We start from the raw sequence: 288,358 nt of genomic DNA, 5'->3' as shown, positions 1-288,358 counted from the left end.
ACCGACCGGCCCAGGTCTGGGAATAATCTTCTCTTCTTTCTTCTGCCACCATTTTAACAAAGTTCCCCCTCAAGGACAGGAAACCAACTGAGGTGGTGGAGAGGCGCCACCCTTTTATTCTGTAGGTTTCCTGTCCTGGAAGGGCGGATCCCCTGTCTCGCTGTGGTGCTGTCATGGGTGATAGGAAAATTAATTATTTTTTCTAGATCAGATCAACACCATGGTCACCTCTGCCTGGATATTATGACATCATGAAGAATATATAAGCAGCCGCTCAACCAGAACTTCTTAGCTACTTAAGGTGGGTTTATGAATACGTCCTTGTATTCATTGATCTCTTTCCTTGGTTGCCTGAAGCTTGGGCAGTGACCAAAATTAACGCAAAAGGAAAAATAAAAAAATTGAAAAGTGAGGTGATTTGTAGATACGGAGTGTCCAAACCATAGAGAGTGACAGGGGCAGACACTTCACTGGAAAACTGATGAAACAGATCACGGCCACTCTGGGGATCGAACAGGCTTCCATGTTCCCTATCAGTGGGAAGGTGGAACGCCTTAAAAGAGTTGTCCACTACTATTCAAAATAGCCCAATGTGTTTTTATGATGAAAAGAAGCTTCTTTCTAATTACCACCCGCTGCTGTTTCTGCCTGTGAGCGGCGCTATCATTGGCCGCTCACAGGCAACACATAACCCCCCTTACCCCCCTCCCTGCCTATCAGCATCTTGCGCCCTCATCAGGTTTGGCCTACCATCATCTCGAGCCCTCATCAGATATGGCCTATCATAATCTCGCACCCTCATCAGGTTTGGCCAATCATCATCTCACGCCATCATCAGGTTTGGCATACCATCATCTTGTGCTCTCATCAGGTTTGGCCTACCATCATCTCAAGCCCTCATCAGGTATGGCCTATTATAATCTCGCACCCTTATCAGATTTGGCGTATCCTTATCTCGCGCCCTCATCAGGTTGGGCATTCCATCATCTCGCACCCTCATTAGGTTTGGCCCACCATTATATTGCGCCCTCATCAGATTTGGCGTACCTTTATCTCGCACCCTCATCAGGTTTGGCCTAACATCATCTCTCGTACTCATCAGGTTGGGCTTTCCATCATCTCACGCCCTCATTAGGTTTGGCCTACCATTATATTGCGCCCTCATCAGGTTTGGCCAATAATCATCTCACACCATCATCAGGTCTGGCATACCATCATATTGTGCTCTCATCATGTTTGCCCTATCATCATCTTGTACCCTCATCAGGTTTGGTCTGCCATCATCTCGTGCCCTCATCAGGTTTGGCCTGCCATCATCTCGCACCCTCATCAAGTTTGGCCTACTATCATCTGGCGCACCAATCAGGTCAGGCCTACCATCATATCGCACCATCATTAGGTTTGGCCTATCATCATTTCGCGCCCTCATCAGGTCTGGCCTACCATGATCTCAGTTTTGGCCTACCATTATTTCATGCCCTTATCAGGTTTGGCCTATCATCATCTCGTGCCCTTATTAGGATTGGCCTAACATCATCTCACGCCCTCATCAGGTTTGGCCTAACATCATCTCACGTACTCATCATGTTGGGCATTCCATCATCTCGAGCCCTCATCAGGTATGGCCTATCATATTCTCGCACCCTCATCAGGTTTGGTCAATCATCATCTCACGCCATCATCAGGTTAGGCAAACCATCATCTCGTGCTCTCATCATGTTTGCCCTATCATCATCTTGTACCCTCATAAGGTCTGGTCTGCCATCATCTCATTCCCTCATCAGGTTTGGCCTGCCATCATCTCGCACCCTCAGTTTGCCCTACCATCATCTGGCGCACCTACCAGGCATGGCCTACCATTATCTCGTGCCCTCATCAGGTCTGGCTTTCCATCATCTCAGGTTTGGCCTACCTTCATTTCGCACCCTCTTCAGGTTTGGCCTAACATCATCTCACGCCCTCATTATGATTGGCCTACCATCATCTCATGACCTCATCATGTCTTGCCTACCATCATCTCGTGCCTTCTTCAGGTTTGGCCTATCATCACCTCGCGCCCTCATCAGGAATTGCCTATCGTCATCTCATGCCTTTATCAGATTTGGCCTAACATCATCTCATGCCCTCATCAGGTTTGGACTACCATGATCTCAGGTTTGGCCTATCATCATCTTGTGCCCTCATCAGGTGTGGCCTATTATCACCTCGCGCCCTCATCAGGAATTGCGTATCATCATCACGTGCCCTTATCAGTATTGGACTAACATCATCTCACGCCCTCATCAGGTTTGGCCTTCCATCATCTCGCGGCCTCATGACGTTTGGACATCAATCATCTCGCGGCCACATCAGGTTTGGCCTGCCATCATCTCGTGCCATCATTAGCTTTGGCCTATCATCATATCCCGCCCTCATCAGGTCTGGCCTACCAGCACATCAGGTTTGGCCTACCATCATTTCGCGCCCTCATCAGGAATTGCCTATCATCATCTCGTGCCCTCATCAGGTGTGGCCTATTATCACCTCGCGCCCTCATCAGGAATTGCCTATCGTCATCTCGTGCCCTTATCAGGTTTGGCCTAACATCATCTCTTGCCCTCATCAGGTTGGGCCTACCATGATCTCAGGTTTGGCCTACCATCATTTCGCGCCCTCATCAGGTTTGGCCCACCATTAACTCTCACCCTCTTCAGGTTTGGCCTATCATCATCTTGCGCCCTCATCAGGTGTGGCCTATTATCACCTCGTGCCCTCATTAGGAAATGCCTATCATCATCTCGCACCCTTATAAGGATTGGCATAACATCGTCTCACGCCCTCATCAGTTTGGCCTACCATGATCTCAGGTTTGGCCTACCATCATTTCGCGCCTTCATCAGGTTTGGCCTACCATCAACTCGCACCCCCTTCAGGTTTGGCCTATCATCATCTTGCGCCCTCATCAGGTGTGGCCTATTATCACCTCGCGCCCTCATCAGGACTTGCCTATCATCATCTCATGCCCTTATCAGGATTTGCCTAACATCATCTCACGCCCTCATCAGGTTTGGCCTTCCATCATCTCACGGCCTCATCACGTTTGGACATCCATCATCTCGCGGCCACGTCAGGTTTGGCCTGCCATCATCTCGCGCGCTCATCAAGTTTGGCCTACCATCATCTCGTGCCATCATTAGGTTTGGCCTATCATCATATCCCGCCCTCTTCAGGTTTGGCCTTTCATCATCTTAGGTTTGGCCTACCATCATTTCGGGCCCTCATCAGGTTTGGCCTATCATCATCTCGAGCCCTGATCAGGTATAGCCTATCAAAATCTCGCACCCTCATCAGGTTTGGCCTATCATCATCTCACGCCATCATCAGGTTTGGCATACCATCATCTTGTGCTCTCATCCGATTTGGCGTACCCTTGTCTCACGCCCTCATCAGGAATTGCCTATCATCATCTCATGCCCTTATCAGGATTGGCCTACCATCATCTGGCGCACCAATCAGGCTTGACCTTCCATCATCTCGTGTCATCATTAGGTTTGGCCTATCATCATATCCCGCCCTCATCAGGTCTGGCCTACCATCACATCAGGTTTGGACTACCATCATTTCTCGCTCTCATCAGGACTTGCCTATCATAATCTCGTGCCCTTATCAGGATTGGCCTAACATTATCTCACGCCCTCATCAGATTTTGCCTATCATCATCTCACACCGTCATCAGGTTTGGCCTTTCATCATCTTGCGCCCTCATCAGGTCTGGCCTACCATCATCTTGTGCTCTCATCTGATTTGGCGTACCCTTATCTCACGCCCTCATCAGGTTTGGCCTATCATCATCTCGAGCCCTCGTCAGGTATGGCCTATCATAATCTCGCACCCTCATAGGGTTTGGCTAATCATCATCTTGCACCCTCATCAGGTTAGACATACCATCATCTCGTTCTCTCCTCATGTTTGCCCTATCATCTTGTACCCTCATCAGGTTTGGTCTACCATCTCGTGCCCTCATAAGATTTGGCCTGCCATCATCTCGCGCCCTCATCAGGTCTGGCCTACCATCTTCTCAGGTTTGGCCCACCATCATTTCGTGCCCTCTTCAGGTTTGGCCTACCATCATCTCACGCCCTCATCATGATTAGCCTACTATCATCTCGTGCCCTCATCATGTTTGGCCTACCATCATCTCGTGCCTTCTTCAGGTTGGGCCTATCATCATCTAGCGCCCTCATCAGGTGTGGCCTATCATCATCTCGTGCCCTTATCAGGATTGGCCTAACATAATCTCACGCCCTCATCAGGTTTGGCCTATCATCATCTCAAGCCCTCATCAGGTTTGGCCTATCATCATCTCGCACCCTGATCAGGTTTGGCCTATCATCATCTCGCACCCTCATAAGGTCTGGCCTACCATGATCTCAGGTTTGGTCTACCATCAACTCGCACCCTCTTCAGGTTTGGCCCATCATCATCTCACGCCCTCATCAGGTTTGGACTTCCATCATCTCACGGCCTCATCACATTTGGACATCCATCATCTCGCGGCCACATCAGGTTTGGCCTGCCATCTTCTCGCGCCCTTATCATATCTGGCCTATCATCATCTCAGGTTTGGCCTACCATCATTTCACGCCCTCATAAGCTTTGGCCTAACATCACCTCGTGCCCTCATCAGGATTTACCTATCATCATCTCTTGCCCTTATCAGGATTGGCCTAACATAATCTCACGCCCTCACCAGGTTTGGCCTATCATCATCTCAAGCCCTCATCAGGTTTGGCCTATCATCATCTCGCGCCCTGATCAGATTTGGCCTATCATCATCTCGAGCCCTCATAAGGTCTGGCCTGCCATCATCACAGGTTTGGCCTACGATCATTTCGCGCCTTCATAAGGTTTGGCCTACCATCATCTCACGCCCTCTTCAGGTTTGGCCTATAATCATCTCGTGAACTCATCAGGTGTGGCCTATCATTACCTCGTGCTCTCATCAGGATTTGCCTATCATCACCTCGTGCCTTTATCAGGATTGGCATAACATGATTTCACGCCCTCATTAGGTTTGGCCTTCCATCATCTCGCGGCCTCATCAGATTTGGCCTTCCATCACCTCACGCCCTCATCAGGTTTGGCATACCATCATCTCACGCCCTCATCAGGATTGGCCTAACAATCTCACACCCTCATCAGGTTTGGCCTACCATCATCTCTCGGACTCATCACGATTGGCCTACCATCCTTTCTCACCCTCCTCAAGTTTGGCCTTCCTTAATCTTGCACCCACATCAGATTTGGCCTACCATCATATCGCGCTTGGATCAGTTTTGGCCTACCATCATCTCGCACCCTCATCAGGTTTGGCCTATCATCATCTCGTGCCTTCATCAGATTTGGCGTACCCTTCTCTCGTGCCCTTATCAGGTTTGGCCTACCATCATCTCGCGCCCTCATCAGGTTTGGCCTATCATCATCTCGAGCCCTCATCAGGTTTGGCCTACCATCATCTCCTGCACTTATCAATTTTGGCCAATCATCATCTCGCGCCCTCATCAGGTTGGCCTCTCATCTCGTGACCTTATCAGATTTGGCGTAGCTTTATCTCGCGCCCTCTTCAGGTTTGGCCTACCATCATCTCGAGCCCTCATCAGGTTTGGCCCACCATCATCTCGCGCCCTTATCAGGTTTGGCCAATAATTATCTCGCGCCCTCATCAGGTTTGGCCAATCATCTCGCGCCATTATCAGATTTGGCGTAGCTTTATCTCGCGCCCTCATCAGGTTTGGCCTAACATTATCTTTCGTACTCATCAGGTTTGGTCTACCATTATATCGTGCCCTCATCAGGTTTGGCCTATGATCATCTCGAGCCCTCATCAGGTATGGGCTATCATAATCTCGCACCCTCGTCAGGTTTGGCCAATCATCATCTCACGCCATCATCAGGTTTGGCATACCATCATCTCATCCTATCATCATGTTTGCCCTATCATTATCTTGTACCCTCATCATGTTTGGTCTGCCATCATCTCATGCCCTCATCAGGTTTGGCCTGCCATCATCTCGCGCCCTCATCAACTTTGGCTTACCATTATCTGGCGCACCAATCAGGCTTGGCCTACCATCTTCTTGCGCCATCCTTAGGTTTCGCCTATCATCATCTCGCGCCCTCATCAGGTCTGGCCTACCATCATCTCAGGTTTGGCCTACCATAATTTCGCGCCCTCATCAGGTTTTGCCTATCATCATCTCGCGCCCTCATCAGGTGTGGCCTATTATCACCTCGCGCCCTCTTCAGGATTTGCCTATCATCATCTCGTGCCCTTATCAGGATTGGCCTAACATCATCTCACGCCCTCATCAGGTTTGGCCTGCCATCATCTCGCAGCCTCATCAGGTTTGGGCTTCCATCATCTTGCGGCCTTATCAGGTTTGGCCTGCAATCATCTCGCATCCTCATCAAGTTTGGCCTACCATCATCTGGCGCACCAATCAGGCTTGGCCTACCATCATCTCATGCCATCATTAGGTTTGGCCTATCATCATATTGCGCCCTCATCAGGTTTGGCCTAACATCACCTCGCACCCTCATCAGGATTTGCCTATAATCATCTCGTGCCCTTATCAGGATTGGCCTATCATCTCACGCCCTCATCAGGTTTGGCCTATCATCATCTCACGCCCTCATCAGGTTTGGCCTATCATCATCTCGCACCCTCATCAGGTCTGGCCTACCATCATCTCAGGTTTGCCCTACCATCATTTTGCGCCCTCATCAGGTTTGGCCTACCATCATCTCGCGGCCTCTTCAGGTTTGGCCAGTCATCATCTCGTGCCCTCATCAGGTGTGGCCTATCATCACCTCGCGCTCTCATCAGGATTTGCCTATCATAACGTCGTGCCCTTATCAGGATTGGCCTAACATTATATCACGTCTTCATCAGGTTTGGCCTTCCATCATCTCGCGGCCTCATTAGGTTTCATCATCTCACGGCCTCATCAGGTTTGGCCTATCATAATCTCGAACCCTCATCAGGTTTGGCCTACCATCATCTTACGCCCTCATAAGGTTTGGCCTATCATCATCTCGCGCCCTCATCAGATTTGGCGCACCCTTATCTCGCGCCATCATCAGGTTTGGCCTATCATCAACTCGCGCCCTCATCAGATTTGGCCTAACATCATCTCACGTACTGATCAGGTTGGGCATTCCATCATCTCGCACCCTCATCAGGTTTTGCCCAACATTATATCGCACCCTCATTAGATTTGGCGTACCTTTGTCTCGAGCCATCATTAGGTTTGGCCTATCATCATCTCGCGCCCTCATCAGATTTGACGTACCCTTATCCCGCGCCCTCATCAGGTTTGGCCTATCATCATCTCGTGCCCTCATCAGGTTTAGCCTAACATCATCTCATGTACTCATCAGGTTGGGTATTCCATCATCTCGAGCCATCATCAGGTTTGGCCTATCATCTCGCGCCCTCATCAGATTTGGCCTACCATAATCTTGCACCCACATCAGATTTGGCCAACCATCATATCGCGCCCTGATCAGTTTTGGCCTACCATCATCTCGCACCCTCATCAGATTTGGCCTACCATCATCTCGCGCCCTCATCAGATTTGGCGCAGCTTTATCTCAGGCTCTCATCACGTTTGGCCTAACATCATCTCACATACTCATCATGTTGGGCATTCCATCATCTCACACCCTGATCAGGTTTGGCCTACTATTATATTGCGCCCTCATCAGATTTGGCATACCCTTATCTCTCGCCCTCATCAGGTTTGGCCTATCATCATCTCGCGCCCTCATCAGATTTGGCGTACCCTTATCTCGCGCCCTCATCAGGTTTGGCCTATCATCATCTCGCACCCTCATCAGGTTTGGCCTAACATCATCTCACGTACTGATCAGGTTGGGCATTCCATCATCTCGCACGCTCATCAGGTTTTGCCCACCATTATATCGCACCCTCATCAGATTTGCCGTACCTTTATCTCGATTAATTATTTTTTCTAGATCAGATCAACACCATGGTCACCTCTGCCTGGATATTATGACATCATGAAGAATATATAAGCAGCCGCTCAACCAGAACTTCTTAGCTACTTAAGGTGGGTTTATGAATACGTCCTTGTATTCATTGATCTCTTTCCTTGGTTGCCTGAAGCTTGGGCAGTGACCAAAATTAACGCAAAAGGAAAAATAAAAAACTTGAAAAGTGAGGTGATTTGTAGATACGGAGTGTCCAAACCATAGAGAGTGACAGGGGCAGACACTTCACTGGAAAACTGATGAAACAGATCACGGCCACTCTGGGGATCGAACAGGCTTCCATGTTCCCTATCAGTGGGAAGGTGGAACGCCTTAAAAGAGTTGTCCACTACTATTCAAAATAGCCCAATGTGTTTTTATGATGAAAAGAAGCTTCTTTCTAATTACCACCCGCTGCTGTTTCTGCCTGTGAGCGGCGCTATCATTGGCCGCTCACAGGCAACACATAACCCCCCTTACCCCCCGCCCTGCCTATCAGCATCTTGCGCCCTCATCAGGTTTGGCCTACCATCATCTCGCGTCCTTATCAGATATGGCCTATCATAATCTCGCGCCCTCATCAGGTTTGGCCTATCTTCATCTCGAGCCCTCATCAGATATGGCCTATCATAATCTCGCACCCTCATCAGGTTTGGCCAATCATCATCTCACGCCATCATCAGGTTTGGCATACCATCATCTTGTGCTCTCATCAGATTTGGCGTACCCTTATCTCGTGCCCTTATCAGGTTTGGCCTATCATCATTTCGAGCCCTCATCAGGTATGGCCTATCATAATCTCGCACCCTTATCAGATTTGGCGTATCCTTATCTCGCGCCCTCATCAGGTTGGGCATTCCATCATCTCGCACCCTCATTAGGTTTGGCCCACCATTATATTGCGCCCTAATCAGATTTGGCATACCTTTATCTCGCACCCTCATCAGGTTTGGCCTAACATCATCTCTCGTACTCATCAGGTTGGGCTTTCCATCATCTCACGCCCTCATTAGGTTTGGCCTACCATTATATTGCGCCCTCATCAGGTTTGGCCAATAATCATCTCACGCCATCATCAGGTCTGGCATACCATCATATTGTGCTCTCATCATGTTTGCCCTATCATCATCTTGTACCCTCATCAGGTTTGGTCTGCCATCATCTCGTGCCCTCATCAGGTTTGGCCTGCCGTCATCTCGCGCCCTCATCAAGTTTGGCCTACTATCATCTGGCGCACCAATCAGGTCTGGCCTACCATCATATCGCACCATCATTAGGTTTGGCCTATCATCATTTCGCACCCTCATCAGTTTTTGCATACCATCATCTCGTGCCCTTATCAGGATCGGCCTACCATCATCTCACGCCCTCATCAGGTTTGGCCTACCATCATCTCGCACCCTCATCAAGTTTGGCCTACCATCATCTGGCGCACCAATCAGGCTTGGCCTACCATCATCTCGCGCTATCATTAGGTTTAGCCTATCATCATCTCACGCCCTCATCAGGTCTGGCCTACCATAATCTCAGGTTTGGCCTACCATCATTTCGCGCCCTCATCAGGTTTGGCTTACCATCATCTCATGCCCTCATCAGGTTTGGTCTAACATCATCTCACGCCCTCATCAGGTTTGGCTTGCCATCATCTCGTGCCCTCATCAGGTATGGCCTATCATCATCTCGGGTTTGGCCTACCATAATTTCGCTCCCTCATCAGGTTTGGCCTAACATCACCTTGCGCCCTCATCAGGATTTACCTATCATCATCTCACGCCCTCATCAGGTTTGGCTTACCATCATCTCAAGCCCTCATCAGGTTTGGCCTATCATCATCTCACGCCCTGATCAGGTTTGGCCTATCATCATCTCGCGCCATCATCAGGTCTGGCCTACCATCATTTCGCGCCCTCATCAGGTTTGGCCGACCATCATCTCACGCTCTCTTCAGGTTTGGCCTATTATCATCTCGCACCCTCATCAGGTGTGGCCTATTATCACCTCGCGCCCTCATCAGGATTTGACTATCATGACCTCGTGCCCTTATCAGGATTGGCCTAACATCATCTCACGCCCTCATTTGGTTTGGTCTTCCATCATCTCACGGCCTCATCAGATTTGGCCTTCCATCATCTCGCGGCCTCATGAGAATTGGCCTATCATAATCTCGAGCCCTCATCAGTTTGGCCTATCATCATCTCAGGTTTGGCGTATCATTCTTGTAAGAATAAGGTTTGATTTATCATCATCTCGCACCCTCATCAGATTTGGCCTATCATAATGTTGCGACCTCATCAGGTTTGGCTTATCAACATCATGCGTCCTCATCAGGTTTGGCCTATCAACATCATGCGCCCTCATCAGGTTTATCCTAACATCATCTCGCGCCTTCTTCAGATTGGGACTATCATAATATCGCACCCTCATCAGGTTTGGCCAATCATCATCTCACGCCATCATCAGGTTTGGCCTATCATCATCTCGCGTCCTCATCAGATTTGGCCTAACATCATCTCACGTATTCATCAGGTTGGGCATACCATCATCTCGCACCCTCATTAGGTTTGGCCCACCATTATATCTCGTCCTCATCATCTTTGGCGTACCATCATCTCCTGCCCTCTTCAGGCTTGGCCTACCATCTACTACCGCCCTCATCAGATTTGTCGTACCTTTATCTCGCGCCCTCATCAGGTTGGGCCTACCATCATCTCGAGCCCTCATCAGGTTTGGCCTACCATCATCTCGCGCCCTTATCAGGTTTGGCCAATCATCCTCTCGCGCACTCATCAGGTTTGGCCAATCATCTCGCGCCCTGATCAGATTTGACGTAGCTTTATCTCGCACCCTCATCAGGTTTGGCCTAACATCATCTCTCGTACTCATCAGGCTGGGCATTCCATCATCTCACGCCCTCATCAGGTTTGGCCTACCATTATATTGCGCCCTCATCAGGTTTGGCCTATCATCATCTCGAGCCCTCATCAGGTATGGCCTATTATAATCTCGCACCCTCATCAGGTTTGGCCAATAATCATCTCACGCCATCATCAGGTCTGGCATACCATCATATTGTGCTCTCAACATGTTTGCCCTATCATCATCTTGTACCCTCATCAGGTTTGGTCTGCCATCATCTCGTGCCCTCATCAGGTTTGGCCTGCCATCATCTCGCGCCCTCATCAAGTTTGGCCTACTATTATCTGGCGCACCAATCAGGTCTGGCCTACCATCATATCGCACCATCATTAGGTTTGGCCTATCATCATTTCACGCCCTCATCAGATTTGGCATACCCTTATCTCGTGCCCTCATCAGGTTTGGCCTATCATCATCTCGAGCCCTCATCAGGTATGGCCTATCATAATCACGCACCCTCATCAGGTTTGGCCAATCAACATCTTACGCCATCATCAGGTTTGGTATACCATCATCTTGTGCTCTCATCAGATTTGGTGTACCCTTATCTCGCGCTCTTATCAGGTTTGGCCTATCATCATCTCAAGCCCTCATCAGGTATGGCCTATCATAATCTCGCACCCTTATCAGATTTGGCGTATCCTTATCTCGCGCGCTCATCAGGTTTGGCCTGTCATCATCTCACGTCCTCATCAGATTTGGCATACCCTTATCTTGCGCCCTCATCAGATTTGGCCTATCATCATCTCACATACTCATTAGGTTGGGTATTCCATCATCTCGCACCCTCATCAGATTTGGTGTACCCTTATCTCGCGCCCTCATCAGGTTTAGCCTACCATCGTCTCCCGCCCTCATCAGGATTGGCCTACCATCCTTTCTCACCCTCCTCAAGTTTGGCCTCCCATAATCTTGCACCCACATCAGATTTGGCCAACCATCATATCGTGCCCTCATCAGGATTGGCCTATCATCATCTCGCGCCCTCATCAGATTTGGCGCACCCTTATCTCGCGCCATCATCAGGTTTGACCTATCATCATCTCACGCCCTCATCAGATTTGGCCTAACATCATCTCACGTACTGATCAGGTTGGGCATTCCATCATCTCGCAGCCTCATCAGGTTTTGCCCAACATTATATCGCACCCTCATCAGATTTGGCGTACCTTTATCTCGAGCCATCATTAGGTTTGGCCTATCATCATCTTGCGCCCTCATCAGATTTGGCGTACCCTTATCCCGCGCCCTCATCAGGTTTGGCCTATCATCATCTCGCGCCTTCATCAGGTTTGGCCTAACATCATCTCACGTACTCATCAGGTTGGGTATTCCATCATCTCGCATCCTCATCAGGTTTGGCCCACCATTATATCGCGCCCTCATCAGGTTTGGCCTATCATCTCGCGCCCTCATCAGATTTGGCCTACCATCATTTCGTGCCCTCATCAGATTTGGCGTAGCTTTATCTTGCGCCCTCATCAGGTTTGGCCTACAATTATATCGCGTCCTCATCAGATTTTGGGTACCATCATCTCGCGCCCTCATCAGGTTTGGCCTACCATCATCTCACGCCCTCATCAGATTTGGAGTACCATTATCTCGCGTCCTCATCATGTTTGGCCTACCATCATCTTGCACCCACATCAGATTTGATCTACCATCATTTTGCGCCCTGATCAGTTTTGGACTACCATCATCTCGTGCCCTCATCAGGATTGGCCTAATATCATCTCACGCCCTCATCAGGTTTTGCCTTCCATCATCTAGTGCCAACAATAGATTTGGACTATTATCATCTGTCGCCCTCATCAGGATTGGCCTAACATCATCTCACGCCCTCATCAGGTTTGGCCTACAATCATCTCGCTCTCTCATCAGGTTTGGCCTATCATCATCTTGAGTCCCTATCAGGTTTGCCCTATCATCAACTCGAGCCCTCATCAGGTTTGAAATCAGTTGTGGCCTACCATCATCTCGTGCCCTCATGAGGTTTGGATTACCATTATCTTGTGCCTTCATCAGGATTGGCCAACCATCATATCACACCCTCCTCAAGTTTGGCCTACCATCATTTTGCGCCCTTATTAGGTTTAGCCTTTTATCATCTCGCACCCTCATCAGGTGTGGCCAATCATCATCTCAAGTCCTCACCAGATTTGGCCTATCATCATTTCACGCCCTCATCAGTTTTTGCATATCATCATCTCGTGCCCTTATCAGGATTGGCCTAACATCATCTCATGCCCTCATCAGGTTTGGCTTTCCATCATCACGAGCCCTCATCAGATTTGGCCTACCATCATCTCGCACCCTCATCAGGTTTGGCCTGCCATCATCTCGCACCCTCATCAAGTTTGGCCTACCATCATCTGGCACACCAATCAGGCTTGGCCTACCATCATCTCGCGCCATCATTAGGTTTAGCCTATCATCATCTCACGCCCTCATCAGGTCTGGCCTACCATAATCTCAGGTTTGGCCTACCATCATTTCGCGCCCTCATCAGGTTTGGCTTACCATCATCTCGCGCCCTCATCAGGTTTGGTCTGCCATCATCTCGCGCCCTCATCAGGTATGGCCTATCATCATCTCAGGTTTGGCCTACCATAATTTCACGCCCTCATCAGGTTTGGCCTAACATCACCTCGCGCCATCATCAGGATTTACATATTATCATCTCGTGCCCTTATCAAATTTGGCCTAACATCATCTCAATCAGGTTGGGCATACCATCATCTCGCACCCTCATTAGGTTTGGCCCGCCATTATATCTCGTCCTCATCAGGTTTGGCGTACCATCATCTCCTGCCCTCTTCAGGCTTGGCCTACCATCTACTACCGCCCTTATCAGATTTGGCGTACCTTTATCTCGCGCCCTCATCAGGTTGGGCCTACCATCATCTCGAGCCCTCATCAGGTTTGGCCTACCATCATCTCGCGCCCTTATCAGATTTGGCCAATCATCCTCTCGCGCACTCATCAGGTTTGGTCAATCATCTCGCGCTCTTATCAGATTTGACGTAGCTTTATCTCGCACCCTCATCAGGTTTGGCCTAACATCATCTCTCGTACTCATCAGGCTGGGCATTCCATCATCTCACGCCCTCATCAGGTTTGGCCTACCATTATATTGCGCCCTCATCAGGTTTGGCCAATAATCATCTCACGCCATCATCAGGTCTGGCATACCATCATATTGTGCTCTCATCATGTTTGCCCTATCATCATCTTGTACCCTCATCAGGTTTGGTCTGCCATCATCTCGTGCCCTCATCAGGTTTGGCCTGCCATCATCTCACGCCCTCATCAAGTTTGGCCTACTATCATCTGGCGCACCAATCAGGTCTGGCCTACCATCATATCGCACCATCATTAGGTTTGGCCTATCATCATTTCGCGCCCTCATCAGGTCTGGCCTACCATGATCTCAGTTTTGGCCTACCATTATTTTGCGCCCTTATCAGGTTTGGCTTATCATCATCTCGTGCTTTTATCAGGATTGGCCTAACATCATCTCACGCCCTCATCAGGTTTGGCCTAACATCATCTCACGTACTCATCATGTTGGGCATTCCATCATCTTGCGCCCTCATGAGGTTTGGCCTACCATTATATCGATGATAGGCCAAAACTGATCAGGTTTGGCCTATCATCATCTCGAGCCCTCATCAGGTATGGCCTATCATAATCTCGCACCCTCATCAGGTACCGGCCAATCATCATGTCATGCCATCATCAGGTTTGGCATACCATCATCTTGTGCTGTCATCAGATTTGGCGTACCCTTATCTCGTGCCCTCATCAGGTTTGGCCTATCATCATCTCGAGCCCTCATCGGGTATGGCCTATCATAATCTCGCACCCTCATCAGGTTTGGCCAATCATCATCTTACGCCATCATCAGGTTTGGCATACCATCATCTTTTGCTCTCATCCGATTTGGCGTACCCTTATCTCGCGCCCTCATCAGGTTTGGCCTACTATTATATCGATGATAGGCCAAATCTGATGAGGTTTGGCCTATCATCATCTCGAGCCCTCATCAGGTATGGCCTATCATAACCTCGCACCCTCATCAGGTTTGGTCAATCATCATCTCACGCCATCATCAGGTAAGGCATACCATCATCTCGTGCTCTCATTATGTTTGCCCTATCATCATCTTGTACCCTCATAAGGTCTGGTCTGCCATCATCTCTTGCCCTCATCAGGTTTGGCCTGCCATCATCTCGCGCCCTCATCAAGTTTGGCCTACCATCATCTGGTGCACCTACCAGGCATGGCCTACCATCATCTCACGCCCTCATCAGGTCTGGCTTTCCATCATCTCAGGTTTGGACTACCATCATTTCGCACCCTCTTCAGGTTTGGCCTATAATCATCTCACGCCCTCATCAGGTTTGGACTACCATGATCTCAGTTTGGCCTACCATCATTTCGCGCCCTCATCAGGTTTGGACTACCATCAACTCGCACCCTCTTCAGGTTAGGCCTATCATCATCTTGCGCCCTCATCAGGTGTGGCCTATTATCACCTCACGCCCTCATCAGGAATTGCCTATCATCATCGCGTGCCCTTATCAGTATTGGCCTAATATCATCTCACGCCCTCATCATGTTTGGCCTTCCATCATCTCGCGGCCTCATCACGTTTGGACATCAATCATCTCGCGGCCACATCACTTTTGGCCTGCCATCATCTCGCGCCCTCATCAAGTTTTGCCTAACATCCTCTGGCGCACCAATCAGGCTGGGCCTACCATCATCTCGTGCCATCATTAGGTTTGGCCTATCATCATATCCCGCCCTCATCAGGTCTGGCCTACCATCACATCAAGTTTGGACTACCATCATTTCTCGCTCTCATCAGGACTTGCCTATCATAATCTCGTGCCCTTATCAGGATTGGCCTAACATCATGTCACAACCTCATCAGGTTTGGCCTATCATCATCTCAGGTTTGGCCTACCATCATTTCACGCCCTCATCAGGTTTGGCCTATCATCATGTCGAGCCCTCATTAGGTATGGCCTATCATAATCTCGCACCCTCATCAGGTTTGGCCTATCATCTCACGCCATCATCAGGTTTGGCATATCATCATCTTGTGCTCTCATCCGATTTGGCGTACCCTTATCTCGCGCCCTCAACAGGTTTGGCCTATCATCATCTAAAGACCTCGTCAGGTATGGCCTATTATAATCTCGCACCCTCATCAGGTTTGGCCAATCATCTTACTCCATCATCAGGTTTGGCATACCATCATCTTGTGCTCTCATCCGATTTGGCATACCCTTATCTCGCGCTCTCATCAGGTCTGGCCTGTCATCATCTTGAGCCCTCATCAGGTTTGGCCTACCATCAACTCGCACTCTCTTCAGGAATTGCCTATCGTCATCTCGTGCCCTTATCAGGTTTGGCCTAACATCATCTCATGCCCTCATCAGGTTTGGCCTACCATGATCTCAGGTTTGGCCTATCATCATTTCGCGCCCTCATCAGGTTTGGCCTACCATCAACTCGCACCCTCTTCAAGTTTGGCCGATCATCATCTTGCGCCCTCATCAGGTGTGGCCTATTTTCACCTCGTGCCCTCATCAGGAAATGCCTATCATCTCGCGCCCTTATCAGGATTGGCCTAACATCATCTCACGCCCTCATCAGTTTGGCATACCATGATCTCAGGTTTGGCCTACCATCATTTTGCACCCTCATCAGGTTTGGCCTACCTTCAAGTTGCACCCTCTTCAGGTTTGGCCTATCATATTGCGCCCTCATCAGGTGTGGCCTATTATCACCTCACGCCCTCATCAGGTTTGGCCTTCCATCATCTCGCGGCCTCATCACGTTTGGACATACATCATCTCGCGGCCACATCAGCTTTGGCCTAACATCACCTCGCGCCCTCATCAGGATTTACCTATCATCATCTCGCGCCCTCTTCAGGTCTGGCCTACCATCATCTCAGGTTTGGCCTACCATCATTTCCTGCCCTCTTCATGTTTGGCCTATCATCATCTCACGCCCTCATCATGATTAGCCTACTATCATCTCATGCCCTCATCATGTTTGGCCTACCATCATCTCGCGCCTTCATCAGGTTGGGCCTATCATCATCTCGTGCCCTCATCAGTTGTGGCCTATTATCACCTCGCGCCCTCATCAGGAATTGCCAATTGTCATCTCGTGCCCTTATCAGGTTTGGTCTAACATCATCTCATGCCCTCATCAGGTTGGGCCTACCATGATCTCAGGTTTGGCCTACCATCATTTCGCGCCCTCATCAGGTTTGGCCTACCATTAACTCGCACCCTCTTCAGGTTTGGCCTATCATCATCTTGCGCACTCATCAGGTGTGGCCTATTATCACCTCACGCCCCCATTAGGACTTGCCTATCATCTCATGCCCTTATCAGGATTGGATTAACATCATCTGACGCCCTCATCAGGTTTGGCCTTCCATCATCTCGCGGCCTCATCACGTTTGGACATCCATCATCTTGCGGCCACTTCAGGTTTGGCCTGCCATCATCTCGCGCCCTCATCAAATTTGGCCTACCATCATCTGGCGCACCAGTCAGGCTTGGCCTACCATCATCTCGTGCCATCATTAGGTTTGGCCTATCATCCTATCCCGCCCTCATCAGGTCTGGCCTACCATCACATCAGGTTTGGACTACCATCATTTCTCGCTCTCATCAGGACTTGCCTATCATAATCTCGTACCCTTATCAGGATTGGCGTAACATCATCTCACGTCCTCATCAGGTTTGGCCTATCATCATCTCACACCCTCGTCAGGTTTGGCCTTTCATCATCTTGCGCCCTCATCAGGTTGGCCTACCATCATCTTAGGTTTGGCCTACCATCATTTCGGGCCCTCATCAGGTTTGGCCTATCATCATCTCGAACCCTTATCAGGTTTGGCATACCATCATCTTGTGCTCTCATCCGATTTGGCGTACCCTTTTCTCACGCCCTCATCAGGTTTGGCCTATCATCATCTCGAGCCCTCGTCAGGTATGGCCTATCATAATCTCGCACCCTCATCGGGTTTGGTCAATCATCATCTTGCACCCTCATCAGGTTTGGCATACCATCATCTTGTGCTCTCATCCGATTTGGCATACCCTTATCTCGCGCCCTCATCAGCTTTGGCCTATCATCATCTCGAGCCCTCACCAGGTATGGCCTATCATAATCTCACACCCTCATCAGGTTTGGCCAATCATCATCTCATGCCATCATCAGGTTAGGCATACCATCATTTCTTTCTCTCATCATGTTTGCCCTATCATCATCTTGTACCCTAATCAGGTTAGGTCTGCCATCTCGTGCCCTCATCAGGCTTGGCCTACCATCATCTTGCGCCCTCATCAGGTCTGGCCTACCATCATCTCAGGTTTGGCCTACCATCATTTCGTCCCCTCTTCAGGTTTGGCCTATCATCATCTCGAACCCTTATCAGGTATGGCCTATCAAAATCTCGCACCCTCATCAGGTTTGGCCTATCATTATCTCACGCCATCATCAGGTTTGGCATACCATCATCTTGTGCTCTCATCCGATTTGGCGTACCCTTGTCTCACGCCCTCATCAGGTGTGGCCTATCATCATCTCATGCCCTTATCAGGATTGGCCTATCATCATATCCCGCCCTCATCAGGTCTGGCCTACCATCACATCAGGTTTGGACTACCATCATTTCTCGCTCTCATCAGGACTTGCCTATCATAATCTCGTGCCCTTATCAGGATTGGCCTAACATCATCTCAAGTCCTCATCAGGTTTGGCCTATCATCATCTCACACCCTCATCAGGTTTGGCCTATCATCATCTTGTGCCCTCATCAGGTCTGGCCTACCATCATCTTAGGTTTGGCCTACCATCATTTCGCGCCCTCATCAGGTTTGGCCTATCATCATCTCGAGCCCTGATCAGGTATGGCCTATCATAATCTCGCACCCTCATCACGTTTGGCCTATCAAAGTCTCACGCCATCATCAGGTTTGGCATACCATCATCTTGTGCTCTCATCCGATTTGGCATACCCTTTTCTCACGCCCTCATCAGGTTTGGCCTATCATCATCTCGAGCCCTCGTCAGGTATGGCTTATCATAATCTCGCACCCTCATCGGGTTTGGTCAATCATCATCTTGCACCCTCATCAGGTTTGGCATACCATCATCTTGTGCTCTCATCCGATTTGGCATACCCTTATCTCGCGCCCTCATCAGCTTTGGCCAATCATTATCTTTCCTCACCAGGTATGGCCTATCATAATCTCACGCCCTCATCAGGTTTGGCCAAGCATCATCTCGTTCTCTCATCATGTTTGCCCTATCATCATCTTGTACCCTAATCAGGTTTGGTCTGACATCTCGTGCCCTCATCAGGTTTGGCCTGCCATCATCTCGCGCCCTCATTAAGTTTGGCCTACTATCATCTGGCGCACCTATCAGGCTTGGCCTACCATCATCTTGCGCCCTCATCAGGTCTGGCCTACCATCATCTCAGGTTTGGCCTACTATTATTTCGTCCCCTCTTCAGGTTTGGCCTACCATCATCTCGCGCCTTCTTCAGCTTGGGCCTATCGTCATCTAGCGCCCTCATCAGGTGTGGCTTATTGTCACCTCGCGCCCTCATCAGGAATTGCCTATCGTCATCTCGTGCCCTTATCAGGTTTGGCCTAACATCATCTCACGCCCTCATCAGGTTTGGCCTACCATGATCTCAGGTTTGGCCTACCATCATTTCGTGCCCTCATCAGATTTGGACTAACATCGTCTCGCGCCCTCTTCAGGTTTGACCTATCATCATCTTGCGCCCTCATCAGATGTGGCCTATTATCACCTCGCGCCCTCATCAAGATTTTCCTATCATCATTCTGTGCCTTCATCAGGATTGGCCTAACTATATTCTCACGCCCTCATCAGGTTTGACCTTCCATCATCTCGCGGCCTCATCAGGTTTGGCCTTCCATCATCTCGTGGCCTCATCTGGTTTGGCCTGTCATCATCTCGCGCCATCATCAAGTTTGGCCTATCATCATCTGGCGCACCAAACAGACTTGGCCTACCATCATCTCGTGCCATCATTAGGTTTGGCCTATCATCATATCGCGCCCTCATCAGGTCTGGTTACCATCATCTCAGGTTTAACCTACCATCTTTTCGCACCCTCATCAGTATTTGCCTATCATCATCTCGTGCTCTTATCAGGATTGGCCTATCATCATCTCACGCCCTCATCAGGTTTGGCCTATCATCATCTCACGCCCTCATCTGGATTGGCCTGCCAGCCATTTTCACCCTCCTCAAGTTTGGCCTACCATCATATCGTGCCCTGATCAGTTTTGGCCTACCATCATCTCGCACCCTCATCAGGTTTGGCCTATCATCATCTCAGGTTTGGTGTATCATTCTTGTGCCCCATCAGGTTTGATTTATCATCATATCACACCTTCATTAGATTTGACCTATAATCATCTCGCGCCCTCATCCGGTTTGGCCTATCATGTCGCGCCCTCTTCAGGTTTGGCCTACGATCATCTCGCGCCCTCACCAGATTTGGCCTACCATTATCTTGCGCCCTCATCAGATTTGGTGTAGCTTTATCTCGCGCACTCATAAGGTTTGGCAAAACATCATCTCATGTACTCATCGGGTTGGGGATTCCATCATCTCGCTCCCTCATCAGATTTGGCGTACCCTTATCTTGCGCCCACATCAGGTTTGGCCTACCATGTACTAGTGCCCTCATCAGATTTGGCATACCTTTATCTCGCGCCCTCATCAGGTTTGGCCTACCATCACCTCGATCCCTCATCAGGTTTGGCCTACCATCATCTCGAGCCCTCATCAGGTTTGGCCTACAATCATCTCGCACCCTTATCAGGTTTGGCCAATTATCATCTCGCGCCCTCATCAGGTTTGGCCAATCATCATCTCACGCCATCATCAGGTTTGGCATTCAATCATCCCGTGCTCTCATCATGTGTGCCGTATCATCATCTTGTACTCTCATCAGGTTTGGTCTTCCATCTTCTCGTGCCCTCATGAGGTTTTGCCTGACATCATCTCGCGCCCCCATCGATTTTGGTCTACCATCATCTCGCACACTAATCAGGCTTGGCCTACCATCATCTCGCGCCATCATTAGGTTTGGCCTATAATCATCTCGTGCCTTCATCAGGTCTGGCCTACCATCATCTCAGGTTTGGCCTACCATCATTTCATGCTCTCATCAGGTTTGGCCAAACATCATCTCGCGCCCTCTTCAGGTTTGACCTATCATCATCTTGCGCCCTCATCAGATGTGGCCTATTATCACCTCGCGCCCTCATCAGGATTTGCCTATCATCATCTTGTGCACTTATCAGGATTGACCTAACAATATTCTCACGCCCTCATCAGGTTTGACCTTCCACCATCTCGCAACCTCATCAGGTTTGGCCTTCCTTCATCTCGCGGCCTCATCAGGTTTGGCCTATTATCATGTTGCGCCCTCATCAGGTTGGCCTATCATCATCTCGATCCCTCATCAGATTTGACCTACCATCATCTCGCGCCCTCATTAGGTTTGGCCAATCATAATCTCGTGCCCTCATCACGTTTGGCCTATCATCTCGCGCCCTCTTCAGGTTTGGCCTACCATCATCTTGCTCCCTCATCAGATTTGGCGAAGCTTGATCTCGCGGCCTCATCAGGTTTGGCCTAACATCATCTCACGTACTCATCATGTTGGGCATTCCATCATCTTGCACCCTCATCAGGTTTGGCCTACCATTATATCACACCCTCATCAGATTTGGCATAGCTTTATCTCGCGCCCTCATCAGCTTTGGCCTAACATCATCTCACATACTAATCATGTTGGGCATTCCATCATCTCGCGCCCTCATCACGTTTGGCCTACCATCTCGCGCCATCTTCAGGTTTGGGTAACCATCATCTCGTGCCCTCATCAGATTTGGCCCACCATCATCTTGCACCCTCATCAGATTTGGCGTAGCTTTATCTCGCGCCCTCATCAGGTTTGGCCTAACATCATCTCACGTACTCATCATGTTGGGCATTCCATCATCTCGCACCCTCATCAGTTTGGCCAACCATTATATCGATGATAGGCCAAATCTCATCAGTTTTGGCCTATCATCATCTCGAGCACTCATCAGGTATGGCCTATCATAATCTTGCACCCTCATCAGGTTTGGCCAATCATCATCTCACGCCATCATCAGGTTTGGCATACCATCATCTTGTGCTCTCATCAGATTTGGCATACCCTTATCTCGCGCCCTCATCAGGTTTGGCCTATCATCATCTCGAGCCCTCATCAGGTATGGCCTATCATAATCTCGCACCCTAATCAGGTTTGGCCAATCATCATCTCATGCCATCATCAGGTTTGGCATACCATCATCTTGTGCTCTCATCCGATTTGGCGTACCCTTATCTTGCGCCCTCATCAGTTTTGGCCTATCATCATCTCAAGCCCTCATCAGGTATGGCCTATCATAATATCGCACCCTCATCTGGTTTGGCCAATCATCATCTCGTGCCCTCTTCAGGTTTGACCTATCATCATCTTGCGCCCTCATCAGATGTGGCCTATTATCACCTCGCGCCCTCATCAGGATTTGCCTATCATCATCTCGCAACCTCATCAGGTTTGGCCTTCCTTCATCTCGCAACCTCATCAGGTTTGGCCTTCCTTCATCTCACGGCCTCATCAGGTTTGGCCTGTCATCATCTCGCGCCCTCATCAAGTTTGGCCTATCATCATCTGGCGCACCAATCAGACTTGGCCTACCATCATCTCGTGCCATCATTAGGTTTGGCCTACCATCATATCGCGCCCTGATCAGTTTTGGCCTACCATCATCTCGCACACTCATCTGGTTTGGCCTATCATCATCTCAGATTTAGTGTATCATTCTTGTGCCCCATCAGGTTTGATTTATCATCATATTACACCTTCAATAGATTTGGCCTATTATCAGCTCGCGACCTCATCAGGTTTGGCTTATTATCATTTCCCGTCCTCATCAGATTTGGACTATGAACATTTCGCGCCCTCATCATGTTTGGCCTAACATCATCTCACGCCCTCATCATGATTGACCTACCATCATCTCGTGCCCTCATCATGTTTGGCCTATCATCATCTCGCGCCTTCTTCAGGTTGGGCATATCATCATCTCGCGCCCTCATCAGGTTTAGCCTTCTATCATCTCAGGTATGGCCTATCTTCATCTCGCACCCTCACCAGGTTTGGCCCACCATCATCTTGTTCCTTCATCAGGTTTGGACTATCATTATCTCGATCCCTCATCAGATTTGGCCTACCATCATCTCGCGCTCTCATCAGGTTTGGCCTACCATCATCTTGCGCCCTCTTCAGGTTTGTCCTACCATCATCTCGTGCCCTCATCAGATTTGGCGTAGCTTTATCTCGCGCCCTTATCAAGTTTGGCCTAATATCATCTTACGTACTCATCAGGTTGGGCATTCCATCATCTCATGCCCTTATCAGGTTTGTCCTATCATCATTTCACGCCCTCATCAGGTTTAGCCTATCATCATCTCGCACCCTCATCATGTGTGGCCAATCATCATGTCGAGCCCTCACAAGATTTGGCCTATCATCATTTCGCGCCCTCATCAGGTGTGGCCTATCATCACCTCGTGCCATCATGAGGATTTACCTATCATCATCTCATGCCCTTATCAGGTTTGGCCTAACATCTACTCGCGCCCTCTTCAGGTTGGGCCTATCATCATGTCGCGCCATCATCAGGTTTAGCCTATTATCATCCCAGGTATGGCCTATCTTCATCTTGCACTCTCATCAGGTTTGGCCTATCATTATCTCGCACACTCACCAGGTTTGGCTTACCATCATCTCATGCCTTCATCACACTTGAACTATCATTATCTCGCGCTCTCATCAGGTTTGGCCTATCATCATGTTGCGCCCTCATCAGGTTGGCCTATCATCATCTCGATCCCTCATCAGATTTGACCTACCATCATCTCGCGCCCACATTAGGTTTGGCCAATCATAATCTCGCGCCCTCATCACGTTTAGCCTTTCATCTCGCGCCCTCTTCAGGTTTGGCCTACCATTATCTTGCTCCCTCATCAGATTTGGCGAAGCTCGATCTCGCGGCCTCATCAGGTTTGGCCTAACATCATCTCACGTACTCATCATGTTGGGCATTCCATCATCTCGCACCCTCATCAGGTTTGGCCTACCATTATATCGCACCCTCATCAGATTTGGCGTAGCTTTATCTCGCGCCCTCATCAGCTTTGGCCTAACATCATCTCACGTACTAATCATGTTGGGCATTCCATCATCTCGCACCCTCATCACGTTTGGCCTACCATCTCGCGCCATCTTCAGGTTTGGGCAACCATCATCTCGTGCCCTCATCAGATTTGGCCCACCATCATCTTGCGCCCTCATCAGATTTGGCGTACCCTTATCTCGCGCCCTCATCAGGTTTGGCCTATCATCATCTCGAGCCCTCATCAGGTATGGCCTATCATAATCTCGCACCCTAATCAGGTTTGGCCAATCATCATCTCACGCCATCATCAGGTTTGGCATACCATCATCTTGTGCTCTCATCCGATTTGGCGTACCCTTATCTTGCACCCTCATCAGGTTTGGCCTATCATCATCTCGAGCCCTCATCAGGTATGGCCTATCATAATCTCGCACACTCATCTAGTTTGGCCAATCATCATCTCACGCCATCATCAGGTTTGGCATACCATCATCTTGTGCTCTCATCAGGTATGGCCTATCATCATCTCGCGCCCTCATCAGATTTAGCGTACCCTTAGCTCGCGAGCTCATCAGATTTAGCGTACCCTTAGCTCACGCCCTCATCAGCTTTGGCCTATCATCATCTCGCACCCTCATCAGGTTTGGCCTAACATCATCTCACGTATTCATCAGGTTGGGCATTCCATCATCTCGCACCCTCATCAGGTTTGGCCCACCATTATATCGCGCCCTCATCTGATTTGGCGTACTCTCATCTCGTGCCCTCATCAGGTTTGGCCTATCATCATCTCACACCCTCATCAGGTTTGGCGTACCATCATCTCACGCACTCTTCAGGCTTGGCCTACCATCTACTAGTGCCCTCATCAGATTTGGCGTACCTTTACCTCGCGCCGCCATCAGGTTTGGCCTACCATCATCTCGAGCCCTCATCAGGTTTGGCCTACCATCATCTCGTGCCCTTATCAGCTTTGGCCAAGCATCATCTCGCGCCCTCATCAGGTTTGGCCAATCATCTCACACCCTTATCAGATTTGGCGTAGCTTTATCTCGCTTCTTCATCAGGTTATCTCGCACCTTACATCTCTCGTACTCATCAGGTTGGGCATTCCATCATCTCGCGCCCTTAATAGGTTTGGCCTACCATTATATCGCGCCCTCATCAGGTTTGACCTATCATCATCTTGCGCCCTCATCAGATGTGGCCTATTATCACCTCGCGCCCTCATCAGGATTTGCCTATCATTATCTTGTGCACTTATCAGGATTGGCCTAACAATATTCTCATGCCCTCATCAGGTTTGACCTTCCATCATCTCGCAACCTCATCAGGTTTGGCCTTCCTTCATCTCGCGGCCTCATCAGGTTTGGCCTGTCATCATCTCGTGCCCTCATCAAGTTTGGCCTATCATCATCTTGCGCACCAATCAGACTTGGCCTACCATCATCTCGTGCCATCATTAGGTTTGGCCTATCATCATATTGCGCTCTCATCAGGTCTGGTTACAATCATCTCAGGTTTAACCTACCATCATTTCGCACCCTCATCAGGATTTGCCTATCATCATCTCGTGCCCTTATCAGTATTGGCCTATCATCATCTCACGCCCTCATCAGGTTTGCCCTATCATCATCTCACGCCCTCATCAGGTTTGGCCTATCATCATCTCACGCCCTCATCAGGTTTGGCCTACCATCATATCACGCCCTGATCAGTTTTGGCCTACCATCATCTCGCACCATCATCAGGTTTGGCCTATCATCATGTCAGATTTGGTGTATCATTCTTGTGCCCCATCAGGTTTGATTTATCATCATATTATACCTTCATTAGATTTGGCCCATTATCAGCTCGCGACCTCATCAGGTTTGGCTTATTATCATTTCCCGTCCTCATCAGATTTGGCCTATGAACATTTCGCGCCCTCATCATGTTTGGCCTAACATCATCTCACGCCCTCATCATGATTGACCTACCATCATCTCGTGCTCTCATCATGTTTGGCATATCATCATCTCGCGCCTTCAGGTTGGGCATATCATCATCTTGCACCCTCACCAGGTTTGGCCCACCATCATCTTGTTATCATTATCTCGATCCCTCATCAGATTTGGCCTACCATCATCTCGCGCCCTCATCACGTTTGGCCAATCATCATCTCACGCCCTCATCACGTTTGGCCTATCATCTCGCGCCCTTATCAGGTTTGGCCTACCATCATCTTGCACCCTCTTCAGGTTTGTCCTACCATCATCTCGTGCCCTCATCAGATTTAGCGTAGCTTTATCTCGCGCCCTTATCAAGTTTGGCCTAATATCATCTCACATACTCATCAGGTTGGGCATTCCATCATCTCACGCCCTTATCAGGTTTGGCCCATCATCATTTCACGCCCTCATCAGGTTTAGCCTATCATCATCTCGCACCCTCATCAGGTGTGGCCAATCATCATGTCGAGCCCTCACAAGATTTGGCCTATCATCATTTCGCGCCCTCATCAGGTGTGGCCTATCATCACCTCGTGCCATCATGAGGATTTACCTATCATCATCTCATGCCCTTATCAGGATTGGCGTAACATCAACTCGTGCCCTCTTCAGGTTGGGCCTATCATCATGTCGCGCCCTCATCAGGTTTAGCCTATTATCATCCCAGGTATGGCCTATCTTCATCTTGCACTCTCATCAGGTTTGGCCTATCATTATCTCGCACACTCACCAGGTTTGGCTTACCATCATCTCATGCCTTCATCACATTTGAACTATCGTCATCTCGCTCTCTCATCAGGTTTGGCCTATCATCATGTTGCGCCCTCATCAGGTTAGCCTATCATCATCTCGATCCCTCATCAGATTTGACCTACCATCATCTCGCGCCCTCATTAGGTTTGGCCAATCATAATCTCGCTCCCTCATCACGTTTGGCCTATCATTTTGCGCCTTCTTCAGGTTTGGCCTACCATCATCTTGCTCCCTCATCAGATTTCGCCTACCATCATCTCGCGCCCTCATCAGATTTGGCGAAGCTTGATCTCGCGGCCTCATCAGGTTTGGCCTAACATCATCTCACGTACTCATCATGTTGGGCATTCCATCATCTCGCACCCTCATCAGGTTTGGCCTACCATTATATCGCACCCTCATCAGATTTGGCGTAGCTTTATCTCGCGCCCTCATCAGCTTTGGCCTAACATCATCTCACGTACTAATCATGTTGGGCATTCCATCATCTCGCGCCCTCATCACATTTGGCCTACCATCTCGCACCATCTTCAGGTTTGGGCAACCATCATCTCGTGCCCTCATCAGATTTGGCCCACCATCATCTTGCGCCCTCATCTGATTTGGCGTAGCTTTATCTAGCGCCCTCATCAGGTTTGGCCTAACATCATCTCACGTACTCATCATGTTGGGCATTCCATCATCTCACACCCTCATCAGTTTGGCCAACCATTATATCGATGATAGGCCAAATCTCATCAGGTGTGGCCTATCATCTCGAGCCCTCATCAGGTATGGCCTATCATAATCTTGCACCCTCATCAGGTTTGGCCAATCATCATCTCACGCCATCATCAGGTTTCGCATACCATCATCTTGTGCTCTCATCAGATTTAGCATACCCTTATCTCGCGCCCTCATCAGGTTTGGCCTATCATCATCTCGAGCCCTCATCAGGTATGGCCTATCATAATCTCGCACCCTAATCAGGTTTGGCCAATCATCATCTCACGCTATCATCAGGTTTGGCATACCATCATCTTGTGCTCTCATCCGATTTGGCGTACCCTTATCTTGCGCCCTCATCAGGTTTGGCCTATCATCATCTCGAGCCCTCATCAGGTATGGCCTATCATAATCTCGCACCCTCATCTGGTTTGGCCAATCATCCTCTCACGCCATCATCAGGTTTGGCATACTGTAACGGGTCTGGGAGGCGGAACCTCTGAGCAACTATACAAGGGGGCGGTCCTTGTAAGGAAGCGGGTGGCTCCCAGGGAAGACGGGCAGGTAGTCACGGCAAGTGACAGGGACAGTCTCTGAGTAGAAAGGCAGATAGTCACGGCAAGTGACAGGGACAGTCTCTGGGTAGACTAGCAGACAGGTAGCAGGTGGACGCTCCCAGGTGAGCGGGCAAGAGTCTCTGGACGGGCAGGTGGTCACAGCAAGTGACGGCAGAGCCTCCAGGTAGGCTAACAGGCAGGTAGCAGGTGAGCGCTCCCAGGTGAGCGGGCAAGAGTTTCTGGACTGGCAGGTGGTCAGGGCAAGTGACGGCAGAGCCTCCAGGTAGGCTAGCAGGCAGGTAGCAGGTGAGCGCTCCCAGGTGAGCGGGCAAGAGTCTCTGGACTGGCAGGTGGTCACGGCAAGTGACGGCAGAGCCTCCAGGTAGGCTAGCAGGCAGGTAGCAGGTGAGCGCTCCCAGGTGAGCGGGCAAGAGTCTCTGGACTGGCAGGTGGTCACGGCAAGTGACGGCAGAGCCTCCAGGTAGGCTAGCAGGCAGGTAGCAGGTGAGCGCTCCCAGGTGAGCGGGCAGGCTGGTCCATAGACAGACTGACAGGTGTCGGAAGGCAGACCGTCTGACCGCAGGCTTGCAAGCAGGTAAGCGGATATCAGGCAGGTATCAAGCAGGAATCTGGCAGGTGACTGGCAGGTAACAGGCAGGAATCTGGCAGGTGACTGGCAGGTAACAGGCAGGAATCTGGCAGGTGACTGGCAGGTAACTGGTAACGGGACCTGAGGGCTGAAGCAGAGTGAAGGCTTTGCAACAACATTGCTCGGGCACCTCCATTTTGGAGGAGGTGCCTTATATATGGTGAGGTCCTCCGGCCATTGGCCGGGGACTCCTTAGGACGGAGCGCGGCCCCTTTAAGAGAGGGGGAGCGCGCACGCCCTAAGCACAGTGAGCGGGAAGCAGCACGCGCTGCCAGCAGAGCGGGAGGAGGACGCCGGGCACGGAGTGGAGAGGTGAGGGGAACAGCGTCCCTGCCTAGCAGGAGGCAGGGATGCCGACGCTACACATACCATCATCTTGTGCTCTCATCAGGTATGGCCTATCATCATCTCGCGCCCTCATCAGATTTAGCGTACCCTTAGCTCGCGCCCTCATCAGATTTAGCGTACCCTTAGCTCACGCTCTCATCAGCTTTGGCCTATCATCATCTCGCACCCTCATCAGGTTTGGCCCACCATTATATCGCGCCCTCATCAGATTTGGCGTACTCTTATCTCGCGCCCTCATCAGGTTTGGCCTATCATCATCTCACACCCTCATCAGGTTTGGCGTACCATCATCTCGCGCCCTCTTCAGGCTTGGCCTACCATCTACTAGTGCCCTCATCTGATTTGGCGTACCTTTACCTCGCGCCGTCATCAGGTTTGGCCTACCATCATCTCGAGCCCTCATCAGGTTTGGCCTACTATCATCTCGCGCCCTTATCAGGTTTGGCCAATCATCATCTCGCGCCCTCATCAGGTTTGGCCAATCATCTCGCGCCCTTATCAGATTTGGCGTAGCTTTATCTCGCTTCCTCATCAGGTTATCTCGCACCTAACAACATCTCTCGTACTAATCAGGTTGGGCATTCCATCATCTCGCGCCCTCAATAGGTTTGGCCTACCATTATATCGCGCCCTCATCAGGTTTGACCTATCATCATCTTGCGCCCTCATCAGATGTGGCCTATTATCACCTCGCGCCCTCATCAGGATTTGCCTATCATCTTGTGCACTTATCAGGTTTGACCTTCCATCATCTCGCAACCTCATCAGGTTTGGCCTTCCTTCATCTTGCGGCCTCATCAGGTTTGGCCTGTCATCATCTTGCACCCTCATCAAGTTTGGCATATCATCATCTGGCGCACCAATCAGACTTGGCCTACCATCATCTCGTGCCATCATTAGGTTTGGCCTATCATCATATCGCGCCCTCATCAGGTCTGGTTACCATCATCTCAGGTTTAACCTACCATCATTTCGCACCCTCATCAGGATTTGCCTATCATCATCTCGTGCCCTTATCAGGATTGGCCTATCATCATCTCACGCCCTCATCAGGTTTGCTCTATCATCATCTCACGCCCTCATCAGGTTTGGCCTATCATCATTTCACGCCCTCATCAGGTTTGGCCTACCATCCTTTTTCACCCTCCTCAAGTTTGGCCTACCATCATATCGCGCCCTGATCAGTTTTGGCCTACCATCATCTCGCACCCTCATCAGGTTTGGCCTATCATCATCTCAGATTTGGTGTATCATTCTTGTGCCCCATCAGGTTTGATTTATCATCATATTACACCTTCATTAGATTTGGCCTATTATTAGCTCGCGACCTCATCAGGTTTGGCTTATTATCATTTCCCGTCCTCATCAGATTTGGCCTATGAACATTTCGCGACCTCATCATGTTTGGCCTAATATCATCTCACGCCCTCATCATGATTGACCTACCATCATCTCGTGCCCTCATCATGTTTGGCCTATCATCATCTCGCGCCTTCTTCAGGTTGGGCATATCATCATCTCGCGCCCTCATCAGGTTTAGCCTTCTATCATCTCAGGTATGGCCTATCTTCATCTCGCGCTCTCATCAGGTTTGGCTTATCATCATCTTGCACCCTCACCAGGTTTGGCCCACCATCATCTTGTTCCTTCATCAGGTTTGGACTATCATTATCTCGATCCCTATTCAGATTTGGCCTACCATCATCTCGCGCCCTCATCAGGTTTGGCCAATCATCATCTCACACCCTCATCACATTTGGCCTATCATCTCGCACCCTTATCAGGTTTGGCCTACCATCATCTTGCGCCCTCTTCAGGTTTGTCCTACCATCATCTCGTGCCCTCATCAAATTTAGCGTAGCTTTATCTCGCGCCCTTATCAAGTTTGGCCTAATATCATCTCACGTACTCATCAGGTTGGGCATTCCATCATCTCACGCCCTTATCAGGTTTGGCCTATCATCATTTCACGCCCTCATCAGGTTTAGCCTATCATCATCTCGCACCCTCATCAGGTGTGGCCAATCATCATGTCGAGCCCTCATGAGGATTTACCTATCATCATCTCGCGCCTTCTTCAGGTTGGGCATAACATCAACTCGCGCCCTCTTCAGGTTGGGCATAACATCAACTCGCGCCCTCTTCAGGTTGGGCATAACATCAACTCGCGCCCTCTTCAGGTTGGGCCTATCATTATCTCGATCCCTCATTAGGTTTGGCCAATCATAATCTCGCGCCCTCATCACGTTTGGCCTATCATCTCGCGCCCTCTTCAGGTTTTGCCTACCGTCATCTTGCTCCCTCATCAGATTTCGCCTACCATCATCTCGCGCCCTCATCAGATTTGGCGTAGCTTGATCTCGCGGCCTCATCAGGTTTGGACTAACATCATTTCACGTACTCATCATGTTGGGCATTCCATCATCTCGCACTCTCATCAGATTTGGCCCACCATCATCTTGCACCCTCATCAGATTTGGCGTAGCTTTATCTCACGCCCTCATCAGCTTTGGCCTAACATCATCTCACGTACTAATCATGTTGGGCATTCCATCATCTCGCGCCCTCATCACGTTTGGCCTACCATCTCGCACCATCTTCAGGTTTGGGCAACCATCATCTCGTGCCCTCATCAGATTTGGCCCACCATCATCTTGCACCCTCATCTGATTTGGCGTAGCTTTATCTAGCGCCCTCATCAGGTTTGGCCTAACATCATCTCACGTACTCATCATGTTGGGCATTCCATCATCTCACACCCTCATCAGTTTGGCCAACCATTATATCGATGATAGGCCAAATCTCATCAGGTGTGGCCTATCATCATCTCGAGCCCTCATCAGGTATGGCCTATCATAATCTTGCACCCTCATCAGGTTTGGCCAATCATCATCTCACGCCATCATCAGGTTTCGCATACCATCATCTTGTGCTCTCATCAGATTTAGCATACCCTTATCTCGCGCCCTCATCAGGTTTGGCCTATCATCATCTCGAGCCCTCATCAGGTATGGCCTATCATAATCTCGCACCCTAATCAGGTTTGGCCAATCATCATCTCACGCTATCATCAGGTTTGGCATACCATCATCTTGTGCTCTCATCCGATTTGGCGTACCCTTATCTTGCGCCCTCATCAGGTTTGGCCTATCATCATCTCGAGCCCTCATCAGGTATGGCCTATCATAATCTCGCACCCTCATCTGGTTTGGCCAATCATCCTCTCACGCCATCATCAGGTTTGGCATACTGTAACGGGTCTGGGAGGCGGAACCTCTGAGCAACTATACAAGGGGGCGGTCCTTGTAAGGAAGCGGGTGGCTCCCAGGGAAGACGGGCAGGTAGTCACGGCAAGTGACAGGGACAGTCTCTGAGTAGAAAGGCAGAAAGGTAGCAGGTGGACGCTCCCAGGTGAGCGGGCAAGAGGCTCTGGACGGGCAGGTGGTCACAGCAAGTGACGGCAGAGCCTCCAGGTAGGCTAACAGGCAGGTAGCAGGTGAGCGCTCCCAGGTGAGCGGGCAAGAGTTTCTGGACTGGCAGGTGGTCACGGCAAGTGACGGCAGAGCCTCCAGGTAGGCTAGCAGGCAGGTAGCAGGTGAGCGCTCCCAGGTGAGCGGGCAAGAGTCTCTGGACTGGCAGGTGGTCACGGCAAGTGACGGCAGAGCCTCCAGGTAGGCTAGCAGGCAGGTAGCAGGTGAGCGCTCCCAGGTGAGCGGGCAGGCTGGTCCATAGACAGACTGACAGGTGTCGGAAGGCAGACCGTCTGACCGCAGGCATGCAAGCAGGTAAGCGGATATCAGGCAGGTATCAAGCAGGAATCTGGCAGGTGACTGGCAGGTAACAGGCAGGAATCTGGCAGGTGACTGGCAGGTAACAGGCAGGAATCTGGCAGGTAACTGGTAACGGGACCTGAGGGCTGAAGCAGAGTGAAGGCTTTGCAACAACATTGCTCGGGCACCTCCATTTTGGAGGAGGTGCCTTATATATGGTGAGGTCCTCCGGCCATTGGCCGGGGACTCCTTAGGATGGAGCGCGGCCCCTTTAAGAGAGGGGGAGCGCGCGCGCGCACGCCCTAAGCACAGTGAGCGGGAAGCAGCACGCGCTGCCAGCAGAGCGGGAGGAGGACGCCGGGCACGGAGTGGAGAGGTGAGGGGAACAGCGTCCCTACCTAGCAGGAGGCAGGGATGCCGACGCTACACATACCATCATCTTGTGCTCTCATCAGGTATGGCCTATCATCATCTCGCGCCCTCATCATGTTGGGCATTCCATCATCTCGCACCCTCATCAGTTTGGCCAACCATTATATCGATGATAGGCCAAATCTCATCAGGTTTGGCCTATCATCATCTCGAGCCCTCATCAGGTATGGCCTATCATAATCTTGCACCCTCATCAGGTTTGGCCAATCATCATCTCGCGCCATCATCAGGTCTGGCCTACCATCATCTTGTGCTCTCATCTGATTTGGCGTACCCTTATCTCATGCCCTCATCAGGTTTGGCCTATCATCATCTCGAGCCCTCGTCAGGTATGGCCTATCATAATCTCGCACCCTCATCGGGTTTGGCTAATCATCATCTTGCACCCTCATCAGGTTTGGCATACCATCATCTTGTGCTCTCATCCGATTTGGTGTACACTTATCTCCCGCACTCATCTGCTTTGGCCTATCATCATCTCGAGCCCTCACCAGGTATGGCCTATCATAATCTCGCACCCTCATCAGGTTTGGCCAATCATCATCTCACGCCATCATCAGGTTAGGCATACCATTATCTCGTTCTCTCATCATGTTTGCCCTATCATCATCTTGTACCCTCATCAGGTTTGGTCTGCCATCTCGTGCCCTCATCAGATTTGGCCTGCCATCATCTCGCGCCCTCATCAAGTTAGGTGCGCCAGATGATAGTAGGCCAAACTTGATGAGGGCGCGAGATGATGGCAGGCCAAACCCGATGAGGGTGCGAGATGATGATAGGCCATACCTGACGGGGGCTCGAGATGATGATAGGCCAAACCTGATGAGGGCTCGAGAAAAGGGTACGCCAAATCGGATGAGAGCACAAGATGATGGTATGCCAAACCTGATGATGGCGTGAGACTTTGATAGGCCAAACCTGATGAGGGTGCGAGATTATGATAGGCCATACCTGATCAGGGCTCGAGATGATGATAGGCCAAACCTGATGAGGGTGCGAAATGATGGTAGGCCAAACCTAAGATGATGGTAGGCCAGACCTAATGAGGGCACAAGATGATGATAGGCCAAACCTGATGAGGGTGTGAGATGATGGTAGGCCAAACCTGAAGAGGGGACGAAATGATGCTAGGCCAAACCTGAGATGATGGTAGGCCCAACCTGAAGAAGGCACGAGATGATGGTAGGCCAAACATGATGAGGGCACGAGATGATAGTAGGCTAATCATGATGAGGGCGTGAGATGATGGTAGGCCAAACCTGAAGAGGGCACAAAATGATGGTAGCCGAAACCTGAGATTATGGTAGGCCAGACCTGATGAGGGCGCAAGATGATGGTAGGCCAAGCCTGATAGGTGCGCCAGGTGATAGTAGGCCAATCAGGCTTGGCCTACCATCATCTTGCGCCCTCATCAGGTCTGGCCTACCATCATCTCAGGTTTCGGCTACCATCATTTTGTGCCCTCTTCAGGTTTGGCCTACCATCATCTCACACCCTCATCATGATTAGCCTACTATCATCTCGTGCCCTCATCATGTTTGGCCTACCATCATCTCGTGCCTTCTTCAGGTTGGGCCTACCATCATCTCAGGTTTGGCCTACAATCATTTCGTCCCCTCTTCAGGTTTGGCCTACCATCATCTCGCGCCCTCATCAGGTGTGGCCTATTATCACCAAACACCCTCATCAGGTTTGGCTTTCCATCATCTCGCGGCCACATCAGGTTTGGCCTATCATCATCTCAGGTTTCGCCTACCATCATTTCACGCCCTCATCAGCTTTGGCCTAACATCACCTCGCGCCCTCATCAGGATTTACCTATCATCATCTCTTGCCCTTATCAGGATTGGCCTAACATAATCTCACGCCCTCATCAGGTTTGGCCTATCATCATCTCAAGCCCTCATCAGGTTTGGCCTATCATCATCTCGCGCCCTGATCAGGTTTGGCCTATCATCATCTCGCGCCCTCATAAGGTCTGGCCTACCATGAGCTCAGGTTTGGTCTACCATCAACTCGCACCCTCTTCAGGTTTGGCCCATCATCATCTCACGCCCTCATCAGGTTTGGACTTCCATCATCTCACGGCCTCATCACGTTTGGACATCCATCATCTCGCGGCCACATCAGGTTTGGCCTGCTATCTTCTCGCGCCCTTGTCATGTCTGGCCTATCATCATCTCAGGTTTGGCCTACTATCATTTCACGCCCTCATCAGCTTTGGCCTAACATCACCTCGTGCCCTCATCAGGATTTACCTATCATCATCTCTTGCCCTTATCAGGATTGGCCTAACATAATCTCACGCCCTCATCAGGTTTGGCCTATCATCATCTCAAGCCCTCATCAGGTTTGGCCTATCATAATCTCGCGCCCTGATCAGATTTGACCTAACATCATCTCGTGCCCTCATAAGGTCTGGCCTACCATCATCACAGGTTTGGCCTACCATCATCTCGCGCCCTCTTCAGGTTTGGCCTATCATCATCTCGTGCCCTCATCAGGATTTGCCTATCATCACCTCGTGCCCTTATCAGGATTGGCATAACATGATTTCACGCCCTCATTAGGTGTGGCCTATCATAATCTCGAGCCCTCATCAGGTTTGGCATACCATCATCTCACGCCCTCATCAGGATTGGCCTAACATAATCTCACACCCTCATCAGGTTTGGCCTACCATCATCTCGCGGACTCATCAGGATTGGCCTACCATCCTTTCTCACCCTCCTCAAGTTTGGCCTTCCTTAATCTTGCACCCACATCAGATTTGGCCTACCATCATATCGCGCTCTGATCAGTTTTGGCCTACCATCATCTCGCCCCTTCATCAGGTCTGGCCTACCATCATCTCAGGTTTGGCCTACCATAATTTCGCGCCCTCATCAGGTTTTGTCTACCATCATCTCGCGCCCTCTTCAGGTTTAGCCTATCATCATCTCGCGCCCTCATCAGGTGTGGCCTATTATCATCTCGCGCCCTCTTCAGGATTTGCCTATCATCATCTCGTGCCCTTATCAGGATTGGCCTAACATCATCTCACGCCCTCATCAGGTTTGGCCTGCCATCATCTCGCAGCCTCATCAGGTTTGGCCTTCCATCATTTTGCGGCCTTATCAGGTTTGGCCTGCAATCATCTCGCACCCTCATCAAGTTTGGCCTACCATCATCTGGCGCACCAAGCAGGCTTGGCCTACCATCATCTCATGCCATCATTAGGTTTGGCCTATCATCATATTGCGCCCTCATCAGGTTTGGCCTAACATCACCTCGCAACCTCATCAGGATTTGCCTATCATCATCTCGTGCCCTTATCAGGATTGGCCTAACATCTCACGCCCTCATCAGGTTTGGCCTATCATCATCTCGCGCCCTCATCAGGTCTGGCCTACCATCATCTCAGGTTTGGCCTACCATCATTTCGCGCCCTCATCAGGTTTGGCCTACCATCATCTCGCGGCCTCTTCAGGTTTGGCCAATCATGATCTCATGCCCTCATCAGGTGTGGCCGATCATCACCTCGCGCCCTTATCAGGATTGGCCTAACATCATATCACGTCTTCATCAGGATTTGCCTTCCATCATCTCGCGGCCTCATTAGGTTTCATCATCTAACGGCCTCATCAGGTTTGGCCTATCATAATCTCGAACTCTCATCAGGTTTGGCGTACCATTATCTTACGCCCTCATGAGGTTTGGCCAATCATCACCTCACAACCTCATAAGGTTTGGCCTCCCATCATCTCACGCCCTCATCAGAATTGGCCTACCATCATATCGCGCCCTCATCAGGATTGGCCTATCATCATCTCGCGCCCTCATCAGGTTTAGCCTAACATCATCTCACGTACTCATAAGGTTGGGTATTCCATCATCTCGCATCCTCATCAGGTTTGGCCCACCATTATATCGCGCCCTCATCAGATTTGCCGTACCTTTATCTCGAGCCATCATCAGGTTTGGCCTGTCATCATCTCGCACCCTCATCAGATTTGGCCTACCATCATCTCGCGCCCTCATCAGATTTGGCGCAGCTTTATCTCGTCCTCTCATCACGCTTGGCCTAACATCATCTCACATACTCATCATGTTGGGCATTCCATCATCTCACACCCTGATTAGGTTTGGCCTACTATTATATTGCGCCCTCATCAGATCTGGCATACCCTTATCTCGCGCCCTCTTCAGGTTTGGCCTATCATCATCTCGCGCCCTCATCAGATTTGGCGTACCCTTATCTCGCGCCCTCATCAGGTTTGGCCTATCATCATCTCGTGCCCTCATCAGGTTTGGCCTAACATCATCTCACGTACTGATCAGGTTGGGCATTCCATCATCTCGCATCCTCATCAGGTTTGGCCCACCATTATATCGCACCCTCATCAGATTTGGTGTACCCTTATCTCGCGCCCTCATCAGGTTTGGCCTACCATCATCTCCCGCCCTCATCAGGATTGGCCTACTATCCTTTCTCACCCTCCTCAAGTTTGGCCTCCCATAATCTTGCACCCACCTCAGATTTGGCCAACCGTCATATCGCGCCCTCATCAGGATTGGCCTATCATCATCTCGCGCCCTCATCAGATTTGGCGCACAATTATCTCGCGCCATCATCAGGTTTGGCCTAACATCATCTCACGTACTGATCAGGTTGGGCATTCCATCATCTCACACCCTCATCAGGTTTTGCCCAACATTATATCGCACCCTCATTAGATTTGGCGTACCTTTGTCTCGAGCCACCATTAGGTTTGGCCTATCATCATCTCGCGCCCTCATCAGAATTGGCGTACCCTTATCCCGCGCCCTCATCAGGTTTGGCCTATCATCATCTCGCGCCCTCATCAGGTTTAGCCTAATATCATCTCACGCCCTCATCAGGTTTAGCCTAATATCATCTCACGTACTCATCAGGTTGGGTATTCCATCATCTCGCATCCTCATCAGGTTTGGCCCACCATTATATCGCGCCCTCATCAGATTTGGTGTACCCTTATCTTGAGCCCTAATCAGGCTTGGCCTATCATCTCGCGCCCTCATCAGATTTGGCCTACCATCATCTCGTGCCCTCATCAGATTTGGCGTAGCTTTATCTTGCGCCCTCATCAGGTTTGGCCTACAATTATATCGTGTCCTCATCAGCTTTTGCGTACCCTTATCTGGTTTGGTCTATCATCATCTCACGCACTCATCAGGTTTGGCCTTTCATCATCTCACGCCCTCATCAGGTTTGGGGTACCATCATCTCGCGCCCTCTCCAGGTTTGGCCTACCATCATCTCGCGCCCTCATCAGATTTGGAGTACCATTATCTCGCGTCCTCATCAGGTTTGGCCTACCATCATCTTGCACCCACATCAGATTTGATCTACCATCATTTCGCGCCCTGATCAGTTTTGGACTACCATCATCTCGTGCCCTTATCAGGATTGGCCTAACATTATCTCACGCCCTCATCAGGTTTTGCCTTCCATCATCTAGTGCGAACAATAGATTTGGACTATTATCATCTATCGCCCTCATCAGGATTGGCCTAACATCATCTCACGCCCTCATCTGGTTTGGCCTACAATCATCTCGCTCTCTCATCAGGTTTGGACTATCATCATATCATCATCTTGAGTCCCTATCAGGTTTGCCCTATAATCAACTCGAGCCCTCATCAGGTTTGAAATCAGTTGTGGCCTACCATCATGTCGTGCTCTCATGAGGTTTGGATTATCATTATCTTGTGCCTTCATCAGGATTGGTCAACCATCATATCACACCCTCCTCAAGTTTGGCCTACCATCATTTTGCGCCCTTATTAGGTTTAGCCTATCATCATCTCGCAGCCTCATCAGGTGTGGCCAATCATCATCTCAAGTCCTCACCAGATTTGACCTATCAGGATTTCGCACCCTCATCAGTTTTTGCATATCATCATCTCGTGCCCTTATCAGGATTGGCCTAACATCATCTCACGCCCTCATCAGGTTTGGCTTTCCATCATCACGAGCCCTCATCAGATTTGGCCTACCATCATCTCGCACCCTCATCAGGTTTGGCCTGCCATCATCTCGCACCCTCATTAAGTTTGGCCTACCATCATCTGGCGCCATCATTAGGTTTAGCCTATCATCATCTCGCGCCCTCATCAGGTCTGGCCTACCATAATCTCAGGTTTGGCCTACCATCATTTCGCGCCCTCATCAGGTTTGGCTTACCATCATCTCGCGCCCTCATCAGGTTTGGTCTAACATCATCTCACACCCTCATCAGGTTTGGCCTGCCATCATCTCACGCCCTCATCAGGTATGGCCTATCATCATCTCAAGTTTGGCCTACCATAATTTCGCACCCTCATCAGGTTTGGCCTAACATCACCTTTCGCCCTCATCAGGATTTACCTATCATCATCTCGTGCCCTTATCAGGATTGGCCTAACATAACCTCACACCCTGATCAGGTTTGGCCTATCATCATCTCACGCCCTGATCAGGTTTGGCCTATCATCATCTCGCGCCATCATCAGGTCTGGCCTACCATCGTCTCAGGTTTGGCCTACCATCATTTCGCGCCCTCATCAGGTTTGGCCGACCATCATCTCACGCCCTCATCAGGTGTGGCCTATTATCACCTCGCGCCCTCATCTGGATTTGACTATCATGACCTCGTGCCCTTATCAGGATTGGCCTAACATCATCTCACGCCCTCATTAGGTTTGGACTTCCATCATCTCACGGCCTCATCAGATTTGGCCTTCCATCATCTCGCGGCCTCATCAGAATTGGCCTATCATAATCTCGAGCCCTCATCAGGTTTGGCCTACATCATCTCACGCCCTCATGAGGTTTGGCCAATCATCATCTCGCACCCTCGTCAGGTTTGGCCTATCATCATCTCGCGCCCTCATTAGGATTGGCCTAACATAATCTCACACCCTCATCTGGTTTGGCCTACAATCATCTCGCGGACTCATGAGGATTGGCGTACCATCGTTTCTCACCCTCCTCAAGTTTGGCCTACCATCATCTTGCACCCACATCAGATTTGGCCTACCATCATATCGCGCCCTGATCAGTTTTGGCCTCCCATCATCTCGCACCCTCATCAGGTTTGGCCTATCATCATCTCAGGTTTGGTGTATCATTCTTGTGCCCCATCAGGTTTGATTTATCATCATCTCGCACCTTCATCAGATTTGGCATATCATCATCTTGCGCCCTCATCAGGTTTAGCCTATTATCATCTCAGTATGACCTATCTTTATCTCGCGCTCTCATCAGGTTGGCCTATCATCATCTCACATCCTCATCAGGTTTGGCCCACCATCATCTTGTGCCTTCATCAGGTTTGGACTATCATCATCTCGCACCCTCATCACGTTTGGCCTATCATCTCGTGCCCTTATCAGGTTTGGCCTACCATCATCTCTCGCACTAATCAGGTTGGGCATTCCATCGTCTCACGCCCTTATCAGGTTTAGCCTATCATGTTCTCTCACCCTCATCAGGTGTGGACTATCATCATCTCGCGCCCTCATCAGGTGTGGCCTATCATCACCTTGCGGCCTCATCATGCCGTTATGAGTACTGGCCTAACATCATCTCACGCCCTCATCAGGTTTGGCCTTCCATCATCTCGCGGCCTCATCAGGTTTGGCCTTCCATCATCTCGTGGTCTCATCAGGTTTGGCCTATCAAGATCTCGAACCCTCATCAGATTTTACCTACCATCATCTCACGCCCTTATCAGGTTTGGCCTTCCATCATCTTGCGGAATCATCAAGTTTGGCCTACCATCCTTTCTCACCCTCCTCAAGTTTGGCCTACCATCATATCGTGCCCTGATCAGTTTTGGCCTACCATCATCTCGCACCCTTATGAAGTTTGGCCTATCATCATCTCAGGTTTGGCGTACCATTCTTGTGCCCCATAAGGTTTGATTTATCATCATCTCGCACCCTCATCAGATTTGGCCTATCATAATGTTGCGACCTCATCAGGTTTGGCGTATTATCATTTCCCGTCCTCATCAGGTTTAGCCTATCTACATCATGCGCCCTCATCAGGTTTGGCCTAATATCATCTCGGGCCTTCTTCAGATTGGGACTATCATAATATCGCACCCTCATCAGGTTTGGCCAATCATCATCTCACGCCATCATCAGGTTTGGCATACCATCATCTTGTGCTCTCATCAGATTTGGCATACCCTTATCTCGTGCCCTCATCAGGTATGGCCTATCATAATCACGCACCCTCATCAGGTTTGTCCAATCGTCATCTTACGCCATCATCAGGTTTGGTATACCATCATCTTGTGCTCTCATCCGATTTGGCGTACCCTTAACTCGCATCCTCATCAGGTTTGGCCTAACATCATCTCACGTACTCATCATGTTGGGCATTCCATCATCTCGCAACCTCATCAGGTTTGGCCTGTCATGTTCTCTCACCCTCATCAGGTGTGGACTATCATCATCTCGTGCCCTTATCAGGTTTGGCCTATCATCATCTCGAGCCCTCATCAGGTTTGGCCTATCATCATCTCACGTACTCATCAGGTTGGGTATTCCATCATCTCGCATCCTCATCAGGTTTGGCCCACCATTATATCGCACCCTCATCAGATTTGGTGTACCCTTTTCTCGCCCCCTCATCAGGTTTGGCCTACCATCATCTCCCGGCCTCATCAGGATTGGCCTACCATCCTTTCTCACCCTCCTCAAGTTTGGCCTCCCATAATCTTGCACCCACATCAGATTTGGCCAACCATCATATCGTGCCCTCATCAGGATTGGCCTATCATCATCTCGCGCCCTCATCAGATTTGGCGCACCCTTGTCCCGCGCCCTCATCAGGTTTGGCCTATCATCATCTCGCACCCTCATCAGGTTTGGCCTAACATCATCTCGTGCCCTCATCAGATTTGGCGTAGCTTTATCTTGCGCCCTCATCAGGTTTGGCCTACAATTATATCGCGTCCTCATCAGATTTGGCGCACCCTTGTCCCGCGCGCTCATCTGGTTTGGTCTATCATCATCTCACGCACTCATCAGGTTTGGCCTTTCATCATCTCACGCCCTCATCTGGATTGGGGTACCATCATCTCGCGCCCTCTTCAGGTTAGGCCTACCATCATCTCACGCCCTCATCAGATTTGGAGTACCATTATCTCGCGTCCTCATCAGGTTTGGCCTCCCATCATCTTGCACCCACATCAGATTTGATCTACCATCATTTCGCGCCCTGATCAGTTTTTGACTACCATCATCTGTCGCCCTCATCAGGATTGGCCTAACATCATCTCACGCCCTCATCAGGTTTGGCCTACAATCATCTCGCTCTCTCATCAGGTTTGTCCTATCATCATCTCGAGCCCTCATCAGGTTTGGCCTATCATCAACTCGAGCCCTCATCAGGTTTGAAATCAGTTGTGGCCTACAATCATCTCGTGCCCTCATGAGGTTTGGATTATCATTATCTTTTGCCTTCATCAGGATTGGCCAACCATCATATCACACCCTCCTCAAGTTTGGCCTATCATCATCTGGAGCCCTCATCAGATATGGCCTATCATAATCTCACACCCTCATCAGGTTTGGCCAATCATCATCTCACGCCATCATCAGGTTTGGCATACCATCATCTTGTGCTCTCATCTGATTTGGTGTACCCTTATCTCGCGCCCTTATCAGGTTTGACCTATCATCATCTCGAGCCCTCATCAGGTATGGCCTATCATAATCTCGCACCCTTATCAGATTTGGCGTATCCTTATCTCGCGCCCTCATCAGGTTTGGCCTGTCATCATCTCGCGCCCTCATCAGATTTGGCGTACCCTTATCTTGCGCCCTCATCAGGTTTGGCCTATCATCATTTCACATACTCATCAGGTTGGGTATTCCATCATCTCGCATCCTCATCAGGTTTGGCCCACCATTATATCGCACCCTCATCAGATTTGGTGTGCCCTTATCTCACGCCCTCATCAGGTTTGGCCTACCATCATCTCCCGCCCTCATCAGGATTGGCCTACCATCCTTTCTCACCCTCCTCAAGTTTGGCCTCCCATAATCTTGCACCCACATCAGATTTGGCCAACCATCATATCGCGCCCTCATCAGGATTGGCCTATCATCATCTCATGCCCTCATCAGATTTGGCGCACCCTTATCTCGCGCCATCATCAGGTTTGGCCAATCATCATCTCACGGCATCATCAGGTTTGGCATACCATCATCTTGTGCTCTCATCAGATTTGGCATACCCTTATCTCGTGCTCTCATCAGATTTGGCATACCCTTATCTCGTGCCCTCATCAGGTTTGGCCTATCATCATCTCGAGCCCTCATCAGGTATGGCCTATCATAATCACGCACCCTCATCAGGTTTGGCCAATCATCATCTTATGCCATCATCAGGTTTGGTATACCATCATCTTGTGCTCTCATCCGAGTTGGCGTACCCTTAGCTCGCACCCTCATCAGGTTTGGACTATCATCATCTCGCATCCTCATCAGGTTTGGCCTAACATCATCTCACGTACTCATCAGGTTGGGTATTCCATCATCTCGCATCCTCATCAGGTTTGGCCTACCATTATCTCGCGCCCTCATCAGGTTTGGCCTATCTTCATCTCGAGCCCTCATCAGATATGGCCTATCATAATCTCGCATCCTCATCAGGTTTGACCAATCATCATCTCACGCCATCGTCAGGTTTGGCATACCATCATCTTGTGCTCTCATCAGATTTGGTGTACCCTTATCTCGCGCCCTTATCAGGTTTGGCCTATCATCATCTCGAGCCCTCATCAGGTATGGCCTATCATAATCTCGCACCCTTATCAGATTTGGCGTATCCTTATCTCGCGTTCTCATCAGGTTTGGCCTGTCATCATCTCGCGCCCTTATCAGATTTGGCGTACCCTTATCTCGCATCCTCATCAGGTTTGGCCCACCATTATATCGCACCCTCATCAGATTTGGTGTACCCTTATCTCACGCCCTCATCAGGATTGGCCTACCATCCTTTCTCACCCTCCTCAAGTTTGGCCTCCCATAATCTTGCACCCACATCAGATTTGGCCAACCATCATATCGCCCCCTCATCAGGATTGGCCTATCATCATCTCGCGCCCTCATCAATTTGGCGCACCCTTATCTCGCGCCATCATCAGTTTGGCCTATCATCATCTCACGCCCTCATCAGATTTGGCCTAACATCATCTCACCTACTGATCAGGTTGGGCATTCCATCATCTCGCACCCTCATCAGGTTTTGCCCAACATTATATCGCACCCTCATCAGATTTGGCGTACCTTTATCTCGAGCCATCATTAGGTTTGGCCTATCATCATCTTGCGCCCTCATCAGATTTGGCGTACCCTTATCCCGCGCCCTCATCAGGTTTGGCCTATCATCATCTCGCACCCTCATCAGGTTTGGCCTAACATCATCTCACGTACTCATCAGGTTAGGTATTCCATCATCTCGCATCCTCATCAGGTTTGGCCCACCATTATATCGCGCCCTCATCAGGTTTGGCCTATCATCTCGCGCCCTCATCAGATTTGGCCTACCATCATCTCGTGCCCTCATCAGATTTGGCTTAGCTTTATCTTGCGCCCTCATCAGGTTTGGCCTACAATTATATCGCGTCCTCATCAGATTTTGCGTACCCTTATCTGGTTTGGTCTATCATCATCTCACGCACTCATCAGGTTTGACCTTTCATCATCTCACGCCCTCATCAGGTTTGGGGTACCATCAACTCGCGCCCTCTTCAGGTTTGGCCTACCATCATCTCGCGCCCTCTTCAGATTTGGAGTACCATTATCTCGCGTCCTCATCTGGTTTGGCCTACCATCATCTTGCACCCACATCAGATTTGATCTACCATCATTTCGCGCCCTGATCAGTTTTGGACTACTATCATCTCATGCCCTCATCAGGATTGGCCTAACATCATCTCACGCCCTCATCAGGTTTGGCCTACAATCATCTCACTCTCTCATCAGGTTTGGCCTATCATCATCTCGAGCCCTCATCAGGTTTGGCCTATCATCATATCATCATCTTGAGTCCCTATCAGGTTTGCCCTATCATCAACTCGAGCCCTCATCAGGTTTGAAATCAGTTGTGGCCTACCATCATCTCGTGCCCTCATGAGGTTTGGTTTATCATTATCTTGTGCCTTCATCAGGATTGGCCAACCATCATATCACACCCTCCTCAAGTTTGGCCTACCATCATTTTGCGCCCTTATTAGGTTTAGCCTATCATCATCTCGCACCCTCATCAGGTGTGGCCTGTTATGCACATGCCCGGACTGACTGACGTGTGCGTGTTTATGTAGTGATTCCACTGTGCCATGAACCGGAGAGTGCCTGGAGGGGCGTAACTAAGTATCTGCCCGATCCGACCAAGGTCGCACGACGGCATACGACGCCAGTGCACCAGGGAGGAACCGAGCAGAGGAACCAGGGTCTACTCCAGGTCAGACTCCGGACACGGCTGTTGACCCACACTGGGTAATACAGGAACAGGCAGACTAGAGCACAGGCTGGGTAGGGTCCAGTACAGACTGGGAGACAAATTCGAAACCGCAGACGCGGTAGACAGAGCTGAGCAAAGCGAAAACCGCAGACGCGGTGGACAGAGCTGAGCAAAGCAAAAACCGCAGACGCGGCGGACAGAGCTGAACAAAGCGAAAACCGCAGACGCGGCGGACAGAGCTGAGCAAAGCGAAAACCGCAGACTCGGCGGACAGAGCTGAGCAAAGCGAAAACCGCAGACGCGGCGGACAGAGCTGAGCAAAGCGAAAACCGCAGACGCGGCGGACAGAGCTGAGCAAAGCGAAAACCGCAGACGCGGCGGACAGAGCTGAGCAAAGCAAAAACCGCAGACGCGGCGGACAGAGCAGAGCACAGCGAAAACCGCAGACGCGGCGGACAGAGCAGAGCAAAGCGAAAACCGCAGACGCGGCGGACAGAGCAGAGCAAAGCGAAAACCGCAGACGCGGCGGACAGAGCAGAGCAAAGCGAAAACCGCAGACGCGGCGGACAGAGCAGAGCAAAGCGAAAACCGCAGACGCGGCGGACAGAGCAGAGCAAAGCGAAAACCGCAGACGCGGTGGACAGAGCAGAGCAAAGCGAAAACCGCAGACGCGGCGGACAGAGCAGAGCAAAGCGAAAACCGCAGACGCGGCGAACAGAGCTGAGCAAAGCGAAAACCGCAGACGCGGCGGACAGAGCTGAGCAAAACGAAAACCGCAGACGCGGCGAACAGAGCTGAGCAAAGCGAAAACCGCAGACGCGGCGGACAGAGCTGAGCAAAACGAAAACCGCAGACGCGGTGGGAACAGGGCTCTGTTCACACGGAACAGACTAGAAGGGAAAGGCAGAACCAGATACCCACAGGGTACTTGCAGAGAAGTAGCGAGTGGACCACAAACTCACAAACGGAAGTACAGTGACAACGAGCAGGAGTTAGGTACGAGTTCAGACTCTGCAGAAAAAGGAATGGAACGGACATAGAGGCAAAACAGGTAAAGGATAGGAGAGAGTTCAGACAGGAACTGAGTGTACGGAGGAGACCGACACTGCAGCGGGATATAGGAGCGGGTCTGGGAATACGGCCCCCAGAGAGGCAGGACGAACAGGCAAGGAACGAGTACAGACTGCAGGTTAAGGTACACAGATAGGACACAGTACAGACACGGGAACTGATACCGCAAGGCAGGAGAGATAGACAGGACTCAGTTCAGACACGGGAACTGATACCGCAAGGCAGGAGACAAAGACAGGACTCAGTTCAGACATGGGAACTGATACCGCAAGGCAGGAGACATAGACAGGACTCAGTTCAGACACGGGAACTGATACCGCAAGGCAGGAGACAAAGAACGGGACCTGGCACCTTCAGAGTGCAAGCACACACTGAATGAAACACTATGCTCAGGCAGGGATAGATGGGAGCAGCTGAGCTATATACCAGGTGACAGACAGCAATAGGCTGAGGACGCACAAGGGGTGTGACCCACAGCAGGTACAAAAAGCAGGAAGTGATCGGGCACCGCCCTTAAGCAGCAGAAACAGACAAACAGACAGCAAGGAGGGAAGCCAGAGAGACATTCTGGACTGGAGATCAAGTGCGCGCTCTTGCACAGTGGGAGATGGACCACCATGCAAGGACGCCGCCAGGTATGTTACATGGTCAATCATCATCTCAAATCCTCACCAGATTTGGCCTATCATCATTTCGCGCCCTCATCAGTTTTTGCATATCATCATCTCGTGCCGTTATCAGGATCGGCCTAACATCATCTCACGCCCTCATCAGGTTTGGCTTTCCATCATCACGAGCCCTCATCTGATTTGGCCTACCATCATCTCACACCCTCATCAGGTATGGCCTGCCATCATCTCGCACCCTCATCAAGTTTGGCCTACCATCATCTGGCGCACCAATCAGGCTTGGCCTACCATCATCTCGCGCCATCATTAGGTTTTGCCTATCATCATCTCACGCCCTCATCAGGTCTGGCCTACCATAATCTCAGGTTTGACCTACCATCATTTCGCGCCCTCATCAGGTTTGGCTTACCATCATCTCGCGCCCTGATCAGGTTTGGTCTAACATCATCTCACGCCCTCATCAGGTTTAGCCTGCCATCATCTCGCGCCCTCATCAGGTATGGCCTATCATAATCTTGCACCCTCATCAGGTTTGGCCAATCATCAGTTCACGCCATTATCAGGTTTGGCATACCATCATCTTGTGCTCTCATCCGATTTGGTATACCCTTATCTCGCGCCCTCATCAGGTTGGGCCTATCTTCATCTCGAGCCCTCATCAGATATGGCCTATCATAATCTCGCACCCTCATCAGGTTTGACCAATCATCATCTCATGCCATCATCAGGTTTGGCATACCATCATCTTGTGCTCTCATCAGATTTGGCGTATCCTTATCTCGCGCCCTCATCAGGTTTGGCCTATCATCATCTCGCATCCTCATCAGATTTGGCCTAACATCATCTCACATATTCATCAGGTTGGGCATACCATCATCTCGCACCCTCATTAGGTTTGGCCCGCCATTATATCTCGTCCTCATCAGGTTTGGCATACCATCATCATCTTACGCCCTCTTCAGGCTTGGCCTACCATTATATTGCGCCCTCATCAGGTTTGGCCTATCATCATCTCGAGCCCTCATCAGGTATGGCCTATCATAATCTCGCACCCTCATCAGGTTTGGCCAATAATCATCTCATGCCATCATCAGGTCTGGCATACCATCATATTGTGCTCTCATCATGTTTGCCCTATCATCATCTTGTACCCTCATCAGGTTTGGTCTGCCATCATCTCGTGCCCTCATCAAGTTTGGCCTACTATCATCTGGCGCACCAATCAGGTCTGGCCTACCATCATACCGCACCATCATTAGGTTTGGCCTATCATCATTTCACGCCCTCATCAGGTCTGGCCTACCATGATCTCAGGTTTGGCCTACCATTATTTCGCGCCCTCATCAGGTTTGACCTATCATCATCTCGTGCCCTTTTCAGGATTGGCCTAACAACATCTCGTGCCTTCATCAGATTGGGAATATCATAATATCGCACCCTCATCAGGTTTGGCCAGTCATCATCTCATGCCATCATCAGGTTTGGCATACCATCATCTTGTGCTCTCATCAGATTCGGCATACCCTTATCTCGTGCCCTCATCAGGTTTGGCCTATCATCATCTCGAGCCCTCATCAGGTATGGCCTATCATAATCTCTCACCCTCATCAGGTTTGGCCAGTCATCAGTTCACGCCATCATCAGGTTTGGCATACCATCATCTTGTGCTCTCATACGATTTGGCATACCCTTATCTCGCGCCCTCATCAGGTTTGGCCTATCTTCATCTCGAGCCCTCATCAGATATGGCCTATCATAATCTCGCACCCTCATCAGGTTTGGCCAATCATCATCTCACGCCATCATCAGGTTTGGCATACCATCATCTTGTGCTCTCATCAGATTTGGTGTACCCTTATCTCGTGCCCTTATCAGGTTTGGCCTATCATCATCTCGAGCCCTCATCAGGTATGGCCTATCATAATCTCGCACCCTTATCAGATTTGGCGTATCCTTATCTCGCGCCCTCATCAGGTTTGGCCTGTCATCACCTCGCGTCCTCATCAGATTTGGCGTACCCTTATCTTGCGCCCTCATCAGGTTTGGCCTATCATCATCTCGCATCCTCATCAGGTTTGGCTCACCATTATATCGCACTCTCATCAGATTTGGTGTACCCTTATCTCGCGCCCTCATCAGGTTTGGCCTACCATCATCTCCCGCCCTCATCAGGATTGGCCTACCATCCTTTCTCACCCTCCTCAAGTTTGGCCTCACATAATCTTGCACCCACATCAGATTTGGCCAACCATCATATCGTGCCCTCATCAGGATTGGCCTATCATCATCTCGCACCCTCATCAGATTTGGCGTACCTTTATCTCGAGCCATCATTAGGTTTGGCCTATCATCATCTTGCGCCCTCATCAGATTTGGCGTACCCTTATCCCGCGCCCTCATCAGGTTTGGCCTATCATCATCTCGCGCCCTCATCAGGTTTGGCCTAACATCATCTCACGTACTCATCAGGTTGGGTATTCCATCATCTCGCATCCTCATCAGGTTTGGCCCACCATTATATCGCGCCCTCATCAGGTTTGGCCTATCATCTCGCGCCCTCATCAGATTTGGCCTACCATCGTCTCGTGCCCTCATCAGATTTGGTGTAGCTTTATCTTGCGCCCTCATCAGGTTTGGCCTACAATTATATCGCGTCCTCATCAGGTATGGCCTATCATAATCACGCAACCTCATCAGGTTTGGCCAATCATCATCTTATGCCATCATCAGGTTTGGTATACCATCATCTTGTGCTGTCATCCGATTTGGTGTACCCTTAACTTGTGCCCTCATCAGGTTTGGCCTATCATCATCTCGCATCCTCATCAGGTTTGGCCTAACATCATCTCACGTACTCATCATGTTGGGCATTCCATCATATTGCAACCTCATCAGGCTTGGCCTGCCAATATATCGATGATAGGCCAAACCTCATCAGGTTTGGCCAATCATCATCTCATGCCATCATCAAGTTTGACAAACCATCATCTTGTGCTCTCATCAGATTTGGCGTACCCTTATCTCGCGCCCTCATCATGTTTGGCCTATCATCATCTCAAGCCCTCATCAGGTATGGCCTATCATAATCTCGCACCCTCATCAGGTTTGGCCAATCATCAGTTCACGCCATTATCAGGTTTGGCATACCATCATCTTGTGCTCTCATCTGATTTGGCATACCCTTATCTCGCACCCTCATCAGGTTGGGCCTATCTTCATCTCGAGCCCTCATCAGATATGGCCTATCATAATCTCTCACCCTCATCAGGTTTGGCCAATCATCATCTCACGCCATCATCAAGTTTGGCATACCATCATCTTGTGCTCTCATCAGATTTGGCGTATCCTTATCTCGCGCCCTCATCAGGTTTGGCCCACCATTATATCGCACCCTCATCAGATTTGGTGTACCCTTATCTCGCGCCCTCATCAGGTTTGGCCTACCATCATCTCCCACCCTCATCAGGATTGGCCTACCATCCTTTCTCACCCTCCTCAAGTTTGGCCTCCCATAATCTTGCACCCACATCAGATTTGGCCAACCATCATATCGTGCCCTCATCAGGAATGGCCTATCATCATCTCGCGCCCTCATCAGATTTGGCGCACCCTTATCTCGCGCCATCATCAGGTTTGGCCTATCATCATCTCGCGCCCTCATCAGATTTGGCCTAACATCATCTCACGTACTGATCAGGTTGGGCATTCCATCATCTCGCACCCTCATTAGGTTTGGCCCGCCATTATATCTCGTCCTCATCAGGTTTGGCGTACCATAATCTCCTGCCCTCTTCAGGCTTGGCCTACCATCTGCTACCGCCCTCATCAGATTTGGCGTACCTTTATCTCGCGCCCTCATCAGGTTGGGCCTACCATCATCTTGAGCCCTCATCAGGTTTGGCCTACCATCATCTCGCGCCCTTATCAGGTTTGGCCAATCATCCTCTCGCTCACTCATCAGGTTTGGCCAATCATCTCGCGCCTTTTTCAGGTTTGGCCTATCATCTCGCGCCCTCATCAGATTTGGCCTACCATCGTCTTGTGCCCTCATTAGATTTGGCGTAGCTTTATCTTGCGCCCTCATCAGATTTGGCCTAACATCATCTCACGTACTGATCAGGTTGGGCATTCCATCATCTCGCACCCTCATTAGGTTTGGCCCGCCATTATATCTCGTCCTCATCAGGTTTGGCATACCATAATCTCCTGCCCTCTTCAGGCTTGGCCTACCATCTACTACCGCCCTCATCAGATTTGGCGTACCTTTATCTCGCGCCCTCATCAGGTTGGGCCTACCATCATCTTGAGCCCTCATCAGGTTTGGCCTACCATCATCTCGCGCCCTTATCAGGTTGGCCAATCATCCTCTCGCTCACTCATCAGGTTTGGCCAATCATCTCGCGCCTTTATCAGGTTTGGCCTATCATCTCGCGCCCTCATCAGATTTGGCCTACCATCGTCTCGTGCCCTCATTAGATTTGACGTAGCTTTTTCTTGCGCCCTCATCAGGTTTGGCCTACAATTATATTGCGTCCTCATCAGGTATGGCCTATCATAATCACGCAACCTCATCAGGTTTGGCCAATCATCATCTTATGCCATCATCAGGTTTGGTATACCATCATCTTGTGCTGTCATCCGATTTGGCGTACCCTTAACTCGTGCCCTCATCAGGTTTGGCCTATCATCATCTCGCATCCTCATCAGGTTTGGCCTAACATCATCTCACGTACTCATCATGTTGGGCATTCCATCATATTGCAACCTCATCAGGCTTGGCCTGCCAATATATCGATGATAGGCCAAACCTCATCAGGTTTGGCCAGTCATCATCTCATGCCATCATCAGGTTTGGCATACCATCATCTTGTGCTCTCATCAGATTCGGCATACCCTTATCTCGTGCCCTCATCAGGTTTGGCCTATCATCATCTCGAGCCCTCATCAGGTATGGCCTATCATAATCTCGCACCCTCATCAGGTTTGGCCAGTCATAAGTTCACGCCATCATCAGGTTTGGCATACCATCATCTTGTGCTCTCATACGATTTGGCATACCCTTATCTCGCGCCCTCATCAGGTTTGGCCTATCTTCATCTCGAGCCCTCATCAGATATGGCCTATCATAATCTCGCACCCTCATCAGGTTTGGCCAATCATCATCTCACGCCATCATCAGGTTTGGCATACCATCATCTTGTGCTCTCATCAGATTTGGTGTACCCTTATCTCGTGCCCTTATCAGGTTTGGCCTATCATCATCTCGAGCCCTCATCAGGTATGGCCTATCATAATCTCGCACCCTTATCAGATTTGGCGTATCCTTATCTCGCGCCCTCATCAGGTTTGGCCTGTCATCACCTCGCGTCCTCATCAGATTTGGCGTACCCTTATCTTGCGCCCTCATCAGGTTTGGCCTATCATCATCTCGCATCCTCATCAGGTTTGGCTCACCATTATATCGCACCCTCATCAGATTTGGTGTACCCTTATCTCGCGCCCTCATCAGGTTTTGCCTACCATCATCTCCCGCCCTCATCAGGATTGGCCTACCATCCTTTCTCACCCTCCTCAAGTTTGGCCTCACATAATCTTGCACCCACATCAGATTTGGCCAACTATCATATCGTGCCCTCATCAGGATTGGCCTATCATCATCTCAGGTTTGGCCTACCATAATTTCGTGCCCTCATCAGGTTTGGCCTAACATCACCTCGCGCCCTCATCAGGATTTACATATCATCATCTCGTGCCCTTATCAGGATTGGCCTAACATAGGCCAAACCTGAAGAGGGCGTGAGATTATGTTAGGCCAATCCTGATAAGAGCACGAGATGATGATAGGTAAATCCTGATGAGGGCGCGAGGTGATGATAGGCAAAACCTGAAGAGGGCGTGAGATTATCATCATCTCAAGCCCTCATCAGGTTTGGCCTATCATCATCTCACGCCCTTATCAGGTTTGGCCTATCATCATCTCGCGCCATCAGGTCTGGCCTACCATCGTCTCAGGTTTGGCCTACCATCATTTCGCGCCCTCATCAGGTTTGGCCGACCATCATCTCACGCTCTCTTCAGGTTTGGCGCATTATCATCTCTCGCCCTCATCAGGTGTGGCCTATTATCACCTCTCGCCCTCATCAGGATTTGACTATCATGACCTCGTGCCCTTATCAGGATTGGCCTAACATCATCTCACGCCCTCATTAGGTTTGGACTTCCATCATCTCACGGCCTTATCAGATTTGGCCTTCCATCATCTCGCGGCCTCATCAGAATTGGCCTATCATAATCTCGAGCCCTCATCAGGTTTGGCCTACCATCATCTCACGCCCTCATGAGGTTTGGCCAATCATCATCTCGCACCCTCGTCAGGTTTGGCCTATCATCATCTCGCGCCCTCATCAGGATTGGCCTAACATAATCTCACACCCTCATCTGGTTTGGCCTTCCATCCTTTCTCACCCTCCTCAAGTTTGGCCTACCATCATCTTGCACCCACATCAGATTTGGCCTACCATCATATCGCGCCCTGATCAGTTTTGGCCTACCATGATCTCTCACATTCATCAGGTTTGGCATTTCATCATCTCAGGTTTGGCGTATCATTCGTGTGCCCCATCAGGTTTGATTTATCATCATCTCGCACTTTCATCAGATTTGGCCTATCATCGTCTTGCGCCCTCATCAGGATGGAATAACAACATCTCACGCCCTCATCAGGTTTGGCCTATCATCATCTTGCGCCCTCATCAGGTTTGGCCTAACATCATCTCACGTACTCATCAGGTTGGGCATTCCATCATCTCGCACCCTCATCAGGTTTGGCCCACCATTATATCGCGCCCTCATCAGATTTGGCATACTCTTATCTCGCGCCCTCATCAGGTTTGGCCTATCATCATCTCATACCCTCATCAGGTTTGGCTTACCATCATCTCGCGCCCTCTTCAGGCTTCGCCTACCATCTACTAGTGCCCTCATCAGATTTGGCGTACCTTTACCTCGCGCCGTCATCAGTATTGGCCTAACATCACCTCACACCCTCATCAGGTTTGGCCTATCATCATCTCACACCCTCATGGGGTTTGGCCTATCATCATCTCGTGCCCTCAACAGGTCTGGCCTACCATCATCTCAGGTTTGGCCTACCATCATTTCGCGTCCTCATCAGGTTTAGCCTACCATAATCTCGCGCCCTCTTCAATTTTGGCCTATCATCATCTCGCGCCCTCATCAGGTGTGGCCTATCATCGCCTCGCTCCCTCATCAGGATTTGCCTATCATCACCTTGTGCCCTTATCAGGATTGGACTAACATCTTCTCACGCCCTCATCAGGTTTGGTCTTCCATCACCTCGCGGCCTCATCAGTTTTGGCCTATCATAATATCGAACCCTCATCTGGTTTGGCCTTCCATCATCTCACGCCCTCATGAGGTTTGGAAAATCATCATCTCGCACCCTCATCAGGTTTGGCCTATCATCATCTCGCGCCCTCATCAGCATTGGCCTAACATAATCTCATGCCCTCATCAGGTTTGGCCTTCCATCATCTCGCGGACTCATCATGATTCGCCTACCATCATCTCGCGCCTTCTTCGTGTTTGGCCTATCATCATCTCACACCCTCACCAGGTTTGGCTTACCATCATCTCAACAGGTCTGGCCTACCATCAACTCAGGTTTGGCCTACCATCATCTCAGGTTTGGCGTATAATTCTTGTGCCCCATCAGGTTTGATTTATCATCATCTCGCACTTTCATCAGATTTGGCCTATCATCATCTCACGCCCTCATCATGATTGGCCTACCATCATCTCGCGCCTTCTTCAGGTTGGGACTATCATCATCTCGCACCCTCATCAGGTTTAGCCTATTATCATCTCAGGTATGGCCTATCTTCATCTCGCACTCTCATCAGGTTTGGCCTATCATCATCTCGCACCCTAACCAGGTTTGACCCACTATCATGTTTGCCTTCATCAGGTTTGGACTATCATCATCTCGTTCCCTCATCAGATTTGGCCTAACATCACCTCGCGCCCTCATCAGGTTTGGCCAATCATCATCTTGCGCCCTCATCACGTTTTGACTATCATCTCGTGCCCTCATCAGATTTGGCCTCCCATCATCTCGCGCCCTCATCAGATTTGGTGTAGCTTTATCTTGCGCCCCCATCAGGTTTGGCCTACCATTATCTCACGCCCTCATCAGATCTTGCGTACCCTTATTTGGTTTGGCCTATCATCATCTCACGCCCTCAACAGGTTTGGCTTTCATCATCTCGCGCCCTGATCAGGTTTGGCCTACCATTATATCGCGTCCTCATCAGATTTGGCGTACCCTTATCTCACGCTCTTATCAGGTTTGGCCTATCATCATCTCGCACCCTCATCAGATTTGGCGTCCCCTTATCTAGCGCCCTCATCAGGTTTGGCCTATCATCATCTTGCGCCCTCATCAGGTTTGGCCTAATATCATCTCATGTACTCATCAGGTTGCGCATTCCATCATCTCACACCCTCATCAGGTTTGGACTACCATCAGCTCACGCCCTCATCAGTATTGGCCTACCATCCTTTCTCATCCTCCTCAAGTTTGGCCTACCATCATCTTGCACCCACATCAGATTTGGCCTACCATCATATCGCGCCCTGGTCAGTTTTGGCCTACCATGATCTCTCACACTCATCAGGTTTGGCCTATCATAATCTCAGGTTTGGCGTATCATTCTTGTGCCCCATCAGGTTTGATTTATCATCATCTCGCACTTTCATCAGATTTGGCCTATCATCATCTCGCGCCCTCATCAGGTTTAGCCTACCATCATCTCGATCTTTCTTCAGGTTGGGCCTATCATCATCTCGCGCCCTCATCAGGTTTTGCCAATCATTATCATGCGCCCTCATCACGTTTGGCCTATCATCTCGTGCCCTCATCAGATTTGGCCTCCCATCATCTCGCGCCCTCTTCAAGTTTGTCCTACCATTATATCACGCCCTCATCAGATTTTGCCATCCCTTATCTGGTTTGGCCTATCATTATCTCATGCCCTCATCAGGTTTGCCTTTCATCATCTCGTGCCCTGTTCAGGTTTGGCCTTCCATCATCTCACTGACACATCAGGTTTGGCCAACCATCATCTCATGCCCTCATCAGTACTGGCGTACCATGATCTCGCGCCCTCATCAGGCTTGGCCTATCATCATCTCGCGCCCTCATCAGGTTTGGCCTATCATTATCTCATGCCCTCATCTGGTTTGCCTTTCATCATCTCGTGCCCTGTTCAGGTTTGGCCTACCATTATATCGCACCCTCATCAGATTTAGCGTACCCTTATCTCGTGACCTTATCAGGTTTGGCCTATCATCATCTCGTACCCTCATCAGATTTGGCGTACCCTTGTCTCGCGCCCTCATAAGGTTTGGCCTATCATCATCTTACACCCTCATCAGGTTTGTCCCACCACTATATCGCGCCCTCATCAGGTTTCGCCTATCATTATCCCGTGCCCTCATCAGATTTGGCCTACCATCATCTTGCGCCCTCATCAGATTTGGCCTACCATCATCTCGTGCCTTCATCAGGTTTGGACTATCATCATCTTGCGCCCTCAACAGATTTGGCCCATCATCATCTCGAGCCCTCATCAGGTTTGGCCTATCATCATCTCACGCCCTCTTCAGGTTGGGCCTACCAACATGTCGCGCCCTCAACAGGTTTAGCCAATTATCATCTCAGGTATGGCCTATCATCATCTCGCACCCTCACCAGGTTTGGCTTACGATCATCTCATGCCTTCATCAGATTTGGACTATCATCATCTCGCGCTCTCATCAGGTTTGGCTTATCATCATCTTGCGCCCTCATCTGGTTTGGCCTATCATCATCTCGATCCCTCATCAGATTTGATCTACCATCATCTCGCGCCCTCATTAGGTTTGGTCAATCATCATCTCGCGCCCTCATCACGTTTGGCCTATCATCTCGCGCCCTCTTCACGTTTGGCCTTCCATCGTCTCGCGGCCACATCAGGCCTAGCCTACCATCATCTCGTGCCATCATTATGTTTGGCTTATCATATCGCGCCCTCATCAGGTCTGGCCTACCATCATCTCAGGTTTGGACTACCATCTTTTCGAGCTCTCATCAGGACTTGCTTATCATAATCTCGTGCCTTTATCAGTATTGGCCTAACATCACCTCAAGCCCTCATCAGGATTGGCCTATCATCATCTCACACCCTCATCGGGTTTGGCCTATCATCATCTCGTGCCCTCAACAGGTCTGGCCTACCATCATCTCAGGTTTGGCATACCATCATTTCGCGCCCTCATCAGGTTTAGCCTACCATAATCTCACGCTCTCTTCAAGTTTGGCCTATCATCATCTCGCGTCCTCATCAGGTGTGGCCTATCATCACCTCGCGCCCTCATCAGGATTTGCCTATCATCAACTCGTGCCCTTATCAGGATTGGACTAACATGTTCTCACGCCCTCATCAGGTTTGGTCTTCCATCATCTTGCGGCCTCATCAGGTTTGGCCTATCATAATATCGAACCCTCATCAGGTTTGGCCTACCATCATCTCACGCCCTCATGAGGTTTGGCCAATCATCATCTCGCACCCTCATCAGGTTTGGCCTATCATCATCTCACTGACTCATCAGGTTTGGCCAACCATCATCTCACACCCTCATCAGGTTTGGCCTTCCATCATCTCACACCCTCATCAGGTTTGGCCTTCCATCATCTCACTGACTCATCAGGTTTGGCCAACCATCATCTCATGCCCTCATCAGTATTGGCCTACCATGATCTCACGCCCTCATCAGGTTTGGCCTATCATCATCTCGCTCCCTCATCAGCATTGGCCTAACATAATCTCATGCCCTCATCAGGTTTGGCCTTCCATCATCTCGCGGACTCATGAGGTTTGGCCTACCATCATCCGACGCCCTCTTCAGTATTGGCCTACCATGATATCGCACACTCATCAGATTTGTCCTATCATCATCTCAGGTTTGGCGTATCATTCTTGTGCCCCATCAGGTTTGATTTATCATCATCTCGTACTTTCATCAGATTTGGCCTATCATCATCTCGCGCCCTCATCAGGTTTGGCCTAACAACATCTCACGCCCTCATCATGATTGGCCTACCATCATCTCGTGCCCTCATCATGATTGGCCTACCATCATCTCGTGCCTTCTTCAGGTTGGGCCTATCATCATCTCACACCCTCATCAGGTTTAGCCTATTATCATCTCAGGTATGGCCTATCTTCATCTCGCGCTCTCATCTGGTTTGGCCTATTATCATCTCTCACCCTCACCAGGTTTGGCCCACCGTCATGTTGTGCCTTCATCAGGTTTGAACTATCATCATCTCGTTCCCTCATCAGGTTTGGCCTATCATCATCTTGCACCCTCATCAGATTTGGCGTACCCTTGTCTGACGCCCTCATCAGTTTTGGCATACTCATATCTCGCGCCCTCATTTGATTGGCCTACCATCATCTTGCGCCCTCAACAGATTTGGCCCATCATCATCTCGAGCCCTCATCAGGTTTGGCCTAACATCATCTCGCGCCCTCATCAGGTTTGGCGTACCCTTATCTCGCGCCCTCATCAGGTTTGGCCTATCATCATCTCGCGCCCTCATCAGCATTGGCCTAACATAATCTCACGCCCTCATCAGGTTTGGCCTACCATCATCTCACGCCCTCATCAGTATTGGCCTAAAATCCTTTCTCACCCTCCTCAAGTTTGGCCTACCATCATCTTGCACCCACATCAGATTTGGCCTATCATCATCTCAGGTTTGGCGTATCATTCTTGTGCCGCATCAGATTTGGCCTATCATCATCTCGCGCCCTCATCAGGTTGGCCTACCATCATCTCACGCCCTCATGAGGTTTGGCCAATCATCTCGCACCCTCATCAGGTTTGGCCTACCATCATCTCACGCCCTCATCGGGATTGGCCTGCCACCCTTATTCACCCTACTCATGTTTGGCTTACCATCATTTTGCACCCACATCAGATTTGGCCTACCATCTTATTGCACCCTGATCAGTTTTGGCCTACCATCATCTCGCACCATCATCAGGTTTGGCCTATCATCATCTCAGGTTTGGCGTATCATTCTTCTGCCCCATAAGGTTTGATTTATCATCATCTTGCACCTTCATCAGATTTGGCCTATCATCATCTCGCGACCTCATCAGGTTTGGCCTAACATCATCTCACGCCCTCATCATGAGTGGCCTATGATCATCTCGTGCCCTCATCATGTTTGGCCTACCATCATCTCGCGCCTTATTCAGGTTGGGACTATCATCATCTCAAGCCCTCATCACGTTTGGCCTATCATCTCGTGCTCTATCAGGTGTGGCCTACCATCATCTCGCAACCTCTTCAGGCTTGTCCTACCATCATCTCGCGCCCTCATCAGATTTGGCGTAGCTTTATCTCGCACCCTCATCAGGTTTGGCCTAACATCATCTCACATACTCATCAGGTTGGACATTCCATCATCTCATGCCCTTATCAGGTTTAGCCTATCATCATTTCTCACCCTCATCAGGTGTGGCCAATCAACATCTCGATGCCACACCAGATTTGGCCTACCATCATTTCGCGTCCTCATGAGGTGTGGCCTATCATCACCTTGAGCCCTCATCAAGATTTGCCTATCATCATCTCGTGTCCTTATCAGGATTGGCCTAACATCGTCTCACGCCCTCATCAGGTTTGGCCTTCCATCATCTCGAGCCCTCAACAGATTAGGCCTACCATCATCTCGCGCCCTCATCAGGTTTGGCCTACCATCATCTCGCGCCCTCATCAGATTTGGCGTACCCTTATCTCGCGCACTCATCAGGTTTGGCCTATCATCATCTCGCACCCTCATCAGATTTGGCATACCCTTATCTCGTGCCCTCATCAGGTTTGGCCTATCATCATCTCACAACTTCTTCAGGTTTGGCCTTCCATTATCTCGCGCCCTCATCAGGTTTGGCATACCATCATCTCGCGTCCTCTTCAGATATGGCCTACCATCATCTTGCACCCTCATCAGATTTGGTGTACCCTTATCTCGCGCCCTCATCAGGTTTGGCCTACCATCATCTCGCGCCCTCATCAGATTTGGCATACCCTTATCTCGTGCCCTCATCAGGTTTGGCCTATCATCATCTCACATCTTCATCAGGTTTGGCCTTCCATTATCTCGCGCCCTCATCAGGTTTGGCATACCATCATCTCGCGTCCTCTTCAGGTATGTCCTACCATCATCTTGCACCCTCATCAGATTTGGCGTACCCTTATCTCGTGCCCTTTTCAGGTTTAGCCTACCCTCATCTCGCGCCCTCATCATGTTTCGAATATCATCATCTCGAGCCCCTATCAGGTTTGGCCAATCATCATCTCGTGCCCTCATCAGGTTTGGCCTATCATTTCGCGCCCTTATCAGGTTTGGCATAACATCATCTCGCAAGTTTGGCCTAACATCATCTCTTCAGGTTGGGCCTATCATCATCTCGCGCTCTCATCAGGTTTAGCCTATTATCATCTCAGGTATAGCCTATCTTTATCTTCTACTCTCATCAGCTTTGGCCTATCATCATCTCGCGCCCTCATCTGGTTTGGCCAATCGTCATCTCGCGTCCTAATCAGGTTTGGCCAATCATCATCTCACGCCCTCATCAGGTTTGGCCTTCCATCATCTCATGCCTTCATTATGTTTGGACTATGATCATCTCTCGCCCTCATCACGTTTGGCCTATCATCTCGTGCCCTTATCAGGTTTGGCCTACCATCATCTCGCGCCCTCTTCAGTTTTGTCCTACCATCATATCACGCCCTTATTAGGTTTTGCCTTCCCTCATCTCGTGCCTTTACTAGGTTTGGACTATTATCATCTCTCGCCCTCATCAGGATTGGCCTAACATCATCTCACGCCCTTATCAGGTTTGGCCTACAATCATCTCGATCTCTAATCAGGTTTGGCCTATCATCATCTCGAGCCCTCATCAGGTTTGGCCTATCATCATATCATCATCTTGCTTCCCCATCAGGTTTGGCCTATCAACATCTTGAGCCCTCATCAGGTTTGGATTATCATTATCTCGTGCCTTCATCAGGATTGGCCTACCATCATCTCACACCCATCTCAAGTTTGGCCTACCATCATCTCGCGCCCTCATCAGGTGTGACCTATCATCTCAGGTTTTGCATAAAATCATCTTGTGCCCCCAACAGGTTTGGCCTATCATTTCGCGCACTCATCAGGTTTGATATTAGATTTTGCCTACCATCATCTCACGCCCTCATCAGGCTTGGCCTACCATCATCCCGCAACCTCATCAGGTTTGGCCTACCAATATTTCGCGCCCTCATCAGGTTTGGCTTATTATCATTTCGCGCTCTCATCGAATTTGGCCTATCACCATCTCGCGCCCTCATCGTGTTTGGTCTAATATCATCTCACGCCCTCATCATGTTTGGCCTACCATCATCTGGCGCACCAATCAGGCTTGGCCTACCATCATCTTGTGCCATCAGTAGGTTTGTCCTATCATAATATCGCGCCCTGATCAGGCTTGGCCTACCATCATTTCGCGCCCTCATCAGGTTTGGCCTAACATCACCTCGTGCCCTCATCAGGATTTGCCTATCATCATCTCGTGCCCTTATCAGGATTGGCCAAACATCATCTCATGCCCTCATCAGGTTTGGCTTATCATCATCTCATGCCCTCATCAGGTTTGGCCTATCATCATCTCGCGCCCTCATCAGGTCTGGCCTAAAATTATCTCAGGTTTGGTCTACCATCATTTCGTGCCCTCATCAGGTTTGGCCTATCATAATCTCGCGTCCTCTTCAGGTTTGGCCTATCATCATCTTGCGCCCTCATCAGGTGTGGCCTATCATCACCTCGCGACCTCATCAGGATTTACCTATCATCACCTCATGCCCTTATCAAGATTGGCCTATCATCATCTCGTGCCCTTATCAGGATTGGCTTTCCATCATCATGAGCCCTCATCAGATTTGGCCTACTATCATCTCGCACCCTCATCAGGTTTGACCTGCCATCATCTCACACCATCATCAAGTTTGGCCTACCATCATCTGGCGCACCAATCAGGCTTGGCCTACCATCATCTCGCACCATCATTAGGTTAAGCCTATCATCATCTCGCACCCTCATCAGGTCTAGCCTACCATAATCTCAGGTTTGGCCTACCATCATTTTGCGCCCTCATCAGGTTTGGCTTACCATCATCTCGCGCCCTCTTCAGGTTTGGCCTATCATCATCTCGTGTCCTCATCAGGTGTGGCCTATTATCACCTTGCGCCCTCATCAGGATTTGCCTATCATCAACTCATGCCCTTATACGGTTTGGCCTAACATCATCTCACGCCCTCATCAGGTTTGGCCTGCCATCATCTCGCGCCCTCATCAGGTCTGGCCTATCATCATCTCAGGTTTGGCCTACCATAATTTCGCACCCTCATCAGGTTTGACCTAACATCACCTCGCGCCCTCATCAGGATTGGCCTAACATAATCTCATGCCCTCATCAGGTTTGGCCTATCATCATCTCAAGCCCTTATCAGGTTTGGCCTATCATCATCTCACGCCCTGATCAGGTTTGGCCTATCATCATCTCGCGCCATCATCAGGTCTGGCCTACCATCGTCTCAGGTTTGGCCTACCATCATTTCGCGCCCTCATCAGGTTTGGCCGACCATCATCTCACGCCCTCATCAGGTGTGGCCTATTATCACCTCGTGCCCTTATCAGGATTGGCCTAACATCATCTCACACCCTCATTAGGTTTGGACTTCCATCATCTCACGGGCTCATCAGATTTGGCCTTCCATCATCTCGCGGCCTCATCAGGTTTGGCCTATCATAATCTCGAGCCCTCATCAGGTTTGGCCTACCATCATCTCACGCCCTCATGAGGTTTGACCAATCATCATCTCGCACCCTCATCAGGTTTGGCCTATCATCATCTCGCTCCCTCATCAGGATTGGCCTAACATAATCTCACACCCTCATCTGATTTGGCCTACCATCATCTCGCGGACTCATCAGCATTGGCCTACCATCCTTTCTCACCCTCCTCAAGTTTGGCCTACCATCATCTTGCCACCCACATCAGATATGGTCTACCATCATATCACGCCCTGATCAGTTTCGGCCTACCATCATCTTGCACCCTCATCTGGTTTGACCTATCATCTCAGGTTTGGCGTATCAATCTTGTGCCCCATCACGTTTGATTTATCATCATCTCGCACCTTCATCAGATTTGGCCTATCATCATCTCGCGACCTCATCAGGTTTGGCTTATTATCATCTCGTGCCCTCATCATGTTTGGCCTACCATCATCTCGTGCCCACATCAGCTTTGGCCTATCATCATCTCGCAACCTCACCAGGTTAGGCCAACCATCATCTTGTGCCTTCATCAGGTTTAGACTATCATCATCTCGCACCCTCATAGGGTTTGGCCTATCATCATCTCGATCCCTCATCAGATTTGGCCAACCATCATCTCGCGCCTTCATCAGGTTTGGCCAATCATCATCTCGTGCCATCATCATGTTTGGCCTATCATCTCGCGCCCTTATCAGGTTTGGCCTAACATCATCTCACGTACTCATGAGGTTGGGCATTCCATCATCTCAAGCCCTTATCAGGTTTGGCCTATCATTATTTCGCGCCCTTATCAGGTTTAGGCTATCATCATCTCGGAACCTCATCAGGTGTGGCCAATCATCATCTCGAGCCCTCACCAGTTTGGTCTATCATCATTTCGCACCCTAATCAGATGTGGCCTATCATCACCTCGCGCCCTCATCAGGATTTGAATATCATCATCTCGTGCTCTTATCAGGATTGGCCTAACATCATCTCAAGCCCTCATCAGGTTTGGCCTTCCATCATCTCGAGCCCTCATCAGATTTGGCCTACCATCATCTCGCGCCCTCATCAGGTTTGACCTACCATCATCTCGAGCACTCATCAGATTTGGCGTATCCTTATCTCGCGCCTTCATCGAGTTTGGCCTATCATCATCTCATGCCCTCATCAGGTTTGGCATTCCATCATCTTGCGTCCTCTTCAGGTTTGGCTTACCATCATCTCAAGCCCTCATCAGGTTGGCATACCATCATCTCGCGCCCTTATCAGGTTTGGCCAATCATCATCTCGCACCCTCATCAGGTTTGGCCTATCATCTCGCGCCCTTATCAGGTTTGGCCTAACATCATCTTGTGCCCTCTTCAGGTTGGGCCTATCATCATCTCGCGCCCTCTTCAGGTTTGGCCTACGATCATCTCGCGCCCTCGTCAGATTTGGCCTACCATCATCTTGCGCCCTCATCAGATTTGGCGTAGCTTTATCTCGCGCACTCATAAGGTTTGGCCAAACATCATCTCATGTACTCATCGGGTTGGGGATTCCATCATCTTGCTCCCTCATCAGATTTGGCGTACCCTTATCTTGCGCCCACATCAGGCTTGGCGTACCACCATCTCGCGCCCTCTTTACGTTTGGCCTACCATCATCTCGCACCCTTATCAGGTTTGGCCAATCATTATCTCGCGCCCTCATCAGGTTTGGCCAATCATCATCTCACACCATCATCAGTTTTGGCATTCAATCATCCCGTGCTCTCATCATGTGTGTCGTATCATCATCTTGTACTCTCATCAGGTTTGGTCTTCCATCTTCTCGTGCCCTCATGAGGTTTTGCATGACATCATCTCGCGCCCTCATCGAGTTTGGTCTACCATTATCTCGCACACTAATCAGGCTTGGCCTACCATCATCTCGCGCCATCATTAGGTTTGGCTTATAATCATCTCGTGCCTTCATCAGGTCTGGCCTACCATCATCTCAGGTTTGGCCTACCATCATTTCATGCCCTCATCAGGTTTGGCCAAACATCATCTCGCGCCCTCTTCAGGTTTGACCTATCATCATCTTGCGCCCTCATCAGATGTGGCCTATTATCACCTCGCGCCCTCATCAGGATTTGCCTATCATCATCTTGTGCACTTATCAGGATTGGCCTAAAAATATTCTCACGCCCTCATCAGGTTTGACCTTCCATCATCTCGCAACCTCATCAGGTTTGGCCTTCCTTCATCTCGCGGCCTCATCAGGTTTGGCCTGTCATCTCGCGCCATCATCAAGTTTGGCCTATCATCATCTGGCGCACCAATCAGACTTGGCCTACCATCATCTCGTGCCATCATTGGGTTTGGCCTATCATCATATCGCGCCCTCATCAGGTCTGGTTACCATCATCTCAGGTTTAACCTACCATCATTTTGCACCCTCATCAGGATTTGCCTATCGTCATCTCGTGCCCTTATCAGGATTGGCCTATCATCATCTCACGCCCTCATCAGGTTTGCGCTATCATCATCTCACGCCCTCATCAGGTTTGGCCTATCATCATCTCAAGCCCTCATCAGGATTGGCCTACCATCCTCTTTCACCCTCCTCAAATATGGCCTACCATCATATCGCGACCTGATCAGTTTTGGCCTACCATCGTCTCGCACCCTCATCAGGTTTGGCCTATCATCATCTCAGATTTGGTGTATCATTCTTGTGCCCCATGAGGTTTGATTTATCATAATATTACACCTTCATTAGATTTGGCCTATGAACATTTCACGCCCTCATCAGGTTTGGCCTAACATCATCTCACGCCCTCCTCATGATTGATCTACCATCATCTCGTGCCCTCATAATGTTTGGCCTATGATAATCTTGCGTTTTCTTCAGTTTGGGCCTATCATCATCTTGCACCCTCACCAGGTTTGGCCCACCATAATCTTGTTCCTTCATCAGGTTGGGACTATCATTATCTCGATCCCTCATCAGATTTGGCCTACCATCACCTCGCGCCCTCATCAGGTTTGGCCAATCATCATCTCGCGCCCTCATCACGTTTGGCCTATCATCTCGTGCCCTTATCAGGTTTGGCCTACCATCATCTTGCGCCCTCTTCAGGTTTCTCCTACCATCATCTCGTGCCCTCATCAGATTTGGCGTAGATTTATCTTGCGCCCTTATCAAGTTTGGCCTAATATCATCTCACATACTCATCAGGTTGGGCATTCCATCATCTCACGCCCTTATCAGGTTTGGCCTATCATCATCTCGCACCCTCATCAGGTGTGTCCAATCATCATGTCGAGCCCTCACAAGATTTGGCCTATCATCATTTCGCGCCCTCATCAGGTGTGGCCTATTATCACCTCGTGCCCTCATGAGGATTTAGCTATCATCATCTCATGCCCTTATCAGTATTGGCGTAACATCATCTCACGCCCTTATCAGCTTTGTCGAATCATCATCTCGCGCTCTCATCAGGATTGGCCTATCATCTCGCGCCCTTATCAGGTTTGGCCTAACATCAACTCGCGCCCTCTTCAGGTTGGGCCTATCATCATCTCGCGCTCTCATCAGGTTTGGCCTATCATCATGTTACGCCCTCATCAGGTTGGCCTATCATCATCTCGATCCCTCATCAGATTTGACCTACCATCATCTCGCGCCCTCATTAGGTTTGGCCAACCATAATCTCGCGCCCTCATCACATTTGGCCTATCATCTCGCGCCCTCTTCAGGTTTGGCCTACTATCATCTTGCTCCCTCATCAGATTTCGACTACCATCATCTCGCGCCCTCATCAGATTTGGCGAAGCTTGATCTCGCGGCCTCATCAGGTTTGGCCTAACAGCATCTCACGTACTCATCATGTTGGGCAATCCATCATCTCGCACCTTCATCAGGTTTGGCCTACCATTATATAGCACCCTCATCAGATTTGGGCATTCCATCATCTCACGCCCTCATCACGTTTGGCCTACCATCTCGCGCCATCTTCAGGTTTGGGCAACCATCTTCTAGTGCCCTCATCAGATTTGGCCCACCATCATCTTGCGCCCTCATCAGATTTGGCGTAGCTTTATCTCGCGCCCTCATCAGGTTTTGGCCTAACATCATCTCACGTACTCATCATGTTGGGCATTCCATCATCTCGCACCCTCATCAGTTTGGCCAACCATTATATCGATGATAGGCCAAATCTCATCAGGTTTGGCCTACCATCATCTCGAGCCCTCATCAGGTATGGCCTATCATAATCTTGCACCCTCATCAGGTTTGGCCCATCATCATCTCACGCCATCATCAGGTTTGGCATACCATCATCTTGTGCTCTCATCAGATTTGGCATACCCTTATCTCGTGCCCTCATCAGGTTTGGCCTATCATCATCTTGAGCCCTCATCAGGTATGACCTATCATAATCTCGCACCCTAATCAGGTTTGGCCAATCATCATCTCACGCCATCATCAGGTTTGGCATACCATCATCTTGTGCTCTCATCAGATTTGGCGTACCCTTATCTGGTGCCGTCATCAGGTTTGGCCTATCATCATCTCGAGCCCTCATCAGGTATGGCCTATCATCATCTCATGCCCTCATCAGATTTAGCGTACCCTTAGCTCGCGCCCTCATCAGATTTAGCGTACCCTTAGCTCACACCCTCATCAGCTTTGGCCTATCATCATCTCGCACCCTCATCAGGTTTGGCCTAACATCATCTCACGTATTCATCAGGTTGCGCATTCCATCATCTCGCACCCTCATCAGATTTGGCCCACCATTATATCGCGCCCTCATCAGATTTGGCGTACTCTTATCTCGCGCCCTCATCAGGTTTGGCCTATCATCATCTCACACCCTCATCAGGTTTGGCGTACCATCATCTGGCGCCCTCATCAGGCTTAGCCTACCATCTACTAGTGCCCTCATCAGATTTGGCGTAACTTTACCTCGCGCCGTCATCAGGTTTGGCCTACCATCATCTCGAGCCCTCATCAGGTTTGGCCTACCATCATCTCGCGCCCTTATAAGATTTGGCCAATCATCATCTCGCCCCCTCATCAGGTTTGGCCAATCATCTCGCGCCCTTATCAGATTTGGCGTAGCTTTATCTCGCACCCTCATCAGGTTATCTCGCACCTAACATCATCTCTCGTACTCATCAGGTTGGGCATTCCATCATCTCGTGCCCTCATCAGTTATGGCCTATCATCATCTCGAGCCCTCATCAGTTATGGCCTATCATAATCTCGCACCCTCATCAGGTTTGGCCAATCATCATCTCACGTCATCATCAGATTTGGCATACCATCATCTTGTGCTCTCATCATGTTTGCCCTATCATCATCTTGTACCCTCAACAGGTTTGGTCTTCCATCATCTCGTGCCCTCATCAGGTTTGGCCTGCCATCCTCTCGTGCCCTCAAGTTTGGCCTACCATTATCGGGCGCACCAATCAGGCTTGGCCTACCATCATCTCGCGCCATCATTAGGTTTGGCCTATCATCATTTCGCGCCCTCATAACGTCTGGCCTACCATGATCTCAGGTTTGGCCTACCATCATTTTGCGCCCTCATCAGGTTTGGACTAATATCAACTCGTGCCCTCTTCAGGTTTGGCCTATCATCATCTCGGGCCCTCATCAGCTGTGGCCTATTATCACCTCACGCCCTCATCAGGATTTCCCTATCATCATCTCGTGCCCTTATCAGGATTTGCCTAACATTATCTCACGCCCTCTTCAGGTTTATCCTTCCATCATCTCACGGCCTCATCACGTTTGGCCTTCCATCATCTCGCGGCCACATCAGGTTTGGCCTGCCATCATCTCGCGCACCAATCAGGCTTCGCCTACCATCATCTCATGCCATCATTATGTTTGGCTAATCATCATATCGCGCCCTCATCAGGTCTGGCCTGCCATCATCTCAGGTTTGGACTACCATCATTTTGAGCTCTCATCAGGACTTGCCTATCATAATCTCGTGCCCTTATCAGTATTGGCCTAACATCACCTCACGCCCTCATCAGGTTTGGCCTATCATCATCTCACACCCTCATCGGGTTTGGCCTATCATCATCTCGCGCCCTCAACAGGTCTGGCCTACCATCATCTCAGGTTTGGCCTACCATCATTTCGCGCCCTCATCAGTTTTAGCCTACCATAATCTCTCGCCCTCTTCAAGTTTGGCCTATCATCATCTCAGGTTTGGCGTATCATTCTTGTGCCCCATCAGGTTTGATTTATCATCATCTCGCACTTTCATCAGATTTGGCCTGTCATCATCTCGCGCCCTCATCATGATTGGCCTACCATCATCTCGCACCTTCTTCAGGGTGGGCCTATCATCATCTCGCACCCTCATCAGGTTTAGCCTATCATCATCTCACACCCTCACCAGGTTTGGCCCACCATCATGTTGTGCCTTCATCAGGTTTGGACTATCATCATCTCGTTCCCTCATCAGATTTGGCCTAACATCATCTCGCGCCCTCATCAGATTTGGCCAATCATCATCTTGCACCCTCATCACGTTTTGCCTATCATCTCGTGCCCTCATCAGATTTGGCCTCCCATCATCTAGCGCCCTCTTCAGGTTTGTCCTACCATCATCTCGCGCCCTCATCAGATTTGGCGTACCCTTATCTCGCGCTCTTATTAAGTTTGGCCTATCATCATCTCGCACCCTCATCAGATTTGGCGTACCCTTATCTCGCGCCCTCATCAGGATTGGCCTATCATCATCTTGCGCCCTCATCAGGTTTGGCCTATCATCATCTCACGCCCTCATCATGATTGGCCTACCAACATCTCGCGCCCTCATCATGATTGGTCTACCATCATCTCGCACCTTCTTCAAGGTGGGCCTATCATCATCTCTCACCCTCATCAGGTTTAGCCTATCATCATCTCACATCCTCACCAGGTTTGGCCCACCATCATGTTGTGCCTTCATCAGGTTTGGACTATAATCATCTCGTTCCCTCATCAGATTTGGCCTAACATCATCTCGCGCCCTCATCAGATTTGGCCAATCATCATCTTGCGCCCTCATCAAGTTTTGCCTATCATCTCGTGCCCTCATCAGATTTGGCCTCCCATCATCTTGCGCCCTCTTCAGGTTTGTCCTACCATCATCTCGCGCCCTCATCAGATTTGGCGTAGCTTTATCTTGCGCCCCCATCAGGTTTGGTCTACCATTATCTCACGCCCTCATCAGAAATTGCGTACCCTTATCTGGTTTGGCCTATCATCATCTCACGCCCTCAACAGGTTTGCCTTTCATCATCTCACGCCCTGATCAGGTTTGGCCTACCATTATATCGCGTCCTCATCAGATTTGGCGTACCCTTATCTCGCGTTCTTATCAGGTTTGGCCTATCATCATCTCGCACCCTCATCAGATTTGGTGTACCCTTATCTCGCGCCCTCATCAGGATTAGCCTATCATCATCTTGCGCCCTCATCAGGTTTGGCCTAACATCATCTCACACCCTCATCAAGTTTGGCCCACAATTATATCGCGCCCTCATCAGATTTGGAGCACCCTTATCTCGCACCCTCATCAGGTTTGGCCTATCTTCATCTCGCGCCCTCATCAGCATTGGCCTAACATAATCTCACGCCCTCATCAGGTTTGGCCTTCCATCATCTCACGCCCTCATCAGTATTGGCCTACCATCCTTTCTCACCCTCCTCAAGTTTGGCCTACCATCATCTTGCACCCACATCAGATTTGGCCTACCATCATATCGCGCCCTGATCAGTTTTGGCCTACCATGATCTCTCACATTCATCAGGTTTGGCATTTCATCATCTCAGGTTTGGCGTATCATTCGTGTGCCCCATCAGGTTTGATTTATCATCATCTCGAACTTTCATCAGATTTGGCCTATCATCGTCTTGCGCCCTCATCAGGATGGAATAACAACATCTCACGCCCTCATCAGGTTTGGCCTATCATCATCTTGCGCCCTCATCAGGTTTGGCCTAACATCATCTCACGTACTCATCAGGTTGGGCATTCCATCATCTCGCACCCTCATCAGGTTTGGCCCACCATTATATCGCGCCCTCATCAGATTTGGCATACTCTTATCTCGCGCCCTCATCAGGTTTGGCCTATCATCATCTCATACCCTCATCAGGTTTGGCTTACCATCATCTCGTGTCCTCTTCAGGCTTCGCCTACCATCTACTAGTGCCCTCATCAGATTTGGCGTACCTTTACCTCGCGCCGTCATCAGTATTGGCCTAACATCACCTCACACCCTCATCAGGTTTGGCCTATCATCATCTCACACCCTCATGGGGTTTGGCCTATCATCATCTCGCGCCCTCAACAGGTCTGGCCTACCATCATCTCAGGTTTGGCCTACCATCATTTCGCGCCCTCATCAGGTTTAGCCTACCATAATCTCGCGCCCTCTTCAATTTTGGCCTATCATCATCTCGCGCCCTCATCAGGTGTGGCCTATCATCGCCTCGCTCCCTCATCAGGATTTGCCTATCATCACCTTGTGCCCTTATCAGGATTGGACTAACATCTTCTCACGCCCTCATCAGGTTTGGTCTTCCATCACCTCGCGGCCTCATCAGTTTTGGCCTATCATAATATCGAACCCTCATCTGGTTTGGCCTTCCATCATCTCACGCCCTCATGAGGTTTGGCCAATCATCATCTCGCACCCTCATCAGGTTTGGCCTATCATCATCTCGCGCCCTCATCAGCATTGGCCTAACATAATCTCATGCCCTCATCAGGTTTGGCCTTCCATCATCTCGCGGACTCATCATGATTCGCCTACCATCATCTCGCGCCTTCTTCGTGTTTGGCCTATCATCTCACACCCTCACCAGGTTTGGCTTACCATCATCTCAACAGGTCTGGCCTACCATCAACTCAGGTTTGGCCTACCATAATTTCACGCCCTCATCAGGTTTAGCCTACCATAATCTCGCGCCCTCTTCAAGTTTGGCCTATCATCATCTCTCGCCCTCATCAGGTGTGGCCTATCATCGCCTCGCGCCCTCATCCGGATTTGCCTATCATCACCTCGTGCCCTTATCAGGATTGGACTAACATCTTCTCACGCCCTCATCAGGCTTGGTCTTCCATCATCTCGCGACCTCATCAGGTTTGGTCTATCATAATATCGAACCCTCATCAGGTTTGGCCTACAATCATCTCACGCCCTCATGAGGTTTGGCCAATCATCATTTCGCACACTCATCAGGTTTGGGCTATCATCATCTCACGCCCTCATCACCATTGGCCTAACATAATCTCACGCCCTCATCAGGTTTGGCCTTCCATCGTCTCACGCCCTCATCAGGTTTGGCCTATCATCATCTCAGGTTTGGCGTATCATTCTTCTGCCCCATCAGGTTTGATTTATCATCATCTCGCACTTTCATCAGATTTGGCCTATCATCATCTCACGCCCTCATCATGATTGGCCTACCATCATCTCGCGCCTTCTTCAGGTTGGGACTATCATCATCTCGCACCCTCATCAGGTTTAGCCTATTATCATCTCAGGTATGGCCTATCTTCATCTCGCGCTCTCATCAGGTTTGGCCTATCATCATCTCGCACCCTCACCAGGTTTGGCCCACTATCATGTTTGCCTTCATCAGGTTTGGACTATCATCATCTCGTTCCCTCATCAGATTTGGCCAATCATCATCTTGCGCCCTCATCACGTTTTGACTATCATCTCGTGCCCTCATCAGATTTGGCCTCCCATCATCTCGCGCCCTCATCAGATTTGGTGTAGCTTTATCTTGCGCCCCCATCAGGTTTGGCCTACCATTATCTCACGCCCTCATCAGATCTTGCGTACCCTTATTTGGTTTGGCCTATCATCATCTCACGCCCTCAACAGGTTTGGCTTTCATCATCTCGCGCCCTGATCAGGTTTGGCCTACCATTATATCGCGTCCTCATCAGATTTGGCGTACCCTTATCTCACGCTCTTATCAGGTTTGGCCTATCATCATCTCGCACCCTCATCAGATTTGGCGTCCCTTTATCTAGCGCCCTCATCAGGTTTGGCCTATCATCATCTTGCGCCCTCATCAGGTTTGGCCTAATATCATCTCATGTACTCATCAGGTTGGGCATTCCATCATCTCACACCCTCATCAGGTTTGGACTACCATCAGCTCACGCCCTCATCAGTATTGGCCTACCATCCTTTCTCATCCTCCTCAAGTTTGGCCTACCATCATCTTGCACCCACATCAGATTTGGCCTACCATCATATCGCGCCCTGATCAGTTTTGGCCTACCATGATCTCTCACACTCATCAGGTTTGGCCTATCATAATCTCAGGTGTGGCGTATCATTCTTGTGCCCCATCAGGTTTGATTTATCATCATCTCGCACTTTCATCAGATTTGGCCTATCATCATCTCGCGCCCTCATCAGGTTTGGCCTACCGTCATCTCGATCTTTCTTCAGGTTGGGCCTATCATCATCTCGCGCCCTCATCAGGTTTGGCCAATCATTATCATGCGCCCTCATCACGTTTGGCCTATCATCTCGTGCCCTCATCAGATTTGGCCTCCCATCATCTCGCGCCCTCTTCAAGTTTGTCCTACCATTATATCACTCCCTCATCAGATTTTGCCATCCCTTACCTGGTTTGGCCTATCATTATCTCATGCCCTCATCAGGTTTGCCTTTCATCATCTCGTGCCCTGTTCAGGTTTGGCCTTCCATCATCTCACTGACACATCAGGTTTGGCCAACCATCATCTCATGCCCTCATCAGTACTGGCGTACCATGATCTCGCGCCCTCATCAGGTTTGGCCTATCATCATCTCGCGCCCTCATCAGGTTTGGCCTATCATTATCTCATGCCCTCATCTGGTTTGCCTTTCATCATCTCGTGCCCTGTTCAGGTTTGGCCTACCATTATATCGCACCCTCATCAGATTTAGCGTACCCTTATCTCGTGACCTTATTAGGTTTGGCCTATCATCATCTCGTACCCTCATCAGATTTGGCGTACCCTTGTCTCGCGCCCTCATAAGGTTTGGCCTATCATCATCTTACACCCTCATCAGGTTTGTCCCACCACTATATCGCGCCCTCATCAGGTTTCGCCTATCATTATCCCGTGCCCTCATCAGATTTGGCTTACCATCATCTTGCGCCCTCATCAGATTTGGCCTACCATCATCTCGTGCCTTCATCAGGTTTGGACTATCATCATCTTGCGCCCTCAACAGATTTGGCCCATCATCATCTCGAGCCCTCATCAGGTTTGGCCTATCATCATCTCACGCCCTCTTCAGGTTGGGCCTACCAACATGTCGCGCCCTCAACAGGTTTAGCCAATTATCATCTCAGGTATGGCCTATCATCATCTCGCACCCTCACCAGGTTTGGCTTACGATCATCTCATGCCTTCATCAGATTTGGACTATCATCATCTCGCGCTCTCATCAGGTTTGGCCTATCATCATCTTGCGCCCTCATCTGGTTTGGCCTATCATCTCGATCCCTCATCAGATTTGATCTACCATCATCTCGCGCCCTCATTAGGTTTGGTCAATCATCATCTCGCGCCCTCATCACGTTTGGCCTATCATCTCGCGCCCTCTTCACGTTTGGCCTTCCATCGTCTCGCGGCCACATCAGGCCTAGCCTACCATCATCTCGTGCCATCATTATGTTTGGCTTATCATATCACGCCCTCATCAGGTCTGGCCTACCATCATCTCAGGTTTGGACTACCATCATTTCGAGCTCTCATCAGGACTTGCTTATCATAATCTCGTTCCCTTATCAGTATTGGCCTAACATCACCTCACGCCCTCATCAGGATTGGCCTATCATCATCTCACACCCTCATCGGGTTTGGCCTATCATCATCTCGTGCCCTCAACAGGTCTGGCCTACCATCATCTCAGGTTTGGCCTACCATCATTTCGCGCCCTCATCAGGTTTAGCCTACCATAATCTCGCGCCCTCTTCAAGTTTGGCCTATCATCATCTCGCGTCCTCATCAGGTGTGGCCTATCATCACCTCGCGCGCTCATCAGGATTTGCCTATCATCAACTCGTGCCCTTATCAGGATTGGACTAACATGTTCTCACGCCCTCATCAGGTTTGGTCTTCCATCATCTTGCGGCCTCATCAGGTTTGGCCTATCATAATATCGAACCCTCATCAGGTTTGGCCTACCATCATCTCACGCCCTCATGAGGTTTGGCCAATCATCATCTCGCACCCTCATCAGGTTTGGCCTATCATCATCTCGCGCCCTCATCTGCATTGGCCTAACATAATCTCACTGACTCATCAGGTTTGGCCAACCATCATCTCACACCCTCATCAGGTTTGGCCTTCCATCATCTCACACCCTCATCAGGTTTGGCCTTCCATCATCTCACTGACTCATCAGGTTTGGCCAACCATCATCTCATGCCCTCATCAGTATTGGCCTACCATGATCTCACGCCCTCATCAGGTTTGGCCTATCATCATCTCGCTCCCTCAACAGCATTGGCCTAACATAATCTCATGCCCTCATCAGGTTGGCCTTCCATCATCTCGCGGACTCATGAGGTTTGGCCTACCATCATCCGACGCCCTCTTCAGTATTGGCCTACCATGATATCGCACACTCATCAGATTTGTCCTATCATCATCTCAGGTTTGGCGTATCATTCTTGTGCCCCATCAGGTTTGATTTATCATCATCTCGTACTTTCATCAGATTTGGCCTATCATCATCTCGCGCCCTCATCAGGTTTGGCCTAACAACATCTCACGCCCTCATCATGATTGGCCTACCATCATCTCGTGCCCTCATCATGATTGGCCTACCATCATCTCGTGCCTTCTTCAGGTTGGGCCTATCATCATCTCACACCCTCATCAGGTTTAGCCTATTATCATCTCAGGTATGGCCTATCTTCATCTCGCGCTCTCATCTGGTTTGGCCTATTATCATCTCTCACCCTCACCAGGTTTGGCCCACCGTCATGTTGTGCCTTCATCAGGTTTGAACTATCATCATCTCGTTCCCTCATCAGGTTTGGCCTATCATCATCTTGATCTCTCATCAGAATTGGCCTAACATCATCTCGCGCCTCATCAGGTTTGGCCAATCATCATCTTGCGCCCTCATCACGTTTGGCCTATCATCTCGTGCCTTCATCAGATTTGGCCTCCCATCATCTCGTGCCCTCTTCAAGTTTGTCCTACCATTATATCACGCCCTCATCAGATTTTGCGTACCCTTATCTGGTTTGGCCTATCATTATCTCACGCCCTCATCAGGTTTGCCTTTCATCATCTCGCGCCCTGTTCAGGTTTGGCCTACCATTATATCGCACCCTCATCAGATTTGGCGTACCCTTATCTCGTGCCCTTATCAGGTTTGGCCTATCATCATCTCGCACCCTCATCAGATTTGGCGTACCCTTGTCTGACGCCCTCATCAGGTTTGGCCTACCATCATCTCACGCCCTCATGAGGTTTGGCCAATCATCATCTCGTACCCTCATCTGCATTGGCCTAACATCTCACGCCCTCATCAGATTTGGCCTTCCATCATCTCACTGACTCATCAGGTTTGGCCAACCATCATCTCATGCCCTCATCAGTATTGGCCTAGCATGATCTCGCGCCCTCATCAGGTTTGGCCTATCATCATCTCGCGCCCTCATCAGCATTGGCCTAACATAATCTCATGCCCTCATCAGGTTTGGCCTACCATCATCCGACGCCCTCTTCAGTATTGGCCTACCATGATATCGCACACTCATCAGATTTGTCCTATCATCATCTCAGGTTTGGCGTATCATTCTGGTGCCCCATCAGGTTTGATTTATCATCATCTCGTACTTTCATCAGATTTGGCCTATCATCATCTCGCGCCCTCATCAGGTTTGGCCTAACAACATCTCACGCCCTCATCATGATTGGCCTACCATCATCTCGTGCCCTCATCATGATTGGCCTACCATCATCTCGCGCCTTCTTCAGGTTGGGCCTATCATCATCTCACACCCTCATCAGGTTTAGCCTATTATCATCTCAGGTATGGCCTATCTTCATCTCGCGCTCTCATCTGGTTTGGCCTATTATCATCTCTCACCCTCACCAGGTTTGGCCCACCATCATGTTGTGCCTTCATCAGGTTTGAACTATCATCATCTCGTTCCCTCATCAGGTTTGGCCTATCATCATCTTGCACCCTCATCAGATTTGGCGTACCCTTGTCTGACGCCCTCATCAGATTTGGCATACTCATATCTCGCGCCCTCATTTGATTGGCCTACCATCATCTTGCGCCCTCAACAGATTTGGCCCATCATCATCTCGAGCCCTCATCAGGTTTGGCCTAACATCATCTCGCGCCCTCTTCAGGTTTGGTGTACCCTTATCTCGCACCCTCATCAGGTTTGGCCTATCATCATCTCGCGCCCTCATCAGCATTGGCCTAACATAATCTCACGCCCTCATCAGGTTTGGCCTACCATCATCTCACGCCCTCATCAGTATTGGCCTAAAATCCTTTCTCACCCTCCTCAAGTTTGGCCTACCATCATCTTGCACCCACATCAGATTTGGCCTATCATCATCTCAGGTTTGGCGTATCATTCTTGTGCCGCATCAGATTTGGCCTATCATCATCTCGCGCCCTCATCAGGTTGGCCTACCATCATCTCACGCCCTCATGAGGTTTGGCCAATCATCTCGCACCCTCATCAGGTTTGGCCTACCATCATCTCACGCCCTCATCAGGATTGGCCTGCCACCCTTATTCACCCTACTCATGTTTGGCTTACCATCATTTTGCACCCACATCAGATTTGGCCTACCATCTTATCGCACCCTGATCAGTTTTGGCCTACCATCATCTCGCACCATCATCAGGTTTGGCCTATCATCATCTCAGGTTTGGCGTATCATTCTTCTGCCCCATAAGGTTTGATTTATCATCATCTTGCACCTTCATCAGATTTGGCCTATCATCATCTCGCGACCTCATCAGGTTTGGCCTAACATCATCTCACGACCTCATCATGAGTGGCCTACGATCATCTCGTGCCCTCATCATGTTTGGCCTACCATCATCTCGCGCCTTATTCAGGTTGGGACTATCATCATCTCAAGCCCTCATCACGTTTGGCCTATCATCTCGTGCTCTATCAGGTGTGGCCTACCATCATCTCGCGACCTCTTCAGGCTTGTCCTACCATCATCTCGCGCCCTCATCAGATTTGGCGTAACATCATCTCACATACTCATCAGGTTGGGCATTCCATCATCTCACGCCCTTATCAGGTTTAGCCTATCATCATTTCTCACCCTCATCAGGTGTGGCCAATCAACATCTCGATGCCTCACCAGATTTGGCCTACCATCATTTCGCGTCCTCATGAGGTGTGGCCTATCATCACCTTGAGCCCTCATCAAGATTTGCCTATCATCATCTCGTGTCCTTATCAGGATTGGCCTAACATCGTCTCACGCCCTCATCAGGTTTGGCCTTCCATCATCTCGAGCCCTCAACAGATTAGGCCTACCATCATCTCGCGCCCTCATCAGGTTTGGCCTACCATCATCTCGCGCCCTCATCAGGTTTGGCCTACCATCATCTCGCGCCCTCATCAGATTTGGCATACCCTTATCTCGTGCCCTCATCAGGTTTGGCCTATCATCATCTCACAACTTCTTCAGGTTTGGCCTTCCATTATCTCGCGCCCTCATCAGGTTTGGCATACCATCATCTCGCGTCCTCTTCAGGTATGGCCTACCATCATCTTGCACCCTCATCAGATTTGGTGTACCCTTATCTCGCGCCCTCATCGGGTTTGGCCTACCATCATCTCGCGCCCTCATCAGATTTGGCGTACCCTTATCTCGCGCTCTCATCAGGTTTGGCCTATCATCATCTCTCACCCTCATCAGATTTGGCATACCCTTATCTCGTGCCCTCATCAGGTTTGGCCTATCATCATCTCACATCTTCATCAGGTTTGGCCTTCCATTATCTCGCGCCCTCATCAGGTTTGGCATACCATCATCTCGCGTCCTCTTCAGGTATGGCCTACCATCATCTTGCACCCTCATCAGATTTGGCGTACCCTTATCTCGTGCCCTTTTCAGGTTTAGCCTACCCTCATCTCGCGCCCTCATCAGGTTTGGCCTATCATTTCGCGCCCTTATCAGGTTTGGCGTAACATCATCTCGCAAGTTTGGCCTAACATCATCTCTTCAGGTTGGGCCTATCATCATCTCGCGCTCTCATCAGGTTTAGCCTATTATCATCTCAGGTATAGCCTATCTTTATCTTGCACTCTCATCAGCTTTGGCCTATCATCATCTTGCGCCCTCATCTGTTTTGGCCAATCGTCATCTCGCGTCCTCATCAGGTTTGGCCAATCATCATCTCACGCCCTCATCAGGTTTGGCCTTCCATCATCTCATGCCTTCATTATGTTTGGACTATGATCATCTCTCGCCCTCATCACGTTTGGCCTATCATCTCGTGCCCTTATCAGGTTTGGCCTACCATCATCTCGCGCCCTCTTCAGTTTTGTCCTACCATCATATCACGCCCTTATTAGGTTTTGCCTTCCCTCATCTCGTGCCTTTACTAGGTTTGGACTATTATCATCTCTCGCCCTCATCAGGATTGGCCTAACATCATCTCACGCCCTTATCAGGTTTGGCCTACAATCATCTCGATCTCTCATCAGGTTTGGCCTATCATCATCTCGAGCCCTCATCAGGTTTGGCCTATCATCATATCATCATCTTGCTTCCCCATCAGGTTTGGCCTATCAACATCTTGAGCCCTCATCAGGTTTGGATTATCATTATCTCGTGCCTTCATCAGGATTGGCCTACCATCATCTCACACCCTTCTCAAGTTTGGCCTACCATCATCTCGCACCCTCATCAGGTGTGACCTATCATCTCAGGTTTTGCATAAAATCATCTTGTGCCCCCAACAGGTTTGGCCTATCATTTCGCGCACTCATCAGGTTTGATATTAGATTTTGCCTACCATCATCTCACGCCCTCATCAGGCTTGGCCTACCATCATCCCGCAACCTCATCAGGTTTGGCCTACCAATATTTCGCGCCCTCATCAGGTTTGGCTTATTATCATTTCGCGCTCTCATCGGATTTGGCCTATCATTATCTCGCGCCCTCATCGTGTTTGGTCTAATATCATCTCACGCCCTCATCATGTTTGGCCTACCATCATCTGGCGCACCAATCAGGCTTGGCCTACCATCATCTTGTGCCATCAGTAGGTTTGTCCTATCATAATATCGCGCCCTGATCAGGCTTGGCCTACCATCATTTCGCGCCCTCATCAGGTTTGGCCTAACATCACCTCGTGCCCTCATCAGGATTTGCCTATCATCATCTCGTGCCCTTATCAGGATTGGCCAAACATCATCTCATGCCCTCATCAGGTTTGGCTTATCATCATCTCATGCCCTCATCAGGTTTGGCCTATCATCATCTCGCGCCCTCATCAGGTCTGGCCTACAATTATCTCAGGTTTGGTCTACCATCATTTCGTGCCCTCATCAGGTTTGGCCTATCATAATCTCGCGTCCTCTTCAGGTTTGGCCTATCATCATCTTGCGCCCTCATCAGGTGTGGCCTATCATCACCTCGTGACCTCATCAGGATTTACCTATCATCACCTCATGCCCTTATCAAGATTGGTCTATCATCATCTCGTGCCCTTATCAGGATTGGCCAAACATCATCTCATGCCCTCATCAGGTTTGGCTTATCATCATCTCACGCCCTCATCAGGTATGGCCTACCATCATTTCGCGCCCTCATCAGGTTTGGCCTATCATCATCTCGCATCCTCTTCAGGTTTGGCCTATCATCATCTCGCGCCCTCATCAGGTGTGGCCTATCATCACCTCGCGACCTCATCAGGATTTACCTATCATCACCTCGTGCCCTTATCAGGATTGGCCTAACATCATCTCACGCCCTCATCAGGTTTGGCTTTCCATCATCATGAGCCCTCATCAGATTTGGCCTACTATCATCTCGCACCCTCATCAGGTTTGACCTGCCATCATCTCACACCATCATCAAGTTTGGCCTACCATCATCTGGCGCACCAATCAGGCTTGGCCTACCATCATCTCGCACCATCATTAGGTTAAGCCTATCATCATCTCGCACCCTCATCAGGTCTAGCCTACCATAATCTCAGGTTTGGCCTACCATCATTTTGCGCCCTCATCAGGTTTGGCTTACCATCATCTCGCGCCCTCTTCAGGTTTGGCCTATCATCATCTCGTGTCCTCATCAGGTGTGGCCTATTATCACCTTGCGCCCTCATCAGGATTTGCCTATCATCAACTCATGCCCTTATACGGTTTGGCCTAACATCATCTCACGCCCTCATCAGGTTTGGCCTGCCATCATCTCGCGCCCTCATCAGGTCTGGCCTATCATCATCTCAGGTTTGGGCTACCATAATTTCGCACCCTCATCAGGTTTGACCTAACATCACCTCGCGCCCTCATCAGGATTGGCCTAACATAATCTCATGCCCTCATCAGGTTTGGCCTATCATCATCTCAAGCCCTTATCAGGTTTGGCCTATCATCATCTCACGCCCTGATCAGGTTTGGCCTATCATCATCTCGCGCCATCATCAGGTCTGGCCTACCATCGTCTCAGGTTTGGCCTACCATCATTTCACGCCCTCATCAGGTTTGGCCGACCATCATCTCACGCCCTCATCAGGTGTGGCCTATTATCACCTCGTGCCCTTATCAGGATTGGCCTAACATCATCTCACACCCTCATTAGGTTTGGACTTCCATCATCTCACGGGCTCATCAGATTTGGCATTCCATCATCTCGCGGCCTCATCAGGTTTGGCCTATCATAATCTCGAGCCCTCATCAGGTTTGGCCTACCATCATCTCACGCCCTCATGAGGTTTGACCAATCATCATCTCGCACCCTCATCAGGTTTGGCCTATCATCATCTCGCTCCCTCATCAGGATTGGCCTAACATAATCTCACACCCTCATCTGATTTGGCCTACCATCATCTCGCGGACTCATCAGCATTGGCCTACCATCCTTTCTCACCCTCCTCAAGTTTGGCCTACCATCATCTTGCCACCCACATCAGATATGGCCTACCATCATATCGCGCCCTGATCAGTTTCGGCCTACCATCATCTTGCACCCTCATCTGGTTTGACCTATCATCTCAGGTTTGGCGTATCAATCTTGTGCCCCATCAGGTTTGATTTATCATCATCTCGCACCTTCATCAGATTTGGCCTATCATCATCTCGCGACCTCATCAGGTTTGGCTTATTATCATCTCGTGCCCTCATCATGTTTGGCCTACCATCATCTCGTGCCCACATCAGCTTTGGCCTATCATCATCTCGCACCCTCATCGGGTTTGGCCTATCATCATCTCGATCCCTCATCAGATTTGGCCAACCATCATCTCGCGCCTTCATCAGGTTTGGCCAATCATCATCTCGTGCCATCATCACGTTTGGCCTATCATCTCGCGCCCTTATCAGGTTTGGCCTAACATCATCTCACGTACTCATGAGGTTGGGCATTCCATCATCTCAAGCCCTTATCAGGTTTGGCCTATCATTATTTCGCGCCCTTATCAGGTTTAGGCTATCATCATCTCGGAACCTCATCAGGTGTGGCCAATCATCATCTCGAGCCCTCACCAGTTTGGTCTATCATCATTTCGCACCCTAATCAGATGTGGCCTATCATCACCTCGCGCCCTCATCAGGATTTGAATATCATCATCTCGTGCTCTTATCAGGATTGGCCTAACATCATCTCAAGCCCTCATCAGGTTTGGCCTTCCATCATCTCGAGCCCTCATCAGATTTGGCCTACCATCATCTCGCGCCCTCATCAGGTTTGACCTACCATCATCTCGAGCACTCATCAGATTTGGCGTACCCTTATCTCGCGCCTTCATCGAGTTTGGCCTATCATCATCTCATGCCCTCATCAGGTTTGGCATTCCATCATCTTGCGTCCTCTTCAGGTTAGGCTTACCATCATCTCAAGCCCTCATCAGGTTGGCATACCATCATCTCGCGCCCTTATCAGGTTTGGCCAATCATCATCTCGCACCCTCATCAGGTTTGGCCTATCATCTCGCGCCCTTATCTGGTTTGGCTTAACATCATCTTGTGCCCTCTTCAGGTTGGGCCTATCATCATCTCGCGCCCTCTTCAGGTTTGGCCTACGATCATTTCGCGCCCTCGTCAGATTTGGCCTACCATCATCTTGCGCCCTCATCAGATTTGGCGTAGCTTTATCTCGCGCACTCATAAGGTTTGGCCAAACATCATCTCATGTACTCATCGGGTTGGGGATTCCATCATCTCGCTCCCTCATCAGATTTGGCGTACCCTTATCTTGCGCCCACATCAGGCTTGGCGTACCACCATCTCGCGCCCTCTTTACGTTTGGCCTACCATCATCTCGCACCCTTATCAGGTTTGGCCAATCATTATCTCGCGCCCTCATCAGGTTTGGCCAATCATCATCTCACACCATCATCAGTTTTGGCATTCAATCATCCCGTGCTCTCATCATGTGTGCCGTATCATCATCTTGTACTCTCATCAGGTTTGGTCTTCCATCTTCTCGTGCCCTCATGAGGTTTTGCATGACATCATCTCGCGCCCTCATCGAGTTTGGTCTACCATCATCTCACACACTAATCAGGCTTGGCCTACCATCATCTCGCGCCATCATTAGGTTTGGCTTATAATCATCTCGTGCCTTCATCAGGTCTGGCCTACCATCATCTCAGGTTTGGCCTACCATCATTTCATGCCCTCATCAGGTTTGGCCAAACATCATCTCGCGCCCTCTTCAGGTTTGACCTATCATCATCTTGCGCCCTCATCAGATGTGGCCTATTATCACCTCGCGCCCTCATCAGGATTTGCCTATCATCATCTTGTGCACTTATCAGGATTGGCCTAACAATATTCTCACGCCCTCATCAGGTTTGACCTTCCATCATCTCGCAACCTCATCAGGTTTGGCCTTCCTTCATCTCGCGGCCTCATCAGGTTTGGTCTGTCATCTCGCGCCATCATCAAGTTTGGCCTATCATCATCTGGCGCACCAATCAGACTTGGCCTACCATCATCTCGTGCCATCATTGGGTTTGGCCTATCATCATATCGCGCCCTCATCAGGTCTGGTTACCATCATCTCAGGTTTAACCTACCATCATTTCGCACCCTCATCAGGATTTGCCTATCATCATCTCGTGCCCTTATCAGGATTGGCCTATCATCATCTCACGCCCTCATCAGGTTTGCGCTATCATCATCTCACGCCCTCATCAGGTTTGGCCTATCATCATCTCAAGCCCTCATCAGGATTGGCCTACCATCCTTTTTCACCCTCCTCAAATTTGGCCTACCATCATATCGCGCCCTGATCAGTTTTGGCCTACCATCGTCTCGCACCCTCATCAGGTTTGGCCTATCATCATCTCAGATTTGGTGTATCATTCTTGTGCCCCATGAGGTTTGATTTATCATAATATTACACCTTCATTAGATTTGGCCTATGAACATTTCACGCCCTCATAAGGTTTGGCCTAACATCATCTCACGCCCTCATCATGATTGATCTACCATCATCTCGTGCCCTCATAATGTTTGGCCTATCATAATCTCGCGTTTCTTCAGTTTGGGCATATCATCATCTTGCACCCTCACCAGGTTTGGCCCACCATAATCTTGTTCCTTCATCAGGTTGGGACTATCATTATCTCGATCCCTCATCAGATTTGGCCTACCATCACCTCGCGCCCTCATCAGGTTTGGCCAATCATCATCTCGCGCCCTCATCACGTTTGGCCTATCATCTCGTGCCCTTATCAGGTTTGGCCTACCATCATCTTGCGCCCTCTTCAGGTTTCTCCTACCATCATCTCGTGCCCTCATCAGATTTGGCGTAGATTTATCTTGCGCCCTTATCAAGTTTGGCCTAATATCATCTCACGTACTCATCAGGTTGGGCATTCCATCATCTCACGCCCTTATCAGGTTTGGCCTATCATCATCTCGCACCCTCATCAGGTGTGGCCAATCATCATGTCGAGCCCTCACAAGATTTGGCCTATCATCATTTCGCGCCCTCATTAGGTGTGGCCTATCATCACCTCGTGCCCTCATGAGGATTTACCTATCATCATCTCATGCCCTTATCAGTATTGGCGTAACATCATCTCACGCCCTTATCAGCTTTGTCGAATCATCATCTCGCGCTCTCATCAGGTTTGGCCTATCATCTCGCGCCCTTATCAGGTTTGGCCTAACATCAACTCGCGCCCTCTTCAGGTTGGGCCTATCATCATCTCGCGCTCTCATCAGGTTTGGCCTATCATCATGTTGCGCCCTCATCAGGTTGGCCTATCATCATCTCGATCCCTCATCAGATTTGACCTACCATCATCTCGCGCCCTCATTAGGTTTGGCCAACCATAATCTCGCGCCCTCATCACATTTGGCCTATCATCTCGCGCCCTCTTCAGGTTTGGCCTACTATCATCTTGCTCCCTCATCAGATTTCGCCTACCATCATCTCGCGCCCTCATCAGATTTGGCGAAGCTTGATCTCGCGGCCTCATCAGGTTTGGCCTAACAGCATCTCACGTACTCATCATGTTGGGCAATCCATCATCTCGCACCTTCATCAGGTTTGGCCTACCATTATATAGCACCCTCATCAGATTTGGCGTAGCTTTATCTCGCGCCCTCATCAGGTTTGGCCTAACATCATCTCACGTACTAATCATGTTGGGCATTCCATCATCTCGCGCCCTCATCACGTTTGGCCTACCATCTCGCGCCATCTTCAGGTTTGGGCAACCATCTTCTAGTGCCCTCATCAGATTTGGCCCACCATCATCTTGCGCCCTCATCAGATTTGGCGTAGCTTTATCTCGCGCCCTCATCAGGTTTGGCCTAACATCATCTCACGTACTCATCATGTTGGGCATTCCATCATCTCGCACCCTCATCAGTTTGGCCAACCATTATATCGATGATAGGCCAAATCTCATCAGGTTTGGCCTACCATCATCTCGAGCCCTCATCAGGTATGGCCTATCATAATCTTGCACCCTCATCAGGTTTGGCCCATCATCATCTCACGCCATCATCAGGTTTGGCACACCATCATCTTGTGCTCTCATCAGATTTGGCGTACCCTTATCTGGCGCCGTCATCAGGTTTGGCCTATCATCATCTCGAGCCCTCATCAGGTATGGCCTATCATCATCTCATGCCCTCATCAGATTTAGCGTACCCTTAGCTCGCGCCCTCATCAGATTTAGCGTACCCTTAGCTCACACCCTCATCAGCTTTGGCCTATCATCATCTCGCACCCTCATCAGGTTTGGCCTAACATCATCTCACGTATTCATCAGGTTGCGCATTCCATCATCTCGCACCCTCATCAGATTTGGCCCACCATTATATCGCGCCCTCATCAGATTTGGCGTACTCTTATCTCGCGCCCTCATCAGGTTTGGCCTATCATCATCTCACACCCTCATCAGGTTTGGCGTACCATCATCTGGCACCCTCATCAGCTTTGGCCTATCATCATCTCGCACCCTCATCAGGTTTGGCCTAACATCATCTCACGTATTCATCAGGTTGCGCATTCCATCATCTCGCACCCTCATCAGATTTGGCCCACCATTATATCGCGCCCTCATCAGGTTTGGCCTATCATCATCTCACACCCTCATCAGGTTTGGCCTACCATCTACTAGTGCCCTCATCAGATTTGGCGTAACTTTACCTCGCGCCGTCATCAGGTTTGGCCTACCATCATCTCGAGCCCTCATCAGGTTTGGCCTACCATCATCTCGCGCCCTTATAAGATTTGGCCAATCATCATCTCGCCCCCTCATCAGGTTTGGCCAATCATCTCGCGCCCTTATCAGATTTGGCGTAGCTTTATCTCGCACCCTCATCAGGTTATCTCGCACCTAACATCATCTCTCGTACTCATCAGGTTGGGCATTCCATCATCTCGTGCCCTCATCAGTTATGGCCTATCATCATCTCGAGCCCTCATCAGTTATGGCCTATCATAATCTCGCACCCTCATCAGGTTTGGCCAATCATCATCTCACGTCATCATCAGATTTGGCATACCATCATCTTGTGCTCTCATCATGTTTGCCCTATCAACATCTTGTATCCTCAACAGGTTTGGTCTTCCATCATCTCGTGCCCTCATCAGGTTTGGCCTGCCATCCTCTCGTGCCCTCATCAAGTTTGGCCTACCATTATCGGGCGCACCAATCAGGCTTGGCCTACCATCATCTCGCACCATCATTAGGTTTGGCCTATCATCATTTCGCGCCCTCATCACTTCTGGCCTACCATGATCTCAGGTTTGGCCTACCATCATTTTGCGCCCTCATCAGGTTTGGACTAATATCAACTCGTGCCCTCTTCAGGTTTGGCCTATCATCATCTCGGGCCCTCATCAGCTGTGGCCTATTATCACCTCACGCCCTCATCAGGATTTCCCTATCATCATCTCGTGCCCTTATCAGGATTTGCCTAACATTATCTCACGCCCTCTTCAGGTTTATCCTTCCATCATCTCACGGCCTCAATACGTTTGGCCTTCCATCATCTCGCGGCCACATCAGGTTTGGCCTGCCATCATCTCGCGCACCAATCAGGCTTCGCCTACCATCATCTCATGCCATCATAATGTTTGGCTAATCATCATATCGCGCCCTCATCAGGTCTGGCCTGCCATCATCTCAGGTTTGGACTACCATCATTTTGAGCTCTCATCAGGACTTCACTATCATAATCTCGTGCCCTTATCAGTATTGGCCTAACATCACCTCACGCCCTCATCAGGTTTGGCCTATCATCATCTCACACCCTCATCGGGTTTGGCCTATCATCATCTCGCGCCCTCAACAGGTCTGGCCTACCATCATCTCAGGTTTGGCCTACCATCATTTCGCGCCCTCATCAGTTTTAGCCTACCATAATCTCTCGCCCTCTTCAAGTTTGGCCTATCATCATCTCGCGCCCTCATCAGGTGTGGCCTATCATCATCTCAGGTTTGGCGTATCATTCTTGTGCCCCATCAGGTTTGATTTATCATCATCTCGCACTTTCATCAGATTTGGCCTGTCATCATCTCACGCCCTCATCATGATTGGCCTACCAAAATCTCGCGCCCTCATCATGATTGGCCTACCATCATCTCGCACCTTCTTCAGGGTGGGCCTATCATCATCTCGCACCCTCATCAGGTTTAGCCTATCATCATCTCACACCCTCACCAGGTTTGGCCCACCATCATGTTGTGCCTTCATCAGGTTTGGACTATCATCATCTCGTTCCCTCATCAGATTTGGCCTAACATCATCTCGCGCCCTCATCAGATTTGGCCAATCATCATCTTGCACCCTCATCACGTTTTGCCTATCATCTCGTGCCCTCATCAGATTTGGCCTCCCATCATCTAGCGCCCTCTTCAGGTTTGTCCTACCATCATCTCGCACCCTCATCAGATTTGGCGTACCCTTATCTCGCGCCCTCATCAGGATTGGCCTATCATCATCTTGCGCCCTCATCAGGTTTGGCCTATCATCATCTCACGCCCTCATCATGATTGGCCTACCAACATCTCGCGCCCTCATCATGATTGATCTACCATCATCTCGCACCTTCTTCAAGGTGGGCCTATCATCATCTCTCACCCTCATCAGGTTTAGCCTATCATCATCTCACATCCTCACCAGGTTTGGCCCACCATCATGTTGTGCCTTCATCAGGTTTGGACTATAATCATCTCGTTCCCTCATCAGATTTGGCCTAACATCATCTCGCGCCCTCATCAGATTTGGCCAATCATCATCTTGCGCCCTCATCAAGTTTTGCCTATCATCTCGTGCCCTCATCAGATTTGGCCTCCCATCATCTTGCGCCCTCTTCAGTTTTGTCCTACCATCATCTCGCGCCCTCATCAGATTTGGCGTAGCTTTATCTTGCGCCCCCATCAGGTTTGGTCTACCATTATCTCACGCCCTCATCAGAAATTGCGTACCCTTATCTGGTTTGGCCTATCATCATCTCACACCCTCAACAGGTTTGCCTTTCATCATCTCACGCCCTGATCAGGTTTGGCCTACCATTATATTGCGTCCTCATCAGATTTGGCGTACCCTTATCTCGCGTTCTTATCAGGTTTGGCCTATCATCATCTCGCACCCTCATCAGATTTGGTGTACCCTTATCTCGCGCCCTCATCAGGATTAGCCTATCATCATCTTGCGCCCTCATCAGGTTTGGCCTAACATCATCTCACGTACTCATCAGGTTGGGCATTCCATCATCTCACACCCTCATCAAGTTTGGCCCACAATTATATCGCGCCCTCATCAGATTTGGCGCACCCTTATCTCGCACCCTCATCAGGTTTGGCCTATCTTCATCTCGCGCCCTCATCAGCATTGGCCTAACATAATCTCACGCCCTCATCAGGTTTGGCCTTCCATCATCTCACGCCCTCATCAGTATTGTCCTACCATCCTTTCTCACCCTCCTCAAGTTTGGCCTACCATCATCTTGCACCCACATCAGATTTGGCCTACCATCATATCGCGCCCTGATCAGTTTTGGCCTACCATGATCTCTCACATTCATCAGGTTTGGCATTTCATCATCTCAGGTTTGGCGTATCATTCGTGTGCCCCATCAGGTTTGATTTATCATCATCTCGCACTTTCATCAGATTTGGCCTATCATCGTCTTGCGCCCTCATCAGGATGGAATAACAACATCTCACGCCCTCATCAGGTTTGGCCTATCATCATCTTGCGCCCTCATCAGGTTTGGCCTAACATCATCTCATGTACTCATCAGGTTGGGCATTCCATCATCTCGCACCCTCATCAGGTTTGGCCCACCATTATATCGCGCCCTCATCAGATTTGGCATACTCTTATCTCGCGCCCTCATCAGGTTTGGCCTATCATCATCTCATACCCTCATCAGGTTTGGCTTACCATCATCTCGCGCCCTCTTCAGGCTTCGCCTACCATCTACTAGTGCCCTCATCAGATTTGGCGTACCTTTACCTCGCGCCGTCATCAATATTGGCCTAACATCACCTCACACCCTCATCAGGTTTGGCCTATCATCATCTCACACCCTCATGAGGTTTGGCCTATCATCATCTCGCGCCCTCATCTGCATTGGCCTAACATAATCTCACGCCCTCATCAGGTTTGGCCTTCCATCATCTCGCGGTCTCATCAGGTTTGGCCTACCATCATCTCACGCCCTCATCAGTATTGGCCTACCATCCTTTCTCACCCTCCTCAAGTTTAGCCTACCATCATCTTGCACCCACATCAGATTTGGCCTACCATCATATGGCGCCCTGATCAGTTTTGGCCTACCATGATCTAGCACACTCATCAGGTTTGGCCTATCATCATCTCAGGTTTGGCGTATCATTCTTGAGCCCCATGAGGTTTGATTTATCATCATCTCGCACTTTCATCAGATTTGGCCTATCATCATCTCGCGCCCTCATCAGGTTTTGCCTAACAACATCTCACGCCCTCATCATGATTGACCTATCATCATCTCACGCCTTCATCAGGTTTAGCCTATTATCATCTCAGGTATGGCCTATCTTCATCTCGCGCTCTCATCAGGTTTGGCCTATCATCATCTCGCACCCTCACCAGGTTTGGCCCACCATCATGTTGTGCCTTCATCAGGTTTGGACTATCATCATCTCGTTCCCTCATCAGGTTTGGACTATCATCATCTCGTTCCCTCATCAGGTTTGGCCTATCATCATCTCGATCCCTCATCAGATTTGGCCTAACATCATCTCGCGCCCTTATCAGGTTTGGCCAATCATCATCTTGCGCCCTCATCACGTTTGGCCTATCATCTCGTGCCCTCATCAGATTTGGCCTCCCATCATCTCGCGCCCTCTTCAAGTTTGTCCTACCGTTATATCACTCCCTCATCAGATTTTGTGTACCCTTATCTGGTTTGGCCTATCATCATCTCATGCCCTCATCAGGTTTGCCTTTCATCATCTAGCGCCCTGTTCTGGTTTGGCCTACCATTATATCGCACCCTCATCAGATTTGGCGTACCCTTATCTCGTGCCCTCATCAGGTTTGGCCTATCATTATCTCGCACCCTCATCAGATTTGGCATACCCTTGTCTCGCGCCCTCATCAGGTTTGGCCTATCATTATCTCGCGCCCTCATCAGGTTTGTCCCACCATTATATCACGCCCTCATTAGATTTGGCATACCCTTATCTCGCGCCCTCATCAGATTTGGCCTACCATCATCTCGCGCCCTCTTCAGGTTTGGCCTACGATCATCTCGCGCCCTCGTCAGATTTGGCCTACCATCATCTTGCGCCCTCATCAGATTTGGCGTAGCTTTATCTCGCGCACTCATAAGGTTTGGCCAAACATCATCTCATGTACTCATCGGGTTGGGGATTCCATCATCTTGCTCCCTCATCAGATTTGGCGTACCCTTATCTTGCGCCCACATCAGGCTTGGCGTACCACCATCTCGCGCCCTCTTTACGTTTGGCCTACCATCATCTCGCACCCTTATCAGGTTTGGCCAATCATTATCTCGCGCCCTCATCAGGTTTGGCCAATCATCATCTCACACCATCATCAGTTTTGGCATTCAATCATCCCGTGCTCTCATCATGTGTGTCGTATCATCATCTTGTACTCTCATCAGGTTTGGTCTTCCATCTTCTCGTGCCCTCATGAGGTTTTGCATGACATCATCTCGCGCCCTCATCGAGTTTGGTCTACCATTATCTCGCACACTAATCAGGCTTGGCCTACCATCATCTCGCGCCATCATTAGGTTTGGCTTATAATCATCTCGTGCCTTCATCAGGTCTGGCCTACCATCATCTCAGGTTTGGCCTACCATCATTTCATGCCCTCATCAGGTTTGGCCAAACATCATCTCGCGCCCTCTTCAGGTTTGACCTATCATCATCTTGCGCCCTCATCAGATGTGGCCTATTATCACCTCGCGCCCTCATCAGGATTTGCCTATCATCATCTTGTGCACTTATCAGGATTGGCCTAAAAATATTCTCACGCCCTCATCAGGTTTGACCTTCCATCATCTCGCAACCTCATCAGGTTTGGCCTTCCTTCATCTCGCGGCCTCATCAGGTTTGGCCTGTCATCTCGCGCCATCATCAAGTTTGGCCTATCATCATCTGGCGCACCAATCAGACTTGGCCTACCATCATCTCGTGCCATCATTGGGTTTGGCCTATCATCATATCGCGCCCTCATCAGGTCTGGTTACCATCATCTCAGGTTTAACCTACCATCATTTTGCACCCTCATCAGGATTTGCCTATCGTCATCTCGTGCCCTTATCAGGATTGGCCTATCATCATCTCACGCCCTCATCAGGTTTGCGCTATCATCATCTCACGCCCTCATCAGGTTTGGCCTATCATCATCTCAAGCCCTCATCAGGATTGGCCTACCATCCTCTTTCACCCTCCTCAAATATGGCCTACCATCATATCGCGACCTGATCAGTTTTGGCCTACCATCGTCTCGCACCCTCATCAGGTTTGGCCTATCATCATCTCAGATTTGGTGTATCATTCTTGTGCCCCATGAGGTTTGATTTATCATAATATTACACCTTCATTAGATTTGGCCTATGAACATTTCACGCCCTCATCAGGTTTGGCCTAACATCATCTCACGCCCTCCTCATGATTGATCTACCATCATCTCGTGCCCTCATAATGTTTGGCCTATGATAATCTTGCGTTTTCTTCAGTTTGGGCCTATCATCATCTTGCACCCTCACCAGGTTTGGCCCACCATAATCTTGTTCCTTCATCAGGTTGGGACTATCATTATCTCGATCCCTCATCAGATTTGGCCTACCATCACCTCGCGCCCTCATCAGGTTTGGCCAATCATCATCTCGCGCCCTCATCACGTTTGGCCTATCATCTCGTGCCCTTATCAGGTTTGGCCTACCATCATCTTGCGCCCTCTTCAGGTTTCTCCTACCATCATCTCGTGCCCTCATCAGATTTGGCGTAGATTTATCTTGCGCCCTTATCAAGTTTGGCCTAATATCATCTCACATACTCATCAGGTTGGGCATTCCATCATCTCACGCCCTTATCAGGTTTGGCCTATCATCATCTCGCACCCTCATCAGGTGTGTCCAATCATCATGTCGAGCCCTCACAAGATTTGGCCTATCATCATTTCGCGCCCTCATCAGGTGTGGCCTATTATCACCTCGTGCCCTCATGAGGATTTAGCTATCATCATCTCATGCCCTTATCAGTATTGGCGTAACATCATCTCACGCCCTTATCAGCTTTGTCGAATCATCATCTCGCGCTCTCATCAGGATTGGCCTATCATCTCGCGCCCTTATCAGGTTTGGCCTAACATCAACTCGCGCCCTCTTCAGGTTGGGCCTATCATCATCTCGCGCTCTCATCAGGTTTGGCCTATCATCATGTTACGCCCTCATCAGGTTGGCCTATCATCATCTCGATCCCTCATCAGATTTGACCTACCATCATCTCGCGCCCTCATTAGGTTTGGCCAACCATAATCTCGCGCCCTCATCACATTTGGCCTATCATCTCGCGCCCTCTTCAGGTTTGGCCTACTATCATCTTGCTCCCTCATCAGATTTCGACTACCATCATCTCGCGCCCTCATCAGATTTGGCGAAGCTTGATCTCGCGGCCTCATCAGGTTTGGCCTAACAGCATCTCACGTACTCATCATGTTGGGCAATCCATCATCTCGCACCTTCATCAGGTTTGGCCTACCATTATATAGCACCCTCATCAGATTTGGGCATTCCATCATCTCACGCCCTCATCACGTTTGGCCTACCATCTCGCGCCATCTTCAGGTTTGGGCAACCATCTTCTAGTGCCCTCATCAGATTTGGCCCACCATCATCTTGCGCCCTCATCAGATTTGGCGTAGCTTTATCTCGCGCCCTCATCAGGTTTTGGCCTAACATCATCTCACGTACTCATCATGTTGGGCATTCCATCATCTCGCACCCTCATCAGTTTGGCCAACCATTATATCGATGATAGGCCAAATCTCATCAGGTTTGGCCTACCATCATCTCGAGCCCTCATCAGGTATGGCCTATCATAATCTTGCACCCTCATCAGGTTTGGCCCATCATCATCTCACGCCATCATCAGGTTTGGCATACCATCATCTTGTGCTCTCATCAGATTTGGCATACCCTTATCTCGTGCCCTCATCAGGTTTGGCCTATCATCATCTTGAGCCCTCATCAGGTATGACCTATCATAATCTCGCACCCTAATCAGGTTTGGCCAATCATCATCTCACGCCATCATCAGGTTTGGCATACCATCATCTTGTGCTCTCATCAGATTTGGCGTACCCTTATCTGGTGCCGTCATCAGGTTTGGCCTATCATCATCTCGAGCCCTCATCAGGTATGGCCTATCATCATCTCATGCCCTCATCAGATTTAGCGTACCCTTAGCTCGCGCCCTCATCAGATTTAGCGTACCCTTAGCTCACACCCTCATCAGCTTTGGCCTATCATCATCTCGCACCCTCATCAGGTTTGGCCTAACATCATCTCACGTATTCATCAGGTTGCGCATTCCATCATCTCGCACCCTCATCAGATTTGGCCCACCATTATATCGCGCCCTCATCAGATTTGGCGTACTCTTATCTCGCGCCCTCATCAGGTTTGGCCTATCATCATCTCACACCCTCATCAGGTTTGGCGTACCATCATCTGGCGCCCTCATCAGGCTTAGCCTACCATCTACTAGTGCCCTCATCAGATTTGGCGTAACTTTACCTCGCGCCGTCATCAGGTTTGGCCTACCATCATCTCGAGCCCTCATCAGGTTTGGCCTACCATCATCTCGCGCCCTTATAAGATTTGGCCAATCATCATCTCGCCCCCTCATCAGGTTTGGCCAATCATCTCGCGCCCTTATCAGATTTGGCGTAGCTTTATCTCGCACCCTCATCAGGTTATCTCGCACCTAACATCATCTCTCGTACTCATCAGGTTGGGCATTCCATCATCTCGTGCCCTCATCAGTTATGGCCTATCATCATCTCGAGCCCTCATCAGTTATGGCCTATCATAATCTCGCACCCTCATCAGGTTTGGCCAATCATCATCTCACGTCATCATCAGATTTGGCATACCATCATCTTGTGCTCTCATCATGTTTGCCCTATCATCATCTTGTACCCTCAACAGGTTTGGTCTTCCATCATCTCGTGCCCTCATCAGGTTTGGCCTGCCATCCTCTCGTGCCCTCATCAAGTTTGGCCTACCATTATCGGGCGCACCAATCAGGCTTGGCCTACCATCATCTCGCGCCATCATTAGGTTTGGCCTATCATCATTTCGCGCCCTCATAACGTCTGGCCTACCATGATCTCAGGTTTGGCCTACCATCATTTTGCGCCCTCATCAGGTTTGGACTAATATCAACTCGTGCCCTCTTCAGGTTTGGCCTATCATCATCTCGGGCCCTCATCAGCTGTGGCCTATTATCACCTCACGCCCTCATCAGGATTTCCCTATCATCATCTCGTGCCCTTATCAGGATTTGCCTAACATTATCTCACGCCCTCTTCAGGTTTATCCTTCCATCATCTCACGGCCTCATCACGTTTGGCCTTCCATCATCTCGCGGCCACATCAGGTTTGGCCTGCCATCATCTCGCGCACCAATCAGGCTTCGCCTACCATCATCTCATGCCATCATTATGTTTGGCTAATCATCATATCGCGCCCTCATCAGGTCTGGCCTGCCATCATCTCAGGTTTGGACTACCATCATTTTGAGCTCTCATCAGGACTTGCCTATCATAATCTCGTGCCCTTATCAGTATTGGCCTAACATCACCTCACGCCCTCATCAGGTTTGGCCTATCATCATCTGACACCCTCATCGGGTTTGGCCTATCATCATCTCGCGCCCTCAACAGGTCTGGCCTACCATCATCTCAGGTTTGGCCTACCATCATTTCGCGCCCTCATCAGTTTTAGCCTACCATAATCTCTCGCCCTCTTCAAGTTTGGCCTATCATCATCTCAGGTTTGGCGTATCATTCTTGTGCCCCATCAGGTTTGATTTATCATCATCTCGCACTTTCATCAGATTTGGCCTGTCATCATCTCGCGCCCTCATCATGATTGGCCTACCATCATCTCGCACCTTCTTCAGGGTGGGCCTATCATCATCTCGCACCCTCATCAGGTTTAGCCTATCATCATCTCACACCCTCACCAGGTTTGGCCCACCATCATGTTGTGCCTTCATCAGGTTTGGACTATCATCATCTCGTTCCCTCATCAGATTTGGCCTAACATCATCTCGCGCCCTCATCAGATTTGGCCAATCATCATCTTGCACCCTCATCACGTTTTGCCTATCATCTCGTGCCCTCATCAGATTTGGCCTCCCATCATCTAGCGCCCTCTTCAGGTTTGTCCTACCATCATCTCGCGCCCTCATCAGATTTGGCGTACCCTTATCTCGCGCTCTTATTAAGTTTGGCCTATCATCATCTCGCACCCTCATCAGATTTGGCGTACCCTTATCTCGCGCCCTCATCAGGATTGGCCTATCATCATCTTGCGCCCTCATCAGGTTTGGCCTATCATCATCTCACGCCCTCATCATGATTGGCCTACCAACATCTCGCGCCCTCATCATGATTGGTCTACCATCATCTCGCACCTTCTTCAAGGTGGGCCTATCATCATCTCTCACCCTCATCAGGTTTAGCCTATCATCATCTCACATCCTCACCAGGTTTGGCCCACCATCATGTTGTGCCTTCATCAGGTTTGGACTATAATCATCTCGTTCCCTCATCAGATTTGGCCTAACATCATCTCGCGCCCTCATCAGATTTGGCCAATCATCATCTTGCGCCCTCATCAAGTTTTGCCTATCATCTCGTGCCCTCATCAGATTTGGCCTCCCATCATCTTGCGCCCTCTTCAGGTTTGTCCTACCATCATCTCGCGCCCTCATCAGATTTGGCGTAGCTTTATCTTGCGCCCCCATCAGGTTTGGTCTACCATTATCTCACGCCCTCATCAGAAATTGCGTACCCTTATCTGGTTTGGCCTATCATCATCTCACGCCCTCAACAGGTTTGCCTTTCATCATCTCACGCCCTGATCAGGTTTGGCCTACCATTATATCGCGTCCTCATCAGATTTGGCGTACCCTTATCTCGCGTTCTTATCAGGTTTGGCCTATCATCATCTCGCACCCTCATCAGATTTGGTGTACCCTTATCTCGCGCCCTCATCAGGATTAGCCTATCATCATCTTGCGCCCTCATCAGGTTTGGCCTAACATCATCTCACACCCTCATCAAGTTTGGCCCACAATTATATCGCGCCCTCATCAGATTTGGAGCACCCTTATCTCGCACCCTCATCAGGTTTGGCCTATCTTCATCTCGCGCCCTCATCAGCATTGGCCTAACATAATCTCACGCCCTCATCAGGTTTGGCCTTCCATCATCTCACGCCCTCATCAGTATTGGCCTACCATCCTTTCTCACCCTCCTCAAGTTTGGCCTACCATCATCTTGCACCCACATCAGATTTGGCCTACCATCATATCGCGCCCTGATCAGTTTTGGCCTACCATGATCTCTCACATTCATCAGGTTTGGCATTTCATCATCTCAGGTTTGGCGTATCATTCGTGTGCCCCATCAGGTTTGATTTATCATCATCTCGAACTTTCATCAGATTTGGCCTATCATCGTCTTGCGCCCTCATCAGGATGGAATAACAACATCTCACGCCCTCATCAGGTTTGGCCTATCATCATCTTGCGCCCTCATCAGGTTTGGCCTAACATCATCTCACGTACTCATCAGGTTGGGCATTCCATCATCTCGCACCCTCATCAGGTTTGGCCCACCATTATATCGCGCCCTCATCAGATTTGGCATACTCTTATCTCGCGCCCTCATCAGGTTTGGCCTATCATCATCTCATACCCTCATCAGGTTTGGCTTACCATCATCTCGTGCCCTCTTCAGGCTTCGCCTACCATCTACTAGTGCCCTCATCAGATTTGGCGTACCTTTACCTCGCGCCGTCATCAGTATTGGCCTAACATCACCTCACACCCTCATCAGGTTTGGCCTATCATCATCTCACACCCTCATGGGGTTTGGCCTATCATCATCTCGCGCCCTCAACAGGTCTGGCCTACCATCATCTCAGGTTTGGCCTACCATCATTTCGCGCCCTCATCAGGTTTAGCCTACCATAATCTCGCGCCCTCTTCAATTTTGGCCTATCATCATCTCGCGCCCTCATCAGGTGTGGCCTATCATCGCCTCGCTCCCTCATCAGGATTTGCCTATCATCACCTTGTGCCCTTATCAGGATTGGACTAACATCTTCTCACGCCCTCATCAGGTTTGGTCTTCCATCACCTCGCGGCCTCATCAGTTTTGGCCTATCATAATATCGAACCCTCATCTGGTTTGGCCTTCCATCATCTCACGCCCTCATGAGGTTTGGCCAATCATCATCTCGCACCCTCATCAGGTTTGGCCTATCATCATCTCGCGCCCTCATCAGCATTGGCCTAACATAATCTCATGCCCTCATCAGGTTTGGCCTTCCATCATCTCGCGGACTCATCATGATTCGCCTACCATCATCTCGCGCCTTCTTCGTGTTTGGCCTATCATCTCACACCCTCACCAGGTTTGGCTTACCATCATCTCAACAGGTCTGGCCTACCATCAACTCAGGTTTGGCCTACCATAATTTCACGCCCTCATCAGGTTTAGCCTACCATAATCTCGCGCCCTCTTCAAGTTTGGCCTATCATCATCTCTCGCCCTCATCAGGTGTGGCCTATCATCGCCTCGCGCCCTCATCCGGATTTGCCTATCATCACCTCGTGCCCTTATCAGGATTGGACTAACATCTTCTCACGCCCTCATCAGGCTTGGTCTTCCATCATCTCGCGACCTCATCAGGTTTGGTCTATCATAATATCGAACCCTCATCAGGTTTGGCCTACAATCATCTCACGCCCTCATGAGGTTTGGCCAATCATCATTTCGCACACTCATCAGGTTTGGGCTATCATCATCTCACGCCCTCATCACCATTGGCCTAACATAATCTCACGCCCTCATCAGGTTTGGCCTTCCATCGTCTCACGCCCTCATCAGGTTTGGCCTATCATCATCTCAGGTTTGGCGTATCATTCTTCTGCCCCATCAGGTTTGATTTATCATCATCTCGCACTTTCATCAGATTTGGCCTATCATCATCTCACGCCCTCATCATGATTGGCCTACCATCATCTCGCGCCTTCTTCAGGTTGGGACTATCATCATCTCGCACCCTCATCAGGTTTAGCCTATTATCATCTCAGGTATGGCCTATCTTCATCTCGCGCTCTCATCAGGTTTGGCCTATCATCATCTCGCACCCTCACCAGGTTTGGCCCACTATCATGTTTGCCTTCATCAGGTTTGGACTATCATCATCTCGTTCCCTCATCAGATTTGGCCAATCATCATCTTGCGCCCTCATCACGTTTTGACTATCATCTCGTGCCCTCATCAGATTTGGCCTCCCATCATCTCGCGCCCTCATCAGATTTGGTGTAGCTTTATCTTGCGCCCCCATCAGGTTTGGCCTACCATTATCTCACGCCCTCATCAGATCTTGCGTACCCTTATTTGGTTTGGCCTATCATCATCTCACGCCCTCAACAGGTTTGGCTTTCATCATCTCGCGCCCTGATCAGGTTTGGCCTACCATTATATCGCGTCCTCATCAGATTTGGCGTACCCTTATCTCACGCTCTTATCAGGTTTGGCCTATCATCATCTCGCACCCTCATCAGATTTGGCGTCCCTTTATCTAGCGCCCTCATCAGGTTTGGCCTATCATCATCTTGCGCCCTCATCAGGTTTGGCCTAATATCATCTCATGTACTCATCAGGTTGGGCATTCCATCATCTCACACCCTCATCAGGTTTGGACTACCATCAGCTCACGCCCTCATCAGTATTGGCCTACCATCCTTTCTCATCCTCCTCAAGTTTGGCCTACCATCATCTTGCACCCACATCAGATTTGGCCTACCATCATATCGCGCCCTGATCAGTTTTGGCCTACCATGATCTCTCACACTCATCAGGTTTGGCCTATCATAATCTCAGGTGTGGCGTATCATTCTTGTGCCCCATCAGGTTTGATTTATCATCATCTCGCACTTTCATCAGATTTGGCCTATCATCATCTCGCGCCCTCATCAGGTTTGGCCTACCGTCATCTCGATCTTTCTTCAGGTTGGGCCTATCATCATCTCGCGCCCTCATCAGGTTTGGCCAATCATTATCATGCGCCCTCATCACGTTTGGCCTATCATCTCGTGCCCTCATCAGATTTGGCCTCCCATCATCTCGCGCCCTCTTCAAGTTTGTCCTACCATTATATCACTCCCTCATCAGATTTTGCCATCCCTTATCTGGTTTGGCCTATCATTATCTCATGCCCTCATCAGGTTTGCCTTTCATCATCTCGTGCCCTGTTCAGGTTTGGCCTTCCATCATCTCACTGACACATCAGGTTTGGCCAACCATCATCTCATGCCCTCATCAGTACTGGCGTACCATGATCTCGCGCCCTCATCAGGTTTGGCCTATCATCATCTCGCGCCCTCATCAGGTTTGGCCTATCATTATCTCATGCCCTCATCTGGTTTGCCTTTCATCATCTCGTGCCCTGTTCAGGTTTGGCCTACCATTATATCGCACCCTCATCAGATTTAGCGTACCCTTATCTCGTGACCTTATTAGGTTTGGCCTATCATCATCTCGTACCCTCATCAGATTTGGCGTACCCTTGTCTCGCGCCCTCATAAGGTTTGGCCTATCATCATCTTACACCCTCATCAGGTTTGTCCCACCACTATATCGCGCCCTCATCAGGTTTCGCCTATCATTATCCCGTGCCCTCATCAGATTTGGCTTACCATCATCTTGCGCCCTCATCAGATTTGGCCTACCATCATCTCGTGCCTTCATCAGGTTTGGACTATCATCATCTTGCGCCCTCAACAGATTTGGCCCATCATCATCTCGAGCCCTCATCAGGTTTGGCCTATCATCATCTCACGCCCTCTTCAGGTTGGGCCTACCAACATGTCGCGCCCTCAACAGGTTTAGCCAATTATCATCTCAGGTATGGCCTATCATCATCTCGCACCCTCACCAGGTTTGGCTTACGATCATCTCATGCCTTCATCAGATTTGGACTATCATCATCTCGCGCTCTCATCAGGTTTGGCCTATCATCATCTTGCGCCCTCATCTGGTTTGGCCTATCATCTCGATCCCTCATCAGATTTGATCTACCATCATCTCGCGCCCTCATTAGGTTTGGTCAATCATCATCTCGCGCCCTCATCACGTTTGGCCTATCATCTCGCGCCCTCTTCACGTTTGGCCTTCCATCGTCTCGCGGCCACATCAGGCCTAGCCTACCATCATCTCGTGCCATCATTATGTTTGGCTTATCATATCACGCCCTCATCAGGTCTGGCCTACCATCATCTCAGGTTTGGACTACCATCATTTCGAGCTCTCATCAGGACTTGCTTATCATAATCTCGTTCCCTTATCAGTATTGGCCTAACATCACCTCACGCCCTCATCAGGATTGGCCTATCATCATCTCACACCCTCATCGGGTTTGGCCTATCATCATCTCGTGCCCTCAACAGGTCTGGCCTACCATCATCTCAGGTTTGGCCTACCATCATTTCGCGCCCTCATCAGGTTTAGCCTACCATAATCTCGCGCCCTCTTCAAGTTTGGCCTATCATCATCTCGCGTCCTCATCAGGTGTGGCCTATCATCACCTCGCGCGCTCATCAGGATTTGCCTATCATCAACTCGTGCCCTTATCAGGATTGGACTAACATGTTCTCACGCCCTCATCAGGTTTGGTCTTCCATCATCTTGCGGCCTCATCAGGTTTGGCCTATCATAATATCGAACCCTCATCAGGTTTGGCCTACCATCATCTCACGCCCTCATGAGGTTTGGCCAATCATCATCTCGCACCCTCATCAGGTTTGGCCTATCATCATCTCGCGCCCTCATCTGCATTGGCCTAACATAATCTCACTGACTCATCAGGTTTGGCCAACCATCATCTCACACCCTCATCAGGTTTGGCCTTCCATCATCTCACACCCTCATCAGGTTTGGCCTTCCATCATCTCACTGACTCATCAGGTTTGGCCAACCATCATCTCATGCCCTCATCAGTATTGGCCTACCATGATCTCACGCCCTCATCAGGTTTGGCCTATCATCATCTCGCTCCCTCAACAGCATTGGCCTAACATAATCTCATGCCCTCATCAGGTTGGCCTTCCATCATCTCGCGGACTCATGAGGTTTGGCCTACCATCATCCGACGCCCTCTTCAGTATTGGCCTACCATGATATCGCACACTCATCAGATTTGTCCTATCATCATCTCAGGTTTGGCGTATCATTCTTGTGCCCCATCAGGTTTGATTTATCATCATCTCGTACTTTCATCAGATTTGGCCTATCATCATCTCGCGCCCTCATCAGGTTTGGCCTAACAACATCTCACGCCCTCATCATGATTGGCCTACCATCATCTCGTGCCCTCATCATGATTGGCCTACCATCATCTCGTGCCTTCTTCAGGTTGGGCCTATCATCATCTCACACCCTCATCAGGTTTAGCCTATTATCATCTCAGGTATGGCCTATCTTCATCTCGCGCTCTCATCTGGTTTGGCCTATTATCATCTCTCACCCTCACCAGGTTTGGCCCACCGTCATGTTGTGCCTTCATCAGGTTTGAACTATCATCATCTCGTTCCCTCATCAGGTTTGGCCTATCATCATCTTGATCTCTCATCAGAATTGGCCTAACATCATCTCGCGCCTCATCAGGTTTGGCCAATCATCATCTTGCGCCCTCATCACGTTTGGCCTATCATCTCGTGCCTTCATCAGATTTGGCCTCCCATCATCTCGTGCCCTCTTCAAGTTTGTCCTACCATTATATCACGCCCTCATCAGATTTTGCGTACCCTTATCTGGTTTGGCCTATCATTATCTCACGCCCTCATCAGGTTTGCCTTTCATCATCTCGCGCCCTGTTCAGGTTTGGCCTACCATTATATCGCACCCTCATCAGATTTGGCGTACCCTTATCTCGTGCCCTTATCAGGTTTGGCCTATCATCATCTCGCACCCTCATCAGATTTGGCGTACCCTTGTCTGACGCCCTCATCAGGTTTGGCCTACCATCATCTCACGCCCTCATGAGGTTTGGCCAATCATCATCTCGTACCCTCATCTGCATTGGCCTAACATCTCACGCCCTCATCAGATTTGGCCTTCCATCATCTCACTGACTCATCAGGTTTGGCCAACCATCATCTCATGCCCTCATCAGTATTGGCCTAGCATGATCTCGCGCCCTCATCAGGTTTGGCCTATCATCATCTCGCGCCCTCATCAGCATTGGCCTAACATAATCTCATGCCCTCATCAGGTTTGGCCTACCATCATCCGACGCCCTCTTCAGTATTGGCCTACCATGATATCGCACACTCATCAGATTTGTCCTATCATCATCTCAGGTTTGGCGTATCATTCTGGTGCCCCATCAGGTTTGATTTATCATCATCTCGTACTTTCATCAGATTTGGCCTATCATCATCTCGCGCCCTCATCAGGTTTGGCCTAACAACATCTCACGCCCTCATCATGATTGGCCTACCATCATCTCGTGCCCTCATCATGATTGGCCTACCATCATCTCGCGCCTTCTTCAGGTTGGGCCTATCATCATCTCACACCCTCATCAGGTTTAGCCTATTATCATCTCAGGTATGGCCTATCTTCATCTCGCGCTCTCATCTGGTTTGGCCTATTATCATCTCTCACCCTCACCAGGTTTGGCCCACCATCATGTTGTGCCTTCATCAGGTTTGAACTATCATCATCTCGTTCCCTCATCAGGTTTGGCCTATCATCATCTTGCACCCTCATCAGATTTGGCGTACCCTTGTCTGACGCCCTCATCAGATTTGGCATACTCATATCTCGCGCCCTCATTTGATTGGCCTACCATCATCTTGCGCCCTCAACAGATTTGGCCCATCATCATCTCGAGCCCTCATCAGGTTTGGCCTAACATCATCTCGCGCCCTCTTCAGGTTTGGTGTACCCTTATCTCGCACCCTCATCAGGTTTGGCCTATCATCATCTCGCGCCCTCATCAGCATTGGCCTAACATAATCTCACGCCCTCATCAGGTTTGGCCTACCATCATCTCACGCCCTCATCAGTATTGGCCTAAAATCCTTTCTCACCCTCCTCAAGTTTGGCCTACCATCATCTTGCACCCACATCAGATTTGGCCTATCATCATCTCAGGTTTGGCGTATCATTCTTGTGCCGCATCAGATTTGGCCTATCATCATCTCGCGCCCTCATCAGGTTGGCCTACCATCATCTCACGCCCTCATGAGGTTTGGCCAATCATCTCGCACCCTCATCAGGTTTGGCCTACCATCATCTCACGCCCTCATCAGGATTGGCCTGCCACCCTTATTCACCCTACTCATGTTTGGCTTACCATCATTTTGCACCCACATCAGATTTGGCCTACCATCTTATCGCACCCTGATCAGTTTTGGCCTACCATCATCTCGCACCATCATCAGGTTTGGCCTATCATCATCTCAGGTTTGGCGTATCATTCTTCTGCCCCATAAGGTTTGATTTATCATCATCTTGCACCTTCATCAGATTTGGCCTATCATCATCTCGCGACCTCATCAGGTTTGGCCTAACATCATCTCACGACCTCATCATGAGTGGCCTACGATCATCTCGTGCCCTCATCATGTTTGGCCTACCATCATCTCGCGCCTTATTCAGGTTGGGACTATCATCATCTCAAGCCCTCATCACGTTTGGCCTATCATCTCATGCTCTATCAGGTGTGGCCTACCATCATCTCGCGACCTCTTCAGGCTTGTCCTACCATCATCTCGCGCCCTCATCAGATTTGGCGTAACATCATCTCACATACTCATCAGGTTGGGCATTCCATCATCTCACGCCCTTATCAGGTTTAGCCTATCATCATTTCTCACCCTCATCAGGTGTGGCCAATCAACATCTCGATGCCTCACCAGATTTGGCCTACCATCATTTCGCGTCCTCATGAGGTGTGGCCTATCATCACCTTGAGCCCTCATCAAGATTTGCCTATCATCATCTCGTGTCCTTATCAGGATTGGCCTAACATCGTCTCACGCCCTCATCAGGTTTGGCCTTCCATCATCTCGAGCCCTCAACAGATTAGGCCTACCATCATCTCGCGCCCTCATCAGGTTTGGCCTACCATCATCTCGCGCCCTCATCAGGTTTGGCCTACCATCATCTCGCGCCCTCATCAGATTTGGCATACCCTTATCTCGTGCCCTCATCAGGTTTGGCCTATCATCATCTCACAACTTCTTCAGGTTTGGCCTTCCATTATCTCGCGCCCTCATCAGGTTTGGCATACCATCATCTCGCGTCCTCTTCAGGTATGGCCTACCATCATCTTGCACCCTCATCAGATTTGGTGTACCCTTATCTCGCGCCCTCATCGGGTTTGGCCTACCATCATCTCGCGCCCTCATCAGATTTGGCGTACCCTTATCTCGCGCTCTCATCAGGTTTGGCCTATCATCATCTCTCACCCTCATCAGATTTGGCATACCCTTATCTCGTGCCCTCATCAGGTTTGGCCTATCATCATCTCACATCTTCATCAGGTTTGGCCTTCCATTATCTCGCGCCCTCATCAGGTTTGGCATACCATCATCTCGCGTCCTCTTCAGGTATGGCCTACCATCATCTTGCACCCTCATCAGATTTGGCGTACCCTTATCTCGTGCCCTTTTCAGGTTTAGCCTACCCTCATCTCGCGCCCTCATCAGGTTTGGCCTATCATTTCGCGCCCTTATCAGGTTTGGCGTAACATCATCTCGCAAGTTTGGCCTAACATCATCTCTTCAGGTTGGGCCTATCATCATCTCGCGCTCTCATCAGGTTTAGCCTATTATCATCTCAGGTATAGCCTATCTTTATCTTGCACTCTCATCAGCTTTGGCCTATCATCATCTTGCGCCCTCATCTGTTTTGGCCAATCGTCATCTCGCGTCCTCATCAGGTTTGGCCAATCATCATCTCACGCCCTCATCAGGTTTGGCCTTCCATCATCTCATGCCTTCATTATGTTTGGACTATGATCATCTCTCGCCCTCATCACGTTTGGCCTATCATCTCGTGCCCTTATCAGGTTTGGCCTACCATCATCTCGCGCCCTCTTCAGTTTTGTCCTACCATCATATCACGCCCTTATTAGGTTTTGCCTTCCCTCATCTCGTGCCTTTACTAGGTTTGGACTATTATCATCTCTCGCCCTCATCAGGATTGGCCTAACATCATCTCACGCCCTTATCAGGTTTGGCCTACAATCATCTCGATCTCTCATCAGGTTTGGCCTATCATCATCTCGAGCCCTCATCAGGTTTGGCCTATCATCATATCATCATCTTGCTTCCCCATCAGGTTTGGCCTATCAACATCTTGAGCCCTCATCAGGTTTGGATTATCATTATCTCGTGCCTTCATCAGGATTGGCCTACCATCATCTCACACCCTTCTCAAGTTTGGCCTACCATCATCTCGCACCCTCATCAGGTGTGACCTATCATCTCAGGTTTTGCATAAAATCATCTTGTGCCCCCAACAGGTTTGGCCTATCATTTCGCGCACTCATCAGGTTTGATATTAGATTTTGCCTACCATCATCTCACGCCCTCATCAGGCTTGGCCTACCATCATCCCGCAACCTCATCAGGTTTGGCCTACCAATATTTCGCGCCCTCATCAGGTTTGGCTTATTATCATTTCGCGCTCTCATCGGATTTGGCCTATCATTATCTCGCGCCCTCATCGTGTTTGGTCTAATATCATCTCACGCCCTCATCATGTTTGGCCTACCATCATCTGGCGCACCAATCAGGCTTGGCCTACCATCATCTTGTGCCATCAGTAGGTTTGTCCTATCATAATATCGCGCCCTGATCAGGCTTGGCCTACCATCATTTCGCGCCCTCATCAGGTTTGGCCTAACATCACCTCGTGCCCTCATCAGGATTTGCCTATCATCATCTCGTGCCCTTATCAGGATTGGCCAAACATCATCTCATGCCCTCATCAGGTTTGGCTTATCATCATCTCATGCCCTCATCAGGTTTGGCCTATCATCATCTCGCGCCCTCATCAGGTCTGGCCTACAATTATCTCAGGTTTGGTCTACCATCATTTCGTGCCCTCATCAGGTTTGGCCTATCATAATCTCGCGTCCTCTTCAGGTTTGGCCTATCATCATCTTGCGCCCTCATCAGGTGTGGCCTATCATCACCTCGTGACCTCATCAGGATTTACCTATCATCACCTCATGCCCTTATCAAGATTGGTCTATCATCATCTCGTGCCCTTATCAGGATTGGCCAAACATCATCTCATGCCCTCATCAGGTTTGGCTTATCATCATCTCACGCCCTCATCAGGTATGGCCTACCATCATTTCGCGCCCTCATCAGGTTTGGCCTATCATCATCTCGCATCCTCTTCAGGTTTGGCCTATCATCATCTCGCGCCCTCATCAGGTGTGGCCTATCATCACCTCGCGACCTCATCAGGATTTACCTATCATCACCTCGTGCCCTTATCAGGATTGGCCTAACATCATCTCACGCCCTCATCAGGTTTGGCTTTCCATCATCATGAGCCCTCATCAGATTTGGCCTACTATCATCTCGCACCCTCATCAGGTTTGACCTGCCATCATCTCACACCATCATCAAGTTTGGCCTACCATCATCTGGCGCACCAATCAGGCTTGGCCTACCATCATCTCGCACCATCATTAGGTTAAGCCTATCATCATCTCGCACCCTCATCAGGTCTAGCCTACCATAATCTCAGGTTTGGCCTACCATCATTTTGCGCCCTCATCAGGTTTGGCTTACCATCATCTCGCGCCCTCTTCAGGTTTGGCCTATCATCATCTCGTGTCCTCATCAGGTGTGGCCTATTATCACCTTGCGCCCTCATCAGGATTTGCCTATCATCAACTCATGCCCTTATACGGTTTGGCCTAACATCATCTCACGCCCTCATCAGGTTTGGCCTGCCATCATCTCGCGCCCTCATCAGGTCTGGCCTATCATCATCTCAGGTTTGGGCTACCATAATTTCGCACCCTCATCAGGTTTGACCTAACATCACCTCGCGCCCTCATCAGGATTGGCCTAACATAATCTCATGCCCTCATCAGGTTTGGCCTATCATCATCTCAAGCCCTTATCAGGTTTGGCCTATCATCATCTCACGCCCTGATCAGGTTTGGCCTATCATCATCTCGCGCCATCATCAGGTCTGGCCTACCATCGTCTCAGGTTTGGCCTACCATCATTTCACGCCCTCATCAGGTTTGGCCGACCATCATCTCACGCCCTCATCAGGTGTGGCCTATTATCACCTCGTGCCCTTATCAGGATTGGCCTAACATCATCTCACACCCTCATTAGGTTTGGACTTCCATCATCTCACGGGCTCATCAGATTTGGCATTCCATCATCTCGCGGCCTCATCAGGTTTGGCCTATCATAATCTCGAGCCCTCATCAGGTTTGGCCTACCATCATCTCACGCCCTCATGAGGTTTGACCAATCATCATCTCGCACCCTCATCAGGTTTGGCCTATCATCATCTCGCTCCCTCATCAGGATTGGCCTAACATAATCTCACACCCTCATCTGATTTGGCCTACCATCATCTCGCGGACTCATCAGCATTGGCCTACCATCCTTTCTCACCCTCCTCAAGTTTGGCCTACCATCATCTTGCCACCCACATCAGATATGGCCTACCATCATATCGCGCCCTGATCAGTTTCGGCCTACCATCATCTTGCACCCTCATCTGGTTTGACCTATCATCTCAGGTTTGGCGTATCAATCTTGTGCCCCATCAGGTTTGATTTATCATCATCTCGCACCTTCATCAGATTTGGCCTATCATCATCTCGCGACCTCATCAGGTTTGGCTTATTATCATCTCGTGCCCTCATCATGTTTGGCCTACCATCATCTCGTGCCCACATCAGCTTTGGCCTATCATCATCTCGCAACCTCACCAGGTTAGGCCAACCATCATCTTGTGCCTTCATCAGGTTTAGACTATCATCATCTCGCACCCTCATCGGGTTTGGCCTATCATCATCTCGATCCCTCATCAGATTTGGCCAACCATCATCTCGCGCCTTCATCAGGTTTGGCCAATCATCATCTCGTGCCATCATCACGTTTGGCCTATCATCTCGCGCCCTTATCAGGTTTGGCCTAACATCATCTCACGTACTCATGAGGTTGGGCATTCCATCATCTCAAGCCCTTATCAGGTTTGGCCTATCATTATTTCGCGCCCTTATCAGGTTTAGGCTATCATCATCTCGGAACCTCATCAGGTGTGGCCAATCATCATCTCGAGCCCTCACCAGTTTGGTCTATCATCATTTCGCACCCTAATCAGATGTGGCCTATCATCACCTCGCGCCCTCATCAGGATTTGAATATCATCATCTCGTGCTCTTATCAGGATTGGCCTAACATCATCTCAAGCCCTCATCAGGTTTGGCCTTCCATCATCTCGAGCCCTCATCAGATTTGGCCTACCATCATCTCGCGCCCTCATCAGGTTTGACCTACCATCATCTCGAGCACTCATCAGATTTGGCGTACCCTTATCTCGCGCCTTCATCGAGTTTGGCCTATCATCATCTCATGCCCTCATCAGGTTTGGCATTCCATCATCTTGCGTCCTCTTCAGGTTAGGCTTACCATCATCTCAAGCCCTCATCAGGTTGGCATACCATCATCTCGCGCCCTTATCAGGTTTGGCCAATCATCATCTCGCACCCTCATCAGGTTTGGCCTATCATCTCGCGCCCTTATCTGGTTTGGCTTAACATCATCTTGTGCCCTCTTCAGGTTGGGCCTATCATCATCTCGCGCCCTCTTCAGGTTTGGCCTACGATCATTTCGCGCCCTCGTCAGATTTGGCCTACCATCATCTTGCGCCCTCATCAGATTTGGCGTAGCTTTATCTCGCGCACTCATAAGGTTTGGCCAAACATCATCTCATGTACTCATCGGGTTGGGGATTCCATCATCTCGCTCCCTCATCAGATTTGGCGTACCCTTATCTTGCGCCCACATCAGGCTTGGCGTACCACCATCTCGCGCCCTCTTTACGTTTGGCCTACCATCATCTCGCACCCTTATCAGGTTTGGCCAATCATTATCTCGCGCCCTCATCAGGTTTGGCCAATCATCATCTCACACCATCATCAGTTTTGGCATTCAATCATCCCGTGCTCTCATCATGTGTGCCGTATCATCATCTTGTACTCTCATCAGGTTTGGTCTTCCATCTTCTCGTGCCCTCATGAGGTTTTGCATGACATCATCTCGCGCCCTCATCGAGTTTGGTCTACCATCATCTCACACACTAATCAGGCTTGGCCTACCATCATCTCGCGCCATCATTAGGTTTGGCTTATAATCATCTCGTGCCTTCATCAGGTCTGGCCTACCATCATCTCAGGTTTGGCCTACCATCATTTCATGCCCTCATCAGGTTTGGCCAAACATCATCTCGCGCCCTCTTCAGGTTTGACCTATCATCATCTTGCGCCCTCATCAGATGTGGCCTATTATCACCTCGCGCCCTCATCAGGATTTGCCTATCATCATCTTGTGCACTTATCAGGATTGGCCTAACAATATTCTCACGCCCTCATCAGGTTTGACCTTCCATCATCTCGCAACCTCATCAGGTTTGGCCTTCCTTCATCTCGCGGCCTCATCAGGTTTGGTCTGTCATCTCGCGCCATCATCAAGTTTGGCCTATCATCATCTGGCGCACCAATCAGACTTGGCCTACCATCATCTCGTGCCATCATTGGGTTTGGCCTATCATCATATCGCGCCCTCATCAGGTCTGGTTACCATCATCTCAGGTTTAACCTACCATCATTTCGCACCCTCATCAGGATTTGCCTATCATCATCTCGTGCCCTTATCAGGATTGGCCTATCATCATCTCACGCCCTCATCAGGTTTGCGCTATCATCATCTCACGCCCTCATCAGGTTTGGCCTATCATCATCTCAAGCCCTCATCAGGATTGGCCTACCATCCTTTTTCACCCTCCTCAAATTTGGCCTACCATCATATCGCGCCCTGATCAGTTTTGGCCTACCATCGTCTCGCACCCTCATCAGGTTTGGCCTATCATCATCTCAGATTTGGTGTATCATTCTTGTGCCCCATGAGGTTTGATTTATCATAATATTACACCTTCATTAGATTTGGCCTATGAACATTTCACGCCCTCATAAGGTTTGGCCTAACATCATCTCACGCCCTCATCATGATTGATCTACCATCATCTCGTGCCCTCATAATGTTTGGCCTATCATAATCTCGCGTTTCTTCAGTTTGGGCATATCATCATCTTGCACCCTCACCAGGTTTGGCCCACCATAATCTTGTTCCTTCATCAGGTTGGGACTATCATTATCTCGATCCCTCATCAGATTTGGCCTACCATCACCTCGCGCCCTCATCAGGTTTGGCCAATCATCATCTCGCGCCCTCATCACGTTTGGCCTATCATCTCGTGCCCTTATCAGGTTTGGCCTACCATCATCTTGCGCCCTCTTCAGGTTTCTCCTACCATCATCTCGTGCCCTCATCAGATTTGGCGTAGATTTATCTTGCGCCCTTATCAAGTTTGGCCTAATATCATCTCACGTACTCATCAGGTTGGGCATTCCATCATCTCACGCCCTTATCAGGTTTGGCCTATCATCATCTCGCACCCTCATCAGGTGTGGCCAATCATCATGTCGAGCCCTCACAAGATTTGGCCTATCATCATTTCGCGCCCTCATTAGGTGTGGCCTATCATCACCTCGTGCCCTCATGAGGATTTACCTATCATCATCTCATGCCCTTATCAGTATTGGCGTAACATCATCTCACGCCCTTATCAGCTTTGTCGAATCATCATCTCGCGCTCTCATCAGGTTTGGCCTATCATCTCGCGCCCTTATCAGGTTTGGCCTAACATCAACTCGCGCCCTCTTCAGGTTGGGCCTATCATCATCTCGCGCTCTCATCAGGTTTGGCCTATCATCATGTTGCGCCCTCATCAGGTTGGCCTATCATCATCTCGATCCCTCATCAGATTTGACCTACCATCATCTCGCGCCCTCATTAGGTTTGGCCAACCATAATCTCGTGCCCTCATCACATTTGGCCTATCATCTCGCGCCCTCTTCAGGTTTGGCCTACTATCATCTTGCTCCCTCATCAGATTTCGCCTACCATCATCTCGCGCCCTCATCAGATTTGGCGAAGCTTGATCTCGCGGCCTCATCAGGTTTGGCCTAACAGCATCTCACGTACTCATCATGTTGGGCAATCCATCATCTCGCACCTTCATCAGGTTTGGCCTACCATTATATAGCACCCTCATCAGATTTGGCGTAGCTTTATCTCGCGCCCTCATCAGGTTTGGCCTAACATCATCTCACGTACTAATCATGTTGGGCATTCCATCATCTCGCGCCCTCATCACGTTTGGCCTACCATCTCGCGCCATCTTCAGGTTTGGGCAACCATCTTCTAGTGCCCTCATCAGATTTGGCCCACCATCATCTTGCGCCCTCATCAGATTTGGCGTAGCTTTATCTCGCGCCCTCATCAGGTTTGGCCTAACATCATCTCACGTACTCATCATGTTGGGCATTCCATCATCTCGCACCCTCATCAGTTTGGCCAACCATTATATCGATGATAGGCCAAATCTCATCAGGTTTGGCCTACCATCATCTCGAGCCCTCATCAGGTATGGCCTATCATAATCTTGCACCCTCATCAGGTTTGGCCCATCATCATCTCACGCCATCATCAGGTTTGGCACACCATCATCTTGTGCTCTCATCAGATTTGGCGTACCCTTATCTGGCGCCGTCATCAGGTTTGGCCTATCATCATCTCGAGCCCTCATCAGGTATGGCCTATCATCATCTCATGCCCTCATCAGATTTAGCGTACCCTTAGCTCGCGCCCTCATCAGATTTAGCGTACCCTTAGCTCACACCCTCATCAGCTTTGGCCTATCATCATCTCGCACCCTCATCAGGTTTGGCCTAACATCATCTCACGTATTCATCAGGTTGCGCATTCCATCATCTCGCACCCTCATCAGATTTGGCCCACCATTATATCGCGCCCTCATCAGATTTGGCGTACTCTTATCTCGCGCCCTCATCAGGTTTGGCCTATCATCATCTCACACCCTCATCAGGTTTGGCGTACCATCATCTGGCACCCTCATCAGCTTTGGCCTATCATCATCTCGCACCCTCATCAGGTTTGGCCTAACATCATCTCACGTATTCATCAGGTTGCGCATTCCATCATCTCGCACCCTCATCAGATTTGGCCCACCATTATATCGCGCCCTCATCAGGTTTGGCCTATCATCATCTCACACCCTCATCAGGTTTGGCCTACCATCTACTAGTGCCCTCATCAGATTTGGCGTAACTTTACCTCGCGCCGTCATCAGGTTTGGCCTACCATCATCTCGAGCCCTCATCAGGTTTGGCCTACCATCATCTCGCGCCCTTATAAGATTTGGCCAATCATCATCTCGCCCCCTCATCAGGTTTGGCCAATCATCTCGCGCCCTTATCAGATTTGGCGTAGCTTTATCTCGCACCCTCATCAGGTTATCTCGCACCTAACATCATCTCTCGTACTCATCAGGTTGGGCATTCCATCATCTCGTGCCCTCATCAGTTATGGCCTATCATCATCTCGAGCCCTCATCAGTTATGGCCTATCATAATCTCGCACCCTCATCAGGTTTGGCCAATCATCATCTCACGTCATCATCAGATTTGGCATACCATCATCTTGTGCTCTCATCATGTTTGCCCTATCAACATCTTGTATCCTCAACAGGTTTGGTCTTCCATCATCTCGTGCCCTCATCAGGTTTGGCCTGCCATCCTCTCGTGCCCTCATCAAGTTTGGCCTACCATTATCGGGCGCACCAATCAGGCTTGGCCTACCATCATCTCGCACCATCATTAGGTTTGGCCTATCATCATTTCGCGCCCTCATCACTTCTGGCCTACCATGATCTCAGGTTTGGCCTACCATCATTTTGCGCCCTCATCAGGTTTGGACTAATATCAACTCGTGCCCTCTTCAGGTTTGGCCTATCATCATCTCGGGCCCTCATCAGCTGTGGCCTATTATCACCTCACGCCCTCATCAGGATTTCCCTATCATCATCTCGTGCCCTTATCAGGATTTGCCTAACATTATCTCACGCCCTCTTCAGGTTTATCCTTCCATCATCTCACGGCCTCAATACGTTTGGCCTTCCATCATCTCGCGGCCACATCAGGTTTGGCCTGCCATCATCTCGCGCACCAATCAGGCTTCGCCTACCATCATCTCATGCCATCATAATGTTTGGCTAATCATCATATCGCGCCCTCATCAGGTCTGGCCTGCCATCATCTCAGGTTTGGACTACCATCATTTTGAGCTCTCATCAGGACTTCACTATCATAATCTCGTGCCCTTATCAGTATTGGCCTAACATCACCTCACGCCCTCATCAGGTTTGGCCTATCATCATCTCACACCCTCATCGGGTTTGGCCTATCATCATCTCGCGCCCTCAACAGGTCTGGCCTACCATCATCTCAGGTTTGGCCTACCATCATTTCGCGCCCTCATCAGTTTTAGCCTACCATAATCTCTCGCCCTCTTCAAGTTTGGCCTATCATCATCTCGCGCCCTCATCAGGTGTGGCCTATCATCATCTCAGGTTTGGCGTATCATTCTTGTGCCCCATCAGGTTTGATTTATCATCATCTCGCACTTTCATCAGATTTGGCCTGTCATCATCTCACGCCCTCATCATGATTGGCCTACCAAAATCTCGCGCCCTCATCATGATTGGCCTACCATCATCTCGCACCTTCTTCAGGGTGGGCCTATCATCATCTCGCACCCTCATCAGGTTTAGCCTATCATCATCTCACACCCTCACCAGGTTTGGCCCACCATCATGTTGTGCCTTCATCAGGTTTGGACTATCATCATCTCGTTCCCTCATCAGATTTGGCCTAACATCATCTCGCGCCCTCATCAGATTTGGCCAATCATCATCTTGCACCCTCATCACGTTTTGCCTATCATCTCGTGCCCTCATCAGATTTGGCCTCCCATCATCTAGCGCCCTCTTCAGGTTTGTCCTACCATCATCTCGCACCCTCATCAGATTTGGCGTACCCTTATCTCGCGCCCTCATCAGGATTGGCCTATCATCATCTTGCGCCCTCATCAGGTTTGGCCTATCATCATCTCACGCCCTCATCATGATTGGCCTACCAACATCTCGCGCCCTCATCATGATTGATCTACCATCATCTCGCACCTTCTTCAAGGTGGGCCTATCATCATCTCTCACCCTCATCAGGTTTAGCCTATCATCATCTCACATCCTCACCAGGTTTGGCCCACCATCATGTTGTGCCTTCATCAGGTTTGGACTATAATCATCTCGTTCCCTCATCAGATTTGGCCTAACATCATCTCGCGCCCTCATCAGATTTGGCCAATCATCATCTTGCGCCCTCATCAAGTTTTGCCTATCATCTCGTGCCCTCATCAGATTTGGCCTCCCATCATCTTGCGCCCTCTTCAGTTTTGTCCTACCATCATCTCGCGCCCTCATCAGATTTGGCGTAGCTTTATCTTGCGCCCCCATCAGGTTTGGTCTACCATTATCTCACGCCCTCATCAGAAATTGCGTACCCTTATCTGGTTTGGCCTATCATCATCTCACACCCTCAACAGGTTTGCCTTTCATCATCTCACGCCCTGATCAGGTTTGGCCTACCATTATATTGCGTCCTCATCAGATTTGGCGTACCCTTATCTCGCGTTCTTATCAGGTTTGGCCTATCATCATCTCGCACCCTCATCAGATTTGGTGTACCCTTATCTCGCGCCCTCATCAGGATTAGCCTATCATCATCTTGCGCCCTCATCAGGTTTGGCCTAACATCATCTCACGTACTCATCAGGTTGGGCATTCCATCATCTCACACCCTCATCAAGTTTGGCCCACAATTATATCGCGCCCTCATCAGATTTGGCGCACCCTTATCTCGCACCCTCATCAGGTTTGGCCTATCTTCATCTCGCGCCCTCATCAGCATTGGCCTAACATAATCTCACGCCCTCATCAGGTTTGGCCTTCCATCATCTCACGCCCTCATCAGTATTGTCCTACCATCCTTTCTCACCCTCCTCAAGTTTGGCCTACCATCATCTTGCACCCACATCAGATTTGGCCTACCATCATATCGCGCCCTGATCAGTTTTGGCCTACCATGATCTCTCACATTCATCAGGTTTGGCATTTCATCATCTCAGGTTTGGCGTATCATTCGTGTGCCCCATCAGGTTTGATTTATCATCATCTCGCACTTTCATCAGATTTGGCCTATCATCGTCTTGCGCCCTCATCAGGATGGAATAACAACATCTCACGCCCTCATCAGGTTTGGCCTATCATCATCTTGCGCCCTCATCAGGTTTGGCCTAACATCATCTCATGTACTCATCAGGTTGGGCATTCCATCATCTCGCACCCTCATCAGGTTTGGCCCACCATTATATCGCGCCCTCATCAGATTTGGCATACTCTTATCTCGCGCCCTCATCAGGTTTGGCCTATCATCATCTCATACCCTCATCAGGTTTGGCTTACCATCATCTCGCGCCCTCTTCAGGCTTCGCCTACCATCTACTAGTGCCCTCATCAGATTTGGCGTACCTTTACCTCGCGCCGTCATCAATATTGGCCTAACATCACCTCACACCCTCATCAGGTTTGGCCTATCATCATCTCACACCCTCATGAGGTTTGGCCTATCATCATCTCGCGCCCTCATCTGCATTGGCCTAACATAATCTCACGCCCTCATCAGGTTTGGCCTTCCATCATCTCGCGGTCTCATCAGGTTTGGCCTACCATCATCTCACGCCCTCATCAGTATTGGCCTACCATCCTTTCTCACCCTCCTCAAGTTTAGCCTACCATCATCTTGCACCCACATCAGATTTGGCCTACCATCATATGGCGCCCTGATCAGTTTTGGCCTACCATGATCTAGCACACTCATCAGGTTTGGCCTATCATCATCTCAGGTTTGGCGTATCATTCTTGAGCCCCATGAGGTTTGATTTATCATCATCTCGCACTTTCATCAGATTTGGCCTATCATCATCTCGCGCCCTCATCAGGTTTTGCCTAACAACATCTCACGCCCTCATCATGATTGACCTATCATCATCTCACGCCTTCATCAGGTTTAGCCTATTATCATCTCAGGTATGGCCTATCTTCATCTCGCGCTCTCATCAGGTTTGGCCTATCATCATCTCGCACCCTCACCAGGTTTGGCCCACCATCATGTTGTGCCTTCATCAGGTTTGGACTATCATCATCTCGTTCCCTCATCAGGTTTGGACTATCATCATCTCGTTCCCTCATCAGGTTTGGCCTATCATCATCTCGATCCCTCATCAGATTTGGCCTAACATCATCTCGCGCCCTTATCAGGTTTGGCCAATCATCATCTTGCGCCCTCATCACGTTTGGCCTATCATCTCGTGCCCTCATCAGATTTGGCCTCCCATCATCTCGCGCCCTCTTCAAGTTTGTCCTACCGTTATATCACTCCCTCATCAGATTTTGTGTACCCTTATCTGGTTTGGCCTATCATCATCTCATGCCCTCATCAGGTTTGCCTTTCATCATCTAGCGCCCTGTTCTGGTTTGGCCTACCATTATATCGCACCCTCATCAGATTTGGCGTACCCTTATCTCGTGCCCTCATCAGGTTTGGCCTATCATTATCTCGCACCCTCATCAGATTTGGCATACCCTTGTCTCGCGCCCTCATCAGGTTTGGCCTATCATTATCTCGCGCCCTCATCAGGTTTGTCCCACCATTATATCACGCCCTCATTAGATTTGGCATACCCTTATCTCGCGCCCTCATCAGATTTGGCCTACCATCATCTTGCGCCCTCATCAGATTTAGCCTACCATCATCTCGTGCCTTCATCAGGTTTGGACTATCATCATCTTGTGCCCTCAACAGATTTGGCCCATCATCATCTCGAGCCCTCATGAGGTTTGGCGTAACATCATTTCGCGTCCTCTTCAGGTTGGGCCTACCAACATGTTGCGCCCTCCACAGGTTTAGCCAATTATCATCTCAGGTATGGCCTATCATCATCTCGCACCGTCACCAGGTTTCACTTACCATCATCTCATGCCTTCATCAGATTTGGACTATCATCATCTCGCGCTCTCATCAGGTTTGGCCTATCATCATCTTGCGCCCTCATCTGGTTTGGCCTATCATCATCTCGATCTCTCATCAGATTTGACCTACCATCATCTCGCGCTCTCATCAGGTTTGGCCAATCAGCATCTCGCGCCCTCTTCACGTTTGGCTTATCATCTCGCGCCCTCTTCAGGTTTGGCCTACCATCATCTCGCGCCCTCATCAGATTTGATGCAGCTTTATCTCATGTACTCATCACGTTTGGCCTTCCATCATCTCGCGGCCACATCAGGCCTAGCCTACCATCATCTCATGCCATCATTATGTTTGGCTTATCATCATATCGCACCCTCATCAGGTCTGGCCTACCATCATCTCAGGTTTGGACTACCATCATATTGAGCTCTCATCAGGACTTGCCTATCATAATCTCGTGACCTTATCAGTATTGGCCTAACATCACCTCACGCCCTCATCAGGTTTGGCCTATCATCATCTCACACCCTCATCGGGTTTGGCTTATCATTATCTCGCGCCCTCAACAGGTCTGGCCTACCATCTTCTCAGGTTTGGCCTACCATCATTTCGCGCCCTCATCAGGTTTAGACTACCATAATCTCGTGCCCTCTTCAAGTTTGGCCTATCATCGCCTCGCGCCCTCATCAGGATTTGCCTATCATCACCTCGTGCCCTTATCAGGATTGGACTAACATCTTCTCACGCCCTCATCAGGTTTGGCCTACCATCATCTCACGCCCTCATGAGGTTTGGCCAATCATCAACTCGCACCCTCATCAGGTTTGGCCTTTCATCATCTTGCGCCCTCATCACATTTGGCCTATCATCTCGCGCCCTCATCAGGTTTGGCCTAACAACATTTCACACCCTCATCATGATTGGCCTACCATCATCTCGTGCCCTCATCATGATTGACCTAACATCATCTCGCGCCTTTTTCAGGTTGGGCCTATCATCATCTCACGCCCTCATCAGGTTTAGCCTAGTATCATCTCAGGTATGGCCTATCTTCATCTCGCGCTCTCATCAGGTTTGGCCTATCATCATCTCGCACCCTCACCAGGTTTGGCACACCATCATGTTGTGCCTTCATCAGGTTTGGACTATCATCATCTCGTTCCCTCATCAGGTTTGGCCTATCATCATCTCGATCCCTCATCAGATTTGGCCTAACATTATCTCGCGCCCTCATCAGGTTTGGCCAATCATCATCTCGCGCCCTCATCACATTTGGCCTATCATCTCGTGCCCTCATCAGATTTGGCCTCCCATCATCTCGCGCCCTCTTCAAGTTGGTCCTACCATTATATCACGCCCTCATCAGATTTTGTGTACCCTTATCTGGTTTGGCCTATCATCATCTCATGCCCTCATCAGGTTTGCCTTTCATCATCTAGCGCCCTGTTCTGGTTTGGCCTACCATTATATCGCACCCTCATCAGATTTGGCGTACCCTTATCTCGTGCCCTCCTCAGGTTTGGCCTATCATCATCTCACACCCTCATCAGATTTGGCATACCCTTGTCTCGCGCCCTCATCAGGTTTGGCCTATCATCATCTTGCACCTGCATTAGGTTTGTCCCACCATTATATCGCGCCCTCATTAGATTTGGCATACCCTTATCTCGCGCCCTCATCAGGTTTGGCCTATCATTATCTCGCGCCCTCATCATATTTGGCCTACCATCATCTTGTGCCCTCATCAGATTTGGCCTACCATCATCTCGTGCCTTCATCAGGTTTGGACTATCATCATCTTGCGCCCTCAACAGATTTGGCCCATCATCATCTCGAGCCCTCATGAGGTTTGACCTAACATCATCTCGCGCCCTCTTCAGGTTGGGCCTACCAACATGTCGCGCCCTCAACAGGTTTAGCCAATTATCATCTCAGGTATGGCCTATCATCATCTCGCACCCTCACCAGGTTTCGCTTACCATCATCTCATGCCTTCATCAGATTTGGACTATTATCATCTCGCGCTCTCATCAGGTTTGGCCAATCAGCATCTCGCGCCCTCATCACGTTTGGCCTATCATCTCGCGCCCTCTTCAGGTTTGGCCTACCATCATCTCGCGCCCTCATCAGATTTGATGCAGCTTTATCTCGCGCCCTCATCAGGTTTGGCCTAACATCATCTCATGTACTCATCATGTTTGGCCTTCCATCATCTCGCGGCCACATCAGGCCTAGCCTACCATCATCTCGTGCCATCATTATGTTTGGCTTATCATCATATCGCGCCCTCATCAGGTCTGGCCTACCATCATCTCAGGTTTGGACTACCATCATTTCGAGCTCTCATCAGGACTTGCCTATCATAATCTCGTGCCCTTATCAGTATTGGCCTATCATCATCTCACACCCTCATCAGGTTTGGCCTAACATCATCTCACGCCCTCAACAGGTCTGGCCTACCATCATCTCAGGTTTGGCCTACCATCATTTCGCGCCCTCATCAGATTTAGCCTAACATAATCTCACGCCCTCATCAGGTTTGGCCTTTCATCATCTCACAGACTCATCAGGTTTGGCCAACCATCATCTCACGCCCTCATCAGTATTGGCCTACCATGATCTCGCACACTCATCAGGTTTGGCCTATCATCATCTCAGGTTTGGCGTATCATTCTTGTGCCCCATCAGGTTTGATTTATCATCATCTCGCACTTTCATCAGATTTGACCTATCATCATCTCGCGCCCTCATCAGGTTCGGCCTAACAACATCTCATGCCCTCATCATGATTGGCCTACCATCATCTCGTGCCCTCATCATGATTGGCCTACCATCATCTCGCGCCTTCATCAGGTTGGGCCTATCATCATCTCGCGCCCTCATCAGGTTTAGCCTATTATCATCTCAGGTATGGACTATCATCATCACACGCCCTCAACAGGTTTAGTCAACCATAATCTCGCGCCCTCTTCAAGTTTGGCCTATCATCTCGCGCACTCATCAGGTGTGGCCTATCATCACCTCGCGCCCTCATCAGGATTTGCCTATCATCACCTCGTGCCGTTATCAGGATTGGACTAACATCTTCTCACGCCCTCATCAGGTTTGGTCTTCCATCATCTCGCGGCCTCATCAGGTTTGGCCTATCATAATATTGAACCCTCATCTGGTTTGGCCTACCATCATCTCACGCCCTCATGAGGTTTGGCCAATCAACATCTCGCACCTTCATCAGGTTTGGCCTATCATCATCTCGCGCCCTCATCAGCATTGGCCTAACATAATCTCACGCCCTCATCAGGTTTGGCCTTCCATCATCTCGCGGACTCATCAGGTTTGGCCTATCATCATCTCGCGCCCTCATCAGATTTGGCCTACCATCATCTCACACCCTCATCAGTATTGGCCTACCATGATCTCGCACACTCATCAGGTTTGGCCTATCATCATCTCAGGTTTGGCGTATCATTCTTGTGCCCCATCAGGTTTGATTTATCATCATCTCGCGCCCTCATGAGGTTCGGAATAACAACATCTCACGCCCTCATCATGATTGGGCTACCATCATCTCGTGCCCTCATCATGATTGGCCTACCATCATCTCGCGCCTTCTTCAGGTTGGGCCTATCATCATCTCGCGCCCTCATCAGGTTTAGCCTATTATCATCTAAGGTATGGCCTATCTTCATCTCGCGCTCTCATCAGGTTTGGCCTATCATCATCTCGCACCCTCACCAGGTTTGGCGCACCATCATGTTGTGCCTTCATCAGGTTGGGACTATCATCATCTCGTTCCCTCATCAGATTTGGCCTAACATCATCTCGCGCTCTCATCAGGTTTGGCCAATCATCATCTTGCGCCCTCATCACGTTTTGATTATCATCTCGTGCCCTCATCAGATTTGGCCTCCCATCATCTCGCGCCCTCTTCAGGTTTGTTCTACCATCATCTCGCGCCCTCATCAGATTTGGCGTAGCTTTATCTTGCACCCCCAGCAGGTTTGGCCTACCATTATATCACGCCGTCAACAGATTTTGCGTACCCTTATCTGGTTTGGCCTATCATCATCTCACGCCCTCATCAGGTTTGCTTTTCATCATGTCGCGCCCTGATCAGGTTTGACCTACTATTATATCGCGCCCTCATCAGATTTGGCATAGCCTTATCTCGCGCTCTTATCAGGTTTGGCCTATCATCATCTCGCACCCTCATCAGATTTGGTGTATCCTTATCTCGCGCCCTCATCAGGTTTGGCCTATCATCATCTTGCGCCCTCATCAGGTTTGGCCTAACATCATCTCACGTACTCATCAGGTTGGGCATTCCATCATCTCACACCCTCATCAGGTTTGGCCCACCATTATATTGCGCCCTCATCAGATTTGGCGTACCCTTATCTCACGCCCTCATCAGGTTTGGCCTATCATCATCTCGCGCCCTCATCAGCATTGGCCTAACATATTCTCACGCCCTCATCAGGTTTGGCCTTCCATCATCTCGCGGACTCATCAGGTTTGGCCTTCCATCATCTCGCGCCCTTATCAGGTTTTACCTATCATCATCTCGCACCCTCATCAGATTTGGCGTACACTTATCTCGCGCCCTCATCAGGTTTGGCCTACCATCATCTTGCACCCACATCAGATTTGGCCTACCATCATATCGCGCCCTGATCAGTTTTGGCCTACCATGATCTAGCACACTCATCAGGTTTGGCCTATCATCATCTCACGTACTCATCAGATTGGGCATTCCATCATCTCGCACCCTCATCAGGTTTGGCCCACCATTATATCGCGCCCTCATCAGATTTGGCGTACCCTTATATTGCGCCCTCATCAGGTTTGGCCTACCATCATCTCGCGCCTACTTCAGGTTGGGCCTATCATCATCTCATGCCCTCATCTGATTTAGCCTATTATCATCTCAGGTATGGCCTATCATCATCTCGCGCTCTCATCAGGTTTGGCCTATCATCATCTCGCACTCTCACCAGGTTTGGCCCACCATCATGTTGTGCCTTCATCAGGTTTGGACTATCATCATCTCGTTCCCTCATCAGGTTTGGCCTATCATCATCTCGATCCCTCATCAGATTTGGCCTAACATCATCTCGCGCCCTCATCAGGTTTGGCCAATCATCATCTTGCGCCCTCATCACATTTGGCCTATCATCTCGTCCCCTCATCAGATTTGGCCTCCCATCATCTCGCGTCCTCTTCAAGTTTGTCCTACCGTTATATCATGCCCTCATCAGATTTTGCATACCCTTATCTGGTTTGGCCTATCATCATCTCACGCCCTCATCAGGTTTGCCTTTCATCATCTCGCGCCCTGATCAGGTTTGGCCTATCATCATCTCGCACCCTCATCAGATTTGGCGTACACTTATCTCGCGCCCTTATCAGGTTTGGCCTATCATCATCTCGCGCCCTGATCAGGTTTGGCCTATCATCATCTCGCACCCTCATCAGATTTGGCGTACACTTATCTCGCGCCCTTATCAGGTTTGGCCTATCATCATCTTGCACCCTCATCAGGTTTGTCCCACCATTACATCGCGCCAACAGATTTGGCATACCCTTATCTCGAGCCCTCATCAGGTTTGGCCTATCATTATCTCGCGCCCTCATCAGATTTGGCCTACCATCATCTCACGTACTCATCAGATTGGGCATTCCATCATCTCGCACCCTCATCAGGTTTGGCCCACCATTATATCGCGCCCTCATCAGGTTTGGCCTACCCTTATCTCGCGCCCTCATCAGGTTTGGCCTATCATTATCTCACGCCCTCATCAGATTTGGCCTACCATCATTCATCAGGTTGGGCATTCCATCATCTTGCACCCTCATTAGGTTTGGTCCACCATTATATCGCGTCCTCATCAGGTTTGGCCTATCATCGTCTCATGCCCTCATCAGGTTTGGCGTACCATAATCTCGCGCCCTCTTCAGGTTTGACCTACTATCTACTAGTGCCCTCATCAGTTTGGCTTTCCATCATCTCAAGCCCTCATCAGGTTTGGCCTAAATTCATCTCGTGCCCTTGTCAGGTTTGGCTAATCATCCTCTCGGGCACTTATCAGGTTTGGCCAATCATCTTGCGCCCTTATCAGATTTGGCGTAGCTTTATCTCGCACCCTCATCAGGTTTGACCTAACATCGTCTCTCGTACTCATCAGTTTGGGCATTCCATCATCTCGCAGCCTCATCAGGTTTGGCCTACCATTATATTGCGCCCTCATCAGGTTTGGCCTATCATCATCTTGAGCCCTCATCAGGTATGGCATACCATCATCTTGTGCTCTCATCATGTTTGCCCTATCATCATCTTGCACCCTCATCAGGTTTGGTCTGCCATCATCTCGTGCCCTCATCAGGTTTGGCCTGCCATCATCTCGCGCCCTCATCAAGTTTCGCCTACTATCATCTGGCGCACCAATCAGGCTTGGCTTACCATCATCTCGCGCAATCATTAGGATTGGCCTATCATCATTTTGCTCCCTCATCAGGTCTGGCCTACCATGATCTCAGGTTTGGCCTACCATCATTTCGCTCCCTCATCAGGTTTGGCCTACCATCAACTCGCGCCCTCTTCAGGTTTGGCCTATCATCATCTTGTGCCCTTATCAGGATTGGCCTAACATCATCTCACGCCCTCATCAGGTTTGGCCTAACATCATCTCACGTACTCATCATGTTAGGCATTCCATCATCTCGCACCCTCATCAGGTTTGGCCTACCGTTATATTGATGATAGACCAAACCTCATCAGGTTTGGCCTATCATCATCTCGAGTCCTCATCACGTTTGGCATACCATCATCTTGTGCTCTCATCAGATTTGGCGTACGCTTATCTCGCGCCCTCATCAAGTTTGGCCTATCATCATCTCGAGCCCTCATCAGGTATGGCCTATCATAATCTCGCACCCTCATCAGGTTTGGCCAATCATCATCTCACGCCATCATCACGTCTGGCATACCATCATCTTGTGCTCTCATCAGATTTGGCGTACGCTTATCTCGCGCCCTCATCAGGTTTGGCCTATCATCATTTCGAGCCCTCATCAGGTATGGCCTATCATAATCTTGTACCCTCATCAGGTTTGGTCTGCCATCATCTCGTGCCCTCATCAGGTTTGGCCTGCCATCATCTCGCGCCCTTATCAAGTTTGGCCTACCATCATCTGACGCACCTACCAGGTTTGGCCTACCATCATCTCGCTCCCTCATCAGGTCTGGCCTACCATCATCTCAGGTTTGGCCATTATCTCGTGCCCTCATCATGTTTGGCCTACCATCATCTCGCGCCTTCTTCAGGTTGGGCCTATCATCATCTCGCGCCCTCATCAGGTGTGGCCTATTATCACCTTGCGCCCTCATCAGGAATTGCCTATCATCAACTCGAGCCCTCTTCAGGTGTGGCCTATCATCATCTCGCGCCCTCATCAGATGTGGCCTAATATCACCTCGCACCCTCATCAGGAATTGCCTATCATCTCGTGCCCTTATCAGGATTGGTCTAACATCATCTCACGCCCTCATCAGGTTTGGCCTTCCATAATCTAGTGGCCTCATCACGTTTGGACATCCATCATCTTGCGGCCACATCACGTTTGGCCTGCCATCATCTCGCGCCTTCATCAAGTTTAGCCTACCATCATCTCGCGCTCTTATCAGGTTTGGCCAATCAGCATCTCGTGCCCTCATCACGTTTGGCCTATCATCTCACGCCCTCTTCAGGTTTGGCCTACCATCATCTCGCGCCCTCATCAGATTTGATGCAGCTTTATCTCGCGCCCTCATCAGGTTTGGCCTAACATCATCTCACGTACTCATCACGTTTGGCCTTCCATCATCTCGCGGCCACATCAGGCCTAGCCTACCATCATTATGTTTGGCTTATCATCATATCGCGCACTCATCAGGTCTGGCCTACCATCATCTCAGGTTTGGACTACCATCATTTCGAGCTCTCATCAGGACTTGCCTATCATAATCTCATGCCCTTATCAGTATTGGCCTAACATCACCTCACGTCCTCATCAGGTTTGGCCTATCATCATCTCACACCCTCATCGGGTTTGGCCTATCATCATCTCACGCCCTCAACAGGTCTGGCCTACCATCATCTCAGGTTTGGCCTACCATCATTTCGCGCCCTCATCAGATTTAGCCTAACATAATCTCACGTCCTCATCAGGTTTGGCCTTCCATCATCTCACAGACTCATCAGGTTTGGCCAACCATCATCTCACGCCCTCATCAGGTTTGGCCAATCATCATCTCGCACCCTCATCAGGTTTGGCCTTTCATCATCTTGCGCCCTCATCACATTTGGCCTATCATCTCGCGCCCTCATCAGGTTTGGCCTAACAACATTTCACACCCTCATCATGATTGGCCTACCATCATCTCATGCCCTCATCATGATTGACCTACCATCATCTCGCGCCTTTTTCAGGTTGGACCTATCATCATCTCACGCCCTCAACAGGTTTGCTTTTCATCATCTATCGCCCTCTTCTGGTTTGGCCTACCATTATATCGCACCCTCATCAGATTTGGCGTACCCTTATCTCGTGCCCTCATCAGGTTTGGCCTATCATCATCTCGCACCCTCATCAGAATTGGCATACCCTTGTCTCGCGCCCTCATCAGGTTTGGCCTATCATCATCTTGCACCCTCATCAGGTTTGTCCCACCATTATATCGCGCCCTCATTAGATTTGGCATACCCTTATCTCGCGCCCTCATCAGGTTTGGCCTACCATCATCTCACGCCCTCATCAGTATTGGCCTACCATCCTTTCTCACCCTCCTCAAGTTTAGCCTACCATCATCTTGCACCCACATCAGATTTGGCCTACCATCATATGGCGCCCTGATCAGTTTTGGCCCACCATGATCTAGCACACTCATCAGGTTTGGCCTATCATCATCTCAGGTTTGGCGTATCATTCTTGAGCCCCATGAGGTTTGATTTATCATCATCTCGCACTTTCATCAGATTTGGCCTATCATCATCTCGCGCCCTCATCAGGTTTTGCCTAACAACATCTCACTCCCTCATCATGATTGGCCTATCATCATCTCACGCCCTCATCAGGTTTATCCTATTATCATCTCAGGTATGGCCTATCTTCATCTCGCGCTCTCATCAGGTTTGGCCTATCATCATCTCGCACCCTCACCAGGTTTGGCCCACCATCATGTTGTGCCTTCATCAGGTTTGGACTATCATCATCTCGTTCCCTCATCAGGTTTGGCCTATCATCATCTCGATCCCTCATCAGGTTTGGCCTAACATCATCTCGCGCCCTCATCAGGTTTGGCAAATCATCATCTTGCGCCCTCATCACGTTTGGCCTATCAATTCGTGCCCTCATCAGATTTGGCGTAGCTTTATCTTGCACCCCAGCAGGTTTGGCCTACCATTATATCACGCCCTCATCAGATTTTGCGTACCCTTAACTGGTTTGGCCTATCATCATCTCACGCCCTCATCAGGTTTGCTTTTCATCATCTAGCGCCCTGATCAGGTTTGGCGTACCATTATATTGCGCCCTCATCAGATTTGGCATAGCCTTATATCGCGCTCTTATCAGGTTTGGCCTATCATCATCTCGTACCCTCATCAGATTTGGCATACCCTTATCTCGCGCCCTCATCAGGTTTGGCCTATCATCATCTTGCGCCCTCATCAGGTTTAGCCTAACATCATCTCACGTACTCATCAGGTTGGGCATTCCATCATCTCGCACCCTCATCAGGTTTGGCCCACCATTATATAGCGCCCTCATCAGATTTGGCGTACCCTTATCTCGTGCCCTCATCAGGTTTGGCCTATCATCTCGCACCCTCATCAGATTTGGCATACCCTTGTCTCGCGCCCTCATCAGGTTTGGCCTATCATCATCTTGCACCCTCATCAGGTTTGTCCCACCATTATATCGCGCCCTCATTAGATTTGGCATACCCTTATCTCGCGCCCTCATCAGGTTTGGCCTATCATAATCTCGCGCCCTCATCAGATTTGGCCTACCATCATCTTGCGCCCTCATCACATTTGGCCTACCATCATCTCGTGCCTTCATCAGGTTTGGACTATCATCATCTTGCGCCCTCAACAGATTTGGCCCATCATCATCTCGAGCCCTCATGAGGTTTGGCCTAACATCATCTCGCGCCCTCTTCAGGTTGGGCCTACCAACATGTCGCGCCCTCAACAGGTTTAGCCAATTATCATCTCAGGTATGGCCTATCATCATCTCGCACCCTCACCAGGTTTCGCTTACCATCATCTCATGCCTTCATCAGATTTGGACTATCATCATCTCGCGCTCTCATCTGGTTTGGCCTATCATCATCTCGATCCCTCATCAGATTTGACCTACCATCATCTCGCGCTCTCATCAGGTTTGGCCAATCAGCATCTAGCACCCTCTTCGCGTTTGGCTTATCATCTCGCGCCCTCTTCAGGTTTGGCCTACCTTCATCTCGCGCCCTCATCAGATTTGACGCAGCTTTATCTCACGTACTCATCACGTTTGGCCTTCCATCATCTCGCGGCCACATCAGGCCTAGTCTACCATCATCTCGTGCCATCATTATGTTTGGCTTATCATCATATCGCGCCCTCATCAGGTCTGGACTACTATCATCTCAGGTTTGGACTACCATCATTTCGAGCTCTCATCAGGACTTGCCTATCATAATCTCGTGCCCTTATCAGTATTGGCCTAACATCACCTCACGCGCTCATCAGGTTTGGCCTATCATCATCACACACCCTCATCGGGTTTGGCCTATCATCATCTCGCGCCCTCAACAGGTCTGGCCTACCATCTTCTCAGGTTTGGCCTACCATCATTTCGCGCCCTCATCAGGTTTAGACTATCGTAATCTCGCGCCCTCTTCAAGTTTGGCCTATCATCATCTCGCGCACTCATCAGGTGTGGCCTATCATCACCTCGCGCCCTCATCAGGATTTGCCTATCATCACCTCATGCCCTTATCAGGATTGGACAAACATCTTCTCACGCCCTCATCAGGTTTGGTCTTCCATCATCTCGCGGCCTCATCAGGTTTGGCATATCATAATATCGAACCCTCATCTGGTTTGGCCTTCCATCATCTCACACCCTCATGAGGTTTGGCCAATCATCATCTCGAACCCTCATCAGGTTTGGCCTATCATGATCTCGCGCCCTCATCAGCATTGGCCTAACATAATCTCACGCCCTCATCAGGTTTGGCCTTCCATCATCTCTTGGACTCATCATGATTCGCCTACCATCATCTCGCGCCTTCTTCGTGTTGGGCCTATCATCATCTCGCGCCCTCATCAGGTTTAGCCTATTATCATCTCAGGTATGGCCTATCTTCATCTCGCGCTCTCATCAGGTTTGGCCTATCATCATTTCGCACCATCACCAGGTTTGGCCCACCACCATCTTGCTCCCTCATCACGTTTTGCCTATCATCTCGTGCCCTCATCAGATTTGGCCTCCCATCATCTCGCGCCCTCTTCAGGTTTGTCCTACCATCATCTCGCGCCCTCATCAGATTTGGCGTAGCTTTATCTAGCACCCTCAGCAGGTTTGGCCTACCATTATATCACGCCCTCATCAGATTTTGCGTACCCTTAACTGGTTTGGCCTATCATCATCTCACGCCCTCATCAGGTTTGCTTTTCATCATCTAGCACCCTCATCAGGTTTGCTTTTCATCATCTAGCGCCCTGATCAGGTTGGGCCTACCATTATATTGCGCCCTCATCAGATTTGGCGTAGCCTTATATCGCGCCCTCATCAGGTTTGGCCTATCATCATCTTGCACCCTCATCAGATTTGGCATACCCTTATCTCGTGCCCTCATCAGGTTTGGCCTATCATCATCTTGCGCCCTCATCAGGTTTAGCCTAACATCATCTCACGTACTCATCAGGTTGGGCATTCCATCATCTCGCACCCTCATCAGGTTTGGCCCACCATTATATAGCGCCCTCATCAGATTTGGCGTACCCTTATCTCGCGCCCTCATCAGGTTTGGCCTATCATCATCTCGCGCCCTCATCTGCATTGGCCTAACATAATCACACGCCCTCATCAGGTTTGGCCTTCCATCATCTCGCGGTCTCATCAGGTTTGGCCTACCATCATCTCACGCCCTCATCAGTATTGGCCTACCATCCTTTCTCACCCTCCGCAAGTTTGGCCTACCATCATCTTGCACCCACATCAGATTTGACCTACCATCATATCGTGCCCTGATCTGTTTTGGCCTACCATGATCTAGCACACTCATCAGGTTTGGCCCATCATCATCTCAGGTTTGGCGTATTATTCTTGAGCCCCATGAAGTTTGATTTATCATCATCTCGCACTTTCATCAGATTTGGCCTATCATCATCTCGCGCCCTCATCAGGTTTTGCCTAACAACATCTCACGCCCTCATCATGATTGACCTATCATCATCTCACGCCTTCATCAGGTTTAGCCTATTATCATCTCAGGTATGGCCTATCTTCATCTCGCGCTCTCATCAGGTTTGGCCTATCATCATCTCGCACCCTCACCAGGTTTGGCCCACCATCATGTTGTGCCTTCATCAGGTTTGGACTATCATCATCTCGTTCCCTCATCAGGTTTGGACTATCATCATCTCGTTCCCTCATCAGGTTTGGCCTATCATCATCTCGATCCCTCATCAGATTTGGCCTAACATCATCTCGCGCCCTTATCAGGTTTGGCCAATCATCATCTTGCGCCCTCATCACGTTTGGCCTATCATCTCGTGCCCTCATCAGATTTGGCCTCCCATCATCTCGCGCCCTCTTCAAGTTTGTCCTACCGTTATATCACTCCCTCATCAGATTTTGTGTACCCTTATCTGGTTTGGCCTATCATCATCTCATGCCCTCATCAGGTTTGCCTTTCATCATCTAGCGCCCTGTTCTGGTTTGGCCTACCATTATATCGCACCCTCATCAGATTTGGCGTACCCTTATCTCGTGCCCTCATCAGGTTTGGCCTATCATTATCTCGCACCCTCATCAGATTTGGCATACCCTTGTCTCGCGCCCTCATCAGGTTTGGCCTATCATTATCTCGCGCCCTCATCAGGTTTGTCCCACCATTATATCACGCCCTCATTAGATTTGGCATACCCTTATCTCGCGCCCTCATCAGGTTTGGCCTATCATAATCTCGCGCCCTCATCAGATTTGGCCTACCATCATCTTGCGCCCTCATCAGATTTAGCCTACCATCATCTCGTGCCTTCATCAGGTTTGGACTATCATCATCTTGTGCCCTCAACAGATTTGGCCCATCATCATCTCGAGCCCTCATGAGGTTTGGCGTAACATCATTTCGCATCCTCTTCAGGTTGGGCCTACCAACATGTTGCGCCCTCCACAGGTTTAGCCAATTATCATCTCAGGTATGGCCTATCATCATCTCGCACCGTCACCAGGTTTCACTTACCATCATCTCATGCCTTCATCAGATTTGGACTATCATCATCTCGCGCTCTCATCAGGTTTGGCCTATCATCATCTCGATCTCTCATCAGATTTGACCTACCATCATCTCGCGCTCTCATCAGGTTTGGCCAATCAGCATCTCGCGCCCTCTTCACGTTTGGCTTATCATCTCGCGCCCTCTTCAGGTTTGGCCTACCATCATCTCGCGCCCTCATCAGATTTGACGCAGCTTTATCTCATGTACTCATCACGTTTGGCCTTCCATCATCTCGCGGCCACATCAGGCCTAGCCTACCATCATCTCATGCCATCATTATGTTTGGCTTATCATCATATCGCACCCTCATCAGGTCTGGCCTACCATCATCTCAGGTTTGGACTACCATCATATCGAGCTCTCATCAGGACTTGCCTATCATAATCTCGTGACCTTATCAGTATTGGCCTAACATCACCTCACGCCCTCATCAGGTTTGGCCTATCATCATCTCACACCCTCATCGGGTTTGGCTTATCATTATCTCGCGCCCTCAACAGGTCTGGCCTACCATCTTCTCAGGTTTGGCCTACCATCATTTCGCGCCCTCATCAGGTTTAGACTACCATAATCTCGTGCCCTCTTCAAGTTTGGCCTATCATCGCCTCGCGCCCTCATCAGGATTTGCCTATCATCACCTCGTGCCCTTATCAGGATTGGACTAACATCTTCTCACGCCCTCATCAGGTTTGGCCTACCATCATCTCACGCCCTCATAGGTTTGGCCAATCATCAACTCGCACCCTCATCAGGTTTGGCCTTTCATCATCTTGCGCCCTCATCACATTTGGCCTATCATCTCGCGCCCTCATCAGGTTTGGCCTAACAACATTTCACACCCTCATCATGATTGGCCTACCATCATCTCGTGCCCTCATCATGATTGACCTAACATCATCTCGCGCCTTTTTCAGGTTGGGCCTATCATCATCTCACGCCCTCATCAGGTTTAGCCTAGTATCATCTCAGGTATGGCCTATCTTCATCTCGCGCTCTCATCAGGTTTGGCCTATCATCATCTCGCACCCTCACCAGGTTTGGCCCACCATCATGTTGTGCCTTCATCAGGTTTGGACTATCATCATCTCGTTCCCTCATCAGGTTTGGCCTATCATCATCTCGATCCCTCATCAGATTTGGCCTAACATTATCTCGCGCCCTCATCAGGTTTGGCCAATCATCATCTCGCGCCCTCATCACATTTGGCCTATCATCTCGTGCCCTCATCAGATTTGGCCTCCCATCATCTCGCGCCCTCTTCAAGTTGGTCCTACCATTATATCACGCCCTCATCAGATTTTGTGTACCCTTATCTGGTTTGGCCTATCATCATCTCATGCCCTCATCAGGTTTGCCTTTCATCATCTAGCGCCCTGTTCTGGTTTGGCCTACCATTATATCGCACCCTCATCAGATTTGGCGTACCCTTATCTCGTGCCCTCCTCAGGTTTGGCCTATCATCATCTCACACCCTCATCAGATTTGGCATACCCTTGTCTCGCGCCCTCATCAGGTTTGGCCTATCATCATCTTGCACCTGCATTAGGTTTGTCCCACCATTATATCGCGCCCTCATTAGATTTGGCATACCCTTATCTCGCGCCCTCATCAGGTTTGGCCTATCATTATCTCGCGCCCTCATCATATTTGGCCTACCATCATCTTGTGCCCTCATCAGATTTGGCCTACCATCATCTCGTGCCTTCATCAGGTTTGGACTATCATCATCTTGCGCCCTCAACAGATTTGGCCCATCATCATCTCGAGCCCTCATGAGGTTTGACCTAACATCATCTCGCGCCCTCTTCAGGTTGGGCCTACCAACATGTCGCGCCCTCAACAGGTTTAGCCAATTATCATCTCAGGTATGGCCTATCATCATCTCGCACCCTCACCAGGTTTCGCTTACCATCATCTCATGCCTTCATCAGATTTGGACTATCATCATCTCGCGCTCTCATCAGGTTTGGCCAATCAGCATCTCGCGCCCTCATCACGTTTGGCCTATCATCTCGCGCCCTCTTCAGGTTTGGCCTACCATCATCTCGCGCCCTCATCAGATTTGATGCAGCTTTATCTCGCGCCCTCATCAGGTTTGGCCTAACATCATCTCATGTACTCATCATGTTTGGCCTTCCATCATCTCGCGGCCACATCAGGCCTAGCCTACCATCATCTCGTGCCATCATTATGTTTGGCTTATCATCATATCGCGCCCTCATCAGGTCTGGCCTACCATCATCTCAGGTTTGGACTACCATCATTTCGAGCTCTCATCAGGACTTGCCTATCATAATCTCGTGCCCTTATCAGTATTGGCCTATCATCATTTCACACCCTCATCAGGTTTGGCCTAACATCATCTCACGCCCTCAACAGGTCTGGCCTACCATCATCTCAGGTTTGGCCTACCATCATTTCGCGCCCTCATCAGATTTAGCCTAACATAATCTCACGCCCTCATCAGGTTTGGCCTTTCATCATCTCACAGACTCATCAGGTTTGGCCAACCATCATCTCACGCCCTCATCAGTATTGGCCTACCATGATCTCGCACACTCATCAGGTTTGGCCTATCATCATCTCAGGTTTGGCGTATCATTCTTGTGCCCCATCAGGTTTGATTTATCATCATCTCGCACTTTCATCAGATTTGACCTATCATCATCTCGCGCCCTCATCAGGTTCGGCCTAACAACATCTCATGCCCTCATCATGATTGGCCTACCATCATCTCGTGCCCTCATCATGATTGGCCTACCATCATCTCGCGCCTTCATCAGGTTGGGCCTATCATCATCTCGCGCCCTCATCAGGTTTAGCCTATTATCATCTCAGGTATGGACTATCATCATCTCACGCCCTCAACAGGTTTAGTCAACCATAATCTCGCGCCCTCTTCAAGTTTGGCCTATCATCTCGCGCACTCATCAGGTGTGGCCTATCATCACCTCGCGCCCTCATCAGGATTTGCCTATCATCACCTCGTGCCGTTATCAGGATTGGACTAACATCTTCTCACGCCCTCATCAGGTTTGGTCTTCCATCATCTCGCGGCCTCATCAGGTTTGGCCTATCATAATATTGAACCCTCATCTGGTTTGGCCTACCATCATCTCACGCCCTCATGAGGTTTGGCCAATCAACATCTCGCACCTTCATCAGGTTTGGCCTATCATCATCTCGCGCCCTCATCAGCATTGGCCTAACATAATCTCACGCCCTCATCAGGTTTGGCCTTCCATCATCTCACGGACTCATCAGATTTGGCCTACCATCATCTCACACCCTCATCAGTATTGGCCTACCATGATCTCGCACACTCATCAGGTTTGGCCTATCATCATCTCAGGTTTGGCGTATCATTCTTGTGCCCCATCAGGTTTGATTTATCATCATCTCGCGCCCTCATCAGATTCGGAATAACAACATCTCACGCCCTCATCATGATTGGGCTACCATCATCTCGTGCCCTCATCATGATTGGCCTACCATCATCTCGCGCCTTCTTCAGGTTGGGCCTATCATCATCTCGCGCCCTCATCAGGTTTAGCCTATTATCATCTAAGGTATGGCCTATCTTCATCTCGCGCTCTCATCAGGTTTGGCCTATCATCATCTCGCACCCTCACCAGGTTTGGCGCACCATCATGTTGTGCCTTCATCAGGTTGGGACTATCATCATCTCGTTCCCTCATCAGATTTGGCCTAACATCATCTCGCGCTCTCATCAGGTTTGGCCAATCATCATCTTGCGCCCTCATCACGTTTTGATTATCATCTCGTGCCCTCATCAGATTTGGCCTCCCATCATCTCGCGCCCTCTTCAGGTTTGTTCTACCATCATCTCGCGCCCTCATCAGATTTGGCGTAGCTTTATCTTGCACCCCCAGCAGGTTTGGCCTACCATTATATCACGCCGTCAACAGATTTTGCGTACCCTTATCTGGTTTGGCCTATCATCATCTCACGCCCTCATCAGGTTTGCTTTTCATCATGTCGCGCCCTGATCAGGTTTGACCTACTATTATATCGCGCCCTCATCAGATTTGGCATAGCCTTATCTCGCGCTCTTATCAGGTTTGGCCTATCATCATCTCGCACCCTCATCAGATTTGGTGTATCCTTATCTCGCGCCCTCATCAGGTTTGGCCTATCATCATCTTGCGCCCTCATCAGGTTTGGCCTAACATCATCTCACGTACTCATCAGGTTGGGCATTCCATCATCTCACACCCTCATCAGGTTTGGCCTACCATTATATTGCGCCCTCATCAGATTTGGCGTACCCTTATCTCACGCCCTCATCAGGTTTGGCCTATCATCATCTCGCGCCCTCATCATCATTGGCCTAACATATTCTCACGCCCTCATCAGGTTTGGCCTTCCATCATCTCGCGGACTCATCAGGTTTGGCCTTCCATCATCTCGCGCCCTTATCAGGTTTTACCTATCATCATCTCGCACCCTCATCAGATTTGGCGTACACTTATCTCGCGCCCTCATCAGGTTTGGCCTACCATCATCTTGCACCCACATCAGATTTGGCCTACCATCATATCGCGCCCTGATCAGTTTTGGCCTACCATGATCTAGCACACTCATCAGGTTTGGCCTATCATCATCTCACGTACTCATCAGATTGGGCATTCCATCATCTCGCACCCTCATCAGGTTTGGCCCACCATTATATCGCGCCCTCATCAGATTTGGCGTACCCTTATATTGCGTCCTCATCAGGTTTGGCCTACCATCATCTCGCGCCTACTTCAGGTTGGGCCTATCATCATCTCATGCCCTCATCTGATTTAGCCTATTATCATCTCAGGTATGGCCTATCTTCATCTCGCGCTCTCATCAGGTTTGGCCTATCATCATCTCGCACTCTCACCAGGTTTGGCCCACCATCATGTTGTGCCTTCATCAGGTTTGGACTATCATCATCTCATTCCCTCATCAGGTTTGGCCTATCATCATCTCGATCCCTCATCAGATTTGGCCTAACATCATCTCGCGCCCTCATCAGGTTTGGCCAATCATCATCTTGCGCCCTCATCACATTTGGCCTATCATCTCGTCCCCTCATCAGATTTGGCCTCCCATCATCTCGCGTCCTCTTCAAGTTTGTCCTACCGTTATATCATGCCCTCATCAGATTTTGCATACCCTTATGTGGTTTGGCCTATCATCATCTCACGCCCTCATCAGGTTTGCCTTTCATCATCTCGCGCCCTGATCAGGTTTGGCCTATCATCATCTCGCACCCTCATCAGATTTGGCGTACACTTATCTCGCGCCCTTATCAGGTTTGGCCTATCATCATCTCGCGCCCTGATCAGGTTTGGCCTATCATCATCTCGCACCCTCATCAGATTTGGCGTACACTTATCTCGCGCCCTTATCAGGTTTGGCCTATCATCATCTTGCACCCTCATCAGGTTTGTCCCACCATTACATCGCGCCAACAGATTTGGCATACCCTTATCTCGAGCCCTCATCAGGTTTGGCCTATCATTATCTCGCGCCCTCATCAGATTTGGCCTACCATCATCTCACGTACTCATCAGATTGGGCATTCCATCATCTCGCACCCTCATCAGGTTTGGCCCACCATTATATCGCGCCCTCATCAGGTTTGGCCTACCCTTATCTCGCGCCCTCATCAGGTTTGGCCTATCATTATCTCACGCCCTCATCAGATTTGGCCTACCATCATTCATCAGGTTGGGCATTCCATCATCTTGCACCCTCATTAGGTTTGGTCCACCATTATATCGCGTCCTCATCAGGTTTGGCCTATCATCGTCTCATGCCCTCATCAGGTTTGGCGTACCATAATCTCGCGCCCTCTTCAGGTTTGACCTACCATCTACTAGTGCCCTCATCAGTTTGGCTTTCCATCATCTCAAGCCCTCATCAGGTTTGGCCTAAATTCATCTCGTGCCCTTGTCAGGTTTGGCTAATCATCCTCTCGGGCACTTATCAGGTTTGGCCAATCATCTTGCGCCCTTATCAGATTTGGCGTAGCTTTATCTCGCACCCTCATCAGGTTTGACCTAACATCGTCTCTCGTACTCATCAGTTTGGGCATTCCATCATCTCGCAGCCTCATCAGGTTTGGCCTACCATTATATTGCGCCCTCATCAGGTTTGGCCTATCATCATCTTGAGCCCTCATCAGGTATGGCATACCATCATCTTGTGCTCTCATCATGTTTGCCCTATCATCATCTTGCACCCTCATCAGGTTTGGTCTGCCATCATCTCGTGCCCTCATCAGGTTTGGCCTGCCATCATCTCGCGCCCTCATCAAGTTTCGCCTACTATCATCTGGCGCACCAATCAGGCTTGGCTTACCATCATCTCGCGCAATCATTAGGATTGGCCTATCATCATTTTGCTCCCTCATCAGGTCTGGCCTACCATGATCTCAGGTTTGGCCTACCATCATTTCGCTCCCTCATCAGGTTTGGCCTACCATCAACTCGCGCCCTCTTCAGGTTTGGCCTATCATCATCTCGAGTCCTCATCACGTTTGGCATACCATCATCTTGTGCTCTCATCAGATTTGGCGTACGCTTATCTCGCGCCCTCATCAAGTTTGGCCTATCATCATCTCGAGCCCTCATCAGGTATGGCCTATCATAATCTCGCACCCTCATCAGGTTTGGTCTGCCATCATCTCGTGCCCTCATCAGGTTTGGCCTGCCATCATCTCGCGCCCTTATCAAGTTTGGCCTACCATCATCTGACGCACCTACCAGGTTTGGCCTACCATCATCTCGCTCCCTCATCAGGTCTGGCCTACCATCATCTCAGGTTTGGCCATTATCTCGTGCCCTCATCATGTTTGGCCTACCATCATCTCGCGCCTTCTTCAGGTTGGGCCTATCATCATCTCGCGCCCTCATCAGGTGTGGCCTATTATCACCTTGCGCCCTCATCAGGAATTGCCTATCATCAACTCGTGCCCTTATCAGGATTGGCCTAACATCATCTCACACCCTCATCAGTTTGGCCTACCATGATCTCAGGTTTGGCCTACCATCATTTCGAGCTCTGATCAGGTTTGGCCTACCATCAACTCGAACCCTCTTCAGGTTTGGCCTATCATCATCTTGCGCCCTCATCAGGTGTGACCTATTATCATCTCGTGCCCTTATCAGGAATTGCCTATCATCATCTCGTGCCCTTATCAGGATTGGCCTAACATCATCTCACGCCCTTATCAGGTTTGGCCTATCATCATCTCACACCCTCATCAGGTCTGCCCTACCATCATCTCAGGTTTGGACTACCATCATTTCACGCTCTCATTAGGACTTGCCTATCATAATCTCGTGCCCTTGTCAGGATTGGCCTAACATCATCTCACACCCTCATCAGGTTTGGCCTATCATCATCTCACACCCTCATCAGGTTTGGCCTACCATCATCTCAGGTTTGGCCTACCATCATTTCGCGCCCTCATCAGGTTTGGCATACCATCATGTTGTGCTTTCATCAGATTTGGCGTACCCTTATCTCACGCCCTCATCAGGTTTGGCCTATCATCATCTCGAGCCCTCATCAGGTATGGCCTATCATAATCTTGCACCCTCATCAGGTTTGGCCAATCATCATCTCACGCCATCATCAGGTTTGGCATACCATCATCTTGTGCTCTCATCTGATTTGGTGTACCCTTATCTCGCGCCCTCATCAGGTTTGGATTATCATCATCTCGAGCCCTCATCAGGTATGGCCTATCATAATCTCGCATCCTCATCAGGTTGGGCCAATCATCATCTCGCGGCCACATCAGGTTTGGCCTGCCATCATCTCACGCCATCATCAAGTTTGGCCTACCGTAATCTGGCGCACCAATCAGGCTTGGCCTACCATCATCTCGTGCCATCATTAGGTTAGGCCTATCATTATATCGCGCCCTCATCAGGTCTGGTCTACCATCATCTCAGGTTAGGACTACCATCATTTCGCGCTCTCATCATATCTTGCCTATCATAATCTCGTGCCCTTATCAGGATTGGCCTACCATGATCTCAGGTTTCGCCTACCATCATTTTGCGCCCTCATCAGGTTTGGCCTACCATCAACTCGAGCCCTATTCAGGTGTGGCCTATCATCATCTCGCGCCCTCATCAGATGTGGCCTAATATCACCTCGCACCCTCATCAGGAATTGCCTATCATCTCGTGCCCTTATCAGGATTGGTCTAACATCATCTCACGCCCTCATCAGGTTTGGCCTTCCATAATCTAGTGGCCTCATCACGTTTGGACATCCATCATCTTGCGGCCACATCACGTTTGGCCTGCCATCATCTCGCGCCTTCATCAAGTTTAGCCTACCATCATCTCGCGCTCCTATCAGGTTTGGCCAATCAGCATCTCGTGCCCTCATCACGTTTGGCCTATCATCTCACGCCCTCTTCAGGTTTGGCCTACCATCATCTCGCGCCCTCATCAGATTTGATGCAGCTTTATCTCGCGCCCTCATCAGGTTTGGCCTAACATCATCTCACGTACTCATCACGTTTGGCCTTCCATCATCTCGCGGCCACATCAGGCCTAGCCTACCATCATCTCGTGCCATCATTATGTTTGGCTTATCATCATATCGCGCACTCATCAGGTCTGGCCTACCATCATCTCAGGTTTGGACTACCATCATTTCGAGCTCTCATCAGGACTTGCCTATCATAATCTCATGCCCTTATCAGTATTGGCCTAACATCACCTCACGCCCTCATCAGGTTTGGCCTATCATCATCTCACACCCTCATCGGGTTTGGCCTATCATCATCTCACGCCCTCAACAGGTCTGGCCTACCATCATCTCAGGTTTGGCCTACCATCATTTCGCGCCCTCATCAGATTTAGCCTAACATAATCTCACGTCCTCATCAGGTTTGGCCTTCCATCATCTCACAGACTCATCAGGTTTGGCCAACCATCATCTCACGCCCTCATCAGTATTGGCCTACCATGATCTCGCACACTCATCAGGTTTGGCCTATCATCATCTCAGGTTTGGCGTATCATTCTTGTGCCCCATCAGGTTTGATTTATCATCATCTCGCACTTTCATCAGTTTTGACCTATCATCATCTCGCGCCCTCATCAGGTTCGGCCTAACAACATCTCACGCCCTCATCATGATTGGCCTACCATCATCTCGTGCCCTCATCATGATTGGCCTACCATCATCTCGTGCCTTCTTCAGGTTGGGCCTATCATCATCTCGTGCCCTCATCAGGTTTAGCCTATTATCATCTCAGGTATGGACTATCATCATCTCACGCCCTCAACAGGTCTGGCCTACCAACATCTCAGGTTTGGCCTACCATCATTTCGCGCCCTCATCACGTTTAGTCAACCATAATCTCGCGCCCTCTTCAAGTTTGGCCTATCATCATCTCGCGCACTCATCAGGTGTGGCCTATCATTACCTCGCGCCCTCATCAGGATTTGCCTATCATCACCTCGTGCCCTTATCAGGATTGGACTAACATCTTCTCACGCCCTCATCAAGTTTGGTCTTCCATCATCTCGCGGCCTCATCAGGTTTGGCCTATCATAATATCGAACCCTCATCTGGTTTGGCCTACCATCATCTCGCGCCCTCATCAGCATTGGCCTAACATAATCTCACACCCTCATCAGGTTTGGCCTTCCATCATCTCGCGGACTCATCAGATTTGGCCTACCATCATCTCACACCCTCATCAGTATTGGCCTACCATGATCTCGCACACTCATCAGGTTTGGCCTATCATCATCTCAGGTTTGGCGTATCATTCTTGTGCCCCATCAGGTTTGATTTATCATCATCTCGCGCCCTCATCAGGTTCGGAATAACAACATCTCACGCCCTCATCATGATTGGGCTACCATCATCTCGTGCCCTCATCATGATTGGCCTACCATCATCTCGCGCCTTCTTCAGGTTTGGACTATCATCATCTCGCGCCCTCATCAGGTTTAGCCTAACATCATCTCGCGCCCTCATCAGGTTTGGCCAATCATCATCTTGCGCCCTCATCACATTTTGACTATCATCTCGTGCCCTCATCAGATTTGGCCTCCCATCATCTCGCGCCCTCTTCAGGTTTGTTCTACCATCATCTCGCGCCCTCATCAGATTTGGCGTAGCTTTATCTTGCACCCCCAGCAGGTTTGGCCTACCATTATATCACGCCGTCAACAGATTTTGCGTACCCTTATCTGGTTTGGCCTATCATCATCTCACGCCCTCATCAGGTTTGCTTTTCATCATGTCGCGCCCTGATCAGGTTTGACCTACCATTATATCGCGCCCTCATCAGATTTGGCATAGCCTTATCTCGCGCTCTTATCAGGTTTGGCCTATCATCATCTCGCACCCTCATCAGATTTGGCGTATCCTTATCTCGCGCCCTCATCAGGTTTGGCCTATCATCATCTTGCGCCCTCATCAGGTTTGGCCTAACATCATCTCACGTACTCATCAGGTTGGGCATTCCATCATCTCGCACCCTCATGAGGTTTGGCCCACCATTATATTGCGCCCTCATCAGATTTGGCGTACCCTTATCTCACGCCCTCATCAGGTTTGGCCTATCATCATCTCACGCCCTCATCAGCATTGGCCTAACATATTCTCACGCCCTCATCAGGTTTGGCCTTCCATCATCTCGCGGACTCATCAGGTTTGGCCTTCCATCATCTCGCGCCCTTATCAGGTTTGGCCTATCATCATCTCGCACCCTCATTAGATTTGGCGTACACTTATCTCGCGCCCTCATCAGGTTTGGCCTACCATCATCTTGCACCCACATCAGATTTGGACTACCATCATATCGCGCCCTGATCAGTTTTGGCCTACCATGATCTAGCACACTCATCAGGTTTGGCCTATCATCATCTCAGGTTTGGCGTATCATTCTTGAGCCCCATGAGGTTTGGCCTATCATCATCTCGCACCCTCATCAGATTTGGCATATCCTTATCTCGCGCCCTCATCAGGTTTGGCCTATCATCATCTTGCGCCCTCATCAGGTTTGGCCTAACATCATCTCACGCCCTCATCATGATTGGCCTACCATCATCTCATGCCCTCATCATGATTGGCCTCCCATCATCTCGCGCCTTCTTCAGGTTGGGCCTATCATCATCTCACGCCCTCTTCAGGTTTGCCTTTCATCATCTCACGCCCTGATCAGGTTTGGCCTACCATTATATTGCGCCCTCATCAGGTTGGGCATTCCATCATCTCGCACCCTCATCAGGTTTGGCCCACCATTATATTGCGCCCTCATCAGATTTGGCGTACCCTTATCTCACGCCCTCATCAGATTTGGCCTATCATCATCTCGCGCCCTCATCAGGTTTGGCCTAACAACATCTCACGCCCTCATCATGATTGGCCTACCATCATCTCATGCCCTCATCATGATTGGCCTCCCATCATCTCGCGCCTTCTTCAGGTTGGGCCTATCATCATCTCACGCCCTCTTCAGGTTTGCCTTTCATCATCTCACGCCCTGATCAGGTTTGGCCTACCATTATATTGTGCCCTCATCAGATTTGGCGTACCCTTATCTCGAGCTCTTATCAGGTTTGGCCTATCATCATCTCGCACAGTCATCAGATTTGGCGTACCCTTATCTCGCGCCCTCATCAGGTTTGGCCTAACATCATCTCACGTACTCATCAGATTGGGCATTCCATCATCTCGCACCCTCATCAGGTTTGGCCCACCATTATATCGCGCCCTCATCAGATTTGGCGTACCCTTATCTTGCGCCCTCATCAGGTTTGGCCTACCATCATCTCGCTCCTACTTCAGGTTGGGCCTATCATCATCTCATGCCCTCATCTGGTTTAGCCTATTATCATCTCAGGTATGGCCTATCTTCATCTCGCGCTCTCATCAGGTTTGGCCTATCATCATCTCGCACTCTCACCAGGTTTGGCCCACCATCATGTTTTGCCTTCATCAGGTTTGGACTATCATCATCTCGTTCCCTCATCAGGTTTGGCCTATCATCATGTCGATTCCTCATCAGATTTGGCCTAACATCATCTTGCGCCCTCATCACATTTGGCCTATCATCTCGTCCCCTCATCAGATTTGGCCTCCCATCATCTCGCGTCCTCTTCAAGTTTGTCCTACCGTTATATCATGTCCTCATCAGATTTTGCATACCCTTATCTGGTTTGGCCTATCATCATCTCACGCCCTCATCAGGTTTGCCTTTCATCATCTCGCGCCCTGATCAGGTTTGGCCTATCATCATCTCGCACCCTCATCAGATTTGGCATACCCTTATCTCGCGCCCTTATCAGGTTTGGCCTATCATCATCACGCACCCTCATCAGATTTGGCGTACACTTATCTCGTGCCCTCATCAGGTTTGGCCTATCATCATCTTGCACCCTCATCAGGTTTGTCCCACCATTACATCGCGCCCTCAACAGATTTGGCATACCCTTATCTCGCGCCCTCATCAGGTTTGGCCTATCATTATCTCACGCCCTCATCAGATTTGGCCTACCATCATCTCACGTACTCATCAGATTGGGCATTCCATCATCTCGCACCCTCATCAGGTTTGGCCCACCATTATATCGCGCCCTCATCAGGTTTGGCCTACCCTTATCTCGCGCCCTCATCAGGTTTGGCCTATCATTATCTCACGCCCTCATCAGATTTGGCCTACCATCATTCATCAGGTTGGGCATTCCATCATCTTGCACCCTCATTAGGTTTGGTCCACCATTATATCGCGTCCTCATCAGGTTTGGCCTATCATCATCTCATGCCCTGATCAGGTTTGGCGTACCATAATCTCGCGCCCTCTTCAGGTTTGACCTACCATCTACTAGTGCCCTCATCAGTTTGGCTTTCCATCATCTCAAGCCCTCATCAGGTTTGGCCTAAATTCATCTCGCGCCCTTGTCAGGTTTGGCTAATCATCCTCTCGGGCACTTATCAGGTTTGGCCAATCATCTTGCGCCCTTATCAGATTTGGCGTAGCTTTATCTCGCACCCTCATCAGGTTTGACCTAACATCGTCTCTCGTACTCATCTGTTTGGGCATTCCATCATCTCGCACCCTCATCAGGTTTGGCCTACCATTATATTGCGCCCTCATCAGGTTTGGCCTATCATCATCTCGAGGCCTCATCAGGTATGGCCTATCATAATCTCGCACCCTCATCAGGTTTGGCCAATAATCATCTCACACCATCATCAGGTTTGGCATACCATCATCTTGTGCTTTCATCATGTTTGCCCTATCATCATCTTGTACCCTCATCAGGTTTGGTCTGCCATCATCTCGTGCCCTCATCAGGTTTGGCCTGCCATCATCTCGCGCCCTCATCAAGTTTCGCCTACTATCATCTGGCACACCAATCAGGCTTGGCTTACCATCATCTCGCGCCATCATTAGGATTGGCCTATCATCATTTTGCGCCCTCATCAGGTCTGGCCTACCATGATCTCAGGTTTGGCCTACCATCATTTCGCTCCCTCATCAGGTTTGGCCTACCATCAACTCGTGCCCTCTTCAGGTTTGGCCTATCATCATCTCGTGCCCTTATCAGGATTGGCCTAACATCATCTCACGCCCTCATCAGGTTTGGCCTAACATCATCTCACGTACTCATCATGTTAGGCATTACATCATCTCACACCCTCATCAGGTTTGGCCTACCGTTATATTGATGATAGACCAAACCTCATCAGGTTTGGCCTATCATCATCTCGAGTCCTCATCACGTTTGACATACCATCATCTTGTGCTCTCATCAGCTTATCTCGTGCCCTCATCAAGTTTGGCCTATCATCATCTCGAGCCCTCATGAGGTATGGCCTATCATAATCTCGCACCCTCATCAGGTTTGGCCAATCATCATCTCACGCCATCATCACGTCTGGCATACCATCATCTTGTGCTCTCATCAGATTTGGCGTACGCTTATCTCGCGCCCTCATCAGGTTTGGCCTATCATCATCTCGAGCCCTCATCAGGTATGGCCTATCATAATCTTGTACCCTCATCAGGTTTGGTCTGCCATCATCTCGTGCCCTCATCAGGTTTGGCCTGCCATCATCTCGCGCCCTTATCAAGTTTGGCCTAACATCATCTGACGCACCTACCAGGTTTGGCCTACCATCATCTCGCTCCCTCATCAGGTCTGGCATACCATCATCTCAGGTTTGGCCTATTATCATCTCACGCCCTCATTATGATTGGCCTACCATTATCTCGTGCCCTCATCATGTTTGGCCTACCATCATCTCACGCCTTCTTCAGGTTGGGCCTATCATCATCTCGCGCCCTCATCAGGTGTGGCCTATTATCACCTTGTGCCCTCATCAGGAATTGCCTATCATCAACTCGTGCCCTTATCAGGATTGGCCTAACATCATCTCACGCCCTCATCAGTTTGGCCTACCATGATCTCAGGTTTGGCCTACCATCATTTCGAGCTCTGATCAGGTTTGGCCTACCATCAACTCGAACCCTCTTCAGGTTTGGCCTATCATCATCTTGCGCCCTCATCAGGTGTGACCTATTATCACCTTGCGCCCTCATCAGGAATTGCCTATCATCATCTCGTGCCCTTATCAGGATTGGCCTAACATCATCTCACGCCCTTATCAGGTTTGGCCTATCATCATCTCACACCCTCATCAGGTCTGCCCTACCATCATCTCAGGTTTGGACTACCATCATTTCACGCTCTCATTAGGACTTGCCTATCATAATCTCGTGCCCTTGTCAGGATTGGCCTAACATCATCTCACACCCTCATCAGGTTTGGCCTATCATCATCTCACACCCTCATCAGGTTTGGCCTACCATCATCTCAGGTTTGGCCTACCATCATTTCGCACCCTCATCAGGTTTGGCATACCATCATGTTGTGCTTTTATCAGATTTGGCGTACCCTTATCTCACGCCCTCATCAGATTTGGCCTATCATCATCTCGAGCCCTCATCAGGTATGGCCTATCATAATCTTGCACCCTCATCAGGTTTGGCCAATCATCATCTCACGCCATCATCAGGTTTGGCATACCATCATCTTGTGCTCTCATCTGATTTGGTGTACCCTTCTCTCGCGCCCTCATCAGGTTTGGATTATCATCATCTCGAGCCCTCATCAGGTATGGCCTATCATAATCTCGCATCCTCATCAGGTTGGGCCAATCATCATCTCGCGGCCACATCAGGTTTGGCCTGCCATCATCTCACGCCATCATCAAGTTTGGCCTACCGTAATCTGGCGCACCAATCAGGCTTGGCCTACCATCATCTCGTGCCATCATTAGGTTAGGCCTATCATTATATCGCGCCCTCATCAGGTCTGGTCTACCATCATCTCAGGTTAGGACTACCATCATTTCGCGATCCTCATCATGACTTGTCTATCATAATCTCGTGCCCTTATCAGGATTGGCCTACCATGATCTCAGGTTTCGCCTACCATCATTTTGCGCCCTCATCAGGTTTGGCCTACCATCAACTCGAGCCCTCTTCAGGTGTGGCCTATCATCATCTCGCGCCCTCATCAGGTATGGCCTAATATCACCTCGCGCCCTCATCAGGAATTGCCTATCATCATCTCGTGCCCTTATCAGGATTGGCCTAACATCATCTCACGCCCTCATCAGGTTTGGCCTATCATCATCTCACACCCTCATCAGATTTGGCCTATCATCATCTTGTGCCCTCATCAGGTTTGGCCTACCATCATCTCAGGTTTGGCTTACCATCATTTCGCGCCCTCATCAGGTTTGGCATACCATCATGTTGTGCTTTCATCAGATTTGGCGTGCCCTTATCTCACGCCCTCATCAGGTTTGGCTTATCATCATCTTGCGCCCTCATCAGCTGTGGCCTAATATCACCTCGCACCCTCATCAGGAATTGCCTATCATCATCTTGTGCCCTTATCAGGATTGGCCTAACATCATCTCACGCCCTCATCAGGTTTGGCCTTACATCATCTAGCGGCCTCATCACGTTTGGACATCCATCATCTCGCGGCCACATCAAGTTTGGCCTACCATCATCTGGCGCACCTATCAGGCTTGGCCTACCATCATCTCGCGCCCTCATCAGGTCTGGCCTACCATCATCTCAGGTTTGGCCTACGATCATTTCGCGCCCTCTTCAGGTTTGGCCTATCATCATCTCATGCCCTCATGATGATTGGCCTATCATCATCTCGTGCCCTCATCATGTTTCGCCTACCATCATGTCGCGCCTTCTTCAGGTTGGGCCTATCATCTTCTCGCGCCCTCATCAGCTGTGGCCTATTATCACCTTGCGATCTCATCAGGAATTGCCTATCATCATCTCGTGCCCTTATCAGGTTTGGCCCAACATCATCTCACGCCCTCATCATTCTTGGCCTTCCATCATCTCGCGGCCTCATCACATTTGGATATCCATCATCTCGCGGCCACATCAGGTTTGGCCTGCCATCATCTCGCGCCATCATCAAGTTTGGCCTACCGTCATCTGGTGCTCCAATCAGGCTTGGCCTACCATCATCTCGTGCCATCATTAGGTTTGGCCTATCATCATATCGCACCCTCATCAGGTCTGGCCTACCATCATCTCAGGTTTGGACTACCAACATTTCGCGCTCTTATCAGGACTTCCCTATCATAATCTCGTGCCCTTATCATGATTGGCCTAGCATCATCTCACGCCCTCATCAGGTTTGGATAACCATGATCTCAGGTTTGGCCTACTATCATTTCACGCCCTCATCAGGTTTGGCCTACCATCAACTCGCGCCCTCTTCAGGTTTGGCCTATCATCATCTTACGCCCTCTTCAGGTGTGAGCTAATATCACCTCGCGCCCTCATCAGGAATTGCCTATCATCATCTCGTGCCCTTATCAGGATTGGCCTAACATCATCTCACACCCTCATCAGGTTTGGCCTTCCATCATTTCGCGGCCTCATCAGGTTTGGCCTGCCATCATCTCGCGTCATCATCAAGTTTGGTCTACCATCATCTGGCGCACCAATCAGGCTTGACATACCATCATCTCGTGCCATCATTAGGTTTGGCCTATCATCATATCGTGCCCACATCAGGTCTGGCCTACCATCATCTCAGGTTTGGACTACCATCATTTCGCGCTCTCATCAGGCCTTGCCTATCACAATCTCGTGCGCTCAACAGGATTGGCCTAACATCATCTCACGCCCTCATCAGGTTTGGCCTATCATCATCTCACACCCTCATCAGGTTTGGCAAATCATCAACTCACGCCATCATCAGGTTTGGCATACCATCATCTTGTGATCGCATCAGATTTGGCATACTCTTATCTCGCGCCCTCATCAGGATTGGCCTATCATCATCTCGAGCCCTCATCAGGTATGGCCTATCATAATTTTGCACCCTCATCAGGTTTGGCCAATCATCATCTCACGCTATCATCAGCTTTGGCATACCATCATCTTGTGCGCTCATCTGATTTGGCACACCCTTATCTCGCGCCCTCATCAGATTTGGCCTATCATCATCTCGGGCCCTCATCAGGTATGGCCTATCATAATATTGCACCATCATCAGGTTTGGCCAATCATCACCTCACGCCATGATCAGGTTAGGCACACCATCATCTCGTGCTCTCATCATGTTTGCCCTATCATCATCTTGTATCCTCATCAGGTTTGGTCTGCCATCATCTCGTGCCCTCATCAGGATTCGCCTGTCATCATCTCGCGCCCTCATCAGATTTGGCCTACCATCATCTGGCGCACCTATCAGGCTTGACCTACCATCATCTCGCGCCCTCATCAGGTCTGGCCTACCATCATCTCAGGTTTGGTCTACCATCATTTCGCGCCCTCTTCAGGTTTGGCCTATCATCATCTCATGCCCTCATCATGATTGGCCTATCATCATCTCGTGCCCTCATCATGTTTGGCCTACCATCATGTCGCGCCTTCTTCAGGTTAGGCCTATCATCATCTCGTGCCCTCATCAGCTGTGGCCTATTATCACCTTGCGCCCTCTTCAGGAATTCCCTATCATCATCTCACGCCCTCATCATTTTTGGCCTTCCATCATCTCACGGCCTCATCACATTTGGATATCCATCATCTCGCAGCCACATCAGGTTTGGCCTGCCATCATCTCGCGCCATCATCAAGTTTGGCCTACCGTCATCTGGCGCTTCAATCAGGCTTGGCCTACCATCATCTCGCGCCCTCATCAAGTTTGGTCTACCATGATCCCGCGCCCTCATCAGGTTTGGCCTACCATCATTTTGCGCCCTCATCAGATTTGGCGTACCCATATCTCGCGCCCTCATCATTTGTGGCTTCCATCATCTCGCGACCTCATCAGATTTGGCGTAACATCATCTCGCGCCCTCTTTAGGTTTAGCCTACCATCATCTCGCACCCTCATCAGATTTGACGTACCCTTTTCCCACGCCCTCATCAGGTTTGGCCTACAGTCATCTTGCGCCCTCATCAGGATTGGACTATCTTCATCTGGAGCCCTCATCAGGTTTGGCCTACCATCATCTCGCACCCTTATCAGGTTTGGCCAATCATCATCTCTTGCCCCATCAGGTTTGGCCAATCATCTCGCGCCCTTATCAGGTTTGGCCTACCATCATCTAGCGCCCTCATCAGATTTGGGCTAACATCATCTCACGTACTCATCAAGTTGGGCATTCCATCATCTCAGGCTAAACTTGTTGAGAGCATATCATAATCTGGCACCCTCATCAGGTTTGGCCAATCATCATCTTCTGCTCTCATCAGGTTTGGCCTGCCATGATCTTGCGCCCCCATCAAATTTGGCCTACCTTCATCTCGGATTTGGCCTACCATCATTTCGCGTCCTCTTGAGGTTTGGCCTACCATCATCTCGCGCCCTCTTCAGGTTTGGCCTATCATCATCTCGCGCCCTCATCAGGTTTGAATTATCATTATCTCGTGCCTTCATCAGGATTGGCCTACCATCATCTCACACCATTCTCAGGTTTGGCATATCGTCATCTTGCGCCCCCATCAGGTTTGGCCTATCATTTCGCGCCCTCATCAGGTTTGATATCAGACTTGGTCTATCATCATCTTATGCCCTCATCAGGTTTGGCCTAACATCATCGCGCAGCCTCATCCGGTTTGCACTACCATCATTTTTCGCCCTCATCAGATTTGGTGTACCATTATTTCGCGCCCTCATCAGGTTTGGCATACAATCATCTCGCGCCCTAATAAGGTTTCGCCTATCATCATCTCGCGCCCTCAACAGGTTTGGCCTACCATCATCTCACGCACTTTTCAGGTTTGGCCCACCATCATATCGCACCCTCATCAGATTTGGCATAGCTTTATCTCGCGCCCTCATCAGGTTTGAACAATCATCATGTTGCGCCCTCATCAGGATTGGCCTAACATCATCTCACGCACTCATCAGGTTTGTCCTATCATCATCTCATGCCCTCATCAGCTTTGGCCTTCCATCATCTCGCGCCCTCATCAGGTGTGGCATACAATCATCTCGCGCCCTCATCAGGTTTCGCCTATCATCATCTCCCGCCCTCATCAGGTTTGGCCTACCATCATCTCACGCACTTTTCAGCTTTGGCCTACCATCATATCGCACCCTCATCCGATTTGGCATAGCTTTATCTCGTGCCCTCATCAGGTTTGGCCTATCATCATCTCACGCACTCATCAGGTTTGGCCTATCATCATCTCATGCCCTCAGCAGGTTTGGCCTATCATCATCTCAGGTTTGGCCTACCATCATTTCGCGCCCTCATCAGGTTTGGCCTACCATAATTTCGCGTACTTTTAAGGTTTGGCCTATCTACATCTTGCGCCCTCATCAGAATTGGCTTGACATCAGCTCACGCCCTCATCAGGTTTGGCCTTCAATCATCTCGCGCCCTCATAAGGTTTGAACTACCAGCATCTCGCGCCCTCCACAGGTTTGGCCTATCGTCATCTAGAGCCCTCGTCAGATTTGGCCTTCCATAATCTCGCGACCTCATCAAGTTTGGCCTACCATCATCTCGCGCCCTCACGTGGTTTGGCCTATCATTATCTCGAGCCCTCATGAGGTTTGGCCTACCATTATCTTGCGCCCTTATCAGGTTTGGCAAATCATCATCTCGCACACTCATCAGGTTTGGCCTATCATCATCTCACGCCCTCATCAGGTTTGTCTATCATAATCTCACACCCTCATTAGGTTTGGCCTATCATCATGTCACGCCCTCATCAGGTATGGCCTATCGTAATCTCGCACCCTCATCAGGTTTGGCCTATCATCATCTCACGCCCTCATCAGGTTTGTCTATCATAATCTCACACCCTCATTAGGTTTGGCCTATCATCATGTCACGCCCTCATCAGGTATGGCCTATCGTAATCTCGCACCCTCATCAGGTTTGGCCTATCATCAACTCATGCCATAATTAGGGTTGGCCTGCCATCATTTCGCGCCATCATCCGGTTGGGACGGCCATCATCTCGCGCCCTCATCAAGATTGGCCTACCATCATCTCGCGCCATCATTAGGTTTGCCCTATCATCATCTCGCGCTTTCATCAGGTCTGTCCTACCATCATCTCGCGCCCTCATCAGATTGGCGTACCGTTATCTGGCGCCCTCATCAGCTTTGGCCTACCATCATCTCGCGCCCTCATCAGGTTTGGCCTATCATCATTTCGAGCCCTCATCAGGTTTGGCATACCATCATCTCGCACCCTTATCAGGTTTGGCCACTCATCATCTCGTGCCCTCATCAGGTTTGGCCTATCTTCTCTCGCCCTTATTAGATTTGGCCTACCATCATCTCGCGCCCTCTTCAGGTTGGGCCTATCATCATCTCGCGCCCTCATCATCAGGTTTAGCCTATTATTATCTCAGGTATGGCCAATCTTCATCTCGTGCTCTCATCAGGTTTGGCCTACCATCATCTCTCACCCTCACCAGGTTTGGCCTACCATCATCTCACACCCTCATCAAGTTTGGCCTACCATCATCTCGTGCCATCATTAGGCTTGGTCTATCATCATATCGTGCCCTCATCAGGTCTGGCCTACCATCCTCTCAGGTTTAGCCTACCATCATCTCACGCCCTCATCATGCTTGGCCTATCATCATCTCGCGCCTTCATCAGGTCTGGCTTACGATCATCTCAGGTTTGGCTTACCATCACTTCGTGCCCTCATCAGGTTTGGCCTACCATCATCTCGCGCCCTCTTCAGGTTTGGCCTATCATCATCTCGTGCCCTCATTAGGTGTGGCCTATCATCACCTCGCGCCCTCATCAGGATTTGCTTATCATCACCTTATGCCCTTATCAGGATTGGCCTAACATCATATCACGCCCTCATCAGGTTTGGCCTTACATCATCTCGCAGCCTCATCAGGTTTGTCCTTCCATCATCTCGTGGCCTCATCAGGATTGGCCTATCATAATCTCGTACCCTCATCAGGTTTGACCTACCATCATTTCACGTCGTCATGAGATTTGGCCAATCATCATCTCGCACCCTCATCAGGTTTGGCCTATCATCATCTCGTGCCCTCATCAGGATTGGCCTAACATAATCTCACGCCCTCATCAGATTTGACCTACCATCATCTCGCGGACTCATCAGGTTTGGCCTACCATCATCTCACGCTCTCATCAGGATTGGCCTACAATCCTTTCATACCCTCCTCAAGTTTGGCCTACCATCATCTTGCACCCTTATCAGATTTGGCGTACCATCATATCGCGCCCTGATCAGTTTTGGCCTATCATTATCTCGCGACCTCATCAGGTTTGGCTTCTTATAATTTCCCGTCCTCATGAGATTTGGCATATCAACATCTCGCGCCCTCGTCAGGTTTGGCCTAACATCATCTCACGCCCTCATCATGATTGGCCTACCATCATCTTGTGCATTCTTCAGGTTGGGCCTATCATCATCTCGTGCCCTCATCAGGTTTAGCCTATTATCATCTCAGGTATGGCCTATCATCATATCGCGCTCTCATCAGGTTTGGCCTATCATCATCTCGCACCCTCACCAGGTTTGGCCCATCATTATCTTGTGGCTTCATCAGGTTTGGACTATCATCATCTCGCGCCCTCATCAGGTTTGGCCTATCATCATCTCGATTCCACATCAGATTTGGCCTGCCATCATCTCGCGCCCTCATCAGGTTTGGCCAATCATCATCTTGCGCCCTCATAACGTTTGGCCTATCATCTCGCGCCCTTATCAGGTTTGGCCTACCATCATCTCGTGCCCTCTTCAGGTTTTTCCTACCATCATCTCGCGCCCTCATGAGATTTGGCGTAGCTTATCTCGTGCCCTCATCAAGTTTGGCCTAACATCATCTCACGTACTCATCAGGTTGGGCATTTCATCATCTCACGCCCTTATCAGGTTTGGCCGATCATCATTTCGTGCCCTCATCAGGTTTAGCCTATCATCACTTGGCACCCTCATCAGGTGTGGCCTATCATCATCTCGTGCCCTTATCAGGATTGACCTAACATCATCTCACGCCCTCATCAGGTTTGGCCTACCATCATATCACGCCCTCATCAGATTTGGCGTACACTTATCTCACGCCCTCATCAGGTTTGGCCTACCATCATCTTGCACCCACATCAGATTTGGCCTACCATCATATCGCGCCCTGATCAGTTTTGGCCTACCATGATCTAGCACACTCATCAGGTTTGGCCTATCATCATCTCAGGTTTGGCGTATCATTCTTGAGCCCCATGAGGTTTGGCCTATCATCATCTCGCACCCTCATCAGATTTGGCGTATCCTTATCTCGCGCCCTCATCAGGTTTGGCCTATCATCATCTGGCGCCCTCATCAGGTTTGGCCTAACATCATCTCACGTACTCATCAGGTTGGGCATTCCATCATCTCGCACCCTCATCAGGTTTGGCCCACCATTATATTGCGCCCTCATCAGATTTGGCGTACCCTTATCTCACGCCCTCATCAGATTTGGACTATCATCATCTCGCGCCCTCATCAGGTTTGGCCTAACAACATCTCACGCCCTCATCATGAGTGGCCTACCATCATCTCATGCCCTCATCATGATTGGCCTCCCATCATCTCGCGCCTTCTTCAGGTTGGGCCTATCATCATCTCACGCCCTCTTCAGGTTTGCCTTTCATCATCTCACGCCCTGATCAGGTTTGGCCTACCATTATATCGTGCCCTCATCAGATTTGGCGTACCCTTATCTCGAGCTCTTATCAGGTTTGGCCTATCATCATCTCGCACACTCATCAGATTTGGCGTACCCTTATCTCGCGCCCTCATCAGGTTTGGCCTAACATCATCTCACGTACTCATCAGATTGGGCATTCCATCATCTCGCACCCTCATCAGGTTTGGCCCACCATTATATCGCGCCCTCATCAGATTTGGCGTACCCTTATCTTGCGCCCTCATCAGGTTTGGCCTACCATCATCTCGCGCCTACTTCAGGTTGGGCCTATCATCATCTCATGCCCTCATCTGGTTTAGCCTATTATCATCTCAGGTATGGCCTATCTTCATCTCGCGCTCTCATCAGGTTTGGCCTATCATCATCTCGCACTCTCACCAGGTTTGGCCCACCATCATGTTGTGCCTTCATCAGGTTTGGCCTATCATCATCTCGTTCCCTCATCAGGTTTGGCCTATCATCATCTCGATCCCTCATCAGATTTGGCCTAACATCATCTCGCGCCCTCATCAGGTTTGGCCAATCATCATCTTGCGCCCTCATCACATTTGGCCTATCATCTCGTCCCCTCATCAGATTTGGCCTCCCATCATCTCGCGTCCTCTTCAAGTTTCTCCTACCGTTATATCATGCCCTCATCAGATTTTGCATACCCTTATCTGGTTTGGCCTATCATCATCTCACGCCCTCATCAGGTTTGCCTTTCATCATCTCGCGCCCTGATCAGGTTTGGCCTATCTTCATCTCACACCCTCATCAGATTTGGCATACACTTATCTCGCGCCCTCATCAGGTTTGGCCTATCATCATCTTGCACCCTCATCAGGTTTGTCCCACCATTACATCGCGCCCTCAACAGATTTGGCATAGCCTTATCTCGCGCCCTCATCAGGTTTGGCCTATCATTATCTCGCGCCCTCATCAGATTTGGCCTACCATCATCTCACGTACTCATCAGATTGGGCATTCCATCATCTCGCACCCTCATCAGGTTTGGCCCACCATTATATCGCGCCCTCATCAGGTTTGGCCTACCCTTATCTCGCGCCCTCATCAGGTTTGGCCTATCATTATCTCACGCCCTCATCAGATTTTTCCTACCATCATTCATCAGGTTGGGCATTCCATCATCTTGCACCCTCATTAGGTTTGGTCCACCATTATATCGCGTCCTCATCAGGTTTGGCCTATCATCATCTCATGCCCTCATCAGGTTTGGCGTACCATAATCTCGCGCCCTCTTCAGGTTTGACCTACCATCTACTAGTGCCCTCATCAGTTTGGCTTTCCATCATCTCAAGCCCTCATCAGGTTTGGCCTAAATTCATCTCGCGCCCTTGTCAGGTTTGGCTAATCATCCTCTCGGGCACTTATCAGGTTTGGCCAATCATCTTGCGCCCTTATCAGATTTGGCGTAGCTTTATCTCGCACCCTCATCAGGTTTGACCTAACATCGTCTCTCGTACTCATCTGTTTGGGCATTCCATCATCTCGCACCCTCATCAGGTTTGGCCTACCATTATATTGCGCCCTCATCAGGTTTGGCCTATCATCATCTCGAGCCCTCATCAGGTATGGCCTATCATAATCTCGCACCCTCATCAGGTTTGGCCAATAATCATCTCACACCATCATCAGGTTTGGCATACCATCATCTTGTGCTCTCATCATGTTTGCCCTATCATCATCTTGTACCCTCATCAGGTTTGGTCTGCCATCATCTCGTGCCCTCATCAGGTTTGGCCTGCCATCATCTCGCGCCCTCATCAAGTTTCGCCTACTATCATCTGGCACACCAATCAGGCTTGGCTTACCATCATCTCGCGCCATCATTAGGATTGGCCTATCATCATTTTGCGCCCTCATCAGGTCTGGCCTACCATGATCTCAGGTTTGGCCTACCATCATTTCGCTCCCTCATCAGGTTTGGCCTACCATCAACTCGTGCCCTCTTCAGGTTTGGCCTATCATCATCTCGTGCCCTTATCAGGATTGGCCTAACATCATCTCACGCCCTCATCAGGTTTGGCCTAACATCATTAGGATTGGCCTATCATCATTTTGCGCCCTCATCAGGTCTGGCCTACCATGATCTCAGGTTTGGCCTACCATCATTTCGCTCCCTCATCATGTTAGGCATTCCATCATCTCGCACCCTCATCAGGTTTGGCCTACCGTTATATTGATGATAGACCAAACCTCATCAGGTTTGGCCTATCATCATCTCGAGTCCTCATCACGTTTGGCATACCATCATCTTGTGCTCTCATCAGCTTATCTCGCGCCCTCATCAAGTTTGGCCTATCATCATCTCGAGCCCTCATGAGGTATGGCCTATCATAATCTCGCACCCTCATCAGGCTTGGCCAATCATCATCTCACGCCATCATCACATCTGGCATACCATCATCTTGTGCTCTCATCAGATTTGGCGTACGCTTATCTCGCGCCCTCATCAGGTTTGGCCTATCATCATCTCGAGCCCTCATCAGGTATGGCCTATCATAATCTTGTACCCTCATCAGGTTTGGTCTGCCATCATCTCGTGCCCTCATCAGGTTTGGCCTGCCATCATCTCGCGCCCTTATCAAGTTTGGCCTACCATCATCTCAGGTTTGGCCTATTATCATCTCACGCCCTCATTATGATTGGCCTACCATTATCTCGTGCCCTCATCATGTTTGGCCTACCATCATCTCACGCCTTCTTCAGGTTGGGCCTATCATCATCTCGCGCCCTCATCAGGTGTGGCCTATTATCACCTTGCGCCCTCATCAGGAATTGCCTATCATCAACTCGTGCCCTTATCAGGATTGGCCTAACATCATCTCATGCCCTCATCAGTTTGGCCTACCATGATCTCAGGTTTGGCCTACCATCATTTCGAGCTCTGATCAGGTTTGGCCTACCATCAACTCGAACCCTCTTCAGGTTTGGCCTATCATCATCTTGCGCCCTCATCAGGTGTGACCTATTATCACCTTGCGCCCTCATCAGGAATTGCCAATCATCATCTCGTGCCCTTATCAGGATTGGCCTAACATCATCTGACGCCCTTATCAGGTTTGGCCTATCATCATCTCACACCCTCATCAGGTCTGCCCTACCATCATCTCAGGTTTGGACTACCATCATTTCACGCTCTCATTAGGACTTGCCTATCATAATCTCGTGCCCTTGTCAGGATTGGCCTAACATCATCTCACACCCTCATCAGGTTTGGCCTATCATCATCTCACACCCTCATCAGGTTTGGCCTACCATCATCTCAGGTTTGGCCTACCATCATTTCGCGCCCTCATCAGGTTTGGCATACCATCATGTTGTGCTTTTATCAGATTTGGCGTACCCTTATCTCACGCCCTCATCAGGTTTGGCCTATCATCATCTCGAGCCCTCATCAGGTATGGCCTATCATAATCTTGCACCCTCATCAGGTTTGGCCAATCATCATCTCACGCCATCATCAGGTTTGGCATACCATCATCTTGTGCTCTCATCTGATTTGGTGTACCCTTATCTCGCGCCCTCATCAGGTTTGGATTATCATCATCTCGAGCCCTCATCAGGTATGGCCTATCATAATCTCGCATCCTCATCAGGTTGGGCCAATCATCATCTCACGGCCACATCAGGTTTGGCCTGCCATCATCTCGCGCCATCAAGTTTGGCCTACCGTAATCTGGCGCACCAATCAGGCTTGGCCTACCATCATCTCGTGCCATCATTAGGTTAGGCCTATCATTATATCGCGCCCTCATCAGGTCTGGTCTACCATCATCTCAGGTTAGGACTACCATCATTTCGCGATCCTCATCATGACTTGCCTATCATAATCTCGTGACCTTATCAGGATTGGCCTACCATGATCTCAGGTTTCGCCTACCATCATTTTGCGCCCTCATCAGGTTTGGCCTACCATCAACTCGAGCCCTCTTCAGGTGTGGCCTATCATCATCTCGCGCCCTCATCAGGTGTGGCCTAATATCACCTCGCGCCCTCATCAGGAATTGCCTATCATCATCTCGTGCCCTTATCAGGATTGGCCTAACATCATCTCACGCCCTCATCAGGTTTGGCCTATCATCATCTCACACCCTCATCAGATTTGGCCTATCATCATCTTGTGCCCTCATCAGGTTTGGCCTACCATCATCTCAGGTTTGGCTTACCATCATTTCGCGCCCTCATCAGGTTTGGCATACCATCATGTTGTGCTTTCATCAGATTTTGCGTGCCCTTATCTCACGCCCTCATCAGGTTTGGCTTATCATCATCTTGCGCCCTCATCAGCTGTGGCCTAATATCACCTCGCACCCTCATCAGGAATTGCCTATCATCATCTTGTGCCCTTATCAGGATTGGCCTAACATCATCTCACGCCCTCATCAGGTTTGGCCTTACATCATCTAGCGGCCTCATCACGTTTGGACATCCATCATCTCGCGGCCACATCAGGTTTGGCCTGCCATCATCTCGCGCCCTCATCAAGTTTGGCCTCCCATTATCTGGCGCACCAATCAGGCTTGGCCTACCATCATCTCGTGCCATCATTAGGTTTGGCCTATCATCATATTGCACCCTCATCAGGTCTGCCCTACCATCATCTCAGGTTTGGACTACCATCATTTCATACTCTCATTAGGATTTGCCTATCATAATCTCGTGCCCTTGTCAGGATTGGCCTAACATCATCTCACACCCTCATCAGGTTTGGCCTATCATCATCTCACACCCTCATCAGATTTGGCCTACCATCATCTCAGGTTTGGCCTACCATCATTTCGCGCCCTCATCAGGTTTGGCATACCATCATGTTGTGCTTTCATCAGATTTGGCGTACCCTTATCTCACGCCCTCATCAGGTTTGGCCTATCCTCATCTCGAGCACCCATATCGGGTATGGCCTATCATAATCTTGCACCCTCATCAGGTTTGGCCAATCATCATCTCATGCCATCATCAGGTTTGGCATACCATCATCTTGTGCTCTCATCTGATTTGGTGTACCCTTATCTCGCGCCCTCATCAGGTTTGGATTATCATCATCTCGAGCAATCATCAGGTAGAGCCTATCATAATCTCGCACCCTCATCAGGTTGGGCCAATCATCATCTCACGCTATCATCATGTTTGCCCTATCATCATCTTGTACCCTCATCAGGTTTGGTCTGCCATCATCTCGTGCCCTCATCAGGATTGGCCTGTCATCATCTCGTGCTCTCATCAGGATTGGCCTTCCATCATCTCGCGGCCTCATCACGTTTTGACATCCATCATCTCGCAGCCACAATAGGTTTGGCCTGCCATCATCTCGCGCCCTCATCAAGTTTGGCCTACCATCATCTGGCGCACCTATCAGGCTTGGCCTACCATCATCTCGCGCCCTCATCAGGTCTGGCCTACCATCATCTCAGGTTTGGCCTACGATCATTTCGCGCCCTCTTCAGGTTTGGCCTATCATCATCTCATGCCCTCATGATGATTGGCCTATCATCATCTCGTGCCCTCATCATGTTTCGCCTACCATCATGTCGCGCCTTCTTCAGGTTGGGCCTATCATCATCTCGCGCCCTCATCAGCTGTGGCCTATTATCACCTTGCGATCTCATCAGGAATTGCCTATTATCATCTCGTGCCCTTATCAGGTTTGGCCCAACATCATCACGCCCTCATCATTTTTGGCCTTCCATCATCTCGCGGCCTCATCACATTTGGATATCCATCATCTCGCGGCCACATCAGGTTTGGCCTGCCATCATCTCGCGCCATCATCAAGTTTGGCCTACCGTCATCTGGTGCTCCAATCAGGCTTGGCCTACCATCATCTCGTGCCATCATTAGGTTTGGCCTATCATCATATCGCACCCTCATCAGGTCTGGCCTACCATCATCTCAGGTTTGGACTACCAACATTTCGCGCTCTTATCAGGACTTCCCTATCATAATCTCGTGCCCTTATCATGATTGGCCTAGCATCATCTCACGCCCTCATCAGGTTTGGCCTACCATGATCTCAGGTTTGGCCTACTATCATTTAGCGCCCTCATCAGGTTTGGCCTACCATCAACTCGCGCCCTCTTCAGGTTTGGCCTATCATCATCTTACGCCCTCTTCAGGTGTGAGCTAATATCACCTCGCGCCCTCATCAGGAATTGCCTATCATCATCTCGTGCCCTTATCAGGATTGGCCTAACATCATCTCACGCCCTCATCAGGTTTGGCCTTCCATCATCTCGCGGCCTCATCAGGTTTGGCCTGCCATCATCTCGCGTCATCATCAAGTTTGGTCTACCATCATCTGGCGCACCAATCAGGCTTGGCATACCATCATCTCGTGCCATCATTAGGTTTGGCCTATCATTATATCGTGCCCACATCAGGTCTGGCCTACCATCATCTCAGGTTTGGACTACCATCATTTCGCGCTCTCATCAGGACTTGCCTATCACAATCTCGTGCCCTCAACAGGATTGGCCTAACATCATCTCGCGCCCTCATCAGGATTGGCCTATCATCATCTCGAGCCCTCATCAGGTATGGCCTATCATAATTTTGCACCCTCATCAGGTTTGGCCAATCATCATCTCACGCTATCATCAGCTTTGGCATACCATCATCTTGTGCTCTCATCTGATTTGGCACACCCTTATCTCGCGCCCTCATCAGGTTTGGCCTATCATCATCTCGGGCCCTCATCAGGTATGGCCTATCATAATATTGCACCCTCATCAGGTTTGGCCAATCATCACCTCACGCCATGATCAGGTTAGGCACACCATCATCTCGTGCTCTCATCATGTTTGCCCTATCATCATCTTGTATCCTCATCAGGTTTGGTCTGCCATCATCTCGTGCCCTCATCAGGATTCGCCTGTCATCATCTCGCGCCCTCATCAGATTTGGCCTACCATCATCTGGCACACCTATCAGGCTTGGCCTACCATCATCTCACGCCCTCATCAGGTCTGGCCTACCATCATCTCAGGTTTGGTCTACCATCATTTCGCGCCCTCTTCAGGTTTGGCCTATCATCTCATGCCCTCATCATGATTGGCCTATCATCATCTCGTGCCCTCATCATGTTTGGCCTACCATCATGTCGCGCCTTCTTCAGGTTGGGCCTATCATCATCTCGTGCCCTCATCAGCTGTGGCCTATTATCACCTTGCGCCCTCTTCAGGAATTCCCTATCATCATCTCACGCCCTCATCATTTTTGGCCTTCCATCATCTCGCGGCCTCATCACATTTGGATATCCATCATCTCGCAGCCACATCAGGTTTGGCCTGCCATCATCTCGCGCCATCATCAAGTTTGGCCTACCGTCATCTGGCGCTCCAATCAGGCTTGGCCTACCATCATCTCGAGCCATCATTAGGTTTGGCCTATCATCATATCGCACCCTCATCAGGTCCGGCCTACCATCATCTCAGGTTTGGAATACCAACATTTCACGCTCTCATCAGGACTTGCCTATCATAATCTCGTGCCCTTATCACGATTGGCCTAACATCATCTAATGCCCTCATTAGGTTTGGCCTACCATCATCTCAGGTTTGGCCTACCATCATTTCGCGCCCTCATCAGGTTTGGCCTACCATCAACTTGCACCCTCTTCAGGTTTGGCCTATCATCATCTCGTGCCCTTATCAGGATTGGCCTAACATCATCTCACGCCATCATCATTTTTGGCCTTCCATCATCTCGTGGCCTCATCACGTTTGGACATCCATCATCTCGCAGCCACATCAGGTTTGGACTGCCATCATCAAGTTTGGCCTACCATCATCTTACGCCCTCATCAGGTGTGAGCTAATATCACCTCGCGCCCTCATCAGGAATTGCCTATCATCATCTCGTGCCCTTATCAGGATTGGCCTAACATCATCTCACGCCCTCATCAGGTTTGGCCTTCCATCATCTCGCAGCCTCATCATATTTGGACATCCATCATCTCGCGGCCACATCAGGTTTGGCCTGCCATCATCTTGCGTCATCATCAAGTTTGGTCTACCATCATCTGGCGCACCAATCAGGCTTGGCATACCATCATCTCGTGCCATCATTAGGTTTGGCCTATTATCATATCGTGCCCACATCAGGTCTGGGCTACCATCATCTCAGGTTTGGACTACCATCATTTCGTGCTCTCATCAGGACTTGCCTATCACAATCTCGTGCCCTCATCAGGATTGGCCTAACATCATCTCACGCCCTTATCACGTTTGGCCTATCATCATCTCACACCCTCATCAGGTTTGGCCAATCATCAACTCACGCCATCATCAGGTTTGGCATACCATCATCTTGTGCTCTCATCAGATTTGGCGTACCCTTATATCGCACCCTCATCAGGTTTGGCCTATCATCATCTCGAGCCCTCATCAGATATGACCTATCATAATTTTGCACCCTCATCAGGTTTGGCCAATCATCATCTTACGCCATCATTAGGTTTGGCATACCATCATCTTGTGCTCTCATCTGATTTGGCGTACCCTTATCTCGCGCGCTCATCAGGTTTGGCCTATCATCTTCTCGAGCCCTCATCAGGTATGGCCTATCATAATCTCGCACCCTCATCAGGTTTGGCCAATCATCATCTCACACGATCATCAGGTTTGGCATACCATCATCTCGTGCTCTCATCATGTTTGCCCTATCATCATCTTGTACCCTCATCAGGTTTGGTCTGCCATCATCTCGTGCCCTCATCAAGTTTGGCCTGCCATCATCTCGCGCCCTCATCAAGTTTGGCCTACCATCATCTGGAGCACCTATCAGGCTTGGCCTACCATCATCTCGCGCCCTCATCAAGTTTGGTCTACCATGATCCCGCGCCCTCATCAGGTTTGGCCTACCATCATTTTGCGCCCTCATCAGATTTGGCATACCCATATCTCGCGCCCTCATCATTTGTGGCTTCCATCATCTCGCGACCTCATCAGATTTGGCGTAACATCATCTCGCGCCCTCTTTAGGTTTAGCCTACCATCATCTCGCACCCTCATCAGATTTGACGTACCCTTTTCCCACGCCCTCATCAGGTTTGGCCTACAGTCATCTTGCGCCCTCATCAGGATTGGACTATCTTCATCTGGAGCCCTCATCAGGTTTGGCCTACCATCATCTCGCACCCTTATCAGGTTTGGCCAATCATCATCTCTTGCCCCATCAGGTTTGGCCAATCATCTCGCGCCCTTATCAGGTTTGGCCTACCATCATCTAGCGCCCTCATCAGATTTGGGCTAACATCATCTCACGTACTCATCAAGTTGGGCATTCCATCATCTCAGGCTAAACTTGTTGAGAGCATATCATAATCTGGCACCCTCATCAGGTTTGGCCAATCATCATCTTGTGCTCTCATCAGGTTTGGCCTGCCATGATCTTGCGCCCCCATCAAATTTGGCCTACCTTCATCTCGGATTTGGCCTACCATCATTTCGCGTCCTCTTGAGGTTTGGCCTACCATCATCTCGCGCCCTCTTCAGGTTTGGCCTATCATCTCGCGCCCTCATCAGGTTTGAATTATCATTATCTCGTGCCTTCATCAGGATTGGCCTACCATCATCTCACACCATTCTCAGGTTTGGCATATCGTCATCTTGCGCCCCCATCAGGTTTGGCCTATCATTTCGCGCCCTCATCAGGTTTGATATCAGACTTGGTCTATCATCATCTTATGCCCTCATCAGGTTTGGCCTAACATCATCGCGCAGCCTCATCCGGTTTGCACTACCATCATTTTTCGCCCTGATCAGATTTGGTGTACCATTATTTCGCGCCCTCATAAGGTTTCGCCTATCATCATCTCGCGCCCTCAACAGGTTTGGCCTACCATCATCTCACGCACTTTTCAGGTTTGGCCCACCATCATATCGCACCCTCATCAGATTTGGCATAGCTTTATCTCGCGCCCTCATCAGGTTTGAACTATCATCATGTTGCGCCCTCATCAGGATTGGCCTAACATCATCTCACGCACTCATCAGGTTTGTCCTATCATCATCTCATGCCCTCATCAGCTTTGGCCTTCCATCATCTCGCGCCCTCATCAGGAGTGGCATACAATCATCTCGCGCCCTCATCAGGTTTCGCCTATCATCATCTCCCGCCCTCATCAGGTTTGGCCTACCATCATCTCACGCACTTTTCAGCTTTGGCCTACCATCATATCGCACCCTCATCCGATTTGGCATAGCTTTATCTCGTGCCCTCATCAGGTTTGGCTTATTATCATCTCACGCACTCATCAGGTTTGGCCCATCATCATCTCATGCCCTCAGCAGGTTTGGCCTATCATCATCTCAGGTTTGGCCTACCATCATTTCGCTCCCTCATCAGGTTTGGCCTACCATAATTTCGCGTACTTTTAAGGTTTGGCCTATCTACATCTTGCGCCCTCATCAGAATTGGCTTAACATCAGCTCACGCCCTCATCAGGTTTGGCCTTCCATCATCTCGCGCCCTCATAAGGTTTGAACTACCAGCATCTCGCGCCCTCCACAGGTTTGGCCTATCGTCATCTAGAGCCCTCGTCAGATTTGGCCTTCCATAATCTCGTGACCTCATCAGGTTTGGCCTACCATCATCTCGCGCCCTCACGTGGTTTGGCCTATCATCATCTCGAGCCCTCATGAGGTTTGGCCTACCATTATCTTGCGCCCTTATCAGGTTTGGCAAATCATCATCTCGCACACTCATCAGGTTTGGCCTATCATCATCTCACGCCCTCATCAGGTATGGCCTATCGTAATCTCGCACCCTCATCAGGTTTGGCCTATCATCAACTCATGCCATAATTAGGGTTGGCCTGCCATCATTTCGCGCCATCATCCGGTTGGGACGGCCATCATCTCGCGCCCTCATCAAGATTGGCCTACCATCATCTCGCGCCATCATTAAGTTTGCCCTATCTTCATCTCGCGCTTTCATCAGGTCTGTCCTACCATCATCTCGCGCCCTCATCAGATTGGCGTACCGTTATCTCGCGCCCTCATCAGGTTTGGCCTACCATCATCTCGCGCCCTCATCAGGTTTGGCCTATCATCATTTCGAGACCTCATCAGGTTTGGCATACCATCATCTCGCACCCTTATCAGGTTTGGCCACTTATCATCTCGTGCCCTCATCAGGTTTGGCCTATCTTCTCTCGCCCTTATTAGATTTGGCCTACCATCATCTCGCGCCCTCTTCAGGTTGGGCCTATCATCATCTCGCGCCCTCATCATCAGGTTTAGCCTATTATTATCTCAGGTATGGCCAATCTTCATCTCGTGCTCTCATCAGGTTTGGCCTACCATCATCTCTCACCCTCACCAGGTTTGGCCTACCATCATCTCACACCCTCATCAAGTTTGGCCTACCATCATCTCGTGCCATCATTAGGCTTGGTCTATCATCATATCGTGCCCTCATCAGGTATGGCCTACCATCATCTCACGCCCTCATCATGTTTGGCCTATCATCATCTCGCGCCTTCATCAGGTCTGGCTTACGATCATCTCAGGTTTGGCTTACCATCACTTCGTGCCCTCATCAGGTTTGGCCTACCATCATCTCGCGCCCTCTTCAGGTTTGGCCTATCATCATCTCGTGCCCTCATTAGGTGTGGCCTATCATCACCTCGCACCCTCATCAGGATTTGCTTATCATCACCTTATGCCCTTATCAGGATTGGCCTAACATCATATCACGCCCTCATCAGGTTTGGCCTTACATCATCTCGCAGCCTCATCAGGTTTGTCCTTCCATCATCTCGTGGCCTCATCAGGTTTGGCCTATCATAATCTCGTACCCTCATCAGGTTTGACCTACCATCATCTCACGTCGTCATGAGATTTGGCCAATCATCATCTCGCACCCTCATCAGGTTTGGCCTATCATCATCTCGTGCCCTCATCAGGATTGGCCTAACATAATCTCACGCCCTCATCAGATTTGACCTACCATCATCTCGCGGACTCATCAGGTTTGGCCTACCATCATCTCACGCTCTCATCAGGATTGGCCTACAATCCTTTCATACCCTCCTCAAGTTTGGCCTACCATCATCTTGCACCCTTATCAGATTTGGCCTACCATCATATCGCGCCCTGATCAGTTTTGGCCTATCATTATCTCGCGACCTCATCAGGTTTGGCTTCTTATAATTTCCCGTCCTCATGAGATTTGGCATATCAACATCTCGCGCCCTCGTCAGGTTTGGCCTAACATCATCTCACGCCCTCATCATGATTGGCCTACCATCATCTTGTGCATTCTTCAGGTATGGCCTATCATCATATCGCGCTCTCATCAGGTTTGGCCTATCATCATCTCGCACCCTCACCAGGATTGGCCCATCATTATCTTGTGGCTTCATCAGGTTTGGACTATCATCATCTCGCGCCCTCATCAGGTTTGGCCTATCATCATCTCGATTCCACATCAGATTTGGCCTGCCATCATCTCGCGCCCTCATCAGGTTTGGCCAATCATCATCTTGCGCCCTCATAACGTTTGGCCTATCATCTCGCGCCCTTATCAGGTTTGGCCTACCATCATCTCGTGCCCTCTTCAGGTTTTTCCTACCATCATCTCGCGCCCTCATGAGATTTGGCGTAGCTTATCTCGTGCCCTCATCAAGTTTGGCCTAACATCATCTCATGTACTCATCAGGTTGGGCATTTCATCATCTCACGCCCTTATCAGGTTTGGCCGATCATCATTTCGTGCCCTCATCAGGTTTAGCCTATCATCACTTGGCACCCTCATCAGGTGTGGCCAATCATCATCTCGACCCCTCCCCAGATTTGTCCTATCATCATTTCGCGCCCTCATTAGGTGTGGCCTATCATCATCTCGTGCCCTTATCAGGATTGACCTAACATCATCTCACGCCCTCATCAGGTTTGGCCTTCCATCATCTCGAGCCCTTATCAGATTTGGCCTACCATCATCTCGCTCCCTCATCAGGTTTGGCCTACCATCATATCACGCCCTCATCAGATTTGGCATACCCTTATCTCGCACCCTCATCAGGTTTGGCCTATTATCATCTCGCGCCCTCATCAGATTTGGCGTACCCTTATCTCGCGCCCTCATCAGGTTTGGCCTATCATCATCTCGCGCCCTCATCAGGTTCGGCTATCATCATCTCTCGCCCTCATCAGGTGTGGCCTATTATCACCTCGCTCCCTTTTAGGTTTGGCCTTCCGTCGTCTCGAGGCCTCATCTGGTTTGGCCTATCATAATCTCGAGCCCTCCTGAGATTTGGCCAATCATCATCTCGCACCTTCATTAGGTTTGGCCTTCCATTATATTGCGGACTCACTAGGATTGGCCTATCATCATCTCGCGCCCTCTTCAGGTTTGGCCTACCATCAACTCATGCCCTCATCAGATTTGGCGTACCCTTAACTCGCGCCCTCATCCGGTTTGGCCTAAAATCATCTTGCGCCCTTATCAGGTTTGGCCTATCATCATCTCGATCCCTCATCAGGTTTGGCCTTCCATCATCTCGAGCCCTTATCATATTTGGCCAATCATTTCGTGCCCTCATGAGGTTTGATATCAGAATTGGCCTATCATCATCTTGTGCCCTCATCAAGTTTGACCTAACATCATCACGCAGCCTCATCCAGTTTGCACTACCATCATTTTTCGCCCTCATCAAATTTGGCTTACCATTATTTTGTGCCCTCATCAGGTTTGGCCTATCATCATCTCGCACTCTCATCAGATTTGTCATAGCTTTATCTCGCGCCCTCATCAGATTTGGCCTATCATCATGTTGCGCCCTCATCAGGATTGGCCTAACATTGTCTCACACACTCATCAGGTTTGGCCTATCATCATCTCAGGTTTGGCCTACCATCATTTCGCGCCCTCATCAGGTTTGGCCTACCATCATTTCGCGCCCTCTTAAGGTTTGGCCTATCTTCATCTCGCGCCCTCATCAGAATTGGCCTAACATCATCTCATGCCCTCATCAGGTTTGGCCTTCCATCTTCTCGCGCCCTCATAAGGTTTGGCCAACCAGAATCTTGTGCCCTCCTCAGGTTTGGCCTATCATCATCTCGCGCCCTCATGAGGTTTGGCCTATCATCATCTCGAGCCTTAATCAGGTTTGGCCTACCAACATCTAGCGCCCTCATTAGGTTTGGCCTATCATCATCTAGAGCCCTCATCAGGTTTGGCCTACCATTATCTCGCGCCCTTATCAGGTTTGGCCAATCATCATCTTGCACACTCATCATGTTTGGTTTATCATCATCTCACGCCCTCATCAGGTTTGGTCTATCATAATCTGGCACCCTCATTAGGTTTGGCCTGTCATCATGTCACGCCCTCATCAGGTATGGCCTATCATAATCTCGCACCCTCATCAGATTTGGCTAATCATCAACTCACGCCATAATCAGGATTGGCCTATCTCACACCCTCATCAGGATTGGCCTAACATCAACTCACGCCATCATCAGGGTTGGCCTGCATCATCTCACGCCATCATCCGGCTTGGCCTGCCATCATCTCGCGCCTTCATCAAGTTTGGCCTACCATCATCTCGCACCATCATTAGGTTTGGCCTATCATCATCTCGCGCTTTCATCCGGTCTGTCCTACCATCATCTCGCACTCTCATCAGGTTTGGCTAATCAACAACTCACCCCATAATCAGGTTTGGCTTATCTCATACCCTCTTCAGCATTGGCCTAACAACATATCACGCCCTCATCAGGTTTGGCCTTCCATCATCTCACGCCCCCATCAGGTTTGGCATACAATCATCTCGCTCCCTCATCAGGTTTGGCCTACCATCATCTCGCACCCTCATTAGGTTTGGCCAATCGTCATCTCGCGTCCCCATCAGGCTTGGCCTATCATCATCTCACGCCCTCATTAGGTTTGGCCTATCATCATCTCGCACCCTCATCAGGTTTGGCCTATCATCACCTGGCACCCTCATAATGTTTGACCTATCATTATCTCGTGCCCTCATGAGGTTTGGCCTATCATCATCTCGTACCCTCATCAGTTTTGGCCTGTCATCATGTCGTGCCCTCATGAGGTTTCTTATATATGTCTTTCTGTAAAGGCATCACCTTCACAATCACAGCAATTTGAAGAGATGCTTATCTGGACCTGTCCCCTTCAACGCTCAGTGTCTGAAGACATAAAATGATATTCAGGTTTAGAATTTTGTACATTCTATTCCCGTTGTGATGTCATTAGAACTGTCTTTTTTTTTCATGGATCCAATTTTTAACATCAACAAAAAAATAATTTAATAAAAAGTCAAAAGCCCCTACCTCCTTTTATAATTATAAAACATACATTTAAAGGGATCCTTTTATTTTATCTATATTTTCTACTGCTCTATATATTAAAAGAAAAGACTCCTTTCATTCATTTCTGAACGCATTAAACTACAACTCCAATGTCAGCCCAGTAGCGTATCGTCATGTGCAGCACGCCTTTACAGTTACACTCCGGGCAGAGCAGGGAGACTGGATGTCCCTGCACTCCCCGGCGGCCACTATGCGGCCCTTGAGCAGAAGGAGGGGGGACCCCGCTGCCAGCATCAGGCCCCCCGCCCGTCACCGCAAGCTCAATCTCATCAGTCCTCCTCTGAGTCTGACGTCAGACATCACTTGGTGCCCGGCCCGCTGTGCTGAGATGTGTGCGTTCACTCGGAGCAGCGGGGGAACGTGGAAGAGAGGTGAGTATTGTGTTTATTTATTCCTCCTATGGGGGAGATTATACTACAGACTCTGTCTATGGGGGAGATTATACTACAGACTCTGTCTATGGGGGGGGTATACTATATAGAGCAGAGGTCCCCAACCTTTTTTGCACCAGGGACCGGCTTTAAGCAAGACCAGTTTTCCATGGCCCGGTGGGGGTGGGGGCGGGGCTTTGGTCATATGGGGGTGGGGTTATGGAGGGGTGGAGCTGTATGGGGAGGATGCTGGCGGGACCTCGGTGTACAGCGCTGCTAAGTAGCAGCATTGTACATTGAGCGTCAGTGTATACAGCGCTGCTGCTTAGCAGCGCTACACACTGAACACCGGTACCGGGAGCCGCGTCACTGAAGCCAGTCTGCTGCCCCAGCACGCCCCACATAACATGTTCTGCCGGGGGCGTGTCAGTGAGGAGAGCCTGCCGCCCCACCCCGTCAGGAACACACCATGCTGTGCAGGAGGGCCGCGTCACTAAGACCCGCCCCGTGACGTACAACAGGTACCATGCTGTGCTGTGGAGGGCTGCGTCACTAAGACCCGCCCGACGCCCCACCCCGTCCTGCATAATGTTCTCTGCCGGGAGCTGCGAGCTGTCACGGCTATGGCAGAAAACATTATAAATCCACACAGAGCGAGCTCTGACCAGGCGCAGGGCCGCGGAGCTAGCTGTCAGCGGCGCCGCGGACCGGCTGAAAAACCCCAACGGCCCGGTCCTGGTCCGCGGACCGGCGGTTGGGGACCTCTGATATAGAGGACCATCTGGTGCATTATACTATATGGAGGCTATTTATACAGTGTGGGGATTACAGTTAGGGTCATACAGTGTGTAAGATAATGTGGGGTCTTTGCCCAGTGTGGGGCCATCATACAGTGTGAGAGATAATGTGGGGTCTTTGTACAGTGTGGGAGCCATCCGTTTGGAGGCTACTAAGGGGTCAGTATACTGTGTGGGGGGTACTATACGGTGAGGGGGAATTATACTATGTATAGGAGAGGATCATATTCTGTAGAGGGGAGCTGTACATGGGGGGAGACTCAGGACATTATTAAATGTTGATTGGGCACTTATCGTTATAGGGGAACTCAGGTTATTATGACTGTCAACGGGGCACACAGAGAGCACTATAACTTTCTAGGGGGCACAATATGGGCAATGTTTTTCTAGGGCACTTACACAAGGCATTACTATATTCTAGATGTTTGTTTTACCATCTAGAGAGCACACAGTACCACACAGAAGGTGCAGTAATAGGGACACATACAGCAACAGAGGCTTAGTATTGGGGTATTAGCAGGATGAGGCGTTTGTGCAGGTTGGGAATAGATGTGGATGGTGCCTGAAATGTAAGGAGTCAAATGTGTCTTTGTTGTGATCTCTGCAGACCTGAGACCTGGATGGAGAAGTCGTCGTGTCGGTCTGGGCCAGATGGAAAAGACGGGAAAAGTGAACAATTTAATCAGAAAGAATGTCAGCTGTAAGGTACTATATATAAATGTGCTTTGATCTCTTATATGTTCTGCAGGACTGATGTCACCATATGGTGGTAATATCAGTGCTGGTCTTTGTATAGAGATTATTTTTAGTAACCGTTCAATCATCTGCTGAGGTTCTCCTACATCCACTATCTGGATGCGCCACCATAGTTATAGTCAGGGTTACCTGGTTAGGGGCCCACTCAGAAGTTTCGCCCCCCGAACCAAAACCCTAGTTACACCTCTGTGTCAGCCCCTATACTTCCATTTCTGACCGCATTAAACTACAACTCCAATGTCAGACCCTAATTCAATGGGAACAAAAGAGCTGAGAATAGAGAATGATAATAATATAATTTGTCCACGTAAATGGCAAAACTACCCTAAGATGGAGCCACATAAAAATGTCCCAACTTAACCTCCCAACAAACATGTTTTATTACACTGTCATCTTCCTATTATATTTGTCCTGTAGGAGTCATTACTTCCCCAGCAATATAGCAGCTAATTGCTAGGTCAACTGATCATCAGCAACTCCTCATTTAAGGAAGGGGTTGTCCTGAAAATGTCTTATTACAGAGTGTTCCCGATAAATCCTTTGGATACGCTATAAGTATACCAAAGCTTAAAAATAAAGAGCTACCTACCTGGACTCGTCCCCTTTCAGCTGTCAAGTTCTAGTGACACGAGATGGCTCCGGTGCAGAACTTTATACATTCTGCTTCAATTGTGATGTCTATGATGTCATGTGCCCTGTGTCTAAAACACAAAATGATTCAGGTTTAGAAATTTGTACATTCTATTCTAATTGTGATGTCATGGAATGTCGATTATGTAACATGTGCCGTGATGTCATCAGAACTGTCACTGTTTTTTTTTTATGTATCCAAATTTTAACATTAACAAAGAATTAATTTAATAAAAATACATACCCCCCTACGTTGTTTCATAATTATAAGACGCCCATTTAAAGGGATCCTTTTATTTTATCTATATTACCTACTGCTCTATGTATTAAAAGAAAACACAGGACTCCTTACTACCATTCCTGATCGCATTAAACTACAACTCAAATGTCATCCTTCTCTGTTGTCAGCTCTTTTATTACTATTGAATTAGAGGCTAATATAATTTGTCCGCGTCAATAGAAAAACTACCCAAAAAATAGAGCCACATAAAGATATCCCAACTTCACCACTCTCTATCTACATGCCTTACTAGAGCATAGGGATGGCATAGAGGGCGAGCTCCATTGAAGAATTCCATATTTGGGAGCCAGTGCAAAGAGCTGGAAGACTCCCAACAAACATGTATTATTACATTGTCATCCTCCTACAATAAGTGTCCTGTAGGGGTCATTACTTCCCCAGCGATATAGCAGCTAATTGTTAGGGGTTTTAGCTGCCATACCCATTAATATCAACTGATATTCAGCAACTCCTCATTTAGGCAAGCGGTTGTCCTAAAAATGTCCTATTACAGAGTGTTCCCGGCAATCCATGATAAATCTTGTGCATAAGCTTTAAGTATACCAAAGCTTAGAAGTAAAGAACTACCTACCTGGACTCGTCCCCTTCCAGCTGTCAGGTTCTAGTGACACAAGATGGCTCCGGTGCAGAATTTTATATATTCTGCTCCAATTGTGATGTCATCTATTGTCTATGATGTCATGTGCCCTGTGTCTAAAATACAAAATGATTCTGGTTTAGAAATTTGTACATTCTATTCTAATTGTGATGTCATGGAATGTTGTTGATGTCACGTGTCCTGTAATGTCATCAGAACTGTCACTGTTTATTTATTTTTTTTAATGTATCCAACTTTTAACATTAACAAGAAATTAATTTAATAAAAATATATAACCCCCTATGTTGTTTCATAATTATAAGACGTCCATTTAAAGGGATCCTTTTATCTGTATTACCTACTGCTCTATGTATTAAAAGAAAACACAGGACTCCTTACTACCATTCCTGGTCGCATTAAACTACAACTGAAATGTCAGCCTCTACTTCAATAGGAATAAAAGAGCTGACAACAGAGAATGATACTATAATTTGTCCGCGTAAATAGCAAAACGACCCAAAAATTGAGCCACATAAGATATCCCAACTTGACTACTTTCTATCTACATGCCTTACTAGAGCATAGGGATGACATAGAGGGCGAGCTCCACTGAAGATTTCCATAGTGGGGAGCCAGTGCAAAGAGCTGGAAGACTCCCAACAAACATATATTATTACATTGTCATCCTCCTACTATAGGTGTCCTGTAGGGGTCATTACTTCCCCAGCAATATAGCAGCTAATTGCTAGGATTTTTGCTGCCATACCCTTTAAGATCAACTGATCATCAGCAACTCCTCATTTAGTGAAGGGTTGTCTTGATAATGTCTTATGACCGAGTGTTCCTGATAAATCTGTTGGATACACTATAAGTATACCAAAGCTTAAAAATAAAGAGCTACCTACCTGGACTTGTCCCCTTTCAGCTGTCAGGTTCTAGTGACACAAGATGGCTCCGGTGCAGAACTTTATATATTCTACTCCAATTGTGATGTCATGTGATGTCTATGATGTCATGTGCTTTGTGATGTCATCATAGCTGTCACTGTTATTTTAAATATACAACCACAAAAAAGTTGATTTCATTGTTTAAAAACATCATGATGGTTAATTGCAGCCTGTGATTATTTTACATACTGTTATTAATATTCATAAGCTCGGCATGTAGAATATATAGGTAATAGACTCTGTTGAATGACTAGATGCCTATTAGAGCAATAAGATGTACTTTAGCAACACTATCTCTAGTTCTACAATCTTTTGGTTGGGTCTAAGGGCTCATGCTAATCTGCGTTTAAATCGGATGAGTGCAATGTGATAAAAAATCTGCTTGCACTCTGACTATTGTCATTGAATGATTGTGTTCATCTGTGATTTTTTCTCAGCTCGGATCGGACTCAGAAAAATAATCGCAACATGCTGCGAGTGGCCGCGTATATCAGATGAGACTCGCCAACGTAGGCAGATTATAATGAGGGCAATTTGGGCTATCACCCAAGCCGCCCCGTCCGGGGAGCCCATAGCCAGATTACCCTCATTATAATGTTGTGTGCACCGCCAATGCGGCACACATATCCCGGCAGGCAGGGGCGGGCTGGGCGCGGTCATGTCTGCTAAAGTCACGTCACGCAGGACACAGTGCGCCCTGCACTGCTGCTTCCCATAGGAGAGAAGCTGGACGGGAAGCGAGCCGGGGGAAGGTGAGTGACGTGTGTGTGACAGTGTGTGCATATATGATTGTGTTTATCTATGTATGTGTGATATGTCTGTTTATATGTATTTTTGTGTGTCTTCAAATGTGTTTATGCCTGTGTCTTTGCAGATGTCTGTATATGTTTGTGTGTGTGCCAGGGGCGTCGCTAGGCACTTATATCCAGGGCCTGGGCCCCAGTGCATTGCTCCGACACTCGCTGTAGCTGTTTTTTTTTTTTTCTTCAAATAATTAAACTTTATTAACTGTCTGTGCACTGAGTGCAGGCACGCGCAACACACAGGGTTTGCCTGACGCACCCCTGCGGGCAGTGTGGCTGCTCTGTGTCATTATCTCGCAGCTCCTCCTCCCTGCTGATCCTTTTCTTTGGGCAAGTCAGGGCAGAGCGAGTGTACAGCGCCACCTAGGGGGAGGATATGATGGAAGGGGGAGGAAGGAGGTCAGTGGGGCCAAGTCTGTCAGGGAATACAGCCGGCCATGGGGAGATAAGAGGGAGATTACAACTCTCTCTGTGGCTGCACAGCACACCCCCCCCCCCCTCCTTTAATGTTTCAGGCAGCTCAGCAGTCGAGATGGGGGAGGGTGTGCAGAGACAGTGCAGGCCTGACAGGGGGTCTCCTGTTTACAACCATCCCTCTTACTGCTGATTTCCAAGGTCAGGACTCTTCCAATGCTGCCACTTGATAACTACTGATGAAGAGAGTATGTCTATGTCATGTCCCAGTATAATATGTATAATGTGTATACAGGTCTTGTCTCTGTATAAATGTGTATATACATAATGAGCATATGTGTAGGTCATGCAGGGGCGTATCTAGGCGGGCGGGGGGGCATGTGCCCCAGGTGCAGCGGGCAGGGTGGGGGGCGTCCAGCCGCTTAATGCATCGGTCCGAGGTGCCCTCCTCCCGGTGGCAGCATTCTGCTGCCTCCTGGACCGGGATTCGGCTGTTCTCTGAGAGGGCTTTCAAGCTGACAGCCCGCTCAGAGAAGCTGCGGCGTGCCGGGTCCCAGTGATTGTAGACGCGAGTACAATTGGAGCTCTGACCGTCGGCTTAGAGCGACGTCAGCAGTGTGATCAGGTCATGTGATCGTGCTACTGACGTCACTCGCCGGTGCCCACAAGAGAGAGCAGAGCCTTAGTGATAAGTGCTCCTGTGGCTATGGAGCTGCAGACAACGAAGATTCAGCCCAGGGGGCTAATAATTGTGCAGGGGGGCTAATTATTAATTGTGCATGGGGGCTGTTTATTTATTAGGCAGGGGGGCTGTTTATTGTGCAGGGGGCTAGTTATTAATTGTGCAGGGGTGCTATTAAATTGTGCAGGGGGCTGTTTATTAATTGTGCATCGGGGCTATTAAATTGTGCAGGGGGGCTATGTATTGTGCAGGGGGCTAATCATTGTACAGGGGTCTATTTATTAATTGTGCAAGGGGGTATTTATTCATTGTGCAGGGGGGCTATTTATTAATTTTTTAGGGGAGCTATGTACTAATTGTGCAGGAGGCTATTTACTATATATATATTTATACAGTGTGGAGGGGAGAGGTTTAATCTGTGGGGGTGGGTGCAGACACATTATTGGTAGCGAGGGGGGAAATGTGTGCGAACACAGTATGGGAAGCGAGGGTGATGGGATGTGTGCTGACACAGTATGGGGAGTTGGGGGGGATGTGTGAGGAGGTAGGGGAAATGTGTAAGGAGACTATTAAGGGGAATAGCGTGAGGAGACACTATGGAGGAAGAAAAGCGTGAGTGGGCACAGAATAGAGACTGAGTAGTGGGTGGGGGATAGCATGGGGGGGGACAGTGTAAGGTCACAGCCAGGAGGGAACAGTATGCTAAGGAGGGGGAGTGTGATGAGGGGGCACAGTACAGAGACTGGGACCTATAGGGGGGACACAGTGTGAAGAGGGGGCCCAGTATGGAAAGGAAAGGGCAGTATGGTGGGCATATACCATAAGAGGGACAGAGTGTGAGTCATATTTTGTGCAGGGAATATAGAGAGGGGCAATTATTTATTTAGGGGATCAATGTAGGGTAGATATTTGTATTCAGGAGCATTATAATGACGCTGCTAATCTTTAAGGACATCGTGTGGGGATGTGCTGCAGAAGACCGGAGAAGATGGAAGTCTGCAGAGACGAGCTGTGGATGGGAAAAGTCATCATGTGTCTGGACAAGAGGAAGAAAAGAAAGAGAACGACTCCAGAGACAGCGTCACCTATAAGGTACCTGGATGTAAATGTTTTTTATGATGCTGACATTTTTATATATTTATGTTAGGAGGATTAAAATATTGTCCACTTTGTGATTAGTCTGCAGTCATTCTATGTGACTGCTGACTTCTGAATTCTCACAGTGCGCACTGCACGCTGTCTCTCGTGCCGGTGATTTGCATACATGCTGACTAGACATGCTTGGCCTCACTCATTGAAAATGAATTGAGAGGCAGGACACGTCTAGTCGGAATGTGGCCACAAGTTTACAAATCACATACTTGTGGTGACATGACCATCCACTTGCCATGGAAAGGGAGAATCCTAAATGTGTGCAGTGGATGCGCTGTGAGAATTCAGAAGCCTGCAGTCACATACATTGACTGCAGACTTTCATCTCAGATGTGGACGAAATCTTTATGAAATAAAGCCAATCCTAACAGCGCGTAATATCCTCACTGTCAGGATTCAGCTTTTTATACTTACAGTCACGTGACAACTAGCTTTTCTTCCTGCTTTTCTCAGATAGAATTAGGAAGAGCAGCTCGTCGGCATGTGACTAAGGCCACGGCCCCACTATCAAAATTCGGTCAGTATTTTTCTCAGCAGTGGGAGCCAAAACCAGATGAGGAACAATCAGAGAAAAGGCATAATAGAAACAAGTCACCAATTCTGCATTTATCACCCACTCCTGGTTTTGGCTCCCACTCCTGAGAAAAAATACTGACCAAATACTGATATTGGGGCCGTGGCCTTCGTGTGCAAATCGCATGTGCTGGGGAAGGAGCAAGGGAGGGGGGGCGCCAAACTGAATTCTTTCCTCGGGTGCTAGAAAACCTAGATACACCTCTGAGGTCATGTCTTTGTATAATGTGAATAAATGTCTGTTTAATGTGTATATGTGTGTGTGAAGACCCGGGGTCTTCCGTGTGCATAATAATACTCAGACAACACAGGGTGAGGGTAAAACAGTGTGGCAGTATTTTATTGACCAACCAAATGGACAATAAACACATAGAACAGTCCCAGAAAATACCCAAGATGGTGAAAATTACAAAGTCTCACCCTTCCGCTGGCCCGCCTGGGATAGAACAGCTGCAACTTTGGGACTTCCAGGGCCAACTACCTCAACCAGTTGCCCCCTTTCTTTTGTTGGGCCCCCACAGTGAGGAGGTAGCGGCAAGCTTAGGAAGCTAGCAGTCCATCGAGGTACAAGGCCAGGAGACCCGAGGGTCCCACCCTGGCCTCTCCCGAGTTTCCATGGGGCCAGATGACCGGCTGGTCCCAATCTAGCTTCTCAGAATGTCTCCATGGGTTCCAGGCGACCGGAGGGTCCCACCTGGCAACACCAAACAACATATCCATGGAGCCAGGTGACTTCATCCCAATCTGGTATCCCCAAATGTATCCATGGGCTCTCTGATGGTCAGTTGAGCAGATCCGTGTCTTATATTTACAAAATGGGGAGAAGCCCAAAAGAGAACCCTTTCTAACAAGCCAAAAAAATGCGCTTTTATTTCAGAATTGATTAAAAAGGCCTAGGGGTATATAAAACTTTGTCTCTAGTCTGCCTCTGCCTATTCTGCCATCTGCAGAATAGGACAAACTGTACTCATAGCACAAGGGGGGACTTGTGCTATGAGTACAGTTTGTCCTTTTCTGCCCTTTGAATGAAGGCAGCACGGGATGCTCTAAGTGTCTGTAGAAATACAAATACCACTATTAAATACTAGAGGCAGATTAGGGACAAAGTTTTATATTTCCCTAGGTGTTTTTAATCAAATATGAAATAAAAGCTAAGTTTTATGGCTTCTTAGAGAGGGGTCTCTTTTGGGGTTCTCCCCATTTTGTAAATACATTATCAATATACCCCTCCCAGGGCATTGTTTTCCTCACAGTTTGTTATTAGATCCGTATCTTTCCAGTGAGAGCCATATACCCTTAGGCTGGAATTATGTAGAATCCAAATCTGTGTCTCTTTGGATAAAGCCATGCTACCAAGCTGATGGTCTGAAGAGAGTCTGACCTTTGATTCTCCTTGTATAGTCTCTTTCAATTTTTGCCTGCTACATAGGCATATGTCCTTTCAAGTACACCTCCACAGGTCAAGGATTAGTGAGGGTATTATTCCACAGGGCTCAGGTCTCATTGTTTGAGCATTTAATCAGTTTACATAGTTTGTGTAGCAGGGAGCTCTTGAAATTAAACATCTAGCTGGCTTTAGTACAATATGAAATTAGCATAGTAACAAACATCATTATTTCAGAACCAAGAGTAGACAACATTCAGGGTTATACCAATACTGGTCTGTCCTTGACCCACCAAAGAAACACACACAAGTTCTAAAGTCAACAAAAGACAAGGGTGCATTTCTCTTGGCTTAATAAATCTAGACATCTGGCTGATTTAAGATAGCAAGCTGTTTTGTCAGTGTGTATGTATACAGATCATGTGTCTGTATAATGTGTGTATATACAGTACAGACCAAAAGTTTGGACACACCTTCTCATTTAAAGATTTTTCTGTATTTTCATGACTTTGAAAATTTGAAAATTGTACATTCACACGGAAGGCATCAAAACTATGAATTTTGGTCTGTACTGTATGTCTGTATAGTTTGTGTCTCTGTGTGTATATATACAGCGGGTACGGAAAGTATTCAGACCCCTTTAAATTTTTCACTCTTTGTTTCATTGCAGCCATTTGGTAAATTCTAAAAAGTTCATTTTTTTTCTCATTAACCGGTTCAGGACCGCCCACTGTACATAAACGTCGGCGCTGCCTGGGCTCTGTGCTGCCGACGTTTAAAAACGGTGGGTGGTCCCGCAGCGCTCAGGACCCCCAGGGTCCTGCAAGCGCTGCGGTTCCGGTGCAGAGCGATAGCTCTGATAGGGGACATCATCGGGACCTGATTGGATCAGGTCCCAATGATGTTAACCCTTTGCTATCTTCTATATGCCGCGATCTATAGTGATTGCGGCATATAGAAGATAGTGAGAGGAGAGGGGGTCGTCAACTTACCTCTCCGTCGGCCCCCTGATAGCTTCCAGGACCTTCCGTTGTTATGGCAGCTGGAGGTCACATAACCGCCTCCAGATCTGCCATATATGGTGTCCTGCTAGGCTCAGCCTGCAGCTGAAGCCTGGCAGGAGACACTGACTGTGAAACAGTCAGCAAACATGTCATGTAATGTAATACATGTCTATTACATTGCATGACATCAGTGATTAGAAAAATAAAAATTAATGTCCCATTCAGGGACTAAGTAAAAATGTAAAAAAAAAAGTCCAAAAAATTTTTCAAACTGTTAAAAAAAAATCACAAAATAAATAAAAATAAATAAATTAAATATTAAACCAATAAATCCGTATATTTATGCAAAAACAAAAAAAGTACACATATTTGGTATCGCCGCGTCCGAAACAACCCGATCTATAAAACTGTCACACTAATTAACTCCTTCTGTGCACACCGTAATAAAAATAAATAAAAAACGGAGCAAAAAACTATGCTTTTTCATCATATCGCCAAACAAAAAGTGGAAAAAAATGCGATCAAAAAGGAAAATGGAAATAAAAATGGTACCGCTGAAAACGTCATCTTGTTCCGCAAAAAAAAAGCCGCCATATAGCTCCATCAGCTGAAAAATAAAAAAGTTATAGCGCTCAGAATAAAGCGATGCAAAAAAAATATTTTTTCTATAAAATTGTTTTATTGTGTAAAAGCGCCAAAACATAAAAAAAAATACAGTAAGTGTAGTATCACTGTAAACGTACTGACCCGAAAAATAATGCTGCCTTATCACTTTTACCATACGCAGAACGGCATAAAAAAAACCTCAAAAAACAATTCCTGAATTGTTGGTTTTTGTTAATTTTACCTCCCAAAAAACGGAATAGAAAGCGATCAAAAAATGTCACGTATCCAAAAATGGTACCAATAAAAACGTCAACTCGTCCCGCAAAAAACAAGTCGTCACATGACTCTGTCGGCCGAAATATGGAAAAATTATGGCGATGCAAAAACTAGATTTTGCAAAAAAAAGCGTCTTAGTGTGTGACAGCTGTCAGTCATAAAAACCCGATATAAATCTGGTATCTCTGTAATCGCATCGACCCGAAGAATAAAGTAATCTTATCACTTATACCGCACGAGGAATGGCGTAAAAAATAAATAAAACCAATTCTTCACCTGCTACTGATTTGTTTATTATGTCTCCCAAAGATCGCAGTAAGGCTCTGCTCACATTTATCCTGTGCTCTGCGCTGAGCACTTACACCAGAGTTTCCATGTAAATCTCTGAAATACATGATTCAGACGGAACCCATAACGGAAGATTCCCTGTAATGAGGCAGATATAGGCCACTGTGGATGCCATCTGGCCTGTGATCCCACGGTGTCAGTTTTTTTAGGCGTGCATAAAAGTGCAGTTGGCCATAGTTTTGTGCACTTTTGAAAAAAAGGACACCGCTTAACAGAGGCCAGACGGAGTCCAGAGTAACTCTGCTGCCTCATTATAGTGAATGGATCCTGCAGGGTTTTCATCTGAATTACATCACTTGGAAATTTAGATGGAAACCCCGATGTAAGTGTTCAGCCTCGAGCGCCGGATAAATGTTACGTAAAATGTTCCCAATAAAAGCTTCAACTCAGTGCTCAAAAAAAGCTAGTCCCCACTCCGGTCCGTCATCTGTTAAAAATATTCCAAGTTACTGGTAGCAGAAAGGCTCTGGAAAAGCGAAATGACCCTTGCCCCCCAAAAGAAATTCAGAAAAATTTTGTGCTCCCAAATCCAAATGCCTATTCTACAATAATTTGTTCTCCAATTGTCAAATAGCGCTCCATCCCTCCCAGATCTCGCCGTATGGCTAAGCGGTACGATACAGCCACATATGGGGTATTACCACTTTTAGAAGAAATTGTGTGACACATTTCGGCACCATTTTTACCCATTGCCCTGTGTAAAAATGTAAAATCTGAGGGTAAAACATTTTTTTGTGGTAAAAATATACCGTATATTCCGGCGTATAAGACGACTTTTGAAGACTGAGAAATCTTCTGTCTAGTCTGGGGTCGTCTTATACGCCGGTAATGCTTTTGAACTTTCAGAAATTGACATGCGGGGATACTCTGGGGGTGTTAATAAGCTGCCGTGGCCGTATCCCTGCCATGTGGGAGTTAATATAAGGTGGAGGGAGTTAAAATATGGCGGCGGTAGGTCCAGACAGTCAGCACTTCTGTGCTGAAACTGACACATCGCTGCGTATTCCCAGCTCCGGACACAGCGCAGGGCTTCTGTGCCGACAGCTTTCACTTGTCACAGAAGCGCTGCGCTGTGTCCGGAGCAGGGAAGTTCCCATCGCTTCTGTGACAATATATGAAAAGCCGGCAATTCAGCAGCGGCATAAGCCGGCACCCGACAATTTAGAATAGAAAGAATAGAGCTTCACACATAGATTAGATAGATAGAAATATGTCAGTCACATATATATGAAGTACAGTGACAGTATTGCTTACTGTACTTGTCATTTAGTGTAAAGGATTTATTAAAACAAATAATAGTGTTTTTATGCACCGTCTCTTTAAAAAAGCCGGCCGGCAATTCAGCAGCGGTACCCGACAATTTATAACAGACAGAATAGAGCATCATACATAGATTAGATAGATAGAAACATGTCAGCCACATATATACGAAGTACAGTGACAGTGTTGCTTACTGTACTTGTCATTTAGCGTAAAGGATTTATCAAAAAAAATAATAGTGTTTTCATGCACCGTCTCTTTAAAAAAGCCGGCCGGCAATTCAGCAGCGGTACCCGACAATTTATAACAGACAGAATAGAGCTTCACACATAGATTAGATAGATAGAAACATGTCAGTCACATATATATGAAGTACAGTGATAGTGTTGGTTACTGTACTTGTCATCTAGTGTTAAAATAAAGGATTTATTTAAAAAAAAATTGGCGTGGGGTTCCCCTTAATTTTAGGCTCTAGCGGAGGTTAAGCAGACAGCTGGGGCAGATGTTTGAAGCCTGGGAAGGGGGTAATACCCACGGAGCTTCCCAGGCTACTAATATCAGCCCCCAGCTGAATACCTAGCCTTTACTAGCTATTAAAATGGGGGACCCCCCCAAAAAAAATGACGTGGGGTCCCCCCTAATTTAATAGCTAGCAAAGGCTAGGCAGACAGCTGGTGGCTGATATTAATAGCCCAGGAAGGGAGCCATGAATATTGGCCCCCTCCCAGGCTAGAAACACCAGCCGTCAGCCGCCCCAGAAATGGCGCATCCATAGGATGCGCCAATTCTGGCACTTAGCCTCGCTCTTCCACGCTGCCCTGGTGCGGTGGCAGGGGGTAATAGGGTTGGGGTTGATGTCAGCTTATAATGCCAGCTGACATCAAGCCCAGGTTAGTAATGGAGAGGCGTCTATAAGACACCCCCATTACTAACCCCATAGTCAAAGTTAAAAAAAACACAAACACCCAGAATAAAGTCCTTTAATTGAAATAAAGACACAATTCTTTATTGTTCTAAATTAAACCATACTTACCATCACGCCCATTCCAGCTGAAGCCAACGATCTCCTGCAATAAAAGAAAAATAATAAAGCAACCTCATCCTTACCTTTCCATGGTTCCCAGGACAGCTCCAGCTCTGCTACATCGAGATGACAGGCTGGACCGCAGCAGAACGCTGCCATCCAGCCTGTCATCCCGCAGACACTGAGAAGCGCAGGCATGCTTGCGCTCCTCAGTGTCTGGCTGTGACGGCATCCAGATGAGCCGACAATGAACTCAGCTCACCTCCTGGACGTCCGTCACTGACAGCGTGGGAAACTTCTACTGCGCATGCGGGGAGCAGGAGAATTTTCCCACGCTGTCAGTGACGTGCATGAGGTGAGCCGAGTTCATTGGACATGATCTCGGCTCATCTGGATGCCGTCACAGTCAGACACTGAGGAGCACAAGCATGCCTGCGCTTCTCAGTGTCTGCCGCATGGCAAGCTGAACGGCAGCGTTCTGCTGCGGTGCAGCATGTCATGTGAATGTAGCAGAGCTGGACCGGTCCTGGGAACCATGGAAAGGTAAGGATGAGGTTGCTTTATTATTTTACTTTTATTGCAGGAGATCGTTGGCTTCAGCTGGAATGGGCGTGATGGTAAGTATGGTTTAATTTAGAACAATAAAGAATTGTGTGTTTATTTCAATTAAAGGACTTTTTTCTGGGTGTTGTGTTTTTTTTAAATACTTTACTAGAAATTCATGGTGGTCATGTCTAATATTGGCGTGACCCCATGAATTTCGGGCTTAGGGCCAGCTGATAATGCCAAGCTGGCCTTAACCCCTTTATTACCCAGTGAGCCACCGCACCAGGGCCCTGGATGAGTTGGGTACAGCGCCAGAAGATGGCGCTTCTATGAACGCGCCATTTTCCGGGGCGGCTGCGGACTGCAATTTGCAGCGGGTGGGGCCCAGAAAGCTTGGGCCTCCCTGCGCTGCAGATTCCAGCCCCCAGCAGCCTAGTTGTACCTGGCTGGACACAAAAATAGGGCGAAGCCCCACGTCTTTTTTTTTTAATTATTTCATGAAATAATTTTAAAAAAAAGGGCTTCCCTATATTGTTGTGTCCGGCCAGGTACAAATAGGCAGCTGGTGGTTGGGGGCAGCCCGTTCCTGCCTGCTGTACCTGGCTGGACACAAAAATATGGCGAAGCCCACGTCAACATTTTTGGGAAAAATTAATTACAAAATTAATAATAATTTAGGGACTGCATCTTTATTAACCCCTCTATTGTCATTTAGTGTTAAAATAAAGGATTTTTTAAAAAGAAAATTGGCGTGGGATCCACCATCATTATAGTCTCTAGCGGAGGTTAAGCAGACGGCTGGGGCAGATGTTTGAAGTCTGGGAAGGGGGTAATACCCACGGAGCTTCCCAGGCTACTAATATCAGCCCCCAGCTGAATACCTAGCCTTTACTAGCTATTAGAATGGGGGACCCCCCCAAAAAATGACGTGGGGTCCCCCCTATTTTAATATGTTTATGAGTGACAGTTTTCCTGCTATATACCTGCATGTCATAAGAATTTAAATTAAAAAAGGACCATGTTAAATTCAAATCTGTTTTTTTTTTAATTTTTACCGGTGTTTGGTATGCGTTGGAAAAGGGGTAGTCTTATACGGTGAATATATCCTAAACTCTATATTTTAACAGGAATGTAGGGGGGTCGTCTTATACACCAGGTCGTCTTATACGCCGGAATATACGGTAATTATGCTTTTTTCACTGCCCAATGGTATAAATTTAAAAATTAAAAATACTCACTACTTCCCTAGATGAATTCCTTGAGAGGTTTAGTTTACAAAATGGGGTCACTTGTGGGGGTTTCTGCTGTTTCGGCATGTCAGCGACTCTTCAAATGTGACATGGTGTCTGCAACCTATCCCAGCCAACATAGCGCTCCTTTCTCTTCCGAACCCTGCCGTACACCAAAGCAGTGGTTTTACCCCACATATGAGGTATCGGCGTACTCAGGAGAAATTGCACAACAAATTTCATGGTGCAATTTCTCCTGTTATCCTTATGATAATACAAAATTAGGGAATGAAAAACATTTTTTGTGGGAAAAATGTGAAAATTTTATTTTTACGGCTCAATATTATAAACTTCTGTGAAGCACCTGGGGGTGCAAGGTGCTCACCACACATCTAGATAAGTTCCCTAAGGGGTCTAGTTTCCAAAATGGTGTCACTTGTGGGGGGTTTCCACTGTTTAGGCACATCAGGGGCTCCCCAAATGCAACATGGCGTCTGCTAATTATTCAAGCTAATTTTACATTCAAAAAGTCAAATGGCGCTCCTTCCCTTTCAAACCCTGCCGTGCGCCCAAACAGTGGTTTGCCTCCACATATGGGGTATCGGCGTGTTCAGGAGAAATTGCACAACAAATTTCATGGTGCAATTTATCCTGTTACCCTTATGATAATGCAAAATTAAGGGATGAAAAACGTTTTTGTGGGAAAAATGTGAAAATTTTATTTTTACAGCTCAATATTATAAACTTCTGTGAAGCACCTTGGGGTTCAAGGTGCTCACCACACATCTAGATAAGTTCCCTAAGAGGTCTAGTTTCCAAAATGGTGTCACTTGTGGGGGGTTTCCACTGTTTAGGCACATCAGGGGCTCTCCAAACGCAACATGGCGTCTGCTAATTATTCAAGCAAATTTTACATTCAAAAAGTCTAATGGCGTTCCTTCCCTTCCGAGCCCTGCAGTGCGCCCAAACAGTGGTTTTCCCTCACATATGGGGTATCAGCGCACTCATGAGAAATTGCACTACAAATTGTGTATTCAATTTTTTCCTGTTACCCTTGTGAAAATAAAAAAATTGGGTCTAAAGTAACATTTTTGTGAAAAAAAGTTAAATGTTCATTGTTTTCTTCCACATTCCAAAAATTCCAGTGAAACACCTGAAGGGTTAATAAACTTCTTGAATGTGGTTTTGAGCACCTTGAGCGGTGCAGTTTTTAGAATGGTGTCACTTTTGGGTATTTTCTATCATAAAGGCCCCTCAAAGTCACTTCAAATAAGATGTGGTCCCTAAAAAAAATGTTTTTGTAAATTTTGTTGGAAAAATGAGAAATCGCTGGTCAACTTTTAACCCTTATAGCTTCCTAAGCAAAAAAAATGTTGGTTCCAAAATTGTGCTGATGTAAAGTAGACATGTGGGAAACGTTATTTATTAACTATTTTGTGTGACATATCTCTCTGATTTAAGGGCATGAAAATTCAAAGTTTGAAAATAGCAAAATTTTCAAAATTTAAGCCAAATTTCCGATTTTTTCACAAATAAACACAAGTGATATCGAAGAAATTTTACCACTATCATGAAGTACAATATGTCACGAAAAAACAATCTCAGAATCAGGGGAATCCGTTGAAGCGTTCCAGAGTAATTACTTCCTAAAGTGACAGTGGTCAGAATTGAAAAAATTGGCCCGGTCACGAAGGCAAAAACAGGCTCTGTTAAAGTACACTTTGCACCCCATCTTGACTGAAAAAAAACAGAAATGTAGAAATGTTTGCAAATGTATTTAAAAAAATAAAATATCACATGGCCATAAGTATTCAAACCCTTTGCTCAGTATTGAGTAGAAGCACCCTTTTGAGCTAGTACAGCCATGAGTCTTATTGGGAATGATGCAGCAAGTTTTTCACACCTGGATTTGGGGATCCGCTGCCATTCTCCTTGCAGATCCTCTCCAGTTCCGTCAGGTTGGATGGTGAACGTTGGTGGACAGCCATTTTCAGGTCTCTCCAGAGATGCTCAATTGGGTTTAGGTCAGGGCTCTGGCTGGGTCAGTCAAAAATTGTCACAGAGTTATTCTAAAGCCACTCCTTTGTTATTTTAGCTGTGTGCTTAAGGTCATTGTCTTGTTGAAAGGTGAACCTTTGGCCAAGTCTGAGGTCCACAGCACTCTGGAAGAGGTTTTCATGCAGGATAGCTCTGTACTTGGCCACATTCATGTTTCCTTCAATTGCAACCAGTCATCCTGTCCCTGCAGCTGAAACCACCCCCATAGCATGATGCTGCCACCACCATGTTTCACTGTTTGGATTGTATTGGGCAGGTGATGAGCAGTGCCTGGTTTTCTCCACACATACCGCTTAGAATTATCACCAAAAAGTTCTCTTTGTCTCATCAGACCAGAGAATCTTAATTCTCATAGTCTGTGAGTCCTTATAATAATAATAATAATATTAATTTTTATTTTTATAGCGCCATCAAATTCCGCAGCACTTTACAAATTTTAGGGGGGACTTATACAGACAATACAGAATAAGCATATCTCATATCGAAAGGAGTGAGGGCCCTGCTCGCAAGCTTACAGTCTATGAGGAAATGGGGGAGACACAAAAGGTAAAGTGTACATATATTGTATAATAAAACCTACAAAAGACAAAAATATATCTCATACCCTACCATCATTATATATAAATGTAAAGCAAAGTTGCATACTAAATATAGGGTACTTAGTGAACTATTTTTGATCAAAAAAAGTATACAAGCCGTCCCACCAGCGGCAAGGTGACCCTAAATTGGGACGGTACCTATACTGCCTATATTAAAAACCTTACTGTATATCAAAGTTGAAGTAATGCATATAAAAGGGTAGACAAATAGGACCGGGTCCCAACTCCAGACCACCCAGGCCCGTGGTAAGCTACATATATACCAGTCAGCTCAACAAAGGGGATGCCACACCCTTAAATTGCACAGAATGCAAACAAGACAAAAAACCAGGCAATGTGAACTGAGGTCTAAGATGGTAGACATGCAAGAAATAGAAGCATGTTCACACTAGCAAAAAAGAAACAAAACCTACAAAAGACAAAAATATATCTCATACCCTACCATCATTATATATAAATGTAAAGCAAAGTTGCATAATAAATATAGGGTACTTAGTGAACTATTTTTGATCAAAAAAAGTATACAAGCCGTCCCACCAGCGGCAAGGTGACCCTAAATTGGGACGGTACCTATACTGCCTATATTAAAAACCTTACTGTATATCAAAGTTGAAGTAATGCATATAAAAGGGTAGACAAATAGGACCGGGTCCCAACTCCAGACCACCCAGGCCCGTGGTAAGCTACATATATACCAGTCAGCTCAACAAAGGGGATGCCACACCCTTAAATTGCACAGAATGCAAACAAGACAAAAAACCAGGCAATGTGAACTGAGGTCTAAGATGGTAGACATGCAAGAAATAGAAGCATGTTCACACTAGCAAAAAAGAAACAAAACCTACAAAAGACAAAAATATATCTCATACCCTACCATCATTATATATAAATGTAAAGCAAAGTTGCATAATAAATATAGGGTACTTAGTGAACTATTTTTGATCAAAAAAAGTATACAAGCCGTCCCACCAGCGGCAAGGTGACCCTAAATTGGGACGGTACCTATACTGCCTATATTAAAAACCTTACTGTATATCAAAGTTGAAGTAATGCATATAAAAGGGTAGACAAATAGGACCGGGTCCCAACTCCAGACCACCCAGGCCCGTGGTAAGCTACATATATACCAGTCAGCTCAACAAAGGGGATGCCACACCCTTAAATTGCACAGAATGCAAACAAGACAAAAAACCAGGCAATGTGAACTGAGGTCTAAGATGGTAGACATGCAAGAAATAGAAGCATGTTCACACTAGCAAAAAAGAAACAAAACCTACAAAAGACAAAAATATATCTCATACCCTACCATCATTATATATAAATGTAAAGCAAAGTTGCATAATAAATATAGGGTACTTAGTGAACTATTTTTGATCAAAAAAAGTATACAAGCCGTCCCACCAGCGGCAAGGTGACCCTAAATTGGGACGGTACCTATACTGCCTATATTAAAAACCTTACTGTATATCAAAGTTGAAGTAATGCATATAAAAGGGTAGACAAATAGGACCGGGTCCCAACTCCAGACCACCCAGGCCCGTGGTAAGCTACATATATACCAGTCAGCTCAACAAAGGGGATGCCACACCCTTAAATTGCACAGAATGCAAACAAGACAAAAAACCAGGCAATGTGAACTGAGGTCTAAGATGGTAGACATGCAAGAAATAGAAGCATGTTCACACTAGCAAAAAAGAAACAAAACCTACAAAAGACAAAAATATATCTCATACCCTACCATCATTATATATAAATGTAAAGCAAAGTTGCATAATAAATATAGGGTACTTAGTGAACTATTTTTGATCAAAAAAAGTATACAAGCCGTCCCACCAGCGGCAAGGTGACCCTAAATTGGGACGGTACCTATACTGCCTATATTAAAAACCTTACTGTATATCAAAGTTGAAGTAATGCATATAAAAGGGTAGACAAATAGGACCGGGTCCCAACTCCAGACCACCCAGGCCCGTGGTAAGCTACATATATACCAGTCAGCTCAACAAAGGGGATGCCACACCCTTAAATTGCACAGAATGCAAACAAGACAAAAAACTTTAATTTTTATTTTTATAGCGCCATCAAATTCCGCAGCACTTTATAAATTTTAGGGGGGACTTATACAGACAATACAGAATAAGCATATCTCATATCGAAAGGAGTGAGGGCCCTGCTCGCAAGCTTACAGTCTATGAGGAAATGGGGGAGACACAAAAGGTAAAGTGTACATATATTGTATAATGCAGCCTTGATATTCTAAATAGGATAAATAATACATAGACTGGTCGCCTGCCAGTATGTGTACAGTCCTGACCGAGGCTATTATGTGCATGGTTGGTATGAACCTGAAATTGAAGATTTTAATATGGGGGAAAGCTGGGACGGACAACTGGGATGGACAGATAGTGTGTGGAGGCGATACGCCAGTCTAAAGAAATGGATGCATTCCAAAGAATTGGCGCAGCATGTGAGAAATCTTGGAGACAGGAGTGGGAAGTTCAGATTATGGAGGATTTTAGTTTTAAGTCACTGGCAGAACGGAGGGCATGTGTAGGGTGGTAAACTGAGACAAGGGAGGAGATGTAGGGGGGTACTGAAGCATGGAGCGCTTTGTGGGTAAGCGTGATAAGTTTATATTGAGCTCTATATTGGATGGGTAACCAATGCCATGACTGACACAGGGAAGAGGCATCGGTGTAGCGGTTGGCGAGGAATATGATCCTGGCTGCTGCGTTAAGGACGGATTGTAGAGGGGAGAGTTTAGTAAGAGGGAGCCCGATAAGTAGAGAGTTGCAGTAGTCCAGACGAGAATGAATAAGAGCTACAGTAAGAGTTTTTGACAAGTCAAAGGTGAGAAAAGTCCTTCATGTGTTTTTGAGCAAACTCTATGCGGGCTTTCATATGTCTTGCACTGAAGAGAGGCTTCCGTCGGGCCACTCTGCCATAAAGGCCCGACTGGTGGAGGGCTGCAGTGATAGTTGAGTTTGTGGAACTTTCTCCCATCTCCCTACTGCATCTCTGGAGCTCAGCCACAGTGATCTTGGGGTTCTTCTTTACCTCTCTCACCAAGGCTCTTCTCCCACAATTGCTCAGTTCGGCTGGACGGCCAGGTCTAGGAAGACTTCTGGTGGTCCCAAACTTCTTCTATTTAAGGATTATGAAGGCCACTGTGCTCTTATGAACCTTGAGTAATGCAGAAATAATTTTGTAACCTTGGCCAGATCTGTGCCTTGCTGCAATTCTGTCTCTGAGCTCCTTGGGCAGTTCCTTTGAGCTCATGATTCTCATTTGGTCTGACATGCACTGTGAGCTGTGAGGTCTTATATAGACAGGTGTGTGCCTTTCCAAATCAAGTCCTATCAGTTTAATTAAACACAGCTGGACTCCAATAAAGGAGTAGAACCATCTCAAGGAAGATCACAAGGAAATGGGCATCATGTGACTTAAATATGAGTGTCTGAGCAAAGGGTCTGACTACTTATGACCATGTGATATTTCAGTTTTTCTTTTTTAATAAATTTGCAAAAATTTCTACATTTCTGTTTTTCTCGGTCAAGATGGGATGCAGGGTGTACTTTAAAGGAGTTGTCCACTACTTTATACTCTCCCCCCCCCCCCCCCATGAATCCCCCCTGGGTCCCTAAGACTTTATGTAATTTCCTTCTGTTGCACGTAATGCCTGTGAGCGGCGCTATCACTGGCTGCTCAGGCATCACGTGTCCCCTGGCTGCTGCCGGCTCTGACATCCTCTGATGTCACGACAAGTGCTGGCAGCAGCCGGGGGTCATGATCCACGGTGGATACCAGACTGTGGGCGGGGTTACCCCCGCATCACACCCGGCATCCACCACACGCTCTGCCTCTCCCCATTCATTGGGAAAGGGCGCGGTGGATGCTGGGTGTGACGCGGGGAATAACCCCGCCCACAACCCAGCAGCCAGCGCTGAGTCACGCCTCACTTGTCGTGACGTCAGCGCGTGGTCACATGATGCCTGTGAGCGGCCACCGATTGCGCCACTCACAGGCATTATCAGCAACAGAAGATATTTACAAGAAGGCTTAGGGGCCCCGGGGGGATACATTGGGGGGGGGGGATAAAGTAGTGGACAACTTCTTTAATGAGAAAAATATGAACTTTTTAGAATTTACCAAATGGCTGTAATGAAACAAAGAGTGAAAAATTTAAAGGAGTCTGAATACTTTCCGTACCCACTGTATATTGTGACAGGGTCACTGGTGTTATATATGAGGGGTGGTATGTGTCACTACGGCTGCTAGCCTGTGTGAACTGAATCTACAACTTTTCACCAGCATGTTATATGTTGGGGGTGTAATCACCATTGTGAAGGGAGTGGTTTGGGGTGAATGGCATAGAGATCGGGTGGGAAGTCATTCACCATACCTCCCCTCAGGGTGTGGCTGAGCATGCTTAAATGCTCAGGCACTATTTTTTTTCTCTGGTGTGTGATCTGGAGAGTGAAGTCTCCAGGCTGCATGTGGAAGCTAGAGAGCTCCACAAAAGGACTTTGCCTGAACGGCTGGTGATACCGAGATTGGGCGGAACCTGCTCACTTATGGACTGTGCTATACTTTGTTTTTGTTTTGCCGTTACACCAGAAAGGCCGTGTTTATTTTATTGACTCTGCAGTGCTTATGCTGCTACAATAAACCTGCTGGGGAAACCGTGTCCTGAGTCTACTTTTGGAAGAAGCCGAGTGAGTCGTCTTGCCACAATATATATATATATATATATATATATATATATATATATATATATATATATATATATATATATATATATATATATATATATATATATATATACTAGCTATTGAACCCGTTCTACGCCCGGGTGGCGAGCATTTTTATTGGTACATTTTTAATTTTATTAATGGCGCAGGAGTCAGCACGTGCGCATACCGCACTATCCTGCACCATTTGTTTTAAAGACGTCTGCGAATTCGCATATACAATGTCTTCAATAAAATGGCGCCGCAGTGTGGTATGCATAAGTGCTGACTCCGGTGCCTCACTGCGCAGGCGCCACCCATCCCGTCCAGCATATATAAGATGTACTGAGAATACAGGGGGTGTACTCTCGCTGAGTACTGTATATATAATGTACTGAGAATACAGGGGGTGTACTCACTTATGCTGAGCGCTGTATATATAACAGTGAGAATACAGGAGGGTGTACTCACTTACGCTGAATGCTGTATATATAACGTACTGAGAATACAGAGGTGTACTCACTTAAGCTGAGCGCTGTATGTATAACGTACTGAGAATACGGGGGGTGTACTCACTTATTCTGAGCGCTGTATGTACAACGTACTGAGAATACAGGAGGTGTACTCACTTATGCTGAACGCTGTATGTATAACGAATTGACAATACAGGGGGGTGTATTGACTTATGCTGAACGCTGTATATATAACGTACTGAGAATACAGGGGGGTGTACTGACTTATGCTGAACGCTGTATAAATAACGTACTGAGAATACTGGGGTGTACTCACTTATGCTGAACGCTGTATGTATAACGAATTGACAATACAGGGGGTGTACTCACGCTGAGCACTGTATGTATAACGTGCTGAGAATACAGGGGATGTACTTACTAATGCTGAACGCTGTATATATAACGTACTGAGAATACAGGGGGGTATACTTACTTATGCTGAACGCTGTATATATATATAACGTACTGAGAATACAGGGGGGGTATACTTACTTATGCTGAACGCTATATATAGCGTGCTGAGAATACAGGGGGGTGTACTTACTTATGCTGAACGCTGTATATATAATGTACTAAAAATACAGGGCGGTGTACTTACTTATGCTGAACGCTGTATATATAACGTACTGAGAATACAGGGGGGTGTACTTACTTATGCTGAACGCTGTATATATAACGTACTGTGAATACAGGGGGGTGTACTTACTTATGCTGAACGCTGTATATATAACGTACTGAGAATACAGGGGGTGTACTTACTTATGCTGAACGCTGTATATATAACGTACTGTGAATACAGGGGGGTGTACTTATGCTGAACACTATATATAACGTACTGAGAATACAGGGGGTGAACTTACTTATGCTGAACGCTGTATATATAACATACTGAGAATACAGGGGGGTGTACTCACTTATGCTGAACGCTGTATATATAACATACTGAGAATGCAGGGGGGTGTTCTCACTTATGCTGAACGCTGTATATATAACGTACTGAGAATACAGGGGGGTATACTTATGCTGAACGCTGTATATATATATAACATACTGAGAATGCAGGGGGGTGTACTTACTAATGCTGAACGCTGTATAAATAACGTACTGAGAATACAGGGGGAGTGTACTTACTTATGCTGAACGCTGTATATATAACTTACTGTGAATACAGGGGGGGTGTACTTACTAATGCTGAACGCTGTATAAATAACGTACTGAGAATACAGGGGGAGTGTACTTACTTATGCTGAACGCTGTATATATAACGTACTGAGAATACAGGGGGGTGTACTTATGCTGAACGCTGTATATATAACGTACTGTCAATACAGGGGGGTGTACTTACTTATGCTGAACGCTGTATATATAACGTACTGAGAATACAGGGGGTGTACTTACTTATGCTGAACGCTGTATATATAACATACTGAGAATACAGGGGGGTGTACTGACTTATGCTGAACACTGTATATATAACGTACTGAGAATACAGGGGGGTGTACTCACTTATGCTGAACGCTGTATATATAACATACTGAGAATGCAGGGGGGTGTTCTCACTTATGCTGAACGCTGTATATATAACGTACTGAGAATACAGGGGGGTATGCTTACTTATGCTGAACGCTGTATATATATAACGTACTGAGAATGCAGGGGGGTGTACTTACTTATGCTGAACGCAGTATGTATAACGTACTGAGAATACAGGGGGGGAGTACTTATGCTGAACGCTGTATATATAACGTACTGAGAATACAGGGGGGGTGTACTTACTTATGCTGAACGCTGTATATATAATGTACTAAAAATACAGGGCGGTGTGCTTACTTATGCTGAACGCTGTATATATTACGTACTGTGAATACAGGGGGGTGTACTGACTTATGCTGAACACTGTATATATAACGTACTGAGAATACAGGGGGGTGTACTCACTTATGCTGAACGCTGTATGTATAATTTACTGAGAGTACAGGGGATGTACTTACTTATGCTGAACGCTGTATATATAACGTACTGAGAGTACAGGGGGTGTACTTACTTATGCTGAACGCTGTATATATAACTTACTGTGAATACAGGGGGGGTGTACTTACTAATGCTGAACGCTGTATATATAACGTACTGAGAATACAGGGGGGTGTACTCACTTATACTGAACGCTGTATATATAATGTACTGAGAATACAGGGGGGTGTACTGACTTATGCTGAACGCTGTATATATAACGTACTGATTGAGTACACCCCCCTGTATTATCAGTACGTTATATATACAGCTTTCAGCATAAGTCAGTACACCCCCCTGTATTCACTTATGCTGAACGCTGTATATATAACGTACTGAGAGTACAGGGGGGTGTACTTATGCTGAACTCTGCATATACAGTGGGTACGGAAAGTATTCAGACCCCTTAAAACTTTTCACTCTTTGTTTCATTGCAGCCACTTGGTAAATTGTAAAAAGTTCATTTTTTTCTCATTAAAGTACACTCTGCACCCCATCTTGACTGAAAAAAATCAGAAATGTAGAAATCTTTGCAAATTTATTAAAAAAGAATAACTGAAATATCACATTGTCATAAGTATTCAGACCCTTTGCTCAGTATTGAGTAGAAGCACCCTTTTGAGCTAGTACAGCCATGAGTCTTCTTGGGAATGATGCAACAAGTTTTTCACACCTGGATTTGGGGATCCTCTGCCTTTCTTCCTTGCAGATCCTCTCCAGTTCTGTCAGGTTGGATGGTGAACGTTGGTGGACAGCCATTTTCAGTTCTCTCCAGAGATACTCAATTGGGTTTAGGTCAGGGCTCTGGCTGGGCCAGTCAAGAATGGTCACAGAGTTGCTCTGAAGCCACTTCTTTGTTATTTTAGCTGTGTGCTTAGGGTCATTGTCTTGTTGGAAGGTGAACCTTCGACCAAGTCTGAGGTCCAGAGAACTCTGGACAAGGTTTTCATCCAGGATATCTCTGTACTTGGCCGCATTCATGTTTCCTTCAATTGCAACCAGTTGTCCTGTCCCTGCAGCTGAAAAACACCTCCATAGCATGATGCTGCCACCACCATGTTTCACTGTTGGGATTGTATTGGGCAGGTGATGAGCAGTGCCCACTGTCCACCTGCGGCTGTTTGAGAGCAGATGATAGAGGCAGATAATGGCTGATTAGCACAGCTAAGTCAGGGAGCTGGCAGATGATGTACCCCGTAGGTCATATATCGGTAAGGGGTTAAAATAAAAAAAAATTGAAATGTCAGAATAGCTATTCTTCAGTCACAGCCCTTCCCCAAAAAGTACAAGGTTTTTTTTATACAAAGTTTTGAATTATTTTTTAACCATCGAGATATAAAAATTGGGATAGGCTTACTGACCTGGAGAATTGGCTTACCATGCCATTTTTACTGCAGAATGAACCCCATAAAAACAAAATCCAAAGAACAATGGTAGAACTGCTTTTTTTTTTTTTTCTTCACATTTCACTGCACTTGCAACTTTTTCCAAGTACATTATATGATAAAGTGAATGGTCTCATGCAAAACTACAGCTTTTAAACATAGCAAAAATGTATTTACCAACCAAAGTAAAAAAAACCACGAATGTGCTATTGTGATGCAGCAGCCCCCCTTAACAAAGGAGGTAACACAGGGGCAATATACCTATGAGATAACCACTCTCAACCTACCAATCCATGGAGGGGGTGATTGTTCAGTATTAGAATTGTGTGCCTCCTACTGGAGGTAGGGAGCTACGTGCGGCCTCCTACTGGAGGTAGGGAGCTACGTGCGGCCTCCTACTGGAGGTAGGGAGCTACGTGCGGCCTCCTACTGGAGGTAGGGAGCTACGTGCGGCCTCCTACTGGAGGTAGGGAGCTACATGCGGCCTCCTACTGGAGGTAGGGAGCTACGTGCGGCCTCCTACTTGAAGTAGGAAGCTACGTGCGGCCTCCTACTGGAGGTAGGGAGCTAAGTGCGGCCTCCTACTGCAGGTAGGGAGCTTTATGGGGACTTGTGACGACACAACTTTTAATCCTAATTATCCAAAATAATAATTAATACTTATCTAAATTAAGTTGGTCCAGGAGAAATACACTATTATTTTTATGTTGACTTTTGAATTCATGTGTTTCTTCAGGTGGGACAAGAAACATGGACTTTTGTCACAAGTCTGAATGTTGACTTCTTTTGTAGGTTGAGTTGAGACTTGTTAACTGATGAATAGCTGTTATTTACATCTTATATCAGCTCCTACAGTTTATTGTACTGTTATCTTTGCATGGGGTCTTTGAACAATGAATGTTTGTTAAATATGTTGATTAACCATTGTGTGGGCCCTGTGGCTTGTTGACTCGCAGAGCAGAGGAGTATAAGCTATTAAGATCAATTAAATGATCAAACAATGGAGAGTTAAAACTCATCTCACCTCCCCCTGACCTGTAGAAAATGTCTTGAAGGGCAGTTGCGAACCATATGAGGGGGTTATGACTCTGTATCAGGAGTCTTTTTACAAAACCACAGACAGGAACACTAAGGGACAGCTGTACAGGACAGCATGGCTCCATCCAGAGATATACAGATCTGCTCTATTGACTATCACAGAACTCATGGATATATTCGGGAGAAATCCAGGTTGGGACCATCCGGTCACTTGGTTCCATGGATATGTCAGGAGAAGCCAGATTGGGACCCAAGGGTCTCCTGGCCACGTACCTCAATGGATTGTCAGCTTCCTAAGCTTGCCGCTACGTTCTCTCTGTTGGTGTCCACAAAAAGCGGGGTGCCACTAGTTGAGTTAGTTGGCCCTGGAAGTCCCAAAGTCGCAGCTGCTCTATTCCCAGCAGGCCAGTGGAAGGGTGAGACTGTGCTGTTTTGCACCATCTTGGGTGTTTTCTGGGACTGTTCTATATGTTTATTGTCTGTTTGGTGGTTCAATAAAGTATTGCCACACTGTTTTACCCTCACCCTGTGTTGGCTGATTAGTATTACATCTATGGGCGACCCAGGAGCCCCACAACCCCCTACATACAGTATGAGCCCCACATAGCACTCTACATACAGTATGAGCCCCCACAAAATCCCCCTATATACAGTATGAGTCCTGTGAAGACACAGGGTCTTCTATGGGCATAAAACTACTCAGATAACACAGAGTGAGGTTAAAACAGTGTGGCAATACTTTATTGAACCAGCAAACAGACAATAAACATATAGAACAGTCCCAGCAAATACACAAGATGGTGCAAGTTACAGAGTTTCCCCCTTCCGCCAGCCCACCGGGAATAGAGCAGTGAGGTATGTGGCCAAGTGACATGATTGTCCCAACCTGGATTTCCTCATAACGGCTCTGAGGGTTCAGTGATAGTCAATGGAGCAGATTAGTATTTCTCTTGATGGAGCCATGTGTCCTGGTTGCTATGCTGAAGAGTCTCTCTTGGCTGTCTCTTTGTAAAGTCTCCTTGATACAGAGGCATATGCCCGTTTATATAGTTTCCAGTAGTCCTTTCAAGCACACATAAACAGGTCAAGCATAAAGGATGATGATATTAATCCACAGGGCTTGAATATCCATAGCTCATCCCCCAGTGTTGACTGGCAAACACCCTACAATGGTATTTAACTCCTTCGCAACCCTAGGATTTTCCGTTTTTGCATTCTCGTTTTTTGCTCCCCTTGTTCCCAGAGCCATAGCGTTTTTATTTTTTGGTCAATGGGAGGGCTTATTTTTTGCGGGACGAGTTGTACTTTTCAACGCCATTACTAGTTTTACCATATCGTGTACTGGAAAACGGGAAAAAAATTCCAAATGTGGTGAATTTGCAAAAAAAGTGCAATACCATAGATGTTTTTTTTTATTTTTTTTACCACTTTCACTGAATGCTAAAACTGACCTGCCATTATTATTCTCCAGGTCATTACAAGTTCGTAGATACCAAACATGTATAGGTTCTTTTTTTATTTAAGTGGTAAAATTTTTTTTTAAAAATGACGCCATTTTCCAAGACCCTTAACGTCTCCAATTTTCGGAATCTGGGGCCGGGTGAGGGCTTATTTTTTGTGCACCAAGCTGACATTTTTATTGATACTATTTTGGGGTAGATCCGATGTTTTGATCGCCCGTTATTGCATTTTATTGCAATGTTGCGGGGACCAAAAAACGTAATTCTGGCGTTTAGAATTTTTTTCTCGTTACTCCGTTTACCGATTGGATTAATTCTTTTTTTATATTGATAGATCGGGCGATTCTGAACGCGGCGATACCAAATATGTGTATGTGGGGTTTTTTTTTATTATTTTATTTTGAATGGGGCGAAAGGGGGTGATTTAAGCTTTTATATATATATATTTTTTATATTTTTAAAAACGTTTTTTTTTTCACTTTTTGCTTGCTTCTATAGTCTCCAGAGGCCATCACATAGGTCCCAAGCGCACCTTGCTTCACCTGACGTTATGTCACAAGGTAATTTCTATCCTCCATTCTTCTAAGTCTTTGACTAGGATATAAGTAGGACCAGGTTGCACTTATTCTATGGTGATCGAAGATATATACTTAATTGCTAGCAACATACCTATCAGTGCATTCCATGGTCCAGTATAATTATTAGGATACTTCATCTATTTGGCTGGGACCCAGTGTATCTCCCTCTTTGTCACTATGGTGGATATCCCATAATCCTTCCCATAGTGCTGCTGCAGTACTTCTCACCCTATTTTATATGATCTTTTCTTGTTCTGTATATTTATATTATATTGAATTAAAATTCATTAATTTTTCACAAAACTGATTCCCCAGTTTTTTTGAATTCCTGTTTGCCTTTAATGAAATGTTATGATGATTTATTATTATCAGCTAAGGTATACATATTAGGAAATTCTTTGCTTGTTGGTATTTTATTAAATTTGGAATTGATTTCACTTTTCTAAGTGTCATCTTTATAGGTTTATATAGAAGCAGCACTAGTCTGATCGCCTCTGCTACATACAGGTGATCAGATCACCTGTATGTAGCAGAAATGGTCCTGTGCTGTGAGCGCCGACCACTAGGTGGCGCTCATAGCGACCAGCTCATGACAACCACTGGAGTCTGCTGCAGACCCAGGGTTGTCATGCCCACCCATCGGTGACCCGCGATCACGTAACGGGGTCACCGATGGGCAGGGTAAGTGACGCGCTTCCGGCGCAGCGGCATTTAACATGTTAACAGCCACGGGTGGATCGCGATTCCACCCGCGACTGTTGCGGGCACATGTCAGCTGTAATAATCAGCTGACATGTGCCCGGTTCAGTTCGGGCTCAGCGCCGGAGCCCTCACTGAACCATGGGGTTACAGCCTGTGCGTACAAATACGGCACAGGCTGTAAAGGGGTTGTCCACTACTTTCACATTGATGCCCTATCCGTAGTATAGGGCACCAATGTATAATCGGCCGCGGTCCCGCAAGCGGCACACCCGCCGATCCGCTGTTATCGGTGGTGGCGGCTGCCGGCCGGAAGTCCTTACCTGTGGTTCTTGGCTGTCAATCTGTAGTGGCCGCCAGGGGTTACTACACATGAATAGGAGGCGGATGTGCAGTAACAAGCGCCGGCCACTACAACTTTATGGCCAATCACCACAGGTAAGGAATTCTGGCCGGCGGCCGCCGCTGCCAGCACCGATAACAGCTGATTGGCGGGGGTGCCGCTACGGATAGGGCATCAATGTGAAAGGAGTGGACAGCTCCTTTAACATATCTAGCAAACATCCATTGTTCAAAGATCCTGAGTCTCTTGTCTTTCAAAAATGGCAGACAATACATTGTAGGAGCTGATATAAGATGAATGCCTGTTATTTACATCAATTAACAAATATAAACTCAAGTGATCAACATTCAGGTTTATACAAATAATAGTCTGTGTTGATCAACCAAAGAAGAACACATTCAAAAGTCAACATAAAAGGTGTATGGCTCCTGGCCTACTGAATGTGTCTGGCATAATTATGATAAAAAGCTGTATTCTCACAAGGGCTCCTATTGTATGTAGGGGGCTATGTGGGGGCTCATATTGTATATATTGATCACAATTAATTATGCTGATATCCCCCTATAAAGTCATACAATTAATGTAAAAAATAATTATAATTAATATGTTAACATTAGTATTGAGCAGTATTAATTTCAGCCTATTGGTTCGGCCTCCACTACAGTCACGGTCTCATGTGGCCCCTTGGGAAAATTAATCTCCCACTCCTGCTCTTTTTCATATAGCGCTATGTTATGCATAGTGCTGTACACAAGGAAAAAATATGTGCTGTGCGCTATGTGCGCCGCTGTCTGTCTTTTTCCATCTACAGATGTGCACCAGAGCACCTGTATGTTACTTACACGACTTATCACATGATCTATCAAAATAGGATCATGTGACATGTCACGTGATACATTGGGTACCTGGGGGAGGGGGCCCCCACCTTCTAAACTGCCTGAGGCCCTGGTTACTCTTAATCCACCCCTGCTCACCAATGCAAGTTAATGTGTGCGAGAAAAAAAATGCACGGCACACGGACCATGCTTATGCCATCAGCTTTTATGAGGAGGCAAGTTCCGGACAGGACCAAGGAAATGCCCGCTTGTTTTCAACATATTTATTAATGACCTTGTAGGGGGCATACAGAGTAATATTTCAATACTTGCAGATGACACTAAACTCTGCAGGGTAATCAATACAGATGAGGACAATTTTATATTACAGGAGGATCTATGTAAACTAGAAGCTTGGGCTGATAAATGGCAAATGAGCTTTAATGGGAATAAATGTAAGGTAATGCACTTGGGCAGAGGAAATAAAATGTATAATTATATGCTTAATTGTAAAACAATGGGCGAAACTAACTGAAAAAGACCTGGGTGTTTTGGTGGACGACAAGCTCACATTAAGTTTTCCAGTGTCAGGCAGCTGCTGCAAAGGCAAATAAAATAATGGGATGTATTAAAAGAGGCATAGATGCTCATGAGGAGAACATAACTTTACCGCTATACAAGACACTAGTGCGACCACACTTAGAATACTGTGTACAGTTCTGGTCTCCGGTGTATAAGAAAGACGTAGCTTAACTAGAGCGGGTGCAGAGAAGAGCGACCAACATTATTAGAGGACTGGGGGGTTCTGCAATATCAAGACTGGTTATTACACTTGGGGTTATTTAGTTTGGAAAAATGAAGGCTTAGGAGTGATCTTACTACTATGTACAAATATATGAGGGGACAGTACAAAGACCTGTCTACTGATCTTTTTACTCTGAGTCCTGAGACGGGGACAAGGGGACATCTACGTCTGGAGGAAAGAAGGTTTAATCATAATCTCAGATGCGGATTCTTTACTGTAAGAGCAGTGAGACTATGGAACCCTCTGCCGCATGATGTTGTAATGAGTGATTGACTACGAAAATTTAAGAAGGGCCTGGATGCCTTTCTTGAAAAGTATAATATTACAGGTTATATATACTAGATTCCTTGTTAGGGTGTTGATCCAGGGAACTAGTCTGATTGTCGTATGGAGTCAGGAAGGAATGTTTTTCTCCAATGTGGAGCTTAGTGTTTGCCACATGGGTTTTTTTTGCCTTCCTCTGGATCAACATGTTAGGCTATGGGTTGAACTAGATGGACTAAGTCTTCCTTCAAACTTAAAAACTATGTTACTATGTATAGCATCAATATAATACGCACCTACAGTACAGACCAAAAGTTTGAACACACTTTCTCATTTAAAGATTTTTCTGCATTTTCATGACTGAAAATTGTACATTCACACTGAAGGCATCAAAACTATGAATTAACACATGTGGAATTATATACTTAACAAAAAAGTGTGAAACAACTGAAAATATGTCTTATATTCTAGGTTCTTCAAAGTAGCCACCTTTTGCTTTGATGACTGCTTTGCACACTCTTGGCATTCTCTTCATGAGCTTCAAGAGGTAGTCACCGGAAATGGTCTTCCAACAATCTTGAAGGAGTTCCCAGAGATGCTTAGCACTTGTTGGCCCTTTTGCCTTCACTCTGCGGTCCAGCACACCCCAAACCATCTCGATTGGGTTCAGGTCTGATGACTGTGGAGACAAGGTCATCTGGCGTAGCACCCCATCACTCTCCTTCTTGGTCAAATAGCCCTTACACAGCCTGGAGGTGTGTTTGGGGTCATTGTCCTGTTGAAAAATAACTGATGGTCCAACTAAACGCAAACCAGATGGAATAGCATGCCGCTGCAAGATGTGGTAACCATGCTGGTTCAGTATTCCTTCAATTTTGAATAAATCCCTACCAGTGTCACCAGAAAAGCACCCCCATACCATCACACCTCCTCCTCAATGCTTCACGGTGGGAACCAGGCATGTAGAGTCCATCTGTTCACCTTTTCTGCGTCGCACAAAGACATGGTGGTTGGAACCAAAGATCTCAAATTTGGACTCATCAGACCAAAGCACAGATTTCCACTGGTCTAATGTCCATTCCTTGTGTTCTTTAGCCCAAACAAGTCTCTTCTGCTTGTTGCCTGTCCTTAGCAGTGGTTTCCTAGCAGCTATTTTACCATGAAGGCCTGCTGCACAAAGTCTCCTCTTAACAGTTGTTGAAGAGATGTGTCTGCTGCTAGAACTCTGTGTGGTATTGACCTGGCCTCTAATCTGAGCTGCTGTTAACCTGCGATTTCTGAGGCTGGTGACTCGGATAAACTTATCCTCAGAAGCAGAGGTGACTCTTGGTCTTCCTTTCCTGGGGCGGTCCTCATGTGAGCCAGTTTCTTTGTAGTGCTTGATGGTTTTTGCAACTGCACTTGGGGACACTTTCAAAGTTTGCCCAATTTTTCGCACTGACTGACCTTCATTTCTTAAAGTAATGATGGCCACTCGTTTTTCTTTACTTAGCTGCTTTTTTCTTGCCATAATACAAATTCTAACAGTCTATTCAGTAGGACTATCAGCTGTGTATCCACCAGACTTCTGCACAACACAACTGATGGTCCCAACCCCATTTATAAGGAAAGAAATCCCACTTATTAAACCTGACAGGGCACACCTGTGAAGTGAAAACCATTTCCGGTGACTACCTCTTGAAGCTCATCAAGAGAATGCCAAGAGTGTGCAAAGCAGTCATCAAAGCAAAAGGTGGCTACTCTGAAGAACCTAGAATATAAGACATATTTTCAGTTGTTTCACACTTTTTTGTTAAGTATATAATTCCACATGTGTTAATTCATAGTTTTGATGCCTTCACTGTGAATGTACAATTTTCATGGTCATGAAAATACAGAAAAATCTTTAAATGAGAAGGTGTGTCCAAACTTTTGGTCCGTACTGTATGTAACACCCTTCAGTGGCTGTGGTGGCGTCTCGGCGCAGAAATTCTGAGTCTCAGATCTTCATCTGGCCTTGTTTTCTGTGTTTTGGCCATCATGTCAACAAGACAAGGGTGTTTGGGGCAAGAGACATGTTGGTGAGGGGGTTGTTGGCTGCCATGATGCTGGCAATGGAGGTGGCTGCCAAGATGCTGGCACTTGAGATGGTGGTGACTGCCAAGATGCTGGCACTGGAGGTGGTTGCCGTGATGCTGTCACTGTAGGTGGTGATGGCTGCCAAGATGCTGTGACTGGAGGTGGTATTGGTGGCTGCCGTGATGCTGACAATGGAGGTGGTGGCTGCCGTGATGGTGGGTCTGCTAGGTGACCTTCTTGGGGGTCTAATCACCATTTTTTGTTGACCTCAGAAAGCTGCTCACTTTCGAGGAATTCAAAAATGGCCATTGGTAAATTTGGTGGCATGGCGACAGACAATACAATTTGGAGGGCGGCCCTGGTCTGCAGCCTCAAAGAAAAGGGAACATGCTTGAAATAATGGGCCAGGCTGTCACGCTGTCTCAACGTACAGGAGGTCAGGGGCCTGAGCTGACCCTAAACGGGGGCCCTGACTAATCCCTCAACCTGGAGGTACTGTTAATGGTACAGAGGTCCAGGCCGCCAGCGTAACCCTAAACTCCTGAATATCCCTGAACCTCTGTAATCTAGTCCTGAGAAGGACCCCGATCACAACAATGGGGAACAGGATAGAAAATGCCCAAACACAGTACTAAACAAACGAGACAGTACACGGGGAAAACCAAAAACCACCTTGCATACAAAAACTCACACCACAATTACAGAGGGAACAGCAACAGGTTAGCAGATAAATGATAAAGGGAGGAAGGGAAGAAACCACACCGTATACTCTTCGCTCCGAACTCCACCAAACAACGATCCGCTCTGAAGGTCTGCAAGAAATGCTTTCACCGACAACTTCCCTATCAGACCAGCAGGTATTTGAAGGAATCCCAATCCAGCAGCATTAACTGCAGCTGGGCGAGGCTGAGCCTCGTCAATCACAGAGAGAGAGAATTAACTCCCTCACTACCAAAACACAAAGCACCAAAAACTCAGCTGCGAGAAGTCAGGCTGTGTAGTCGCGACGATCTTCGTGGCGACACACCCGTGACACAGGCTCAGACAAAAATCCTCCTGCCCATCCTCATTCACAGGTATTCCATTTGGTGTACGCCAGTGGAGGTGATGGGGGGGCCCTCTTTCGGCGGTAGTGAAGCTGGCTTATTGGTGCATGAAGGGAGGTGTCGAGGGGCTGTGGTGTGCTGGTGCTCACCACAGGCTCTTCTTCTTCCGAGCTGGAGGTATTTCCCTTTTCGGTCCGGTCAGATCTGTAAGGTCAGGGATGAAAGAGTAAAAAGCATTTATTATGCAAAATCCTAATCAAAACATTACACAAACAAACAGAAAAAGGTAGCCACTTACGGGCGAAGATCTAGGAATGGGGCCAAAAACTGGAGCCGGTCATAATATACAGTAGGTATGGCCGTTTTTTTAAGACCACACCCACTCTTCCTACACTGTTGTCGCTCACAGCAGAACTGGACCCAGCAACTCCTACATAACCTTGTCACTACACCCACTGGAAAGAAAAGTGGAAGAGATTATATAATTTTTTTTATAGGTAAAGGATGCAATAACAAGTATAATGTGTATTCTAAGATCACTACTGCTAGTATAATGGTTATTTTTCTTTGTCTGTTTTTGTGTTTATGCTGGGTTGCCAAATTTTCGAGTTTGGCGACATTTTTTGGACCAAAAATTACACACCTAATGTTCTGGCTTCAATAGTTATTTGTTAGACCTCACCTACAAAATAACACATATTCAGACAATCCTAATATCCCGTTCATATTTGCTGTTCTTATATCATCTTGAATCTTCTGTGAGCTGTCTTCCAAATTAGGATATAGTTGGCAGCAAATATAGTTCCACGGTGTCTGCAGGTGACTCTGGTCCCCATAGCCATCATCCCTACTGTCCCACAATTCTGGTCTTTGCTGAACCAGAACCAGCATCATTTCGACATCAATGGTGTAAGCCATGTTGTTGGTTTCTGTGGAGGCATGTTTTTTTTTTCCACTTTATATCATCCTTTGTCCCAAAAGATGAGCTTCCACCCTTTAGTCCACTTCCCTCACTTACCCCCTATGTCTCCACTACTGTTGCTGATCCCCCATCTTTTTTAACACCCACTCCTGGCCCTGATTACTGTTCCGTACCTTATTATAATTTTGTCCAGCAGGAGAGAGGGAAAAGAAAGCAGAGAGCACACCGATCTAAATGTAGGTGTATGATCAGATCATAGAAAGGTGTTAGTTGAACTCACCTCTTATAAAAGCTGGTCAGAACTAAGTAGCACTTATAACAAAATACCTGAGGAAGACATTTTGTCGAAACGCGTTGTATGTACATGTTTTTGGAGAAATAATAAAGATCCATATAGGATAATACTATAGCTTGTAATTACAAGTTATTCTGGAGCGCAAATAGCCTGGAGGAAATCTTTTTCGGTTATTATAATTTTGTAATGTTTATTTGTTTTATATTTATATTTGTTTTATTTAATGTTTTCAGCATTTTTTAATACATTTTGTTTTTTCTTATCTGCTTGTTTTTTTCTTTGCTACCTTATACAAAATGGTAGTTTAACCCCTTCACAACATTAGACGTACTAATACGCGTCTGTGCCCTGGGACTTAAGAGCCAGACCCGTATTAGTACGTCATCGCCGGGTGTCAGCTGATTGTCACAGCCGATCCCGCACCGCTCCCAGCACATTAACCCCCGCAATGCTGCGATCAAAGTCGATCGCAGCATTGCGGTGGCAAGGGGAGGTGATCGCAGATACTCACCTCCTCTTCCAGCCTCCAGCGCTATCTGCCGTGGATTCCAGGATGTTGCCATGACGACCCGATGTCGTCATGACAACATCTGGGTCACCAGACAACAGGAAGATTGTTTGGACATGCGCAGTGCATCTCCAAACTATCTTCTCCCTGTCCAGCGCTGACAGCCTGCATGGCACAGGGATGGTGCTGCATTCCTGTGCCATGCAGGCGATCAGAATAAAAAAAGTGAAAGTCCCAGAGTGGGACAGAGTAAAAAAGTGTAAAAATTGTCAGAAAGTAAAAAAAAAAAAATTGTAAAAATATAAAAAAAAAAAAAAATAATAATCCACCAAAAATAATATTTATTGATGGGTACATTATATTTTTATTATAAAAAAAAACAATAAAAGTACACATATTTGGTATCGCCGCGTCCGGAACAACCTGACCTATAAAACTGTCCCACTAGTTAACCCCTTCAGTGAACACGGTAAAAAAAATAAAATAAAAAACGAAGCAAAAAACAATGCTTTATCATCATAGCGCCAAGCAAAAAATGGAATAACACGCAATCAAAAAGATGAATATAAATAAAAATGGTACCGCTGAAAACGTCATCTCGTCCCGCAAAAAACAAGCCGCCATACAGCTCCATCAGCCGAAAAATAAAAAAGTTATAGCTCTCAGAATAAAGCTATGCTAAAAAATAATTTTTTCTATAAAATTGCTTTTATTATGTAAAAGTGCAAAACATAGAAAAACGATATAAATGTGGTACCGCTGTAAACGTACTGACCTGAAGAATAAAGCTGCCTTATCAATTTTACCCCACGCGGAACAAAATTAAAAAAAAAAAAAAAAAAAAAAACAATTCCTGACTTGTTGGTTTTTGTTTATTCTGCCTCCCAAAAAGCGAAATAGAAAGCGATCAAAAAATGTCACGTGCCTGAAAATGGCACCAATAACAACGTCAACTCATCCCGCAAAAAACAAGCCGTCACATGACTGTCTGCCAAAATCTGGAAAAATTATAGCTCTCAAAATATGGTGATGCAAAAACTAGATTTTACAAAAAATGCGTCTTTTAGTGTGTGACAGCTGTCAGTCATAAAAACCCCATATGATTCTGGTATCACTGTAATCGCACCGACCCGAATAATAAAGTCGTCTAATCACTTATACCGCACGAGGAACGGCGTAAAAAATAAACTCTCAGGTTAGGGTCGGGCTAGGGTTAGGGCTGGGTTTGGGGTTAGCGTTGTGATGGGGTTGGGATCTTTTTCAAAAGTAAGAAAAAAAGATGACGATATGGCGACTAGTGTTGAGCGCAAGTGCTCGCTACTTGAGTTTGCATCGGGTGCTCGGGTATGCATTGAGTATCGTGGGTATTTGAGTGACATGCTCGAGTCTCCGCCCCATATGCTTTGCGGCCAAAAAAACTTTGCTTGGATTGCCTGCCATGCACGAGCGATCCCCGCATGTTTTTTTTTGGGTGTCTAATAACCGTGAAACATGCGGGGCAGGGACTCGAGCATGTCACTCGAGCACACGCAGTACATGGTGCATACCTGATTACCCGATGCAAATTCAAGTAGCGAGCACTTGCGCTCAAGACTAATGACAACTTATTCAATATGATGACCTAATGTTATCAAATTCTGTGTCATACCTCTGGGTTCAAAATGTTCACTATACACCTTAATAAAATCCTTGAGGGGTATAGTTTCCAAAATGGGGTCACTTGTGGGGGAGCTCCACTGTTTAGGCACATCAGGGGCTCTCCAAACGCGACATGGTGTCCGCTAACAAATTGAATGGAAAATCGGCTAAAATTGTTAGCGGACGCTATGTTGCGTTTGGAGAGCCCCTGCGTGCCTAAACATTGGAGCTCCCCCACAAGTGACCCCATTTTGTGAGGTAATCCATACTCATGATGTAGCACAACGATCCCCAGCTCTGCTATATCCGGATGGTGTGTTGAGCGGTTGCATGAGAATGCGTCTGCTCAGCAAGCCAGCTGGAACTCACTGACAGTAGCGTGAGGACGCGCCTGCAGTGACGAGCGGTGACGTCAATAAGCTTCCAACTTGAAAATGCTTTGCTATTTTCTTACAGCCTACTTCTGCTTTGTGGGCCTCCATCATTTTCATTTTCAGAGTGCTAGGCAGCTGCTGAGAAGAAACCATGGCTGCTGTTTTTGGCACAAGGTTAGAGTAGGCTGGATTTTTATAAAGTTGGGAAATTTGCATCACCTAACCTTTCCTAACGATGATGGTGAACAAGCCATAACTGTAAGGCTGCGTGCCCACGATCCGTAATAGTAGCGGTTTGGATGCTGATCACCTGCGCTGCTTTCAAAACGCTGCATTCTACATTAGAAGAACAATGGATGGATTTATAGAAATCCCATGCCCACTGTGCTTCTATTTGATACCGCAAAAGCTCGCCCATGGCGCGGCTTTACAAGCCGTAGCATGTCAATTTTTGTTGCGGAGATGCTGTCTCCGCAACAGGAATTTCCCCAATACGATGTATTAGATGCCGCGAAGACCCGGGGTCTTCCGTGGGCGTAACACTACTCAGACAACACAAGGTGAGAGTAAAACAGTGTGGCAATACTTTATTGAACCACAAAGTGGACAATAAACACATAGAACAGTTCCAGCATATCCCCAAGATGGTATAATATTACACAGTCCTCACCCTTCCGCTGGCCTGCCTGGGATAGAACAGCTGCGACTTTAGGACTTCCAGGGCCAACTAGCTCAACCAGTGCCCCCCCCCCGCTTCTGACAGGCCCCCACAGAGAGAAGGTAGAGGTAAACTTAGGAAGCTAGCATGTCTCCATGGGTTCCTAGCGACCGGAGGGTCCCACCTGGAAACCCCAAACAACATCCATGGGGCCAGGTGACTTCATCATCCCAACTTGGTCGTCCCAAATGTATCCATGGGTTCTCTGATGGTCAATGGAACAGATCCGTATTTTGCCAGTCAGGGCCTCGTACCCTTAGGCCGGAATCATGTAGAATCCAAATCTGTGTCTCTTTGGGTAAAGCCATGCTCCTAAGCTGATGGTGTGACAGAGTCTCTCTGATCTTTTGCTAGTCTTTGATTCTCTTTGTAAAGTCTCTTTTAAATCTGTTTTAAGTCTGACTGCTACAGAAGCATAGCTCCTTTTAAGTACGCATCCACACGTCAAGGGTTTAGGGAGGGCATTACTCACAGGGCTCAGGTCTCATTGTTTGAACCAATCAAATTTACATAGTTGGTATAATAGGGGCTTAATAAATCAAAATTATCACCACTTGTCAGCACCGAGCTGTCCCATTTTCCTCAGCACAAAAACCCGATTAGCACACACCTGGGAAATAGCTTATGCAAACGATGCCAGGCAAGGAGTGTTATAACTTTGTTAGGAAGAAAGCATCTTGTCTCTGAAAGACGCAGGAGGTAATTAAAATGCTGGCTTGCACTAATTTGCGTGTACCCATGGCTGCTTCCCGAGCCTCAAAGGGGAATTTGCAGACGAACTGACTCCGATATGAATTATGAAATATTATGAGTTCCATACGTCCGACAGTAACGGGACGCATATGTTTAGTGACTCCGGACAAAATACGGACAGCGTGACGGCACGGTGAGATATTGCGTGATCTCCCTGGTGTCGTCCCTCTGTGTGTTGGAATTCCTGACATGCCTTTTTTGGCCAACACGCTTCTTGCGACCCTGTTGGCTATTTGCCATGAAACGCTTGATTGTTCGGTGATCACTCTTCAAAAGTTTGGAAATTTCAAGACTGCTGCATCCCTCTGCAAGACATCTCACAATTTTGGACTTTTCAGAGCCTGTCAAATCTCTCTTCTGACCCATTTTGCCAAAGGAAAGGAAGTTGCCTAATAATTAAGCACACCTTATATAGGGTGCTGATGTCATTAGTCAACACCTCTCCTCATTACAGAGATGCACATCACCAGATTTACTTAATTGGTAGTTGGCTCTCAAGCCTATGTAGCTTGGAGTAGGACAACATGTATTTAAAAAGTATCATGTACTCAAAATACTCATTTGCCTAATAATTCTGCACACAGTGTATGTCATTAGCATATTAACAAACATCATTGTTTCCAAACAAAGAGAAGTCAACATTCAGTTTTATACAAATACTGGTCTGTTCTTCTTGACCAGCCGCAGAAATACACATACACTATTGTGTTTCTGTTGACTTATCAATGTATTTCTCTTGGCTTAACAAATCTAATTGTCTGGCTGATTAAGATTATAAGCTGTATCAACACAGATGCATTAACTCTGCATGTGTTCGATGAACACATCCGGATTTACCTGCATGCTCGAATGTAGCGCTTTGGCCGCAGCAAAAATATGTGCCCAAACTTGCGTGTCCAAACTTTTACATGCCACTGTAAGAGGCGCACATCACTATTCACGTTACATGTAAAACCGCATGGCAGTGTACACATAGGATGATTGTTGCCTTCAGGGGTAGGAATGCAGCAGAACAGTCCATCACTCTTACATTCCTTCCGTCTTTGGACATGGTCGTCCTCGCCCATTCTGGAACCTGGTAGACAACACACAGCATGTACAGTAGGGGCCCTGGGAGACGCACACTGCTGTTGCAGCACCCACTGCCTCCGTCAGGCCCAAGGCCGTGGTATTGTACGTGGAGGAGTCGTTGCTGGACATGGTCTCCCCACTGAGGGCTAAAATAGTAGATGTTACAGTTGGTCACCCGGTCAATGACCTCACCTCCTCCTGGGCGCTCGAGTTTGACCCTCACCCATTTCTCCCGCTCTTTCTTCCCCTCAATGACCTTCACCATCATCTGGCCATAGCGAGGTCCGGGGCTGGGGTCTTTTCCATGTACTAATGTGGCCAGGGGATGAGTGCTGATACCTCTCCAGGGGGCTGTGGTGTACTAACCACCAAGGCTGCCACCCTGCCTGGTTGCAGGACCACTGTCATGCTTACACGTCTGCCTCCACCTTGGAATTGGGTTCCGGTTTTGGGACCTGGGCCTTCCCTGGACTTTGGTTGGGGGCTTTACTGAGTCAATCAACCCAGCCGCATCTATTGCTCCAGCTGCACCATCTTCCTTTTCCACTCGGCTTGTCCAGGCCCACCACAGAGTGCGATGCCGTTGCATCGGCCATTGCTTTCAATAGGTTAGCTGTAGCACTCCATCTTCTCATGCCGCTTCGCCTCCTCACCAGCAATGATCCAGGCCCACTCTGCAGTGGGTGTGCTCTTCCATTGCTCCGCCTGTTCTTGGGTGAGGCTACTTCTGATTCACATGCCCATTTCCTGGGAGTTTCCACTCATTCTCCCTTGGCTTGCTGCAATAGGCATGGTTTCTCTTTCCTCCATGGCACCCATTGGGGGCGGGCACTACTCACTACAGGCCAGTCTCTCCAAACAGGCCACTTCCCAGGCTGGATGCATTTTCGCTCTCTTTCACTTCTCTTACGCCCATGATAGGATGGGTCCATCTCACCATTTCACGCGCGCCACTCCCCAGCCATCTTGCAGTCTCTATCCATTAACTATATCCTCTCCTAAAGACTAAACCACTTAACTATATGAACAGTACTTATACGCTGTACATTACTATAAGACAATATAAAAGACGCACATCATTATTCACATTACACGTAAAACTGCATGGCACTGTACACATAGCTCGATTGTTGTCTTCAGGGGTAGGAATGCAGCAGAACAGTCCATCACTTTTATAAGTACAATGTGGCAGCGACTCAAGAAGTCATTATTATGGGGGACTTTAACTACCCTGAAATACATTGGGGAACAGAAAAAGTAATAGGTTTTTGACAACTATGAGAGACAATTACCTTTCACAACTGGTTCAGGACCCAACAAGAAGGGGGGCACTGCTAGACCTAATATTAACCAACAGGCCAGACCGCATATCAAATATACAGTACAGACCAAAAGTTTGGACACACCTTCTCATTTACAAATTTTTCTGGATTTTCATAACTATGAAAATTGTACATTCACACTGAAGGCATCAAAACTATGAATTAACACATGTGGAATTATATACTTAACAAAAAAGTGTGAAACAGCTGAAAATATGTCTTATAATCTAGGTTCTTCAAAGTAGCCACCTTTTGCTTTGATGACTGCTTTGCACACTCTTGGCATTCTCTTGATGAGCTTCAAGAGGTAGTCACCGGAAATGGTTTTCACTTCACAGGTGTGCCCTGTCAGGTTTAATAAGTGGGATTTCTTGCCTTATAAATGGGGTTGGGACCATCAGTTGTGTTGTGCAGAAGTCTGGTGGATACACAGCTGATAGTCCCACTGAATAGACTGTTAGAATTTGTATTATGGCAAGAAAAAAGCAAATAAGTAAAGAAAAACGAGTGGCCATCATTACTTTAAGAAATGAAGGTCAGTCAGTCCGAAAAATTGGGCAAACTTTGAAAGTGTCCCCAAGTGCAGTTGCAAAAACCATCAAGCGCTACAAAGAAACTGGCTCACGTGAGGACCGCCCCAGGAAAGGAAGACCAAGAGTCACCTCTGCTTCTGAGGATAAGTTTATCCGAGTCACCAGCCTCAGAAATTGCAGGTTAACCTCAGCTCAGATTAGAGACCAGGTCAATGCCACACAGAGTTCTAGCAGCAGACACATCTCTTCAACAACTGTTAAGAGGAGACGTTGTGCAGCAGGCCTTCATGGTAAAATAGCTGCTAGAAAACCACTGCTAAGGACAGGCAACAAGCAGAAGAGACTTGTTTGGGCTAAAGAACACAAGGAATGGACATTAGACCAGTGGAAATCTGTGCTTTGGTCTGATGAGTCCAAATTTGAGATCTTTGGTTCCAACCACCGTGTCTTTGTGCGACGCAGAAAAGGTGAACGGATGGACTCTACATGCCTGGTTCCCACCGTGAAGCATGGAGGAGGAGGTTTGATGGTTTTGGGGGTGCTTTGCTGGTGACACTGTTTTGGGATTTATTCAAAATTGAAGGCATACTGAACCAGCATGGCTACCACAGCATCTTGCAGCGGCATGCTATTCCATCCGATTTGCGTTTAGTTGGACCATCATTTATTTTTCAACAGGACAATGACCCCAAACACACCTCTAGGCTGTGTACGGGCTATTTAACCAAGAAGGAGAGTGATGGGGTGCTAGGCCAGATGACCTGGCCTCCACAGTCACCAGACCTGAACCCAATCAAGATGGTTTGGGGTGAGCTGGATCGCAGAGTGAAGGCAAAAGGGCCAACAAGTGCTAAGCATCTCTGAGAACTCCTTCAAGATTGTTGGAGGACCATTTCCAGTGACTACCTCTTGAAGCTCATCAAGAGAATGCCAAGAGTGTGCAAAGCAGTCATCAAAGCAAAAGGTGGCTACTTTGAAGAACCTAGAATATAAGACATATTTTCAGTTGTGTCACACTGTTTTGTTAAGTATATAATTTCACATGTACAATTTTCATAGTCAAGAAAATACAGAAAAATCTTTAAATGAGAAGGTGTGTCCAAACTTTTGGTCTGTACTGTACGAGTTGGGGGTCACTTGGGTAATAGTGATCACAAAATAATAAGTTTTCATGTATCCTTTAATAAGATGTGTAATAGAGGGGTTACAAGGACACTAAACTTCAGGAATGCAAATTTCCAATGGTTGAGAGATGATCTTAGTGCAATAAACTGGGACGATATCCTGAGACATAAAACTACACAAAGCAAATGGGAGACATTTATTAGCATCCTGAATAGGACCTGTGCACAATATATACCCTATGGGAATAAACATGCAAGAAATAGTAGGAAACCATTATGGCTAAATAGAGCTGTAAGGGGCGCAATAAGTGACAAAAAAAAAGCATTTAGAGAACTAAAGCAAGTAGGTAGTGATGAGGCATTAAATAAATACAGAAAATTACATAAATTCTGTAAAAACCAAATCAAGGCAGCAAAGATTGAGACAGAGAGACTCATTGCCAGAGAAAGTAAAAATAATCCCAAAATATTCTTTAACTACATAAATAGTAAGAAACTAAAAAATGATAGTGTTGGCCCCCTTAAAAAATAGTCTGGGTGAAAGGATGGATGAGGATGAGAATAAAGCCAATATGCTAAATTATTTTTTTTCAACAGTTTTTACGCAAGAAAATCGCATGACAGAAAACATGATCAGTGATAACAAAAATTCTCCATTAAATGTCACTTGCTTAACCTAGCAGGAAGTACGGCAGCATCTAAAAATCACTAAAGTTGACAAATCCCCGGGCCCGGATGGATTACACCCGCGAGTACTGCAGGAATTAATAAAATCATAGACCATTATTTTTAATCTTTAAAGATTCCATAATAACAGGGTCTGTACCACAGGTCTGGCGTATAGCAAATGTGGCGCCAATATTCAAAAAGGGGACAAAAACCAAACTTGGAAATTGTAGGATAGTAAGCTTAACCTCAACTGTGGGTAAAATCCTTGAGGGTTTTCTAAGAGATGCTATACTAGAGTATCTGAAGCAAGGTGACCCTAAATTGGGACGGAACCTATACTGCCTATATTAAAAACCTTACTGTATATCAAAGTTGAAGCAATGCATATAAAAGGGTAGACAAATAGGACCGGGTCCCAACTCCAGACCACCCAGGCCCGTGGTAAGCTACAAATATACCAGTCAGCTCAACAAAGGGGATGCCACACCCTTAAATTGCACAGAATGCAAACAAGACAAAAAACCAGGCAATGTGAACTGAGGTCTAAGATGGTAGACATGCAAGAAATAGGAGCATGTTCACACTAGCAAAAAAGAAACAAAACCTACAAAAGACAAAAGACAAAAATATATCTCATACCCTACCATCATTATATATAAATGTAAAGCAAAGTTGCATAATAAATATAGGGTACTTAGTGAACTATTTTTGATCAAAAAAAGTATACAAGCCGTCCCACCAGCGGCAAGGTGACCCTAAATTGGGACGGTACCTATACTGCCTATATTAAAAACCTTACTGTATATCAAAGTTGAAGCAATGCATATAAAAGGGTAGACAAATAGGACCGGGTCCCAACTCCAGACCACCCAGGCCCGTGGTAAGCTACATATATACCAGTCAGCTCAACAAAGGGGATGCCACACCCTTAAATTGCACAGAATGCAAACAAGACAAAAAACCAGGCAATGTGAACTGAGGTCTAAGATGGTAGACATGCAAGAAATAGGAGCATGTTCACACTAGCAAAAAAGAAATTTGTCTACCCTTTTATATGCATTGCTTCAACTTTGATATACAGTAAGGTTTTTAATATAGGCAGTATAGGTACCGTCCCAATTTAGGGTCACCTTGCCGCTGGTGGGACGGCTTGTATACTTTTTTTGATCAAAAATAGTTCACTAAGTACCCTATATTTATTATGCAACTTTGCTTTACATTTATATATAATGATGGTAGGGTATGAGATATATTTTTGTCTTTTGTAGGTTTTGTTTCTTTTTTGCTAGTGTGAACATGCTCCTATTTCTTGCATGTCTACCATCTTAGACCTCAGTTCACATTGCCTGGTTTAGAGTATCTGAAGAAGAATAACCTCATGACCCAATATCAACATGGGTTTACGAGGGACCCTTCCTGTCAAACTAATCTGATCAACTTTATGAAGAGGTAAGTTCCGGACTGGACCAAGGAAATGCAGTGGATGTTGTGTATATGGACTTTTCAAAAGCTTTTGATACGGTTCCACACAAAATGTTGATACATAAAATTAGAACAATGGGGATAGGGGAAAATATATCTATGTGGGTTAAGAGCTGGCTCAGTGATAGGAAACAAAGGGTGGTTATTAATGGAACACACTCAGACTGGGTCACAGTTAACAGTGGGGTACCACAGGGGTCAGTATTGGGCCCGCTTGTTTTTAACATATTTATTAACCCTTTCGCAACCTTGGGTTTTGTCGTTTTTGCTTTTTTGTTTTTTGCTCCCCTTGTTCCCAGAGCCATAGCGTTTTTATTTTTTAGACAATATGGCCGTGTGAGGGCTTATTTTTTGCGGGACAAGTTGTACTTTTCAACGCCATTACTAGTTTTACCATATTGTGTACGGGAAAACGGGAAAAAAATTCCAAGTGCGGTAAAATTGTAAAAAAAGTGCAATACCACAGTCGTTTTTTATTTTTTTTTTTTACCACGTTCACTGAATGCTAAAACTGACCTGCCATTCTTATTTTCCAGGTCATTACGAGTTCGTAGACACCATACATGTTTAGGTTATTTTATATTTAATTGGTGAAAAAAAAATTCCAAAATTTGGTAAAAAATAAATATTAAAAAATAGCGCCATTTTCCGAGACCTGTAGCGTCTCCACTTTTCGTGATCCGGGGCTGGGTGAGGGCTTATTTTTTGCGCGCCGGGCTGACGTTTTTATTGATAACATTTTGGGGTAGATCCGATGTTTTGATCGCCCGTTATTGCATTTTATTGCAATTTTGCGGCGACCAAAAAACTTAATTCTGGCGTTTAGAATTTTTTTCTCGTTACACCGTTTACCGATCGGATTAATTATTTTTTTATATTGATAGATGGGGCGATTCTGAACGCGGCGATACCAAATATGTCTATGTAGGGGTTTTTTTTTTATATTTTATTTTGAATGGGGCAAAAGGGGGGTGATTTTAAACTTTTATATTTTTTTATATTTTTAAAAACTTTTTTTTTCACTTACTGCATGCTTCAATAGTCTCCATAGGAGACTAGAAGCAGCAGTTGTCTGATCGTCTCTGCTACATACAGGGGACGAGCAGATCCCCTGCATGCAGCAGAAATGGTCCTGTGCTATGAGCGCCGACCACTTGGTGGCGCTCATAGCGACCAGATCCTGACAACCACAGGCGTCTGCTGCAGACCCTGGGTTGTCATGCCCACCCATCGGTGATCCGCGATCACGTGACGGGGTCGCCGATGGGCAGGGCTTATGACGCCAACCCGGAAGCGCGCGTTAAATGCCGCTGTCGGAGATTGACAGCGGCATTTAACATGTTAACAGCCGCGGGTGGATCGCGATTCCACTCGCGGCTGTTGCAGGCACATGTCAGCTGTAAGAATCAGCTGACATGTGCTCGGTTCAGTGAGGGCTCAGCGCAGCAGCCCTCACTGAACGGGGGGTCCGCAAATGTGCGTACTAATACGGCATGGGCTCTAAAGAGGTTAATGACCTTGTAGGGGGCATGCAGAGTAGTATTTCAATATTAGCAGATGACACTAAACTCTGCAGGGTAATCAATACAGAGGAGGACAATTTTAAATTACAGGAGGATCTATGTAAACTAGAAGCTTGGGCTGATAAATGGCAAATGAGCTTTAATAGGGATAAATGTAAAGTAATGCACTTGGGCAGAGGAAATAAAATGTATAATTATATGCTTAATTGTAAAACACTGGGCAAAACTGTCACTGAAAAAGACCTGGGTGTATTGGTGGACGACAAGCTCACGTTTGGTGGCCAGTGTCAGGCAGCTGCTGCAATGGCAAATAAAATAATGGAATGCATTAAAAGAGGCATAGATGCTCATGAGGAGAACATAACGTTACCTCTATACAAGACACTAGTGCGACCACACTTAGAATTCTGTGTACAGTTCTGGTGTCCGGTGTATAAGAAAGACATAGCTGAACTAGAGTGGGTGCAGAGAAGAGCGACCAAGGTTATTAGAGGACTGGGGTTCTGCAATACCAAGACAGGTTATTACATTTGGGGTTATTTAGTTATTTTAATATTACAGGTTATATATACTAGATTCCTTGATAGGACATTGATCCAGGGAACTAATCTGATTGCCGTATGGAGTCAGGAAGGAATTTTTTTCCCCTATGTGGAGCTTAGTGTTTGCCACATGTTTTTTTTTTGCCTTCATCTGGATCAACATGTTAGGCTATGGGTTGAACTAAATGGACTTAGTAACATAGTTTTTTTTCAACCTTAAAAACTAGGTTACTATGTTTTCCAAACTCAGATTCATATAACAGACTACCAGATAGAGAAGTGTGATTTATCACTCCGTAGAACAAGTTTCTACTGCTGCAGAGTCCTGTGGCTGATATCATTACACCACTTCATCTGACGCTTGGCATTGTGCTTGGTGATGTACGGCTTGCATGCAGCTGCTACAACCCCTGGCAAAAATTATGGAATCACCAGGCTCAGAGGATGCTCATTCAGCTGTTTAATGTTGTTGAAAAAAAGCAGATCATAGACATGGCACAAAATTAAAGTCATTTCAAATGGCAACTTTAGGGCTTTAAGAAACACTGAAAGAAATCAAGATAAAAAAATGTGGTACTCAATAAGGGTAATTTTTTTCAGACCAAGCAGAGGGAAATAATTATGGAATCACTCAATTCTGAGGAAAAAATTAAGGAATCACCCTGTATATTTTTATTTCCAAAACTAACACTTGCATCAAATTAGATCTGCTCGTTAGTCTGCATCTAAAAAGGAGTGATCACACCTTGGAGAGCTGTTGCACCAAGTGGACTGACATGAATCATGGCTCCAACACGAGAGATGTCAATTGAAACAAAGGAGAGGATTATCAAACTCTTAAAAGAAGGTAAATGTTCACGCAATGTTGCAAAAGATGTTGGTTGTTCACAGTCAGCTGTGTCTAAAATCTGGACCAAATACAAACAACATGGGAAGGTTGTTAAAGGCAAACATACTGGTAGACCAAGGAAGACATCAAAGCGTCAAGACCAGAAACTTAAAGCAATATGTCTCCAAAACAGGAAATGCACAACAAAACAAATGAGGAACGAATGGGAGGAAACTGGAGTCAGTGTCTGTGATCGAACTGTAAGAAACCGCCTAAAGGAAATGGGATTTACATACTGAAAAGCTAAACAAAAGCCATCATTAACACCTAAACAGAAAAAAACAAGGTTACAATGGGCTAAGGAAAAGCAATCATGGACTGAGGATGACTGGATGAAAGTCCTATTCAGTGATGAATCCCTAATCTGCATTGGGCAAGGTGATGATGCTGGAACTTTTGTTTAGTGCCGTTCCAATGAGATTTATAAAGATGACTGCATGAAGAGAACATGCAAATTTCCACAGTCATTGATGATATGGGGCTGCATGTCAGGTAAAGGCACCGGGGAGATGTCGGTCATTACATCTTCAATAAATGCCCAAGTTTACATTGATATTTTGGACAGTTTTCTTATCCCATCAATTGAAAGGATGTTTGGGGATGATGACATCATTTTTCAAGATGATAATGCATCCTGCCATAGAGCAAAAACTGTGAAAACATCCCTTAAAAGAAGACACATAAGGTCAATGTCATAGCCTGCAAATAGTCTGGATCTCAATCCAATTGAAAATCTTTGGTGGAAGTTGAAGAAAATGGTCCATGACAAGGCTCCAACCTGCAAAGCTGATCTGGCAACAGCAATCAGAGAAAGTTGGAGCCAGATTGATGAAGAGTACTGTTTGTCACTCATTAAGTCCATGCCTCAGAGACTGAGTTATTAAAGCCAGAGGTGGTGCAACAAAATACTAGTGATGTATTGGAGTGTTCTTTTGTGTGTTTGTTTTTCATGATTCCATATTTTTTTCCTCAGAATTGAGTGATTCCTTAATTTTTTTCCCTCTGCTTTGTCTGAAAAAAATGACCCTTACTGAGTACCACATTTTTTATCTTGATTTCTTTTAGTGTTTCTTAAAGCCCTAAAGTTGCCATTTGAAATGACTTTAGTTTTGTGCCATATCTGTGATCTGCTTTTTTTCAACAACATTAAACAACTGAATGAACATCCTCCGAGCCCGATGATTCCATAATTTTTGCCAGGGGTTGTAGTACCTGGAAATCCATGTCATGAAGCTACTGGGGCAAAGATTTTGTGCTGATGTTAATGACAAAGGAGTTTTAGACTCTGGAGCTATGGACTCAGCAGAGCGTTGGTGATTTTTATCTATCCACCATGTGACAGCACTTGGTGACACCGCTCTGTAACTTTACGTGGTCTCCTCTTCGTGGCTGAGTTGCTGTGGTTCCTAACTGCTTCCACTTTTTAATAATATCATACACAGATGATTGCTTGTGGAATATTTAGGAGCGAAGAACTTTTACAAACTGAGTTGTTACAATGTTGACCTCCTATTACAGGACCAGACTTGAATTCAGTGAACTCTTTAGAATAAGCCATTCACATACAGTACGTTTATATGTAAACTCTGACTACATAACTACTGGCTGGATTTCATACGCCTGCAGCCATGGAACTGAATGAAAACTCTGAATTCAATGATTTAAAGGTGTATCACAATAGTTTTATCCAAAGAGATATATATAAGTACTCGTATATACAATCAGTTTATCATACTGTAAAGCATTAGAAGTCTCACACTCCTAATTAGAAGATGTAGTGCACAGAAGGAATAGCAATAATATCCAGATAGAAAACCTTCGGCACTGTAGATATGACAATTGACATACAGAGTGAATTTACTAGTACTTTTATTCACAACAGACATACAGTGGGTACGGAAAGTATTCAGACCTCTTTAAATTTTTCACTCTTTGTTTCATTGCAGCCATTTGGTAAATTCTAAAAAGTTCATTTTTTTTCATTAAAATACACTCTGCACCCCATCTTGACTGACAAAAACAGAAATGTAGAAATTTTTGCAAATTTATTAAAAAAGAAAAACTGAAATATCACATGGTCTTAAGTATTCAGACCCTTTGCTCAGACACTCATATTTAAGTCACATGCTGTCCATTTCCTTGTGATCCTCCTTGAGATGTTTCTACTCCTTCATTGGAGTCCAGCTGTGTTTAATTAAACTGATAGGACTTGATTTGGAAAGGCACACACCTGTCTATATAAGACCTAACAGCTCACAGTGCATGTTAAACCTAATGAGAATCATGAGCTCAAAGGAACTGCTCAAGGAGCTCAGAGACAGAATTGTGGCAAGGCACAGATCTGGCCAAGGATACGAAAGAATTTCTACATTACTCAAGGTTCCTAAGAGCACAGTGGCCTGAAAATCCTTAAATGAAAGAAGTTTGGGACCACCAGAAGTCTTCCTAGACCTGCCGTCCAGCCAAACTGAGCAATTGTGGGAGAAGAGCCTTGGTCTGAGAGGTAAAGAAGAACCCCAAGATCTCTGTGGCTGAGCTCCAGAGATGCAGTAGGGAGATAGGAGAAAGTTCCACAAAGTCAAGCAGCCATCCACCAGTCGGGCTTTTATGGCAGAGTGGCCCGACGGAAGCCTTTCCTCAGTGCAAGACATACGAAAGCCCACATAGAGTTTGCTCAAAAACACATGAAGGACTCTCAGACTATGAGAAATAAGATTCTCTGGTCTGATGACAAAGATAGAACTTTTTGGTGATAATTCTAAGCGGTATGTGTGGAAAAAAACAGGCACTACTCATCACCTGCCCAATACAATCCCAACAGTGAAACATGGTGGTGGCAGCATCATGCTATGGGGGTGTTTTTCAGCTGCAGGGACAGGACGACTGGTTGCAATTGAAGGAAACATGAATGCGGCCAAGTACAGAGATATCCTGGATGAAAACTTCTTCCAGAGTGCTCTGGACCTCAGATTTGGCCGAAGGTTCACCTTCCAGCTAGACAATGACCTTAAGAACGCAACTAAAACAACAAAGGAATGGCTTCAGAACAACTCTGTGACCATTCTTGACTGGCCCAGCCAGAGCCCTGACCTAAACCCAATTGGTCATCTCTGGAGAGACCTGAAAATGGCTGTCCATCAACGTTCACCATCCAACTTGACGGAACTGGAGAGGATCTGCAAGGAAGAATGGCAGAGGATCCCCAAATCCAGGTGTGAAAAACTTGTTGCATCATTCCCAAGAAGACTCATGGCTGTACTAGCTCAAAAGGGTGCTTCTACTCAATACTGAGAAAGGGTCTGAATACTTATGACCATGTGATATTTCAGTTTTTCTTTTTTACTAAATTTGCAAAAATTTCTACATTTCTTTTTTTTTTCAGTCAAGATGGGGTGCAGAGTGTACTTTAATGAGAAAAAAATGAACTTTTTAGAACTTACCAAATGGCTGCAATGAAACAAAGAGTTAAAAATGTAAAAGGGTCTGAATACTTTCCGTACCCACTGTATAGTTTATCATACACGTCTCTTTTTTAAAGCTTTAACCTTATTCATTATATTTTCAATTAAACACTTTATTATTAATATCTAATGTTGGAAGAAATACATTGATCAAGTGATATGTAAAATTAGACTAAGAACGGAGTGGTAATGGTGGACATTAGGACCCAGCGCTCTCATGATCAACATAGCTGAGCTCAACATGTCTTCCAGACACTGGTGGACTAAACCTGCATATATATGGTATTACAGAGATCTCCCCTCCTTTATCACTGGCATCAGGGATTTTATGTGACAGGAACTGGAGGTTGCTATGACCATTACATATGCAGCCTTACAAGGTTGGTTTTATTTTGTCACATTTTGCATTCAATGACTCACTCCTTCCTACTTTATTGCTGATGTTTAGTAATATGGGGACGACTTGCATAGTGACATGCATCTTGTGACAAAGTCACTGGCAAAGTACTAGAGGGGAGATATGTAGCACTGAGATTGATAGCTGCAGTAATTGTACATAGGAAAAAGGTTCCAGCACACAAGTGAGCTAAACAGCCATCTTTGGTGCTGGGATGATTGAACACCTATAGAGAGGGAGGAACTCTGAGGATAAAATTCACAGCCTTTCAGAGCATTTCGTGTGGGGAGGGCCTGGAGGTGAAAGCTCTGAGCTGTTTGTTTTCACACGTGCTGGATGTATGGAGATTGCCGGTCTCCTGTTTTGAATCCCTTTGTTAAAGGAGATGAAAGCTGGACTCTAAGCCAGGTGGGCTAACCAGCACTATTGTATGGACTTGTTATTTTATGTTTACCCTTCTGCCGGACAAAAGCTGTATTTATGTTTTCTGGTGACAAGGTTTATGAAGATTGCAATAAATCAGCCGCACTTTAAATAGAAACGGTTCCTGTGTCTGCCTCTTTAAGAAGCCGAGAGAGTCGATTTACCACAATCTGTACATGACACGGATGAGATGGTGTTTTGTTCCTACAGATGGCTGTGATCTCACCTGTACTATAGTGACGGAATACATCAGCCGCCCATGAGATGACAGCTGCAGTGATGCAGAATGAGGGGATAGCACTTATGTTATCAGGCATCAGCCACAACATGCGAGAACCACTCATATGTTTAAAGGGAACACACAAGTCCACCATGTACGAGGGTGTGTCTTCAATAACCAATCACAGATCCTCTCGCTCCAATCAGAAGGGGTTTTACATCACAAGCAGTAGTATAGGGTGCAATGTGCCGCATAGCAGCATTGGTGGTGCCAGACTGCTGTCATTCAGGTGACGTACACTGGAGCTCTGATTCCTGATCTACAAGCTGCAGGGATATAGCAGAGCACATCCCATGCGATCTGCTGATGAACAATTGAAGACAGCTACAGCACATCTAGTATCTCTGCTCAGCATTTGGGGCAATCTCCTGTGTCCTCTCCCTTGTTTAGTACTGGTTCGGCACCACAGTGGTGGGCTGCTCTCCTCTGGGCACTACTGTCCTAGATTCAGCACCAAACCGGTGGGCAGCTCTCCTCTGGGCACTACATTCCTAGATTCAGCACCACACCGATGGGCAGCTCTTCTCTGGGCAGTACAGTCCTAGATTCAGCACCATAGTGGTGGCCAGCTATCCTCTGGGCAGTACAGTCCTGGAGTCAGCACCACACCGATGGGCAGCTCTGATCTGGGCAGCACAGTCTAGATTCAGCACCACGTAAGTGAGCAGCTGGTTAGCTGGACATTATAGTCAAATTTTGGTGCAACACCACGGAGGGCAGTGCCATCCAGATTCAGCATGACACTAGTGGACAGCTTTGGTGCCTCTGGCTACAACAGTTTCAGCACTTCTGCCTAGGACAGCTCCAGCTTCACTTCTACCTCAAAGAAAATGTCCTTCTCCTCTTGCCCCTCTCTGATATCCTCAATTATAAACCAATGTACTGGTTATTGGCACAAGAATAAGTCAGCGACCGAATCCAAGTATACAGCAGGATTGGACAAGGCTATTTGTATTGGTGTGAAATGGCTCTTAAGCATGTCATTTCCTTCTGTGCCCTTATTGAAGTGATATGTTTTGTTCATGGACTTCCTAAACCAGAAAGTAGCCAAGGTAAACTTACTCTTAAATATGCAATTAATGCTATAATTTAGCATCGCTTAGATAGTGTTTATGGGCCAGATTATAAGCAGTTATTATAAGCAGTTATTATAAGCAATTATTATAGCAATTATAAACCAGATCCTGTGTGCTAGAAATGTGTACAGCCCTCTAGAAAGAAGACAGAATGTATATGGGGAGAATGCAGCTGACATGTTCACTGTAATCCAACGATTAAAGTAATTTAAATCCATCTTCACAAATAAACTCTTAAAGGAATAAAGCACCTTTTTTGTAGAAAGCAGTCTTAGAAACGTGTAGTTGTGTATTTAGGATTATTCTTCTATAGTTTATGTTTAGTAATTATTCCTGAATTGATGCATATTTAATTTACATATATGAACTCGGCGATGAGTTAATTGTAATATTTCTGCCTCTATCCCTTCTAGACAAGGCGCTGCATAATAGAGCATTAAGTGTAGAGAGATGACTGGAAGAACAGGCAAGTTTCCAGACTTTTACATGCTTTACTGCATTTTGTGCAGAGAATTTATACAAAACATTTCCAAACAGATGTGTTGTGCTTAGTGGGCTGCCGATAATTATTTAATAATATCATATAATGTGTACTGTAACTGTTAATAAATTACCATAATTATTGTACAACCTTGATCGGTTCTAAAACAGATGGACTAATATGTCATGCAACAGATGCACAGACTAGACTACTATCGGACACAGCAATATTCTTGCAAACAAACACTTGTATTTAGGAGCATAGATACTTTGGGTAGTGAGATCTATTAGCTTGCCGAAGCAGATACAGTAAACAGAGGAACAAGTAAGGTAAAATGTATTAACTAGTGTTGAGCGAGCACTAAAATGCTCGGGTGCTCGAAGCTCGGGCCGAGCTCGCCGTGATACTCGGGTGCTCGACCCGAGCAACGAGCCCAATGTTAGTCTATGGGAGACCCGAGCATTTTTGCGGCGGCACCCCCGGCAGTCTGTAGAAAGCCTAAAAAGTGCCCAAAACGATAGTGACAGTGCTCAAATGACATGGGGACAGCATGGGGAACGCCCCAGGAAGCATTTCTGACCCCCAGGTCACTGTTGTCAACAACGTGTTCAGAGGTATTAAGCCACTTTTACAGGCTCATAATAAAACGTTCAAAAACGAAAGTCAAACTTTTTTCCTGTGAAATATGTTAAGGAATTTCTTTTCCAGGGTAAAGACTTGTGTATAAGGTAAAATAAATAACCAAAAACAAAAATACTCCTCCACACCTTGGGCTATGTTCACAAGTAGCATTTTTTCTGCGTTTTTGCACTTTTGTATTGTTTTCAACTGTGACAAATGCATTCACCGGGAAATGTCATTTTAACATTTTACAACCTTATCTGGCCATGTGCTGTGTGACACATGCATACAGTGCTGAAAAGACATGGGGACAGCATTGGGAAGACCCCTGGAAGCATCTCTGACTCCCAGTCACTGCCTAAAAGTGTGCCCATCAGAAGTGATCCTTGCCGCATCAGAAGATGCAGACTTGCAACTATCCCCGTGCAAGTCCTTGTCCCAGGGCAGTGTTCAATTGTACCTCCCCATTCCTTGCAATGCAAGCGCAAATATGCAGCCAACCACCCACCCCCAGGCTGCAATACCATACTGCTAGCTTGCACTTGAAATGGGGCCTTTTAGTTTTGAGGAGGCCGAAGCTGGCCACTACCTCATGGCTACTTCGGCAGCGAGGTATCCATACTCAGTCCCCAGCCGCCCGGCGGCCAGGTGTCCACGCTCGGTCCCCAGCCGCCAGGGGGCGGCCGGGTGTCCACACTCGATCCCCAGCCGTCCCCGCAGCCGGGTGTCCACACACGATCCCCAGCCGCCTGGGGGCGGCCGGGTGTCCATAAACGGTCCCCAGCCGCCCCGATTTCTCCGTGGAACATCCCCACAGACTTTTCTTAGCCCAGCCTACTTTAGGGCAGTATTGGACAAGCCCACCAGAGAACCAGACACCTCCGGTGGGCCCTAGCTTCTCCATCAGGGGAGTTGAGAGTGCCAAGGTGAGGAGCATGATGATGATGATAGAAGTTAGCATCTGCTTTGTTTTGTTGGAATGCAAGCGTAAGTGTGCAAACTGACACCCACCCACCCCCAGGCTGCAATACCATACTGCTAGCTTGCTTGCACTTGAAATTGGGTATTTTAGGCATGTGGAGGCAGACGCCGGCCACCATGTCATGGCTGCGTTGGCGGCCCTTTTATCCATACTCAGTACTCGGCGGCCGGGTGTCCACACTCGGTCCCCAGCCGCATGGGGTCGGCCCGGTGTCCATAAACTGTCCCCAGCCGCCCCTATTTCTCCTGTTACCTACCCACACACTTTTCTTAGACTGGCCTGCTTTAGGGCAGCATTGGACAAGCCCACCAGAGAACCCGACTCCTCTGGTGGGCCCTGGCTTCTCCATCAGGGGAGTTGAGTGCCAAGGTGAGGAGCATGATGATTATAGAAGGTAGCATCTGCTTTGTTTTCAAGGAATGCAAGCGCATGTATGTAGTAGCGGCTAGGCCTGAGGTGGTCAGCGTTTTGGCGCATATCCTACCTCCTCCAAGGATTGCTGGATGTTTTCCTGCTACTATCCAAGTTCTATGACTCCCGTTAAACAAAGCTTCAGGTGATAAATGATGGATGAGGTAGTGGCAAAGGAGAAAGAGCAGGAGGAAAAGGGACCATTCACATCAATATCAGGTTTCTGTAACAAAAGGAGCGGTTCGGCTACACAGCTACAAGGCATACAGTGAGTGCAATGCCTACCAAAAATTTTGAGGCACTCCAATGCCCCTTGGAAATGACATGGAGGTCAGAGGGCCTTAACTAAACCTTTTTTTCCATTTATAGCAACTGGGTCTCCTGTGCACTGTTGGCCAAAAATTATGAGGAACTGCAATGCCCCTTGAAACAGACGTGGATTACAGCGTACTAAAAGCCTTCTACCCATTATTGGGGAGTGTGTCTCCCTTAGTTTTCGCCTTTACATTGAAAAGGAAAAGCTGACTAAAATTAGGAAGAAATGCAATGCCCGTTGGAAGAGTCGTGGAGATTAGAGGTAAGGTAATTAAAAACAACATTTCAATGCCCCTTGGAAGAGCTGTGGAGTTCAGAGTGGCTTAAGAAGATGCTTTTAATGCCCCTTTGAAGAGACGTGGAGGTCACAGTAGCTTAACAAAACGGTTTTAATGCCCCTTGGAAGAGCTGTGGAGTTCAGAGTGGTTTAACAAGACGGTGCTAATGCCCCTTGGAAGAGACGTGGAGATCACGGTAGCTTAACAAGACGGTTTTAATGCCCCTTAGAAGAGTGGTGGAGGTTGCAGTGGAATAAAAAGACAATATCAATGCCCCGTGGAAGAGACATGGAGGTCACAGTAGCTTAACAAGATGGTTTTAATGGCCCTTGGAGGAGTGGTGGAGGTTGCAGTGGAATAAAAAGACAATATCAATGCCCTGTGGAAGAGACGTGGAGGTTACAGTAGCTTAACAAGACGGCTTTAATGCCCCTTACAAGAGCCATACAGTACAGCATATTACAAACATTAGTCCCATTATTGGGGAGTGGGTCTCCCATAGTATTTGCTTATGCCTTCCAAGCAAAAGCTTCCAAAAATTAGGACGGAGCAACTTGCAATGCCCCTTACAAGAGCCATGCAGTACAGCATACTACAAACATTAGTCCCATTATTGGGGAGTGGGTCTCCCATAGTATTTGCTTATGCCTTCCAAGCAAAAGCTTCCAAAAATTAGGACGGAGCAACTTGCAATGCCCCTTACAAGAGCCATACAGTACAGCATCTTAAAAACAACATTACTCCCATTATTGGGGAGTGGGTCTCCCATAGTATTTGCTTATGCCTTCCAAGCAAAAGCTTCCAAAAATTAGGATGGAGCAACTTGCAATGCCTCTTACAAGAGCCATGCAGTACAGCATATTACAAACATTAGTCCCATTATTGGGGAGTGGGTCTCCCATAGTATTTGCTTATGCCTTCCAAGCAAAAGCTTCCAAAAATTAGGACGGAGCAACTTGCAATGCCCCTTACAAGAGCCATGCAGTACAGCATATTACAAACATTAGTCCCATTATTGGGGAGTGGGTCTCCCATAGTATTTGCTTATGCCTTCCAAGCAAAAGCTTCCAAAAATTAGGACGGAGCAACTTGCAATGCCCCTTACAAGAGCCATGCAGTACAGCATATTACAAACATTAGTCCCATTATTGGGGAGTGGGTCTCCCATAGTATTTGCTTATGCCTTCCAAGCAAAAGCTTCCAAAAATTAGGACGGAGCAACTTGCAATGCCCCTTACAAGAGCCATGCAGTACAGCATATTACAAACATAAGTCCCATTATTGGGGAGTGGGTCTCCCATAGTATTTGCTTATGCCTTCCAAGCAAAAGCTTCCAAAAATTATGAGGCAATGCAATGCCCGTTCGAAGAGTCGTGGAGGTCCCAGTAGCTTAACAAGACGCTTTTAATGCCCCTCAGAAGAGACGTGGAGGTCAGAATGGTATAACAAGACGCTTTTAATGCCCCTTGGAAGAGACGTGGAGGTCAGAGTGGTATAACAAGACGGTTTTAATGCCCCTTGGAAGAGACATGGAGGTCAGAGTGGTATAACAAGACGCTTTTAATGCCCCTCAGAAGAGACGTGGAGGTCAGAGTGGTATAACAAGATGCTTTTAATGCCTCTTACAAGAGACATGGAGGTCAGAGTGGTATATCAAGACGGTTTTAATGCCCCTCAGAAGAGACGTGGAGGTCAGAGTGGTATAACAAGACGCTTTTAATGACCCTCAGAAGAGAAGTGGAGGTCAGAGTGGTATAACAAGACGGTTTTAATGCCCCTTACAAGAGACGTGGAGGTCAGAGTGGTATAACAAGACGCTTTTAATGCCCCTCAGAAGAGACGTGGAGGTCAGAGTGGTATAACAAGACGCTTTTAATGCCCCTTGGAAGAGCCATACAGTACAGCATCTTAAAAATATTATTTCCATTATTGGGGAGTGGGTCTCCCACAGTCTTTGCTTATGCCTTCCAAGCAAAAGCTGACAAAAATCAGGATGGAGGAAATTTCAATAATGGCAACACGGACCACGGTCACCCTGGTGGTATAGTGGTGGTGGAGGCTGGGGATAAGGAGAAGAACATAAAACTGCCGAAATGAGGAAGCATATACCCATGTGTGGGTGTGAAGTGGTGCATGTGAATACACCTCCCGAAATAACACAGTGGATTTGACTTTATGTTACTCTGCTGTCATTTGGTGGTGATGAGAAGTCTGGCCCAATCCAGCCCTTGTTCATTTTGATAAGGGTCAGCTTGTCAGCATTGTCAGTTGACAGGCGAGTGCGCTTATCAGATATAATTCCCCCAGCGGCACTAAAAACACGCTCTGATAACACGCTAGCGGCAGGGCAGGCCAGGACCTCCAAGGCGTACAGAGCGAGTTCATTCCAAGTGTCCAGCTTGGATACCCAATAATTAAAAGGCACAGAGGAACCACGGAGGACGCTGGTACGGTCGGCAAGGTACTCCCTCACCATCTTTTGAGACTTTCCACTCCTTGTGAGAGTACCCCGCGCCTCAGGGTCTGTCCGAAGGGAGGGTCTGAGAAAACTGTCCCAGAACGTTGACAGTGTTCCCCTGCCTCTGCTGGATTGGAGTTGTGTCTCTCTCGCATGTACGCCTTGGTTGGGCAACGAACTGTGACCTCTGCCGCTAGCATGTTCAGATGGGAATTTTTTTAACAGTTCTGCAGCAAGGGCCTTCTGGAACTGCCCCATTTTTGTAGACCTCACCACCTCAGGAATAAGAGAGTGAAAGTTCTCCTTGTAGCGGGGGTCTACAAGTGTCACCAACCAGTAATGACTGTCAGCCAACATTTTGACAACGCGAGGGTCACAGTTAAGGCAGCGTAGCATAAAGTCAGACATGCGTGTCAGACTGGTAACGGGCAAGATTTCCGTGTCCTCACCAAGATGACGACAGACCATGTGTTATGCACACGCCCAGGCTGAGCGGCGTGTGCGTGTGATTGTAGTGATTCCACTGGACCATGAACCGGAGAGTGCCTGGAGGGGCGTGACTAAGTATCTGGCCGATCCGACCAAGATGGCACGACGGCATACGACGCCAGTGCACCAGGGAGAAACCGGGCAGAGGGACCAGGTGCTACTCCAGGTCAAACTCCGGACACGGGGGTTGACCCACACAGGGATTACTGGATCAGGCTGGTTAGGCTGGCGCACAGACTGGAGGGTATAGGCAGGCACGACTGGTATGCAGGCAGGCGGGTAAAGGCAAGCGCAGCTAGAGTGCAGACAGGGAGGCACTAGCAGGTAGGAACACAGGCGGGATAGGACCCAGTACACACTGGGACTCAGGAACAATACAGGTAGAGGGGTACAGGCAAGCACAGCTAGAGTGCAGACAGGGAGGCACTAGCAGGTAGGAACACAGGCGGGATAGGACCCAGTACACACTGGGACTCAGGAACAGGCAGGTTAGGCTGGCACAGACTGGTGGATATAAGCAAACACGGCAGGTATGCAGATGGGTGGATACAGGCGAGTATGCAGGCAGGGAGGTACTGGCCGAAAGGACGGGCTGGAGCACAGAAAGGTTAAGACCCAGTACAGACTGGGTCACAGAACCGCAGATGCGGTAGACAACCACAGCAGAGAGGGAACGCCCGAAGCGGTGGGCAAGAACAGAGCAGGACAGGGCTGCAGGAGCAGCGAGCACAAGCAGGGCAGGACAGGACTGCCGGAGCAGCGGGCAGAAGCAGGACAGGACTGCCGGAGCAGCGGACAGAAGCAGGGCAGGACAGGACTGCCGGAGCAGCGGGCAGAAGCAGGGCAGGACAGGACTGCCGGAGCAGCGGGCAGAAGCAGGGCAGGACAGGACTGCCGGAGCAGCGGGCAGAAGCAGGGCAGGACAGGACTGCCGGAGCAGCGGGCAAAGGAGTCAGAGCAGGCTAGGCTGAGTAGGGGGGACAGGGCTCTGTTCACACGGAACAGACAGGAAGGGAAAGGCAGAGCCAGACACCCACAGGGTACTTGCAGTGAAGTAGCGAGTGGACCACAAACTCACAAACGGGAGTACAGAGACAACAAGCAGGAGTTAGGTACGAGTTCAGACTCTGCAGAAAACGGAAGGGAACGGACATAGAGGCAAAACAGGTAAAGGATAGGAGAGAGTTCAGACTGGAACTGAGTGTACGGAGGAGACCGACACTGCAGCGGGATACAGGAGCGGGTCTGGGAATACGGCCCCCAGAGAGGCAGGACGAACAGGCAAGGAGCGTGTTCAGACAGGACAGACAAGATACAGAAGCGGGTCTAGGAAATCAGCCCCTAGAAGGCGAGAGGAACAGGCTAGGAGCGTGTTCAGACAGGTCAGACAAGATACAGGAACAGGTCTAGGTAATCGGCCCCTAGAAGGCAGGAGGAACAGGCTAGGAGCGTGTTCAGACAGGTCAGACAAGATACAGGAACAGGTCTAGGTAATCGGCCCCTAGAAGGCAGGAGGAACAGGCTAGGAGCGTGTTCAGACAGGTCAGACAAGATACAGGAATAGGTCTAGGTAATCGGCCCCTAAAAGGCAGGAGGAACAGGCTAGGAGCGTGTTCAGACAGGCCTGGAAATACAGCCTCCAGGATAGGCAGAAAAGAGAACACAGAACGGGACCTGGCACCTTCAGAGTGCAAGCACACACTGAAAGAAACACTATGCTCAGGCAGGGATAGATGGGCGCAGCTGAGCTATATACCAGGTGACAGACAGCAATAGGCTGAGGACGCACAAGAGGTGTGACCCACAGCAGGTACAAAAAGCAGGAAGTGATCGGGCGCCGCCCTTAAGCAGCAGAAACAGACACAAACAGACAGCATGGAGGGAAGCCAGAGAGACATTCTGGACAGGAGATCAAGTGCGCGCTCTTGCACAGTGGGAGATGGACCACTATGCAAGGACGCCGCCAGGTATGATACACCATGCTCTCCTCCTCCTCCTCTCCCCTGTCCTCAGGCCACCCACGCTGAACCGACGGTATGACAGTTGTGCAGGTACTACCGTCTACAGCGCATGATACCAGCTCCTGTTCTTCCTCCTCCTCCTCCTCTCCCTCATTGTCCCCCAATGCACATTGGGATGAGATGAGGCTGGGCTGTGTGTAATCGCCCCCTACGGCTTCTCGATCCATCTCATCATACTCTGGCTGCAATGCCTCCTCTTTAATTCTCTGCAGAGAGCGTTGCAAAAGACAGACAAGTGGGATGCTGACACTAATGATGGCGTCATCGCCACTCACCATCTTGGTGGCCTCCTCAAAGTTTGTCAGGATGGTACATATGTCAGACATCCAGGTCCACTCCTGAGGTCTTATGTGTGGAGTTTGACCTGAATATCGACGGCCTTGTTGCAGCTGGTACTCCAAAACTGCTCTCTTCTGCTCACAAATCCTTTGCAACATGTGGAGGGTAGAGTTTCAACGTGTGGGGACATCACACACCAGTCGATGTGCCGGAAGATGCAAACGCTGCTGCAACACAGCAAGGGCGGCGGAAGCTGTAGCCGACTTGCGAAAATGAGCTGACAGGCGGCGTACTTTCACGAGCAGGTCTGGCAACTCGGGGTACGATTTAAGAAACCGCTGAGCCAGGCATGGTACGTGTGTGATCTCGCCTCGCCTCAGAGCCGCCACCAGGTTATGGCCATTGTCACACACGACCATGCCTGGATGTAGGTTCAGCGGTCTCAGCCACAGATCTGCCTGCTCTTTCACAGCTGTCCACAACTCACAAGCAGTGTGAGGTTTATCACCTAAGCTTATGAGTTTCAGCACAGCCTGTTGCCTCTTGGCGGAGGAAGTACTGCAGTGCTTCTGTAGAGCCGGCGTCCCTGCCCTCTGCCAGGCAGGGACGCTGTTCCCCTCACCTCCCTGCTCCGTGCCCGGCGTCCTCCTCCCGCTCTGCTGGCAGCGCGCGCTCCTTCCCGGCCACTGTGCTTAGGGCGCGCGCGCGCGCTCTCCCTCCCTCTTAAAGGGGCCGCGCGCGCCGTCCTAAGGAGTCCCCGGCCAATGGCCGGAGGACTTCACCATATATAAGGCACCTCCTCCAAAATGGAGGTGCCCGAGCAATGTTGTTGCACTGTTCACTACTCTGCTTCAGCCCTCAGGTCCCGTTGCCAGTTACCTGCCAGTTACCTGCCAGTTACCTGCCAGATTCCTGCCTGATTATCTGCTACCTGCCTGCTAGTCTGAGGTCCGACGGTCTGCCTTACTACTCCTGTCAGTCTGTCTAAGGACCAGCCTGCCCGCTCACCTGGGAGCGCACATCAGCCACCTGCCTGCTTGCCTGAGGTCCGACGGTCTGCCTTCCAACTCCTGTCAGTCTGTCTATGGACCAGCTTGCCCGCTCACCTGGGAGCACACACCAGCTACCTGCCTGCTAGCCTACCTGGAGGCTCTGCCGTCACGTGCTGTGACCACCCGCCTGTCCAGAGACTTCTGCCCGCTCACCTGGGAGCGCTCATCTGCCGCCTGTCTGTTGGTCTTCCTGGAGGCTCCGCCGTCACATGCTGTGACTGCCCGTTCATCCAGAGACTGCCCCGGTCACTTGCCGTGACCATCTGCCCGTTCTTCCAGAGACTGCCCCGGTCACTTGCCGTGACCATCTGCCCGTTCATCCAGAGACTGCCCCGGTCACTTGCCGTGACCATCTGCCCGTTCATTCAGAGACTGCCCCGGTCACTTGCCGTGACCATCAGCCCGTTCATCCAGAGACTGCCCCGGTCACTTGCCGTGACCTCCAGCCCGTCTTCCCTGGTCGCCACCCGCTCCCTTACAAGGACTGCCCCCTTGTATAGTAGCTCAGAGGTTCCGCCTCCCAGACACGTTACAGTTTGCTCGGGCCATGGAACCCGGTGGCACCCAAGCTCCCTCGCTCTCGGACCTGTGTCATGAACTGTCCCGTCAAAGGTCCCAACAGGAGTCCATCCTGGGTCACCTGCGGAATGTCAATACTCGCCTGGACACTCTGCTCCACCAGCAACCTCCGCCAGTGCCATGTCTCGCAATCCGGCAGCTCCACTGCCCACTAATACCATGGTATCCTACCCCGGACCCCGGCTTTCTGCACCTCCTCGCTTCGGAGGCGACTCCGCCCAGGCTCGGGGCTTCATAAATCAGTGCACCCTGCACTTTGAACTATTGTCCCACCAGTTTAACTCCGACCGGGCCAAAATTGCATTCATCATGTCCCATCTCACCGGGGAGGCCCTGGCCTGGCTAAATCCTCTATGGGAGAGAGGAGACCCCCTGGTGTCCAACTTGCCTGCTTTTCTCACGGCTTTCCGGAAAGTCTTCGACGAACCCGGACGGAAGACCTCATCCGCATCATCACTGCTACGCCTCCGTCAGGGAAGTCTCACCGTGGGCCAATATGCCATACGGTTCCGTACCCTTGCCTCGGAGCTGGCCTGGGATAACGACGCTCTGGTATCCGTCTTCTGGGAGGGTCTGTCCGGCCGTATTAAAGATGAACTCGCCGGTCGGGACATTCCTACCACTCTCGATGACCTAATAACTCTTGCCACCCGGATTGACCTACGGTTCCAGGAGCGTGCCAAAGAGGTCACCCGTGAGAGGAGGTTACCATGTCTAGCTCCTACTTTTTAGAAACCCGTCACTCCCTCCGTCTCTACCCAGGTACACTCTCCTGAGTCTATGCAGGTCGACCAGACCAAGATGGTCAAAACCCGTCAGGACTTACGCCGTGCCGAGGGGAGCTGCTTCTACTGTGGCAGTAAGGAGCACCGGATCCGTGCCTGCCCGGAGAGAGGTCGGTAAACGCCTGTGTCTAGGTTCGCTCAGAGAGGTCAACCTAGACAAGAATAAATCCTCTCCATCTCTGCTGCTGTCAGTCTCAATCGTCTGCGGGGAGAACCGTTATTTCGAACTAGCCCAACTTGACTCTGGAGCAGCCGGGAATCTTATTTCACAGTCCCTGGTAGAGAAATACCGCATCCCCACCAAACCTCTGGCTGTACCCTTGTCTGTCGCTGCTGTGGATGGGGGCCTCTTACCACGCCCCATCCAACTCATCACCGAATCCATTACTCTGCAGGTGGGAATGCTGCATTCTGAGAGTATCTCCTTTCATGTTCTGCCTGGACTCTCTCACGCCCTCTTACTAGGTCTACCTTGGCTCCAGAGACATGCACCCGTGCTTGACTGACAGACCGGAGAAGTCCTTCGCTGGGGACAGGACTGTCATAAGACCTGTCTGGTTCCCGTCCGTCCCGTCCGTCCTTCTCCTACCCCAGCTAATCTACCTGGACTTCCGATTCCTTATTGGTCTTATGCTGATGTCTTTAATAAAAAGGAGGCAGAGACACTACCTCCTCATAGACCATACGACTGCCCTATCGACCTGTTACCTGGTACTACTCCTCCCCGTGGGCGTATTTATCCTTTATCCGCTGCTGAGACCCGGTCGATGTCCGAATATATTGAGGAGAATCTGGCCAGGGGATTCATCCGGAAATCTACCTCCCCAGCGGGAGCAGGCTTCTTTTTCGTCAAAAAGAAGGACGGCTCTCTCCGTCCCTGTATAGACTATAGAGGCCTTAACCAGATCACGGTGAAGAATAAGTACCCCCTTCCGCTCATTCCGGAGTTATTTGATCGTCTGAGGGGGGCTAGAATCTTCACCAAACTGGACCTCCGTGGGGCGTACAACCTGGTTCGTATCCGTCAGGGGGATGAATGGAAGACGGCATTCAACACCCGGGACGGCCACTATGAATATCTGGTAATGCCCTTTGGTCTCTGTAACGCTCCTGCCGTCTTTCAAGAGTTGGTCAATGACATCTTCCGGGACCTTCTCTACTCCTGCGTAGTGGTGTACCTGGACGACATCTTGGTCTTCTCTCCGGATCTCCAGACTCACCGGAGGGACGTTCGTCAGGTTCTGCTCAGGCTCAGGCAGAATCACCTCTTCGCTAAATACGAGAAGTGCCTCTTTGAGCAGACCTCGCTTCCGTTTTTGGGCTACATTATTTCTCAGACCGGCCTACGAATGGATCCAGAGAAACTGTCTGCCATCGAGAAATGGCCTCGACCGGAGGGGTTGAAGGCCATTCAGCGATTCCTGGGCTTCGCCAACTACTACCGCCTCTTCATACCACACTTCTCTTCCCGGACTGCCCCAATTTCCGCGCTCACCCGTAAGGGTACTAATCCCAAAGAGTGGCCGCCCGAGGCAGAGGAGGCCTTTCTTTCCCTAAAACAGGCCTTCTCTTCCGCCCCGGTGCTGCATCGCCCGGACGGCAACAAGCAGTTCTTCCTGGAAGTTGACGCCTCCTCCTCTGGAGCCGGAGCGGTACTTACTCAAAAATCATCTTCCGGGAGAATGGTAACTTGTGGCTTTTTCTCCAAACTCTTCTCCTCTTCTGAGCGCAACTATTCCATAGGAGACCGAGAGTTATTGGCCATCAAACTGGCATTGGAGGAGTGGCGTTACCTACTCGAGGGGGCTCTTCACCCGGTAATAATTTACACTGACCACAAGAACTTGGCTTACCTCCAGCATGCCCAGAGACTTAACCCGCGCCAAGCCCGGTGGTCCTTGTTTTTTGCTCGCTTTGATTTTGTTCTTCATTTTCGCCCGGCTGACAAAAACGTCAAAGCAGATGCCTTGTCCCGATCCTTTCTGGTGTCCGATCTCGAGGAGGAACCTAAACATATCATCGATCCCGTCAGAGTAATGCAGGTGGCTCCCGTGAGCCTAAATCGTCTCCCTCCTGGTAAGACGTTCGTATCAGTACCTGATCGGGAGAAGATCCTACACTGGGGTCACTCGTCTAAACTAGCTGGCCACGCCGGTCAGAAAAAGACCCTCCAGCTTATTGCCCGGCACTACTGGTGGCCTACCCTGCACAAGGACGTAATAGACTTTGTTTCTGCCTGTGTGTCCTGCGCCCGCAACAAAATCCCGAGACACCTGCCAGCCGGTCGCCTTCTTCCGCTTCCTGTGCCTGCTGCCCCCTGGCAGCATATTGCTATGGACTTCATAACTGATCTCCCCGTCTCTGCCGGTTGTACGGTCATTTGGGTGGTCGCTGACCGCTTTTCCAAGATGGCTCACTTTATTCCCCTGCCTGGTCTCCCGTCTGCACCCGAGCTGGCTAAAGACTTTATCCGCCACATCTTCCGTCTTCATGGCCTGCCCCTCCACATCATGTCAGATCGTGGGGTACAGTTCACCTCACGTTTCTGGAGAGCCACTTGTAAACTGCTAGACGTCACCCTGGACTTCTCTTCCGCTTACCACCCACAGTCCAATGGTCAAGTGGAGCGGATCAATCAGAACCTGACCAGTTACCTCCGGCACTTCGTTAATGCCCATCATTCTGACTGGGTGGATCTCCTACCATGGGCCGAGTTCTCCTATAACAATCACGAGAGCGAATCCTCCTCCAAATCCCCGTTTTTTGTAGTCAGCATCCTCGGATTCCTTTTCCTGTCTCCACCTCTGTGGACAACCCGGCTGCGGAATCTCTCGTTAGCAAATTTTCCTCCATTTGGGAGAGTACCCGATCCGCACTCCTTCAGTCGTCCGAACGGATGAAAAGACACGCTGACAAAAAACGCCTGGATCCTCCACAATTTCGTCCTGGAGATAAAGTCTGGCTCTCATCTAAATATGTCCGACTCAAGATACCTTCTTACAAGTTAGGGCCTCGGTTCATCGGTCCTCTGGAGGTCATCAGTCAGATCAACCCGGTGGCCTATAAATTAAAACTCCCGGCCAACTTACGGATCCCTAACTCCTTCCATGTATCTCTCCTCAAACCTGTGGTACTTAACTCTTTTTCCAAGTCTACAGGTACGCCTCCTGCTCCGGTTTCTGCTGAGGACGAGTTTGAGGTAGAGAACATTCTTGCCACCAAAAGGGTAAGAGGAAAGACCTTTTTTCTAGTAGATTGGAGGGGGTTTGGTCCTGAGGAGAGAACGTGGGAGCCCCGGGAGAACATCCATGCCCCTCTTATCCTAGCTAAATTTCTGTCTGGCCTAAAAAAGGGGGGGCCTAAAGGGGGGGGTACTGTAGCGCCGGCGTCCCTGCCCTCTGCCAGGCAGGGACGCTGTTCCCCTCACCTCCCTGCTCCGTGCCCGGCGTCCTCCTCCCGCTCTGCTGGCAGCGCGCGCTCCTTCCCGGCCACTGTGCTTAGGGCGCGCGCGCTCTCCCTCCCTCTTAAAGGGGCCGCGCGCGCCGTCCTAAGGAGTCCCCGGCCAATGGCCGGACGACTTCACCATATATAAGGCACCTCCTCCAAAATGGAGGTGTCCGAGCAATGTTGTTGCACTGTTCACTACTCTGCTTCAGCCCTCAGGTCCCGTTGCCAGTTACCTGCCAGATTCCTGCCTGATTATCTGCTACCTGCCTGCTAGTCTGAGGTCCGACGGTCTGCCTTACTACTCCTGTCAGTCTGTCTAAGGACCAGCCTGCCCGCTCACCTGGGAGCGCACATCAGCCACCTGCCTGCTTGCCTGAGGTCCGACGGTCTGCCTTCCAACTCCTGTCAGTCTGTCTATGGACCAGCTTGCCCGCTCACCTGGGAGCACACACCAGCTACCTGCCTGCTAGTCTTCCTGGAGGCTCCGCCGTCACGTGCTGTGACCACCTGCCTGTCCAGTGACTCCTGCTCGCTCACCTGGGAGCGCTCATCTGCTGCCTGTCTGCTAGCCTACCTGGAGGCTCTGCCGTCACGTGCTGTGACCACCCGCCTGTCCAGAGACTTCTGCCCGCTCACCTGGGAGCGCTCATCTGCCGCCTGTCTGTTTGTCTTCCTGGAGGCTCCGCCGTCACATGCTGTGACTGCCCGTTCATCCAGAGACTGCCCCGGTCACTTGCCGTGACCATCTGCCCGTTCATCCAGAGACTGCCCCGGTCACTTGCCGTGACCATCTGCCCGTTCATCCAGAGACTGCCCCGGTCACTTGCCGTGACCATCTGCCCGTTCATTCAGAGACTGCCCCGGTCACTTGCCGTGACCATCAGCCCGTTCATCCAGAGACTGCCCCGGTCACTTGCCGTGACCTCCAGCCCGTTCACTCAGAGACTGTCCCGGTCACCTGCTGTGACCTCCTGCCCGTCTTCCCTGGTCGCCACCCGCTCCCTTACAAGGACTGCCCCCTTGTATAGTAGCTCAGAGATTCCGCCTCCCAGACCCGTTACAGCTTCCAGCTTGTAACTGATGTGGTGATATCTGAGATGGAGGCTGAACATGAGGAGGAGGAGGATGATGCGCAGGAGCTGTACACTGTGGGGGCGTCGACTTCCTGTGGCTGTGGCTGTTCAAATATTTGGGCATCGCTACATGGGATCTCCTCTTCCACCACTTCAAGCGGAGTAGGCGAGGGGCACAAATATGGAAATGGACCAGTGAACAGCTCTTCAGAGTGTCCAAGTGTGGGATCAGTTGCTGTCTGACGACACTCGGCATGGTGGGAGGAAGGAGCATCAGGGTGAGGAGGAGTATGCAGTCGAGACTCACGGCTACTAAGAGTTGACCGTGTGGAAGATAGACCGGAGGTGGTGGTGCCCAGGTAACTGGAAGTGTTATCTGCTATCCAATTAATAACCTGCTCACCCTGATCAGTTCGCAATACTGGTGTTGTTCTGTGCTTCCCTAGTAATTCTGTCAAGAAGTGGGAGCGAGAAGATGTGGCTGTTGGTTGTGGCACATTTTCACCTTGGCCACGGCCCCGTCCTCTGCACGCACCATCACCAGAACGTCCACTTCCACGTCCCTTGCTACGCGCCTTGCCCATTATAAAGGAAGTAAAATAGTGCGAGTGTAAGCTATCAATGGAAAAAGGGTAATAAAAAGTAGATTAGAACCGTGGAAGAGGAAAACCACAGTTCTATTTCTCTGGCCTACAACCGACTCTTTTAAACAATCAGAACAATCAGGGAGAAACTAGTACTGTTTTTCTCTACGGAAAAAATACCAAAACCTGAATAATAGAGATTTTTTACCGTGGAATGGCAAAACCACAGTTATTGTTTACTGGGGTATGCCATAAAATTTTAAATATATATATTTGCGGCTGAACAGTGAGCGACACACTCAAGCTGTTTTTTTTTTTTTTAGATACAAATGGCCCAAAACTGGATAATACAGAGATTTGACCCATGGAACTGCAAAACCACACTGGAATTTGTTGGGCCTACAACAAACTATTTTCAACAGATATATTTTTGTGTCACAACAGTCAGGAGACACTACTGGGTTTTTTTAAGGCAAAAAATGCGGAAAACAGGATAATAGAGATTTTTTACCGTGGAACAGCAAAACCACAGTTTTAATTTACTGGTGTATACCAGACTTTTTTAAAAAATATAAATTTGCGGCTGAACAGTGAGCTACACACTCAAACTGGTTTTTTTTAGATACCAAAGGCCCAAAACTGGATACTACAGAGATTTGACCCGTGGAACTGCAAAACCACACTGGGATTTGTTGGGCCTTCAACAGACTATTTTCAACAGATATATTTTTGTGTCTGAACAGTCAGGAGACACTACTGGTTTTTTTAAAGTGTGAAGGAGGAAAAAAAAAAGAGGATTTAGATGAAAAAAAAGGATTTTTACTGGCCCCCGACACCTGGAGCTAAGTCCAGCAATTTAAGAAACAGGAGCACACAGGACTGTAATGCAGCGTTTGCTGGTATAACCACTGCGTCTCCTATACAGCCTGCCTGCCTGCCTGATATTTAGGATGGATATTAGTCCTGAGAAGGACTGTTTGTATGATCTGGCAGCCTTTACAGACCCTACACTAACTATTTCGCAGGATACATCTCTCCCTAGCTCAGCAGCGCTGTCCCTACACTGTCTAATCTGGAGCGACTGTGTCCAAGATGGCGGCGCCCGGTTTTAAATACTCGAGGTGACGCTGTGCGGCCAGCCAATCACTGTAATGCCCACAAACAACATGGCTGCGGCATTACAGTGACTGGCTGGCAATCCCTGCATGTTCATTGGCTCTGTAAAGAGCGCCAAACATGCAGGGTGGAGACCCGAGCTCCCGCCCGAGTAACCCGGAAATGCTCGGTGCTCACCGAACATCCCGAGTAGCGTGATGCTCGGGCGAGTACCGAGCAGTGTCGAGCATGCTCGCTCAACACTAGTATTAACCACAGGCATTCATTGCTACTAACAGTGAGAAGCAACAGTAAAAGCTACAGTTTTTCCTCTTTTTCCATCCTGTAGATAAAGTAAAAAATGATTCCCTTGTGGATGACATTTTAGCTTCTAGATGTCAGTAGCGGAGAAAGAGAAAAAAAATGTCAAAAGAAGTGGTCGACAAAGACCACAGGCAGTTACCACAAGACCTCCACGGGTGAGGCAGACTCAACAAAAAGCTTAAAGCCAGTAGAGTATTTTGATTCCACTAAAAGTGGACTGGATGATAAATATGAAGGTATTTGATAATCATCATAGCCATCTCATATTATTACCAGTGATAAAATACTCTTCCAAACGTTATATATTGCTGTGTATCTTTGAATTTGGTTTAGGACTTTCTCAAAAAATAAATATCACAACATAAAAGCAGAACCCTTGACCGGCTGCAGATAACAACCCAACAACTGAGTGGCCAAACATATAGCTTTTCCCTTTTTTATTAAAAGATGGTAACCCTGCTCAACACTGTAGTTTATGATGAATCCATCCACTTAGTGGAAGCAGGTATCATGTACATGAGAAAGCCAGCAAAAATGATCTCATAGGACACAGATGGGATGACCACATTAGTGCAGTCTGTGATTCAGAATGGTATTGATTATATGAATAAAATGGCTTAAGGTAATGATTAATCCTCTTTGCCTCTGCTCTGATATTTCAGTTACTGGAAATCTCATCGTTCGTTAGAACAGCCATGTGTTTAGAGCATTCCACTGATAAAAGAAATCTCTCGGTGCTGAAATGGTTTATTGCACTAAACAATTAGAAACTGATTAAGCTCTTTTTTTAATAATATTGTTATTATGTAGTAATAATAAAAATTACCATATCAAACAACAAAAAGAAAAAAGTCACCAACATACTCAAAGACTACAGTAGTGGTACACATAAAAGAGATGAGCACTTTTGGGTGGATTTCCCTTTAAGGATTTATTCATGTGAATGACATATTATTTATAACCTATAACTACTAAATTCAGAGGTACTCGGTCTAGAAGTTAAATCCCCCAAATAGTATTCAATTTATTTAAAATGTAATTAATCCATTAGTAGAATGTACCATTAAATCACACTGCATCAATCTACACAAATCCATTAACATAAATCGCATAATTAAATACTGAGCAGCTAATTATATGCTTGAAGATACAACTAAGCATGTAAGCTGTAACAAATAGACAAAATCTAAATAGCTAAGTAATATCTAGAATACTTACATTAATGAGATATTACATAACGTATTTTACTAAATGACATCATGTAATGACAATGCTTATCGAATAAGCAAAGGCCTGATTCATCATTGCATTTGCTCCTGTGTTTTGTCTCGTTTTGTCTGTTTCTGCACTTTTTTTGTTTGGACCCAATTCATTATTCTATTTTTGCCTTATTTTAAGGCTATTTTATATGTGCTCACCTGCTTTTCTTTTGTTTTCTGCTTTGTGGGCAGAGTTCAGCAATTACAGATGTTTTGCCTGATTCATCAATAGTGACTTTTTAGAAAGTCACATAATGTAACACAACTCCACTCCAGTCCCCCCTGGTTTATTTTTGATCCCAGTATTTTGGTGCATTTTTTACCTCATGTTGATGAATGTGTGACCTTTGGCACCCAAAAAGTCTCAAAAACAGTTCAAGGCTGAAAAAAAAATATTTTTTGTCTTGTCAAATGCCAAATAGTGATGAGCGAGTATGTTCTGTTAACCCTTTCTGCGAGTATGCTCGGGCGAACACCGAGTATCTTCAGCTCGGGGGTTATGTTTTAGTCTCTCTGTGTGCCTGATTTGCGACTGTTTGACAACTTTAATACATGTGAGAAATGTCTGCTTCTTAGGTATTCCTCACATGTATTAAAGCTGTCAAACAGCAAGCTGAAGAAACTGGGTGTTTTCCTGAGCATACTCGCAGAAAGGGTTAACAACATACTCGCTCATCACTAGTGCCAAATTCATGAATCCTGTCCGCCATTTTGATGAATTTAGCAGCAAAAACAAGTACTAATAACAAAAAACAAAAAAGGAAAGTGACTTTAAAAAAGCAGCAAATGATGAATCGAGACCAATGTTTCATGGACATGTACTTTTTAAATAAAATTTTAGATAGAAGGATTGAATAAGCTAATGAGACTTCTTTTATTATAAATCATACTGTAAATTTATTTCTTTTTATGACTACTGTGAGGCAGTGACCGGAATCGTATACGAGGGACGTTATATATCCCCCAGAATGTATACAGAGACCTATTAAATCCATTGGAGTGCATTGCAGTCACAGACACAGCTGCGGCTGCAATGCAGGAATGAAGGTGAGCAATCACCTGGTCAGAATACCTGGCTAAGGCAGATTAAGTAAAACCCGGCAGGGCCTTCATTTCTTGGAGGAGGTCACAGGAGGCAGTGGGGCGGCCTCCTCCCTCCAACCCGGATTTTCCAGTGGCTCTTGCCACAGGTCCTTTAAAACTCCTTCACTAAGGTTTAGTGTTGTTCTATGTTGCAACCTGCTAGGAGCACAGCAGGTTAGCTCAGCAGGACTGAGTGTGGCTGAACCACCGCCTAGGAAGGCTCTGCACCTGTCAGGCTCTGAGAGGCCCGGCGTGGCCGTTGTTCCCGGCAACCGTTGTTTATGGACTCATGTTAACCCGGCTGCGAACCGGAGGACTTTCTGTTTAAATTTGAGTTGCAGAATAAAAGCTGTTTATGTTGGACTTGCTTGGGTCACTGCCTCAGTTACTGCACGGTGTGTACACCGCCGCCTTACAGCTTGGTGGAGAATGCGGGCATAGTGACTGAGGCATACCCCACCGGCAGCTGCATGACCACAATTCGGCCTGCCACCTTCCAGTTCCTCCCCATGGACAAAATGGAGGAGCTGTTTAAGCAGCTGGTACTCACTCAGCGGCAACAGCAGGAGCAGTACCTGAGTCTCCAACGGCAACAGCAGGAGCAGCACCAGGATCTCCAACGGCAGCAGCAAAAAACAAATGAACTGATGATGCAACAAATTGCTGCCCTGCAGGAGACACCGACAGCATCAGCCCCGGAACGTCGAGACGCCCGGGACAAGGTTCGATCAGCGTTGAGGAAGATGGGACCGGAGGACGACGTGGAAGCCTTCCTTACCATCTACGAACGCACAGCAGAGCAGGAAAACCTACCAGCTGACCAGTGGGCGGAAGTGGTGGCTCCGTTTTTGGTTGGCGATGCACAGCTGCACAGCGAGCGCCGAATCCCGGGACAGTGAACTCCAACTATGCCAGGTACTGGTTAATGGGTACCCCACGGAGGCCCTCCTGGACTCAGGGTGCCTCGTCACTCTGGTACATGGGTCGCTGGTGGCAGGAGACAACCCCAGTGGACGGCCAGTCTTGGTTGTGCGTATCCATGGGGACCTCCGAGAGTACCCAACTGCAGAGATAGTTTTGTCCATGCCATGTGGAGACATAAAACATGTGGTGGGAGTGGTAAAAACTCTTCCCAATGGGACTGTGTTGGGAAGAGACTTGCCCCTGTTCTGGACTCTGTGGAAAAACAAAATCCACTCTCCCCCGGTAAAATGTATTTCAGACGCTGTGCCCGATTAACCTGCCGTAGGGGTGTCCAACCTAGGGACAGAGTGTGATTCCGATAGTTTTCCCTTAGAGGTGTTGGCAGGAGAGGTCGAGGACACCCCATCGATCCCCGAGCTGAAAGTGTCCCGGGGCACGTTTGGGACAGCTCAGCTACGGGATCCCACCCTGACTCAGGCGCGGGAAAGGGTGTTAGAGATAAATGGCGTAGCTCAACAGCCCGGTGCAGATACTGTATTTCCACGCATGGTAATCAACGGTGAGTTACTCTACATGACAGATAAGATCAGGGACGAGGTTGTAGAACAGTTAGTGGCACCTCAGTCGTACCGTCGAGAGATTCTGAAGATGGCACACTCACTCCTGCTGGGTGGACACTTAGGGGTGAAAAAGATGCTAGACCATATCTTACAGCGGTTCTTTTGGCCTGGGGTTTACGCGGAAGTCAAAAGGTATTGCGAATCCTGCCCCGAATGTCAGTTGACCTCACCCACTGCAAGTTTCCGTAGCCCATTGCTACCTCTGCCAGTGATAGAGGTGCCTTTTGAACGGATTGCAATGGATTTGGTTGGACCCATTGTAAAATCCGCCCGTGGACACCAACATATACTGGTAGTCGTCGACTATGCCACTCGGTACCTGGAAGCTATACCACTATACCACACCTCGGCAAAACTGATTGCACCGGAGCTGTTTGCCATGTTCTGTCGCCTTGGACTCCCCAAGGAGATCCTGACGGATCAGGGGACCCCCTTTATGTCCTAAGTGACAAGGGAACTATGCAAATTGCTAAAAATTAAACAATTGCGCACCTCGGTGTACCACCCTCAAACCGACGGGCTAGTAGAACGGTTCAATAAAACCCTCAAGTCCATGTTAAAAAAGGTGGTTTCTAAGGATGGAAGGGATTGGGACATGTTGTTACCCTATTTGATGTTCGCCGTCCGTGAGGTACCCCAGGCTTCCACAGGGTTCTCTCCCTTTGAGTTATTGTACGGCAGACACCCTAGGGGTCTGTTGGACGTAGCCAAAGAGACATGGGAACAAGAGCCAACTCCGCATAGGAGTATAATTGAACACGTGGCTAGTATGCAGGACCGGATCGCGGCGGTCATACCCATCGTGAAAGAGCATCTGTTAGATGCCCAGGCAGCTCAGAGGCGCACATATAATAAAAGAGCCAGAGCCAGAACTTTTAGCAAGGGTGATCGGGTGTTAGTACTGGTACCCACAGCCGAGAGTAAGTTCATGGCCAAGTGGCAAGGACCATATGAGATTCGAGAAAAAGTGGGGGAGGTAAATTACCGGGTGTATCAGCCCGGAAGGAGGAAACCTGAGCAACTTTACCATGTAAACCTGCTAAAGCCTTGGAAAGATCGAGAGTGTTTAGTTACAGACGTCACCCCGGGCATATCACCAGAGAGTTCTCTAACTTTAGCCAGGGAAGCATCCGAGGGGGAGGTCAGGATAAATGGTGCCCTCACTAAACAGCAGCGACGGGAGGCTCACTCGCTGGTGCAGCACAATAACGACGTGTTCTCAGAGCTACCAGGTAGGACTACGGTTATCCAACATGACATTGTCACGGAACCTGGTGTAAGGGTATGAATAAGACCGTACCGGGTACCTGAGGCCCGGAGGCAAGCCATCACGGCTGAGGTAAAACAAATGCTTCAGCTAGGTGTCATAGAGGAATCACGGAGTGAGTGGGCTAGCCCCATCGTATTGATTCCAAAACCAGACGGATCATTACGCTTCTGTAACGATTTCCGGAAATTGAATGAAGTGTCAAAGTTTGACCTTTATCCAATGCCCAGGGTGGACGAGCTGATTGAGAGACTGGGGCAGGCCCAGTACTTTACCACGCTCGATCTCACCAAGGGTTACTGGCAGGTACCCCTCACAGATTCGGCGAAGGAAAAGACCGCCTTCGTAACTCCAGAGGGTCTATACCACTATGTGGTCTTACCTTTTGGGTTACATGGGGCCCCGGCTACATTCCAGAGGTTGATGGACATAGTGCTTAACCACCATCAGGAGTACGCGTCCGCCTATTTAGATGACATTATCATCTTTAGCACTGACTGACATACGCACCTATCCCAGGTACAAGCGGTTCTGGATTCTCTCAGAGCTGCGGGGTTAACGGCAAATCCCCAAAAATGTGCGATAGGGCTAGAGGAAGCCCGATACTTGGGGTATGTGATAGGCCGAGGAGCTTAATAGCCCCAAATCAATAAAGTTGAGGCCATAAAAAACTGGCCTAAACCGTCAAGTACAAAGCAGGTGAGGGCGTTCCTTGGCATCCTTGGGTATTACCGCCGGTTTATACCTAATTTTGCTGGGCAAACGGCAGCCCTGACTGATCTCTTGAAAGGAAAAAAATCGGTAATGGTTCAGTGGAACCCTAAGGCAGAGGAAGCTTTTCAGTCCATGAAGTTGGCCCTGTGTGGACATTCGGTCCTCATCAGCCCCAACTTCAGAGAAACCTTCATTGTACAGACAGATGCCTCGGAGGTAGGCCTAGGAGCGGTATTGTCACAAAAAGTGAATGGTGAAGAGCACCCGGTCACCTACTTGAGTAGAAAACTTGTCCCGGCAGAGAAAAACTATAGCGTGGTCAAGAAGGAGTGTTTGGCTATTAAGTGGGCCTTGGAATCACTACGCTATTATTTACTCGGGCGTCAGTTCCGCTTGGTGACGGACCACTCACCCTTGGTATGGATGAGGAATGCGCGAGTCACCAGGTGGTTCCTGTCACTGCAAAATTTCAGTTTCTCGGTAGAACATCGCCCTGGGAAGTCGCAGGGAAACGCGGATGCCCTGTCCCGGACACCCTGTATGGTGGCAAATGTTCAACCCCACAAGTTTGAACAGAGGGGGGGGATATGTGAGGCAGTGACCGGAATCATATACGAGGGACGTTATATATCCCCCAGAATGTGTACAGAGACCTATTAAATCCATTGGAGTGCATTGCAGTCACAGACACAGCTGTGGCTGCAATGCAGGAATGAAGGTGAGCAATCACCTGGTCAGACTACCTGGCTAAGGCAGATTAAGTAAAACCCGGCAGGGCCTTCATTTCTTGGAGGAGGTCACAGGAGGCAGTGGGGCGGCCTCCTCCCTCCAACCCGGATTTTCCAGTGGCTCTTGCCACAGGTCCTTTAAAACTCCTTCACTAAGGTTTAGTGTTGTTCTATGTTGCAACCTGCTAGGAGCACAGCAGGTTAGCTCAGCAGGACTGAGTGTGGCTGAACCACCGCCTAGGAAGGCTCTGCACCTGTCAGGCTCTGAGAGGCCCGGCGTGGCCGTTGTCCCCGGCAACCGTTGTTTATGGACTCATGTTAACCCGGCTGCGAACCGGAGGACTTTCTGTTTAAACGTGAGTTGCAGAATAAAAGCTGTTTATGTTGGACTTGCTTGGGTCACTGCCTCAGTTACTGCACGGTGTGTACACCGCCGCCTTACACTACTTTTAATAAGCAATTTAATAGCATAGATTTTTCCCAATTTAGTAGTGATGAGCGAGCGTGCTCACTTCTGCTCTGTACTCGCCGGAGCACCTCACTTCTCGGCGCTCCGCGACTACTTACGATATGCTTGGCCGGGAGCTCGAGTCCCTGCCCCGCATGTTTGGCGCTGTTTTAACAGTGAATAAACATGCGGAGATTGCCTGCCACTCACTGTAATGCAGCAGCCATGTTGGTTGTGGCATTACAGTGACTGGTTGGCTGCATAGCATTATCGGGTCTATATTAGACCCAGTGACCCTATGCACGTCACAGTCTACCCTTCAGACAGGCAGAGTAGGGAGAGGTGCTGCATAGCTAGGGAGAGAATTGGCGGTTTATTAGTTAGGTATAGATATTCCACATCCACTGCAATATATATATACACATCTGAACTAACAGTCCTTCTAAGGATGAATCCAGCTGCATATATTATTCCTGGTGATAGCAGGAGTCAGCCAGGCAGAGTTTGAGGACAGTGTATACAACAGAAAAGGAGCAAGTTCTGTCTTCTGCTGTTACGGATATCCATAGCCATAGCCATAGAAATAAGGGCTAATTTTTTATTTCTTTTGCTCTTAATCCTGATTTATATCTATATCGCCACTGCCTAAAATTGTGGTCATCAGACGTGATCGGATATTACTGCCGTAATAATCGTCACTTTTTTTAGAGTGTGCCAAATATCACACTTCATTTAAAATGGGCAAGGCACGTGGAAAGGGACGGGGAAGCGGATGTGATGCTAATGGTGCATGCAGAGGCTGAGCCCTTGGGCAAGATTAAACTGTGCCTGCTGATGGAGCACAACAAACACCCACATCATGTCGAACTACATTCCTGTCCAAATTTCTAGGGGGCCGCGGAATACCACTCTAGAAGCTAGAGCAGTGTGAAAAGGTTGTTGGTTGAATAGCAGATAATGCTTCCAGTCAGTTTGCCACCACCACCCTGTCTTCCACACTGTTTAGTCTCAGTAGCCGTGAGTCTGGACTACATATTCCTCACCCTGTTCCTCCTTTCTCACAGCATGCCGAGTGCCCAGAGACAAGTGATTCCAAACTTTTACACTCCGAAAAGCTGTTCACTTTTCCATTTATAGATTCGGGCCTCTAGCCTGGCCCACTTCATGTAGCGATGCCCAAATATTTGAGCAGCGACGGTGGGAAATTGCAATTAGTGTCGCAAGAGGTGAATGATGATGATGAGACACAATTGCCAGCAAGTCAGCAGGAGGCCCAGGATGTGTATGTGGAAGACGAGGTGGTGGACAATGAAGCCACTGACCCAACCTGGCAAGGTGACATGCATAGCGAGGACAGCAGCACAGGGGGCGAGGGAGGTGTAGCACCACAACAGGCAGGAACAAGCAGTGGGATGGCCACAGACACACGGCGGGCAACTGTTCCCTGGAACACCAACACAAGGGAAGTTTCCAGTCCAACTGTTACGTCTTCCAGAGTCTGTCTCTTTTTTAAAGACTGTCCAGATAACCCCAAAAAGGCCATTTGCAAAATCTGCCATGCCAGCATCAGCAGGTGCAGCAAAACTACCAGCCTAACCACCACCAGCATGCTCAGGCACATGACAGAAAAGCACCCGACTAGTTGGGTCGAATACCAGGGTCCAGGATCAGTGTCTTCGAGTAACACCATTGCCTGTTCTGCTGTTGTGCGTGCACGCCAATCCTCTATCCATGGCGCCGGCGAAGATTCCTTCCGCCCTGAACCTGTCGTTGCACACTCGCAACCACCACCATCAGCAACCACGTCTTTGTCCCAGCGCAGCGTTCAGTTGTCCCTACCCCTGTCCTTTGAAAGCAAGCGCAAATACGCAGCCAATGCCCCACAGTTCATAGAGCTAAACTACCATATTTCTAGACTGCTTGCATTTGAAATGTTGCCTTTTAGGCTCGTGGAGAAGGAATCTTTCCGCAACCTCATCGCATCGGCCATCCCTTGGTACTCTGTCCCCAGACACCACTATTTCTCCTAGTTTGTCATCCCTGCCTTACACAAGCACGTGTCCCAGAACATTGCCCGTGCCTTCAACACCGCAGTTACTGGGAAGATCTACTTAACCACAGACACATGGACAAGGGCTTGTGGGCTGGGACGGTACATCTCGCTGACGGCACACTAGGTTAATATAGTGGAAGCCAGCACCCAGTCGGACCCTGGGATGGAACACGTCCTCCCAACTCCGAAGATTGCTGGACCTGGGTCAATCAGGGTCGCCCCCCACATTGCACAGCTCCTGCGCCTCCTCTTCAGCCTCCATCTCTGAAATGACCACATCAGTCGGAAGCTGGAAGCACTGCATCGGCCAAGTGGCAAGAGGCTGTGCTGAAGCTAATGTGCTTAGGGGACAAACCTCACACCGCTGCAGAGTTGTTGATTTGACAGCTGTAACAGCAGGCAGATCTGTGGTTGTCACCACTGAACCTACAGCCAGGCATGGTCATGTGTGACTATGGCCGGAACCTGGTGGCGGCTCTGAAGCTAGGCAACCTTGCACATGTACCATGACTGGTCCATGTGCTCAACCTTGTGGTTCAGCAGTTTCTGAAAACCTACCTGGATCTGCATGATCTGCTTGTGAAAATACGCTGCGTGTGTGCCCATTTCCGAAAGTCTCCTACAGCTTCTGCCGCCCTCGTCGTGCTTCACCAGCGTTTTCAGTTTCCAGCTCACCGACTGGTGTGTGATGTCACCACGCATTGGAACTCAATGATGCATATGTTGGGAAGCATTTGTGAGTAGCAGAGGGCAGTACCAGCTTCAACATGCCCGTAAGTATTCAGGTCAGCCTCTGCATATAAGAGCTGATGAGTGGGTATGAATGTCTGACATCTGTGCCGTCTTCCAAAACTTTGAGGACTCCACGAAGATGGTGAGCGGCGATGACACCATAATTAGCGTCACCATATCGCTTTTCTATCTACTGAAACACTCACTGTTCACAATTAAAGAGGAGGCATTGCAGGCAGAGAACGATGAGATGGAGCAAGGAACCATACAGAGTGATGCCACACAGCCCAGCCTCATCTCATCTCAACGCGGAATGGGTGATAATGAGAAGGAGGAAGACGAGGAGGAGGAGGAATAGGAGCTGTTTTCCTGCGCTAGAGACGGTCCTATCCACACAAGTCATACCGTCTGTTCAGCGTGGATGGCCTGAGGAGAGGGAGAATGAGGAGAGCACAGACAGTCGTCTTCTTGGTCAAGACCGGGATAACTTGGCTGTTGGCAGTCTGGCACACATGGCTGAGTTTGTTACGCTGCCTTTACCATGACCCTCACGTTGTACGCATTTTGACCGACCATGATTACTGGTTGGTCACACTTCTAGACCCACACTACAAGGAGAACTTTCTATTTCTCCTTCCCGTGGTGGAGAGGTTTAATAAAATGTTGCAGTACCAGAAAGGTCTGGTTGAGGAATTATTAAAAAAAAATTCCCATCTGAAAACACTGGTGACAGAGGTCACAGTTCCTTGGACAACCAAGAAGTACAGGCGAGGGAGACACAAATATGATGCAGCAGTGGCAGGGGAACACTGTCAAAGGTGTGGGATAGTTTTCTCAGACCCTCCCAGTGCCCAGGCCCTGATGCGTGGGGTATTCTGACAAGGAGGGAAAAGTTTTGGAAGATGCTGAAGGAGTACCTTGCCGACCGTACTAATGTCCTCCGTGATTCCTCTGAGCCTCATAACTATTGGGTATCCAAGCTGGACACGTGGCATGAACTGGCTCTCTACGCCTTGGAGGTCCTGGCCTGCCCTGCACTAGCGTTTTGTCAGAGCGGGTTTTTAGTGCCGCCAGGGGCATTATAACTGATAGGTGTATCCGCCTATCAACTGAAAATGCTAGCATGGCTGACTCTTATCAAAATGAACAAGGGCTGGATTGGGCCAGACTTCTCAACACCACCTGATGATAGCAGCGGAACATAAACTCAAATCCAGTGGCTTTTTTGGGGGGTCTATTCCCATGCACCTCTTCACACCCAGACATGGGTATACGCTTCCTGATTTTGTCTATTTTCTGTTGTCCTCCTCCTTCTCATCCTCCACCACATCACCAGGGTGACTGTGATGCAACACCCACATAATTTTTTTAAGGGTATTTATGATGCCCCTAGGAATTTTTTTTAGAGGTCTACCTCTAACATTCTGTACGTTATACAGTATGTTCATGTATACCCCCCAGGGGTAAATGTTTTTCAGCCCATGAACTTAGTGCATGGGCATTACCAGTTCGGAGACCCGCTCCTTAACAATGGTAACAATTTTATTAATGAGGACCTCCTTGACGTCTCTTCAAAGGGGTATTGGAGTGCGTCCTAATTTTTGGCAGCCCTCGAACTTGCTGCTGTTAGAACCCTCCTGTTTGTTTTTTCCATCTTGTGTTTTGCGGTCACGTGACCATCCGCCTTTATATTCCAGCTCCGCCCTTTTGGCTGTGCTGGACTTCAATGTTTGACTGTTTCTCTAGCCAGGTGCTTCGGTGCCTTTCTCTGTCAGTTCACTTGGTCCTTCTGGGACCTCTAGTACCTTTTTGTCAGTTTGTCTTTTGTGTTCTGCAACAACTTCTCTGTTTAGGAGGTGTCCCATTTTTGTCACAGTCCTTAGTTCTTTTAGGGACTCCTCCCTTTATGCTATAGGTCTTCGTTCAGACTAGCCGAGGACTAAGGCGGGTCTGTTCGCTAGGAACAGGCAGCCCGCTACATCGTAGGGATTCAGCTTAGTCTTACTGTAGGGACAGCTTTCCCCTATCTTTCCTTAGTACTTGTTGCAGATCATAATAGCTGCATATGCAATAACAGTAGACGGAGACCCACACCTTAATAATTGGAACAACAAAGCATAGCTGGCTGATGGCCCTCTAACAATAGTAAGGGCCACCTGATGGCCTTGTAAAAGTAGGCTTTGTGACTTTCACAGTCCCTCCTTCATAAATGATGTGTCTGATCATGTCTCACACACCACATGGCCAGATAAGGTAGTAAAATGTTAAAATGACATTTAACGGTGAATGTATTTTTCACCGTTGAAAGCAATGCAAAAGTGCAAAAACGCATCAAAAACACTACGTGTGAACATAGCCCAAGGTATGGAGGAGCATTTTTGGTTTGGGTTATTTATTTTGCCTTATATAGACGTCATTACCCTGGAAAGAATGTTCCTTAACATTTTTTCCAGGAAAATCCATTTTGGCTTAGTTTTTGTATGTTTTATTGTCAGTCTGTAAAAGTGGCATAATACTCTGACAACATGTTCACAGCAGTGACCTGGGAGTCAGAGATGCTTCCAGGGGTCTTCCCATATCATTTTGGCACTGTTCCCATTGATTTGGCCAATTTTTAGGCCCCCTCCAGACCTCCGTGGGGGGGGGGCCGCCGGAAAAATGTTCGAGTTTGCCGTTGACTTACATTGGGCTTGTTGCTCGGGTCGAGCACCCGAGCATTACGATTTGCTCGACTCGAGCAATGAGCACCCGAGCATTCTAGTGCTCGCTCATTACTACTATTTAGGTTACTATTTTATGAATGGAAATGAATGCCTAATTGAGTTTAAGTTTAAGCACTCAGCATTAATGAAGGAGACATTAAGTGCCGCTCTCCAGAAATGACATAATTAGATGGCTGAAGGTAGGTCAGAAATGTATTCTTTTAGATGATCCTGATGGGCTTCACCAATTAGATGGAACTCACCGCAGTAGTTCTTGTTCAGAAGATTGCTAAGAGAATATATGAAGAGAATGACAGAGGAGTATTTGACGAGATTGTTTCCAAGCTCCTAAACGTGGGTAGGTGAAGATTTTTCATACCTACAAATTATCAGTTAACCAGTTATTCCCTGCAGAAAATATTGGAACATTTCCTTGTAATTTATTCAGGGGGTCACACAGAAGACAAATTAATTTTAGCTCGCTCAGATATGTTTGTCACGGAGGCAGTAACCCATTTTGGCCTTGTGCTTGATGATGTAAAGTTTGCATGCAGAAGAACTCATACTGTAGGTCTCTGTAGAAATTGAAGCCACAATGACGACTGGCTGCAAACTTTCTCTAATTTTAATTTTATTTTAGATGGATTGAAGCAACAAAAAATCTGTTGCATAATGCAGTTTCTAAAAAAAGCTTTTCTAATTGCATATATTTACACAGTAATGTGTGATAAGTGAGAATCATGCAATGCATGCAGTAGACCTTTGTTTTCTAGATGTCTGTACATATCTACACTGCTCAAATAAATAAAGGGAACACTCAAATAACACATCCTAGATATGAATGAATGAAATATTCTCATTGAATACTTTGTTCTGTACAAAGTTGAATGTGCTGACAACAAAATCACACAAAAATCATCAATGGAAATCAAATTTATTAACCAATGGAGGCTTGTACTTGGAGTCACCCCCAAAATTAAAGTGGAAAAACACACTACAGGCTGATCCAACTTTGATGTAATGTCCTTAAAACAAGTCCAAATGAGGCTCAGTATTGTGTGTGGCCTCCGTGTTGTCTGGAGGGTCTTCCGGAATACCTGAAGGACTTCGGAGATGTTTTTTCGGAAGTAGAGTCTGAGATCTTACCTCCTCACCGTCCCTATGACAGTGCTATTAATCTCATTCCTAACGCCAAATTACCCAAAGCTCGCTTGTATAACTTGTCTGGCCCTGAGCGGACATCCATGAAGGCTTATATTAACGAAAGTTTATGGAAAGGTCATATTTGTCCTTCCTCATCGCCGGTTGCCGCCGAATTCTTTTTTGTTAAAAAAAAAGATGGAGGTCTCCGTCCCTGCCTCGATTTCAGAGAATTAACCCCTTCAGGACCCAGCCTATTTTGACCCTAAAGACCTTGGCATTTTTGTTAATTCTGACCAGTGTCCCTTTACGAAGTAAAAACTCTGGAACACTTCAACGGATCCTAGCGATTCTGAGACTTTTTTTTGTGACATATTGAGCTTCATGTTAGTATTTAATTTAGGTCGATAATATTTGCGTTTATTTGTGAAAAAATCAAAAATATGGGAAAAATTTTGAAAATTTCGCAATTTTGAATTTTTATTCTGCTAAACCAGAGAGTGATGTGACACAAAATAGTTAATAAATAACATTTCCCACATGTCTACTTTACATCAGCACAATTTTGGAAAAAAAAATTGGGGGTAGGAAGTTTGAAGGGTTCAAAGTTCATCAGCAATTTATCTTTTTTCCAGCAAAATTTACAAAACCATTTTTTTAGTGACCACATCACATTTGAAGTCCCTTTGAGGGGTGTACATGACAGAAAACACCCAAAAGTGGCACCATTCCAAAAACTGCACCCCTCAAGCTACTCAAAACTACATTCAAGAAGATTATTAACCCTTCAGGTGCATCACAGGAACTAAAGCAACATGGAAGAAAAAAATGAACATTTTAATTTTTCTAACAAAAATTTTCTTTTAGCCTAAATTTTTTAATTTTCACATGGATAACAGGATAAAATGCATCCTAAAATTTGTTGGGCAATTTCTCCTGAGTACACCGATATGTAATGTGTGGTCATAAACCACTGTTTGGGCGCACGGCAGGGCTCAGAAGGGAAAAAAAAAAAAAAATCAAAACTTTATTATTAGTGTGATTGCACGTGTGTGTATGTGTGAGTGCTTGGTGTAAACTTCTGCAATCACGTGTGGGGACTGTCAGGTGTAGGGGACTGTCAGGCGTAGGGGGCGCACTCAGGCACACGGGGCGCAGGAGGGGGCACACTCAGGCACATGGGGCGCACTCAGGCACATGAGGCGCACTCAGGCACACGGGGCGCAGGAGGGGGCGCACTCAGGCACACGGGGCGCAGGAGGGGGCGCACTCAGGCACACGGGGCGCAGGAGGGGGTGCACTCAGGCACACGGGGCGCAGGAGGGGGCGCACTCAGGCACACGGGGCGCAGGAGGGGGTGCACTCAGGCACACTGGGTGCACTCAGGCACACGGTGCGCAGGAGGGGGCGCACTCAGGCACACGGGGCGCACTCAAGCACACGGGGCGCATTAGGGGGCGCACTCAGGCACACGGGGCACACTCAGGCACACGGGGCGCAGGAGGAGGCACACTCAGGCACACGGGACGCAGGAGGGGGCGCACTCAGGCACACGGGGCGCACTCAAACACACGGGGCGCACTCAGGCACACGGGGCGCAGGAGGGGGCGCGCTGAGGCGTAGGAGGGGGCAGAAAGGGGGGGCAGGAAGCCGGCAGTAGCAGCAGCAGGGGGGGTGATCACTGGGGCAGAAGGGGGCAGAAAGGGGGGCAGGAGCCAACAGCAGCAAGGGGGGGTAGGAGGCCGGCAGCAGCAGGGGGGGTTGATCACTGGGTTGGGGGGTGATCACTGGGGACGGGGGGGTGATCACTGGGGACTGGGGGTGATTAATGGGGATGGGGGGGTGATTACTGGGGACGGGGGGAAGATGATCACTGGTACAGATGGGATGATCAGTGATCACAGGCGCAGGGGATTTACAGTGAGCCTGCTGCTGCCTGTGATCACCGTACACCGGCTGGCAGAAGGAGAGCACCAGCCGGTGGATGAAGATGTGGGAGAGGGAGCGGAGAGAGCGGTAGGAAATTGGACTGGGGTGGAGGGGGGGGTGGTAGGGGATGGAGGGGGGGGTCGGGGGCTAAGTGGGGGCTGGAGTCGGACAAGGGGGGAAATAATTACCGGCGGTGACAGCGGCGGCAATGGGGGGCGGCGGCGGATCGCTGGCGGCGGAGGTCGCTGGCGGGTCTGGGGTCGACGTTGGCGGCGGGTAACCAAACTCAGCTTCCACGGACGGGATGAAAGCTGGGGAGTTTGATTAGCCATAGTAAACATCCTCCTCCACATCTGATTGGAGGGCTTGCGTCACATTGACACTAGCCCCAATCAGATCTGGGGGGGGGCGACAGAGGTGACACTCCCCCCAGCCAATGGCTGATGCTATAAGCATCAGGCCATGCCCAGATTGTAAATATTTCACCAATTTTCATTGGTGAAATATTTCATTCATTCCGATTGGCAGTTTCACTAAAATTGAAAGTGAAACTGCCAATCGGAGGGGTCCTAGGCACAGGGAGGTTAATCCACCCCCCATGGGGTCAACTTCAGGTTGTCTAGTTGCATCAGCAACTGTGACACATGAGTGACCCCGCTCGCACGCGCTGCAGGGGCACGATCCCTCCATGTCACAGACGCTGTGACACGGGTCGGGAACGCACAGATTTCCATGTCACAGACGCTGTGACACAGGTCGGAAAGGGGTTTTAAACAAGATAACTGTTAAAAATACTTATCCGCTTCCACTTATCCCCGATCTATATAATCAGCTTTCAGGGGCCAAATGGTTTTCCAAACTGGATCTTAGAGGGGCATATAATCTGATACGTATTCGAGAGGGTGATGAGTGGAAGACAGCGTTTTTAACTTCTGAAGGTCTTTTTGAAAACCTCGTCATGCCTTTTGGGCTAACAAATGCACCCGCGGTCTTTCAGAATTTTATGAATGATATTCTCTCTGATTATATTGGGAGATTTATTGTGGTTTATTTAGATGATATTCAAATTTTTTCACCTGATCTGGATATTCATTATAAACATGTCCGTTTGGTTCTGCAAAGTTTAAGAGATAATTGTTTGTTTGCCAAGATTGAAAAATGTACCTTTTCTGTGCAAGAAATATCATTCTTGGGCTTCATTGTGTCAGCCTCCGGATTTAAGATGGATCCTGGGAAGGTTCAGGCCATCATTGATTGGGTTCAACCCAGCGACCTTAAGGCTTTGCAGTGCTTTTTAGGGTTCGCAAATTATTACAGAAAATTTATTAAAGGTTTTTCTCAGATCGTCAAGCCTCTTACGGACCTCACTCGCAAAGGGGTGGAGCTAAAGGTTTGGTCATCAGAAGCAGTCAGGGCTTTTGAAAACTTGAAGAAATGTTTTATGTCTGCTGCTGTACTTGTTCAACCAGACCTCCAGAGGCCATTCATCGTGGAGGTGGATGCTTCCGAGGTTGGGGTGGGGGCTGTATTGTCTCAATCTCCTAAGACTTTAACTAATCTGCGACCATGTGCCTTTTTCTCTAAGAAATTTTCTCCTGCTGAAAGAAACTATGATGTGGGTAATCGAGAATTACTTGCTGTCAAATTAGCTTTTGAAGAATGGAGGCATTTTTTGGAAGGAGCCTTTCATCTAGTCACCGTGGTGACAGATCACAAGAATCTAGCGTATATGGAATCTGCTAAGCGGTTGACACCTAGACAGGCCAGATGGTCTTTATTTTTTTCAAGATTTAATTTTTCTATTACATTCAGTCCTGGGTCTAAGAACGTGAGGGCAGATGCCCTGTCTCGTAGCCTTGATTGTGTGTCTCCTCCGGAGCCTCCTTCCTCCATTCTTCCTCAGGGTATAGTTGTGGCCATGGTTTCCTCTGAGCTAGAAGGGGAAATTCGTACTGCTCAATCCTTGGCTCCTTCTAATATTCCTGAATGCAAGTTGTTTGTCCCTGTGTATCTCAGATTACACCTTTTGCAAGAGTTCCATGATTCTGTGTTGAGTGGTCAACCTGGAGTTACTGCCACCCAGAAGGCAGTTGCTAGACTCTTTTGGTGGTCTGCTATGCGTAGGGACATTTAAAGATTTTGTGTCTGCTTGTGAAACTTGTGCACGCGCAAAAGTGCAACATTGCCGGCCGGCTGGGGAATTGGCTCCTTTGCCCATTCCAGAAAGACCATGGACTCATTTGTCCATAGATTTCATTTCCGATTTACCTCTGTCTGGGGGGATGACGGCTATTTGGGTGGTAGTCGATCGATTCAGCAAACAGGCTCACTTCGTTCCATTATCTGGGTTACCCAATTCAGAGACTCTCTCCAAACAGTTTATTACTCATGTGGTACGATTGCATGGGATTCCTCTTAATATTGTATCTGATAGGGGAGTACAATTCGTCTCTAGATTTTGGAGGGCTTTCTGCAGAAGGTTGGGAATCACTGCGGCCATCGCTCCGGTCAGGCCGTTCCATGAGGGACACTGAATGAAGGACCAAAGGCCCATACCAAACCTGGATTGGCCCTTTAAAGTGACCAGAAAGGGGAGGCGACTGAGGTCCCTTGCTGGGAGGCACGGTTTTATTTAAAACCCGCCTGAAGACACCAAAAGGTAAGGCTATTCCCACCATATTCCCACTATGGAAGGTGATAGGTCCTGTACCCCTGCATCTGCAGAGCCCAGCATGCCCTCGGCTACAGTGAGTAGTACCTGGGTGGTCACTACGGGGTTATCTCTGCCTCCTTTGAGATGACACTAGATCTCCCCTCCTTCTATTTCAGACGGGTCCCCTTCTCTCCCCTTTCTTAGGAGGACAAGGCCCTTCTTCTAAGAAGGATAAAGACCAGCCCTGTAGATGTGGCATCTGAACAAAAAAGCTGTCCTCATCCTATAAGAAGAAGTTGTGTCAGCCCTGTACGGATAAAATAATTAGAGAAGAAAACCCCTCACTGATCGAGGAGCTTAGATCACTCGTTAAACAGGAGGTCCAGGTGGTTAGACAGGAGGTCCAGGCCTCCTTCGCTGCCCTGCCTGTCTATTCCTCCTCCAGGCCCTCTCCCCCTAAGAAGAGGAAGATCCAAGAGTTAGACTCTGATGTGGTCTCTATGGATGCTAGTAGCTCAGCCTCTGATGATTTTGAGGAATTGGCGTCCGTGGGGCCTGCCAAAGCAATAGAAACCGGTAGATATTATTTTTCCTCAGACAACTTAGAGGAACTACTGGACGCTGTTAGAGGCACTATGGGGCTGGAAAAAGTGGAGGTTCCCTGTTCTGTTCAGGACGAGATGTTTAGGGGTCTTAAAACCAAAAAACAGATTGGGTTTCCAGTCCATGAGGTAATTAGGGATCTCATCCGACAGGAATGGGAGTCCCCGGAAAATCGCCTCTCCACCCCTTCGGAATTAAAACATAGGTTTCCGTTAGAGGGTGATGGTTTTGAATGGGAAGTCCCCAAAGTAGACATCCAGGTGGCTAGGGTAATGAGAAAAACCTCACTTCCCTTTGAGGACTCGTCCCAATTAAAGGATCCTTTGGACCGCAAAATGGAAAGCGTCCTTAAAAAATCATGGGAAACCTCCTCTGCCTCTCTCAAAGTCAATATTTCCTCAACTTGTGTGGCCAGATCCCTCTTCAAATGGCTGACCCAACTGGAGGAACACCTGTCTCGGGGCACGTCCTGGGCAGACCTACTTGACTCCATCCCTCTCCTTCAAAAAGCCACAGGTTTCTTAGCGGACTCCTCGGCTGAGTCAGTCCGTATCACGGCTAGGGCAGCTGTCCTGTCCAATACTGCTCACCGTGCACTATGGCTCAAAATATGGAGTGGGGACGTCACCTCTAAAGTCCAGCTCTGTTCCATTCCATTCCAAGGAAAATATGTATTTGGCCCAGCCCTGGATGAAATCCTGGAAAAGGCCTCGGACAGAAAGAAAACACTTCCTGAACAGAAACAGACTAAGAAACGTTCCTTTCGGCCTTCCCAAAGTCACCCCTCACAGTATAGAGGAAAGGGAAAATCTGGGCGCTGGAGCTATCCCAAAGGCGGCAAGGGTCGCAACATCCTTGTACCCCAGCAACAACACCAGCAACAGGACAGACAATGACTTGGTCCATGTAGGGGGGCGGCTTTTGAATTTCTTTCCCCAGTGGCAGGCAATATCTTCCTGCCAGTGGATCCTCAATACCATCGAGGAGGGTCTTCTATTGGAATTCGAGAGTCGTCCCCCTCAGATCCTGAGGGTCACGTCCCTTCCCTCTCGGGGGGCTCAGGATTTCCTATCGGTCGCCCTAAAAAACCTTCTGGATTCGGGAGTGGTGTCTCTAGTTCCCCCTGGTCAGGAGGGGAAGGGGTCACTACTCAAAAATATTCCTAATACGGAAGCCATCAGGGACCCCACGCATCATAATCAACCTGAAGTCCCTAAACCATCACATCAGATATCGACGTTTCAAGATGGAGTCTATAAAATCAACTATTCCCCTAATAGGGAAAGACTTCGTCATGGCAACAATAGATTTAAAGGATGTGTACTACCATGTGCCGATTCACCAGTCCCACAGAAAGTTCCTGCGGTTTGCAGTCCTCAGGGACAATATAACAGTCCACTACCAGTACAACGTACTGCCCTTCGGCATCTCTTCAGCACCTCGGGTGTTTACGAAGATCATGGCAGAAGTCATCGCACTCATCCAGAAACAGGTCATGTGCATAATTCCATACTTGGACGACATGTTGATTGTCGCTCCCTCAGTAGGAGCTCTCAATCTTCACGTCTCTATAACCTTAAGAACCTTATGGTCTCTAGCTTTGATTCCAAACCTAAAAAAAATCGGAACTCCTCCCTTCATCAAGGAGGAAATTCCTTGGTGTATCACTGGACTCCAACAAACAGATGTCCTTTCTACCATTGGAGCATCAGACAGCTCTCAGATCCAAAATCTCAAATTTCAGACGCCAAGAGAATTCAACGTTGAGAGCGACAATGTCTGTATTGGGGTCTATGACAGCCTGTATCCAGTCGGTGTTGTGGGCCCAGGCCCACTCAACGTCTCTCCAGGATCATATCCTAAGATCCTGGAACAGACAAAGGGACTCACTAAGCAAACGGTGCAGGACCCCCGGTCGGATAAAAACTTCTCTTTTTTGGTGGCTAAGCTCCCGAAATCTTCAGAGGGGGGTTTCTTGGACCCAGGACCCTCTGATTACAGTAACTTCCGACGCCAGTCTATGAGGCTGGGGAACTATGGTGGCCAAGATTCCCTTTCAAGGCAGATGGAGTCCCGAGATCAGTGCCAGATCTTCCAATTTCAGGGAGCTAATGGCGGAAGAAAAAACGCTCAGAGCGGCAGTCGACTTAATCCAGGGTTCTCGCATCAAGATTCTCTCGGACAACGTGACCACAGTTGCCTTCCTTCGTCATCAAGGAGGTACGAAGGTACACAGCCTAAAACAGATTGCAGGCCGAATATTTTTTTGAGCAGAAAGTCATCTCCTATCACTTTCAGCAATCCACCTGAAAGGCTCAAACAACGTCCAAGCAGACTTTCTAAGCAGGGAAGATATCCAGCCAGGAGAATGGAGCCTAAATCCTCAGATCTTCCAGTCGCTGGTAGCCAAATGGGGTCTCCCCGAGGTAGATCTCTTTGCCAGTCGGTCAAACACAAAACTTCCCCTCTTCTTTTCCTTGGACAGACGAGACAAGGCCATTAATTTGGATGCATTAGCCCATCCCTGGCATTTCAGGCTGGTCTATGCGTTCTCTCCGATACCGCTGATAGCAAGAACCATCCAGAAAGTAAGGATAGAGAGAGTGGCAACAATTCTGGTGGCCCCTCTGTGGCCCAAAAGGCCTTGGTTCGGGGCTATCACAGAACTCTGCCTAGAGGGTCCAGTAATACTACCACAGGTCAACAAACTTCTCTCTCAAGGGCCCCTGTTCCATCCCAATCCTCAGTGGCTAAACCTGGCAGCCTGGTTACTGAAGCCGAGATCTTAAGATCCAAAGTCTCTCGGAAGAAGTTATAAAAACTCTTCAACAGAGTAGGAAACCAGTAACCAACGCGATATATGGCAAAATATGGAAAAAATTCCTATCATGGTACGCTCCGGATATTCCTGACACCTCACACCCCAACATTGCTCGGATCCTTGATTTTCTACAGAGTGGATTGGAATTGGGTCTCAAACCTAGCACTCTTAAGGTGCAGATTTCAGCCCTAAGTTCCATATTCGACCAAGATTTAGCCTCTCATAGGTGGATCAAGAGATTCATAACTTCAGCACTCAGGCTTCACCCAAAAATTCAGTCTCAGGTCCCATCCTGGGATCTAAATGTGGTACTCAAGGGTTTAACCCTCTCTCCCTTTGAGCCTCTATCCTCTAGCTCAATACAGACTCTCTCTCATAAGACTGCCTTCTTAGTAGCCATCACTTCAGCACGGAGAGTAGGAGAGCTTCAGGCCCTTTCTATCAGAGAACCTTACATGAACGTGACCGAAGATAGGATTACGCTTCGCCTGGACCCTTCCTTTCTCCCAAAGGTAGTTACGGACTTCCATCGTTCCCAGGAAATCATCCTTCCCTCCTTCTGCCAGAATCCTTCCAATCCAAAAGAAGCCAAGTTCTACTTCCTAGATGTCCGCAGAGTTGTTCTTTATTATCTTCAACAAACTGAGTCTTGGAGATTGGATGGAAACCTATTTATACAACACTCTGGGCAGAACAGAGGAAGGAAGGCGGCTAAGTCCACTATAGCAAACTGGATCAAATCGGCAATTGGGGAAGCTTATAACAATCAACAAATGAATCCACCGATTGCCTTAAAAGCTCATTCTACCAGATCCACATCAACTTCATGGGCTGAAAGAGCGGGCGCTTCTACTGAGCAGATTTGCAGGGCAGCTACATGGTCTTCCCTTCATACATTTTCTAAACATTATAGATTAGACTTATCATCCACTAGGGATTTAGCCTTTGGTAGGAAAGTCCTACAAGCTATTCTCCCTCCCTAATAAAATATCGTTGGTATTCCTCCAATGCTGTCGTGGAAGGCGTATTGAGAAAATAGAATTAGTCCTTACCGGTAATTCGGTTTCTAGAAGCCATCCACGACAGCACGAATTTCCCTCCCTATGGATTCCATATAACGGTCAGGTAACCATTTTTCCAGGTGATCTTGGTAAACACTGGGGATTGACGGTGGGGAGGGGCTTTTAATCTCTCTATGTTCCTGTCCCCCAATAGGGCGTGGACAACATCCTCCAATGCTGTCGTGGAAGGCTTCTAGAAACCGAATTACCGGTAAGGACTAATTCTATTTTTGAGTTTTGCGCAAGCCTCCTTCAGCCTTTCCTAGTAACCATAACAAGGAAAGGACCCCATAAACAAGGTAAACATTCACGAAGATCACTCACCACCAGCTGTACGGATTCGGAGGCTGGACCAAGTCACAGGGGCGCAGTTCCACAGAAGCTCTCTCACTGAAGTGCAAAGCTGGAGCTGCTGACAGCAGACAGGGGCGCATTTCCACAGCAGCTTCTCCACTGATGCCCCGAGCAGGAGCCGCCGACCCCAGACTGGGGTGCAGTTCCACAGCTGCTCTCTCACTGATGTGCAGAGCTTGAGCTGCTGACCCCGGACAGGTCAGCAGCTCCAGGTCAGCAGCTTCACTGATGCACGGAGCTGGAGCAGCGGACCCCGGACAGGGGCGCCACTCCACAGCAGCTTCTCCACTGATGCATGGAGCTTTAGCTGCCGACCCCAGGCATATCCGGATCTTCAACAGGTAAGCCTGTCTAAGGTTCATCAAGGATCCTCCGGTACGCATGTCATCAGGGCTGCAGGCTGGTAGAAAACAGTAGCCGGAAACATGTTAGAAGACATGGGTCTCCGCTACTTCTTTATCACCGGCGTGCGTCTTAGGGTGCGATTTCCTGGATGGCGCCCTGGCCTGCGCAACCGGGATGCGCGGCTGCCAAGCCACCATAAGGTAATGGTGCCGCTGCTGCTCGTGCCCGTCCGATGGAATAGGCCCCCTTGGACCCACCATGGCGCTTCCAGGTCCCTGGCGCCAGCCGCAGCAGAGACTGTGCCCTATTGGAAACCGACCGGCCCAGGTCTGGGAATAATCTTCTCTTCTTTCTTCTGCCACCATTTTAACAAAGTTCCCCCTCAAGGACAGGAAACCAACTGAGGTGGTGGAGAGGCGCCACCCTTTTATTCTGTAGGTTTCCTGTCCTGGAAGGGCGGATCCCCTGTCTCGCTGTGGTGCTGTCATGGGTGATAGGAAAATTAATTATTTTTTCTAGATCAGATCAACACCATGGTCACCTCTGCCTGGATATTATGACATCATGAAGAATATATAAGCAGCCGCTCAACCAGAACTTCTTAGCTACTTAAGGTGGGTTTATGAATACGTCCTTGTATTCATTGATCTCTTTCCTTGGTTGCCTGAAGCTTGGGCAGTGACCAAAATTAACGCAAAAGGAAAAATAAAAAAATTGAAAAGTGAGGTGATTTGTAGATACGGAGTGTCCAAACCATAGGGAGTGACAGGGGCAGACACTTCACTGGAAAACTGATGAAACAGATCACGGCCACTCTGGGGATCGAACAGGCTTCCATGTTCCCTATCAGTGGGAAGGTGGAACGCCTTAAAAGAGTTGTCCACTACTATTCAAAATAGCCCAATGTGTTTTTATGATGAAAAGAAGCTTCTTTCTAATTACCACCCGCTGCTGTTTCTGCCTGTGAGCGGCGCTATCATTGGCCGCTCACAGGCAAGACATAACCCCCCTTACCCCCCTCCCTGCCTATCAGCATCTTGCGCCCTCATCAGGTTTGGCCTACCATCATCTCGCGTCCTTATCAGATATGGCCTATCATAATCTCGCGCCCTCATCAGGTTTGGCCTATCTTCATCTCGAGCCCTCATCAGATATGGCCTATCATAATCTCGCACCCTCATCAGGTTTGGCCAATCATCATCTCACGCCATCATCAGGTTTGGCATACCATCATCTTGTGCTCTCATCAGATTTGGCGTACCCTTATCTCGTGCCCTTATCAGGTTTGGCCTATCATCATCTCGAGCCCTCCTCAGGTATGGCCTATTATAATCTCGCACCCTTATCAGATTTGGCGTATCCTTATCTCGCGCCCTCATCAGGTTGGGCATTCCATCATCTCGCACCCTCATTAGGTTTGGCCCACCATTATATTGCGCCCTCATCAGATTTGGCGTACCTTTATCTCTCACCCTCATCAGGTTTGGCCTAACATCATCTCTCGTACTCATCAGGTTGGGCTTTCCATCATCTCACGCCCTCATTAGGTTTGGCCTACCATTATATTGCGCCCTCATCAGGTTTGGCCAATAATCATCTCACGCCATCATCAGGTCTGGCATACCATCATATTGTGCTCTCATCATGTTTGCCCTATCATCATCTTGTACCCTCATCAGGTTTGGTCTGCCATCATCTCTTGCCCTCATCAGGTTTGGCCTGCCATCATCTCGCGCCCTCATCAAGTTTGGCCTACTATCATCTGGCGCACCAATCAGGTCTGGCCTACCATCATATCGCACCATCATTAGGTTTGGCCTATCATCATTTCGCGCCCTCATCAGGTCTGGCCTACCATGATCTCAGTTTTGGCCTACCATTATTTCACGCCCTTATCAGGTTTGGCCTATCATCATCTCGTGCCCTTATCAGGATTGGCCTAACATCATCTCACGCCCTCATCAGGTTTGGCCTAACATCATCTCACGTACTCATCATGTTGGGCATTCCATCATCTTGAGCCCTCATCAGGTATGGCCTATCATATTCTCGCACCCTCATCAGGTTTGGCCTGCCATCATCTCGCACCCTCATCAAGTTTGGCCTACCATCATCTGGCGCACCTACCAGGCATGGCCTTCCATTATCTCGTGCCCTCATCAGGTCTGGCTTTCCATCATCTCAGGTTTGGCCTACCTTCATTTCGCACCCTCTTCAGGTTTGGCCTAACATCATCTCACGCCCTCATTATGATTGGCCTACCATCATCTCATGACCTCATCATGTCTTGCCTACCATCATCTCGCGCCTTCTTCAGGTTTGGCCTATCATCACCTCGCGCCCTCATCAGGAATTGCCTATCGTCATCTCATGCCCTTATCAGATTTGGCCTAACATCATCTCATGCCCTCATCAGGTTTGGACTACCATGATCTCAGGTTTGGCCTATCATCATCTTGTGCCCTCATCAGGTGTGGCCTATTATCACCTCGCGCCCTCATCAGGAATTGCGTATCATCATCACGTGCCCTTATCATTATTGGACTAACATCATCTCACGCCCTCATCAGGTTTGGCCTTCCATCATCTCGCGGCCTCATGACGTTTGGACATCAATCATCTCGCGGCCACATCAGGTTTGGCCTGCCATCATCTCGTGCCATCATTAGCTTTGGCCTATCATCATATCCCGCCCTCATCAGGTCTGGCCTACCAGCACATCAGGTTTGGCCTACCATCATTTCGCGCCCTCATCAGGTTTGGCCTATCATCATCTCGAGCCCTCATCAGGTATGGCCTATCATAATCTCGCACCCTCATCAGGTTTGGCATACCATCATCTTGTGCTCTCATCCGATTTGGAGTACCCTTATCTCGCGCCCTCAACAGGTTTGGCCTATCATCATCTAAAGACCTCGTCAGGTATGGCCTATCATAATCTCGCACCCTCATCAGGTTTGGCCAATCATCATCTCACGCCATCATCAGGTTAGGCATACCATCATTTCGTGCTCTCATCATGTTTGCCCTATCATCATCTTGTACCCTCATAAGGTCTGGTATGCCATCATCTCGTGCCCTCATCAGGTTTGGCCTGCCATCATCTCACGCCCTCATCAAGTTTGGCCTACCATCATCTCAGGTTTGGCCTACCATCATTTCCTGACCTCTTCAGGTTTGGCCTATCATCATCTCACGCCCTCATCATGATTAGCCTACTATCATCTCGTGCCCTCATCATGTTTGGCCTACCATCATCTCGCGCCTTCATCAGGTTGGGCCTATCATCATCTCGTGCCCTCATCAGGTGTGGCCTATTATCACCTCGCGCCCTCATCAGGAATTGCCTATCGTCATCTCGTGCCCTTATCAGGTTTGGCCTAACATCATCTCTTGCCCTCATCAGGTTGGGCCTACCATGATCTCAGGTTTGGCCTACCATCATTTCGCGCCCTCATCAGGTTTGGCCTACCATTAACTCTCACCCTCTTCAGGTTTGGCCTATCATCATCTTGCGCCCTCATCAGGTGTGGCCTATTATCACCTCGCGCCCTCATTAGGAAATGCCTATCATCATCTCGCACCCTTATAAGGATTGGCGTAACATCGTCTCACGCCCTCATCAGTTTGGCCTACCATGATCTCAGGTTTGTCCTACCATCATTTCGCGCCCTCATCAGGTTTGGCCTACCATCAACTCGCACCCCCTTCAGGTTTGGCCTAACATCATCTTGCGCCCTCATCAGGTGTGGCCTATTATCACCTCGCGCCCTCATCAGGACTTGCCTATCATCATCTCATGCCCTTATCAGGATTTGCCTAACATCATCTCACGCCCTCATCAGGTTTGGCCTTCCATCATCTCACGGCCTCATCACGTTTGGACATCCATCATCTCGCGGCCACGTCAGGTTTGGCCTGCCATCATCTCGCGCGCTCATCAAGTTTGGCCTACCATCATCTCGTGCCATCATTAGGTTTGGCCTATCATCATATCCCGCCCTCTTCAGGTTTGGCCTTTAATCATCTTAGGTTTGGCCTACCATCATTTCGGGCCCTCATCAGGTTTGGCCTATCATCATCTCGAGCCCTGATCAGGTATGGCCTATCAAAATCTCGCACCCTCATCAGGTTTGGCCTATCATCATCTCACGCCATCATCAGGTTTGGCATACCATCATCTTGTGCTCTCATCCGATTTGGCGTACCCTTGTCTCACGCCCTCATCAGGTGTGGCCTGTTATCACCTCACGCCCTCATCAGGAATTGCCTATCATCATCTCATGCCCTTATCAGGATTGGCCTAACATCATCTCACGCCCTCATCAGGTTTGGCCTTCCATCATCTTGCACCCTCATCAAGTTTGGCCTACCATCATCTGGCGCACCAATCAGGCTTGACCTTCCATCATCTCGTGTCATCATTAGGTTTGGCCTATCATCATATCCCGCCCTCATCAGGTCTGGCCTACCATCACATCAGGTTTGGACTACCATCATTTCTCGCTCTCATCAGGACTTGCCTATCATAATCTCGTGCCCTTATCAGGATTGGCCTAACATTATCTTACGCCCTCATCAGATTTTGCCTATCATCATCTCACTCCGTCATCAGGTTTGGCCTTTCATCATCTTGCGCCCTCATCAGGTCTGGCCTACCATCATCTTGTGCTCTCATCTGATTTGGCGTACCCTTATCTCACGCCCTCATCAGGTTTGGCCTATCATCATCTCGAGCCCTCGTCAGGTATGGCCTATCATAATCTCGCACCCTCATAGGGTTTGGCTAATCATCATCTTGCACCCTCATCAGGTTAGACATACCATCATCTCGTTCTCTCCTCATGTTTGCCCTATCATCTTGTACCCTCATCAGGTTTGGTCTGCCATCTCGTGCCCTCATCAGATTTGGCCTGCCATCATCTCGCGCCCTCATCAAGTTTGGCCTACTATCATCTGGCGCACCTATCAGGCTTGGCCTACTATCATCTTGCTCCCTCATCAGGTCTGGCCTACCATCATCTCAGGTTTGGCCTACCATCATTTCGTGCCCTCTTCAGGTTTGGCCTACCATCATCTCACGCCCTCATCATGATTAGCCTACTATCATCTCGTGCCCTCATCATGTTTGGCCTACCATCATCTCGTCCCTTCTTCAGGTTGGGCCTATCATCATCTAGCGCCCTCATCAGGTGTGGCCTATCATCATCTCGTGCCCTTATCAGGATTGGCCTAACATAATCTCACGCCCTCATCAGGTTTGGCCTATCATTATCTCAAGCCCTCATCAGGTTTGGCCTATCATCATCTCGCACCCTGATCAGGTTTGGCCTATCATCATCTCGCGCCCTCATAAGGTCTGGCCTACCATGATCTCAGGTTTGGTCTACCATCAACTCGCACCCTCTTCAGGTTTGGACTTCCATCATCTCACGGCCACATCAGGTTTGGCCTGCCATCTTCTCGCGCCCTTATCATATCTGGCCTATCATCATCTCAGGTTTGGCCTACCATCATTTCACGCCCTCATAAGCTTTGGCCTAACATCACCTCGTGCCCTCATCAGGATTTACCTATCATCATCTCTTGCCCTTATCAGGATTGGCCTAACATAATCTCACGCCCTCACCAGGTTTGGCCTTTCATCATCTCAAGCCCTCATCAGGTTTGGCCTATCATCATCTCGCGCCCTGATCAGATTTGGCCTATCATCATCTCGAGCCCTCATAAGGTCTGGCCTACCATCATCACAGGTTTGGCCTACGATCATTTCGCGCCTTCATAAGGTTTGGCCTACCATCATCTCACGCCCTCTTCAGGTTTGGCCTATAATCATCTCGTGAACTCATCAGGTGTGGCCTATCATTACCTCGTGCTCTCATCAGGATTTGCCTATCATCACCTCGTGCCCTTATCAGGATTGGCATAACATGATTTCACGCCCTCATTAGGTTTGGCCTTCCATCATCTCGCGGCCTCATCAGATTTGGCCTTCCATCACCTCACGCCCTCATCAGGTTTGGCCTATCATCATCTCGTGCACTCATCAGGTGTGGCCTATCATAATCTCGAGCCCTCATCAGGTTTGGCATACCATCATCTCACGCCCTCATCAGGATTGGCCTAACATAATCTCACACCCTCATCAGGTTTGGCCTACCATCATCTCTCGGACTCATCAGGATTGGCCTACCATCCTTTCTCACCCTCCTCAAGTTTGGCCTTCCTTAATCTTGCACCCACATCAGATTTGGCCTACCATCATATCGCGCTTGGATCAGTTTTGGCCTACCATCATCTCGCACCCTCATCAGGTTTGGCCTATCATCATCTCGTGCCTTCATCAGATTTGGCGTACCCTTATCTCGCACCTTTATCAGGTTTGGCCTCCCATCATGTTGCGCCCTCATCAGATTTGGCGTACCCTTATCTCGTGCCCTTATCAGGTTTGGCCTACCATCATCTCGCGCCCTCATCAGGTTTGGCCTATCATCATCTCGAGCCCTCATCAGGTTTGGCCTACCATCATCTCCTGCACTTATCAATTTTGGCCAATCATCATCTCGCGCCCTCATCAGGTTGGCCTCTCATCTCGTGACCTTATCAGATTTGGCGTAGCTTTATCTCGCGCCCTCTTCAGGTTTGGCCTACCATCATCTCGAGCCCTCTTCAGGTTTGGCCCACCATCATCTCGCGCCCTTATCAGGTTTGGCCAATAATTATCTCGCGCCCTCATCAGGTTTGGCCAATCATCTCGCGCCATTATCAGATTTGGCGTAGCTTTATCTCGCGCCCTCATCAGGTTTGGCCTATGATCATCTCGAGCCCTCATCAGGTATGGGCTATCATAATCTCGCACCCTCGTCAGGTTTGGCCAATCATCATCTCACGCCATCATCAGGTTTGGCATACCATCATCTCATCCTATCATCATGTTTGCCCTATCATTATCTTGTACCCTCATCATGTTTGGTCTGCCATCATCTCATGCCCTCATCAGGTTTGGCCTGCCATCATCTCGCACCCTCATCAACTTTGGCTTACCATTATCTGGCGCACCAATCAGGCTTGGCCTACCATCTTCTTGCGCCATCATTAGGTTTCGCCTATCATCATCTCTCGCCCTCATCAGGTCTGGCCTACCATCATCTCAGGTTTGGCCTACCATAATTTCGCGCCCTCATCAGGTTTTGTCTACCATCATCTCGCGCCCTCTTCAGGTTTAGCCTATCATCATCTCGCGCCCTCATCAGGTGTGGCCTATTATCACCTCGCGCCCTCTTCAGGATTTGCCTATCATCATCTCGTGCCCTTATCAGGTTTGGCCTAACATCATCTCACGCCCTCATCAGGTTTGGCCTGCCATCATCTCGCAGCCTCATCAGGTTTGGGCTTCCATCATCTTGCGGCCTTATCAGGTTTGGCCTGCAATCATCTCGCATCCTCATCAAGTTTGGCCTACCATCATCTGGCGCACCAATCAGGCTTGGCCTACCATCATCTCATGCCATCATTAGGTTTGGCCTATCATCATATTGCGCCCTCATCAGGTTTGGCCTAACATCACCTCCCACCCTCATCAGGATTTGCCTATAATCATCTCGTGCCCTTATCAGGATTGGCCTAACATCTCACGCCCTCATCAGGTTTGGCCTATCATCATCTCACACCCTGATCAGGTTTGGCCTATCATCATCTCGCGCCCTCATCAGGTCTGGCCTACCATCATCTCAGGTTTGCCCTACCATCATTTTGCGCCCTCATCAGGTTTGGCCTACCATCATCTCGCGGCCTCTTCAGGTTTGGCCAGTCATCATCTCGTGCCCTCATCAGGTGTGGCCTATCATCACCTCGCGCTCTCATCAGGATTTGCCTATCATAACGTCGTGCCCTTATCAGGATTGGCCTAACATTATATCACGTCTTCATCAGGTTTGGCCTTCCATCATCTCGCGGCCTCATTAGGTTTCATCATCTCACGGCCTCATCAGGTTTGGCCTATCATAATCTCGAACCCTCATCAGGTTTGGCCTACCATCATCTTACGCCCTCATGAGGTTTGGCCAATCATCATCTCACACCCTCATAAGGTTTGGACTATCATCATCTCACGCCCTCATCAGGATTGGCCTACCATCCTTTCTCACCCTCCTCAAGTTTGGCCTCCCATAATCTTGCACCCACATCAGATTTGGCCAACCATCATATCGCGCCCTCATGAGGATTGGCCTATCATCATCTCGCGCCCTCATCAGATTTGGCGCACCCTTATCTCGCGCCATCATCAGGTTTGGCCTATAATCATCTCGCGCCCTCATCAGATTTGGCCTAACATCATCTCACGTACTGATCAGGTTGGGCATTCCATCATCTCGCACCCTCATCAGGTTTTGCCCAACATTATATCGCACCCTCATTAGATTTGGCGTACCTTTGTCTCGAGCCATCATTAGGTTTGGCCTATCATCATCTCGCGCCCTCATCAGATTTGGCGTACCCTTATCCCGCGCCCTCATCAGGTTTGGCCTATCATCATCTCGTGCCCTCATCAGGTTTAGCCTAACATCATCTCATGTACTCATCAGGTTTGGTATTCCATCATCTCGAGCCATCATCAGGTTTGGCCTATCATCTCGCGCCCTCATCAGATTTGACCTACCATAATCTTGCACCCACATCAGATTTGGCCAACCATCATATCGCGCCCTGATCAGTTTTGGCCTACCATCATCTCGCACCCTCGTCAGATTTGGCCTACCATCATCTCGCGCCCTCATCAGATTTGGCGCAGCTTTATCTCATGCTCTCATCACGTTTGGCCTAACATCATCTCACATACTCATCATGTTGGGCATTCCATCATCTCACACCCTGATCAGGTTTGGCCTACTATTATATTGCGCCCTCATCAGATTTGGCATACCCTTATCTCTCGCCCTCATCAGGTTTGGCCTATCATCATCTAGCGCCCTCATCAGATTTGGCGTACCCTTATCTCGCGCCCTCATCAGGTTTGGCCTATCATCATCTCGCACCCTCATCAGGTTTGGCCTAACATCATCTCACGTACTGATCAGGTTGGGCATTCCATCATCTCGCACGCTCATCAGGTTTTGCCCACCATTATATCGCACCCTCATCAGATTTGCCGTACCTTTATCTCGATTAATTATTTTTTCTAGATCAGATCAACACCATGGTCACCTCTGCCTGGATATTATGACATCATGAAGAATATATAAGCAGCCGCTCAACCAGAACTTCTTAGCTACTTAAGGTGGGTTTATGAATACGTCCTTGTATTCATTGATCTCTTTCCTTGGTTGCCTGAAGCTTGGGCAGTGACCAAAATTAACGCAAAAGGAAAAATAAAAAAATTGAAAAGTGAGGTGATTTGTAGATACGGAGTGTCCAAACCATAGAGAGTGACAGGGGCAGACACTTCACTGGAAAACTGATGAAACAGATCACGGCCACTCTGGGGATCGAACAGGCTTCCATGTTCCCTATCAGTGGGAAGGTGGAACGCCTTAAAAGAGTTGTCCACTACTATTCAAAATAGCCCAATGTGTTTTTATGATGAAAAGAAGCTTCTTTCTAATTACCACCCGCTGCTGTTTCTGCCTGTGAGCGGCGCTATCATTGGCCGCTCACAGGCAACACATAACCCCCCTTACCCCCCTCCCTGCCTATCAGCATCTTGCGCCCTCATCAGGTTTGGCCTACCATCATCTCGCGTCCTTATCAGATATGGCCTATCATAATCTCGCGCCCTCATCAGGTTTGGCCTATCTTCATCTCGAGCCCTCATCAGATATGGCCTATCATAATCTCGCACCCTCATCAGGTTTGGCCAATCATCATCTCACGCCATCATCAGGTTTGGCCAATCATCATCTCACGCCATCATCAGGTTTGGCATACCATCATCTTGTGCTCTCATCAGATTTGGCGTACCCTTAACTCGTGCCCTTATCAGGTTTGGCCTATCATCATCTCAAGCCCTCATCAGGTATGGCCTATCATAATCTCGCACCCTTATCAGATTTGGCGTATCCTTATCTCGCGCCCTCATCAGGTTGGGCATTCCATCATCTCGCACCCTCATTAGGTTTGGCCCACCATTATATTGCGCCCTCATCAGATTTGGCGTACCTTTATCTCGCACCCTCATCAGGTTTGGCCTAACATCATCTCTCGTACTCATCAGGTTGGGCTTTCCATCATCTCACGCCCTCATTAGGTTTGGCCTACCATTATATTGCGCCCTCATCAGGTTTGGCCAATAATCATCTCACGCCATCATCAGGTCTGGCATACCATCATATTGTGCTCTCATCATGTTTGCCCTATCATCATCTTGTACCCTCATCAGGTTTGGTCTGCCATCATCTCGTGCCCTCATCAGGTTTGGCCTGCCATCATCTCGCGCCCTCATCAAGTTTGGCCTACTATCATCTGGCGCACCAATCAGGTCTGGCCTACCATCATATCGCACCATCATTAGGTTTGACCTATCATCATTTCGCACCCTCATCAGTTTTTGCATACCATCATCTCGTGCCCTTATCAGGATCGGCCTACCATCATCTCACGCCCTCATCAGGTTTGGCCTGCCATCATCTCGCACCCTCATCAAGTTTGGCCTACCATCATCTGGCGCACCAATCAGGCTTGGCCTACCATCATCTCGCGCCATCATTAGGTTTAGCCTATCATCATCTCACGCCCTCATCAGGTCTGGCCTACCATAATCTCAGGTTTGGCCTACCATCATTTCGCGCCCTCATCAGGTTTGGCTTACCATCATCTCATGCCCTCATCAGGTTTGGTCTAACATAATCTCACGCCCTCATCAGGTTTGGCTTGCCATCATCTCGCGCCCTCATCAGGTATGGCCTATCATCATCTCGGGTTTGGCCTACCATAATTTCGCGCCCTCATCAGGTTTGGCCTAACATCACCTTGCGCCCTCATCAGGATTTACCTATCATCATCTCGTGCCCTTATCAGGATTGTCCTAACATAATCTCACGCCCTCTTCAGGTTTGGCCTATCATCATCTCACGCCCTGATCAGGTTTGGCCTATCATCATCTCGCGCCATCATCAGGTCTGGCCTACCATCATTTCACGCCCTCATCAGGTTTGGCCGACCATCATCTCACGCTCTCTTCAGGTTTGGCCTATTATCATCTCGCACCCTCATCAGGTGTGGCCTATTATCACCTCGCGCCCTCATCAGGATTTGACTATCATGACCTCGTGCCCTTATCAGGATTGGCCTAACATCATCTCACGCCCTCATTAGGTTTGGTCTTCCATCATCTCACGGCCTCATCAGATTTGGCCTTCCATCATCTCGCGGCCTCATGAGAATTGGCCTATCATAATCTCGAGCCCTCATCAGTTTGGCCTATCATCATCTCAGGTTTGGCGTATCATTCTTGTAAGAATAAGGTTTGATTTATCATCATCTCGCACCCTCATCAGATTTGGCCTATCATAATGTTGCGACCTCATCAGGTTTGGCTTATCAACATCATGCATCCTCATCAGGTTTGGCCTATCAACATCATGCGCCCTCATCAGGTTTATCCTAACATCATCTCGCGCCTTCTTCAGATTGGGACTATCATAATATCGCACCCTCATCAGGTTTGGCCAATCATCTCGCGTCCTCATCAGATTTGGCCTAACATCATCTCACGTATTCATCAGGTTGGGCATACCATCATCTCGCACCCTCATTAGGTTTGGCCCACCATTATATCTCGTCCTCATCATCTTTGGCGTACCATCATCTCCTGCCCTCTTAAGGCTTGGCCTACCATCTACTACTGCCCTCATCAGATTTGGCGTACCTTTATCTCGCGCCCTCATCAGGTTTGGCCTACCATCATCTCGCGCCCTTATCAGGTTTGGCCAATCATCCTCTCGCGCACTCATCAGGTTTGGCCAATCATCTCGCGCCCTTATCAGATTTGACATAGCTTTATCTCGCACCCTCATCAGGTTTGGCCTAACATCATCTCTCGTACTCATCAGGCTGGGCATTCCATCATCTCACGCCCTCATCAGGTTTGGCCTACCATTATATTGCGCCCTCATCAGGTTTGGCCTATCATCATCTCGAGCCCTCATCAGGTATGGCCTATTATAATCTCGCACCCTCATCAGGTTTGGCCAATAATCATCTCACGCCATCATCAGGTCTGGCATACCATCATATTGTGCTCTCAACATGTTTGCCCTATCATCATCTTGTACCCTCATCAGGTTTGGTCTGCCATCATCTCGTGCCCTCATCAGGTTTGGCCTGCCATCATCTCGCGCCCTCATCAAGTTTGGCCTACTATCATCTGGCGCACCAATCAGGTCTGGCCTACCATCATATCGCACCATCATTAGGTTTGGCCTATCATCATTTCACGCCCTCATCAGGTTTGGCCTATCATCATCTCGTGCCCTTATCAGGATTGGCCTAACATCATCTCGCGCCTTCTTCAGATTGGGACTATCATAATATCGCACCCTCATCAGGTTTGGCCAATCATCATCTCACGCCATCATCAGGTTTGGCATACCATCATCTTGTGCTCTCATCAGATTTGGCATACCCTTATCTCGAGCCCTCATCAGGTATGGCCTATCATAATCACGCACCCTCATCAGGTTTGGCCAATCAACATCTTACGCCATCATCAGGTTTGGTATACGATCATCTTGTGCTCTCATCAGATTTGGTGTACCCTTATCTCGCGCCGTTATCAGGTTTGGCCTATCATCATCTCAAGCCCTCATCAGGTATGGCCTATCATAATCTCGCACCCTTATCAGATTTGGCGTATCCTTATCTCGCGTGCTCATAAGGTTTGGCCTGTCATCTCACGTCCTCATCAGATTTGGCGTACCCTTATCTTGCGCCCTCATCAGGTTTGGCCTATCATCATCTCACATACTCATTAGGTTGGGTATTCCATCATCTCGCACCCTCATCAGATTTGGTGTACCCTTATCTCGCGCCCTCATCAGGTTTGGCCTACCATCGTCTCCCGCCCTCATCAGGATTGGCCTACCATCCTTTCTCACCCTCCTCAAGTTTGGCCTCCCAATAATCTTGCACCCACATCAGATTTGGCCAACCATCATATCGTGCCCTCATCAGGATTGGCCTATCATCATCTCGCGCCCTCATCAGATTTGGCGCACCCTTATCTCGCGCCATCATCAGGTTTGACCTATCATCATCTCGCGCCCTCATCAGATTTGGCCTAACATCATCTCACGTACTGATCAGGTTGGGCATTCCATCATCTCGCAGCCTCATCAGGTTTTGCCCAACATTATATCGCACCCTCATCAGATTTGGCGTACCTTTATCTCGAGCCATCATTAGGTTTGGCCTATCATCATCTTGCGCCCTCATCAGATTTGGCGTACCCTTATCCCGCGCCCTCATCAGGTTTGGCCTATCATCATCTCGCGCCTTCATCAGGTTTGGCCTAACATCATCTCACGTACTCATCAGGTTGGGTATTCCATCATCTCGCATCCTCATCAGGTTTGGCCCACCATTATATCGCGCCCTCATCAGGTTTGGCCTATCATCTCGCGCCCTCATCAGATTTGGCCTACCATCATTTCGTGCCCTCATCAGATTTGGCGTAGCTTTATCTTGCGCCCTCATCAGGTTTGGCCTACAATTATATCGCGTCCTCATCAGATTTTGGGTACCCTTATCTGGTTTGGTCTATCATCATCTCACGCACTCATCAGGTTTGGGGTACCATCATCTCGCGCCCTCTTCAGGTTTGGCCTACCATCATCTCACGCCCTCATCAGATTTGGAGTACCATTATTTCGTGTCCTCATCATGTTTGGCCTACCATCATCTTGCACCCACATCAGATTTGATCTACCATCATTTTGCGCCCTGATCAGTTTTGGACTACCATCATCTCGTGCCCTCATCAGGATTGGCCTAATATCTCACGCCCTCATCAGGTTTTGCCTTCCATCATCTAGTGCCAACAATAGATTTGGACTATTATCATCTGTCGCCCTCATCAGGATTGGCCTAACATCATCTCACGCCCTCATCAGGTTTGGCCTACAATCATCTCGCTCTCTCATCAGGTTTGGCCTATCATCATCTTGAGTCCCTATCAGGTTTGCCCTATCATCAACTCGAGCCCTCATCAGGTTTGAAATCAGTTGTGGCCTACCATCATCTCGTGCCCTCATGAGGTTTGGATTATCATTATCTTGTGCCTTCATCAGGATTGGCCAACCATCATATCACACCCTCCTCAAGTTTGGCCTACCATCATTTTGCGCCCTTATTTGGTTTAGCCTTTTATCATCTCGCACCCTCATCAGGTGTGGCCAATCATCATCTCAAGTCCTCACTAGATTTGGCCTATCATCATTTCGCGCCCTCATCAGTTTTTGCATATCATCATCTCGTGCCCTTATCAGGATTGGCCTAACATCATCTCACTGCCTCATCAGGTTTGTCTTTCCATCATCACGAGCCCTCATCAGATTTGGCCTACCATCATCTCGCACCCTCATCAGGTTTGGCCTGCCATCATCTCGCACCCTCATCAAGTTTGGCCTACCATCATCTGGCGCACCAATCAGGCTTGGCCTACCATCATCTCACGCCATTATTAGGTTTAGCCTATCATCATCTCACGCCCTCATCAGGTCTGGCCTACCATAATCTCAGGTTTGGCCTACCATCATTTCGCGCCCTCATCAGGTTTGGCTTACCATCATCTCGCGCCCTCATCAGGTTTGGTCTGCCATCATCTCGCGCCCTCATCAGGTATGGCCTATCATCATCTCAGGTTTGGCCTACCATAATTTCACGCCCTCATCAGGTTTGGCCTAACATCACCTCGCGCCATCATCAGGATTTACATATTATCATCTCGTGCCCTTATCAAATTTGGCCTAACATCATCTCAATCAGGTTGGGCATACCATCATCTCGCACCCTCATTAGGTTTGGCCCGCCATTATATCTCGTCCTCATCAGGTTTGGTGTACCATCATCTCCTGCCCTCTTCAGGCTTGGCCTACCATCTACTACCGCCCTCATCAGATTTGGCATACCTTTATCTCGCGCCCTCATCAGGTTGGGCCTACCATCATCTCGAGCCCTCATCAGGTTTGGCCTACCATCATCTCGCGCCCTTATCAGATTTGGCCAATCATCCTCTCGCGCACTCATCAGGTTTGGCCAATCATCTTGCGCTCTTATCAGATTTGACGTAGCTTTATCTCGCACCCTCATCAGGTTTGGCCTAACATCATCTCTCGTACTCATCAGGCTGGGCATTCCATCATCTCACGCCCTCATCAGGTTTGGCCTACCATTATATTGCGCCCTCATCAGGTTTGGCCAATAATCATCTCACGCCATCATCAGGTCTGGCATACCATCATATTGTGCTCTCATCATGTTTGCCCTATCATCATCTTGTACCCTCATCAGGTTTGGTCTGCCATCATCTCGTGCCCTCATCAGGTTTGGCCTGCCATCATCTCGCGCCCTCATCAAGTTTGGCCTACTATCATCTGGCGCACCAATCAGGTCTGGCCTACCATCATATCGCACCATCATTAGGTTTGGCCTATCATCATTTCACGCCCTCATCAGGTTTGGCCTATCATCATCTCGTGCCCTTATCAGGATTGGCCTAACATCATCTCGCGCCTTCTTCAGATTGGGACTATCATAATATCGCACCCTCATCAGGTTTGGCCAATCATCATCTCACGCCATCATCAGGTTTGGCATACCATCATCTTGTGCTCTCATCAGATTTGGCATACCCTTATCTCGAGCCCTCATCAGGTATGGCCTATCATAATCACGCACCCTCATCAGGTTTGGCCAATCAACATCTTACGCCATCATCAGGTTTGGTATACGATCATCTTGTGCTCTCATCAGATTTGGTGTACCCTTATCTCGCGCCGTTATCAGGTTTGGCCTATCATCATCTCAAGCCCTCATCAGGTATGGCCTATCATAATCTCGCACCCTTATCAGATTTGGCGTATCCTTATCTCGCGTGCTCATAAGGTTTGGCCTGTCATCTCACGTCCTCATCAGATTTGGCGTACCCTTATCTTGCGCCCTCATCAGGTTTGGCCTATCATCATCTCACATACTCATTAGGTTGGGTATTCCATCATCTCGCACCCTCATCAGATTTGGTGTACCCTTATCTCGCGCCCTCATCAGGTTTGGCCTACCATCGTCTCCCGCCCTCATCAGGATTGGCCTACCATCCTTTCTCACCCTCCTCAAGTTTGGCCTCCCAATAATCTTGCACCCACATCAGATTTGGCCAACCATCATATCGTGCCCTCATCAGGATTGGCCTATCATCATCTCGCGCCCTCATCAGATTTGGCGCACCCTTATCTCGCGCCATCATCAGGTTTGACCTATCATCATCTCGCGCCCTCATCAGATTTGGCCTAACATCATCTCACGTACTGATCAGGTTGGGCATTCCATCATCTCGCAGCCTCATCAGGTTTTGCCCAACATTATATCGCACCCTCATCAGATTTGGCGTACCTTTATCTCGAGCCATCATTAGGTTTGGCCTATCATCATCTTGCGCCCTCATCAGATTTGGCGTACCCTTATCCCGCGCCCTCATCAGGTTTGGCCTATCATCATCTCGCGCCTTCATCAGGTTTGGCCTAACATCATCTCACGTACTCATCAGGTTGGGTATTCCATCATCTCGCATCCTCATCAGGTTTGGCCCACCATTATATCGCGCCCTCATCAGGTTTGGCCTATCATCTCGCGCCCTCATCAGATTTGGCCTACCATCATTTCGTGCCCTCATCAGATTTGGCGTAGCTTTATCTTGCGCCCTCATCAGGTTTGGCCTACAATTATATCGCGTCCTCATCAGATTTTGGGTACCCTTATCTGGTTTGGTCTATCATCATCTCACGCACTCATCAGGTTTGGGGTACCATCATCTCGCGCCCTCTTCAGGTTTGGCCTACCATCATCTCACGCCCTCATCAGATTTGGAGTACCATTATTTCGTGTCCTCATCATGTTTGGCCTACCATCATCTTGCACCCACATCAGATTTGATCTACCATCATTTTGCGCCCTGATCAGTTTTGGACTACCATCATCTCGTGCCCTCATCAGGATTGGCCTAATATCTCACGCCCTCATCAGGTTTTGCCTTCCATCATCTAGTGCCAACAATAGATTTGGACTATTATCATCTGTCGCCCTCATCAGGATTGGCCTAACATCATCTCACGCCCTCATCAGGTTTGGCCTACAATCATCTCGCTCTCTCATCAGGTTTGGCCTATCATCATCTTGAGTCCCTATCAGGTTTGCCCTATCATCAACTCGAGCCCTCATCAGGTTTGAAATCAGTTGTGGCCTACCATCATCTCGTGCCCTCATGAGGTTTGGATTATCATTATCTTGTGCCTTCATCAGGATTGGCCAACCATCATATCACACCCTCCTCAAGTTTGGCCTACCATCATTTTGCGCCCTTATTTGGTTTAGCCTTTTATCATCTCGCACCCTCATCAGGTGTGGCCAATCATCATCTCAAGTCCTCACTAGATTTGGCCTATCATCATTTCGCGCCCTCATCAGTTTTTGCATATCATCATCTCGTGCCCTTATCAGGATTGGCCTAACATCATCTCACTGCCTCATCAGGTTTGTCTTTCCATCATCACGAGCCCTCATCAGATTTGGCCTACCATCATCTCGCACCCTCATCAGGTTTGGCCTGCCATCATCTCGCACCCTCATCAAGTTTGGCCTACCATCATCTGGCGCACCAATCAGGCTTGGCCTACCATCATCTCACGCCATTATTAGGTTTAGCCTATCATCATCTCACGCCCTCATCAGGTCTGGCCTACCATAATCTCAGGTTTGGCCTACCATCATTTCGCGCCCTCATCAGGTTTGGCTTACCATCATCTCGCGCCCTCATCAGGTTTGGTCTGCCATCATCTCGCGCCCTCATCAGGTATGGCCTATCATCATCTCAGGTTTGGCCTACCATAATTTCACGCCCTCATCAGGTTTGGCCTAACATCACCTCGCGCCATCATCAGGATTTACATATTATCATCTCGTGCCCTTATCAAATTTGGCCTAACATCATCTCAATCAGGTTGGGCATACCATCATCTCGCACCCTCATTAGGTTTGGCCCGCCATTATATCTCGTCCTCATCAGGTTTGGTGTACCATCATCTCCTGCCCTCTTCAGGCTTGGCCTACCATCTACTACCGCCCTCATCAGATTTGGCATACCTTTATCTCGCGCCCTCATCAGGTTGGGCCTACCATCATCTCGAGCCCTCATCAGGTTTGGCCTACCATCATCTCGCGCCCTTATCAGATTTGGCCAATCATCCTCTCGCGCACTCATCAGGTTTGGCCAATCATCTTGCGCTCTTATCAGATTTGACGTAGCTTTATCTCGCACCCTCATCAGGTTTGGCCTAACATCATCTCTCGTACTCATCAGGCTGGGCATTCCATCATCTCACGCCCTCATCAGGTTTGGCCTACCATTATATTGCGCCCTCATCAGGTTTGGCCAATAATCATCTCACGCCATCATCAGGTCTGGCATACCATCATATTGTGCTCTCATCATGTTTGCCCTATCATCATCTTGTACCCTCATCAGGTTTGGTCTGCCATCATCTCGTGCCCTCATCAGGTTTGGCCTGCCATCATCTCGCGCCCTCATCAAGTTTGGCCTACTATCATCTGGCGCACCAATCAGGTCTGGCCTACCATCATATCGCACCATCATTAGGTTTGGCCTATCATCATTTCGCACCCTCATCAGTTTTTGCATACCATCATCTCGTGTCCTTATCAGGATCGGCCTACCATCATCTCACGCCCTCATCAGGTTTGGCCTGCCATCATCTCGCACCCTCATCAAGTTTGGCCTACCATCATCTGGCGCACCAATCAGGCTTGGCCTACCATCATCTCGCGCCATCATTAGGTTTAGCCTATCATCATCTCACGCCCTCATCAGGTCTGGCCTACCATAATCTCAGGTTTGGCCTACCATCATTTCGCACCCTCATCAGGTTTGGCCTACCATCAACTCGCACCCTCTTCAGGTTTGGCCTATCATCATCTTGCGCCCTCATCAGGTGTGGCCTATTATCATCTCACGCACTCATCAGGTTTGGCCTTCCATCATCTCGTGGCCATATCAGCTTTGGCCTAACATCACCTCGCGCCCTCATCAGGATTTACCTATCATCATCTCGTGCCCTTATCAGGATTGGCCTAACATAATCTCACGCCCTCCTCAGGTTTGGCCTATCATCATCTTGCGCCCTCATAAGGTCTGGCCTACCATCATCACAGGTTTGGCCTACGATCATTTCGCGCCCTCATAAGGTTTGGCCTACCATCATCTCACGCCCTCTTTAGGTTTGGCCTATCATCATCTCGTTTACTCATCAGGTGTGGCCTATCATCACCTCGCGCCCTCATCAGGATTTGCCTATCATCACCTTGTGCCCTTATCAGGATTGGCATAACATGATTTCACGCCCTCATTAGGTTTGGCCTTCCATCATCTCGCGGCCTCATCAGATTTGGCCTTTCATCACCTCGCGGCCTCATCAGGTTTGGCCTATCATAATCTCGAGCCCTCATCAGGTTTGGCATACCATCATCTCACGCCCTCATCAGGATTGGCCTAACATAATCTCACACCCTCATCAGATTTGGCCTACCATCATCTCGCACCCTCATCAGGTGTGGCCTATCATCATCTCAAGTTTGACCTACCATAAATTCGCGCCCTCATCAGGTTTGGCCTAACATCACCTCTCGCCCTCATCAGGATTTACCGATCATCATCTCGTGCCCTTATCAGGATTGGCCTAACATAATCTCACGCCCTCCTCAGGTTTGGCCTATCATCATCTCAAGCCCTCATCAGGTTTGGCCTATCATCATCTCACGCCATCATCAAGTTTGGCCTATCATTATCTGGCGCACCAATCAGACTTGGCCTAGCATC

This window comes from Phyllobates terribilis, unplaced genomic scaffold (assembly GCF_046119375.1).
Source record: "Phyllobates terribilis strain yellow unplaced genomic scaffold, ASM4611937v1 Scaffold_11__3_contigs__length_659146591, whole genome shotgun sequence".
NCBI classification, from domain to species: domain Eukaryota; kingdom Metazoa; phylum Chordata; class Amphibia; order Anura; family Dendrobatidae; genus Phyllobates; species Phyllobates terribilis.
The sequence above is the reverse complement of the archived record's forward strand: the minus strand, read 5'-3'. Positions refer to the sequence as shown.